Raw genomic sequence first — 288,358 nt, 5'->3', positions numbered from 1 at the left:
GATAATTTAATAAAGATCAGTGTCGGTGTTTATTTAGATAATTCTACAAATATAGTTTTTGTTGTTTTATTGGCACTCGTACTTAATATTTTAAAGCTTTGAACTTGGAATGATGCTAATACTTAAACTTCTATTAGTAAAGGTTATAAAAAAAGAAAACACTTATTTATGATTACATTTGTTAAACTTGAGAAACATCTACTTTTATTCAGTTGTTTAAACATTTTTTGTTTGAACAGTTTTATGCAAATATGTTATGAAAACCTTCACAACACAAAAAAAAAAGAAATCAAAGTTTTTGACGAAAAAGTTATACTAATTCTGATTGCAGAATTTAAATATTAAATTATTTTATTTTCACAACTCATGTCGTTATATCAATTTACTTGTTTTTAGGACTGAAACTAAATAAACGTTTTAATGCATTTTCGTACGGGTGTTTAAGAGTTACTGACACATTCGCCAATATATTATGTACTGTAGGAAAAATAGTTTCGAAGATGCAAAGACCATAAGTCAAAAAAGAAGGCGACGGCAGAATACTGGAAATAATTTCTCTAAGATGTTCAAAAAATGTGTTTATTGAGGTATGTCATTCTAGAAGTAAGTTTATATGATTTCATAAAGGAGTTAATAACAAAGTGGTTATTTATAAGAGGTGGCGGCGTTTGAAACTATTAAATAAGTTTGAAAAACGTACGAAACCTCTTACTCTAAAATAAGTAAGCAAGTGTTTTCTTTCGAGTTTCTGATGGTAGTGTTAAATCAATCTGGATGTTTGATTATACTGATTTCTTATTTTTCATTTTTATATTTGTATCTCTTACCTTAGAGTGCTGTAAGATGAAACATATTTGATCCAGGCTTGGTCAGTGTAGGTTTACTTAAGATAAATGGTGTGAGTGTGTTTCGGTGTTTAGTTTTTCAGAAGTATTTCACTGCGTTGGTACGAGTTTTTGTGGTTAGCGTTTTGAATCTGGTTATTCGTTGAAGTGCAGATACCGAGGTGTACTTAGGGGACAGGGAGTCCTACAGTTATCCGTTGTTTGAAGTTTCATGTGCTTTGAGCAGCTTGCTCTGAAGCCAACTATATTCAAAATATTTTTTGTAATGTCACACGTCATAGAATTCTAATGCTTTTTATTACCAACTGTATTTTACACTGATTTTAGCTTATAAATTCGAAAATAGTTTTCTTATTAAGAAAGAAAAAACAATAAAGGGGAATAATACAAGTTAATTCTAAATCACACAAATTACTTTGGGCTACATTTTTATATTGCGTTTATTTGCTTATTTTCTAGATATTTTTATACGACAAGGAAAGCTTCATGTAATTTCGTATTTGGGATAATTTATCTTAAGAAACAATGGGATTTCACAGTCAATTTTGTAACGCGTACTTAGGACCGAAGTGCGGAGTGCGTTTTCTAGTAAATGGACACGAACGACGAAATTTGGATTTACAGTAGTTCAAGCACAAATAAAAACGGTTCAATAAAATTAATCTAGGGCTTTGAATCTTTGTGGTATGATAAAAATCTAGTTTTACGACTCGTTAAAATTAACGATGTTTTCAATATTTACCTTGTGCAACAGTTATCAGAATGTAAAGTTTTAACGTGTGATATGTTTATTCAGAGAAAACTTTATTAGATTTTTACAAGTGGGGTTCTGAGAGAATTTCTTTTGGCTATATTGAGAGTAATTTGATTTTATTAATCGAGTTGAACAAAAACCGGACACTGAAAAAAGTGAAGTTGACAAAACTACAACTTTTGTAACTTGCAAGACATTTCAACATATTTGTTAAAAGGAAGCTAATATCTCTGTGGTAGGTCATAAAACAGGAATTATTAAATTATCTGCAGGTTTTGTCAGGATGTGTCTACGCCTTAAGCTCATTTCAAGTCATCCTGATGTCATGAATATTATGTTTCCTTGAAACACAAGGTTTACAGCTCTATGTTTTGAAGTAAATATATTTAACGCTACTTGGAGAAACACTATTTCAACGTTAAAAATATTTTAATATACAAATTTCATAATATTTATTACTATTTTTATTAAACGTTGTGATATAGTAAATACATAAAACTTTTATTTCTATTTTTCTAAAATATTTGTTTGTCCATTTTTCTCTCATCCGTTACTCTATCTCAACATGCATAACAACAGATGTTACACTGTAATAGCTCATGTATTTAAATGATGAATATTTTATTCTGGACAAATTATGAGACATTTATTACTCCAAATTAAGAAAACTGCTGTTACTAGTTGTAGCTTTAGCAGCAAATCATGCGTTGGACTTACGTGGATTTTGGGGTCTGCTTACAAATAAAGAAAACTATTCATTATATGTCATATTGCATTTTCGTTGATGACATTCTATCTTTAAATGCAAATAATTCTATATATGGCATTCTGGCTAAGAAATGAATCTTGATTGCGTATATGCTTATATTCTGTGGAGATGGGTACAGAGATATTTTTGACATACAAAGCGTGTTGACTAATATAAGGCAAAAAATAGGCACCAAGTAACCAGAAACTTCACAGATGAGTGGTTTTGTGAACATTTATTTGTTTGAATAGTTTTAGATTAATCGTTTGACTAAAAAGATGGGAAACCATTCTTACATGAATATTAATGGATTTTGCAAAACTTATTTTTATAAATATTTATAAATACTTGATATTGTAGGTACACGACGAAGTAGGACCTTAATTTAATATTCCTTGTAATTTACATACTTTCAGTAATTTAACGGTTTTAAAAAAGTGCAGATATTTTTTCGACCAAGGTCACATCAACTGTCTAGTAATAAAGACGACAAAAATACACTATGAGATTCTTTAGTAGTGAAATTCGTTAATTTCAAAAACACGGATTTTGAAACATGCAACTGATTTGGATTATTATTATATTTTAGTTTAGCAGTTACTGAGTTGTATCTTCTAAATAAATATTAGTGTGTGCGTTTTTCCTATAGCTAAGCCATATCGGGCTATCTGCTGAGCCTACCGAGTGGAATCGAACTCTTGATTTTAGCGTTGTAAATCCATAGACATACCGCTGTACTAGCTGTTTATAACAGAATGAATTCTTAGAGTTAGAAAACAGAAGGGCTCATTTAGCTGCTGTAACTTAGTTCATGTAAAACGCAAAAGCCATCAGGCTCTATATATATGAGGCTTGTATTTTTCGCAGTATGCGTTTCAAATATTTATACGAAAATACCGATGGCCTGGCATGGCCAAGCGCGTAAGGCGTGCGACTCGTAATCCGAGGGTCGCGGGTTCGCGCCCGCGTCGCGCTAAACATGCTCGCCCTCCCAGCCGTGGGGGTGTATAATGTGACGGTCAATCCCACTATTCGTTGGTAACAGAGTAGCCCAAGAGTAGGCGGTGGGTGGTGATGACTAGCTGCCTTCCCTCTAGTCTTACACTGCTAAATTAGGGACGGCTAGCACAGATAGCCCTCGAGTAGCTTTGTGCGAAATTCCAAAACAAACAAACAAACGAAAATACCGATTGATGGCTATAACAGATTTGATACTTTTAGATAACACTAGCATAGTTAAAGATATTATCTTCTTCTTACAAACTAAATGTTAAATCAAACATAAGTTGAGAGTCAGAGACTGTAAAATTATCTCTATTTGAAACAGCTTTAAACACTAAAGTGACATACGCAATATTTTTAACATCCCCACCTCGTGTCCTCCACAACTTAATGCAACAGCTGCCAAAAATAAGATGAGTAAAGAAATGTTCTGCTTTGGGCGAGGTCTTCACTCAAATCTGTGGCATTGATTAGAAGGTCAAGCCTGGTTTCCTCTTTCTTTTACAACAGGCGTGTCCGCCTATATAAAGAGAACTGAATTTTCAGGCAAACACAGAAATCCTTATGAAACTTTCTATTATCAACAATATCATGAAGGTAAGTATGATTTTTAGTTTTAAATTGAAGGTTCTCGCATTCTACATTTGAAAAACTTACATTACTCAGTATTTCTTTAAACTTACAGTGTAGGATCAATAGTTCTTAAATTCATAGAACTAGAACGATTTCATCAATGAAAACAATAATAGTATGGTTTGCTGATACCTTATTGAACAATTTTTACAAGTAAGGTATCTCAGAGTTTAAATATAATTCTGAATATCATTTTTAGATAAAAGCCTTAATATATTGCATATCCTTAAAGGATAGTTTAGCATTGTTAACCATTGATTTGGTTTTGTTTTCTCCAATGACTTGCAGCTGCTGGTCCTGTTCGCTTTGGTGGTGTCTAGCCAGGCTACGTTCTTCACATTCCCTTACTATTACCACCCTTACTATTACCATGGACTAGGTACTAGCATTCAACATCGTTCTCAAGATGTGAGTCTGTTAATTTTTCGAAATAAATTTTTAGATAGTATTTAAAAAAATAACTCATTTAATGGTATGCATTGTTCATTAATTACTCTTTGTATTCGACATATTTTATAAAATTAATTTTATTTTATTATTTTTCTGATTATATTAATATTTTACAGTCTCTGGGTAATTACAACTTCGGTTACGATGAGGATCACCTAACTGGAGGTAGTTTTCGCAGGGAATCTGGTGATGGTCTAAGTAACGTCAAAATTGGTTCTTATGGTCTGAGGGATGCTGATGGTACTATTCGCATCGTCGATTATGTCGCTGATTCTAATGGTTTCCGTGCTAAAATCAGAACCTCTGGTGATGTTCCTAAAGTGAACCCTGCTGACGTTCAAATCAACAAGGCTAAAGTTGTTGAGGTCAAGCCCGTTGTGCAGTACATCACACCTTATTTCTATAACTGGGCTTCTCCTTATTACGGTTGGAGTTATCCTTTCTACAGCTGGGCCCATCCTTACCTCTCCCATTACTGGTAGTAAAATCAGAAAACTACACTTGTCTTTACGAACTTTTTTTTGTTTGTATGCTTTGGGCGAGGTCTTCACTCATTTTTGTGAATGTCAATCCTGGTTTCCTGTTTCTTCTACAACAGGTGTGTCCGACTATATAAAGAAAACCATAATTATAGCCATAGTTATATCTGTACAAATGTGTATAATTAATAGCGTCCAGATAACGTGTTAACTCATGTGAATACTCTGACTTTAAATAAACTGTATATATAATCATCAAAAGTTGTCAAGTGTATTTCCTAACATTCTTCTGGTCCTAATTCATGTATTTGATAATTTTGCCTATGTTTCTTCAAATGAATATTTTAATTTGTGAATATTGTGTAAATTAATTATTCCTACAACATTAATTTATAACAACAACAAAAAAAGAGACTAAACTACCAGGTAATCTTTAGTTGGTTTTTGAAATGTTCTCCAATTTTAATATAATGTACTTTTTAAAGATACCTATATTTGTTCATGAAGAATCAATAAGGATAAAAGTCAGATTACCATACTAAATAAGAGTATACTTAATAAAAAAAATCATATGTACGACATATCTTCAATTTGTTAGTTAATACTCAAAAATAAATGAAATCAGGATATTTTATTGTACTACCTTAATTTCTAACGCAGCATAAAAATGTAGATTGGGTAAAACCAAACAAATGTAGTTTCTTGAAAATCCAAATTGTAAATAAGACAGTATAAATTTTTGGAAAAACTTTCAATAACATTTTATTTTCCTTACTGCGACAATAACTCATTGAAGTATTAGGCAAAGCCCTTATCAACTTTCTCTTGCACAATTAAAACCAACAATATACAATAAATTATCAACAGACAAAAAATATTCCATAGTATTTTTCTTAATCCATAAGAACACTAAAATGTGGTTGAACAGTTAACAGTAAAAAGGATTCTATTCATGGTTTTATTTATTTTGATCGTAATACATTGATTTTGACATTTTGTATTATCATTTCCGAAAAATAAAAGTTCAAAGCATATTTTTTATATTTTCAACGCTTTTAATTGTCGAAAATCCTTAAGAAATTAGATATAAAATGCACTGTGTAAGAATAAATAATAATAATATTTAATGGCAAGTAAATTAATTATCATCATGCTCCCCCTGCATAAGCCCGACATAGCCAGGTGGTTAAGGCACTCGACTTGTATTCCGAGTGTCGCGAGTCCGAATCCCCTTCATACCAAATGTGTTCACCCTTTCTGCCGTAGGAGCGTTATATGTGATAGTCAATCCCACTATTCGTTGGTAAAGGAGTAGCCCAAGAGTTGGCGGTGGGTGGTAATAACTAGTTGCGTTCCCTCTAATCTTACGCTGCTAAATTAGCAATGGCTAGCGCAAATAGACCTCGTGTAGCTTTCGCGAAATTCAAAAACAAACAAACATCCCCTACTTGAAAAAGAGTTCATAACATTTATTATTTTAATAATTTATTAAAAATAGTCTAATTTTGAAAAATAAATGCATCAGGTTAGGTGGTAGCTGTTTCTAGTTCAACAATTTTTCGACTCTAAAGCTTAAACGTCGTTAGCTGCTTGAAAAGTTGCTTGTGGCAGGGGTGATCGGAAAAATTAACAAAAACGATGAGCGGTTTTCATTTCTTTTAAAACCAAAACCTATATACGTCATGATAATTTAAATCACTGTGAATCTTATTTTCTTCCATGCTCCACCTGCAATGATGATGATGCAATTGTTAGCATTCTGTACCACAACTGAATATAGCTGTGAGATATTTCCTAGTGATTCCTCATAATTATTCTGTACTGTAGTTTATATATAGTTATAAAATGTTCCTTAGTGATTCCTCATTATCATTCTGCTACATAATTTTCATATACTTGTCACATGTTTCCAAATGATTCCTCATAATTATTCTGTAGTATAACGTATATATGAATTTACTATTACAGAAAGAAGACTCAGAGATCTAAAGCAAGTGTGTTAAAATATAGGCTTGGGACCAATTTTGATGTAAATGTATGTGCTAATCTAGATGTTTTTATTCAGACCACCATTTTTTTTTTTTTGCTGTTCTTAAACAAGAAATGAAATATTATAGGTTTTTATTCTTGAATTTTTTCCAACATTTATAAATAGCTGTTGGTATGATAATTCAAAAAATTTCTTACGGTTGCAGCTAACGGTCAATACTGCCTTTATATTGGTTCAATACGCTTCTCCATCTGAGTAAATGCTTATAACGTATTTTGGTCCAGGTCTATGGATTTATAATTGAATGGAAATAAATTTATACAAGGATAAAAACAATCAAAACAACGTCTTACCTTTTAAAGTCCATCGCTTCCATACCAAATTTTACAGAGTGGTCATCCTTAACACTTAAAAATATTGTTAACAAGAGAAACCTATTCCAATCAAACATGCACAAGACCATAGCCATATATAGAAACATAAATCACTGCTACCCAAATGCATTAGTGAGTGGACATACAAAAACAAAAACACGTTCAGTATGAGCAAAGGAAGTGTTGTAGTACTGGGCTAAGCCCGGATAACTATGAATGACTGTAACGTGTTACTTATCACGAGGTGGTAAAATTTTACAAAAGGGTATAAAACTAAAGATAAGTTATCCACAATTTTATCCATTGCTCACCGTCTTCAAGAAACTCACTCTACAAAACCCAGGCAACGGTCAGGTCAGCTACAAATAATGGCAATGCTCTAACAGTACTTACTAGAGTTATCAAAAACTTTCACACCAACATAAATTATATTGCCTCAGAAAGTAGCTATAGCGAAAGATAAGTATTACGTTTACTACATAATCACAGGTTTTATTGTTACTATGTCTACTGCCGTCAAGGTCTTAAAAATCAAGAATATTGCGTAATATCTAGTCGCACGAGGCAACCGCCACGTAGAACTATGTGATTAACAACCATAAAGCGCACTGTTGAGGAATTCACATTCTATGTGGCAATTACCATCAACTAATGTATGGTGTAGCGTCTACTTCGACCAAATAATTAGAAACTGTTCTATGAAAGGAAATTAACATTTTTAATTGATAATTCACTACTCCAAATTGCTGTCCGTTTTCGCAATTGATTAAATAAAGTTTATCTAGGACAATTTATTAAAAGAGCAGGTCTTATGCCTTGGTCTGCACTATCTCCAGACCTAACAGCAATAGATTTCGTCCTGTGAGATTACATCAAAGAACCACACCAACACCACTCTGCTGAACTTGCAAGAATGAATCCATGTGCCATATGCAGAAATATCCGTGGAACACTTTACGCAGGCTCAACAGTTTACAAAAAAACATCTATAAGTATATATTTCTATAGAAGATCTACACGTTAAACATTTTTTGTATGTGCGAATATTTTAATAAACGTTTTAGAACAAAAAATGTATGAAATCCCTGATAGTTCAGAAATGACAAGAGACAACAGGAATAGTAATTCCAAAAACATAAAAGACATTGGAATTTGATGGAAAATGTAACATAGCTAGATGTTGCACGAGATTTCTTTCGTACAAATTTTCCTCAGTAAAAGTAATGGAATTCGACCATTTAAGTAAATATACTATGAAGACACAACCTTGGTAAGTGCGATTATCTGATATGCTGATACCTAAAATATATTCACAAAAATCATCACGTACCTTTCACCACGAAACATTGTCGGACTATTCTGCAAAATTCTAAACTACAACTAAACAGTAACTTCATCTAAGTTCAGCTTTTCTAGTTGTGTAAGAAAATGTTCTGGATAAAAACCAAGAATAGTTATGAAGTGTTAAAATATTATGCATTTCGAGTTGCTTTATATTATATATTCGCAGATCGCACGGTTTTGAGTATAGTCACAATACAGTATGTATGAAGCCTTCTGTCATTTTTAGTCCTAAATCATCCAAACAGATACTATTTTTAATATTGATTTGTTTTGTTTTGCTTTGGTTCACAGTTCTCTGTTACTCAAAAAATATTTGAAATCAAGCAAAATACATTCTTCAAGAGTTAATATAATAAAATACTATTTCTTCATTCACATCAACGAATTTCCACTATCCGTTGTCAATAACTTTCCACATAATCATCAAAACTCAACTCACAAACGGAATTGACACTAATACCGCAAACAACACAACATTCCCTTACAGTTTACAATTTATCCCTGAAATCAGTTCAAAAATAATCAACACTTGGAAAACATGTTAAAAATAAAATTCTTGTTAACTTCAAATTTGCACAAAAACCCGGCCATAAACTAAAAATAATATTAAATAAAAATTATATAAAATAACATGCATTGTTGTTGTTGTTGTTTTGAATTAAGCACAAAGCTGCACAATGGGCTATCTGTGCTCTGCCCACCACGGGTATCGAAACCCGGATTTTAGCGTGTAAGTCCGCAGACATACCGCTGAGCCACTGGGGGGCGAAATAACATGCAATAAATGCCCAAACTTCTACCTCACAGAAATCAGAAGAAAATTGGAAACCAAATTCCCTGAATATGATAAATAGCTCTCCCATGTTTACCACCATTGAAACTTTAAAAACCATAATATATCTATACAACACAGTGTAATTTTAAACAAACATAAATAAATTCAGATTAAAGGATGCTATCTTAATTGAATACCATCTTCTACACTTCTGGACTCTAGTTATGTGATCTCCATGTGTTTCTACAACCTACTTGTAAGTGAGGATGAAACATCGTATATTTATAATAAACTTTCTTCATTGACCAGTCATCGGTTTCCAGAGTTTTATTTTCTATAAAGCAGGTTCCTCATCATCAAAAGTTATACATATTTAAATATACTTCTTTATAGGAATAAAGATTTGATGTGCAATCGCTACAGTTTGATTTATTTAGATAACTACATTCGCCTGGATTTAGTTTATGTAAGTGACAACATTTGTATAAATTTATGCAGGTGAATACATTTGTACGCATTTAATTTGTATAAGTAACTATATTTTTCCATATTTAATTTATTAAATAAATATATTTATCCCCATTTGGTTCATTTTCATGATTACATTTGTCTATTTTTATTTATTCAGATGACTACATTTATCAGCATTTAGTTTTTTTAAGGACTACACTTGATTTATTTAAGTGAGTATATTGCTCTGCTTTTACTCATAGCCTGCCTAAGCAGAATAAATGAGGAATGGTACCTTCTGACAGTTTTTTTTTTGTTTTTTTCATACGATAACTTAAACTGAGACAATCACACCAAACATCTGAATTCATTCATAACAGTTAATAACATTAAAATCAAGATGCATCCCAATTTCTTGGAAACAAGTGAATATTTCAATGGTTCATAAAGAGGGTAAACCAGACAATAAACCAAATAATTACCATCCAATCAGTATGATCAGCACAATAGGAAAAATACTGGAACGAATTTTAGTTACTGGAACTATGTATGTAACAAAATTTTTACTTTTTCTTGTTCCTGGGTAGAAAGTGTTATTTCCCAATTGCTTATGCATAAAGTAAATGGAAAAGACCTATTTTTCTCTTCAAGCTTTGCTTTTGTGACCTGGGTAATGAAATTTTAAAATTTACCTATTTTCCAGAACGTTTCAGGTAGATTCAGTGCTGAGTAGCTGATAGAGAATTTTCTCTAACTTACAAGAACTTCCTAGAATGTTGTAGAACTTACGAGAATTTTCTAGAACCTTTTAGAATTTTTTAAAACCTTTTAGAATTTTCTATAACTTTTCATAGTAATGTATATATAGGGGCTCACCATTTCATTTTAGTTCTAGCTGTCTAAGTGAGCACATAGACCTATCTGATTTTATCAAAGGTAGCACCAAGAAGCTGTAAGCATTCTCCAGTCGCATTCTACTATGTATGTGACCAATTTATCAAAACAAGAGCGAAAAAGTACTCTGTGACAGCATCTGCTAAAATGTGTGAAGCCTACAAGGCATATTTCTGCATGCCTGTTGGGGATCATTAACTGCGAGCACTACAAGAAAAAATTCTAGAAGATAAGACGGACAATTTTTGCTTGCTTGAATAGTAAGATTTTATATTATATAAATTTTAGACCTTTTAAAATTTAAATGTCTTTTAAATTATTTATTTTTATAATTTCTAATAGTATAGAAAAAATACCACATATAAAATATTTTGCATGAACCTCATTAGTTGTGGATGAAATAAATTTATTTTTCATAATAACAATTTTATTTTGCGCTTTTTGCAGGATGGTACAGAGGGGAAAAAAGAGCCATGAAGCTCGCTATTCCAAAAATTTGGCGTGAACCCACTGACTACTCAAGCAATTGCTACTTATGCAATGATAGCAAATAATTTAAAATCTAAATTTATAATTCTAATCTGTGAGCAGAAAGCACTTTTGCTTTATTAGTTCCTGAATATTATTTTTTCACTTTGTGCCTTCCAGTATTGTTATTTGTTGTTTTCTCAAGATAAAAAACAAACCTACACATTCCAAATACGCACCCTAATTAAATGAACCTTACATCTTACACTATTTAATTGTTTTGTTTCTATAGCAGATATGTTCTTTATTTAACTTTTATCACAAAAGCTACTATCATTTAATATTAACTAACTGTCCATTTTATATCATACAACAATAGTGTAATGACCACTACTAAAAAGATACTGAACTTAGCCTAATTGTTCATATTTCTATAAGAAAATAGTGGTAGAATAATTACTACTATAAAGGTATTTCTTTTTCATATCCCTGTCTTATAGGACCTTGAAGAGTTGAAGTTTATTTTGGTTTCTGGATGGGTTTCACTATTTTGTGTAATTCTTCCTCCTGGAAAGGAGACTTCTCCATTCCAGTGATCTTGATATGTCGTTGAAGATTCTGTAGCAGGAGATGTATCTCGAGGGAGAAGGTTGTTAATCCAGCCCCCAACCCCAATTTCAAAGACCAAAAAATGCGCTTCTTTGGGTCTCTAAGTTACATTTTTTTTACTTGGAAGATCCCGCCAAGAGCAAGAGACTCCCGCTAATAAAAGTATCAGGGTGACGGATACTCGAGCTATTTCACCACGACAAGGTGGCAGCAAAGATAGGACTTGTATTGCACACAGGGAAATAGAAAATAATCAAAATATCGAATAAACGGAAATTAGCCATTACACTGAATAAGAATAGCCTAAAAGAAGCGGAAATTTGCTTATCTTTCTAGTATTTTGCTGTAACCGGAGGCATAGCTGATGACATAAAAACAAGAATTGGAAAGATGGCCATGCCTTCAATATTTTAAAACTTAGAGGTTTTCTTCATAGGAAACAAAACACAATAGCACTTATATTTTGAAACATGAAAAAAAAACATCACCACATTCAAGAAACTCTAAACTTTCATAAACAAATGTTTATATAACATCTTGCGAATTAAATGATTAGAAACCATCAGCGGCAATAATTTATGGCAGAAAACTAATCAATATCAAATCATCACCCAACTTGCCCGAAGAAAGTGTGGATGGACTAGACATCTTTTTTCTAAAACTAGTGAACAAATCACTAGATAAGTGATAGAGTGGAACCAACAGTGTAAAAAAAAAGAAAAAAAAGAAAGTGAACCGTTGTAGAATGATTACTACTATAAAGGTAATCGGCTTAGCCTTATCAACCAACAGTTGTAGAATGATCATTAATATAAAGGTATTCGGTTTAGCCTAACGATCCAACCTTTACCAACCAACGTTTATAGAATTATTACTATTATAAAGGAATTTAGTTTATTCTAACTGTTTATATTTCTATCATATAACAGTTTTAGAATATTTGTATAGAGCATACTCTTAAACATATTTAAACTAATTTCTGTTGAAGAAGAAAACTTTCAAATTGTTTAACTTATTTTCATATTTTGTAATGTTTTAAAAATTAGTTTAACACACAAAAATTCAGCTTTATTGAAATATGAAAAATAATAAATTTCAGGATTTTTAAGAAGGTTTTTCCTTGTTTATTTTTTTCATTTCATATTTGTTATAAACACTATGAACTATGATACTAGTAACAGTGGTACTATACGTATATATCAACCACTTTAATGAATGGTAAGCTACTATAGTAACATTAGTAAGTAAAGATGCAGATAGATACCTAACAGCATTATACCTTCGAAAGATTAATATATGAGAAATGAGGTATATGTAGAAAAGCCCGTAAGAAAGACGATTACTTGTTGTTTCAGTTTCGTTTTTTATTTACTTTGTAGTTGAGTTTTTGAGATTTTGATTTTATGAATTTAAACGTTGTTTTAGAATGTAATTTTCATTTCTCAAGTTTATGCTAATGTTTTGATTTTCCTATGTTTATGCATCACGTCACTCCATTCATTTCACTTTAGTTTTGTATTATTTTATGTTAATCATAAACTGACGTTGAAATCTTCCATAATCAATAATTATTGTATTAAAATTGACAAAGCGAGACCATTAATCTATATCAGAAAGCAAAATGGCGTAATAAGCAATAATTGATACGATGTAAATAGACCTATTGTAAAATGGACTATGATAAACAGTGTTAAGCTTACCCTTTTCCCGTAGTACATGTGTAGCAGATTCTGTGCCAAACCATAAACAGCTCCTTTTGATTTCCAGAATATACGTTTTATTCTTAATTCTGCGAGTTGTATTTTGCTTAAACATTTTTAAGCTCCAGTTCGTGGAACGATAATTTATAATTAGTAGCGGCATTGTTTCATTCGATATAGTTTATAAAATCACAGAAAAATGATACTAGGACAAATTATATAAAAATAAATATCACTTTCCTTCGATAATTATCAGATTATAGTTATTTTTTTATGCAGATAATATTTAAATTGCGCCAACATTTATGGTCTCAAAAGAGATACTACTTTTTAAAGCTCTTAGACATTACATTGACTTACTATTTGTGATTATATTAATGTTTCAGCTTAGACAAAGTAACTCGTTACAGTAGAATTCGCATCCCCCTCGAGTACAGCGGTAAATCTATGGACTTACAACGATAAAATCAGGGATTCGATTCCCCGCGGTGGGCTCAGCAGATTGTCCTATGTTGTTTTGCTATAAGAAAGACACACATACATTAGGATTAAGCAGTTAAAAAGAAACTTTCAGGACTAACAATTATTTATCTTGAATCTGAAAAATCTGGGTTCGAACATCAGTCAGACTGAAGATAGTATTTTTCATGAAAAATGCTATTTGTCAGTTTTTGGAAATACAGTCATCTTCTGTATTTTTCATTTACTCGTGATGCAGTTTCTGCAGTCTGACTTAAAACTAGCCTGACCTTGATAATTTATTTTTACTTAACCCATTAAGGACTAAACCTTGATCCAAATAGGATAAATACTTTATAAATCTATGCATATATGTTTGAAAACATCAATAAAAAAGACTGTATGCAAAAACTCAGAGCCTGTGTGGGATAATAGCTTGTGTTTAAAGTGTGATGTATCATACAATATTTTTTTCATAGAGTCAAAAGTAGAGTTTTATGAGTGAATACATTTAAAATTTTAGTCAGACGTTAGACACATTGAAAATCAACTTCATTGTTTTAAAGTTTTCATGGTTATACTATAACGTGCGGTCTACAAAGATATTTACACTACAGCGTGTGGTCTGACAAATACTATAATAATCAACCTCTTTTTAACCTTAGTTTATTTACAATTAGAAGATTCACGTGTTTCTACTTACGTAATAAAAGTAAATAGCGTTTGTTTTGCGTTCAAAACCATCACATTCTTTATCACGTAATGTAATGATGTGTCTATATTTACCTATTTAATATATAAGTTATTATTTTGGAAGATTAGTTTCACTATTTCGTAAATAGAAATATTATTTTTAATTACTCGTGGCGCCGGTGCATTAGATTCGCGTGCCACGTATTCATGACATCATATCTCTACCCTGTGAATGGAAAAAAATAAAGTTCTTGATGACGGGAAACGGAAAAATCGTGACACCAATTGTAAATCTACATGAACACAAAATACAAATTTCGCGAATTTGGAAATTCTACATCTCGTAATAAAGAAGTTTTTCCAGTATCATATAACCAAGAGTTCCATTATAGTATGATTGTCGCCAGTTATTATCAATAGCGCTCTTAAACTAATAAAATATAAAATATAGTTTTGAGAGTAAATATAATATAAATGAAATATGTTCTAATATTCAAAACTAGTGCAATTATAACCTAAATTTAAGGTACTCTTTCAGAACACATTGTGTAGTAATGTAAAAACCTTTGAAGATCACATGCTATGGTATCGCCGTGTTTTAATTCGAAACTACATTTTCAAGTAACTTTTTTTTGGTGTTACACATGGGAAATTTTTTTTTAATATTCATGCATACTCAATGGTTACAATAAAACTTCATGACAATATATGTATCATCTGTATATTAAAAAACCGAGTATCTCAAAATTAAACGTTATTAAATTATTCTAAAATGTTGTACTGATGTACTTACGTACTTAAATTGTTGTTGTTTTGAATTAAGCACAAATCTACATGATGGGCTATCTGTGCTCTGCCCACCATGGGAATCGAAACTCGGTTTTTAGCGTTGTAAGCCCGCAAACGTACTGCTGTACCACTGAGGGATTGTGCTTAAGTTACATACTTTGTATTCACTTTAACCTAATTATGCTTTCAAATACAAGTTGACCACCTGAAGGTAACAAATAAACGGCGTATGTTATATTGAACAAAGTGGTACTTGTGAGTTTTATGAACACCACAAAAATGGTGTTCACTGAACAGTAGTTAACTCCAACTTGTGTGATATTCCACAAAACAGTAAGTGTGAAAACCAACCTGGTATGCTAGGCAGATAAGCTTGGTACATTTACCACATTTGGCACGATGACGTTATGTCAAGTTTGATGTAAGTTAGTGCCCTTTACCACCCATACAGACTTATATTTTGTAATCTTAGGAGTAGTCAAAAGTGAAAGAACAATTTCCTTAGCAAACTCTTTCAGAGGCATGCTCTCGGCATGCATATACAATAATCAGGCATTTACAACAACACCCAGACAAAAACGCACTATCGGTCAGGTATCAAATAGGTCAACTCCACCTTTTCCTGTATTGTGCTCTGCAAAAATAAAGATTGAGTCATATCCACCTTGTATTTTGATATTGCATGTAGCACTTCTTTGATAGATTGTTTAAGCAAAGTATTCATGATGAAACTTTGTATAATGGATGGCAACTGCCTGTTGTGGAGACATAAGTGTAGAGGATGACGTTTGGAAAGTCTTCCGCCTTTCGTCTTTAGGTCAGTGTGTGTGACGCAAATGCAAACGAACTTGGCAGGGGTTTAGTTTAGAGAGAGAGAGAAGTCTGAAGAATTCTCTCTCCAACTGGGGTGGTCAGAAGCGTTGTGGTTCCTCTTCGTCCCCTCACGTGAAATATTATTGAATTTTACATGGGAGTTTGTCTTTATTTTATTTTAACTTATTTAAGGTGAAGACGTGAGGTGGGGATATGAAAGTGGCCCGTGAGAAGGGATACCTGGAAAAGAGTGGCATAAGAGAAGTGAGCCAGGCCAGAGCCCGTATTAAGAATAATCTGACGGCTGGCGATTACTAAAAATTGACATGAGATTGACTTAAAATTGACTTAAACGACTCCTTTCAAAATGTTGCCTTGGCTTGGATCTAGAAATCCAATGCCAGAGATTTTGGTGTGGGGGAAAACGAGAATGCCCCGAGAAAACCCACATTCACGGCCTGGGCACCGAAAAATCTACCCAGACCGTGCCCGGAAGTAGCTGGGAAGAAAATCATGGCTATTAATGCATATTGTAATGAAGAAGTAAACTATTGGATGGTAGCAATGGTATACATGTAGCTGGTAACCAGGAAAACTGCTAGCTGCGGTCTTGTAGAACAGGTAAGAACTTTAGGTTGAACTTGTGTTCACATCTGATGCCCAGTAGTGATGGAGAAAAACCTGACTTGCTTGGTGGTGCATCGACTGGCTGTTCTTCTTCAGTGAATTGTTCTTCATCGGTGTCGGATGCTTTGTTTCTTTTTGTAATTTTCGTTTATGTCTTCTGAGTGATTGTGGTCTGTTTCTCTGTCTGAACTGACGCGTCGATAGTTGTCATGTGAATGGTCTGAGTGTGGCTGGTGGTTGTATTCCGTGAAACTGGAACTGAGGTCTGACAGGAACGATCACTTATCTTCCTTGGATTGTTAAGTCTTAACCTGTTGTTAACAGAGGGAGTTGTTGTCTTCGAAGTTGAGTCGCCTGAACATGTTTTCGTGTTCTTCTGGGTGATTCTGGACTCGGCAGTATTTCTGTAGTTTTCCGATGAAAATTGCTCGTTGATTGTCTATGTTGTCTAAGCACTTTGTTTGACCATGAGTTGAAGGGTCAGCGATGCAGGCGTTCGGCTATAAAGTGAAATATGTGATAGTAACACCCGTCACATAAAATACAGTCAGCACTGTACTTCGACGTTGTCACTATCTTCATAAAGTACGTAGATAGGTTGGTGTGTCTGGAGAAAATTCGATGTAAGGCATGTAGCTTGGTCTGGATTTGAGATTCTATGGGTTGTTTGATTTCTTCTGGTTGGATGGTTGGGTCGACTTCCCCTAAGAAAAGGCTGACAGTGTTTAATTTCAGTGTTCCATGGTTGATATAGATAAACTTGATCAGCAGGAGTAGCAGGCTAGATGAGAATTCCGCCTCGGCGAAGGATTCGGGTCCTGGAAGGTTCGATGATTGCCCCTAGCTTGGCTTGGGTGAAGAATGTGGCAATTTGTAGCAGCGTAAGATGTGACGGTAGACCATCAACAATTACCGATAATACGGGCGGTATAACTGGCATAGTTTATCCTTGCGTCTTGAACGGCGAAATGGCAGAGATATCAGCCTCAGTGTGTGTGTAGGTGGTGTCGATCTTTTAAAGCGTCCTGGAAGATTGTAGAGAGTGTGTTATGATTGGTTGGATTATCATTATTTCTGATTGGAGGAGAGATTTCCTGTACATTCAACCAATGGCAGCCACAGGTTACTCACTTCCAATCCGGAATCTCTGTTTAGTGAAGGTTTGATTGTGTTAATATAAAATAATTCTTTGTTTTTTCTTGTCTTCCAGAATTTGTCTGTGTCGATGATTCTAGTTTATTCTGTGTCCTGATTGGGTAAGGCCCCCCCGCTATTACAGCGGTATGATTCCGGATTTACAACGCTGAAATCAGGGGTTCGATTCCCCTCGGTGGGCTGAGCAGATAGCCCGATGTGGCTTTGCTATAAGAAAAACACACACAAACACACTGGTTGGGTAAGATTTTTAGTTCCAGGATACTGAATTTGTTTCCTATAATATCTAATACCTTATCTGGGTGCATCATAAGGTATAAGAACAACATAACCAATGTTAACACCATCACAAATGTTGGGTGTAGCATTGTGTGGCAAACTGCACAAGTTACTGAGTGCCTCGTCAGTGTTTCGAAATATTCTGCTGACAAACGTGATGTCATAATGTACAACATATCCTGTAAAACAACTACAGTTGCTATAAGAATAATAGCATAAACGTAATCAATAGACACAGCAAGTGAGGTCAAGGTACTTGAAAATTCATGTTAATTGTACATTTGTAAAAGACTATCATATAAAATTTCATACGACAATTTTTACATTCTTGTGTCTCAAAACAAACAAATTAGGAGACACCATATTTTAGTTAAAGTGTCCGTAACTCTAATAATTATGAAGTTATTTTGAAAGTATTACGTCTGGTCGAAACCCGAATAATTCATGGATACTGTCTCCATTAAACCATCTTGTTGTCGTAAACTAGAGAACTAAATAAAACCTATAACAATGTAAAATAATAATTGAAACACTAAGTTAATTTCCAATAAACAATATTCTCCATATACTATATTATAAAAAAAATTGAGATTACCTTAAACTTAGTCTATTTTGTGTATGATCTATATTATATTATATTCTTTCTTGGATTAACTTAAAATATGGGTGGGATTCGGTCTGTCGGGTGTAACAGGGTTTCTGCTGTATATTTATTTTAGTGCCTACGTTTGTTTCAGTTTATTTGGGTTTTTCCACTTGTGACATATGTTGTTGCCTGTGTTTCGTGATGACAAGAAACCCAGTTGAAGTAAAAAAAGTATCTCAGAACAGCTAGTATGGGTATTAACACTTTTACCAACAAAAAGTAGAGAACAACGTTTCGATTATTTGTTAACCTGAAGATGACCTAAGAAGGGCAAAACGTTGTTCTCTGCTTTATTTTGTTAAAAGTGTTAATACCCATATCACCGTCCTGAGATACATTGTTAGTTGTATATTGCACAAATCCCGCCTGTTCTCGAAATGTGAAGAAGATTCTTGAATGTAAGAATCATCAATGTACTAATGGTGTGTATAATGCTGGTGCTTGACAGTATTGTTACTAAGCTAACTTTGGTGAACGTTCTAGAGTCTCGGGTGATTCGAAAAATAGCAACGCTCCAAGAGAGATGAATAATATTATTGAACAGTTACAGTCAGTGTGACTATAGAAAACTATAGAACTGGTTCAGGAACATTCATAGATTTCGAATGTTACAAACTGCTCAACTTCAGTGAATCGCTTCGGACATTATTTTTCTAAGAAGACATTAAATATCTTCGCCGGGAAAAGTTAGCTTGTAAGGGTGTGAAACCAAATAAGAACCAACTTAACTAGCTTAAGTGAGGTATGACAGTATCAACTCAGCATTAATTTGCTCGTCGTGGACTTGGATAAAATATTCAGTTCTAGACCGGATATAAGACTCTGTTGTCTGTAAGTATGTAAAACTGTTGTATATAAACCATCATTTATAATAACTATTAGCGATAACCGTTGTTATGAATTGTTTTTGTTTTTTGTGTATTAAAATATATTTATGATAAAAAAAAATTGTGTGTATCAATCTTGTTGGCAAAACCCATAAATTTAATACACATTAAAATTTAATCAACTCCCAAATTAAAATTTCCGGTTATCTGAAATAGTAATACGTAACGTAATAAACCGGAAACTCGTCTGAGACGAATATAATACGTAACAAGTGTTAGCCAACTCTGCCAGTCTACCCTCATACACTGCTGGCCAAAATCTTAAGGCCAACGAAAATAAAGAAAAAAATATGCATTTTGTGTTGTTAGACTCAACCACTTATTTGAGTAGAGCTTCGAAAGATGAAAATAAGAAAAGGGAAAATAAAAATAAAAAACTTTTTAGCATTTAATAGTGAAAATGTGAGCACTATGAAAATAGACTAAATACTAGCTGGTCAAACGTTTAAGACCATACTGAAACAAAGCGTTAATCGGCAAACACTTAACAAAATTTAGTCATTTATGTTCAAGCATTAACGTTGTCAACATCTCCCACTAACATCTCTTGTGTTACATTGGGTAAAAACATGGCAAAGGCTAAAAAGTTGACAGAGTTTGAACGTGGCAGAATTGTCGAGCTGCAAAAGCAAGGTCTCTCTCAACGTACCAGCGCTAGTGAGATTCGGCGTAGTAAAACTGCTGAGGGATACGGAACGAGAATTTCAAGTGGTCGTCCCAAGAAAATTTCGCCGGCGTTGAGCAGGGGGATTCGACGGGTTGTCCGGCAAGACACCAGCCGATTTTCTAACCAGATTAAGGCCCTTACGGACGAAGAATGCAGCTCAAGAACAATAAGACGGCATCTGCGAGAGGAAGGCTTTAAAGACCGTAAACGTCTTTAAAGACCACGCCTCCTTCCACACCACGAAACAGCTCGGTTAAACTTTATTGAGAAGCACCAAACATGGGACGTAGAAAAGTGGAAGAAGGTTTTGTTCTCAGATGAGAAAAAATTTAATATGAATGGTCCAGATGGCTTCCAACATTATTGGCATGATAAGGACATCCCACCAGAGATATTTTCTACACAACACAGTGGAGGAGGTTCCATCATGATCTCAGGTGCTTTCTTCTCATGAAACAATGGAGCTTCAGATTATACAGGGGCATCAAACAGCAGCTGGCTACATTGGTGTATTGGAGAGAGCATCCTTATTGACTGAAGGCCCTTACTTGTGTGGAAATGACTGGAGCTTTCAGCAGGACAATGCTGCAATTCACAATGCCCGCAGGACAAAGGACTTTTTCATGGTGAATAAAGTGATTCTTTTAGACCATCCAGCGTGTTCGCCCGAACTGAACCCCACTGAAAATGTTTTGGAGTGGATGGCAAGAGATGTCTATAGAAATGGACGTCAATTCCAAACAGTGTATGATCTTCGTGAAGCCATCCTCACCACTTGGAATAACATTACAGCCAGCTTTCTGCAAACGCTTATATCGACCATGCCAAAGCGAATGTTTGAAGTTATACGCAATGACGGCCTTGCAATTCACTCCTGAGACCTCTTGTTTAGGACTTCTTTCTTGGTATGGTCTTAAACTTTTGACAAGCTGGTATTTAGGCTAATTTCATAGTGCTCACATTTTTCCTATTAAATGCTAAAACAGTTTTTTATTTTAATTTTCCCTTTTCTTATTTTCATCTTTCGAAGCTCTACTCAAATAAGTGGTTGAGTCTCACAACGCAAAATGCATATTTTGTCTTTATGTTCATTGGCCTTAAGATTTTGGCCAGCAGTGTATATCAATCAGTTACTTTTGCGTAACAATTTTTTTATAATTATTGCTCTTTTTGGCTTTTGTTATTGTGACATGAAAATATTTATTATGACCTTCTACTGGTTGTTGTTTCTTTTCGATTCTGGACCAGAAGATGTACACATCTAGTTTAACCACTATACAGTAATTTATTAAATCACTTTCATCACCCAACACAAGTCAACATTTAGGTCAATATAAGGAAATTTAGCTTGTTTTTCTGAATGTAAAAATTGCTTCCACTTCAAAACCCTGTGCTCGTATAAATTCATACATCTGGAAATGTAATACTTTGAATTTAGTAAAGTAATATAATTCGATTTTTTTCTTATTTTGGAGCACAAGTTATACTAAATAAAGTTTGTTATTATGAATACAATTATGTAATAAAACAGAACTACTACAGGCAACTTTCTTTCGCAGTGGAAATTTTGACAGTCAGCCATGTGGTGGTATATAAGAGCGGCAAACATATTAATAAATTTTCATCTCAATAAGGTAAATTCTAATGAAAGGCCACGTAAATATTAATGTGGCTGGAGTCAACTTTAATGATCTTACTGAAGAAGGAAGTCAACGTTCAATATCTGAAATTTGTACCAAAGAGTCAAGTTGATGAAGTGAGTACCCATCCGTAGTTCAAAAGGTCTGAAATTTTAGTTCTGATACATAACATTAATTTAAAATTCATGAAATTATAATAACGGTTATTACAAATACTAGTTTATATGCAAGAGTTTTACAAACTTACAAGCTATACTGAGGCTTCTATCTACTCTAGGACTGAATATTGTATCGATGGTCTAGGTCCATGATGAGTAAATTAACTCTGAGTTGATATTGTTACACCATGCTTAAGTTAATAAGCTGAGGTTTATGGTATGCTGACTATAACAACTGTAATAGCTTGCTTTTATATACCATTCATACGAGATTCTTGAAAGTTCAACAATGTTCGAAGACACGCTAGTAATTTTGTAAACATATTGTTGATTCTTGCTCTCGAGAATTTTTTTACAAATTTAGAGAACAGGAAGAACTTGCGCAATACACATCCAACAACATATGTTACATGCATAAAAATTATACTGAAACAAACGTAGCTGTTTAAATAAATGTATAACAGAAAATCTATTACAGTTCTAATATTTTCAAATTTTAGAAATTTTTTTGCTACTTGATCTTCAATTGGCGAGCTATTTACTTAAGTTGACACATTTAAGATAATGACACATTATAATCATAAAACATTTTAATAGCAAGCAGATAAAAAAAAGCCTATTGAAAATATTTTAGTACAAATGTCTTGTAGCGTGTAAAAGACACTATGTCACCTTAGAGTATAAATGCTGAAACAGTATAACTTTAAACTACAACAAATAGCTACAATCTGATAAATATAAAATTTATAATATTTATATTTATGTATCACTTTAATTAGTATTATTATACTGTAGTTTTATAGTTTTAATGGCATTTTGTAGAAAGTCTGATGTGAAATTGCAATCTAAGAATAGCTTACAGCCTTGTTATATATATAGCCACATTTGTGTATTTCCACAGATTACATTATTTACTCATTAAATATCAAGATACATGTTCAGAAATGGCCAACAACAACAAAATCTTGAATGAAGAAGAAGATTTATGAGGCTGTAGTTTCGCTTTCATTGTTTGTAACATCATTTTATGGTAGACCTCATGACTTAAGCCAAGCAAAAAAAATGTCATGAGATTGACACTAGAAATGCAATGCAACAATAGTATATCAATTAACTAAATAATTCCAACCTGCAAAAATATGAGGATGCTTTTAAAGAAATAGAAGACATGAAGGAAGAAGGAGCAATAAAACTAGCCTTCAGCCATTACCAATTGTACTTGCGAAGAAGAAGAGTGAATACACAACGTTCTACATAAAATTAATAAAATCAAAATAACGACGGTTACTCACTGTCAAGAACTGACTTTACTTTAAGTGCTTTTCCTGGGTCAAATAAGTTTTATATGATGTATATTATGATTGAAATTTAGATGCAAATCAACGAAGACAGTCGGGAAAATACAATCTTTACTATAGAAAATTTTGTGACAATTTTTGTGACCTTTTGAATTATGTAATGCACTTGATAAATTTCAATGACTAATAGACTTTACACTCTCTGAACTACTGGAACGTTATGTTCATCTATTGAAATGGCATAATCACACATAGAAATATATTTAATCATGCTTACGTTAGACTAAGGAAAGAGAACCTTAAGCTGAAGCCTTAAAAGTGTGAACTGTTTCATCAACAGGTGATTTGCTTGTGATACATAGTCAATAGAAAGGAAGTGTCTACAGATACACATAAGGTTGTTGTGTTCAAAAAATGATCAACAAAAAACGATCAACAAAAAACTTGCTAGAAGTAAAAAGCTGTGCTTTAACTTTCTTTGTTTTAAAAACATTTTCTGACACAGATAATCGTTTATACAAATGACTTGAACAAAAACATAAACATTATTGAACTGATGACTGAGAATAAATATTCAACAAACTGAAGAAAGAATTAACCACTAGTGCTGTATCAACTTTTAAAGATCTATGCATATCAGATACAGTTTCCAGTGCTTTTGCAGTGGGAAACGTATTATCACAAGTACAATAATGAAAATAATTTGTGATTGCCTATCACATCAAGATAATAACTACTGTATAAAGAAGGTATTACACAAGTTCTAAATAGCTATTAAATATTTTTGAGCCCTAATTCATTTTCATCGTCTCATATGTGGAAAAAATTAGCACTTTGGTTAGATCATGCAGAATTGAAGTGGCTTGTGAATAATTGCAATTCTGTAGGCCATAAAACAAAATGGATCTAAAACCTTCTAGAGATCAGCTATAATATCATGTGTTTCTTTAGATAGAACCATGAAAATGCGAGTTCATTATTTAAAATACCATGTATTTTTCAAACAATATGAAAAGAGGGAAGCATGTGAAAGTAAAGATAACCGATCTAAAATAAAACAGATTATTGATCAAAATGGAATATTCACAAGCGGTGATGAAAAACTAATGTGAAAGGTTTTCAGGCAAAAATAGGAGCTTGAAACCAGTTATTCAGTTGAATAATAGTAGTAAAGTTTATCGCTATTCTTTTTATTCACAAGCATTCCCAGTTCTTTTGTCGAAATTATGAAAATATTAGTGTACAAAACAACAACTACAATTGTTAATCCCAGTGTCTTTATATTCAGAAGCGCTTCATAATCACCTTCCAAACGGCCGGAGACTTAGGTGATAAGAAGATACTGGAAGAGTAAGAAAATCCTTCTATTGAGTTAGGTGCTTGGGATCTATAAATAATTAGTGTGAAAATGTGGACTGTGCTTTGATCATGAAAGAAACAGCATGGGCAGCTACAGAAATACTGTATTTGAGCACCACTTGAAATAGTTGCTGTCGTTGAGCTTTACCCTTTGCCACAGAATAACAGTGGGAATAAATACATCATAATTGCAATGCACTATTTCAATAGATGACTAAAAGTATATGCTACTCCTGGCCAGGAAACAAACATTTTAGCAAAGAATTTGTTTGTAGATTTGTAGTGTTTGGGGAAATTTACTATGATCAATAACCAGAAGTTGAATTGACCTTGTTTGCAGAAGCGTATCAAATTCTTAAAACAAAAAAAAAAACAGATCAACAGTCCTTCATCCACCTTTCATAATAAGCCAATGAAACACTTATGTAAATGAACAACAGAAAGCATGCGAGAAAACAAATCGTTATATCTGCAAACAATACACGTTGAAAAAGAAAACCGCTAAAATAACTTGGTGAAAGAACAGTTTGAATACAATAAAATAAGTTATAAGAGTTTCTATTTGTTAACCAGTATAACTTATTGTGCTTTTTAAAGGTGATTGTAATGCATATTTGTGAATGTTATCTTTTTCAAAACTGTAAATAATAGCTTAATTAATAATTTCCTAATGATAGAATTTCTTTTATGTATTAGGATTTCTCAAAGGTTTTCATAATTCAGAAATGTCTTTTTAGGTTAATTGTAATTTACAATATATTAATTTATATTCAAGATACATTCAGAATGTTTTAATACAAACAAATATTCAATTTTTTCGTGTGATTTCTATCCCATTTCAAAATGACTTATATTTAGTATAACAAAACGCGATATAAAAATATAATGATGCTAAGTTTCTCTTCATTATTAGGCATATTTTGTTTCATTTATCATTTAATTCCAATTGTTAATAATTTACTAAATTTTATTGCTGTTCTTTTTATCTACAAGCATTCCCAGTTCTTAAACATATTTCTCGTAACCTCAAATGGGCAGTTATCGGTTTATAACCGCCATTACTAACACACTCTCCCTATCCGATTAGGTTAAAAGCAATCACATTAAAGCTAAATGAGTAATTTTCATTCAGTTTTATGTTTATATTTTACCGCAAAACTAAGTAATATACCATTTCCATTTTAAGTAATCTATCATTTGAACATGTTACAATATTTAGTTTATGAATACATCTTTCTCTTATCTAACGATAGTGGAAGAAGGACAAAAATTTTTTGCTTCAATTGCACTTCACAGTTTCTCTTTATGTAGCAAATGATATTTTGGTTTGGAAGTCAAATATTTTCAAGAATTACATAAAACAAGCCAAATTATTATATAATGTTTGGATTATATACATATTTTAAGCCTAATATTCCAATTAATATACATCATGTGCTATTGCTAAATTCAGTTCACTACTTTATTAAAGTTTGAATAGTTTAATTTGAATTTCGCGTAAAACTACACGAGGGTCATCTGCTCTAGTCTTCCATAATTCAGCAGTGTAAGACTATAGGGAAGGCAGCTGGTCATCACTACTTACCGTCGTTCCTACAAAAAAATGGACAGAAACAATTATCATCAAAGGAGACTCATCCATGACTTCTTATAATTTTAATTTAAAACTATACTGCTAAGTCAAGGCACCATCATTTTATTTCTTATCAGATCGAAAGCAAAGATTTTGGCAAAACAATGATCATCTAAGAACAGGAAAATAAAGTGAGTATAGAGTGGGATTTACAAGATTTATTTCCTTATAAACAGGTAACTCTGAGATTAATGCTTATTCGATTTCCATCTACAACAGAATATTTTCAACTCTCCATTAAAGCACACACATGCATCTGACCATTAATTCTGTTGATTTATATCTTTGTGAACTGATCCTATTTACGATTAAGTATACAGTTCATTAAATATTTGTTTGTTTGTTGTTGTTTTGTTTTCAAAGCAGTTTGGATAGTTTAGAACTCATACAAGCACCACTAATTTTCGTTTGGTCGTTATGATGCATTCGTGAATGGGGTCATGACTGAGATGTAAATAGAATAGAATGTTTATATTTTAAAATAATATTCTCGCCTTTTTTTTTTGCTGTTTATGAAGCTGTAATTGTGTACCATTTGTATGTCTTTTTTCAAAGTGTATTTCTCAAATATGACTTTAATAGATTCAGTAACTGCTTTTGGTTGATATAATACAACCAGCTATGCCTTACAAATATCTATCGAACCATTGATTTCCTGGAGTAACAAAATATTCCATTTTTTTAAAATCTAAATGTTTATTTACACTGTATATCTTCAAAAACTAACACTTGATGCCCATCTGCCATGTGATGGGCAGTTTTCCGTGTTGGCCCCACGAATGATTCTCCTTCTAATATGATTGCTGTAATACAACAGAAACAATTTTTCTGTTTATGATTGCTGGCTGTAATACAACAGAAACAATCATATTAGAGCAAAATTAATAAACTTGATTGGATTTTATTTATATATTTTTAACTAATTCCAACACCATTCTAAATTTCAATGACTGGAAATATTTGATAAAGGAAAACATCAAAGGTTATACACAGAGATATAAGTCACTTTTATGCTCCTAGTATTTGTGAGTAAAGCAAGATACAAAACAAGTGAACTATCCTTTTCAGTTTGATATTCAGCCTTCAAGAGTTTTACTATTCATCAGGCGATCTACCTAAATTGCGTCAATTTAAAAAAAAAATGCTAAATAAAAATAGAAATGTTATCACTGTTTTTAAGATCCACCTGACAAGAGACTCTATACTTTAAAAGATTTCCAAGAAGGGGGTAGTATTGTAAGTTGTATTTTTGATAATGTTTTGTTTCATTAGAAAGTCATTTACATGAAAATTTAAGTATCTGTGAATTCTTGAATGTTTTTAAAATATGAATAATATAAAAATGCACAGCTAAATGAATTATAACTAATTAATTAGTTCATTGTCAGTTAAGAGTTTTAGTGAATCAAATAATAAGTTTTGTTTGAATTTTGTCCAAAGCTACTCGAGGGCTATTTCCGCTAGCTGTCCCTCTTTTAGAAGTGGTAGACTAGAGGGAATACAGCTAGTCAACACCACCCACCTTCAAGGTTTTAAGCTTCTCTTTTATCAACAAATAGGCTATCATATCATAACGCCTCTACAGCTGAAAGGGCGAACATATTTGGAAGTGAGGATCCGAACCCGCGATATGCAGATTGCAAGTCGAGCTCCTATAGCCACCAGATCATGCTAAGCCTAAAATAATGATAATTAGTAGGTATATTTGTCAGTAATCGTGTTAGTTAGTGAGTCAGGCAATGTGTTTTTTAGCGTTACAGAGTGATCAGGGAGACAATTTCTGCAAATAAGTGTCATGAGGTTTATTTCTGACCCAAGTATAAATTAGTTCCCGAATTCCTGTTGAAACGTTGTTTGCAAAGTTAGGCTCTTCAGCGAATGTAGACTGTAACCTGTATAAAACGTACAAAGAGAATAAATTAATTTATTGCCAAATAGTAGACAAAGACCCTATCCTGAATTATTGAACGTGTTACATGAAGCATATGTGACCCTAACCTGTGGAATAAAACAGATATAACTCCTTTTCTTATATGTTAAGTTTATTTCACTTAGACATATGAGGTAGATTCATGTTTGTAATATTTGTATCACATATTTATTGTCTTTTCTTTTATCTGTCTCAGAGAAAAACAGCTATTTCACGGATAATTGAATAAAAAATATATTGTTACTGGCATTTTACTGAAATTTTAAGATTTATTTTCTTTGTTTTGATTCATACGAAATGAACTAGAAAATGACAACGTCTTGATGTTTTAAATTAACTTAGTTGAATGTGTAGTTTTAAAGGCTAGTCTCGTAATTAGGAAACGCAAACGTAAAGCAATTCACCAAACATATTAGTTAAAAAGAATTAATATCGCTTAAACCTTCTTTGTTTTATCTTGTTTTGTGTAGTACAAAGCTGCACAATAGATTATCTGAACTCTATCCATCAGCGGCCTTTCGAATCCTGCCTTTCGGAGTTATCATTAAACTACGGGAGGTGGGGAATCATTATATTCTTCCAAGAATTCACATAACTGAATAACAGAGATATTTAAATATCTGCAGGCAACATTACATTAACAGATAAAACATACGATAAAAACTAATGAATTTTTAGTATCCTATATCAATATTAATAATAACTAGTAAATAATTAATGATAAGTTAAGCGATCATTTAAGCTTTAGCTATGACAACTAAAGATACGCGTGTATTCAAACATTGATTTATAGAAAGCTATATTGACAGCTAGACAAGTAATATCATCATAGCAAAACACTCACTTGCAATTTTTTGTTCTTATTTAAATTCCCACCACCTTATCGAATGATCATTTTAAGAAAAAGCCAATGAAAAAATAGTCACCTTAATACCAATAACATATTCATATTTTTATCTTAGCAACATCAAAATTCTCCACCAACATGACCACATGTGCTCTTAAGGATGTTGAAAAAAATTCCTAAACTAAAATGACCACATTTTTCTTTAAATATTACCGGTTTTTTTCGTCATATATTTGTTCGTCATTTTTTATGTAACGTATTCCTGACAAATAAATAAAAATTTTCGTGATTTACTATTTAGTACATAAACTATTAAAGGTTTCTCAAGTAATTAGTGACATAATGTTTTATGTTGTCTGTATAATCTCTTCTTCAATTAAAAAAAAAAAAGAGTTTTGTCTGTTTGAAGTTAAGTAGAAAGCTATGCAATGGGCTATCTTTTCTCAGCCTATCACACTATCAAATCCCAATTTCTAACGTTGTAAGTCCGCAGAAATATTCGCTGTGCCACTGAGGGTAACAAAGAAGAGATCTCTACGTTTTCGTTTTGAATGATTTCAGTTGATGTGTAAGAAATCTCTTAATGAATGAACATTTATCTTGTTACGACGTGTTTGTGTACTCCTTTTGATCCACACCAGTTTATTAATGTTTAGCTTATGATAGTTTGGTGAATTGTGCATATGTGAATATTAAGTCGATCCTATAATTTAGTAAATTCTTCTGAGAAAAATAAAGATAGAGAGAAATAGTGATAAGAAATGACAGATAAATAATCTACGGCTCGGTAAGTCATTAAACGCAAGTTGAATAGTGTGTACTAGGGTAAAAGCCTTCACACTGTGTAATCAACAGAATTTGGTTGAATGATTCTTAGAGTTGAGTCCACCCTTTTCGCGAGACATAACCTTGAACCAATTTTCAGCAAAAGGCCTTGACGTAACTAAAGATTACCTGCAAGGTTCAATAACATGCTAAATATCATTTATTGAATTTAGTTTTCTTATATTTTTTTCACTTGTATTTTAATACCGCAAGTTGAAACAGTGCTGTCAACAATGTGACCTTCCTAAAACTAGTCTGACAGGTACATCTAGTCTTAAACGAAGGAGTGTTTACACCAACTTAAGTAGAATATTTTGTACTGTTGCCAATTTTACAAAAAGTATAATTTTTATTGAAGTTATGACTAAACTAAATAATTGCCAAATGTATTTTCCTTAGATTTTTTAAACATATTTAAAATAATTAATTTTTAATGCAAAGCCACACAATAAGCTGTCTATACTCTATCCACCGCGAGAAATCGAACCCCGGAATTTAGTATTATAAGCTTGCTGATCCAGAAGGTGAGTAGTAGCTGTTATAATATAATTTTGTTCACAGCGCACAGAATTCATTCATACCACGTGATACAGACTCGATTTAAATCACACACTGGACAAATATCACGTAATTCACTTTGGTTCATAAAATCAAGATCAACAAAAGTGGATGTTTTACAATACACAGGACTCAAACATAGAAAGCGAGAGAAAACGGTTTATAATACATTAACTCAACGCATGTCACGTAATAGAAGATATAAGTTAGGTTTACAATAGATAAGCTCTGTTCTTATTGCAAAGCAGAGTCTAAACTACGCTATTATATGATAAATAAATATATTCAACAAACATATTTGACAATAGTTCATTACTCCATGATTTAGTTTATATAGCAATTAATCTTCAAATTACAGAACTATGAAATAAACAGGTCATAAAATATTAGCACCAAATTCAGTGTATAATTTATATACATCACAATACATAACAAAACGTACTAGAATCAGATTTGATGCATAGTTCATATGCAACACGATAAATAACAAAATATTAGCGCTTTGTACGCGGTCTATTTTAAAGGGGTGCTATTAGGTTTAATCTTTAACTATTAAACATAGGTACCGTTTACAACACTGAAATCAAACCTATGTACGTGTTTAAACTAATTTTTCAGACAAAACGTTTACTCCGTTAAAACTTCCAATTTATAATATGTTATTTTCTTCCTACTCCAAACACGTTCGATTCAGAACAACAAACAGTTTTAAGCTGGAGTTTAAATAAAACTCGTATTTAGCTTTATTTATACTATAGACCAGATACACGTTATGTGTAGACAAGCAGAGTGGTAGTAGGTGGGTAATAGCTGAAGTTATTAATATGCTTAAGGTAAAAATATGTTACATTTAGACTTGCAAGGAACAAATGTGCCAAATCACAGTGACAAGATAAAGGTGTAAAAACCTCTGACTTTCAAGAAGAAGATATGACACTTATAGAAGTTCAGAACAAATACGTACACCTCTAGGGTGTAAATCTCTAATTGTAATTTTAAGTTAACGATTTTAGTATGATAGCTAGAAATGTAGATCCGCTGTCAAATTACACTATGTAAGTCAAATTTTGTTCCTGGATAGCACGTGTTATTTCTTAATTGTTTGTTTTGTAAAAGTACAGAAAACGGCCATTATTCCCTTCAAACTTTGCTTTTGTGACCCGGATAATGAAATTTAGAAATTAACCTATTTTCTATGTAAAAACGGGCAAATTTGCACATTTTCATTTACATAAGGTCTGAATAAAACAACAACATATGAATCAAGATTTACATGTATTTATACTAAAGTTAGAAAAAATGAACAAAAATATTTAGAAGTGAGTAGTTTTTCGAGATTTGCGACTGTAATGTAAATCGCTTTCACGTATCAGCCCCATATACGGTCTCGGCATTTGTTAGACCAAGATCTCTGATCAAGTCATTGAGGTATCTTTCGTTGGGGTAGTATGGGTTTCTCTCATCAGCTGCACCTCTGAAATTGTAATCTGTATCTTCTGAGGATGGCTGCTTTCTCACTGGCGGAGTGGGTACAGGGAGCTCAGGGCAGTGTGGCACTGGGACGATGGGTGATGGAAGGTCCGGGTACATGATAGCAGATGCATTCTTGCCAGCCCCACGTTTGGAAGGGTCCACCATGCCTAAGTAGCAATTGCTTGAGTAGTCAGTGGGTTCACGCCAAATTCTTGGAATAGCGAGCTTCATGGCTCTCTTTTTCCCCTCTGTACCATCCTGCAAAAAGCGCAAAATAGAATTGTTATTATGAAAAATAAATTTATTTCATCCACAACTAATGAGGTCCATGCAAAATATTTTATGTGTGGTATTTTTTCTATACTATTACAAATTTAAAAAATTAAAAGACATTTAAATTTTAAAAGGTCTAAAATTTGTATAATATAAAATCTTACTATTCAAGCAAGCAAAAATTGTCCGTCTTACCTTCTAGAATTTTTTTTTGTAGTGCTCGCAGTTAAAATGATCCCCAACAGGCATGCAGAAATATGCCTTGTAGGCTTCACACATTTTAGCAGATGCTGTCACAGAGTTCTTTTTTGCTCTTGTTTTGATAAATTGGTCACATACATAGTAGAATGCGACTGGAGAATGCTTACAGCTTCTTGGTGCTACCTCTGATAAAATCAGATAGGTCTATGTGCTCACTTAAACAGCTAGAACTAAACTGAAGTGGTGAGCCCCTGTATATATATTACTACGAAAAATTCTAGAAAATTTTAAAAGGTTCTAGAAAATTCTTGTTCTACAACATTCTGGGAAGTTTTTGTAAGTTAGAAAAAATTCTCTATCAGCTACTCAGCACTGAATCTACCTGGAACGTTCTGGAAAATAGGTAAATTTTAAAATTTCATTATCCAGGTCACAAAAGCAAAGCTTGAAGAGAAAAATAGGTCTTTTCCATTTACTTTATGCATAAGCAATTGGGAAATAACACTTTCTACCCAGGAACAAGAAAAAGTAAAAATTTTGTTACATAGTGTTATTCGTTCCAGTACTTTTCCTATTGTGCTGGTCATACTGAAGGGGTGGTAACTATTTGGTTTATTGTCTGGCTAACCCTCTTTATGGACCATTGAAAAATTCACTTGTTTCCAAGAAATTGGGATACATCTTGATTTTAATATTAGATTAAATAGTTGCTTTTATCGCTTCTGTCACTGTTATTTCTTTATTCATATTTTCTGTTGTATTGTCTTTATTTCTTTCGTCTCTGTTGTTTTAATGTTATTTATATTTATTGGGAAAGGTGGTTTGTATATTTCTTTGTTTTTGTTACAGATTGATTTACTTTCTTGTAGATGTGAGTATTCATGTTGGGTTCGTAACGTGATCAGCAATTGTTCTATGAAAGCTATGCTTTATCTTTGTATGTGCTACTACATTATTGATTTATGGTGGTGGATATTTACGTGTTGCCTTTTCTCCGTTTAAGAATTGTTTTAAATGAGTTCAGAATTGTTTCAGTTCTGTTTTGTCGTTTAGTTGTGAGCAGAAATCGTATCATTGTTCTTTGTGTTAAAATTTTACTTGCTTTCTGTTGCTAGGGGGCCTGGCACGGCCAAGCGCGTAAGGCGTGCGACTCGTAATCCGAGGGTCGCGGGTTCGCGCCCGCGTCGCGCTAAACATGCTCGCCCTCCCAGCCGTGGGGGCGTATAATGTGACGATCAATCCCACTATTCGTTGGTAAAAGAGTAGCCCAAGAGTTGGCGGTGGGTGGTGATGACTAGCTGCCTTCCCTCTAGTCTTACACTGCTAAATTAGGGACGGCTAGTAAAGATAGTCCTCGAGTAGCTTTGTGCGAAATTCCAAAACAAAAAACTTCTGTTGCTAGTGTCTGAAATTTGGATCCTAGGTTCCGTAGTTTGCTTCCCCCTACTGCTGAAAAACTAGTCTCGCCCTTATGTCATGTTTGCTAGCTAACTGACATTATGTATTTATTAGCTGCCTGACCTTGTGCCGTGTTTTCTAGCTGTTTTCGTAACAGATATTCAGCGTACAGCTTTGTGTGGAATGAAACAAACAGCAACAATTGAAAAAATAATCAGTGGTGTCCTGAAAACCCACTTGTAGAGAAATATATATGCAAAAACGGCTCGTTTGGGTTGAGAAAATATTTTACATAGAAGAACGAACAACGTTTCGACCTTCTATGTAAAATATTTTCTCAACCCAAACGAGCCGTTTTTGCATATATATTTCTCTACAAGTAATTTCTCGATATCATAATTTTACGTTGTTTATGTTTGTTTCTTTATTTAGTATTTGAGTGTTTTCTATGGTTATGTTGTGTTTATTTGACTTGCAGTGTTCGAAAACGTATGAAGGTGACTTTTTATGTTTTTTGAATCTGGTTTCCATTTTCCTACTTGTTTCTCCAATATAGAAGTCGTGGCAGTTATCACATTGTATTTTATAAATAATGTTGGTTTGGTGTTTGTCAGTGTAGTTTTTATATAGTATAGACCTCAGTTTTGTGCCTGGTTTGTGAATAAATTTGGTATTAACTGGAATGTCATATTTTGTTACTAGTCTTTGCCAAATGTTGGTTATTTGTCTGCTGAAAGCAAAATCAACCAACAAAAGTAAATATATCTCATGAATCAAAAAATCGCGAAACCATATACTGCTGCATACTATACATTCCTGACATCAGCAAACAAATAACCAACATTTGGCAAAAACTAGTAACAAGGTATGACATTCCAGTTAATAACAAATTTATTCAAAAACCAGGCACAAAACTGAGGTCTATACTATGTAAAACTACGCTGACAAACACCACACCAACATTATTTATAAAATACAATGTGATAACTGCCACGACTTCTATATTGGAGAAACAAGTAAAAAAATGGAAACCAGATTCAAAGAACATAAAAAGTCACCTTCACACGTTTTCGAACACTGCAAGTCAAATAAACACAACACAACTATGGAAAACACTCAAATACTAAATAAAGAAACAAACATAAACAAACGCAAAATTAAAGAAGCCTTACTTATACAACAACTTAAACCCAAAATAAACCAATATAAAGGAACGCCTTTATACCTATATTAATAAAATAAATAAAATTATATATTCAAACATTTAACACCGCCCTCTACATTCCGACACTCAGTTACACAACCCCTTCCAAACATGTGGCCAGCTTCCGGTCAGTTACCACTTTCTTTGTGAACCTGACGATGACCGAAGAAGGTCGAAACGTTGTTCGCTCTTCTATGTAAAATATTTTCTCAACCCAAACGAGCTGTTTTTGCATATATAATTGAAAAAATATATATATCATCATTGATTGGATGCTTATCCAGAGTTTAAGACAAAGATACAGTTCAATGTAAAATCCTGTTTTGTTGCAATCTTATGTCGTCCAAATAATGGGATCGATGTGTGTGTTGATTATTTGATTTCTACTTGCAAGTGACATATTTAGTAAAGGTGTATGAAGTTTGTACTGTCCTTGAGTTTGACTGCTTTATTTGCAGACGTTCCCTTAACTAGTACGGATGACACAGTCAAATTTCTCTAACTCAAAAGCGAGAACTTTTTCGTTGATAACTTGATTCAGCATGTTTACAACAACAAACATGGTTTCAATACTATCAGTTGAAATAAAAGTTTTTTTTCTTTTCCGTCACGTACATTGCAAACACATTTAGGTAGTTGGGAACAATACTCCATCACCATACCTTGTTGCTTTTTAATTTTAACAAATCCCTTTATTTAAAAGTACAAAACTAGATTTAAAGAAAAGTAAAATTTTATCAAAATTGCACAACTGTAATAACCAGGCATTATAAATTGCTCTTTGTAATGCAGGACATATTTTCGTTTGTTTCTAAGCATAGAAAGTAAGTAAAGAAGGTATTAACTTGAAAATGTGTCCTACTAATTTACATTTATAAAAAGAATAACATTAAACGACATCCTGAAAATTATTTTGAATTTATCACCTTGACACACTTCGTAAACAGTGTTTCAGAGGTGTGGCTTGATTTAGTTCTTTGCTATGCAGATCCAAATTTAGTCATTTCCTAGTACTATAAGTAGGACATCGTAAATCTAATAATAAAATCTCGGTGGCAAATCTAACTCTTAATAGATATATGTGTTGATAATACACTATTTTACCAAATGAAATACTTCTTGATGACGAGAAACCCACCTGAAGATGACCTAGAAAGGTCGAAACGTTGTTCTATCCTTATCAATAAAAGTTTTAATACCCAAACTAGCCGTTCTGAGATACAAATTAAAATATTAACTAAATTATTCTAAGTCATGAAAAATTCCAGTATATTTTGTACATTTAATACCTGAATAAAATTGTTTGCTTTAGCAATTTGTCTTGTTACGGAACAAGGAGCCTCCCCAATGGAACAGCGGTATGTCTGCAGACTCACACGATACCTGTGGTGTGCAGAGTACAGATAGCCCATTGTGTAGCTTAATACCAAACAAACAAAACCGAACATTAAAATAAGCAAAAGTATTTCTAGATAACTGGAGAATATTTTACCTTGAAGGTGTATGGGTGTGCCCATTAGAGGCAATCTTAAAAACATAATATCTTACCTCCCACTATAACTACATGGCAAAAAAGAACACAAACTGTGAAAAGCCGAAGAACAGAGCCTTAACACCGCAACATCTTTTTTTTAACGAAATAAATTCTCCTGTAATTTTTTTTAAAATTTTGAACTTATTTTGCATTTTAGTGAGATGCCACATTGAGCTATCTGCTGTATTCACCGCAAGGCAACAAACACTGGATTTGGATATTTAAAAAAAAAGTCTTTAAACTTATCACTGTTCCAGTGAGAAACTGTCATTTAACGTTAAAATAAAAGACAGACACTTTTCATAACAAACACAATATACAAAGTTTTAGACAATTTTGTTTGCCGTTTGCTAGTAAATAAAAATAGACAAATGTATTCATGAAAATGAACCAAATTGGGATAAATATATTTATTTAATAAATTAAATGTGTAAAAATATAGTTACTTATACAAATTAAATGCGTACAAATGTATTCACCTACATAAATTCACACAAATGTTGTCACTTACATAAACTAAATCCAGACGAATGTAGTTACCTAAATAAATCAAACTGTAGCGATTGCACATCAAATCTTTATTCCTATAAAGAAGTATATTTAAATATGTATAACTTTTGATGATGAGGAACCTGCTTTATAGAAAATAAAACTCTGGAAACCGATGACTGGTCAATGAAGAAAGTTTATTATAAATATACGATGTTTCATCCTCACTTACAAGTAGGTTGTAGAGACACATGGAGATCACATAACTAGAGTCCAGAAGTGTAGAAGATGGTATTCAATTAAGATAGCATCCTTTAATCTGAGTTTATTTATGTTTGTTTAAAATTACACTGTGTTGTATAGATATATTATGGTTTTTTAAAGTTTCAATGGTGATAAACATGGAAGAGCTATTTATCATATTCAGGGAATTTGGTTTCCAATTTTCTTCGGGCCTGGCATGGGCAAGCGTGTTAAAGCGTTCGACTCGTAATCCGAGGGTCGCGAGTTCGAATCCAGGTCGAACCAAACATGCTCGGCTGGGAGAGCTCCCACGGAGCGTTATAATGTGATGGTCAATCCCACTATTCGTTGGTAAAAGAGTAGCTCAAGAGTTGGCGGTGGGTGGTGATGACTAGCTGCCTTCCCTCTAGTCTTACACTGCTAAATTAGGGACGGCTAGCACAGATAGCCTTCGAGTAGCTTTGCGCGAAATTCAAAAACAACAATAACAACCAATTTTCTTCTGATTACTGTGAGGTAGAAGTCTGGGCATTTATGGCATGTTATTTTATATAATATTTTTAATACCATTTTTAGTTTATGACCGGGTTTTTGTGCGAATTTGAAGTTAACAAGAATTTTATTTTTAACAAGTTTTCCAAGTGTTGATTATTTTTTTAACTGATTTCAGGGATAAATGGTAAACTGTAATGTAATGTTGTGTTGTTTGCGGTATTAGTGTCAATTCCGTTTGTGAGTTGAGTTTTGGTGATTATGTGGAAAGTTTTTGACAACGGATAGTGGAAATTCGTTGATGTGAATGAAGAAATAGTATTTCATTATATTAACTCTTGAAGAATGTACTTTGCTTGACCCCAAATATTTTTTGAGTAACAGAGAACTGTGAACCAAAACAAAACAAACCAATATTAAATATGGTTAAACGTCTTATGTAATTTCAAGGTGTACGACTTTAAAAATTAGTTCAAATTTTATATATCTTTTTAAATAGTATCTGTTTTGATGATTTAGGACTAAAAATGACTCTTACTGTATTAGATCTAGCTACAGCTTGAACTATACTTATAAGGATCCAAAAGCTTGAAGAGAAAAATAGGTCTTTTCCATTTACTTTATGCATAAGCAATTGGGAAATAACACTTTCTGCCCAGGAACAACAAAAAGCAAAAATTGTGTTACTTATTGTTATAATATCAAAGTAAGGATGTTTTGACGAGAGAATTTCTGCATAGAATTGTCGATATTCAGAGAGAAACACATATCAAATTATATTTTCAAATTAAAAATACGTTAACGATAATATCATAAGGTAAAGCTGTAGACCTGTCGAGTGAAAATGTGTAAATTATAATTTTCAAATTTAAAATATACACCTGCAAGTTGAAAAATATTACAACTTCCAAATGAAGGTGTGTCAAAGTAGGACTTTTGTAGTATATATTTATACCTGCAGAGGGTGGTTAGTGCGCTCAGCTTTCGTTTCACTTCTTCTTTGTGGGTATTTGGATATGTTATGTTTTAGATACACAGGAGGATCAGGTACCTCTTCCTCCATCCCTAACTTTCATTTCAGCTACTACTATGTTATAGTTGTAATACTTTTAGAGCCAGAGTAACCCAAAGTACTCCGGCCCTTTTCAGGGCAATGTCCATATATTGTCTTGAGTTGCCCTTCCTTTTTTTGAATTTATGTATTAATTTTCTTTTTTGATTTTCTTCTTTTATATCTTATTATTATTATTTTTAATCTATTTATATATATATTTAACAAAAAAGAGAGAGAAAGGGAAAAAAAAGAAAAGAGAGGGGAATAAACCTATGACTATAATACTAGTTTCAAGCGTCTAGTGAATGGTGGCCAGCTTGATTTATATTTCTTAAATATATATTCATTGGAAAGAGATACTTAGGACTATATTCATCATGTACGTAGTATCTGTCGACATCACATAATATATAATTTTTATGCCAATTTTTATTAAAATAATTTAATGTATTATGCAAGAGTCTATCGGATACTGTCTCTGTGTTTGCATACTTGTGCATAAATGTGAAATACTATTGGATACTTTATAAGCTGAGGTTAAGATTGAATTTTGTATATTTTTTTTGTAGTTTGTGTAATTGTTTCTGTGTTATGTTTATTCAGGCTGGACATGCATATTCTATAATGGGTCTAATGTATGTTTTGTAGATTTTTATTATATTATCAGGTGATGTGCCTTTATTTCTACCCAATAGGCTTCTTGCATAATTTGCTCGTTTCCAGATTCTAATCAGGATATTGTTAGTGTGCTGTATCCACGATAATTTGGTATCGTAAGTTAATCCTAAAAATTTAGTTGAGGTAACAGTCTGTAAAAGTGATTCGTTCATGTATAACTTTAGTGGATCATTTTTCAGTTTATTTAATCTAATGAATAGTATTACTTCGTTTATCGGAATGTTTAATTTTATTCTATATTTCTGACAGTATTCTTCTAAGTTATTCAGGACTGGGTGGAGGTTTGTTGCTGCTATTGAAGGAGTGGGGGTACTTTTCCCGACCGCTACATCGTCAGCAAATTGTGATGCAAAACCTAAGTTTAGGTCCGACAGTAGCAAATTACTTACATACATGATAAATGAGATAGGGCTATTGTATATTTAAAAACGGATGGTATGAGTAGAGAAGGCACTAACAGAGGAGCGAACAACGTTTCGACCTTCTTTGGTCATCGTCAGGTTCACAAAGAAAGAAATGTTTGATGGCGGTTGTGGTCAGCTACCGGTCAGTAACCTTTTCTTTCCTTTTTTTTTTTTTTTCTCTATCATACAAGCCGGTTTTAAATATACAATTTTCTCTACAAGTGGGTTTTCTCGTCATCACGGATTAAGATAGGGCTAATTACCCCTCCCTGTGGGTACTCCTGCCTCAAGTGAAAAAGACCCTGAGTGGGCCCCATTCACATCTACTTTACACTTTCTATTGTTCAGAAAGTTGAATAACCAGCGAATAATTCCGTGGTGTAAATCCATTTCCGTTAACCCGTGACGTAATACGTTTTGCCAGACGGTGTCGAATGCTTTCTCAATGTCGAGAAAGAGAGCTAAGTACATTCGCTTTTGTTGAAACTGTCTATAATTGTTTCAGTTCACCTGATTAGGTTGTCTGTAGTTTGTCTATATTTTCTAAATCTTTAGTCGGTTACTAATTATTCTCTCTAAACTTTTTCCTATGTAACTTATTAGACTAATCGGCGGTAATTGTTTAGTTCATTTGCTCTGGCTTCCCTTCTTTCTGGAACATTAAAATTACTGCTTCCTTCCAAAAAATAGGGATATATCCAGCTGAATATAATGGGTTAAATAGAACTGTTAGGTGTTCATATAATTTCTTGCTTGTATACCATCTTCTTCAGGTGCTTTGTTTTTTGTGTTTTTGATGGCTATTAGTACTTCCGTTACTGTTACATCTTTTATCAGTTGATGAGTGCTCTAGTTTATTGTTTTATCTTGTTTTATTAATGCGTTTATTGTGTTTACTGGGAATTTTGGCATGTATATGGTTTTGTTCTGTTCAATGAAGTTATTGACTTTACTATAGAAGTATCTGTTCATGTCTGGTTCATAGTGTGTTTTGAACGTGTTTTTTAGGTGTTCTTCAAATATCTCTGCTTTTTCTAGGTTAATATAAGCTGTTTTGCCGTGTAATTCAAGTGGTGGGTACTCTTTGTTTGTTTTTCCTGTGTTGGTATATCTTTTCAAGTGCGCTCAGCTTGCAATTTGTGTGTCGCGCATTCGAATCCCTCTTCCTCAAACATGATTGCCTTTTTAGCCGTAGGAACATCATAATGTGTCGGTCTATTCCACTATTAATTGGTGAAAAATAGCTCAAGAACTGGCGATGTTGTTTTCCTTCCAGTTTTTCACTGCGAAATTAGGAACGGTCAGTGCAGATAGCTCTCTTGTAACTTTGCACGATATTCCCACTAGAAACAAAAAAGAAAACCTACACAATGAAAAATATGTCAGATAATAATTTTAAAACGAATATTAAAAACAGTTCCTTGTTAGATAAATATGTGTTGTAAATAGACTTCCAAGGAAAAGATGTAGACCTGCAGGTTGAACATGTAGCAAATTATAATTTCAAAGTACAGATGTTTTAAATTTAGAGTTGTTGTCCCCACAAGTGATACTCACATTCTATCCTCCTAATAAGATTGCTTTAATACGATAAAAGCAATCATATTAAAGCAAAATTCGATTTTATTTATCTTTTTTAACTAATTGCGACGCCATTCTAAATTTCAATAACATAACATAAAGCCACGTTACATTATCTGACTTATGAACACATCTGTCCCTTAAGTGACTGCAGTTGTAAGAAAGAAAAATGGACAACTTTTCTGGTTCAGTCACAGTTACAATTTCTCTTTGATGTAGCTCATGATTCAGAGCCATCGCCTTCATTAGATCTGTAGTTTTCTTTTGATTTATTATCAATCAATTTTTCGGTGCCTCTATTTTTAAAATTGCTTCCAGTAAAAGTATCATTATTATTAATACATTCTATCACTTTGAACTGTTTTAGTTTGAACTGTTATAATCAATAAATATTTTTTTCTCTTCTTCCATTCTATATATATAACATTTACTCGTTATTTATAATTTCAACTTTTAGAACGGTATTTCATACACATTCTAAAGCTTTGCTTGACTGAAAAAATGAACAACATCGAATTATGAGAAATATGAGTCACTTCTTTGCTTCTAGTGTTTGTGAGCAAAAGCAGTACGCAATAAGTACCTGCATATGGTTCAGAACAAACAGTAGTGACTCGCAAGTGAAATATCACGTAAACGACAGCAATGTTCTTCAATGAAAGGTCAGTTGATATTATTGTGTAACAATCTACCGTATATTGAATAAGAATTGGTTGTAATGTAGGTAGTGCCTGTAACTATGGGTAAAAAATTATAGATTTGAACAATCAACATAGTGAGTTGATTGGTGAAAATACGTCTCAAATGAAGAAAATCAGAGTTAACAAATTAGCAAGTCCTGTGAAAGGTAACTGACCAGTGTTCAGTCCAAGTATGAACATTGTCTTTTCTTCTTGATAAATATATATAGATTGGTTTAATTTTGTTAGATACGTTATGTACAGCCATTTTATTCCTTAGCTTAAACTAAATTGGTTTAGTTATGTCAGTATTACTTCATAATTTATCCTGTCAAACCTCTCATAAATTGGATCTTTGTAATATTGTTTGTGTAAATCAGTGTAAATGGATCGGTTAATTTGACCAACCATGTAAAACCGTGAAAGTTTACAAACTAGAACATTAAAAGCTTATTATAAACAAAAATTTATATTGTTTAATAAAATATTTATGAAAAACTATGTACCAATGAATTTACAAATCTTTCTTGAGTCATTTAAATACAAGATGATTTTTACGATAAGAATAAAAGTACTTTAATCTTACACTTTCTATATTTAATTCAAATAGCCACTATGACTTCTTAATTGATTATAAAATTTATTTTATAAAACGTTTTATATTTATCTGTTATTTTATTTACTTTTACTCAAAATGCAGCTGAATTATCAAGGTACATTGAAATGAAAACAATTTATCATTAAATAAATTATATGTTGCCACATTTTCAGTTAATAATATTCACAAGTTCAATGGTTAACCAGTTTACATCTATTTTCTCTTAATTTTATGGTTTTGTTGCCTGGGTTGTACCATACGAGCAGTTTATTCATTCATTAGATGTTTCTTGTAAACAATCATACTATGTGACGTGAAATATGAGCTCAAAAAAGCATAGCTTTCAAGTATGCAATATAATAAATTTTAGAGCAAAAAGATATCAGTCACTAGAATAGAATACCCTCAAACTACATTCATTTAAATGATTTTCTAAATAATATAGAAATAGGATAAAAATCTATTACTGTGATGAATAACAACTTACTCAAATTAAAAAGGATGGTTGCAGGCTTGAAACAGGAAAATTATTTTCATTGGTTATAAATAGGTGTTCTAATTTTTGGATGAAGTGTTTTTCTAAACTTGCATCAATATATTTTTTAAATCGGGTAGAATTTTTTTAGTCAACAATTAGTGAAATCATGTGAGAAGTTTAATAAATAAACTTAATATTCTGAAAGTTGTTTAATTTAGAAGTTTGAGTTGAAAGGAAGTCCAGTTCAATCAACGCTTTTGTCAACATGTGATATTAGGTTATACAAATTTCGGAGAATTCCACTCCTCATTGGTAAACCTGAACACAAGTTAACCAAAGAGAAATAATGTGGACCTACACCATAATGAAAAGTCTGAAGTGAAATGTTTAATATATTATAAAAAAAATAGATATTCAGATTGAAATTGAGTTTTATTCAGAAAAATGCTTAAACACATAACTGCAGCTGACTACTTTCTTTGCTTGATAAGGTTACAAGTTGGGTATGAAAAAAGTCTATTGATCTGATTTCGAGAACAGTTTGCAATGTTTTTTCGAAAGAAAAAACATTCTTAAACACCAATCAAGTATTACAGGTTGTTACCCTCTCTGTCTGAGAAAAAGGTAAGTACAGCTGATTACAAACTTTAAAAAAAAGCACTCCAGTTTTTCCGCCAGCTTGTGTTGTATTTTAGCTGGTTGATAAAACAAAACATTAAAAACAACTTACTACATCAATGTGGTTACTGTGGTTCATTAACTAATATTATCATTTGCTATTTAAGTGTAATTGTTTGGGATTTTACTGCTGTCTGATCTTTTCCTATAGCACGATTGCCGAAAGAATGCTCTTCTGTTGCACTTCCAACAAATATTCAGAGTAGACTTAATGCTGTTACTAGTAGAGTTTGGTATCTGGCTTTGGCATCCATCCATAATCTTAGTGTTCTTAGTTCTGAATTGTCTGTAGACGATTATGCTATGTACTTGCTGAGTTCTAAGTACAGAACTTCAGTTTTCACATCCTTGATAAAGGTAAACATTTCTTTACAGCTGTCAAATTTGTGACTCTGAGCTGACTTCAGAAAATAATTTAGTACTCTTACTTGCATCCATAGCTTCTTTACAATAGTAAGTACATTCCTTTTAGTCTTTCTTTTCATTTTTTTGCGCATATTACATATTTTATTAATGGATTGCCTAACATGAGCGTCATCTTTTGTTGGTATCATACCTAAAATTAGACTGCACTTTTCCGCTGGTACAACCTTTGTACTCTGTTCCAAGCAAATGAAAAACTTAACTTTCACAATGTGATACATTCTGTATATTAAGGGCCATTTCCAGCTTTTTCTGCACAGTCACAACTAATTCAGTGCTGTCGTATCCACCTGAAGACTAAAAATTCTTATTGGACACTGACACCAATGATAATAAATGGGTGTCCTGTTACTGCAGTTGCAGGATAAAATAAACGATGTAATCGTGTATGGTAGTCATTTGTGCATAGCTTCTTGTGCATAGCAGATAAAGTATAAAAAGGAGAACTGCCTGCAGTAGCAATCCTCGTAAAACACAATAGCAGTTACTTGTACATAAAGAGAATAATTATCGTGAACCATGGTATCTTCAAATGATTTATGAACTTTAAAAATCAGGAAGAAATGGTAGTGTGTTGAGCAACAAAACTGCAAGAATATGACTGTTGTGATGCATTCCCTGGAAATGCAGACAGACTATCTTGCGACAAAAAAGAGACTCTGTCCATTTAAGAAATATTCTGATCTTTGAGAATGTGTGGGATTTGGAATTATTTCCATGTAACAGTAGGTTCCATTAGTGAATGGATGTGATAACTAACACTTTGGAAGTTCCAGATAGAACAACTAAAAGATCCTGATCTAGCATAGGTGCTCTTTGTTGTGCATCAAATTAAAGCTCAGTCATCACAAACGGAAATGTAACATGGATTTAAGTAGTATGATCAGTTGAATGCATAAAAATGTGCTGTACCGTTGCTTTAAGACACTTAACTGTGGTTTTCAAGCTGTGTTGTACGTTACCGTACCCGGAGCACTAAAACAATATATTATTTGCGAAATAATAAGACTAGAGGATACTAGGATATCATCTAAACTTGTGATTACTATCAAAACCAGAAAACATCAAGATATTGTTCAAAGTTAAGCTAACAATCAGTAATAGTTATTTAGCCCAGATGAAAAACCATTGAGGCAGAGTACATTCCAACAGAGAGTTCGTTTAATTTCATATGCAGAGAAAAGCCCTAGAAAGAGTGTAGAAATTGCACGTGTTATTGGTAATTTGTAATATACCGATTGTTAAGTTTATTAATCACAACCAAATTGACTGGAATGAGTACTTACCATACATTATGAGAATGCTCAAGGCAACTGAACAGAGTTGTACAGGCTATTTGCCAAACGTTATCTTGTTAAACAGGGAAATGATGCTCTCAGGAGTGTAAGTTTAAGACTTACAAGTTGAAAAGAAATTAGGTTGCTAACTCAGCTTATAAAAAGAAAGAGCTAAAAGTACTTTTCTAGCTGAATAAAATGGGCCTCATGAATTAAAATTGGAATTAGAAGCAAAGGAAAGCACTGACAGTTGAGTGACCTTTCATATGCCTCCCAGTCAATATGAGTAGGAATAGTCATTCATTAAAGGCTAGGACCGCAAGATATAGTAAATTTCATGCCTAGTATGTCAATGACTTGCACAACTGAAAGTGATAGTTAGGAGTTTGAAAACGCCATTGAAAGAGTATTATGACATTTGCTTTCTGAAATTTCTAGTGGTGTAGTAGGGTACAATGTATTCTTTATATTTTATGATTACCACAACATTATGCTGATCGGTATAACCCTACAAAGTATACCGCTTCTTACCCACCAACCTCCTCCGTACATACCCGAAAAATGCACAGTAATTTTGCATGCACTGGAAGAGTTGTGTTCTCTCTGAGTATCAGTTAATATATAGGAGTAACAGCACAAGTGTCAAGCATTGCTGAAGAAAATGTTATCAGAAAAGACATAGCTCAAATGAATCCTGTTAGATTATTTATTTTGTGATGCCTGTGAAGAAAAATTAGTTCAAATTGATGGCTCTTGGAAGACAACATATAATAAGACGATAGCTACTTAGATGTAGCTTTGAAAAGCAACTGAAGAAAGTTAGTGTAGTAACTTTTTATGGAAGCCAGAGGCAAAGTGTTATATGTAACTAGAGTATATGACAATGTGTAATGGTGATGTACAAATATACATACATACATACATACATACATACATACATACATACATACATACATACATACATACATACATACATACATACATACATACATACATACATACATATATATATACAGCAATACTCGTGTATACATAACTATATGTGTTTGAATTTAGACGATAATATTTATGGTATATGAACTTATCATGCATTTATAGCTTCTTATACTAGGGTTGGGAATCTGCAAGTCACGAGCTCAGATCCTGTCACCGAATATGATCGTCCTTTCAGCCATATGGGTGTTATGTGTTACAGACAAACCTATTTTTGTTGTTAAAAAGTAGCAAAAGAACTAGTAATTGATGATATTGATTAGCTCCTTCCCTCTTGTTCAGCGTAGAAAGCCCTTGAGTAGCTTTGACTGAAATTTAACAAACAGATAAGTCTCTTATAATATCATAGTGTTTGTTCTAAACAAAATGTTCTCGAAAACATAAAGTTGGTTTCATCCGAATTACCTTTGTTCATTTATTATTTTCGCAGTAGTGAACCGTGTGCAATGTCAGCAACAGCTAGTATCCTTCAGTAATTGTTAAGTTGGTATCAAGTGGTTATGGACTTACTGTGACGTAAAGCAAATGATTAGTCACATGCATGACACTAGCTGCTCATATTAAATGAGGCGTTTATTGCAAACTAACAAAAGTTGCTTTTAGACAGTTTGGAATAGAATATTAAAAGAGAAGTAAATTCAGTAAAACTTACAGTTTTATGTAAGGAAAATTAAGTATAGACAGTGTCATTATGTTTAGCATTATAATAATGATTTTGCATTTCACTTTATGTCTAGTCATATTATTCCATTTAACAATTTGATTCACTTCATAAAAGGTTCAGCATTATAAAAACGGGAAGAGTAGGGTTGTTTCCACACTCCAACTTATCCAAAAAAGAATATTGTACTGCACGTCGAACTTCTTAATTACTGTTATAAAACAACTTCGTTACAGATGTCTTTGTACAATAGTAACTGTTTATGACAACTTATACTGGCTGCAAGTAAGTCATCATGAATTGATTTTCAACCAATTAATATTTCCATATGGATGTTGGAATTCTCACGCATTATAACTTACCTCCGATGAGTCTCCAGTTTATCATGTTACGATTTCAAATGACCTGAAAACTGAAGTTAAATTTATAAATTTGAAAGTCGTTATGCATCATATTTATGATATTTATCAACAAGATTGATACACAAATATACTTTAATATACAACTAATATTACAGTTTGCAATAATATTTTTAAATATTGTTATAAGAGCTAATTATTTATGTACAAAAGCTTTAGAAATTACATAAACAATATTAAGTCCTCTATCCGGTCTGGAACTAAATACTTTATCACAGCTACACTTAGCTTGAATGCTAGTTAGCTCTGTTCTTCACACATGTGTTTTGTTGGGGGGTTTTCAGTGAAAGTATCTAATGTCCTCCTAGGAACAGTAACGCCCGAAATTAATCCACTGAAATTTGTAATGTTCGAAATTTATAAACTTTTCTGGTCAAATATCTGTAGGTTTCCGATTAATAAGCGTTTATCACAATTATATCTTCCGAGGTTTGTAGTGTACTGACTGTAGCTACAAAACAATATGCTATTGCTGTCTTTTGGCACGTTGATTTTCAATTTTTAAGCAAAAATCTCGAACGATCACTTAAAAACAATATTAGAATAAGCGCGAGTGCTTTTATAAAATCATATTGTTGATTCTTACACTCGAGAATCTTCTACAAATTCAGAGAACAGGCGGGACTTGAGCAATACACAACTAACAATATACGTTACATGCATTAAGCTGAAACAAACGTAGATATTAAAATAAATGTATAAAAGTAAATTCGTTACAAAATTTATTGTTTCAACTAGTTCTAAACATTGCAATACAAGAGGATAACCATCCATTCTTCATTCATATTACCACTGAATCAAGCCCCCCCCCCCCAGTGGCACAGCGGTATGTCTGTGGACATATACTGATACCTGTGGGGGTCAGAACACAAACAACCCTTTGTGTACCTTTGTGCTTAATTCTAAATAAACAAAACAACTGAATCAAACGCTATTATGCAGTATGCCAAGCAACTGCGCGTTGTGTAGGCTGTGGAGATAATCAACACGTATCACAATGCACTAAACAAATCCCCAAACCTAAATGCTGTAACTGTGGGGAAGAACACACGGCAAACTATAAAGGATGTCAAAAGTCCAAATAAATTAAGACACATATATGAACTTAAAAATCCAAACACGCGCAAGCCAAAGACACACATAATCCAAGAACAATCAAAATAAACTACCACTCAGAAACCAGAAAACAACCTGCACCACAAACACACGAGTAAACTCATATACTGCAATAGTAAAAAAAACATTACACAGTCAGGAAAAACCACCAACAATTAGTGAAGATTTACCTAAAACAACTGAAGTCACACACAAAACCACACCTATGAATATTGAAAATACATTGACAATGCCATTTCTTCCACTTTCTCTGATATAATGGCCGAATACACAAATTCAAGTAATGAAAACAGTTTAATAGACATAATCATTTAAAAAAAATATGAAAAACATCCAAAAATACCTACCACAAATCTTAGCATATATCATGAACTCTGTCAATCATGGATAAATTCACAGTACTACACGTCAATATCCAGGGTGCTGTTGCTTCCAAGAAGCATAAGATTGAAGATATAACCAACTCCATAAAACCAGATGTCTTTGTAATTAGTGAAACTGCCCTCTATAACTACCATAGATTCAAAATAAAAGGATATTCAGTCATCTGACAGGATAGACAGGATAAGAGAGATCCAAACAGAAGAATATTATTACTGTATAAAACTGAACTTATAGTTCAGGAACTAAGAATACCTTCCTCCAATGAATCAGTGGTAATAAACGTAAGAACTCAAAATAATACTGAAGTAACAGTGGTGGGCATTTATTGCTCGCCTAGCAAAGTATTAGATGCTAATCTATTACATTCCATATATAACCACAACCCCAATACAGTAATTATAGGAGATTTAAATAGTGAACATATCACATTCAACTGTAGATGTACAAACCCAAATGGTAAAATACTTTATAAATTTCTGGATGAAACTAATATGATCTTGTTAAATGATAGACCACCGACACATATTTCGTACACACATGGCACCAGTGAAATACTGGCCTTATGCTTGTGTTCGTATAATATGGGTCGTAAATTCGTAAACTTATCTGTTGGTCACGATATAGATAGTGACCAACTTCCAGTCTAGTGAATCTTCAGTCTCACACCCCACTTAAACAAAATGAAAGTAAAAGATAAATTAAATTATAAAAAAGCTAATTGGCTACAATTTCAATCAGTTATAGACCAAATTTTACCAATTGAAGTACTGAACTTCGCCGCGGACGCATCAGATATAGTTGCATATAGTCATGTAATCTCTGAGTGCCTAAAACATGCAGCCAACAGTTCAATACCGAAACAAATACACTTCACAACAACACACATATGGCAACCACATCAAGAAATAATACACCTAATAAAAGAAAGAAGAAACCTACGCAGACAGTACAGTACATAACATACAAAATCAAAACCCAACACTAAAAACACAAAGAAACACTATAAGAAATAAAATAAGACATCGAATCCGACAACAAAAAACAACACAGTTGGGACACCTTCTGCTCACAATTAAATCACAAAACAGATCCAAAACAATTCTGGACACACTTGAAAAGATATAACAAAACAGGAAAAACAAGCAAAGAGAACCCACCACTCCAATTACATGGCAAAATAGCTTACACTAACATAGAAAAAGCAGAGATATTTAAAAACCACCCACAAAACACGTTCAAAACACACCATGAACCTGACATGAACAGATACTTTTATAATAAAGTCAATAACTTTATTGAATATAACAAAACCATATACATGCAAAAATTCCTAGTAAACACAATAATAAAACCAGAGAAAACAATAGACTGCAGCATTCATCAACTAATAAAAGATATAACAGTAACGGAAGTACTAACAGCTATCAAAAACAAAAACAAAGCATCTGAAGATGGTATACAAGCCATCCTCCTAAAAATGGTACTCAGAAACTATATGAACACCTAACAGCCTTATTTAACATAGCATTATTAGCCGAATATATCCCTGTTTCTTGGAAGGAAGCTGTAATATTAATGTTCCAGAAAGAAGGAAAGCCAGCAAATAAAGCAAACAATTACCGCCCAATTAACCTAACCAGTTGCAACGGCAAAAGTTTAGAAAGAACAATCAGTAACCGACTATCTATATACTTAGAAGTAAATTCAAAATTACTCGAAATTCAAAACGGATTTAGAAAATACAGACAAACTACAGACCACCTAATCAGATTAACAAAAACAATTACAAATAGCTTTAACAAAAACGAATGCACTGTAGCTTGCCTTTTAGACATCAAGAAAGCATTTGACACGGTGTGGCATAACGGATTACGCCACTGGTTAACGGAAATGGATTTACTCCACGGAATTATTCGCTGGCCATCTAACTTTCTGGACAATAGAACGTGTAAAGTAGATGTGAATGGGGCCCACTCAGAGTCCTTTTCACCTGAGGCAGGAGTCCCACAGGGAGGGGTAGTTAGCCCTATCTTATTTATCATGTATGTGAGTAACATGCCACTGTCGGACCTAAATTTAGGTTTTGTATAACAATTTGCTAACGATGTAGCGGTCTGGAAAAGTGACCCCACTCCTTCAATATTAGCAACAAACCTCCAAGCAGTCCTGAATAATTTAGAAGAATACTGCCAGAAATATAGAATAAAAATAAATATTCCGATAAACCAAGTAATACTATTCAGCAGATTAAATAAACTGAAAAATGATCCACTAAAGTTATATATGAACGGATCACTTTTACAGACTGCTACTTCTGCTAAATTCTTAGGATTAACGTGGATACAGCATACAAACAATATCCTGATTAGAGTCTGGAAAAGAGAAACTTATGCAAGAAGTCTTTCAGGTAAAAAGGTACATCACTTTATAATATAAAAAAAAATCTACAAAACATACATTAGACCTATAACAGAATACGCATCTCCTGTCTGGATAAACATAACACAAAAACAATCACACAAACTACAATCTTAACTTCAGCCTATAAAGTGTGTGTGTGTTTTCTTATAGCAAAGCTACATCGGACTATCTGCTAAGCCCACCGAAAAGAATCGAACCCCTAATTTTAGCGTTGTAAATCTAGCAACATACCGCTGTACTAGCGGGGGCGCCTATAAAGTACCACGTAATAGTTCATGCACAACTATGCAAACATAGAGACAATATCTGTGAGACTCTTGCATAATGCACTAAATTATTTTAATAAAAACTGGCATAAAAATGATTTAATGGGTGATCTCGATAGATACTACGTACATGATGAACATAGTCCTAAGTACCTCTCTCCTATAAATACATATTTAAGAAATATAAATCAAGATGACCACCATGCACTAGACGCTTAAAATTAGTACTATTATAGTCATAGCTTTTTTATGTTTTATTTTTTCCTTTCTTTTTCTTTTTATTTTATTTTATTTTGTTTTTTTATTATTATTATTTTATTTTTCCGATAAATATATATGGAAAAAGGAAATATATATATACATATAAGTGGAGAAAGAAAAATATATATATGTACGAATAAAAGTGAAAAAGAATAAAAATGGAATAAAAGAGAAAAATAAATGGATAAAGAAAAAAAAAGGCAAATCAAGACAATACATGGATATTGCTCTGAAAAGGGCCAAAGTACTGTGGGATACTTTGGCTCAAGCACTACAACAACAGCAAATTCTTAATAGTAGCCGACATGAAAGCTAGGGATGGAGGAAGAGGTCTTGTGCACCTGACCCTCCTGGGTATTTAAAAATTCAACATACCCAAATACCCACAAAGAAGCGAAAGCGCTCTCATGTGAGTGACAACATTTACTGTACAAATATGCTATCAACTGGACTTGATATGGCTGTGGTTCTCAAACTTTTCCACTTTCAATGAACCAAAGACCAACACGGACCCTCTTTGGTTTACTGTTACAAGAAAAAACAACTCACTAATCATCGTACGTAACTAACCGAGAGCTATCTGCGCCAGCAGTCCATAATTCATCAGTGAAAGACTAGAGGGAAGGCAGATAGTCATCATCACCCACCGCCAACTCTTGGGCTACTCTTTTCCCAACGAATAATGGGATTATAACACCCCACAACTAAAAGAACAAGCATATTTGGTGGAACAGGGATTCGAAATCACGAGCCTGAGCTTGCGAGTCAAACACCCTAACCTAGTGACTTTTATTAGACTTAACGGGAAGAATGGTGCTGCTTTCTATAAGATACCAATGAGAAGATATCTTTATCCAAGCTGAAAAGCTTCAGTCTCATGTTGGGCTCCACATTCAACCAGTTACTCTTTTTTGTTTTCAACCCAAGAGCGCAGATAATCCAATTTTAGAGTTCTATGTCATTGGTAATGATAATTGATGCTTCAGAGACGATCTTTTTGTGAGACATCAAGCGAGTGGTAGGAATGAAGGTTCTGGCCTGTTCTCTTGTATGGCCACAGCTATGGAGTTGAGCCTAAGTGACTTGAATTTTAGATCAGTTTTGATCTACCAGGAGAACCCTCGCGTATTAGTTTGAGAAACACTACACTATTACAACTGTAGTGGGTGGCATTAAAAGTAAATTCTGTAATTTTCAGAAATAAATTTAAGACGGTATAGAATACAATAATTAACTGTTAGCTTATGTCAATATATATTTCTAAATGTTACCTTTACAAAGTGCACAATAATTTTTAATTTGTAATTCACAAGTTGATCATTTCTGTTTTGTTTTGTTATGGTAATGAATTTTGGTAACCTACAATTTTCACTGTCTTTAAAAACATGTGAAAGTAGACTGAATAGCTGTTTCGACGATAGTTTGCATGCATGAAACGAATATGAAATTGGAAATTGACGTTAAAAGGACATTGAATTGAATTTGTTTGTAACTATCCTTATTTATCTGTAAACAGACTCGTTTTTATTATTTTATAAGTATTTAAAAGTTATATGTAATTATTTTGAATGCAGTGAGTGTTTTGTCATCACACAAAGCTAAACAAGCTCAGTCTACCACAAATATCTAAACCCGACTTTTATCATTATAAGCTTTCAAGCTACGGTTGATTCGCTTGAAAGCTCAGTAAGTTACCTCTAAAATTATTAGAGCGTAAATATTACAAATTTTAGTATATTAAATGCATCTTTTTTTAAATTTTGTATCATTATACTAGACATTACAAGTATTTTCTTACAAAAATTAGATTTATTGATTATTTTTACTAAATATTTGTCTGTAAATTCATAGAATCGGCCTCAAACTGAGCATTTCAAGTGTAAAATGGTTTTTATTTTAAAATAAAAATACATTTTTTCACGTTGTATACTTCAGATTTAATTTACTTAACTTCTAAAACCTCTTTAATGAATATCATAATTTTAATTCCAATAAAACTACGTTTCATCTCTTATTTTCTCTGTAATAACAACACTATACAGACTCGGTCTATGTGACTTACCTGGTACATACCCTATGAAATAGGAAATAACTCTGCATTCCCCATTTTTACTTCATACAACTGTGTAGCGAGTCTGATTAAAATCATGAACTATTTTTTTCGTTAATCTAACCCAGTAGTTTTTAACCTGGGGGTCGTTTGAGGTTTCTCGGGGAGTCACGGAAGGTTCTGGAATAATTGGGGAAATCACGGAGCAGTTTGAAGTTTTTTTTGGCAAGTGCCTGTAACTGCCCACCAATGAGAAACAAGCTGAAGTGCGGCAGTTGAACCACGTCGAAATGCTTGTTGTGCAACCACCTGTCTAATTTTGAGTAACAATTTTCATATATTACAATGTTTTGATTTGCCTACACTTTTTAACTATATAATATTAATACATCGAACTTAAAATTAAAACATCAAAGTTTCCATCGTATTTATTACATTTTATCATTATATATATATATATATATATACTGGAAGCGGAAAATTTTTGGCAAGATAATTTGGCCCTTGAACAATTCGGTCTCAAGGGAATTCGTCCTCAAGATAATTAGGTCTTGAGATTATTGAATCTCAGGATATTTCTGCCTTAATTCATTTGACCATCAAAAAATTTGCCTGATAAACCTCAGCAATTAAAAAGAGAATTAATTTGTCCACGAGACTTATATTAAATTAAAAAGACGGATAAAATTTTACCATACTATATAAAAATAAAAAATATTTCGTAAATATATATAAATATACTTAAAAAGTTTTTGACTAATTGATTAGTGAAATATCGACTCGACTCTTTGGCAAGTGACTTATCGACTCCGACTCCCGACTCCAAAGCACTGGCTTTTACTTCTATGAAGTCAACTTTCATCTCAATACCACTTGTATATTTTTGAGGTCACAATCTTTTTTTCACTGTTTTATAATTTTTTATCCAACAATTTTTGCGCCTCTAAAATTTGCCGCTCAGAGCAAGTGCTTCACCTTCATATACTAAATTCGAATTAGAGTCCATGTCAGAATCGCGATGCGATTCATCCCCACTATCCTCACTAATCAACGTTAAAATTCTATCCAAAACTTCTTGAGGGGTATAGCGCCGTGCCATACTGTAGATACACAAGACACTTTTCACACAAAAAGCACTATTTTTGTCTACACAAGATCGAGTAAAATTATTTATTTTACTATTATTATTTATTATTCATTATTTATTTCTTATTTTAGATTCATGTCTGCAAGTTTCTGAAACAAAATTTTATTTTATTTTTTATTTTATTTTCTGTTTTCTGTTCCCAATATGTCTGCAAAGAAGCGTACATACAATGAAGCCTTTCTCAAGAAGGGTTTCACAAGTATCGTTCAGAACTCTGTGGTCAAGCCGCAATGCGCCGTTTGCGGAAAGGTTTTGAGTCATGAAAGTATGAAGCCAAGCAAACTGAAGGTGCATTTTGAGTCTCTTCATAGCCAACTGGTGGACAAAAGCTTGGACCATTTCAAGCGAAAAGAAGCTTCTCTAAAGGCCAGTCGCATGGACTCCACTGGTCACTTCGCTCGTCAGGACAAAGCAGCGTTGGAGGCTTCATACAGTATTGCTCTAAAAATTGCACAGACCAAGAAGCCTCATACCATTGGTGAAGATCTGATTAAGCCTTGCATACTGGAAGCAACGAAGGCAATTCTTGGAGAACAGCAGGCACACCAGTTGAGGGCAATTTCCCTGTCGAATGATATAGTCAAAAGTCGGATCTGCTGCAAGTTGTGACTGCTGTAAAGAGTAGTCCTGTGTATTCATTGCAACTGGATGAGTCGACAGATGTTGCCTCGTGTTTCCAGCTCATTGTTTATGTTCGCTATCTTGACAGAGAAGTTATGAAGGATGAGTACTTGTTCTCTGAGCCAGTGGCCACAACAACTCGTGAAGAAGACATTTCAAAATCCTAGAAACCTTTCTCCTTAAACATGGGCTAAGTTGGGAAGCACTTGTTGGTCTGTGTACAGATGGGGCTCCTTCCATGATTGGTTGCAAATCCGACTTCAAAGCCTTCGTGAAGAATGTCACTCCGCTTGTCTCGTTCACTCATTGCATGATTCGTCGTTATACGTTGGCGATGAAGACTCTCCCACTTGGACTTCAAGAAGTGCTCATAGACGTTGTGTAGGTTGTGAACCATATCCGAGGGAGCGCAACAACTTCAAGAGTTTTTAAAGTTCTTTGTAAAGAAATTGGCGCTGACTTCTCTGTTCTTCTGTTTCACACGGAGGTACGTTGGCTCTCACGTGGCAAAGTTCTGAATCGTGTGCTACAACTTCGAGAGAAAATAACGATGCTGTTGAAACAAGGTCGTACCTCGAAAGATGACCATTTCGTAACAAAGGTTGCCTACCTGGCTGATTTCTTCTCTGAGGTGAATTCCCTGAACATTTCACTCCAAGGAAATATTGTAATGCTGCACACAGTTCGTGGCAAAGTGGCAGTGTTCAATTGTAAGATTTAACTTGATCAGAAACGAGTTCAGGACGGTTACAGAACGTTCTTCCCTCAGATGAAAACTATCCTGGCTTCTATGCCAGAAGCTGAATGCAGTTTCCGTGCAAAAAATCTCACCTCATCTTATGGCAGTGAATGACTTCCCAGGATTGGATGACCGCTGTACTGATGTGTGGATCTTCAGACCCTTTTCAGTGAAGGAGAGTACCATCATTGATACTGATGTTGCTGTCAAGGTAGAATGTCTTCAAATTCGTGAGGATACTCACATGAAAGTCGATTTTTCTGAACAAGAGCTTCCTACATTTTGGGCAAAACTGAAGGACGACTATCCTCTTCTTTCGATGCGTGCACTGACTATGCTGATCCAGTCCCCCTCGACCTATCGCTGCGAAGCTGGATTCTCAGCAGTGATGGCTCTGAAAACAACGGCACGTAATAGGCTTGTGATTGACGCCGACACGAGGTGTTGTCTGTCGAGTACTGCTCCTCGCTTTGATGGCTGCAAAACAATATCAACCCTCACAATGAGTGAATAAGTAGGTTTTGTATGATGTTCAGTAATTCCATGGATTCTGCATTTGTTTAGCACTTGTAGCATTTCTCAAGGTCATTTATTCGTAACATTTTCAATAAATTAGGATATTTATATAGTTTTGTTTTATTCTACCTTTACCCAAAGTTCACCATTACAAAAATTATTATGGGGGTCACGGTAATACCCTGGAGAGTCTCAGGGAATAAAACGATGAAAAAGGTTTAAGAACCACTGAATTCTAATCAGATGTGATGTTGTTTGTCTTGTTTTTGGAAACCATTTTGTAAATCAAGGAGTATTATTTTGGTGTGTAGGTAGGTTCTAACAAGTTTATAATTTTGCATTTTAGTTATTACTATAACAGTACGTAAGAAATATACAGAAAGAAACAATAAATCTAGTACTTATCTTTAATTTTTTAATATCTCTTCCGATGAAACATAACCCTGTTTTTTTAACGATGGTACTATTATGTCGATAATTTTTATTTATTTTATATATTCATTTAAAAGCACATATACTAACAAACATAAACATATAATTTCTAATAAATGTTATTCTTTAATTAGCTTTATACTTAAGATGTAAGTCTTAAAAATTCCATAAACGGGTTAATATGAACTTGTATGTCAAAGCTGAAACAGAATAATCTTGAAAGCTGTTGCGAGAATGAACTAGAAGAATCTTTCTATTGATTATCAATAACGTAATAGCAAATATGTGGGGAAATTATTGGAGATTTGAGAAAAAGATGATGTAATAGGAGAGTTTAGAAATTGAATTTCAGTTTGTGGTTTATATATGTATACCAAAATAAAATGGACACTATAAAAAATGAGAATTTGTTTGAATCTTATCTACACTACTAATATTTAGTTTATGTTAAATTCAAAAAATCATACCAGCGGTGAAGAAAGATGACGATGAGAAATATGAAGCAAACATATGAATGTACACAGATAGGTGATATTTCAGAATTGATTTAAATATGTCAGTATAGTGAATACTTGAAACCGTCGGTACTGGGTGAAATTCCATAATTATAAAAAAGGCGAAAAACAAAGACAACCGCGCATTTCACAGACACTTCATTAATTTCCGACCATAGTGTCTTCAGTAAAGGTATCATCAGGTACAGATCGAAATGGTTTGTAAAGAGCTTTAACCAGAACTAACCTTCACAATCACCTTGAGACAAGTTCGGTTAGAAGTGGAGAGGAGCTTAAATTGGTTTTGTCTTTTAGACCTTTTTCTACATTTGTTTTTAAGACTTTGTTTATTTCTAAAATTTTTATACATTTTGCAATTTTAATTTTCCGAATGAAATTGATATTAAGTTTTAATAACTCAGATGCAAATGTTGAATCCATTTTTCTGTGTAGAATGCACTCTAATTTATGTTTCTGTGTATTGGAATGTCCTGTATATACTCTATTGCAGTCTTGACACGTAATTTGTAAACGCTACTGATGCTGTACTTTTCAACTTCGTCTTTATTATGTAATAATGAACAACGAAGAAGTTGAAAAGTACAGCAAAATACGGGTAGGTAAATTTCTTTGTTCAATGTTTGAAATATTCTGTGAAAATATTTTTCCAATTTAGCACATATTAAACCTTTTTCTTTGTTTTTAGTGTCGTTTAATACAGTATGTTATCTGAAAAGTTTTAAGGAATGTATACCGTTATTCATGTTCAAAAATCAGTATTTCCGTTTTCACCAAATTCCATAGTAATATTTTTTTTTTGTGAACTTAGAAAAGTTCCAAAATTATCAAATTGGTGTTTGGAACCTGTCTATAGACAAACTACATCATCTAGATATCTGTATCAATATTCGACATGTTTAGGATTAATTTCATCTCTAGGTAGTTCATTTCGTACATAGTTTAAAAAAACTTACAATAATGAATAAACTGACGAAACAACTGGATTTCATAAATAAATAAAATCATTGAAATATATGCACATTTTCGAAGGGACGTTACTGGATACGTACTAGAAAGCTTCTTCTTTGAGTTAACTTCAGATGGCATACAATTTTCATGGAGCTTAAAATTTGTATATCAAAATCTTAGAAGTGCAGAAGAGTGCGCACCTTTAGGATTTTACAGCATAGCTGACATCATTGCTTAAACATTATTTACTAGAATACAAAATATTTAAGGGTTACATGAGCAGCCTATTGTCTAGTGTACAAACAAGGCTTAAAGAATTAATATCCTGAACCGATAAATGTACACTGTGCTAATCACTCTCTTCATCATGTATTTCAACAAGAGCCGAAGAGCTGCGTCTTATGACAGATGCAACTTTCTTCATGATAAGTTGCATCTTATCATGAAGGTTTGTTAGTTTACAAACCTTAAAAAAACAGTATAGATCTGTTTCCAGATGCAAGGAAGCATTCTTTTCAAAAGCGTTTAAATGTACATTATAATTTGAAATTTGTAATGACGAGAAACTCACTGTATCTCAAGACTGCTGGTACAGATATTAGCGCTTTTACTATAAAAGCAGAGAATAACGTTTCGACGTTCTTAGTTCATCTTCAGGTCGAAACGTTGTTCTCTGCTTTATTAGCGAAAATGTTAATGCCCATACCAGCCGTCCTGAGATACATAATTTGAAACTGTTGAAGGCATCAGGATTTATTAAAAAGTTACATATTTCAGTCGGTTTGTACAAATGGAACAGAATATAAATTTAAGTTTCTAAGATGTTTAAATGGCCCGGCATGGCCAGGTGGGTTAAGGCGTTAGACTCGTAATTCAAGGGTTCGAATCCCCGCACCACCAAACATGCTCGCCCTTTCAGCCATGGGGACGTTATAATGTGCAATCAATCCCACTATTCGTTGGTAAAAGAGTGGCCCAAGAATTAGCAGTGGGTGGTGATGACTAGCTGCCTTCCCTCTAATCTTACACTGCTAAATTAGGAACGGCTAGCGCAGATAGCCCTCGTGTAGCTTCGTACGAAATTCAAAAACAAAAACAAACAAGATATTTAAATTAAAGAGAATAATTTAATAGTTGCTTCAGTTTATATAAAACTGTTTCCTTTGTCACAAGAGGTCGTGTATCCCATATTATCAAAAGATGTCAACTTTCACCACATGTTCGATTCCATCGGTGGACTCAGCAGATAGCCCAATGTGCCCTTGCTATAAAAAAAGACACACACAATTAATTCACCACATATGCACACAAAACTTTAAATATTTGTTCATGCAAAGAATATTTAATACCAGAATTTATTTTTTTAAAGCATACTGCTCTTTACAGAGGATTTACCATCATTCAGAAAATGTATAAGACTTGCAATAAATCATTACAAATTTCACAAAATACTAGGCTCACAGTTACTAAAGTTTATAGTATACTTTGGTAATTTGTTTCAGAAATGTATTTACCTGTCGGGTAAGACTTAATCATTTTATAGATAGTCTCAAAGATAAAATTCTATTAACAGATAATTGTGGTATCTACATAATTCCTTGTAATTTGGTATAACTTATATTGGCCAGTGTTTCGCTTATCTTTTTTGTTGTTCTTGTTTAGGTATCTTTAAATAACGTTCGGTTCTCGCATATTGAGCGTTGATGATCAAGCCAACAACAAAATATTCTCGTCTCGGTACTTTGATTCTTTATTGAAAATGAGCCAGCTATTTCATGAACCACCAGTAATGACACAATAACAAGAGTATGTAGTGGATGAGGGTACATTATTGTTGATGGAAAAGATATGATGAGAAGCCTCTACCTCAGATGCTTCCAAGACATCTCCAATGAAGAGGGCCAATGTCCAAGCTCAGAGTCGAGGATGGAACTCCCAAAATACTCTCCCAGGGTGCTAACCTTCACTGCTAGAGCAGATAACAATGTATGAGTGACACCTTCAGGGGATGGACATCTCTAGGATTGAGGCATGGGCTTTCTACAGCGGAAAGGAATGGCAATAACGAAGGGCAATACCTGTTTTGTGATCCAAGACAGATGTTTGTTACTTTGCAGGCAGAGATGCCAGATACAATGAACGCCCTATCTAAAGCCGGGAATACCATCATAATGACCAAACATAAAACAGTAATCACGCTGGAGAATTTACTGGAATGGTTTAACTGATAGAGGAGGAGAACCTTAAGTTGACTCTGGGTGAGTGGTGTAAATTTCACATCTTTATCTTATTCATCTAATCGCAATTTTTATATAATTTTCTTAACGTAAGACGTTCTGTATATATGTGTGTATTTAACTTTGCATTGTATGTTTTCTTGTGGTTCATTATTTCTGTATCATTGCTTTACGATTTATAAATGTTTTTTGGAAAAAAAGTTATTCTAGCACGTGTTGCAATATTGTAATGTGATTTCTCACTTTTATAAATGGGCCTGTATTAATGTATACACATTCTATTATTTTATTTTAAAATTTTATTTGGTGTTTGTATTGTTTGTTCTTTAGTGTGCTATTACTTTGTTATGGTTACTCATCACCTCCCAAACAGAATGTTTATTACTATATTTCATATAATGTATCTTTCTCAGTTTACAAAAGTAGTCTTAATTATTTATCATAAATACTGTGCGCAATACTTGAGGTAATCCGTCTATAGTTATTACTTCCGCCACTGTTTTATTTTTGTTTTGTTTATGTTTATGTTTATTTGTGTTTGTCAATAAGATTTCTCAAAAACGGCTGAATGTATTTAAACGAAACTTGATATACATTTGAAATATGACCAAATTTACAAGAGATTAGTTTTTGGAGTGCAAACTCTAAAGGTCAAGGTCAAGAAATTCGAAAAAAAAATCCTATAAACTAACTTGGCGACTGATTTCTCACACTATTTTGTTCTATAACGCAGTAAAAAATTATTGGATTTTCATTAACATTGGTGAGCATATGTATAATGTTACTTATCATTTTCCTGGCAAATAATAGACTGTATCTGTTGATGATGACGAACTCACGGATATATTTTCGTATTCTTGGAGAGCCGAATATGATCAATGCTGCGTGGCGGAGGTGTGCACTCCACCGAACACCCCTCTGATGTGTAGTGTAGAAGTATAGGTATATGGCAAAATACGTATTAATAATTATAGTGTGTGATGATGCATACTGTTATTGAACATTACATAAAATCATTCACGGGTATTGTATAACATTATTGAACCAATCACTAAAAGCACAATTGGTAAGAAACATTTGAATCAATGAAAAATTTGGTTGCAATGCTCTTACCTTAAAGTATGAAGTTAACTGTGTTTACTAGTTTACTCGTCTGTGAAGCATTGTTTGAAGATGCAATGACTTTTATTAGTAATAATAAATTTTTCAGTTTTAAACCTGAAATATTCGGTATGTAATGAATTTTATGGAAAAAACAAAATAGTTAGGCTCATGATATGATGGCCAGAAAACACACTTTGACCTGTTGTTTTGCAAGTAATAGATAAGAACATTTCAGCTGGAACAAACTGAATTGTTTGCGAGTAGGTAAAGTTATCAGAAATTTTGTTTGTTATAGTTTCTTTTATTCGTAAATATTTAAATATTCTTGAAAAGAAAACTTTTTTTTTGTATATTTTCTTAACATTTCACTACACGATGCAGTTATAACGCACGAGAATGCAAACTGTGTACTGAAGGCAAGAAGTAAAACCTTTGTGGTATCCAGTTTGTGTTTGTCTAACTAGACTGGCCTGTATGTGAAAATAGTTTAAAAGGGAAGCAAGCTTTTAACGTTAATGATTTTCCGTGATCAAAAAATCGGGGTTATCATGTTCACAGTGTCAAACCTAGTTTTAGTTACCTTATATAGGTACCAAAGTTCAAAGTCTTATTACTTCATTTTTTGTTCCCCACTAGTACAGCGGTAAGTCTACGGATTTACAATGCTAAAATCAGGGGTTCGATTCCCCTCGGTTGGCTCAGCAGATAGCCTGATGTGGCTTTGCTATAAGAAAATACATACATTTCATTTTTTTACACTACTAAATCTGAGTTTGTTTTGAGTAAGAGCCAGACAGCAGTGAAAAAAATGTGCCTTAGCTCCACAGTAGTTGTGGACCATCAACAAGGCAATAAAAACCTCAAAAAGAGATCTAAATTGTATTCAAGCATGAGTCCAGATAAATTCAGGTCGAGTGGGACATCTACAGGTAGTAAGAATATATTTTCCACGGGCAATATACACCGCTGGCCAAAATCTTAAGGCCAATGAACATAAAGACAAAATATGAATTTTACTTTGTTAGACTCAACCACTTATTTGAGTAGAGCTTCAAAAGATGAAAATAAGAAAAGGGAAAATAAAAATAAAAAAAACTTTTTTAGCATTTAATAGGGAAAATGTGAACACTATAAAATTAGCCTAAATACTAGCTGGTCAAAAGTTTAAGACCATAGCAAAAAGAAATCCTAAACAGGGTAGGAAATGTCCAACAAGAGGTCTCAGTAGTGAGTTGCACGGCCTTCATTGCGAATAACTTCAAACAATCGCTTTGGCAAAAGCTAAAAAGTTGACAGAATATGAACGTGGCAGAATTGTCGAGCTGCAAAAGTAAGGTCTCTTTCAACGTGCTATCGCTGGTGAGATTGGGCGTAGTAAAACTGCTGTTGCAAATTTCTTAAAAAACCCTGAGAGATACGGAACGAGAATTTCAAGTGGTCGGCCCAAGAAAATTTCGCCGGCGTTGAGCAGGAGGATACGATGGATTGTCCGACAAGACACTAGCCGATCGTCGAACTAGATTAAGGCCCTTACGGACGCAGAATGCAGCTCAAGAACAATAAGATAGCATCTTCAACAGAAAGACTTTGGAATGACGAGACATACATCCTGTGTTATCTAGCCCCACACCAGTATCCGGATATTTTTCTCACAAAGGACCTTCCCATTACTCATGGCATTTAGAATGACGAAAATCTTCAAGCTCTGGGAAGGTCTCCGTGTGCCAGCACCTAGTGACGCCCCTACTAATTATTAAACTAGATTTCAGAAATATGTTTTAAAAAATGGTTAAAATTGGTTTCCTTGTTTAAATAAATCACAAGCTGAATACCTTCGGTCTTTAAAATAAAAACTTAATTCACCAGCAATGTTTAGATCATCAAGCATATCTCTATAATCATATAGTTACCGACTTGCAACTAACAATAGCTTTTAACTCTTTTTCACTCAAATAATTATTTGATTGTAGTTTCGCATAAATTACACAATGGACTATATGTGCCGTGCCCAACAATGATATCAAAACCAAGTTTCTAGCGATATAAGCCTTCAGACTTACCGCTGTGCCACTGGGTGTCCCTGTTAATCTAAAAAATAACAAAGGAAAAGCTTCGATTATATGATTTACATAAGAGAATACTACAGAAATATTAGTATTAATAGCCATTGATACAGCACCAAAAATGAGCTTACTCAGAAATGCTTCGAATATAATTATATATTACAGTGCATACAGAAACTTAAAAGCGAGTTATTTATTTGTAAAGGATAGTCTGAAAAAATTTGTTCTGATCAGCGTTTTCTTTTAAGGCTTATCAATTTTTTTTTAAAAAAAGTCTGATCTGTTAGTTAACACCAACGTCACTGTGTTTAATTTTATCTCCCGATTAATTTAATCATTTACAAGAAACAAAATAAGACAATTATAATTCTCTAGTGAGCAGTTGTTCAGTAAGACATTTTGAATAAACAGAAAACACATTTTCGTCGAGGTGAGAGTAGAACCAACTGACTAATCAGATTAAAGCACCTCAAACTTGAAAATGTGCCACTTACGATAAAAAGGCCTAATATTTTACTCCTTACAAAAAAAATCAGAAAATTTTCCAGTGCATTAGCAAAATACAGTAATTTCTCCCTAGATCATATTGTTTATAATGATTACTTTCCATATGTATTTTAAAATGTATTGAATTTTTTTTAAAATCATTGTCGTTAAAACATTGTGAAGCAATTGTTCTCGTCATTGCATTTGAAAACGAAGATAAAATCAAAGTTGAGTCTGAAGGAAAATATCCTAAATAAAATTAATGATCATACTGACCAGAAAACACTTCGTCAAAACTATTAGAAAAATTAAGAAAATTGTTTTCGTCTATTTGTCAGGTGGAAAATTATACAACACTGTAATGAAGACACACACAAATGACGTTAGAGAGAGTATATTTTCTTAGAGCAAAGTTGCATCAGGATATCTGCTGAGCCCAAGAGGAATCGAGCCCCTAATTTTAGCATTGTAAAGCCTTAAATTTACCACTATACTACTGAGAAACTTTAGAGAGAAAAACAAAACGCATTTCTTCCAACACCTACGTTGCCCGGCATGGCCACGTTGGTTAAAGCGTTCGACTCGTAATCTGAGAGTTGGAGGGTTCGAATTCCCATCGCACCAAACATGCTCGCCCTTTCAACCATGGAGGCGTTATAATGTTACAGTCAATTCCACTATTCGTTGGTAAAAGAGTAGCCCAAGAGTTGGCGGTGGTGACTGGATGCCTTCCCTCTAGTCTTACACTGCTAAATTAGGGACGGCTGGCGCAGGTAGCCCTCGTGTACCTTTGCGCAAAATTCCAAAACAATCCTACCACTAGCCTTGTCTTCAAATAGATCTATAAAGTCTTATTTAAAAAGTTTTCTGAAATAAACTACACAGCACTCTTTAAAACATTTGCACATTATACAATAAATTTAAATTTTATGGGAAATTCAGCAATTTTCATGTTGCCAATTATGCGTTCAAAAATTTTGTAAAATTTTCATTTATGCGTTTTAATTTCATATAAATTAAAGTAATACTGAACTACTACTATATATTGACCAGTAATCATTTTACTTTTGTTATATGAATATGAAGCTTTTATTTAGTGACAAAATTCTTAAATAAAAAGTGCTACTACTCATATGCGCGTATAAAAGATTTACTCTTATGTAATTTATAAGTTTACTAGCTTAAAACAGAGAGAGAAAAAAACTTGCTTTTCTATGACAACTGACAGTGGAGAACAATTACATATTTTGCTTGAGAAGCTCTGGAAAACAGGTTTTTCGCATAATACTAATTGTTTTGATAATTTTAAAGAAACATTAAGTAGTTAAGTACATTAAAAATTTCAAACTTACCTTGGATGCAACTTTATTTATCATTCCGTTGAATGACAAAACAATGTTAAATAACCTCACCGAGAACTTAAGAAGAATTTTGCAGTAAATATTTGTGGAATGATTCTGTAAGAAACATGATAATAGTTATGTGCAAGTTCAAAGTCTAAGCACCTGTAACTCACTTGTGTTTCTCTAAAATAATAATAAAAAAAAAAAGAGACTTTTCCTCCTTCTCACCACAAAATATGAACCAGACTTCATAGCTATTAATGGATTTTTTTTTAAATTTGCTTGTAATTATCTCTCTAACGTCTCTAAGTAGATCAGCTCACGAGAGGCAGCACAATATTATAATAGTTTAGTTAGTTGCATTTATTACTATCTAAGACAGCAAATGTATTTTACTGTTGAATATTGTATTTAGCCTGTGTTGCTATGATTGATGTATGCTGCAATGGACAGCATAGATATTAATCCTGGCTGAAATAATTTTTGCTAAAAATACAGTCTTGGTTCAGTTGAATACTCTTTTATTTTGTGAGTCTGACAAGTAGCAATTCATTGAATTACATTGCAGCATGGTACAAAGCTTTGGTTTTGTTTTGAATTTCACGCAAAGCTACACGAGGGCTATCTGCGCTAGCCGTCCCTAATTTTGCAGCGTAAGGCTAGAGAGAAGGCAGCTAGTCATCACCACCCACCGCCAACTCTTGCTACTCTTTTACCAACAAATAGTGGGATTGATCGTTACATTATAACGCCCCCACGGCTGAAAGGGCATGTTTGGTATGACGGGGATTCGAACCCCCCGACCCTCAGATTACGAATCGAGTACCTTAACCATCTGGACATGGTACGGAGCAAACTGTACAATTTCTTTGGTTAGTGTGCATGAAGTGTAGGCAGTTATGCAGAGCCAAGTATAAAAATCGGGTTGCAAGCATTCTTCACATATGTTCTATACGTTTAAAGCCACAAAGGTGCGGTATCCAATATCAAAGAAAACTTTATCTGTCTGTGGACGCATCTCCTAAACCAGTTAACACATCCAGACCAAGAATGGCATGTTTAACGTTAAGCATAATAATAACAACCGAAAAGTACGGTAATAAAGTATTCAGCTACAATGTTGAGAATAATGATAGAGCTGCTTTTTTAAGTTCTCACTCTTTTCTGATTCACACTATTTAACTTCTGGTTTAAAGTAGGGTTACAATAGCGCTTAAGTTGAAAAATCTTAGATAAGTATTCCATAAGCACAATATTTATTTGGGATATTTTTACTTCTTGTTATTTTCATAAAGAAGCAAAATTCAAGATTAATGTTAAATTTAATGCGTTAAATGTACAAATTCAGATAGTAGAAATCTTGATCACATCTCTATTGTGAAATGAGATGCTTTGAACAAGAAGTGGCGCAACTACTTTGCCATTTCCGCCAAGTTTTTCAACTCGACTGCTACACTTCCTCACTTCTGATCCACTTCCCCTGTTTTACATCAATTTTCTTGGATAAAAATGAGCAAAGACTGCGATAATTTTCAGTAGCGTCCATTCTCTAACTTGCGCATGATTTCCATGTTTTTGAAAGAAATACGACGGAGCGCATTTTCTTTAAAATAACTTTCAACATTTTTAAAAGTACATCCAAACAGCTTTGAAAAGAAAGCCCATTATGAACTGAGAGTTCACCTTTACTTGCAAGCATTTACGAGATGTCGATTACGGCTCAAAAATTAGTCAAATTGCACATATACTTAATATACAGTTATGTACATGGAATGGCAATATACGTCTATGAATATGTTTGTAATATTGCACACGTTTGTGGACACTACGTAACTGATTAAAATTGATAAAATTAAAATAAATATTAAAATGTTAATATACGAAATAAACTAATTTCTCGCCAGTGAGGCAAATTAGAAGATACAAGGCACACGATATTTTCGTTGATTCTGGTAAAGAAATAGTTTCAGTTTCAATACTGAAATATTCAACAAGTAGTGGATTGTTCATTGAGGAAATAAAAGTAACATGAAAATTTAAACTACAGTGGGAAAACGTGGTTTAACTCGATGTTTTGTAAACTAAATAATCACAAATTGATAAAATTATCAATAAAAGTTGAACCACTAAAAGTATCAGTACCAGGTTATCCCATAAAAATTTGATACAGAAAGTGCACCATCATTTCTGTTTTTGTAGACCTTAGTGACTAAAATATGTAATAGGACGTTTATACAACTGTTCAGACAAAGATACTAACCCAACTCTACTTTTTCAGACCATTAATCAAATAAACCCTTATGAAGATGAGTGTGTCTGAGGAGCACGTTAGCTATATGATGCTTTGAGTTTAAAAAAAGGCAATAGTGAGTAGAAACTACACGAAACATTCAAGGTGTTTATGGGTGCAGAGTCTCTTAATGAAAGAAAACGTTGAAGATGGCTGCAGAAGTTCAGATCAGGTGACTATAGCTTAAGTGATGCACCACGTTCAGGTCGTCCTGTTGAATTTAATGATGACCTGCTGTTGGCTGCACTTGATGAAGATTGTGCTGTAACAGTTGAAGCACTGGCACAGAAGGTTACTTTAACCCTTTCAACAGTTCACCGTCATCTGCAACAGCTTGAAAAGGTATCGAAACTTGGAAAATGGATCCCCCATGATTTGACAAAAGCAAACCTTAAAGTAAGAGTGAACATTTGCACTTCTCTGCACTCTCGTGAACGTAACATACCTTTTTTCGACAAGTTAGTGACTGGAGGTGAAAAATTTATATTTTATAAAAATGTTAAGTGCTGCAGACAATGGCTCAGTAAACTGGTCTCCACCCTAGAAAAGTCTTGTTAAGCCTTTGGTAGAATATTGTTGGAGTGATCCACTTTGAGCTTGCCACTCAATGTAACAATTATATCAGACTTCTATTATCAACAGTTAGAGTGCTTGAATGTTACACTGAAAGCAAAGAAGCCTGCTTTTATCAGTCGTAAAGGTGTTGTGTTACACTAGGATAATGCACAACTCCATAGAACAAGGATCACATCTGCAAAGACTGAAGAGCTAGAGTGGGAAATACTTCCACATTATCCTCATTCTCCACATCTTACCTCATCTGATTATCATGCATTCCGAAGTTTAGAGAACTATCTTGATGGAAAAGAGCTTGGAATACATGATGTCAAAACTACCATCTCCACATTCTTTTCTTCTAAACCCCAATAATTTTATAGAAGTGGCATTCAGAAGCTTGTGAATCGTTGGCATGAAGTAATTAATAATAATGGAACATACATTAGTAATTAAATAATTTTAAAAGCATTTGAAATCCTTCCTCTTTTTCTGAACCTAAAATCAGACACTACATACCATACCAAACATAAATTTGGTGTACTCATTATTTTATTTAGGTTTTGTGTAATATGTTAAATCATGCACACTGAAATAATTCACAAGCATACACATTTAATGAATATTTTTATCATTTAGTTCTGTACACACTAAATTTTGAAAACACATTAACCTGGACTTATGCAGAAGATAGCATGCACACATCTTGCATAGTTGCTTTGAAGTCACTTAAGTTGTAGTATGGTTACATCCAAGCAAAATCATATAAATTTTAAATGTCTGTGCTGATGGATTATTAATACCAGAAGCTAAAGCCCAGTGTTTTTGGAAGGAGCAAACTTATTTCAATTATTTGTTTAGGAGTTAGAGCTCACAATTTTGTCATACTTTATTCCCCATAGGACACAGTCACAACTGTTTAACAGCCACACAGAGGTAAAAAAAGAACTCACGTGACTTGTATATAAAAATTATGTTGAATTAAGTCTTTTGGTAACAATCAGTGGTAAGAAGTTATAAACTGACAAAATGTGGGACCTAGATAAAGCCTGCTGAACCAAGATATTCAAAGTTGAAGATGACTTATTTACTACAAACAATAAAAAAGAATTCACTTAAACTGAATTATTATAAGTTTGAAATTTATATTTTTGCTGGACTTTGGGGCCCATCAGAAACCCAACTGGTCATGTATTGTTATTCTCAACTGTTTTATATATTAGCCTTTCTGGCTAGCTTGTTCACTCGACTAGTCAAAAGTTTATTATTTACTTTACTTAAACTCTCTCCTCTTTTAGATCTAAAATAAAAAAATATATATATTTATATATTTTATTGACTTAATGACCTAAAAGAACAGCCCAAAGTTTCCAGGGTTTTAGTGAAACATTCTACTGACAGAAAGGAGCCAATGGAAAAAGACTTGTGAAGCCACTCACCGTAGGCATTACCCGTAGTTTGGAGATCACCAACTCTTTTTTTTTAACACATCAGTGAAACCATGCTTGACTACTGAACAATTAGTACAGCTGACAGCAGAAATGGAGACCAGCTGTGTTGACTAAAACACTTAGAAAGAAGAGTAGGCAATACAGCATATAGAGTATATTATTAGAGCATGAAGATGACTTACATATGCACCTTAGAAGAGAATACCATCAACTGACCTCATTATCTAATTCAATAGTACTGACAGCCACCTCCCTCAGTGCCACTATTGAGGAAGACAAATGAAGCATCAACATCTTGCCACCAGCATCATAGCCCAATACATCTTGAAGCAGACCATCAAATTCAAGCACCACTATTGTCAGGCCTAAACAGTTAAGTGGACAGAGGCCTAGAACCTGCAACAGCAGGAAGAAAAGAGAAAACAGGCAGAATCTGACAATTACAGGATGGTATGAGAGCTTTGCTTTGTCCATGTTACATTGTTAAAACTAAATACATTACAAGGGTCAAAACATCATTTAGCAGAAAACACTGACCAACAAAACAGCCTATGTTTTTTCTGGATGGCAACCCAATTAAACATTTAACAAGACAAAATGTAGTACTTAAGAAAAATATTTATTTCATAATTTTATATTTTTTTAGGCTGAAGTGTAGTTCTTAATACATTAACTACTGCAATGCTTAGCATCATCCATGGTAAGTGCTGAAATGCCTAAGCCAGGGAAGAAAAAAAAATGAAAAGAAAAAGGTACTGGAAAGATTAAGTTTAGGGTCTTTAACAGTAATAACTCAGTTCAATATTATAGCACATGTAGGCTACAAAATGTGTGATAAAACATTTTAACAGATACTTATGAAACTTTTTAATAAATAAGAGTTCAACCAGAATTACATCAATCCACTAAGTTCAGAAGTTTTAAAGGATATTGTATTAGGTTTATATGCAACAGAAATCATCAGTACAATATCTATTATAATAATAATAATAAAAAAGATTAGGAACAAGCTATTAAGCTAATTAAAAACATTGTCTGAACAACATAGTGCTCAACATACAACTATGAAAATGCTTCTCATACTAACCAAACAGTGTATTTAGTAAACCAAAAACAGTCTTCTACCTTTATGACAAAACAAACAGAAAAAAAGTGTTTGAATATAAAACACTAGGTTTTGAAATAATTTTCTGAACCAAAGATATTATTTTGCAATTAACTATATAATGCATTAAACAAATACACAAATATTAAAATTTTCTACCTCAAACAAATAATTCAGAAAGAAATCTCTAGCACTCAACCCATTAAATTACAAATATCTAGCTTCAAGCATCTTACTTAATTTAAGGCAGATCTGATATATATATATTTCCTAATATCATTTTATGTATTCAAAACTTAGTGAAATGTATATAATCTTTTTATCACATAGAGAAATTCCAATTAGTAAAAAAGTTTGATATTACAAAAATCAGTGATGATTCTAATATTTGTTCTCCACCAATTAGTAGTTCATTTACAAAAAAAAACGTTTCTTCCTTTAATAAACCATATTTATGTTATAATAACTCTATTATGATTGCCTCACTTTGATTTAAAAAGAGGTTAACAATAGAAAAAATATAAGACACTCAATTATTACTCTTTAAGAAAGATAGCTCCTATCAAGTTTTAAATAGGTATCTTAAATTCACAAATTTTCAAACTGGTCCACTCTCCGCTTTGTATTTCCCTTCCGAATTTCACGTAGGGTTTTGTATTTATCCCTCCCCTGCCGTACATTTTCTTGGTGAAGAATATCATTTCTGGTCAGCTTTGTTTCATCCTTTGATGCAGCTAGTTCTCTATTTAATTCCTATTCAAAAAAATTATACTTAAAATATTTAATAATATTAAAGCTAGCAAACAATTCTGGCTTTTTTTTTTATGAATACAAAATACCATTATTATTCTGAAAGTATTATTGTAACTACCACAAAACAAAGATGATACTATGACTTACAGAAAGAAAACTTTCTGTGCCAATAAGAGAGAGTATTATAATTCCAACATCTAATTATAATGAAATCAAAAAATTACATACTGTAATACAATCACTAATTGAGCAATTTCTAATATACAAAACTAATGAATTTAAGTGCACCAACTTTTGAATTATTAAACACACCTTTAACTGGTCTTGCAAGTGTTTCTCCTTGGACACCTGAGTCATTCTGTCTTCCTCAGGGCGAGATAAGTTAATGTTATCATCCATATACAGTTCAGCACCTGCAGACAAACCTCAAACTTTATGATTCAACCTATTGATCCATTTCATAATATTCACTATTTTCTTACTGTCAAACAAACTAAATACTCATTACTTAATATTTAGTGAATCAATTTTCTTATTGACCAACTCTCCTTTTACCAAACTTTCCACAACTTAAGCAAAGGATATTTTGTTGTTTTTTTTTAATTATTCTGCAAGAGATTAAAATCCTAGTACTCTTTCACATTCAAGTTATTTAAGTGCTACATACTACATTTTGAAGATAAATATGGAAAAATTACTCCCCACAAACACCACATGCACACAACTATCAATTTTAGCACAGTTTCTAGATGTACCTTATATGCAAATTCACCTGTTTACAGACCATTCACAATTATCTCATGAAACAAGAGAAAAAAAAGTATGATGTTGCTATTTAAAGTAATTTTTTGAATACAAAAATAACTTAAAATTTTATTCATAGGAAAATTTAATGTTCTCCAAAATTATGAAAGATACTTAGTAAATGACTAATTTAAAAAGATTCTAATTCTCTATACATACAATATGTACAAACAGAACAGTAGAAGTAACTGACTAAAGAAAAGTAAATTTATCATTTTAATTGTGCACGTCTATAAATATTTTTACCTCTCTGTGGGTACATCAGTATCAAATGCTGTGTATAAAGAAATACATAAACTGTTCAAACAGCTTTCAATCATTATTACAGTTCATTACAAACTGTAGTTTATTAAAAAATTGGCTACCCTTACTGTTCAGTTGCAATTTTTGGTGTATGTTAGATTTGACAGGGAAAGTAACAGTTTTTGATAACTCTGCCTGGTACATATAGTTTTATACTCCCTTTATAAACTCTCAGCATTTACAAGTAACCACCTCAAACAATTAACAAATTATAACTGACATGCAAGTCCAAAGCCAGTTTCTATTAAAGTAGATCCAAGTTCATTACATATCTATACAGAACATCATACAACACTTGACATAATGGTAGTAGTGTCAAATAAATTCCTTACACAGATTTTAGGTCTAGCATTTCTTTTGCCAATACTATTAATATTTTCTAAGAACATTGTTTCACCTTCCATCAAACCCAAGAATTGCTAATGTTTTACAAGACTGAAGTTCAAGTCTAAGGAAAGGTTCATATTTGTTTTTCAAAAAGACGTAATTTGTATGCTTAATACTGTTTATCTCATTCAGTAGAAATAAAACTAACAGATCTGATGGGAATAACATTCAAATATAAGAAAACCCTATACTTTATTTTCTAAAAAATTAAAACTGGACATAATTCTATTATATACTTTCTGACAGACAAATAAGTGTAACTTCATTATGATACAAAACAAATGTTTCAAAAATGCCATCTTTAAATTATATAACTATGTTTTTCTGACAGAATATTTGGGCTTTGGATGGACTGCCTTATGGATGTGGTGGTTGCAGTTACTTTAAGAGTTTTAGGGCTGGTTTTGAGTATTTTGTTTTCATTTCAAAGTTTCATTTAGTGGATAGGATGGCTAGACAGACCAATAAGCCCCTTGTTGTCCTTAAATTATGTATGTACAAATGCTAAGAAACAAAGGCTGGCAAAGCATGAATGTAATTAATTATACTTATCATGAGACATCATTATTGACCTTTTCACAAAAGTCTTGGTGTAATATATGCAAGTTAGGTATCTATACTAAAATGTTTGATGCATTGTATGTATGTATGTATGTATGTATGTATGTGTGTGTGTGTGTGTGTGTGTGTGTGTGTGTGTGTGTGTGTGTTTTCTTATAACAAAGCCACATCAGCCTATGTGCTGAGTCCACCAAAAGGAATCAAACCCCTGATTTTAGCATTGTAAATCCATAGATTTACTGCTGTACCAGCAGATAACTGCATTATGTGTACCTTCAAAAAATTTGGTAGACTTTTATTAAATATTGAAAGTTTTTTTATACACAAAAAATATTTTGATAAAATATTAATACTAAAAATCTATATGTAAAAATAGCCTATTTCACTACTACTCCAAGTGTAGGGATTTATGTTATGATTAAAAAAACTATTCTTCATTCCAAAAAAATCTCAAATATTATTTGTGTAATCTCTAAATCCTCTTAAATACATTTCAAACATTTGTTTTCAGTAAAATTTTATATTCTGTCTGTATATTTCTCTATCCTAACTACATGGAGTACGTCTATTTGACAAACACCATAACCACCAAAATAAAACTAGAAAATAAATATAAATTATGTATTTTGCATTCAAGAATAAATACAAATTATTACATGAAAACAGAAATATATTCTAAATATCTTAAATCTCATAACATTATACATATATATTACTTTTATTATACTGACCTTCCAGTTGTGCTCAGCTAACATTAAAGAAACTGCATTGATGTAGAGCAAGTGCATTCGTGTTAACACATTCACTAATACAAAACTGATTTTAAAAAGTGACTTGTACATTTAGTAAACTAGTACTTTGTATAAAACAGTTACATTTCAATTATTATACATTATGTATACAAATTATTACTATTTATATACAAGTTCTTAAATTTGCTTTTTTAAAACACAGAACAGTAAATAAACAAGTACAACAAACAGATATCTTCTAGTTATGACAGCTGTTGTGCTTGTTTGTTGCTTGCCATACATTGCTAAACCTTTTCAAATTTTGCACATAAAGAATGCGAAACATTCGTTTCGGTCATATATACACTTGAAATAAACAAAATAAATCACAAGTAACCATACCGATATCCTATAATGTATCAAGCTTAGTAACTAAACTGTATTTTGTCATGAAAAATATATAATTTCAAGCAGACTAAAAACACAATATATCTGCTTGAAATCTCAGTTCAAAAGAATTAGGTGGATTCCAATCACTTTAAAATGGCTGAGGAAATCACTAGATGGACATCATTAGAAACTTTCAATTAGTTATTGAAATGTATAAAAAGAGGTGAGTGGGGTCACTATGTTTGATTAAGTAAACCATACCTCAACAAATAGTAAAGATGGAAGGTTCTTATTTTATATTCTAGCTTTTAAAATGTCAGTAATTTGAGTTCCTAAATCATACAAAACTGCCAACTTTGTACTTGGACATCAGAAACATCAAATTTTGAGCAGTGCTTCAACACACCACGACACACAAAAATCAATATTTAAGTTTTTTTAATATTTACTTATAAATTAAGAAATTAATATATAATACTAAACATCTGAACTATAATCTACAATTTGATATAAAACTGAATGACCTAAACTTTTGAAAGCAATTTAAAAAACCCACTGCAATAGGATTAAGCCCATTATATTTGACCACACTATGTCCATCATACAACTGCCATTAAAGTGTTTTGCTCAATACAGAGCACATCTGGCTGGTTAAAACACAAACACAGAAATAGTTGGAACACTATTTCCACAAGTTTATATGAAATGTTTCTACCTAGCTGTGTTTGTTTGGAATCAGTTAACCTAATGAGCTCTGTACTGGGTGAAATTCATTGTTGGAAATGGATATGAAAAACATAGTGGAACTGAAATATTATTATACAACCTTTTTCTTCTTGGAAAACCATTAAGGGGCTAGATAAAGAATGTAATAATAAAAAGTATAATTAATACAATTAAAAGTAAACTTTACCAATTTCCCCATTAGTTAGGTCATCATTTTCTTCATGCTCATTTTCTTGTAGATGATGATGCTGAGGAGTTGTTGTAGCAGCCATCAGAGCTGCAGCAACTTTTTCCTGATGTCTTCGGGCTTCCTCCACTTCTTCCTGTAGCTTCCTGGTTTCCTCATCTTTTTCATAAACTTGCTTTTGAATCACTTGTACTTCCTCTTGCTTGGTTTTAATAGCTTCTTCCTATAATAAGAAACCATAATTGAGCTGTTTGACAACCAAGTTTCCTCCATTTATTTTACCTTAATTTGATAAGAATTAAATCAAAAATGTTATAAACACTTGAAAGAACATAATGTTGATAACAAACTTATTTTCACAATATTTCATAAAAATTAACTTACAAATCTCATACTCATTTGACATGATTCTTTCAACAATGGCAAACATTTTAGATGCCTAATTATTTTTAAAGTTGAAGAGCTTAAACATAATATAGAATGAAAACCTTTGGCAGAATATTTAAACCTATCAAGGAAATCTACCAAGAACAAAAAGAACAGTGTTAATGTTCAGTGAAAAAATTCTTCATTTTTAAATACTACATTGACTGTATAACTTTAACAAATGCATCATACCCTACTAAGTACAGCTCATTATTTATTGCAATTTTTCAGTTTTAAAATTTTGAATACAAGCTGTCAATAAATTACCTGATCCATTTTGAAAAGTAATAACTTCAAATCTATTACAGATATAACACTGGTTTTAAGCAGCTTGAAGAACAACTCAATGTTTTCCTCCTTTATGTTACAGATCCATTGCAAGAAAATTTTGATAAAAGTGAAAAAAGAAAATAAATGGCAATACCCCAGGAAAAGGTGCAGCATGTGGTTTGTTGAATTCAATCATATCAGTTCAACAAAATAGCCAACACATTAATTAAAAAAAATGCACAGCCAAGAATAGCATAGCAGCTTGGTTTGAAAAATTGCCAACAACTGGTAGTGTGTTGCAACAAAAGGAAGTTGGATATCCAAGGGTCTTTGATACAACAGTTGATTGCGTGCAAAATGCATTTCTTAAGAGCCAAAGAAGTCCATTCATCATGCTTCCCTTGAACTTAATTTACCAAAAAGCACACAAAAGAATTAATTTACATACTAACAAAGTACAATTGCTGCAGGCCTTCAATCACTTACATCAAAATAATGAATACCTAACTGAAGTTATACTTCACATTTCTGTATTTGTGTGTCACAAAATCTACATGTGGTGTACAAGAACAAACATGACAGCCAAAGATTAATGTGTGGTTTTGGTTTAGTGCATGATACAATTATTGGGTCAGTATTCATCACTGAAAAAACTGTGACTGGGACAAATTACCTAAACATATTCCCACTATTTGTTAATCCCCAGCTGGAAATTATGCCTCATATAATTTTTCAACAAGATGGTGCTCCACCACACTGGAACTTTGATAGCTGGGAGTTTCTGAATAACACATTCCCAGATAAATGGAAAGGAAAGATGGACCAACAACAATGCTTCCCATGTTCCCTTACATAATCCCATTGAATTGTTTCTTGTGAAGAGTTGAGAAAGATCAGGAATACGTCATACCTAACTGAAGTTATACTTCACATTTCTGTATTTGTGTGTCACAAAATCTACATGTGGTGTACAAGAACAAACATGACAGCCAAAGATTAATGTGTGGTTTTGGTTTAGTGCATGATACAATTATTGGGTCAGTATTCATCACTGAAAAAACTGTGACTGGGACAAATTACCTAAACATATTCCCACTATTTGTTAATCCCCAGCTGGAAATTATGCCTCATGTTATTTTTCAACAAGATGGTGCTCCACCACACTGGAACTTTGATAGCTGGGAGTTTCTGAATAACACATTCCCAGATAAATGGAAAGGAAAGATGGACCAACAACAATGCTTCCCATGTTCCCTTACATAATCCCATTGAATTGTTTCTTGTGAAGAGTTGAGAAAGATCAGGAATACGTCATACCTGTCCACAATATTATGGATCTTCACCACAGAATAATCAACACAATAAGACATAAGGCTGTTGAGTAACTGAACAACAGCTGGAGGGAAACAGAGCATCACCTACACTTTCTTAGAGCTAAAAACATTTGAATGTATACTAGGAAAAGAAAAGCTTTGGAAGTTATTCAAGTTTAAACAAAACCAGGGTGTTATGTATAATATTTTTGAAGTTATTATTTTTTAAAATGGTTTAGATAACTTATGAACAGCCTTTATTACCTTTAAAGTACATAAATCAATAGAAAACAGTTTTTCCCTCAAATTTTACTTAATAATATTCAAATAAAGTGGTTACAAAATAGTAAAAAATTCTTACACAACTGGTGTTATCAGCAGAAAGATAAAAAAATTTATGTTTTAAATCCCAAGAAGAAAGAAATGTTAAAATAATCCACTTGATATCTCAGAATCATAATTATTTTCAAACTATTTCTTTCTATTTAAGTACATTGTAGGATGGTATTATAAATCTAATGCTGGTTTATTATGCAAATTAAAAATTTTATGCACATACAGTCATGCAAGCTATGATTAAAAGTGATTAATGATAACCAATACTGAAATCAGACAACTTCTTGGCTTCCAGTTAGCAACAAAACATTTTGAAAAATCCATCTTAATCCAGTTGCAGCTTTTACTATGTGGAATGTACGTCACACTAGGTTCATAGCATTGTGAAATATAAATGTAAGTTTTCAACACTTTTGGGAAGCATACATAGAAATGAAAAACATTTTTCTTGAAGAGTGAAATCAATTCAATTAGACAAAAGACAACACAAAAATTAAATGACAGGAAAATAACTAAATTTACATTGTATCTCCTTTCATTATTCCACGACTAATACTTGCACTACTCTACAAATACACATCTTAGCATACTACTTTTCTTCCTTGACAATTTGACTTTGTTTTACTATTTATCTATTCTTTAGTAACTGGTTTTGGTTTTGTTTTTTCTCCAAAGAGATTTACCACACTTATGTTAAAAATACTTTACACACTATTATATATATATATATTTGTTCATTGGGCTTAACTCTATCCAGAAATTAAACATAAAAGTTTTGTTCCTTTTTACTGATAACAACTGATCTGACTCTTTACTATAGTAATTTTCTAAAGTATCTGAATGTTGTTTTATTTCATGCTTGATGTTTAACCATTTTCTTTTGAACACCAAAAATATGCAATTGTACTAATATTTAGTTTTATAAATTAAGGTTGAACACAGTCTGCTGAACCCATGTTGTGATTTAACAAACTTTAAATAAAAAATGTGATAAACAATGTATATGAATACCTCTAAAAACTGCAATTCCAACTTATGTTATATTAAATGTACAAGAAGATGAACACATACAAGTTTTGCTTTTTCTTCTGCTTCCATAACTTTGTCTTCCTGAAGTTTATGCATCATTTCTTCCAGTTCTTTTTGCTTCAGTTCTAGTTCATCTTTTGCAGCTTGTAACTGAAGCAATTGTTCCTCTAGCCTTCTTATGGTATCCTGGGCTTCAGCTAATTCTATAATGTACAATTAAAAATTAAGTTTCAATTGTTTTTCACTATATGCTTTTAACTTCTTTCGCTTCACATATACAACACCTTGTCACTTGGTATCAAAATTGAATACACCAGCCTGTTTTTTTTTTAGCCCACTTCAAACAAAATAAATACCAATTTTACATTGCTTGTTCTAAACTGCATTTTCCTTAATGTAAATTAGTTTCTTTTAAATAAACTAATTCACACCATTTATGTGATTGTTTTTCAACAATACAAGTCACAGAGTAACAAACAAACAAAAACTTGAATGTTGCTGCAGATTCAGTAACAATTAACTAAAACTTGAATAATGCTGTAGATTTAGTAAGAATTATTTTAATATCTGGTGAGCAGAGTGATATTGCCTTAAATGAATATTTTATACAACAATAAATAGAGATAGGAGCAAGCAAAATTTAAAAACAGGAAACTGATATTAGGAGGTAAAAAGTCAAGTTGGAGGACTTGAGAGATTACAAGTTCCATATAGATTTATGATTAGTTTTTGTTTCTTCGTATGTGAATTTATTGGTTGAGCTCTCATTGACATCTTTCAATGATCCTCAGTTCTGAAAAAAGGATATAGCCTAAAACCATTATTTGTCACAAAGACTATTCTTTAACATTCAGTAACATAAAACATTGTTCTACGAATACTTTTTTATACAAAATCCTGATATTGAGCACAGTCATGCTAAACATACAACTACAAAACAAAGTTTTGAAATGCTTCACAATTAAGCAGATGCTTGTTTTTGTTTTCTTCCAATTCAGTTATGAAGCTATTTTTTTGTGTTAAGTCCTTTTGAAAAATGCTCAAGTTGTTTTTATAAAAACACATGTAAGGATATTTAAAGTTAATGAATATGATAGGCAAAGCTTTCTACAACTGTAAATTATTTGGGTGAAAAACAAAAACCTTTATTTTGTGTGTGTGTGTGTGTGTGTGTGTGTGTGTGTTAAATTTGTTACTCAAGCACAATTCAAAATTACAAGTTTCTTAATTATGAAAAACAATTATTAATAGATATAAAATAAATTCTCATTCAAAACTATAGTTGATTTATAAGACAAAGATAAATGTTAATTCTGAAAACTGAGATCACCTATAAAGTTTGTCAATCATACTATTCCTCCTACATTCAAAATAAAATAAAGTATCAAAAGAAACACAAGTACTAAATCAAATTACACATCTGTTTTTCTTCAAGCAAAATTTACTCTTTATAATTTGCACTAAGCCACATGAAATTGTGTGAACAAAATCGACTGGCAGATGCATTCAGCAGCCTGTTAGTTGTGAAAGGATTAGTCAGCAACAGTTAAATATTTGTATTGAATTTTGTAACAATTCTCAAATACATAATATGTATACTCCCTTAAAGTTTCTGGATTAGAAGTGTTCACACACAAAAAAAAAAGTATAGTTAATTTCTATTAATTTAGAACTTCCATAGATATTTCTAGATTATTTGATGCTTTCCTATATATATGCTATTTCCACAAGCTGTTCACTCAAAGACTAAGAATTCCTGCCCTTTACTTGTCTCTCCAAATGGTTTGAGTAATCTTGAGATAACTTCATAACTTTAATTTCATATTAACTTTACTCATCATTTTCTTTTCATTTGCTGCATTTTTTCAACTTAATTATTCTTACTAATAAGCTTTCTTGCTCCTTGTGTATCTTCCTGTTGCAAACATGCATTTATCTTAAGCATAGACCCTCTTTCTGCCTGAAATAATCCTAACATTTCCCAACAGAAGAAGAGGTTATCATAATTGACAATGTGTATTTAATAGTAGCATACTAGCAAGTTAAAAAATAGCATCTTAAAAATCTTAGGTTATAGAGCATAAGACAGTTTAATGAAATACATGGATAGAATTATATGATGAAGTTGGTGCCAAAATAACTTAAGTATCAAATATCAAAATGATGATTAGTCAAATAGATAGCAGACTAAACATTGGAAGGCAAAGATTGTTATCCAAACCTACTGGGATGAGTAGTACTCACTAATCATGAATTCTGTCCATTGTACGTCACTTATCTAAGAGAGGAGCAGACTAAATTGATGAACTAAAATTAGATTGTTTTCAATAGTCAAGCAATATTGCAACTTAGAAATATCAATTTATACAAAGTGTTTTCAGACCAAGTTACTAGTGAGTACAGACAGTAAGCATCAGTTATCCTTCCTCCTGCTAGAACTTGCAGCATCTTTAGCTGCTACCATGGAACAAGTTTCCATTCTTCTATAAGTAATGTCTTTATGATATAAATCTAAGTATAACAAACAAAGTATAAGAATCAGGAAACTCTGGTTAAAATAACAAGATTAAAATAGTGTTTTAAAGCAGAGATTTTCTTAAATGAAAACAATGAACTGAACATTTTTTACTAGTATCAAGCAGTAACTTTTGTAATTATTAGTTTCTTTTCCATGAAGAAATAAATACATATTTTGTAACGTATATTTTGATTATCTCCTTGATTCAAGTGTAAACATTTCTGAGCCTAACAATTGCACATTCCTGATATTTTAAATAAATAAATACTATTAGCAACAGGTTGTTGGTTCAACATAACAGATCAAGTGGCAACCTGTTACAACATTACAAGCAATATCTTAAGCAAAAACAGTAGCTCTTCTGTTGGTCACAACATATACTTTCTCCTCTCTTCTGTTAACTGTTTACACACATCATTAAAAGACAACAGGAGACCTTTTGGTCCATCTAGGCTCCTATCTAGTAAATTAAATCAAAGTCTGTCTTTATCATCCAAATGTCTATCAAGCTTTTCCTTAAACCTGCTTTAATTAACTACATGTACCATATCTGTAGGCAACTAATTCCAAACATCAACTACTGTGTTAGAAAAATTAAGTTGTATTAACTGAAAATCACTTCTACCCTTTCAAAATTTATAATTGTGTCCCTTAGTCTTACCATTCTTGCCATTAAATACGAACAAAATCATGCATATATTGGTTTCTTTAACAACTTTAAAGACCTCAATCAAATCCTCTCTAACTCTTCCCTCTTCTAAAGAAAACAGGTTCAGAGATCATAATCTGTCATTACATGATCTTTCCATCCTAGGTACCATTTCCAATAGCCTTTCTCTAAACCCTTTCTAACAGTGTCCTTTCTAAGTCAAGGAACCAAAGACTAAACAAAATACTACAAATGTGGATAACCAATGACTTATAAAATATTATAGATTCTTTAGACCTGTATTTAATATATTTTAATTTTATATTTCATAAATATAATCTAAACACTTATTTGCCTTATGAGTATCATCAGCACATTGCTTGGACAGCTAATGAAAAATTATCAAATTAGGCAACCTAGTTAATTCATCATTTGGTTGATTAGTCAAAAAGAGGTTTTTTGTTTTTTTTCAGTTACAATTTACACAGAACATCTTCCAACAATGTATATTCCCAATGCAACAAGAAAGTGTACATAAAGTATAACTATATTTGCATGTAACTTGTTCAACATTAACTTCTGTAACATCACGATAACAGTGTAATCAATTTTAAACAAATTACTCATATTTCTATGAAAAAATAGCTTTTCTTTCTCACATGTTAATATAAAAAAAATAAAATTAGTCACTCTCTTAGCTCTTAACAAAGAGATGTTCAAATGTTTATTTTATTCATTAACATAACCCAAATCACCTGTCCTTCCCAAAACACTGTACAAGCTAAAGTTTATACTTCGGTTTATTCTTTAACCCTTTGTAACTTTGTATCCCCCGATTCATTCCTCCTCCCAGTGGAAAGATTATAAGCAAGTGTAACTTAGAAAACAATTTACTAACTATTATTAGTTCTGATTTTAAAAAATTATATCATTTACTACCTCAATCATTAATTAGATTAATATATTATAAATATATTATTTTTAATTAATCTTGAAATTTTAAATGAAGTGTGCACACTATTTGTGACAGTTTTAAAATTGGCATTTGTTCATATTTTACAGACATACACACTACACAGTTAAAGTACCCATTTAAGTTACTGAAAGATGTTGTTAATCCATCATGAAATCACTTAATAGATAATTCCACATTACAAAGTTAAATCTTATCACATACATCAAAATCAAAATCTTATCAACATCAAAAATGCTTTAGCTATTATTTTAATATTCTTTCCATTGTTATACCATCTTAATTAACAAGGTGCAAAGTAAAGCATACTTTTCTTCAACAACATCCACCTGACACACCTTCTTTCCCAATGGTAATTACCCAGTACCCTATATAATATGCTAGGCATCATGTTTGTATTTTGTTCCAAAGAGGCAAATGAAATCAACCAAGAACATCAATCATCAAAAGTAACATTATTACAACGTGTCAATTTTTTTTTAAGACAATGTAAACTTATTTATTCTATTCACTACTCATTTATCTAAAGAAATTAAAATTTTCATATATTTTGCTTCATCTTCCACACCCCTAAGTGAAAAACTAATTTTGCCATTACACTGAACCCTCTTCTTCCCTAAAATTTTCTCCTCCAAGATACAATAATCTCAAAAATTGCTCTGGCAACAAAATGAAAGATGGTAATTGTGGAATATTCTCATTCATGAAATTTTGTTTGTTTTTTGAATTTCAAGCAAAGCTACATGACTGCTATCTGCATTAGCCACCTCTAATTTATAAGTGTAAGACTAGAGGGAAGGGCAGCTAGTCATCACCACCCACTGCCAACTCTTGGGCTACTCTTTTACTAATGAATACTTAGATTCACCATCACATTATAATGCCCTTATGATGAAAAGGTGAGCATGTTTGGTGTAAGAGAAATTCAACCCCACGATCTTCAGACTGCAAGTCAAGTGCCCTAACCACCTGGGCCATGCCATGTCCCCATGAATGAAAGAGTTGCATCACTTTTAACAGTTTTCACTGAAAGCTTAAAATTTTAATTTTGTTTCAATACTCATGTGAACTACCACTAAAATGAAACTTGACAGAATCAGTAACATAGAAATATTATAAGCTAAGAACAGTGTGTTAATAAATTATAAATAAAGAAAAACACATACCTCTTTGCCTTCTTTCCATGTCTTCTTGCATATGTTTCAATCGTTCTGCATACTCTTGTTGTTTTCTTTCAGCCATCTCTCTGGCTTCTATCTCCTTCAGCAATTTTTCTCTATGTGAAAAAAACAAACGTTACACTGCTTCTATTCTACACTAATGAGGTTTTAATATATTTAATAATAACTGTGTCTAAAGTTTAAAAAAACTGTTTATCTTGTAGCTTAAGTTACAGTATATTGGCTTAAGGTATACTTCATTATGTAGTTATCAGATATGATATTTTATAACTTTTTTTACAAAAAGTATAAATATGATGTTGAAACGATGTTGCCAGAAGGGATTCTTGAGGCTCATGAAATATACAGCCATCTATTGTATAATACCAAAAACAAAAAAGAAACTATTAAAACTTCAACATTATCAATATTAAAGACTACTGAAAAATAATTGATATATGCAAAACCATCTCTTTATAATAGAACAATCCTAAATAAAAGTACTCTCCCACCTAACAAGAACACAACTATCACTAGGATTGTAGGATTTGATTATATCTTTACTGATATCATTTTGAAACGTAGTACTGAAACACTGGTGATTTAAAACTTTTTGCAATAAAGGATAGCACTCTTACTATATAATTATAAACATTAGTATATACGGTTATGAAGAAAAATTACAAAAATTAATCATTTATTTTTTCTTTTAAGTAACTGAAAATTAATTTAGAAAACTCAAACTACTAACTTTATTATTTTGAAAGTTCATGAGAAGAATGCCTTCCTATGATAATTTAATCACACTTCAAAATACACAAAAATACAAACACTACAGGTCATAGTGTTAGATTAAAAATGATCTACAACTCAGAATCTACTGAGAATTCATATTACCAAGACAAAAACAAAAAAGTACTATTTATGGACTCTCAATTTTCATTTTTAGAAAAGTTAAAAACAGCTTTGCATACACTGCTTAGGGAAACTCAATCACTATATATTTAGCATCAAACTTGTGAACTTCGATGAAAGAGTATGGAAGGAATACATAAAAAGCAAGCCTGCATAAAATAAATTTTACTTCTGTTTGTTATATCAAACTGTAATGGAACTCTTGCTTAAATGATATTGGAAAAACATTTTTATTACACAATGTACACCCCCCAACTTCATGAAATGTTTATCCTGTTTGCATGTAGATTTGCAAAAAAGGTCACAATTTTTTCATTTTGCCTCTGTTTCTCATCATGAAAAACTTTATTCTTCACCATTCAATTACACAGAATAAAACTGGGCAGCTGAATTTGCTGCACATAGTTGAGCAAAACAAAGGTGAAGTCTCATGCAGATTCAACATTTATTGAGTTATAAAGTGACAAGCAGCATCAGAAATAATTCTGCATTATTAGTTTATCAAGTATCTACTGAGTATTCAAGCAAAAAAAAGTCATTTGTGGTCAGAAATCGAGAAAAATTTGAAAAATATTCTTGAAACAATGCTATTTGTTTACAAACACATAGAATACAAGATTTGACATCATGTAAATGTCTCATGCAAATCTAATTGTTTCTCACAAATTACAGAGCTACAAGTTAATGAACAGCATCATTCCCATTAATTAGCAGATTACTCATTAATAGCTAAGCATGTCTTTTGTCTTTGGAAAAGAAAAAAAAGAATAGCAATTACTATACAAAGCGGCAAATTGCTTACAGCCACCATGCACTGTCATCTCTACCAACTGCTAGCACCCCAATTGAGCATTGGCCTCATGAGTAATTGGCTATTAAACACAATGTGCTTATTATGTACGTAATTACTGCACTAATTTATCTATTTCATTAATACAAATATGTAAATTTAAACAAATTCTAAAACTTTGATCTGGCCAGAAAGTGATCTTAAGAGTATTTTCAGTTAGCTAAATTTTTCCACAGGACAGCTATATCCTCATTACAAATATATATAACATGAAAATATATGCACAGTGATACAAAATTCATAATCAATGTGGAAGAGGTTAATATACAAAAAAATCAAAGGTATGCTTATAACCTCTTCTGCATTTAGTTACTATTTAATAAATTGTCTTCAATTATAAAAATTTATTTAAAATATTAATTCCAGAAAACACAGCATCTACATCAAGTGCTACACCACAACTTCATTTTTTTTTAAATGAGAAAAACTAACAAACAAAATTTTCATAAAAAGTATTAAACTGGTTATACAAGCCTGGAAAGATATTAAGTTATAGATTCGTGTTCAGAAATTATGAAGCTTCCTTTTTTTTTAATTGGTCTAACAAAATGATCAGCCAAATACCAAGTCATATGCTAATTGTTGACAAAGAAAAACATGGTCAGTGCCAATAAAATGTATGGAGTGAAGGACTTTTTGTATAATGGCACAGCATGTATGAAGTTAAAGGTGATTTCATATTATCATAAATTCCAAGCATTCTGGGTATTCTCACTTTTATCATTAATATTAATAACATAATTTTATTTTCAAAGAACTTTAAAATTTTAATCATCATCAGACATTCAGACTGCTTTGTTCAACCCTTACATTTTAACCTTCAACAAATGACAAAATGCCAACAACTGTTTTCAGGCCTGAAGTTATAGCAACAAAAATTGCTACAAAGCAGTAATAAAACAAATGAAACCTCAAACTTACTAAACTTTTATTTTCAAAATATTGCTCAAGAACACAAGCTACTTATTTTTCTACTTCAGTGTACTTTGTTTTTTTTCCATACAAAGTTACATTCAAAATTTGATAAAGCTACTAAATTATCAATTTATATTAATAAATTTAGCATCAAAACATAGTTTATAATCTAAGTTATTTTTTTAGTTTTAAAACTTCAAAATAAAATATTTAAATAAAAAACCCCAAATATCAGTCCCATGACACAGTGATACTGTGACTTCTCATTTATATATTTTTATCTTCCTCTATAAAAGCTTCAGAATATTCAACAATTATAAATGCATACAATAGATATAAAGTAGCCAGAATATGAAATAAACTTATCTTCTTGCTTTACTGAAATACCATTATATATTGCTCAACCCACATTAACATACCCCTCTCACATCCTCTCTTTAAAGAAATATCTATAAATCTCTCCAGCATTGCTACTTTACATGTTTATACAAACAGACAATTGACCATTTTGTTTTAGTATTCAAAGTTAACAGTTCTCTGATAGAGCTTGATGTGATAACATTAAAGACATTGTTCTTACAGTGATAAAATTTTAACTTAAAAACAGGTTATAAAGCCAGATAAATTAAGTTTTGAAAAAGTCTATTCTATGCTTGATAATTTTTTATGTTCTAAAATGCATATTTCAAAAGTAACTAAATTATGTTTGGATAACTAACACAGTGAAAAAAAAACAGGTTATGAAATTACACACTGATGTCGCATTTTTTTTTTACAAAAGTAAATAAAATGCAGTAAGTTAGAAATTATTAGGTAAACTAAGAAAATTAAAATGACAAAAAAAAAAGGTTTCTGCTATGCAATAACTCAATAGTTTGTTTTCTAAACTACAGGCCAAATGGTTGATTGCTTTGATATGCCAGTTAGACAATTTTGGAGCAATGCAATAATAAAATTAAATAACAGTGAATACGAAACTGTTAGGGAATTACAGTGTTTAGAATAAATAATTGTAATTGTTTGTTACAATACATTCATTACAAAAAAGTACATTTCAACTTCTGCTAAAGATAAAATTGCTACACTTAATGTAAGGTAAAATAAGGTATAGAATTTCATAGAAAAAAATCTGATATTTAATTAAGAAGTTCCAGAGATTATGGCAAATGAAATATGAAAACTAAGATGAAAAGAACTATTTTTTCTTAGCATAAAAATCATCTTTCATAACTGATTGCTCAATAAAAGCTTCATAACTTCAGATAAATCTTTAATTACAAATATTTTATTAAAAAACTGATTTGTTTGTGTAGAACAGACTTGTAACATTCACCAAATGTTGTAAAAATATACTTAGTACATTCAGAATTATATTATGAGCAGTTTTATGATTAATGGATAGTTACAAAGTCAATAAAAATAACTGAACCTATTCACAGAGTTTAGAAGCTTTTTGTGTACCCTTGTATTAAGTATGTAGGCCTAAAAAAAAATTAAGATCTTACTAATACTGCTAATTAAATCTAATCTTCTCATATCCGGATTTTATCATTTACTATAAGAATAATCTCCAGTATGTAGTTTGGTAAATTTTTAAAATTAAGAACTAAAACTTTCCAATCCAAATCAGATAGTAACTTATACCACCAGTTTTCATACTTAACTTAATAATAATAAAAACAAATTTCACACATTCAAGCCCTCAACAATAATTTACTTTTGTTTGAAATGCACTCAACCCGTTACATGATGTAAACTAACTAAAAGACAGTATACACAAATTTTCCACAGCATCTTCTGCTTCTGCTAGCAAACAGAATAAGTAAAGGAACCAACAGATTGCATGTTGTATCTTTATCAATTCCTCATTAATCTTTTCACTGTTTTACTCCTTTCTTAGATATCTCAGTAAACTGTATTGTTTTTACACCTTCCCATACTCACTAACATCTTCCTTATTGTATTTATCAGTAAATATAGTTATAATCAAAATAACAGAATATTTAACCTTGAATACCTTTCTTTTTGGTACGTGTTCAAAGTGTTAAAGCTTATATCAATTAAGCCTGAATTAATGAGCATATAAAAGTTGTAATGAAATATGCAAAGGAATAAACAGACAATTACAAACACACGTTTAATACTTACAATTCCATTCAACAATATAGTTTGAACTAAAAATCTACCTTTAAAAAACTTGAGTACAGAGAAATAGGATAAATGAAATGTAAACACAATTTTAAATTATCTCTTAGAAAATATATTCTAAAACTGCTACCACCTATAACAAAAGATTAAAAAATGTTACTCTTAAGATACCCCAACCTTAGTAATATGAAATTTTAAGTTCTGTATAATTTGGGATATGTTTAAAGTTCTCTGTAAAGCAGAAATGCTTAACCCTCTCTCCATGGCCATTCTTTACTCCACATCACAAGGTTTTCAGTATGTTACATTCAAAAACAAATTGAATTATTTCTTTTTATAGTACACCAATAACTATAGCGTAAAATCATAGCTAATAATCCACGTTTTAATAGTACAAAAGTTTTAAGTCCTTAATTTTATAAGGCAATAGTACAAATATCCTTAATCTCCCCTAGTGTGAGGAAATGTGACTTTTTTCTAGGCATTTCCTCTTCTCTAATCTATTCATCATCCCTTTAGTAAGTGCAAAATTTTGCATTCTGTTTCAGGATTTGTCATTAGTTCTTTCTTAAGTACTATATAACTTATAACCAAGAAAAACCCACAGTTTTCATCTGTCAAATGACACTATATTACATTGTTTTCTGTGCAAAGAACTGTCAACTTCTCTCTTAGTACAAGCTTCGTTCCCACAAGAAACAACTTGACCAGCTTGGATGAATTTGTAGTGTGTCTTGTTGATTCTTAGAAAGCCAAAAAACTGTGAAAGTCAAAGGACATTGTCTGCTTTTTGATATTATTCTATGCCCTTTTGTAAAGGATATAGTTAAAAATTATATAAAAAAAAAAGGCTAAAGTGTTATCAACAGCTGATAGCAAAAAAAAACCAAGGTAAGTACTTTATTTCTTGGTTTCCACTTGTATTCTTTACTTACTATTACAAAAGTAACTAAAATGTAAAAAGATGAAACTCTTTACAGTAGTTAAGTAAAATTAGGTAAAAATAAATAATTATAATAATTTTTTTGAGTCATGCACACAAGCATCATGTGGAGAAATGTAATTTATTAAAGTGAAATTAAATGTAATTTAATAAAGCACTACCCCAAGTGATTTGCAACTGATAGTGAGAACAGTAACTAGACATGATCCAAAGGGCAATAAAACAATAAAATTTTATAAATATATACACACTGTTTTGAGCTTAAAGCTACTTAGGATAAGCAAATATAGTTTTATGTTATAATCTGAAGTCATTCTTGGAAAAAATTACAGCAATTTAGAGTTTTTTTGGTTTTTTTTAGGTGGTCACAAGGGAATCAATCTGATCAATCTTGTACAAAGTTAGGGTAAAGAAAATTACAGATCAAATATAATGATTTACTGAAAAAAAACTTTTAAATGTATTTGGAAGGTTTTAAACATTATGCAAATGAAAACAGATTTCTGAGATTAAAAAAGTATTTTTAATCTTAATATAAAAATCACTTTGCACTTGGTCTAGTGAAGAAAACACTCAATAAATTCACAGAAAAATCTTTATTAAAAACACTTCACAAATAAAATTTGATTTTTGTGAGTAAATGACAATGTTTACTGAAGGTCTCTCAGAGTTTGTAAAGATATACAAACTAAAACGTACAAAATAATCATGTGGATGGTAAATTCAACCATGTCTGTGTTGAGATAGTTAAGTACAATCTGTGGTCTGATATAGTAATTATATCTACATAAATACTATTTATTAAAAAAGATAAATATAAATATTAAAAATATAAAACCTGCAAAAATGGATCATAAAAAAATTAAGGAAAAACGAGGCTAGAGATACTGTAAACATTATTTACTCAAACTACAAGATCCTATTTTGACTCCATCAAATGTAGCTCTAGGTAGCAGCAAGAAGTTAAAATAGGGATTTATAGTTTGAGTAAATAATGTCTGAAGTATCTCCAGTCTTGTATCCTTACTTTTTTCTTTTTTAACAAACCCTACTCACAAATTCCGAAATTCACAAGTTTATCTTTTTTTGCTGTCTTTTTTATGCTCAAATATGGGCAAAGGATTACTTAATATGATAGATAACTATATATTGAAGTGATAATCAACAAAGCTAGAAGTCAGCTGATACAGTTTGTGATATTGTACTGTAGCTATGGACTATTTAATTGCATTAGTTCAAGATACAAAATGTTAAGCTGCTGTTAGAGACTGTCATGGAGATTCATAGGAAAATATAATGAGCATTTATAGTTTGCATAACCAAATTCTCTATACATAATGCATAACAATGGGCAAGTATATATCTTGGTTAAGACACAACTAAGAATGAAAACAAATTTTGCCAGTGGAAAAGCACCCTTTTCAAATAACACAAACACCTAAACAAACTTTAAATAAACCTTCTTGTCTTTTAAATTATTCTACAAATTTGTCTAATAAAATTTAAGGTGTAACACCTTTTTTCTTACTCTTTCACTTCATACATTATATAACTTGCCTCTTCTAAAGACACCAACAATTCATGTTATAGTCATCTAATGTTCATCTATTATTGGTTAGTAAATCCTGCTTCACCCTGTACATGACCTTTCTGTACTCATCTAAAGCCTTTATAGATATGATACTACTAACTTTGATATTGTGTATATATATTAATAAAATTTGGCAGTCTTTCAGTAAACATTTTCTTTCAGATACAAAAAAAAAAAAAATCACATTTTTAGTGAAGTATTTCTAATAAACAAAAAAAAGTGTCCTTGAATATATTAAATATGTTTTGAATAGTCCATGTGTAAAGTGCTTTTCAAGTAAAATTAAATATACTTTTCTTCAACTCAAATCTCAAATTTTATTTGCGTAATCTATAAAACTCCTAAATACTTTAAGTATATGTTTGAATACAACTTTATATCTTATCTGTTATTTTCTCTACCCTGACTTTATACAAGCTTGGTCAATTTGACTGACCTTGTAACCACAAAACAATACCTAAATTATTCTCCTTTTCTTTCTAGAATGACTTCAAATGTAGCATGAAACTACATTTGTTTATCCTAAGTTGCTTTAAACTTGTAACAGCATACATCTATCTATTTAATATTTAATGTTATCATTTTATTGCCACTTAAATCATGTGCAACTACTATTTCACTTCATTATAAATTTATAATCATTTGGGGAAGGTGCAGCTAATGTTACACTATCAATTTAAATTACCCATGAGATACTCCAAGCTGCTCATGTGCATGCTTTATAAAATATTTTTTTCATATCTTTTTATTTATTTTACCTGAAATAACCTCAAATAACATACATTTTTTACATATCAGTTACTTCTGGTACTAGTATATAAAGAATAAACATTAAATAGAGTACTTATGCCAGTATTCTTTGTTTTGCTTTTGCTATTGGCTATCAATGATACCTAACCCTACCTTCTTCATACTAATGGGTAGTTGTTCATTTTAAATAATTTTTATCTGACAATAATGCACCAAAGAATATAGACTTAATAAAGGTAACATAAAACAAAAATTAAAAAATATAAATAGCATTAAAACCAATTTTTACATCTAGTCTGCAGCAGTAAGAGAAAAATTACAGTAACACAAGTTGTAAAAGACTTTATGTAGAATAATTGTTATTATCATAACTCACCATGAAGACTAACAGATAAGTTCAAAGACCACAGTTAGTCACCTGAAGTTGGCCTTTCCAGTCCTGGTTTTGAGTTATTTGAGATTATGGCCATTTTCTAATTTCAAATCAAACTACATGTACTTTGATTCTTAAAAGGGAATCACATTAAAAAAAAGTCTAATGTGTAAATTAAGAAATTTAAATAGCATTAGAAAGATTAATGGCCTTTAAAAAACTACAAACATTTCCAAGGTGGACAGTGTCACCTTCACCAATAACTGTCTAACGTTACAGATAAACCTTGGGACAGAACATGTTTAAAATGGTGCCATTGCTGAGAGTCATAACAGTAATAAGACAGTAAAATGTGGCTTATTGTGACCTGAATGTTACACAGACAACACACTGGTACAACAGTCCCAGATAAAAGAAAACAATAAGTTAAAAATCTGTGACCAATACATAATCTAGTTAGAATAACTTCCTCTTTCCAATACTTATGAAAGCAAGACAGTCAAAGTCCAATAGAGGGTTTAATTTGAAATAGCTTGATTTCACATTGCTCAATCCAAGTGGACTGACAATTGGCACAGAGCAAAGTCTTCAATTTAGGACCATAGTCCATGTATGGAACAGGCACAGCAGTGATAGTGCAAGAGCATATAGATTTAGCTGCGGTGTCGGCAAGCTCACTCCCACAAATACAAATGTGGCCTAGTATTCAGAAAAAACTGGACAGAAGCAGATGTTAAAGAGAAATGGGCCAGTTGGTTTTGAATATCAGCAAGAACAGGGTGTGAACTAACGTGAAGTGATTCCAGGGCCAGTAGAGAACTAAGCGAGTCAGTATAAATAGTGCAGTTTGAGTACTGCTTAGCTTCTATATGATCAAGGGCAGGAGAAATGATGTACAGTTCAGCAGTGAACACAGAAGCTGTAGAGGGAATTCTTCATGCAACCACCCAGCCACAACAAACCATGGAAGAATGGTTCGAAAGGTGTTCAGCAATTAACAGACACTATTTTCAATCAGAAGTGCCTGCTTTACTCGGACGACTTAAAGATAGGTCACATTTGGGGACTGTAAGAAGCCATGGTGAAATGGACTGACCAGTGGATACAGCAGCATTATCCAAGGACAGACCCAATTCATCTCACTGCACCTTGATACGAAGGCCAAAAGAAGCAATGGCAGACAGTCTATTTTGAATAAGTATGTTGCCCTGAGGAAAAAAACACAACCCCAGGTGGGATGTTATGGGAAGGAACAAAGTTTCGAGGCATATAAACAGTTACAAACAGCAGAGGTGCAAAAAATGTTCATGAGACCATGTATAAAGTCTGAACAAAGAAAGGGCAAAAAACCCCAGTGCAGGGCCAAGGTCCTTGATGATGAATGGGGTCCAGCATCTTTAAGGCTGAGATCCTGGCAGAGCCATGGATCAGTGATCCATAGTTGAGTTTTGATCAAATAAAACCACAATATATCTTTAGCACAGAACATCAATCTGCTCCCCAAGTGGTGGAAGAGAGGGCATGGAGAATGTTCAGTGCTCTTGCACACTTGGCCCATAACTGCTTGATGTGTGGTATATAGATCAGTTTACGATCAAAGATAAACCCCAAAAACTTTGTCTCAAGGACCACAGGCAGCACAACTTCACTGATACAGAGTTCAAGATCAGGGTGAATACCTCATTGGCAGCAAAAGTGCATGCAAACAGTTTTAAAGAGAGTGAAAGAGAAGATAAAACCATTTGCTGTGGTCCACTTCAGTAAACAGTTGAGGGCAGTCTGTAGCTGCCGCTCAATATATCTCATGTTCGACAACTGAATGAGATGTGAAAGTTGTCGACATGGAGCCCATTTTCAACAGTAAGAGGGAGTTGTTCAGTGATGGCATTAATCTTTATACTGAAAAGTGAGACACTCAAAACACAGCCCTGAGCGACTCCAAATTGCTGTAGAAAAGAACAGGAAAGTGTCAAACCCACACGAACTTAGAATCTCCTGTCCATTAAAAAATTTTTAAGAAAAATGGCCATATAACCCATATATATGGAGGTCTTGCAAAATGCCATGCCTCAATGTTGTATCATAAGCCTTCTCAATATCAAAGAATATTGATACATGATGTCATTTGAGAAAGGCTTCTCTGATTGACATTTCAAAGCAAATCAGGTGGTCCACTGTGGAGCGCTGTCATTGGAACCCACACTGGGTGGGCAAGAGAAGGTTGTTTGATTCCTGGAATCAAACAAGATGAACATTAACCATCCTCTCTAAGGTCTTTCAGAGACAGCTTGTCAAAGTAATTGGACAGTAGTTTGAAGGAATCTTGGGATCCTTCCCAGGCTTAGAGAAAGAGAGAACAATAGCCTGGCACCAGGAAAAACATTCTCCTGCCAGATATGGTTAAAAACAATCAGAATAGCAAGAGAAGCAGGAGATAGATGGTGCAGCATTTCAGAGTGTACATCATCAGGTCCAACCAATGTACTGCCAGACCAATGAAGGGCCAGTTTGAGTTCTACCAGTGTAAAGGGATAATTATACTCAGAGACAATCAGCAAGAAAGGAAAGAGGTGATCACTCTGCCAAAGTCTTGATGGCTAAGAAGGTGAAGGAAGAAGCAGAAGTGCTAGATTCCCGGCAAAAGCTTTCACCTAGTGTATCGGCAATGCTCTAGGTATCAGCTACTTCCTGGTCATCAGAGAGAAAAATCGAGAGGAGGACAGAAGTATATTGCCCACTGACCTTTCGAATCTTGTCCCATAAGACTGAAACTGGTAGTAGAAGATGTGCTGGTTGTGAACTTAATCCAAGAGTCGTTCTGACTTTGACGTCTTACTCACCAGGCATGTGCATAGGCCTGCTGGAAAGTGATGCAGTGTGAAAGTGTGGAATACCTACAAAAAGTATCCCAAGCCTGTTTTTTGTGCATTTCATGCCATGTGGCAACAGGATTCCACCATGGACGATGATATTGTGAAAAACGTGTCAAGGTTTCAAGAATACACTGAGCAGCTGCCTGTATAATACAGTCAATTACTGCTGCCACACAGTCATCTACTGATGGCTTACAGGCAATAACAGGATCAAGTTCTGCGAAAGCTGTAAAAGAGGGCCAGTTTGCACGATCCAGCTCCCACCAGGACATGTAGGTCGGGTGGCATCGACCATGGCCAGTCTCTCTCAAAATTACACTAAAATGATTACTGCTTCTTGAATTATTGTTAACTCTCTATGAAAAATGGAAGAATAGTGAAGGGGAGCAAAGTGAGAGATCGATAGCAGTAAAGGATTGACTAGGTGCATGAAGTATAAGAACTGCTACTGAAAAGAGAAAGATTGTGATCAGAGAGCATACACTCTACAAAGCAACCCCTCCCATCAAGATCAGCACTTCCCCAGAGGGGATGATGTCCATTAAAGTTCCCCAGAATTAAAATGGGAGACAGCAACTCTTCAGTGAGAGCATAAAGGTCTCTCTAGGCAACGTGTAGAGAGAACAAACAGTGGTGGTAAGACTTGAGGAAACACAGATGGCTACAGCCTCCAAGAGTGTATCGAGTGGCAAAGACAGGGTGGGCACATGCTGATCAACCAACAGTGTTACCCTTCCATGCATTCATCCCTCACACTGCCTGTCATTTCTGTCCAAAGAAAACTGCCAAAAGGTGACTGTATTGGCAGGTTTCAGAAATATTTCCTATAAGGAAAGACATACAGGATGGTAGTAAGCAATCATTGTTTTGAGGTCATCCATGTTACAACATAAACCTCTACAGTTCCATTGTATCAAGGTGGCCATTTTTATTTATGTGTATGTAAATTGGGTGGAGAACACTTTTGTTTATGACCACGTCTTTTTATCTTTACTGTCTTTATTTGAGGGAGGTCTATCAACCTCCATGGATCCTGTCCTGGATCGACTGGGCACGATCCATGCTGTTGGAAGAGGATTCCAGCAACTGAGGACATGAACAAATTATTGTTTTGCATCTTGTAGTTAGAAAAGAAGATGTATCCAAGGAAATGCCCATTCCCAGAATCACAGAAAGTGGATCTTGTGATTTGTTGGAATATACGTAAGGAACAGAGATTGGTTTTGAAGTTGATTCATCAACCTGTTTAACCATGGAGGTCAAAAGACTTTTCATTTGGTTTGAGAAAGATTCTTTTGGAAACAGAGAGATCCTTCTGCACTCCCACTGTAGAAGTGGAACTAACTGCAGCAGCATATGTCCGAGATGAAATGGTGGACAGCAACTTTTGAACCTCATGGTAAGTAATGTTATGAACTGTTTTCAAATGCTGCACCTCTTTTTCTTCCAACTATTTAGAAGAATGAAAGTAGGATGGGTGGCAGTCATTGCAACTGATGCAATGAGAGTCCATTTCGCACTCATAGGCATAGTGGTCCTTGCCACCACAACGAGCACATGTCAAGGAACCAGCACATGACATCTTCGAGTGAATGAACTGCTGAAACTGGAAGCATCTGAGAGGGTTTGGAATGTATGGCCGTACCCTACAATTAAGATAATCTGCCTTGATGGTGGTAGGTGGACATGGAGATATAAATGTCAGAATGAGGACAATAGTTAAAATCGTAATTCCATCTTTACAAGTGGAGATACACCTCACTGCAGAAACTCCTTGGGTGGAGAAACCAGCGAGAATCTCCGACTCGGGGATGTTCTTCAAATCCCTCTCAACAATAACTCCTCATGATAAATTCAAAGTAGCATGAGGTGTAACCTCAATAGGTATATCCCCAATCGCTTTTAAATGCAAGAGATGTGTTGAGATGTGGATGTTTCCAGCACTATGTCACCAAAGTAAAGCTTCTTTATTGACTCTGGAGAGCCAGCAAGTCCCTCTAGTCCCTTCTGAATGAAAAAGGGAGACATCTGCCATAAGAGTTTGTCTGAAAGAGAATGCAATATAAGAAAATGAGGTACAGCAGGTGTTACAGATGTTGAAGATTGCTGCTCAGAATTTTCAAGACATGGTTGTTTACCTATGGACTGTTTTTTTCACTATTTTATTTAAGTTTTTATTTGGAGGATCCATAATAACTAAAAGGAATATTTTGGTGCCTACTGACCACACCTACCATGGAGCCCTACGAGGATGCATTACAATGACAAACAAGGACACTGCAGCAACACCAGGGTTTCGTGAGCACTATACCCAAACACCAGCATCAGATACAATGTCCACAACACCTGTTGAGAACATCCAACAGTGGTGCTTGGTTGACCCTAGCCCAAGTAGACCAGCCAACTGACCCAAGGGGGTCCCACCCCAAGGCTGTCTGTCTACAGGAATTCAAGGTCAAGGTTGTGTGTAAGGGTTGGACCCCTCAACCACCAGGATCCTCTCCTCCCCTTCACGGGTCACCACGCACGGCAAACAAGTGGGTGGATGTTTAGATCCCAGAGGAGGTAAACTGAAAGAACAGAACCTTCCTTGGGAAGTCCCATCACCATGTACAAAAATCCACACCAAGGGGATAAAATTAGGAATTTCAAACTTACATGCTATTGAAATATGGATCATTAGCCAAGTTTTTATGCTGTAATAATTGGTATAACATAATGCAGTTTAATAAGGTTTTTAATGTAAGACCCTAAACCCTTGTGTCATGTGCAGTAAAGGATACCCATGTTGAAATGGTTAAAGCAACATCAGATATATAAAAACTAACTTCAAGGGATAATGATAATACTGTTTACAAGAAAATTACATTTCTGTTTCTTCTGTATCTTATGTGAACTAAAAAAAGACTTTTCAATATCCCCACAACCACTACATTACAGTATTTAATATTAAACAAAAGATTTGAGTGCAATATACCAACCAGGACTAGAGGAAAAAGAATTACAAGCAGGCCATTTTGAATGGATTTTCCTTTTAAGTCTTAACACATGCTTTTTAGTGTATTTTTATATATGTACAGTCTTAACAGTCAGTAGTAAAGGTTTTAAAGTTAATTTGAACTGAATCTTTACTGTGTAAAGTGCTTTTTGCCAGAACATTCTATTACGGTTTTGTGCAGAACCTTGTGATCAACTATTATGAACCAATGCCATGAATCATGATAAGAATAAACTAAATTATAATGTTTAAACTGAAAAGTATCCCTATTATAAATGAAGTAAGTTTCTCTAATTTTTTTCATACATATTAAGAAATAAACATTTAACTATACAGAGTGTGAATTTACCTTTCTTGTTGTTTTGCTAGTCTTTCTTCCCGTGCTTGGGCCTTCATTTGCTGAACCTCAATAGTATCTGGCTTACGTCGACGCATGTATAGTTCGTGATTCCCCATACAAAGTGCAAGGATTCTTTTGTTAATTCTCAGTCGTGGGGTAAAAAAAACAAAATCCTTTTGAAAACAAAAAGCATTTCATCCACACTGAACAAAATTATCATGTACTTTAAAGAAGGTTATATTTCTTAACACTACTTAAAACTAACTAAAAATCTTTATATTTTCAAATACAACAGGTAGTAAACAATAAAAATGGCAGAAATTTACTTTACTATATTACTCCTACCTGTTTCTAAAATAGAAGTATATCTCAGCTCCTTTACTGAGACCTTAAATTAAAGCCAGGAAAATCTCAGTACAAGAGCTGAAACATCCTCACAATCATTTAGAAAAGGGAATAAATAGTCCACTAAACCCCTTCTAATACATCTAGACTGCTTAAAATAACCTTGAAAAAATAAAAAAGTACCACATAACAAACAATCCAACTTAGTACAGTTTATTTTTAAGAACTTCAGTTTATATTTACTTGATATAACATTTTAATTTCTTCAATGCTTAAATCAACTTGTGCAGAAGTAAAACAAGTAATGGAAAATTTAGTTATTTAAACTGAATATATCAGTAACTTAAACAATATTTAGATACAATGTTAGAAATGAGATGATCTTTCTAATTTCTAGAATGTTAAATAATTATATATATATATATACACTGAAATTTTATGATAACAAATGCATTCACTTTGTAAAATGTTTTGATTTATGGTTTAATTCTAAAATGATATTTTTAATAAGATAATGGTTTTTCATATACTTTCATATGATACTTCAGATGAAAATTCAGAATTAATCAATCAGAAATTCTCTATTAATTTTGTTGCTTTCCTTATTAGTCTAATTTCAATTGGCTCATCTACTACATAATTTATCACAAAACCTTTCTTTTAAACCAAAATGTTTTTAAAATTCCATATAACATACTTTTTCTTATATTTAAAAAATGCCTGTCATAAAATACAATTATATGATTGTACAAAGAGAATAAAATAAAACTCCTGTAGCAAATCTGTATTTCAGATACTGCATCTTAAAAAAACTTACTGGAGCTTTTTTGTCAATAGGTTTAATGACAAATTTTCGATCATTAAAAGAAATGTTTCGTATTTCACTCCAAGGAAATCCAATTTTAGGAGTAAGCCTAAAAACAGAGGAAAAAAAAATCAAAATCTTATTTTATATCTAACAGATCAGTATCTTCATTGACTGTACATGTGGGTACAAGCACAAGATATAGTAGGTCTTTATAAATTCAACATTTATCTGGGTATTGGTTTAGTTTAGGGCTTCAGAAACAAAGAGATAACAATTGTGAAACAGACTTCATGAATTCAATAACACTACCATTATATAACTCTGTTATATTACAAATACAGTATTACTACAAATTTTATTAGAGTTTAAATATTTTAGTGGCATGAACTACTTTTTATCCTAACAATGAAAAAGTGTTCTGAATGTATCTTGATAAAATTGTAGAAATGAATAATAGTTTCCCTTATTGATTTCATGTGAGTATAGCTTTCTTTATACCATTTAGAAAAGTGCTGATGAAAAAAATATTTCAGCTTTGTTCTGTGATTCTGATAATAAATATGCAAAACTTTGTCCTAAATTAATATTTTATAACATTACTAAGGTAATAAAACTTCATAGAAACCACTGTATATCACTGAAACATAATGATGACGGAGGACTCCTTAAATCATCATAATGACAGACATTAAAGAATTACTGTGCTGCCTACCCCTAAGTTCTTGCTAGAAGCTTTTAATATAATATTTGGGGTTAAAAAGAACTAACAATTTTAATTAATTTAGTAGTTATATATTTTATTTCTAACAATTAAATATATTTCTAAAGATCTTGAGAATTTCATCTGTTACTGTGAAAGTGGTGTCAACAAGACTAAATAAATCATACTTGTCATCCTTTTCATAGATATTCAAGCCAAGAGCATCAACACCCAGCCACAGCTCACTTCCTTTCTTGTTCTTGATCTCAAAGTAATTCACACCATACATTTCCAGATCTTGAGCTATCTTAAGGTACTCCATCATAGCATCTTCCCTTGAATAAGGATAAAAATATGTTTCAAGTAACAACTATCTTCTTTACAACATATAAGGTCATTACTAATAAATTGCCTTAACAAGCAAATTTATTTGGCCCTTACTAAATTTACTACATATAAATAAGGCAACGTACACTGATCTGTTCAATGATACGCTTTTAATAACTCTCAACAACAATATATACAATCTTAGCACTGTAGAAACTACACAACTATAACTTCAAATTTACAACATATAAACCTCTGAATTTAGAAAGCTACTGCACACAAAAAAAAATCAATTTTATTTCTGCAAAAGATTTTTCTGTTCATTTCCAAACATTTACTCAGCCTGAGTGAAAAGTTATTTTTATGCTACTAATAAAAATACTTTTCCTCTTCTTATAGTTTGCATATTTTATTTTCATAACTTCTTGAACTTCCTAAATAAACTTTTTTGGAGGCAAAAATTTATATTTTCTCCACCCTAACATTAACAGCATACTTAGTTCCTGGATATGGAAAAAAATTAAAAAGTGCAATTTCACAATATGAAATGAGTAATACTATTTGCTCATCTAATCTGACTTAAGTTTTGTTAACAAAGTTTCAATTTAAATATCTCAATTGTTTCAACTCTTTCATAGTTTTTTTTACTCACTAAAAAAGTAATTTTTTTTTCTCCACAAGACAAAAAAATTACAGCAGAAGCCATAAGCAGTTTCTAACACTGCTAATATAAACAAGATTTGGAAATTCAACATATCCTTTAAGTCAGCTGAACTTGAGTATTTTCTTATTCTTTTTTTTCTTTTTACTGAAGATTTGTTAGGCTAAACTGATAAGTTTATAATTCTTACATTTTAGTTACTTTTCTTGTATGATATAAAATAAGACACATACACACAAAAAAACTAATCACTGTGTACTTGAGTGCTACGGAACTAAAGTTCTGTTGATTTTTCAGACAATTTAGCAGCTCAAATTGGATACATGTACTTTTAATTACGCACATTAGGAATCAAAATATTATATCAGTCACTAAAACAGGATGTCTCAAAACTGAATATAAGTAGGTTAAAATCATTCTGTCAGCCTTTAGGGCAGCATGTATGATTGTCATAAACAAAATACTGCTTAGATTAAATCAGAAGAGAATCCACTCTTTCTGGGGGTTATAAGCATCTCCAACAGTCATATGAAGTTAACAACAAAATAACCTCAAAGGTCAAAGAAAGAGAGAGAAGAGAGGCTTTGCTGGTAGGTGTGACATTTCAACAAATCAGGAAGGTAGGTGGTTTAAACTTTAATTTCTTGCTTTTACTTACATATAGCTTGTGTTTCTAATTAGTTGAAAACTGCAGCTGCCTATTTCTGAAGTTAGAAAATTCTGAAATGAAGCTTCAAACACATTTACATAACAAAGAAAAATGAGGATTGAGAATTATATTAAAAAAAAATGTAGCCTTATTGCCCACAATCTACCCCAACTCAAGTATCACTGCACTTTCTTCTCACAAAACTTTGAGCACTTTTAAAATAATAATCTAATTTTAACACGTTTTAAATCATAACAAAGAAAGTAACATATAAAAACAGCTCAAGTAAAAATGCACAACTCTAGTAACATGAGCTTCCCAACACACTTATCACATAAACAGTGCAAGCATTGTTGTACTTTAAAACTGTCATACATATATAACCAAACCAGATACAATCATAATTGTTTTTATAACTTTCAAGTTGCCTACAAAACCATTTTCAAACCCTGTTATTAATTTCAGCTTATTAAATATTACAATGAAAAAATCTGATGCCAAAGGTAGCACTCCTTAAAGCAACAAAAAATGTAAAAAAATCACTTGAATGACTATTTATGAAAGCTCTCTTAAAGCACAAATGAAAAAAAAAGTAAAACTAATTTGGATGTAAATATAGAAAAGCTCAGTTAAAACAAACAAGTATTATTTCCCTTCTAAAATCACTTAGTATATAATATTTTTAGCTTAGCTAAGATTGCTATGATAAAACAATGATCTTAAGATAATATCCTACACTGTCTCAAACACACGTTTCTTTTGGATCTTTTCAAATCACAGACGAAGAAAAGAGCTAGTAAACGCACTCACTACAAAATTTTTTGTTAGTCTAATGACACAGTGGAATTTAACCACCACTGTTATAACAAATCCAGAGTCCTACAGCACAGGGTTTCATTTTTTAGCAATACAAAGTTAACTATGGACTGCAATAGCTCATTACTTGCCCTGTCTGAATTGGAAGAAACCCTTTCCTAGACATTTATTTAGACATACATGTAACAAATTTGCAATTCCAGATTACATAGTTAACAGATTTCCTATAAACTAACTTCAGTTAAAGTTTGACTGAAAGGTATAAAGAAGGAAAGAAATATCTTAAAAACCAGCACTACATCCTGAAAAGTCTACATTTTGGCACTTTTCCACATATTCCATAACATCAGACAGAATTTATTAATAACTAACGTAACAGCTATGATATAAAACTGCAAACACACTTATGAATAATTTCACACATCTAATGAAACTCTAAATTATAAAATATTTCATTGCTCTAACATGACATTATGAACAAATTTATAATTACAAACTGTGAAATTATTAAGACTAACTTCACCACTTTGATGCAAAACTGTGAACTTACATATTTCACAGCTCTAATGTGCAAAATCTTAATGTATTTACTGGATCATTTCACAACTCTAATAGGTAATTAGGTAGCTCCTTAAAGATTAATGTCTAACCTGTAATAAGAAACACCTACACTGTACAACTGTGAACTCACAAGAATAATTTTCTCAACTGTAATGAGAAATTGTGAAATAAAACTAACAACTAATTTCAAAGCTCCAATGTACAACTGTGAGCTTACTAAGAAGACTAACATTAATTATATATTCAAAATACCAATCTAAAACTGATATTACTATTTAAGCCCAAATACACAGCTTAACTGTAAAGTGAATTTGACAGGTTTAACTTTACAGCCATAATAGGATACCATGAACCAGAAAATATTAATTTCATAACACTAGTTACAAACTTATATTTACAGCTATGTTTTGAAATCAAAATCTTACTAATATTAATTTTACAGCTGTAAAGTGAAATTTACACTTACTAACTGCACAGCACTAGGTACAAGTACATACTTAGGCATTGCCTTATGCTCCATCCACCAATTTGTTATTCTTTCTTCCCACATCTCCTTACTCAATTTGTGCTGATCCAAAACTCTGCAAAACAGTACAAGTTAAAAAATAAACATACACAGCATTAAACCCCATTTCAGATCAAATCTTATAGTTACAAAAACTAACAGAAAATAATTTACTGCTGAATACCATTTCAATTATTACACAAATTGTTAATAAAACAGGGAAACATCATAAAAAAAAAAGACTTTACATATGTTTCGGTGTTCAGAAGTAATAGTAAAGATATGTTAGGGACTTGTATACCCACAAAATCGTTTATATTTGTATAATGCCAACAGATGCCACTGAAAGCAAAATTTATAAATTTGTTTACTAACAAAAACCTGATAACTACACAATATTAAAAACAACAAAAAAACAGTTTACCAGTCAGTTCTATGTAAAATTCTATTTTTTAATTATAATTCTAAAATCTCTTACTTGTTGCTTCATATCACTTAATAATAGAATTACGATTCCCTCTTAAAAATTCTTACTTTACAATTAATTCCAAACCACTTTCTAAAGCTCTTAGTTATATTTATAAACCCTGTTCAGAATCTTAGAAAAAGTGTATTTCCTTCAAATATTTCATACATAACAGACAAATCTTACCTTTGGGGAAGTAGTCGATCATTAGCAAGCATTCCTGGGGAATAATTACTAGAGTTATAATCACCATATTTAGCTTGTACAGCATAGGAAGCTAACAAAACTGATGTTTCTGGTGGGCAATAAATTTCATCATTCAGTATTCCATTTTTTACTTGAAGATAAAATAATCTCTAGGGAAAAATATTAGGATTTTTTTGTAAAATAAGTTGTAGAACTCCAATGTTTTTTTTCAACAAAAATTGCTTAACTACTCTTGACACTCTAGTACAATACCATCTGAAACAAAATCATAAACACAAGAAACAAAAAGGGTTTCTATTAAATAAGAAGTTTCATGTTATACCTTGTTAACTTAATGTCACTACTTAGTTATTAAAGTGTAGGCATGAAATGGTATCACGATTTATGATGATACTCTCCAAAGTACTGATGCCAATTTTAATAAAATAAAACTATTTAACTCTGAATAGATGTATATTGTTACAAACTTAGAGCTATGTAGGATAAATTAAAGTAGTTCAATGTTATATTTTGAAGTCATTATAGAAAGAAAAAAAAGGGTAATGCAGATTTATTTCTTTTTTTTTGTAAGTACACTGTCATCAAAATGACTGATTCCTTTTTGAGATAGGGTAGAGAAAATAAGAAATAAACTAAAGTTTTACAAAAAAAAAACGTTTGAAATGCATTTTAGAAGATTTTACAGATTATACAAAGGAAATTAGAGATTTCTGATAGGAGGAAAAGTATTTTTAATTTTACCATTTTGCACACAAACCATTCAACACAAATACGGAATATATTCTTGAAGAAATTTTTATTCTACTTTGTAAATATTTTAAATAATTTGGTTTTTGTATGTGAAATTTTCTAAAAATATACACTATATTGAAAGTTAGAAGTATTAAATCTAAAAACTTTAAACAAGTGCAAAGAGTTCACATGGTCAGTCATATAGACTGAACCCATATTAGGAGAGAGAATTTAAGTTTACTGACATACACTAATAAATAAAAGTTGTTTAAATTAACTTTTGAATGTAATTCTGAAACATTTTTGGGACAGTTCACTGTATCAATGATGCTGCAGAGTTACAGGGATAGTTAGATAATTTGATGCATTGGGCTGATACGGCATATAATGTTTAACTATCCAAAAGTTAAGGTAACACTTCTAGACTTTCATAATTCAAATTTCTTTTTATGATTTAAACAAGAATACATTAACTACTGTGGTTGAAGAAAAATCCATTAGTGATGAGACTGAAAATTCACTTTAGTCATCCAAACATTGTATTGTAACTAGCAATAGGTCTAATAGGATTTTAGGTAGTATCTATAGAAATACTGAATACAAGACATTATTGTTTTAATGTACTGATCACATGTAAGGCCTTATTTAGAGTACTGTATATAGTTTTGGACTCCATTCTTCAAGGACATTGAAATACTGGAGAAGGTTCAGAGAAGAGCCACTAAATTGATACCTAAAATGGTGAACCTTTGAGAAGACTGTCCGTTTTCTTCTAGCAAAGCCACATTGGGCTATCTGCTGAGCCCACTGAGGGGAATCGAACCCCTGATTTTAGCGCTATAAATCCGTAGACATACCGCTGTACTAGCGGGGGGCTTTGAGAAGACTAGTCTCTAAACTTGTTTTCTCTGGAGAGGAAAAGGGTCAGGTTGTTCAGTTTTTTGGTATTTATTGGCTCAAAGCAATCATGTTATCTGCACCAAATAACCAGTAAAAAAAATATAAAAGTAAAATTGTTATAAAATGTAAAAATAGAGTTAAAAGTCAAAAATTCAAATAAAAAAATAAAATTAAAAAGGCCAGTGGCTCAAAAAAATTGACAAAACACAATCAAGATGACTAAGCCCTTAGAAAACACATCTAAAAAAATGGCACCATAATGACGACATTAAATTGTGAGATATTGTGATTTGAATGTCGCACAGGCCAAATACTGGTGGATTAGTCCCAGATTAAAAAAAATGGTGGGTTAAAAATCTGAGACCATTGCATAGCCAAGCAAGGACAACTTCCTCCTTCAGATCCTTACAAAAACAAGTCAGCCAAAGAAGAACAAAAGTTTTTATCTGGAAAAGCTCATTATGGCATTGTTCACTCCAAGTCCAACTAGCACAAAACCAAGCCTTCATTACAGGGCTGTAGTCCATATACAGGATAGGTGCAACTATAACAGCACCAGAGAAAATAGACTCAGTTGTAGTGTCTGCAGGCTCATTCTCATGAATACCAATGTGACCACGTATCCAGAAAAACTGGATACTAATGGAAGACAGAGAAATGGGCAAGCCACTATTGAATATCAGTGAGAACAGGGTGAGAACTAATGTGCCAATAATGAGCTATGACTCAATGTATATTGTAAAATGACTGTATTGCATAGCTTTGACATGATCCAGTGCATACAACTCAACAGTGAACACAGAAACTATAGAAAGGAAGCTGCAAGCAATTACTGAACCACAGCAAACCATGCCAGAGCCTACAATCACCTAATTTCAAATCATCCATGCAAATAGGAATAGAAGAACAATTTGAAATATGTTCAGTGAAGAGAAGATGATACTTCCAATTAAGAGTACTTGCCTTCTTCAGATGACTCAAGGAAAGGCCACATCCAGAGATTGTAATAAGACACTGTAGAACAAACTGATCATTGAGAACAGCAATGTTACACAATGCCAGACCAAATTCATCACATTATATTTAGATATGAAGCGAAGAGAATGAAATGCAGACAATCAATTGAGAAAGAGCATGGCCCACTGAGAAAGACACAACCTGTGGTGAGATGCTTTGGTAAGGATTAAAACTGGGTAGCATACCCTAGAGAAAGTTGCAAACCATTACCAGAGGACCTTCGAACTGGTGGCAGAAGAGTTGCTAGTTGCAACTTAACACGAGACTCCTTTTGGCTCTGATGTCTGACCTGTTGAGCATAGTCATGAACTTGCTAAAAAGTAATGCAGTTCAAATGAGGAGAATACCTGTAAAAGATATGTCAGACTTGTTTCTGAGCCATACATGTCTGCTGGAAGGCTAGAGACCACCATGGACAAGGACAAAGAGAAACATGTTGAGGTTTTAAGTATAGAATGAGCACCTTTTTAAACAATGTAATTAGCTACTACTCTCATGCAGTCATTAACATATAATAAACTTACAACAGCAGGACCAACTTCCAAAAGAGAGAGAGGTGAAAGAGAGCCACTTGGCCTGATTCAACTTCCATTGTGGTACTCAGGTAAAGTGGCATCAACATGATCAATCTCCCACAAAATAAAAGGAAATTTATAACTGTCCCGTGGGTCACTATTTATCCTCAAAAAAAGTGAAGGGGAGCAGATAGACAGATCAATGGTAATAAAAGACTGACTACGTGCATGAAAATAAATATAAAAACCAGTATTAAAGAGAGAAAAGTTCTAATCTTAGAGCATATGGTGAAAGGAATGACCCCTCCCATCAATATCAGCACCACCCCAGAGAAGATTGTGTATGTTAAAGTCTTCCAGGGTAAAAATGAAGATGGCAACTGCTCAGCAAAAGCATCAACGTCTGATTGATCTTAAGTCTCTCCTGGAGATATTTTTTTCAGCAAATATTTTTTTTCAGTAAAAACATAACTGAACCTTTTCAATGAAAGGTCTACTGCAATTTTGTCCTCAAGTACCATTTTTTTTAATCAGATCCTTTGCCACCATACCAAAAAATGGGTTGTCAGTGCATATACTCCAAATACTAATAATTAAACTGATAAGATTATAAAAATGTATGCACTACCTGGCTATTGGTAATGGGTTGCATTGATTGACTTAGAGCTTTTCAGCCTTTTTGTTTTTATGCTTCAGTGTTTTAAGAGTTCACCTGTCACTTGTTTTACCTCAACTAACATTTTAACTCACTCTTACAGTAAAGTAGTATTGTCTTGTCTTTAATGTGCAACTTATGGATATACTTTCCAACAAAACTCCTGTCTACTTCTATTCCCACCCACTTCTAATTCCACCAATTCAAACTGTCAATTTCTTTTGTGCTAAAGTCTCAGTGATGTTTAGAAAACAGCCTATCCATTTTCAAATAAAAAACTACAAGTAGCAGAGAAAAAAAAGCTTACACAAAATATTCCAGTTATAGGCTAATCAATTTTTTAAATAGCCAATCAACCCTCAAGTAACAAATACATACAAAACACTCTGTAGCAGATGCAACTAATCAATGAAATTCTGAGTTTCCTATCACAGATTGCAATAAATAACCCATAGAATCAGACAAGGTAGAAACTTGCTATAGAGATTGTGTCAAAACACTTCATCAGAAGCAGGTAAAGAAAACATACATAAAAGTGATGTACATCTGGTATCAGTTTGCAGAAAAAAAATAGCATTACATTTTTATTTAACAATGCTTTGAAGTTCAAAACTAAGAAATTTTGTGCTAAAAGATATTCATTTGTATAATTTTGTACACCATGCACAGTCTCTTTAAATGATGGAGACTTGGATGATCATAAAATTATATATTTTTTACTTTTCTGTTACATATCAAATGATTAGGCCATGATAATTCTTTCTGTATTCATAAACAATTTAGTATTTTGGTTTAGACTTACCAGTGTAATATCCTGAATAATTTCCTCTGCCACATCTTCTGGAAAAAACTTTGCACGAAACTTAAATTGAAGTGGATTTTCCTTTTTGACATCTTGGTTCAGCATCTTAAAAACATAACAACAGTGTTCAACTTACCTAAAGGTACCTGTGAGATACGTACAGAGTTATATATCCAAATGTACTTTAAGCTACTACTGCTGGCTTACACTCAGCAGAAAGGAAGCTTTTATACCTATAACTGTCACTAAAGGATAACATTTCTGAGCAAATTAAATTTGATTTAAAACACTAATTCAGAGATACACAAGTCGTTAAACAAAGCTGAAAACTCTTTTTGCTGTAAGGTTATCCCCATTCATTTTTTCATCAGGTCATCCCCATAAGTAATGTCCAAAAATTTAATACAGAAAATGCATCATCATTTCTGTTCATGTCGTCCTGTTGAGTTTAATGATGACATGCTGCTGGCTGCACTTGATGAAGACTGTGCTGTAACAGTTGAAGAACTAGCACAAAAGCTTAATTTAACCCTTTCAACAATTCACCGTTATCTGCAACAGCTTGAAAAGGTGTCAAAATTTGGAAAATGGATCCCCCATGATTTGACAGTAGCAAATCTTAAAGTACGAATGAACATTTGCACTTCTCTGCACTCTCATGAACATAACACCTTTTTTTGGACAAGTTAGTGACTGAATGTGAAAAATTTATATTTTATAAAAATGTTAAGTGCTGCAGACAATGGTTCAGTAAACTGGTCTCCACCCTGGGAAAGTCTTGTTAAGCCTTTGGTAGAATATTGTTGAGTGATCCACTTTGAGCTGTGCCACTCAATGTAACAATTATATCAGACTTATATTGTCAACAGTTAAAGCACTTGAATGTTACACTGAAAGCAAAGAAGCCTACTTTGATCAGTCGTAAAGGTGTTGTGTTACACCAGGATAATGCATGACCCAATACAGCAAAGATCACATCTGCAAAGATTGAATAAGTAGACTGGGAAACATTTCCACATTCTTATTCTCCAGATCTTGCTCCATCTGATTATCATGTATTCTAAAGCTTAGAGAACTATCTTGATAGAAAAGAGCTTGGAACACATGATGTCAAAACTACCCTCTCTACATTATTTTCCTCTAAACTCCAATAATTTTATAGAAGTGGCATTCAGAAGCTTGTGAATCATTGGCAAGAAGTAATTAATAATAATGAAACATACATTATTGATTAAATAACATTAAAAGCATTTGAAATCCTTTCTCTTTTCCTGAACCTTAAATTGGACATTATATTATCACATTAATAGTAAAAAAAAATAAAACATTACATTTGTATTAATATTTATCCAAAAGCAAAAAAAATAAAAATAAAATTAACACCAACTTTAATTCTTAAATAAGGGAAACCAGCAAAACTGTGGTTTTTGTCAACCACTACAAGATATCAATAAACAAACGTGTGAAACTGATTTTCAAAGGGGTGCAATTAGCTATGTATAGTTAATAAAGATGAATCGATGCTTAACCAATTAAACAAATCGTAACTATCACTAATTATCTTTAGATGATACCCAGACATTCATCCATTGAGTTTTGTTGTTTATAACATATTCTAACTAATTTTATTATGAACAATAACTGTTTGAATACTAACTTCATGCAAATCTGTCTTATTTTTACCAGGAGAGCACTTTATAATGAAGAATGTAAAATTAAATGTCTTAAAATTATTTAAAATGTTACATAGTAAATGTTTCTGCTAAAACTGGAAGATGCATGGTTACAAGGTAAGTAATAAATAAAGGATAGTGCTTCCACTAGCTATTTTAATGTTGATTACACCAATAAATTTTTTGTACATAAAAATAACATCAGAAAATCAGTTATTTATTCTGTCAATAAGCTTTTAGGAAAACGGATCAAGTTACCTAACTTATATTAATAAATCAGGTAATACCAATAATTATCACGTTTTTAGTAGTTTTTAAGTAAATAATGTATTTAAATCAAAATAAACAATCATATACATACATAAAATATCATAGCTGTTACAGCAGTTCTTACAACATTCCACAAATACTTAATATGAACGATTTTATATTTCATGATGAGTATGGTAAACTAGTATGGAAAATTGTTGTAATAAATATTAAAACAAAAGTAAATATTATTGCAATGAAAAAATTTGGCACCTTAACTCAGAGAACTAGTAAATCCATAGTGTCATTCCTACTTTTACAAAGTTGTGAATTATACTAGACAGAAACACCATTAACAATCAGTCATAAAACTTTACACAAAAATGACATGAATGTTCAATATATTTACTGTGCTAAGCTATTACTGCATCTTGAAGCATTTACAAAATCCTAAGCAAAAAAAAACAGACAATTGGTAATACTTAACCCTACCAAGACAGATCTTCTTATAATGACAGATCAAATGCTGTCACTCAAAATTTTATGAACTTCCACTTCATGAATGTGTCAATACATTTATTATCTAACTGCATTATATAATTAAAATGTTTTTATTATACATCAGTTAATTTCTTACTTTAAAAATAAATTTAAAAAGTCCTAAAATTTATTTTTGTTTGCCATGTAGTACAGTAAATGCAGCAATGGTTCACATTAGATGCCCAATTAGTCACAGTTTATTACAAATCAAATACTCAAATTACACTATGTAAAACAAATTTTGTTCCTGGATAGTATGTAATTTCTTAATTGCTTATGTTGTAAAACTACAGAAAATAGCCATTATTCCCTTCAAACTTTGCTTCTGTGACTTGGATAATGAAATTTAGAAATTAGCCTATTTTCTATGTAAAAACAGGCAAATTTGCACATCTTCATTTACATAAGGTCTGAATAAAACAACAACATATGAATCAAGATTTACATGTATTTATACTAAAGTTATAAAAAATGAACAAAAATATTTAGAAGTGAGTAGTTTTTCGAGATTTGTGACTGTAATGTAAATCGCTTTCACGTATCAGCCCCCAAACATAGTCTCCCATCACGTTTTCATTATATGCTCTTAGCTCACAAAAGCAAAATTTGAAGAAAAAAATTGATCTTTTCCATTTACTTTAGGCATAAGTAATTGGGAACTAACACTTTCTGCCCAGGGACAAGTAAAAATTTTGTTACATAGTGTAATCAATATTGACAAGGTAGAATATACAAACCTCCCATCTTTTCTATTTTCTGAAATATTAACACAGTTGTTGAATCAACTAAGGTGGCCCACCCCACCTCTTCCATTTTTGAAAATACTTGTTTACATACACACTTTGATAAAAATGTGTGTATAACCAACAAAAAAAAAATTCAGAATGTCCCCTAGTGGTTTTCTCAACCTTTGCAAAGATTTTGCATGGGAAAAACTTTTCATGCTAGATTACAATCGGAAAGACATTAGTGAGCTTGAGGAATGACTTTTTTTTTTTTAGAAAGATACTGAAACAATAACACAAGGGCAACATTACTACTTCCGTTGAATTACATGGAGAATGTTATGAAATGCAAGTTATTTGGTTGGTTGGTTGATTTAGTGTTTTATCGCACAAGGAAGCTATGTTATCTGCACCAAACACCCAATAAAATGTTAAAATTAAAGTAAATTTAGTAAAATTCATAAAAGGAAATTAAGGTAAAACAAAACCAACTTTAAAATAAAAACATAAATAGCATTAAACCAATATTTACATCTAGTCTACAACGTTAAAAGAAAAACTACAGTAAAACAAGTTGTAAAGGACTTTCTGTAGCATAATTTTAATTATCCTAACTAGTAGGAAGACTAACAGGTAAGCAGAAAAACCACCGTCAGTCACCTGAAGTTGGCCATTCCAGTCCTAGTTTCGAGTTATATGACATTATGGGTATTTTCGGAAAGTAAAGTAATAAAAGTTTTAAAAAGACTTTTAGCAAAATTTTAATAATAACTTGCCAGAATGACTAACAGGTAGTTCAAACAGCAGCATTAATCACCTGAAGTTGGCCTTTCCAGTCCTGGTTTCAAGTTATTTGATGTTACAGCCATTCTCTAATTTCAATTCAACTTGATGGACTTTGATTCTTAAAAGGGAATCACATCAAAACAGGTCTAATGAATAAACTATAAAAACTTAAATGGCATTAAAAAAGATAAATGGCTTTTAAAAAGCTTAAAACATTACCAAGTTGGACAGTGCCACCATCACCAATAACACTGTCTAACATTATGGACGAACCTTGGGACAGAACTTGTTTAAAATAGTGCTGTCATTCAGAGTCATAACAATGGCAAGAAAGCAAAATGTGACTTATTGTGATCTGAGTGTTACACAGACTACACACTGATGCATCTGTTCCAGATAAAAGAAAACAATAAGTTAAACAACTGTGACCAATGTGTAGCCTAGTTAGAACAACTTCCTCTTTCCAATCCTTACAGAAGCAAGACAGCCAAGGTCCAATAGAGGGTTTTATTTGGAAAAGCTTGTTTTTATGTTGCTCACTCCAAGTTGACTGCCAGCTGGCACGGAGCCGAGTCTTGAATACAGGACCATAGTCCATGCATGGAACAGGCACAGTAGGGATAGTGCCAGAGCAGATAGATTTAGCTGCGGTGTCAGCAAGCTCATTCCCGTGAATACCAACACGGCCTGGTATCCCGAAAAACTGAATAGAAGTAGATGTTAAAGAAAAATGGGCCAGTCGGTTTTGAATATCAGCGACAACAGGGTGTGAACCAACATGAAGTGATTCCAGGGCCAGTAGAGAACTAAGAGAGTCAGAATAAATAGTGCACTTTGAGTACTGCTTAGCTTCTATGTGATCCAGGGCAAGAGAAATGATGTACAGTTCAGCAGTGAACACAGAAGCTGTACAGGGGATTCTGCAAGCAACCACCGAACCACAACAAACCATGGCAGAGACCACACAGTCACCTGATTTCAAACCATCTGTATAAATAGGAATGGAAGAATGGTTCAAAAGGTGTTCAGCAAATAACACAGCATTTCCAATCGGGAGTGCCTGCTTTTCTCAGATGACTTAAAGATAGGTCACAATTGGGGAATGTAAGAAGCCATGGTGGGATGGGCTGACTAGTGGATACAGCAATGTTATCCAAGGACAGACCCAATTCATCCAACTGCACCTGGATACAAAGGCCAAAAGGAGCAACAGCAGACTGTCTATTCTGAAAAAGTATGGCCCACTGAGGAAGGAAAACACAACCCTAGGTGGGATGCTTTGGTAAGAATGAAGTTTCAAAGGATATAGTAAAGATAGTTCCAAATGGCAGAGGTGCAAAGAAGGTTTATGAGACTTTACGTATAAGCTCTGAACTGGGAAAGTGTGAAAAGCCCCAATTCAGAGCTGAAATCCTTGTTGATGAATGGTGTCCAGCATCTTTAAGGCCAAGGGCGTGGCAGAGCCATAGACCAGTAATCCATAGTCAAGTTTCAATTGAATAAGAGCACGATATATCTTAAGCATAGAACATTGATCTGCTCCCCAAATGGTGGAAAAAGAGGACACAAGGAATGTTCAGTGCTCTTGTACATATGGCACGTAGTTGCCTGATGCGTGGTATAAAGGTCAGCTTATGATCAAAGATAAGTCCCAAGAACTTTGCCTCAGGTATCACAGGCAGCACAACTTCACCGATACAGAGTTCAAGATCAGGATGAATACCCCGTTGGCAAAAAAAGTGCATGCAAATGGTTTTACAGAGAGAGAAGTTAAAGGTGTTTATTATGGTCCACTTCAGTAAACGATTATGTTTTGTGTTGTAATTTGTACTCATTCTAAAAGGTATAAAGCATAAATTATATCTATTTCCTAATTTTAAATGTGCTTATGAGGTGAGTCAAATTAACCAAACCTGTAGAGATTTGATGGTGAAAATAAGATAAAATACAATTTCTCTAAAAAAAAAAAAAAAGATAAATTATCTGAATATTATAAAGATTTTGCATATGAAGGTTGAATGTTTTCTGATGTACAAAATTACTTTCACTCATAAAATCAAAATTACTTTGCTTACTTGATAGTCCACATTTGAAGAGAGAAAAATGCACAAAAATTAATTTAAAAATTGTAAAACTTAACAAAATATCTGATATTTTCTGTACTGTGTACTAAGCCTTGCAATGTTTACTAATAATCTGCACAATTTTGTGAAAATATGCTTATTGTATTAAAAGTTATATCAAGCACAAAATTGTTACAAATTTAGTCCCTGGGACTCAGCCGGTAGTGAAAGATCTAAACCACAAATAAAGAAATAAACTGTGATACACACTAATATTTTATCTCTATGTAAATGAACATGTACAGATTTACAGCATTTTTGCATGAACTACTGTAAAGGTTCAAACTTGCTTACAACTTTAATAAAAAGTACTAAAAGTCATAACAATGCTACAATAATAACAATCTTTGGAAAAAAAAAACAAATAGCTTAATTTTGATCTATGTATGAGAATACCATAAATGTACTTTTATGTGAGTGCATATTTACAGACATAATGCAGATTTTATATTTACTATTAAAGATGTTTTCAATTACCAAATAGTGCAGTCTACCAACATTTGGATTTTTGAATCATTTTCAACAAAACATGGATTATTAAATTACCTATAAAATTGTAGGACAAATGTATCAAATATACCCATTTATTATTTATTAGCAAGTTATGCAAATATAGTTGATTCAACCTTACCAAATCCATAACACCTCTTCCTCTTTGATTCTCAAAACCTTCATCTTCAAAAAAATTATAACACGATAATGTTTAGAGAAAACAAGGGACCTGTTTGTCCTTCTCAGCTGTCCCATCCTCTAAGCCAAACTAAAACTATTAAATAATTAAATTTAAAAAAATAAAATTTAAAGCCAGCCCTTCTGATTCATATATCTACTGAACTTTCTTTTAAGCTCATTCAAATTTATTGCCTCTACAACATATGAAAGTAACCCATTCCACAACTCAACCACTATTTGAAAAATAAAATTGTCTTAGCTGAAAATTGCTTCTACCTTACCTAAATTTATATTTGTGTCCCCTAGTTTTATAAATTCTCACTGTTAGATATGAAAAATGTTGTTGCATCAACATTATCAATTCCTTTTACAATCTTATACACCTCAATCAGATCCCCTCTAGCTTTTCTTTTTTCAAGAGAAAATTTTAGAAATCATCATCTCTTTTCATATGACAACTCCACTATCTCAGATACCATTTTAGTAACCCTCCTCTTAACCATTTCCAACAATTCAATGTTTTTCCTATGGTAAAGAAACCAAAACTGAACAAAATACTCCAAATGTGACCTAACCAATGGCCTATACAATGAAATTATAACCTTATATTAATATTTCTGTAGATAGAACCTAAAATCCTTTGTCCTACCACTAGCAACAGCACACTGCTTAGATAGTTTAAGAGACTGAGCAACTATTACACAAAGATCCTTTTCTTTCATGATACTATTAAGATTATTCTCATCTAAATTATACCTGTAATTTAAATTTTGATAACCCACATGCATTATCTCACTTTCGTTATAATTAAAATTCATCTGCCATTTAGATGCCCAACTCAGTAAGTGATCGAAATCCTTTTGTAAAGTAACAGCATTTTCTTCACAACTAGCAACATTCAAAATCTTAATATCATCAGGAAATTTAAGTAATTTATTGACCATTCCTTCATCTACATCACTGATGTAATTCAAAAAGAGCAAGGACCCCAAGATTAACCCCCAGAGGTTCCTCAGTGGCAACATTAATCCACTTTGACTGAGCTCCATTTATAACAACTCTGCTTTCTTCCAACAACTCACTCTTCTATCTAATTAGTTAATTTATTCCTCCATCTATAGAGATAAGTTTCTTTACAAGTTTTTATGCGACACTTTATCAAATACTTTCTGAATATTGGATAGTTCTTTGTTTCCATAAACATTTTAAAATTTCACAATCCTGAATGTGCCAGGTAATACCATAAAGTGCAACCAGCTAAAATGTTTTGGTATTAAATGAAAAGCCTTCAACAAACATTTCAGATAAGCCCTTTTCAACACTCCACAACATCTGTAATTGCTTCTTGCCTCACAGGAGATGGAAATATCAAGCATCTAATCTGTTCTGTTCTCTCAAAAACATATGAACTGTTGAATCAGGCAATTGCAGGGATGTCATGAGACTTTTTTTGTTGTCTGAGAACAGTGCCATAGTCTCTCTCTTCCATTCTGCCTGTAATTACCTGATGTTTTAGACAAGATGGAAACATAACAATATTAGATGATGCAAATAATAATAATTTCAAAGTTCAAACAGTTCATAATCATTACCAACCTATAAGTAAAGGGAAACTTCTGAATAACATTCACAACTTGAGGAAGTGTCTGCTTTCAATCTAATGCCTAGAAAGTATCTAACAAATTTTGAAGGTCTTTTTAAATCACTAAGGCCTCTATCTGTGACAAAACAAGTATCAATTTTAAAAAATTCCTTTAAAATATTTTTATCCATCAAATCCAGGCTTGCAACATATTGTGGTCCAGTTGTTTTCCAGTCATTTTGAGCTGACAAATCTTTCCAACAGTTACCTAATGAGATCAAAGATATCTGTAGCAATAAAAGGCAACATTGATTAATCATCCAAGAATTTTTAAGAACAGAGAGAAAAAACTGTGCTTTGTGGAAACTAGATCTGACAGTAAACCTATACACAGATATATTAAATCTAATTACTACATAGAATTTCATCTGCTCCTTATACAACAAACACAGACAATTAAGAACAAGCTTAATCTTAGCCAATTAGACCTTTAAAACTAAATTGTGGGGCTATATCTATCTGTAAGGGCTTTATTAGGTTCTTATAGTCATATTGGTTTAACAATTTTTACTGTTATAATCCAGGTCTATATCTAAGTAACACACAATGTTAGTTGTGTTAGAATTTGATCCGTAGGAATGATCTGTAGTATCTATCCTATGCAAATGTGCCTAGAAACTCTATGAAGAGTATTATGAAAAATTTTAACCTCTTAAAACAAATAAGTATTACTATTACCTTATAGCAGCCAAACTTGCAATGCTTAACAAAGTATTTATAAAAAATGTCTACTTACTCAGTTAAACCACAGTATCAACACATCAATTCAAATTTGGTGATCATAATCTTGAACACAAACACAGCATATCATACCAAACAATAATACGCATGTGCACATATGGTAAAACAGTCTGTTCAATTAACAGTTGTTTTATCAAACTGTTTACTTTTCAAACTTCATTAAAAATTTTTGGTAAGCTAATTGTCTAAATTTCAGAATTTTTCATAATATTTCCAGGCTTGGAAATGAATTTCAAAAACTTAAACTTTTCAAAGATGTAGATAAATCATTGTCATTAATATCATGCCAATAAACTTACCTTTGCACTATGCTTAAAATCTTAACTCTTCACATTCTAAAAGTGGGAACAACCATAACATTACAAGAACCCCTGGATATTGAGAGTCAAGCAGGCCATGCCACACCACCTTACAACTTATCAACAGATACTTCCATAACAAAACTTTGTAGAATGGACAGCAACTGCCTGTTATGGAGACGCGTGTAGGTGTTATCAGTCTTTTATCGTGTCCTGGTGGATTGTGAAGAGCATGTTAAGATTGGTTGGATTATTGCTGTTTCTGATTGGAGGAGATATTTCCTGTAGATTCAACCAATGGCAGCCACAAGTTACTCAACTCTAATCAGGAATCAACTGGACACAGAATAAACTGAAAGAAAACTAGAATCATCGACACAGACAAGTTCTGGAAGATGACAAAAATGAAAAAATAATTTTATATTAACACTATTAAACCTTCACTAAACAGAGATTCGGGAATACAAGTGAGTAACCTGTGGCTACTGTTGGTTGAATCTACAGGAAATCTCTCCTCCATTCAGAAACAGTGATAATCCAACCAATCAAAACATGTTCTCCACAATCAACCAGGTCACTATAAAAGACCAACAACACCTACACACTGACCTGAAAACGAAAGACGGAAGACTTTCAAAACATCGTCCTCTATGCTTGTCTCCAAAATAACCAGTTGCCGTCCATTCTACAAAGTTTCCTCATGAATACTCTTGCCTTAACAATCTATCAAAGATATGTCCATAACTATTTAACCTGAAAATACTGATTTTAATTGTTTTTCTTTTAAGTTTGAACACAAAAACAAACTACTCATAAAATTTGATATCAGTAAATTGAAATTACTTTTTTTTGGCTTTTTAGCATTTGTATAGCATTGAATAAATACTACACAGTCTAAATTCTACAAATCTAAACTTAAGAGCAACTCGCAAAGTCAAAATCTGAATTTCAACTTGTGTAAATCATACTAGAAAACACCATTATTCTGTTTTAAATCAATGCTTTTCACATGTCCAGGCCTAAATCTTTCACACACAAACAATTTGAAACTTTTTATCATTAAGCTTATCATTTTCATTATTTTATTTTGTAAACAAATTATTTAGCATTTTTTCACAACAAAGCAAAGAAAAGGCTTTATTAAATTGTAAAAGGTTACTTCAGACCTGAGAGTCATGAAAATGTTAGTAACTGCTATGAATAATGTAAATAAAGAGCTGAAACAGTGTTGGCTAATTGGTATATTTATGGCTAGTGATGTTAGTTTTGCAACTGGATAGCGTTTTAAGTATGTTGTTTAGCTACCAGTCCCTTAATTTATTATTCTGAAATCAAGTATCACCAATGCTCAAAATATATTTTAGTCCTAGAAACCCCATACAAAAAGCTAGTATTAAATTGTAGCTAAATTAGAAGTCCTACTTTCATCTTTCAGTATTTTTACTTAAGCTTTAGATTCTATATATATCATTCATCAACACTAATTAATTAATTCTACAGAAGGCTTTTGCTCCTCACAGCAACTGTCAAAAGAATATAAAACTTATTTTATTACACATGTAAAAATTATAAATTTTTTAGTAAATATCTTTGAAATTAATAATAACTAAACATATTTCATGCTTTAAATTGTATGCAAGTTCTCTCTTTATTCAGCAGTTCTTTGTGAAATGTTATGTATAAACACTTGAAAAATTTGATATTTGGTGAAACTCCATGATTACATAACAAAAAAAACAAAAGTGTACATTTTGCAAATATTTTAATTTATTTCAGCCATAACGATGCCTTTACTAATGAAGCATTTGTCTTTCTTTTCCTCAATTCTGTAATCACGTGTAAATAGTGAAGTCCCAAATGGAATGAAACTTGCTAAAAGTTTGGAACAGAAACTTTGTTTTTGAGTTTCACAGAAAGCTACCTACACTAGCCTTCCCTAATGTAGAAGTGATAAACTAATAGAGAAGGAAGCCAGTCAACAAACCAACTGCCAACTCTTGGGCTACTCTTTACAAATAGGAATGGCCATAACATTATAATACACCCACGGCTGAAAGGTTGTGCAAGTTCAGTAATGAGATTCAAAACTGTACCCACAATCAGTAAAGTGCCCTAATCACTAAGCCATGCCAGATGCATGAACAGAAATACAACATGTACAGCATACAAGGATTATTTTTCTCGAGTACAATGACAATCCATATTACTTACTACATCCATTTTATGGCTTTCAGTATACTCACTTTTTTGTTTAGTTTCAACCAGGTCTGAAATTCCTTATTATCTGTATACTGCAGTCCAAAAAACCAAATTTCACGTAGTCCTATTGTTTTCACTACCTAAGAAAATAAAATATATATATAAAAAATAAATTGTGCCTTAAAAATATTTCATGAAGTTAACAAAAGATGAAAGCAAATTGTGAGGAAAAATAATTTGAGGGACACACTGCAAAGACACAGTAGCTTATTAAGATTCAAAAAGTGAAATTATTTTCTACAGTTGGCTAAATCTAGGTTGGTTGGTTGGTTTGGCATTTTATGCCACAAAGTAACTAGGCTGTCTGTGCCAAACAATCAGTAAACAATTGAAAATAAAGTATAATTATTAAACTTTGTGGAAAAGAATTATGTTCAAACAAAATGTATAATTTTCAATTTAAAAACTTAAACAGCATTAAAAAGGACAATGTCCCTCAAAAATTAAAACATTTCTAGGGTGGACAATATTACCATTGCCAATGACACTGTCCAGCATCAGGGGTAATCCTGTGGATAAAACATGTCTAAAATGGTGCCATCATTCACAGTCATAATAACGGCAAGATAGTAAAATGTGGACTTTTGTAACCTCAGTGTCATACAGACACCACATTGGTACATCAGTCCCAAATAAAAGAAAACAATGGATTAAAAAATTGTGACCAATGTGTAATCTAGTTAGGACAACTTATTCTTTCAGATCCTTATGAAAATAAGACAGTCAAAGTACAATAGAGGGTTTTACCTGGAAAAGCTTGTTATCACATTGCTCACTCCAGGTCAACTGTCATGGAGCTGAGCCTTGAATACAGGACCACAGCCACGTATGGAACAGGCATGGTAGTGATAGTACCGTAGCAGACAGACTTAGTTGTGGTGTCAGCAAGTTCATTCCTGCAAATACCAATAAGGGCTGGTATCCAGAAAAACTGGATAGAAGTAGATGTTAAATATAAATGTGGTAGTCAGTTTTGAACATCAGCAAGGACCATTCCAAAGCCAGTAGAGAGCTAAGTGAGTCAGTATAAATAGTACAATTCAAGTACTTCTTAGCTTCATTTGTGATTCAGGGCAAGAAAAATGACATATAATTCAGCAGTGAACACAGAAACTGTAGAGGGGATTCTGTGTGCAGCAACTGAACCACAACAAACCATGGCAGAGCCCAAAGTCACCTAATTTTGACCCATCCACATAAATGGGAATGAAAGAATGGTTCAAAAGACATTTAGCAGAAAAAAGACAGTAATTTCAATTGGGAGTATCCACCTCAGATGACTCAAAGGTCACACTTGGAAATGGTAATAAGCCATGGTAATAAGCACCTGGAACTATACTTAAGTATAGTTTTGGAAGCCCAAAATGAACAATGGCAGATCATCTCTTCTAAAATGCAAGGCCCACTCAAGAAAGAAACAACCCCAGGTAAGATGCTGTGGTAAAAATCAAAGTTTTGAAGCATACAATAAAGACAGGTTCATGAGACTGTATATAAACTGTAATGATGAATGGCAACCTGCATCTTCAAGGCCAAGATCCTGGCAGAACCATGAACTCAGTCCAATTTTGATCAAATGAGGCCACAATAAATCTTTTAGCACAGAACATCGATTTCCATCCCAAGAGGTGGAAGAGAGAACAAAAAAATGTTCAGTGCCCTTGTACACTTGACTAACAGATGCTTGATGTGTGGTATAAAGGTCAGCTGATGGTCAAAGATAAGCCCCAAAAACTGTCTCAGGGACCACAACTTCACAGATATGGAGTTCAAGATTGGGGTTAATACCCTGTTGGTAGCAAAAATGCAAGCAAAAGGTTTTATAGAAAAAGTTAAAACCATTTGCTGTGGACCACTTCAGTAAATGATTGTAAGGCAGTCTGTAGCTGCTGCTCAATAAACCCCATGTTCAATGATTGACACATGATGTGGAAGTTGTCGACATACAGCCCATTTGCAATAGTAGGATGGAGTTGTCCAGTGATGGGATTAATCTTTATACTCAAAAGTGCGACATTCAAGACAGCCCTGAAAGACTCCATGTTCTTGTAGGAAAGTGCATTCTCCTGCCAGATCTGGTTAAAAACAACCAGAAGAATAGCTAGAGAAGAAGGAGAGAGATAGTGCAGCATCTTGTAGAGTATATCATCAGGTAAGACTGATGAAGAGCAAGCTTGAGTTCCACCAGAGTGAATGGGCAATAATAGTCATAGAATGATCAGCCCAAAAGGAAAGAGGTGATTGCTCTGCCCAAGTCTTGTTAGCTAAGAAAGTGGAAGATAAAGCACAAGTTTAAGACACCTGGCAAAAGCTTTTGCCAAGAGTATCAACAACTTCCTGGTTATCAGAGAGCAAGATCAAAAGGAGAACAGAATTACACTGACCACTTACCTTCCAAATCTTTTTCCATATCACTTTGAACCTGGTGGTAGAAGAGAAGCTTGTTGTGAATTTAATCTAAGATTCCTTTTGGCTTTGCCATCTCACCTGGCAAGCACATGCACAGACCCACTGAAAAGCAATGCAGTTTGAAAGTGTAGAATACCTACAAAAGGTATCCCAGGCCTGTTTTTAAGCCTTCTGTGCCATGTGGCAGGCAGGATTCCACAATGGATGAGGATACCGTGGGAAACATGTTGAGGGTTTAGGAATACATTGAGCAGCTGCCTGGATAATGTAGTCAGTCACTGCTGCCATGCAGCCATCTATCAATAGGTTACAGACAATGGCAGGATCAAGTTTCGAGAAAGCAGTGAAAGAGGGCCAGTTGGTTTCGTTCAGCTTCCACCGGGTCAGGTAGGTTGGGTGGCATCGACCATGGCCAGTCTCTCTCAAAATGATAGAAAAATGATCACTGCTCCTTGGCTTACAAACCAACCCTACATGAAAAATGAGAGAAAAGTGAATGGGAGAAGACCAAGAGATCAACAGCAGTAAAATACTGACTACGTGTATGAAAGCAAGCATAAACACCAGTAGTGAAGAAATAAAGATTGTGATCCAAGAGCATATGCTCTACAATGTAACCCCTCCCATCAATATCTGCACTTCCCCAGAGGGGATTACATCCATTAAAGTCCCCAGAATTAAAATGTGAGATGGCAACTGTTCAACAAAAGCATCAAGGCCTGATTGATCACAAGTCTCTCCAGGAGACAGGTAGAGAGAACAAACAGTGATGGTATGACTGAAGGAAACACGGATGGCTACGACCTCCAAGGACGTGTTGAGTGCCAAACACAAGTTGGGCATATGATAACTGACCAGCAGTGTCACCCCTCCATACTCTCATCTATTACACAACCTATCACTTCTCTACAAGGAAAAACTGATGAAGGGTGACTGTATAGGCAGGTTTCACAAACATTTCCAATAAAGAAAGACATACAGGATGGCAGGAAGCAATAATTGCTTTGATGTCATCTGTATCAGGATGGAAACCTCAACAGTTCCACTGTATCAATGTGGCCATTTTTATTTACGTGGAAGAAAAGGCTGAAACTATAATTTTAGTCTTTTTCTCATGTTATCATCATAAACTCAAACTTAAAACAATAATGTTTAAAGCAATATTTTTGAAATATATACCAAACTTCATCTTTCTGAATTTAATATTTGCAAAGTATCAAACAGTTTCGTTAACTACATCAGCTATTTCAAACATTCCAACCTTTAATACATTGGCTCCCACATGACCCACCATTGGATCATGACAGTCTTCAAGTGAGACCCACATAACCCACTGGTGAGTTGCATTCTATTTTCTTTTTAAAGGGGCACCTACTGGCTGGGACACAATAGCCAAATATGCACCCTTGCTATAAAAAGTAACTTAAATGAATAGTGGGACCCAGGAAAATATTGGCAAAATAAGCTTGGGAGCCCATTTGTTAATGAATTTGGATGATGTCTAATATCTTCCAAAATCAAACAGGCGAAGCTTGTCTCTACACCTAAAATAATATCTGTGCAACTAGTCTATGCATATACCATAACTAATGAAAATCTACAAAACTGTTTCATACATAACCAAATACAACCACACAGTTAAAATTACATATATCAAAGGGAAATAACAATGCAAGTCTCATGGATAATATCTTTCTCTGATTAACATACAAATAAAACATTTCTTCATATCTGAAGTTTGAACTTAAGAGAAAAGCATTCATAACAAAACTGGCATACAAGTTATTAAAATGTTTTATTCCCCATCCACACAAGTTGAAAAATATTCAACTGGTAAAAGTCTAGCTAAATATTTCTAAGCATAATATAAAGAATTCTTTTTTATACACTATTTTAAACATGAACTCACAGAAAAAATACATCCTGTAGCAACTTACAAGTTACTATTCCACACCAAACATGTACTCCAAAGTAAAGAAGTGTGAACTGAATTCTTTACCTGATCAAAAAGTTGTTTTCCTGTTGTATTAGGCTGGACAGCAAACTCTAGCTCTGCATCCATAGTGGTGACTCTAACATTTACCTACATCAGGTATAGTATCAAACAAGTATCAAACCAAAACTTGATTTACATCAATTCCAAAGATACTAGACAAAAACATTAGTTTTTAAAATTATAAAATCTGAAACAAAATGATAATAAACATATATATATATATATATAAAATTAATGCTTTTATTCTCCATTTTCATGCACTTAAGTTTGTAAAGGCTGTAATGTCTTTAAATCTGTTAATAAGAATGTTATTACAATAGATATCAAGGTTCATTATTTACAATGAAGTGGCAATAAAGTATATTGTTATTTTCATAAATATTTTAACTAAAACTTTTGTTGATTATTCCTTTTTCTGTTACCATCAACTATGAGTGAGACTTGTTATATGTACTTTTCAATTATATCTACAAAAAGAAACATTTCTATAATAATGTATACTTGCTCATTTAAGAAATATTTCTATTATCACCCTACTTGGTTAAGTTCTGTTTAAAACAAAATTAAGATTAATATATAAAAAAAATAAATGAGAAATACTAGAAAATATAAGTTTTATTTTGAAACTTACAGCTTTTGGCATCTTGCTAGCCTGATTCTTCAGTGTGCATTTGAAAAAAGATAAAAATAAAATTTAGTTTATTGATCAAATAATATAAATGAACTGCTACGGAATAAATAAAAATAAATCAAATATTCACTAAGCCTAAGTAGTTGTAGAAACAAAATAACAGTACTGTAGGCATGTTTAATCAGTTGATTAAAGCATGTGGTATTTACAGCAGAAAACTGCAAAATTAACCAAATAACGTTTTTTTTTGTACAAGTACAAAAGATAAAAATTTTTAAAATAGAAATCAATCACTGCAACAAATGTATATATTTTTAAAGTATTAATATGAAATTATCTATATATTAAAAACTGGTAGTGTTTTAACAAAATAGTTCACTGACAAACCTTGGGCAGTGGAGCTTACGGTTTCCCAACTTTTGTCAGCAATGCTCCTCCCCAACAAACATCATTTCTATGCACAGTACAATTTTATTAAATGAGTTAAAGAGCAGGTTAACCTTTTTGCAATGGGTAGGTCAAAGACCATATCATCACATTTGTTGACTTACATTCACAATTTTATTGAACTACTATTTTGTGAATTTATATCAATGTTTGAAATCAAATTATAGATTATAATTCAAACTTTATTATATGAGTTAATTTCTTATTTTAAAAAAATATTAAAAGAACACACCTAAATACAGATTTTTAGCGAGTCATGTGGTATGTTGAATGCAGCACTGGTTAAAATTAGATGCTCGTGATGTCAAAATACCAAGTGTATAGCTTTGTACAAATTAGGAACTAAAATTACCAATACTGTCAAGCCAGAATATAAAATATGAACCTCATATCTTTTTATTTACTGAAATATGGCTTATGCATTGAATCAAACAGTGACCTTATTCACCTCTTTCCAATTTTAGAAATGGTTCCTTATATACACTTACTTCTATATATGACATGTAAATAACCAATCAGCAGCTTAGAATGCCCACCTAGTGGTTTTCTCAGTAATTTTAATCTGTGAAAATTTTACCATGTTCTTTTGATCCAAGATTTCATGGAGGTAGGTCGTTTCTTTAGTCTGCCCAAAGTTTCATTCTTTTTTTTTTTTTTTATAGACCTAAATATAACTTAGTATAGTAAGCTTAATAAATTATAGTGGAAATCTAGGTATTAGTATAGTTATTTACAATTTGTTTTGCTATTCAACTATATATATAAAACCTAAAAAAAATGCATTTGATATCCTTCATGTGCAAAATTTTAAAAGGCTTAGCAACCTATGTCCAGCAGAAACCAAGTTCAAAGATTGTAGCTAGAAGAGATAATCGTTTGCTTTACTTATTTATCATTCTATATTTTAAGAAAAATAAGTTTCAAAACTTATTTCCAAATAGTAATAATCAATATGCATATATAATATATAAATATTTAAATGTTACTGTACAAAATACTAATCCACAAAAACAGAGCCAAGGGTCACTTTGTAAAGACTAAAGACGAGTCTTATGCTAATGGATATGGCAACATGAATGCAGCATGCATCCCATCAATGCAGGTTATGTAACGTTACCTAGCCACGACTAGAAGGTCAATATAATAAAAACTAACAAATATATACAATTATATAATGTTATGAGACTTAAACTGCTTATACTAAACATTTGTATTTTCATGTTATAATATGTAGTCATTTTAGCACAAAAAAAATATTTCAATTTTTTTTACAATGGTCATGAGGTTTATCACTTGATAGACCCCACATAATTAGGGTACAACAAATAAAGTATGTTTTTCTATAAAAAAATGTTTGAAATGTATATAGGATGTTTTGGGGACAAGGAATAGTTTTTAATTATAAAATGAAATCACTTTGCACTCAGACTAGTAACCAAATAGACTATTTTCACAAAATAAATCTTTAATAAATATATTTCATTACAAAACCTGATTTTTTGTGCACAAAACAACTTGTAATTTTTACTAAAAGAAATACTGACAATTTTTGTGAAAATACACATACCACATCAAAAAAGTGTAAATAGTTAACATGTGCAAATGTGTATATGAGCTGGTGTATATTATACCAAGCCTTGCAAAATGGTTAAACCTACAATCCTCCCTCAGACTGTTGTTTGGATTATGCTTGTCATTGCTACTAAGCTACATTTGGTCTTAAGGTAACATAAGCATTATGTACACTGACACTTTAGTAAAGTAACAAATTGCTTAAACATATGAGAAATCTTCATAAGAAATAATTTTTTCACTAGCTCTTGAAATTTTCAATACTTTCAAGTATAACACCGATAAACAGACTATACTTAATGTTTAAAAAACTATTTTGGAACTCTTCTGACATTAAGAAATAAAAAAGGTAATATAAATTGGTAACAACACAAAGCATGTAGAAACTCAAGAGCTATTACACGTACCTGTATAACTTACAATGTAAAAGGCAATTCAATACCTGATATACTCTAAAATAAGATCTACTGAAATAAGTTGAAAACTAAAATGAAAACACAAACAAGCACTGTTTCATACCAATCAAATTATCACAACCTGATATATCAGTTAGTATTTGCTTTTATGCTACAAATTTTGGCAAGTTCAGGAATGAAACAAAACAAAAAAGTACTTTGACAAGACAAATGCAACTAATAAATGTAAAACAAACCTTAACATTAAAGCAAGTTTTCAAATTATAGCTTCCGCATGCATTACATTAACAATTTAATATAAATAATCTTTAATGCAAATGCAATATAATAATTTTTAATATAACACATTCATAACATACATTTAACCCTTAAAGGGCATCTGTCATCAAATGATACTGCTACCTACAACATTCCCACTGTTTAATGGTTAATATCTAATGCAATTTTTACTCAAACCTGCATACATATTTTATCATGTTAATGACACTTGCTTACAACATTAAATTCTTGCGGACTTCTAGCTGCATTGAAGGTAGTGAGGTACTACAGAAATGACTTGAATCAATTGGTTAGCTGGATAGAGTTGGAAAACCTTTAACTACAGTACACATACACACAGATGCATGTTTAATATGTGGAAATCTATTCAATAGCATGGCTGGAGGTAAAGATCTTTAATTAGTGATGGATAAGTTACTCAAACCTTCCAGGGAGTGCTCCATTACTCATAGTAATACTATTAGGATTTTTGTATGGTGTTTTTAAGAGTTATATTTATTAGGACATCAAAAAATAAATTATTTCTGAATATAGCACTAGCTAAGCCTTACTAAGAATGCTTTGTAGAGTTTTGATTCCCTGTCTAATAAATATTTGACTCAATGGAAAAAAGTTCATAAGAGGACTATAGAGATGGCTCTGAAGATGGAAGTGTTTATTTTTTTTAATACAGCACGTTAAGGAAAAATGGTGATCTTATTGAAACTTAAAAGATTATCAAGGGAATCAGTTGGATAAAACTGATTTATTTGTCCTGTAGTCTGAAAAGAAAAAGAAAGAATCAAAATTGAATATATGGAGATGACAAGTTAGACAATTCATAAAGTTTTACTTTTCTAACAAGGTAACTGAATTTGGAATGAGTTTCCATTGGCAGTAATAGAGACTGGCACTTTTCAAGAATTTATTAGAGAACTTGCTGATTTTTCCCCTCATGGATGAATGTACAGGGTCAAAAATACTTCAACTATTCATTAGCTAACTAAAATATACAATTCATGCAAAGTTATTTACAAACTCAGTACATATTTAGGGTAAAACCTGTCACTTTTTATTCCAAAACATAAATAATAAAACTCAGAAACTGTTAGTAAAACCAATAATTTTAAACCATATATTCTTAAAAACAAGTACAATTTTGATGAAAGTAACCTTTAAACTTTCATAGAAGAGAAGAATTTTGGCATTTTAATTTACCAGTTTTCTAAAGCCATCCAACCACACAAATCTAAAGAGAGTTGATATTGTCATTTTATATATCACTGGTTCAACTTACTCTGAAATTTTGAGTTTATTCTTGGGCTCCTGATTTCAAAGACCCTGAATGTTGAAAAAGATTAAAAAAAAAAAAAAGCTACTAGAATAATATACAGAACGGAAAGATTCTCAAATAAGTACAAGAACTTCAAAATTGTTTTCTCTTGACAGGAAAGGAATTTGAATAAAATGTTCAACATCTGAGGGAACTGATGGTATTGATACATTTTTTTCAGTTTTTAATGGTAAGAGTAAAAAAAAGAACAAACAAGTAAGTTTTAGCAGGGTAAGAGCCTTCAGATATAATAGATGCAGCAAAAAAATATAAATCAAAGATAAATAAATATTTAAAAGACCAAGGCTGCTTTTGAGTTTTTTGTTTTAAAGGATAGAACATCCTAATTGGACAAAGACTCCTTGTTGACCATAAATGTTAATATTTTTGCAATATAAAAATACTAAAATTCTAAATAAAAATTGTGTAATATTTTTTTAAATATAAATTATGGATCACCATGAATATCAAATTAGTTTTCAACCTCCATAAACAAATTGCATGCTACTCACTAAATCCAGCCCTGGTCCTCCAAGAATTCAGAGACCTGACTAGTCTAATGAGTTTCCAAATAGTTAGAAAGTGATGTCAATATTAGCCTTCTCAACACTCATAGGTGAAGTTAACTATCAAGATTTTACAGTTGCATCCCAAATTTAAATAAACTACTTCATTCTCTTTATTTACAAATAAACTTAGCATTAAAATACAGATGATACCAAATTTTAAATTACACTGCTAATAGGGAGACTAGATTATGGAATGAATTGCCATTAACAGAAGTGGAAGGCTGACACTTTTCAAGTACCAATCAATTTCAGTCAAATTAATTTAAATAAGTAAGGAGTTTTTAACTTCTTAATTTCAAAAGGATATATTTGAATAAATTCTCAATCTCTAATTATCTGTGTAACCTGATATTTTTGTGCACTCCAAATTGTCCGTTTTCTATTTTTCCATCACCTCTCTATCACGACCTGAATTTAAATAACATTTTATATTATAGACATTACACTAATGTATAGTGTTACTTCTATAACTGACAATCTTGTGTTTATACAAATATAAATCAGAAAGTTGCAATCCATATGCTATACCCTCATATCACATCTTCTATTTTACAGATTTCCAAAAATTCTTCAATGTTTGCTCTTGCATAATTAATAACAAATAAAAAGACTAATTTTAAATTAATAAATGATATGATATAGTCTTTATTTTATCTACAGATAAAGTTATTACTAAGTTCATACTAAGCAGCTAATGGGATTATTAAAACACTTTAGTTAAAAAGACAGTTAAATTTTAATAGTAATGGAATATTGCTTGCTCCATTCATATTTTATTTTCTTAAGTGCACATTTGAAATAAAAATTTGATGTAATAGAACAATCATTACAAAAATGTGGCCATAAATTTCACAAAGCCAAATGTAAAAACTAAAGTTTAACACATTTTGTTTATTGTTACAAATGCAACTAAAATATAAAAATCAAAAACTTATTACGTTAAATTAATAAGCATAATAAAATGTTTCCACGAGTCATATTCACAAGCAGCTTGTGTATATTATACAATATCCTAATTTCAGCTACACATTCATTGTGTGATTTACAACTTACATTGCAAGATTATTTTAAGTATGGTTCAAAGAGCAATTGAAAAATATGTATATATAAAAAGTTACAAACTTTAAACTGTATAAGAAAAATAATTGTAATTTTCTGTTACAATCTGCACTCATTTGTATCTGGGTCTACAAAGTATGAATTTTGAGGCTCACTAAAAGTCTAACTTAACCCTTAATTATAATAAAATTTCAAATAAATCTACAAACATAATGACACGGCCTTTGACCAATGACCACAGGTAGATACATTTTGATACAATTAAAGAGGTTGAAAGGACTGTACATATAAAACATGAGAACTGCAAGATAAAGTTTTTTTAAATTAACATGAAAATCATATTGCACTCATGCTAGTTATTCTGAATCAGAGAGTCTGTACATTCAAAGAAAAATATTTAATAAAAATTGTTAATTAAAAAACACACCTTTCCTATTATAAATAATTGAATAGCATCTCCAGTGAAAAATTACTGAATTTTGAATGATAGAATGGTACAGAAGAGGGAAGTTATCCGAGTTTGTCATTTTTCATTATACTTCAATCAATAAAGACTGGAGATAAATTTATATTCTGGCTTTTCAATATCTTTAGCAGAACTGAGTTTGTAATTAAATGAATTCTGAAACATAACAAATGCTAAAAAGAAAATCCAAAATGGACAATTTGGACTGACAAACACAAGTTAAGACCAATAATTTGAGTATTTCCTTTTGAAATTAAGAAGTAAAAACTTAGCTAATATAGAAATTGAAATTATAAACATTTTCATGCCATACTTTTTGATGCATATTAATAGTCAAGTTTAGTTAAATTTTGAGTGCAACTCTTTCAAAGGTCTTAACATGAACATTTTGATCTGCAATAAACATAAGTATAACATAATGCATTTATTAATAGTGACATTGTTAGATAGATACTATAAACAAGTGAATGTTGTTTTTTATATTTCCTGACCTTATTAGTGGTCCAGTGCAAATTCAGTTGGATGATCAACTTACCTGTGAGAAACAATTATACTAATTAATGCCATGTAAAATAATGAATCAATCCAAATCTTGATTAAATTGATTAATGTCATAAAAGTAATTTGACTGGTAGTTTCAATCATTAGTTTTTAATTATTCCATCTAACCAATAAATAAAAATATTAATAAATCAATGTCACAAAAATAATCAACTAATCCCAATTATTATTTTTCTAGTTATCCAGTAATTGAAATATTTCATTACTATTTTCAGTTTATTTCACGAACTCAATAAGCATCACAACTCAATAAAATAATCAGCTAATCTAAATTGGAGTTTCAAATTATCACTGTCTGTAATTATAACAAATATCCAAGTAACTGAAAATTATCATTAAATTTTGTTGCTGTTAAGCATAAAGTTACATAATGAGTTATATGTGCTGTTATCCACCATGAATATCAAAACCAAATTTTTTGTATACCAAGGTTTCTTTTCAGTCAACATTATCCACTTGAATAATACAACCTACTCATTTTTAGCAGAACTTTATGTTCACCTTTTAACTGGTGATATCTTCCTTGCTGATAATTCTAATAAAATGCTAAATGATACTGGTAAATAACACAAAAACTAATGGAAAACAAAAACCACAAATAATTTTGCATATCCTCTTTTATGTGAAAAGTTGCATGTTTTTACTAACTTTTCAAGTAAACCTATGTATCTAACCACAAGAGCCCCCAAAACCATATTTTACCTCCCATTACAAAAATGTTAATTATATAAACTAAAATTTTATTGAGAATTATACATTGCATATTCATACAAAATGTTATTGTAAATCCATGAAAATGCCTCCTACAGCCTCCATATATACCAAAACCCTTCTGAAACACATGAAAACATCTACTTTAAAATATGCATTTAGATTCTTTTTAAAGTCTCTTTACATATAAACCAATTTTAAGAAACCTGTTCAGTCAAAAGTATGAGCACCAAATCCCTTCATCTCAATTTCTGACACACATTCACAGTTGATTTTTTGTTTATAATTTACATTGCATGGTCTTAGACTCAAAAGGACTACCAGCAAATTTTAAATTGTAAAAACAGAGGGAAAAGTTAAACTTCAAGTAAACATTTATACACATACAGTCTGAAAAACAAATTACAATTAAAATTTAGTACCTACTAGTATTAACAGTAGCGACAGAATTATAATTTACATAACTTTATTTATATTTATAATTACGCACTAATATTAGTAATAATACATTATATACCTAAAATGTTCACATTTCGGTATTTTACCAAACTATTTTAACACTTTTATTTCAGTATCACTATCATACTACTAACTGAAATAATTCAACATAAGTTACTGAATGAAACTAACACGTTAATACAAGTAATTTTAATTGCACGTGTACTTGCAGCATATTAATACCACTAGTACGTTTTTCGGTGACAGCCTGTACTTGCGACTACAAGTAACAACATACTCAATTATTCACACTCTACCCACTAATCAAGTACTAAGTGTTTAAACTTTATAAAAATAATGTTGTAATACAGTAAAACTACAATTTACAAATATTCCGCAACTAAATAATATTAAATATAAAAGTTACCGGTTATCACTAAATCAGTTCAATTCAAACTCAAAGCATATGATAATATAGGGGATTTTATACTTACTTTAATCAATTACTAGTTTGTTTTTTTTCGATGAGAATAAAAATTCGAACAGCAAGACTATGTATACTAATACTATACTTTACCTACCTAGAAGTTATCGCGAATACTTTCAGTTATAAATTTACCCTGACCCTTCACACGCTCATCGAAACGCGGCAAAAATGGATGCCTCTATTTAGGGCGTGGTATCAGCGCATGATCAGTAATATATTACTTTTTTTTTAGAAATGATAAATGTATTAAATTAATTAACTTCCCTTTCTCCGGTGGGTCAACAGAAAGATTAAGAATTTACAACACTAAAATCCACGGTAGACAAAGAGATAGGTCAGTGTGACTTTATTCTGAAACAAACTAACTAACCAATTTGACATACAGTTTTATTTACTCCAATCATAAAAACACTTCTCGCAATATGCTTCGAATATTTTCAATCACACAATAATTTCCCCTAACTGGTTTGATGGCCTGGCATGGCCGAGCGCGTAAGGCGTGCGACTCGTAATCCGAGGGTCGCGGGTTCGCGCCCGCGTCGCGCTAAACATGCTCGCCCTCCCAGCCGTGGGGGTGTATAATGTGACGGTCAATCCCATTATTCGTTGGTAAAAGAGTAGCCCAAGAGTTGGCGGTGGGTGGTGATGACTAGCTGCCTTCCCTCTAGTCTTACACTGCTAAATTAGGGACGGCTAGCACAGATAGCCCTCGAGTAGCTTTGTGCGAAATTCAAAAACAAACAAACAAACAAAATAAGTGGTTTGAGATAATTTAATTAGGATAGTTACATACTCGCCTTGTGAAGAGCAAAAATTTAAACTAACTACTTTGTTCTTCTAAAGGTCATAGATCCTTTTCTCAATTAAGTTCTTGTTTAGTTACTGATGTCAACTTATCCAGTAATTTAGTTATCTTGTGGGGAAAAAAATGAAGCTAATAAACTTGTTTAACATCTGATAAAAAGGTTATAAATGTATGGTTTGATGTTTCACTAAATTAACCTGGCATTATTATGCACAAAAACTTTAATATTAACTTGGTGACTCTATGCCAAAACGTAAATGACACCACACAAATTGGAGAAAAAAAATATCTCTGTTTTTTTTTTTTTTAAATTCGTATAAACCCCTTTAAGTTTGACTGGAGTTATACCTTTCTACGACATTGCATAATCTTAAAATATTTATTTTATAATATCATAAGTAAACAAAACCATCAACTTGTTATTTCCACCATAAACGCTATCATGTCGTTTTTCATTGTAAAAATCTTGATAAATTATTCATACTTAGCAAATAAAAGACAAAACTGGATGATAATATTAAAAACTTATTGGTCTGTGATTCTGTAATATTGACTTTGATAACGTCATTTATCAACAGTGACCATGCACATTGTTACAAGCATAACCCCGCTATGTAGGGCCTCGTTTGAAAGACTGGCCAAGCGTGTTAAGGCGCGCGACTCTTAATCTAAGGGTCGCAGGTTCGCATCCCCGCCGCGCCAAACATGCTCGCTCTTTCAGCCGTGGAGGCGTTATAATGTGACGGTCAATCCCACTATTCGTTGGTAAAAGAGTAGCCCAAGAGTTGGCGTGGGTGGTGATGACTAGCTGCCTTCCCTCTAGTCTTACACTACTAAATTAGGGACGGCTAGCACAGATAGCCCTCGAGTAGCTTTGTGCGAAATTCAAAAACAACAACAACAACGTTTGAAAGACCTTCAAAAGATTATTTCAAATGAAAAAAGGAAAAATACATCCTTGTTTGAAGTGGAATTATATTTGAAAATTACTGTGTAGCCATTGTGCATAGTCATAATGTACTATCAACTTTAGATCAATGAAAAAGTTTGCCTTTTCAAAGGTGTACATCTTATTCGACAGACAGGAATGATAACTGGCACAGCTGATACCATGTAATAACTACTAAAGTCCATTTTTTTCTACAGTTGTTGCACTTTGTGTTACAGTGGGTCTGCTTGTACTGTAGGCAAATCAGTCTTGACTGGCATACTCTGTTGGCTCTAGACCATTTCCCACCCACTGTTGCAATTATAAGTATACTCTTAGGATATGGAATTTTGGTGCCAAGTGTATGAAAAAAGTGCTGTTTGTTATCCTTGTTTGCCAGAAGCAAGTATTTTGTGGATTAAAGAATTATGTCAGGTACAAAGTGTGCTGCCATTCCTTGGGATGCCCTCCCTCATCTGAAATAGGTTATATCCTTTATTGAAGGGATGAACCATTCAAAGATGATAACTGCTGTGGGTTGCCTTTCAGTGACAAAGTGAACATGTGAGTCAATGATGTTCTGCAAAGTACTTTCATGTTTCCAAGGTGCCTGCAGTTACTGCAGTAGGAAACCTTCACCAAGCACAAACTGCATCATCATTGGATGGTCAACTTGGAAGACTTCTTGAACAAGCTTCCAAATTTCATCAGCTAGTGATGCTTTGTTTGGTTGACAAATGAACTATTGGGAATCAAATAGCAAAGATGAGAACTGCAAAATTCGTATTGAAAAATCTCCTTCTTGTCTTTACAAGTCACATTAATTATTGCCACTAAATGCTAAAAGAGCAGCTGTGGATCGATGTGGGGGTCCCATCAATTTTCACTGACTTGTTTGCCTCAAGTGTCATAATTTCGTTTTTTTCCTCAGAGTAAGCTCTGCGAAGTCTTACCTTTCAAGCCTTTGATCGTTTGCTTTGTAAGCGTTTGCAGAGCATCATCAACACCAGTCACAATGTTTCTGAGAATGAAATTTGGAGGTGTTACCTATTAGAATTTATTTCGGACAAATCTCCTGTTTATTACGTTATGTACTTTACATATTACTATTTTATTTTGATCTTAGTAGTTAATTAAATGTTAATATGTATTGAATTTATGTAATTTGTCAACAAGATTGATACACATAATATCTTTTTTTAACATTAATATATTTTAATGCACAAACAAAAATAATACGCTTTGTAATAACTGTTATTACTAATAGTTATTACAAATAATGGTTTATATACAAGAGTTTTACAAACTTATAAATAATACTGACTCTTACATCCGGACTAGAACTAAATATTTTATTGACGATCTACGTCCACGACAAGAAAATTAATTTCGAGTTGATATTGTTTTACCTCGCTTAAGCTTACGACGTCTCTCTTTGTTAGCCTCAACCCTCACAAGTTTAATTCTACCGGCGAAGATATTTAATGTCCTCGTAGGAGTAACAACATTCAGAGTAATTTACTGAAGTTGAACGGTTTGTAATGTTTGAAATTTATAAAGTTCCTGGTCAAATTCTCTAGTTTTCCGATGAATAGGCGTTAATCACAATTACGGCTAGATCTATAACACACTGACTGTAGCTGTACAATTATATCCTCCTCTTCAGTCTCTCGGCTAGCAGCTTTTTGTAAGAATCATGCGAATTTATACAAATTTCAACACTGTTCTCGCGCGCTTTCGTAGCACAAGTATTGTTGACTTTTTTCGCACACGAACATTCTACAACTGTACAGAGAAGCAAGTTTTATTCAAAGGGTGAATCCAGCAGCAGCTAATTATGGCAGCATCTAACTAAAAAAGCCAGTTTCCTCATCTCTCTGCTTTCAGAACCGTTTCATTACGTCCATCATTAACATATACTAAAGTCACAGTTTTACCAGTCAATTCAAGCCAGCTTTCTGTGATGCAGCGTCTTGCTGATTTTGTCAAAGTGGATTTTTAGACTTGTTTATAACAGCTTACTCTGCGATACTTTGTCATGTAAAGCAGAGGTTTATTTTATATCTTTCTTAGCCTCCACAAGGTTCTTCATTACCCATTGGACGTCACATTGGAGCTCAAGTTTTGAAATAGGTTCCATTTGAAGTCTGGCATTAAGTTTGCGCTACTCCGACTCATTGCTTTAAATGTGATAAATTAGAACTTTCTTCTCCACTGCCTCCTCATTATCAACTTCTATCTGTGCCAAACACTCGTGGGGTGTGTCAGATGCCACAAATGAGTTGGAACCTCCTTGTACACTTGCTTTTGTTTTCTTCTCAACTCGTGGTTGTGTCAAAAACAAATAAAACATGTTAGACACCAGAAGTTCATTCAAAGTAGTAGCGATAATAAAATGTCCATGAACAGCGTGAGTAATGGCTTTTCCTCGGAATATAGTATTAACAGCATTTGGCGCATATATCGCAGATGCCTGTTTTGTCCATGAAATGTCCCATACATACCAAAAAACCCATTTTCAGATGGGAGGAGCCGACATGGAGGAAAATGGAGTGCAGTTCACTTGTTTCTGGGGTATATGTGATGATACCGAGCACTTTTCAGTGCAAAGGCTGGTCGAGCAATGAAATGGGAATCATATGGTTGTGTTTGGCCTTAGCACAGACAAAGAGAAAGGTGGAGTAGATGCAAGTTTTGTTGCTTGACTGATATCAATCATAGGCAAGAACATTTGTTTGTTTGTTTGTTTTTGAATTTTGCACAAAGCTACTCGAGGGCTATCTGTGCTAGCCGTCCCTAATTTAGTAGTGTAAGACTAGAGGAAAGGCAGCTAGTCATCACCACCAACCGCCAACTCTTGGGCTACTCTTTTACCAACGAATAGTGGGATTGATCGTCACATTATAACGCCCCCACGTCTGAAAGGTCGAGCATGTTTGCCGCGACGAGGATGCGAACCCGCGACCCTCAGATTACGAGTCGCATGCCTTAACACGCTTGGCCATGCCGGGCCAGGCAAGAACATTACTGATAATTGTTCTTGGGACTTTCAGTGAGAATGGTTTACATCACTCCAGACCAAATCTGTAAAGGTGGAGAATCCATAAAACTTTCTACAGCAGATCTTCTTCTCTAGTCAAATTTTCAGCAAGTGCAGATTACAAACTTTCAAATCTGAGTTTCCTGAAACTATTACGCTCATTTATATAGTACTTGATGTCGATATCTACTTTTTCCACTATCCCTTCTATTTCGACATCCGTTTTTCTGCTCACTAATGATCTGTCACTCCCTGTAAGTGTGATGGCTGCAATTATCCCCCTGCCATGGAAACTGTCCATTCCATTGAAAGTGGCAATATTATGCACAATATTACCTGCCAGTGTATTGCATAAATTGAACTTTCAGTGTAGGAACAGCTGTGTTATGAGAAATAATAGTGCTCATTTCAAAAATCTTCATCCATTTGCATAAGGAGCTAAAGCCAAGCAAGAAAAAAATGTCCACTAGAAATTTTGACTAAAACAGTAATGTATCTACACTGCTAAATCAGTTTGTATTGGGCAGATTATAATACATTAACGTGCTGCCTACATAACAGCTTGGTCAACAGAAGCAATTTTCATGTTCACATCCTTTCTGCTGAAAATATTGATAAGCAGAAATTGCAAAAAGTCAGGTACAGAATCTTAGTTGTAACTTGCTGATGCTATTTCATCAGGATTGGGATATTTATATATATATACTCCAATATTTCAGCAGATTAACTTGACATCCTCAGTTATAATAAGGTAAAAATGAAGTTTCATAATATCAGTTTGTAAGTCTCTTACGGCTTATTTGAAAACTGAGTTAGTACGTTCATTAAATGATTTGTCTATTAATTCAGTTTTAAGAAAAGTAAAGTGATATTTCAACAGAGTACTAGAGATACAAGAAAGTGTTAAAGGTTCGACAAGGTACTATACGAATATATTGTGCATTTCCATCTTTTGGTATTGTTATGGTACTCATTATGAATTTATCTATTTCAATGTATAAGTGCAGGTTTCATAAAACATCGTGAAAAGTCGTTAAGTAGCTGCTTTTGTTCTTTTGTCATTCCCTAGGTTTAGGAGATAATACCTGTTCTGCTAATGATTTGTGAAAATTGCTGTAACACTGCACATTGTGCAAGTATGTTGTGAACAGTGTCCTCAACAGTAGAATTGATCAACATCGACACAAATGTCACACGTATCTTAAGGATACAGTATTGTTGTAGCATTGTTTTTGTTGGGTTCTTTCAAATTATTTAGTAAAAATAATTCCAAATCCTGTTCACATAAATTGTAATCAGTTAGACTATTTACTCCTCTCACGTGTTTAAAAGAATGAGCATACTTGCACCGCCATAATTTGTCCGAGATCTTCAGTACAAATCACGTTAATCGAAGTAAAAGAAATTAGCTTACTTGTACAAAATAGCTTGATAAGCATTATAAAAAAACACAGATCCACTGACTGATTCAACTCTCTGTCTTAAAACTAACTTTACAGTCTTTACAACAAGCTAATATTCATAATGTAGTTTCGAATATACCCAAAAAACTTGATGTAAACTTAGATTTTTCTCAGGCTTCTATCCCTTATTGCTAACAAACTACAGTGTTAAAATATAACTTAAAACAGAATTATTGTTTTTTTTTAATTGGAAAATTCTTTAAAATTATCTGGTAAAAATATCCTCTCACTGGCACAGCGATATGTCTGTGAACTTATAACTCTAGAAACTTGTTTTCAATACACGTGGTGGACAGAACACAGACAACTCATTGTGTAACTTTGTGTTTAATTTCAATTAAACAAATAATAAATAAACTGTTGAAAATTAGTCATCAGGCAGTCCATATAACAATAAAAAATAGTTTTATTTCCTCCTTAACATTTCTTTATAATTTATACATTATTTAACTTATCGTGAGCTATCTACACTTTATTAGCGAAAAAAAAATCAATTTACTTGTACAAAATAGCTCAATATGGTCGATAACTAACACAGATCCAAAAAATGTAAATCCAGTTTGTTTCATACCCTAGAAAACAAAAGAATGTTCATCGGTGTGAATATGTTGGGAAAGATTCTCAAATAGGATTTGATGAAACTCTAGATCAGATCAGGAAACACTGGATGGTGGAATGAAAGAAGAGACTGGTTAAGGATAAAACTTGACCTCAAATTCTAAAAGTCCGAGCTCAAAAGATTGACTATGTTCTAACAGGTAATCATTTCAGCTAAGTGTATAGGTTAAGTGAGGTAATAATGAAATAGGTACTGCATGGTCAATGACAAGTCTGCAGACTTAGTATGTACTCCTACTCATTCTAGCTCTTAGAAAATGTGTTCAAGGAACTCGAAAACTTCCCAATCCCCTTACTTCCTTGGGTTTCCATGCGCTAGCCATCCCTAATTTAATAATGAAAGATTAGAGGGAAGGTAACTAGTAATCACCACCCACTGCCAATTCTTGGGCTACACTTTTACCAACGAACAGTGGGAGAGACTGTTACTTTATAAAGTCTCCACGGTTGAAAGGGAGAGCGTGTTTTGTGAGATGGGGATTCAAACCCGCGAATCGGAGACTGTGGGTAGAGCACCTTAATTACATGACCATGGCAGGTCTATCAATCGATAGATCAGTCAGCAATTATTGCTTCTGAAGATATCTATCCGTCTATTGACATGTTGAAAACCAGCATAAGTGTATCAGTCAAACATTTTTTACTAAGAGGAAACTCTAGATTTACTTATAACAACTAATGTCAGCTAAGTTTTCACTCCAACATTGTTCTTACTCCAACAAAGAAGATGGTGTAACTTCTATGTATCTTTTAATCAAAATTGAAAGATACTGCTGTTGACAATCAGTGATGTCGAGAAAACCCACTTGTAGAGAAATATATATGCAAAAACGGCTCGTTTGGGTTGAGAAAATATTTTACGTAAAATATACGTAAAAGGTGCTGTTGATACCTTTGCAGTATTGCAACCATGTTCTCACCTCTTCGAGGTATAGCAGATATTATCTACTCGAGAACAAATATGTAAAGTCAGATAGAGCGTAGGGTGGCTGTTGTTGTTTTGAATTAAGTACAAAGCTACACAACGGGCTATCTGTGTTCTGCTCACCATGGGTATCGAAACCCGGTTTTTAGCGTTGTAATTCCTCGGGCATACCACTGTGCCACTGGTGGACAAAACAGAACGAACTCAACAGCTTTTTCGACCATGTATTATGTGAAATCTGTACATATACAAAACAAAAATAAATTCAGATAAACTATTTACATTAACACTATGTAGGTTAATGTATCACAAGAATACGAAATACGCAGAATACATTTTTACATGATATAATTCCTAAACATCTTTGTACCTCTCTAAATTTTTCATAGACTGTAAATAAATATATTGCAATGCGAGCTTCGACTTAACAATTTATCTCAGTGTGACTTTTTGATTAATTATGCATAATATAACGTATTAAATCACCAATACATCTTTCCAGAATGTTTAGATAATATTTGTTCATTTAACTCCAATCTAACTATTGTTCATGTGAGATTAAAAGGTCCTCACTTCTAACTGTTTATTTTTATAAACTTAATCAGAAAACATATTGCTTAAAAAAACACAACGTAAATACATACTATTACTATACTCTCAATAACAGAAACAGCGTATTATGACACGCGAGAAAAATAAAATAACGTAATTTTAACGGAGGAGGTTTTTTCTTGATATTAAGAGTAGTACTGACGTTCATAGCATTTTCGGATATATTTTTATGCTAAATTTTTGAAGTAAATTAATTCAGGAAGTTCAAGATGAAAGTAGTTTTTCAACACGTTTCCGATCCAGAAACTAAAGTTTCACAGTTTGTTATCGATAATAACGTAGGTGAATGTTCGACTGTATAATAAAATAAGTTAGCCATATTATTGTTTCAGTGACTTCTGGAGACTGCGTAGAAATTAATATAGCGTTCTGTTAGTGTTACTAATGGTTATGGTAACAGTGTTGGTGTTGCTTTTATTAAGAGTATTTAGTAATAGCACAATTTAATTAGTAGTACGAAGTTAAAGTGCTTTTTGTAATATAATAATAATAATGTTGCAAAATAATATTACACTTCGAAGTCATACTTATGAGTTAAGTCACAGCTTACATCACAGAACATAAGAGATAGAAAAAAAAACATTTTTCGTAAAAAAAATCAAAATGTAAAACATACCTGAACTTGACAAGTTATATGTAAATCCAAAGATTTAAAGGATTAAAAACACATTTTGTTTAGGATTTTATGAAACATTGAGGATTATGGGAGTTCAGTAAGGAACTGGTAAAAAGAAAGTATGTGAATGATAGGACAGAAACATGTCTGTGGACCTCCTTCAGGATTGTATACCATTCTGGTAATGGTAAAATAATTAAATGTATGTGACTACTTATATTAGTTGTAGAATTAGGTGTTGCTCATGGATGGGTTATATTTAGGTAAAGCTGGTTTGTTGTTAAGTGACATCAAACTGAGAAATGGCCCTTGTCACCTAGTCTTAGTGTAAGCAGATACAAAGAAAATTATTTAAAAAAATAAATAGAAGATTTAAGATAAAATTGAAAAAAAAAGAAGCCAATATTGGAAATGATAATAATAAATTCTAGGAAAGCTTTAATTTGATAGAACTTTGTGTCAACTTATAGTTTTCTTAGATTTTATTACCTGGTATCTAGTATTTTTTTTCATTCTTAAACTTTGTTTTTAATGTAAGACTAATGGTGCTTCCTATGGAGTAAAGTGAGCAAATTAGTGAGGCAAAGTTTCCTGAGATAAAATAGTGTTGATTTTCTAGCAGACTTTTAAGTTTTTTTACAGAATTTTCAAAGTGTTTTTTATCAGAAATATATCTTGCTCAGGAGTTGTAGCATTTTGTAACTTCCAAAGTTTGTTTTCTTTAACAAATTGATAATTAATGGGATCATTTTGTTTAGTCATTCTTCTGTTTAGTAATTATTTGTAATGAGGTACTTTGCTCAAATCTTCATTAGTAAAACTGAAGACAATACTGTATAGTGACCTAGCCATCTTATAATCATTGGAACTGAGCCTCCATTTATTATTCCTTTAAGGTTCTTATCCCATCCTGACCTTTTTTCTGCTCTTTCATACATTTAAAAAATTTTTTCTGCTAATTTTTACATTTTCACCTGAACTTTCTTCATACGTGTAATTCTCTTAAATCTTCTATTATAGCAGTGAATTTGAAAGTTTAAATTTTATAATGTTTTCTTTAATTTTCTTTTTCATACTCTTTGTGAGGCAACCTAGTCTTTTAACAACAGCCTTTTTTTTTCTATAAGGAACTTGTATGTTTTGAATATTTAAACTTTTTTATATTTTTATCAGTATTTCCAATTGATTCAATTGCACAATTCACAATGTATATTTTAATTTGATTTGAAAACATTGTTTACATTAGCTTGAAATTGAAAACATGGCACCCAACCATATAAGTAAAAATTTTTTGGATAAGTAAAAATATAGAATAATTTAAACAAAATAACTCTAACTTCTACCTGTACACCATACCAGCTTACTTTCACTATTGGGTGAAAGAGTTTGGTAAACTTTGAATAAAGAGCTTGATAGGATATCTAGAGCAAATAGGACTTAGAGGATCACAGCATGTTATATATAATTTTAAAGATAATGTCAGTTTTAAAGTTAAACATAATTGATTAACCCTATCATACCTGGATGGGTGCATCCTGTATTGAACTGAAAAAAACAAAACAAAAAGGGAAATAAACTTAGTTATTATTCCACATATTAGAAAACATCTCTCAATTGAAATTTATTAAATAAGTTTCAATTGTTTGATTTTAGACACAGTGTAAAATGTGACAAATATTTAATTTAATTAGTGTTTGTGAATGTCTTGAATAATTATGAGATGATATGACATCTGTAGCACCCTGGAAGAAAAGTGAATATAGTTTTGAGCAAAGTAGTAGTCCTTTGGCTTTGTAACTTGATTTTGTACAAGTTTTGTTAATTCTAGCTAATCATTGTTTCTTCATCTCTGTTTGTGTGATAGTGAATTGTACTTTCATTTTGTTCTGGTTTGGTTTACCATTCATTTATTATTCTTTCTATTGTTTACTTTAACTAGTAATTTTTAATAACATTAAAGAGCTAACTCATTTTTGTCTAGATCATGCCAATTTTGTGTATGCATGTAGTAAGAAACTGACACCAGCTTCCTTTACCAGTGACATACAGATATTAATGTTATGAAATATGTAGATTCGTGGTAATAACTAGCCACGAGATGTCACATTTGCAATTTAACCTCTAAATAAAAAGCCTTCCCCAATCTTGAAAATAGTAAGTTCATGAAATATATTTATAAATAATTTTGCTAGTTATTTCTTGTTATTGTTCTTATAACTGAAAAGTGATTGAATCTTGAAATATCGTGTTATTTTCTGATTAACTTGAATTTTTATTCCTCTGTTATTTTTATAATTTATTTGATATTTATTAAAATTAATTACACTGAAATTTATGTTGTATTGCTTATTAACATCTACATTTGTATCTAATCCTGGCTAGGAATGGGTCTTCTATTGTCCGACATTTCTTTCCCAGCTTTTGAAATCAGCTCCACTATTGTTGATACTGATGCCCTTTTTATTTTGCTGCTCGGTGTCAAAGCATGATTGTCTTTATTCTGCCAAGCATCATAATGCTTACGTATACAATCTGAATGACTTGTTAATGAACACATCAAGAGGTTGTAACTGATTGGTCGTTCTGCCAGGAATTATTACCAAATCACTATTTTTGTTCCTTAACCTACTATTGATTTTATTGGAGAGATGGACATGAAATGCATCTATTATAAGCATGCTCTGTTGCTTTAATATTGCACCAGACCAATGTTCCCATTCATATTCCAACCATTCTTCAATTCACTGTGGTGTCATCCATGCATTTTTTGTGTGTGAACTATTACATTTTTGCAGAAATTTGCTGTTGGGAGTGTTTTTCTGTTTAATATGGCATATCGTGGTAATTTGTTTCTATCTGCAGTTTCACATATCATAACACAAACTTAACTTTTCATAAACAGTGGTTTTGATTGTCACCTGTTTTTCTCCTTTGGCATTTACAGTGTGGTTGCACGAAATGTAAAAAAAAAAAATGCTGTTTCATCTGCGTTACCAATTTGGTTTAGGGAATATTGATTCCTTTCACTTAGACCAATAACATAACATTGATATTCAGTAAGTTTTGACTAATTGTTGTCTTTCACCATACTGATAAACCTTCTCTTTTCATAATTTCTCACACCAACCATGACTAGCCTTGAAAGAAATACCACTACTTCCTGCATGTTCTTTCACTTTAAACATTAAGACATCTCTCATTACAGGCAGTCTATTATTTCATAACTCTCTGAAATAAATTGAAATGGCAAAATTAATTTCAGGATGTCTTTCTTTTCTTGGACCAGAAAATGACTTTGTACTTTTCTTGCAATAAAACAACTTGGTTTTCCTACCATGCCAACAACATACAATTGCCTCATTCACTGTATACTTTTTACCTGCTGCATAATTCCCAATCTGTTTGGTGCACAAAATAATTGTATTTTAAATTTAGCATCATACATAAAACACTTTTCCATGGTGATAAATGCAATAAAAATAGAAACACAATAAAATGGCAACTGAATAACAGGAAAGTCAGACAAAGACTGAGGATGGTGATATCCAACTACACTGCTAGAAGCACTGATATCAGCAAATTTGACATTTTTTTAGTTTTTCTAAGCTAAGTTCTTTTCAAAATTAAAATGTAATCCAAACTGTTTGTTAATGCAGGATTTTTTAAAAATCTTTGTTGTTCAAGGAAAATGATGTTTTCGAGACTTTCGAAAAGTGAAAGCTAATACCTTGAATTTAAAATGCACCCCAATTTTCAGTTCAGAAAAATGTGAAAAAGCTGCCTCTTAAATTTGAAGTAATACCTTATTTTCAACAGTATTAATTAAAATGGCTTGTAGTTCAGTGGAGATTCAGACAGAGTTAAGAACAAAGTAATAAAGGCTTATTTTTGTGATATGTTGTTGGAAGATCTTTGTGAATAGCTTATGCCACAATTACATTTCTGATATTTTTGTCAGTGGGGTGCAAGTATCATTTTATACTTCATTTGAATTATGATGCTGTGATATGATGAGGAATGTTTTTTATTGAATAAGATATGGTAGACTAAGCTGAATTATTTTTTTAACCAACTGTATCAAGCTTTGGTTCATCAGCAAGATCATAATGTTGGACTTTCTCATCAGTATAACTACTTGAATGGGCAATGAAAATCATAAAATGAAATGTAGGAAAACAAATATAAATGGGTGTGAAATGGATTTAAAACTTAAAGCATATATTAAATGAAACTTTCTGATTAACAATCAGAACAGAAAATGGTTGCTTCCTTGTAATTTTGATATTGTAAAGAAAGTCATTTTTATAGTTAGCAAGTGAATTTTCAACATAGTGCAATTGCTTGCAGTACTGGGTTTTTAAGAATAAAAATAAATCTATTTTTATAAAATAGAAATTTTATAAGAAGATTTCATAAGAATGTACTAAGACATTACAATCAATAATTGAAATCTTTTTCATATTGTTAAAGGCATCAATTCTGATAGGGCAAGTTCACCTCACAAGATTAGCTATTCCCTTGCAGTGCTGCCCTCCATATGCAAAGTTTTGCTCTATACATGTTACAAGCCATCTGCTTTTCCCTGTTAGAATTGAATGATTCCAACGTATTTCATGGTAAATCATGGGTCACTTCACCACCAATAGGAGAATGACATGTGACTCCCTCTGTACTCTTGTACCAAACTATCTCTTCTCATTTAGCAGTACTTATGCTAGGATATATTCATTTTTGTTTCTTTTAAAGTTTCACGTTCATCTCTAGTATACTCACAAAGTGGCCTTCATGTAATTTACTTCTAGTTTCTATTAAGACTGCCTTGTATTGAATAAATTGGTATGGTCTGCATTTTAGAATAGGGTTTCATGATCACCCATTATACTGTTTCAGGTGATAATGTTCCTCCATACACTTTACCATATTTTCATCCCCCTTTCCCATACCTTTTCTATTAATTGACAGAAATATGATTGTATTTTACAAAATACTAGTCAACTAAAATACATTCAAGGCAGGTCATTTTATAATATCCAGTTTTATATTATTGGAATTAGATATGGTAACATGAGTGCATGTGTAGTATAATTGCAACTTCTATAATGTTAACCAGCCATGGCTAAAGATCAACATAATAAAAGTAATAAATGCATGAAAATGTACAATGTTATAAGATTTAAGCTATTTTGACTATATGTTTGCATTTTTATGTTATAATTGTAGTCAGTCTAAAACATAAAAAACATAATTTGTTTATTTCTTATTTTTTTATGATGATTATAAAGTTGGTCAAATTGGCCCAACCCATACAAAGATACAGGAATAAAAGTAACAGATAAAATATAAAGTTTTTTCTGAACAAACATTTGGTAATTATCTGGAGGTTTTAAAGATTTCATATTTAAAATATGAAAATTTTCTGATGCATAAAAGTATTCTTAATCTTAAAACCAGAATTACTTAGCATGTTAGATAGTCAACATTCAAAGTGAAAAAAAGGTATGTGAAAATCATTACTTAAGAAATCTTAAAACTTAATTTATAAATCTGATATTTTGCATAGAGAAGCCTTGTAATGTTTAGTGATAATCTGTCAAATTTAGTGAACTAATTTAAAAGTTGTATTGTGAACACAAAACCAAGCACAAAATGGTTGCAAGGTTGGTCCCCAGGATTGAGCCCATGCTTGAGAGTTAAGGACCCAAGTTTAACATTGTTTACCTTTAATATACTTAAGAAGATATTACTTTATCTGATTTTCTCATTTTATTTATAATCAAAGCCCTTGCATTTTTATAATTCTGTAAGCTTTCCATCTTGCCTGTCAATTTAAACTTCTTAAGTCTGTGGTATTTATCTCTGAATTTTTGTATATGGTAATTAGATCTCCTTGTGTAAGTTACAAGTTAAGCCTGTCTTGTAGCATTGTGTGTAGTTTTGGCTTCTTACCTGAGAAAGGATCTTGATTTAATGGAAAGGGTTAAAGAGGGCTACCACTGTACAGTGAGATGATTACAGGGATCGAGGGGTTAATGCATAGTTTGAGAAATGAAAGGTAAGGGGTAGTCTTATTGAAGTTTATAACATTTTTAAGGGGAAATAAAAGGCTATTTGAAGTCATTTGATTGTTTTGTATAGTATTATTAAGACAAGAGGACAGAAGCTTAACACTTTAGAAAAGTCAGGCTACATTCCAGTTAAGCTAGTTTTATTTTTTTTAACACAAGTGTTAATTTATGAAACGTGTTATCAATAACAGTAGTGTAAACTGGCATAATAAAAGACTTTAAGAAGGGAATTGATGGATTTAAATTTTTAATTTTTCTCAGAAGTGGTTGTACAGGGATAGTTTTGAAGGACCAAAAGGTACCTTGATGTCTGTAATGTATGAAGTCTTTCATAGAGATAAGGCTTATCTACAAACATGTTTTAGTTAACAGGAATTGTACAGTATTAAGTGAATAAGAATCTATAAGTCTATTTAATATTGATGAATATGTATGCATAATTTTTACATCATCAACATATTAACAAAAGAAACTTGTGTCATCCCTGAACCAGATGGATAGTATTTATATGTGCAGTAATAGTGTAAAATATAGCTATATTTTTATTGCTGTTCATTAACTTTGTGTAGAACTAAGAAGTTTTGTTTTCTAAATTGAATGTAGGTGGCATTACCACCTTTGGATGGATATTCCATACTGATAGAGGTCAGAGCTTGTGCCCTTTCACATATAGATTGTAAGGTAAGGTTTTCTCTTTGTTTTGCGTATCAGGAGTTGATTAATAAAGCTATTGAGTATATTTTGGGTTTTGATTTATCTAGCAGAAGGTACTACATGTGAATTTAATAAAAATATAAAATACTTCAGAGTAGCTAGTAATGAAGAATAATGTTTTACATAACTAATATATATAAAGAATAAATAAAAGGATCAGGAAATGCAAATGTGTAAAGGTATATTACAACATGCATGTTATTATTAATCTCGAAAACTGTATGAGATCACATGATAAGAAATAATATATAACTGCTTAATAAGGTAAATGATTTAATCTAGATCAGTATGTAGCTTCTCCAAAATTTAGCTTGGTTATTATAAAAAAAAAATTAAATTTGAAACTTAACAGGGTTTTTGACAAAGAATAGTGAAAGTAAAGCTTCAAAGCAGGTACACTTCCCTCTGAAATGCAAAAAGCCTTTCCTTGTTGAGTTACTTTTATGTTGCCAGCAAATACATAATTCAAATTGTGCACAATAATTTCTCAACTTACCCATAGTTCTCCACTCTCCTACTTTCCACATGACTTATTAAACTATTGTGTAGTTCCTAAGAGAATGGAAGATTTGAACACTTGTCAGAGACTTATCTCCACAAAATGTTTATCAACATACACCTAATTTCAATTTTAAAAGAGGATGTTACAGAAGTTTCTTCATTGTGGACATTTGGTGACAAAGGTAAATATACAGGAAGCTTATCTTCAATGCCAAGTTATCCATTGTTGGATCACTTTCATAATTTTTGTCACTGTGAAAGGAGACAGTTCACTGCACTTCACTTTGGCTTGGCCTTGTCTCTTTATTCTTTTGGGTAGTCAGAGTATTTGATGGTTCTATCCTTTACCTCATCATTGATTTCCATTGTTACAAAGACAAAACTTGTTTTTTTTTTTTTTTCACTAGTTATTATGCACTCATTTGATCACCAAACTGGCTAAATCTCTTAAGTGGATCATCCACAACACCAAATCCTATTTAGTACCAACAGTATTTGGTATATTTGGGATTTTGGATCAGCATGATTCAAGTAACACTTCAGCTATTTTCTGTGGTTTTGCAAGTCTTGGAATCCTCTCGATATTTTTCTGTCTTCCATATCATCTGCTAGACATTTTTTCTTGTATGGGGATAATGGTTTAATTTTACAAAGTCATTTCTTTGGGGTATACTCAAAGGTCACTTTTAATAGGACCTTGCTTCTCAGCAGCATTTGAATAAAGTCCCATTATCATACTATCATAATTTCTTTTTCATCTTTTTTCTTTTGGTTTTCATCTTTTCACAAATGTCTCTTTCAAGGTTGAGGCTCTGTGTCAAGAAATCAACTTTATTTTAATTCTTGGATTCCTTAAGATGCAACAAGTCATATCAGTGTGTTAGAATTTGTCCTATTCAAAGTTCCCATCTTCTTCACCAGCATTTTGTGTTAATTCACACAGACAGCTCTACTGTGGTAGCTTACATCAGCATCTATGGTGGTAATTATTTGTACATCTTTTGTGTTACTTTAGTTTTTCTACCTTTTTAGCTTCATTCCTAGCATATTAACTTTTTAACATGCCATATTTATAGGTCATTAAATGATTATTGTTTTTACCAATTATCTTCTTAGTTTGTACTGGATTACAGTTTCAGATCCAGGTTGTCTGGCAGTGTATGCTTCTAGTCAAACTTGGTAGAACACACTCTTTATGCTTACCCCTCTGCTTCTTTATTTAGATCTTGACCAAATTTAATTACCTGAGGTGGCAAGTTCTCGTAGCTCCACTTTGGACTGCTCAATCATAGTTTCCCCTGTTACATTACCATGGAATCATAATCTCTGACAACATTGAAGGCTCATTTGTCACAACAACATTTGATACTAAAGCTTCATAGCCTGTTTCATTGTGGCTTTATCTGTCACTTTCAGATGCCATAAGAATCATTAGACTGCCTCTTTTTCAAATACTTTTTTTTTTTTTTTTCAGTGATCTAGAGTTCATAGGCAATTATTCTGTATAGGATTTGGGTTGATTTGATATTATGTTTCTTCACCTTTTACCCCTTTTGAACTTTTGGCAACTTGTTGCTGATTAGATTTTCGTTCATCACATCTCTGATATCACACAATGTCTTTTTTTAAATATATATACCTTTTGATGCTTCTCACACCTAATTTTCTAGAAAAGTCTTGTACATGTGTTATGAATATGTCTTCCTTCCTAAAACCATAGCCTGTAGTAGAAATTAACTGCTGTTTTTCATTATGTATTTAAAAATGGCTGGTATGGGTAGAGAAGGCACTAATAGAGGAGCGAACAACGTTTCGACCTTCTAAACAAAATACTACTAAAAATGAAAAAAGTCAACACAATTTTAAAAACACTTTATTTCTACCTACGCAAGACCGACTCACACACACCCAAAATATACAGCATCCCCAAACCTCATAAACCAGATTGTCCACAACGACCAATAATGTCCACATATGAATCGCTTAATTACAATCTTGGTAAATACATAGCATGGGTGTTCTCCAAACATTAACATAAGCCAGCTCATTAATCAAAGACTCTTTTTAATTTCAAATCTAACTTTAATCAACTTAATCATAAAGACTTAATGGCCAGTTTCGATGTCATATCTCTCTTTACAGAAGTCCCAACCACTGAAGCCTGCAAGATAGATTTAGAACTCTATATCCGAGACCCTAACCCATCAATAGACATTCCCAGCAACCGTCATAGAATTCACCACAATGAAGACAAACTTCATGTTCAACAACCACAACTATATACAAACAAATGGCCTAAGCATGTGCAGTCCAGTATCACCAGTTTTAGTTAATATTTTTATGATACAAGTTGAAACACAAGCAGTTAGCACAGCATTACATCCACCACTATACTGGTACGGATATTTAGACGACACAATTGTGGGATTCACATCCACAGAACGCACACTTCATTTTTTCAATCACATTAACTCTATACGTTCCAACATTAACTTCATGTGTGAACAGGAAGAAAGCAATAAAATATCATTTCTTAACCTCAAAATTACAAGAACCGATACACAATTTAAAATAGGAATCCACCAAAAAATCACCCATACTGGACTATACATTCCATGGGTCTATACTATGTAAAAACTACATTGACAAACACAACACCAACATTATTTATAAAATACAATGTGATAACTGCCACGACTTCTATATTGGAGAAACAAGTAGAAAAATGGAAACCAGATTCAAAGAACATAAAAAGTCACCTTCACACGTTTTCGAACACTGCAAGTCAAATAAACACAACATAACAATAGAAAACACCCAAATACTAAATAAAGAAAGAAACATAAACAAACGCAAAATTAAAGAAGCCTTACTTATACAATAACTCAAGCCCAAAATAAACCAATACAAAGGAACACCTTTATACCTATATTAATAAATATATCCAACATCTAAGCACGCCCTCTACATTCTTACACTCAATTACACAACCGCCTTCAACATGTGGTTAACTACAGGTCAATAACCCTTTCTTTCTTTGTGAACCTGACAATGAATGAAGAAGGTCAAAACGTTGCTTGCTCCTCTATTTGTGCCTTCTCTACCCATGCTAGCTGTTTTTAAATATATAATTTTTTCTACAAGTGGACTTTTTCGTCATTACGGCTTGCTATTTTTCAGCTGTTTTGTTACTTACTTTTAACAGATCCTGATTTTGATCCAGAAAAATGTTTCTTGTATCCTGTTTGTGCTATTTATGCTGTTTAGCATAAACTGACTTTTTCAGGGTTTTGGGAAAGGATGTTTATACTTTACATGAACATTCAGATTTTGCTGTTACTATTTCAATATATTGATTTGTGTAATTGATCTGTCTTGTTTACTGAATGTTCTTGTTCCTCATAAAAGTGACTTTTGGGTTATCTTACTAAAGTTAATAATTTGGTGATATTTTTTAGCTTCCTATTAGAAAATATTATTTAAGCCTGGATGTGGATGAAGTTGAACACATTCATAAAGTTTAATTATATCATTTTGCCTTTGGTTATGATTATTCTTTGTTCTGGCTTAGATGACACTTAGATTTGACTTCCCTTTTAACAGTTTCGTGGAAATCTATGGTCATGAAATCATGGAAATAGCTTATATATTTGTATCAGTTACACAGGCCTGCAAATTTAAACTTTACAAAAGTTGTTTTTGTTTTTATAACAGATTTTCTATTATTCAGTTAAGCATAGTTAGAAAATAATATATATTTTTTTTCTATCATGCAATGATGTTTTATGAATCAGAAAGAAAAACTTGCTTATATCAAATTATTTTACTTACCACAATGAGCATTTGTGTTATTATGTTTCTTATGTTGAGGTTCTAGAATGATTGATAAGATACTCATGTTGGGATTGGTCTAATGAAAGTAATTCACTTATGTAAAAATACACATGTTTTGTGGAAGAGCTGTATGTGATGAAGAAAAATGGATATTTTCTGATTCATCATACAAGTATTACTGTAGAACATGTAGGAATTTCAATACAATAAAATCATTGCAGGCCTGTGTTATTATGGCCAAAATAATAAATACAGTTCAGTGAATAGCACTACAAACAAAAATTCATACTTCAAGTCTTCAAGATTCGGACAATTAGAAAAGTAGTTACTGCATGTGCAGCAACCATTTCTTTATCATAGAACACAATTTTAGATAAAAGTAATCTCCTTACAACAAAAACACAACTTTCACTAGCAGTGTATGAGAGGGTTTGATTATATCTTTATTGCTGTGATTTGTAAATATAGTTGTAAAAAAATGTTAAAAATTATTTTTCAATAAAGGACACTAGTTTTAGCATATAAGAACATTACAGTTTATATCAGCACAAACCAAATACTTTTTCTAAACCTTTTCAATGAGGTATGAATACTATGATTAATAATTACTAGACAAACAGCTGCCCATAGGGTAGTATTTCTGCTAGTTTCATTAAATATAGAAGAAAAACAATGCCTCCTTATTCTAAGAAATTCCTTGTTTGAAAGATGTTATCCATTTAGGACTCTCATGTTGTACACATTCCTCAATTCAACTTCATCACAGCTTCAATTATTGTTCTTGACTGAAAACCTAAATTTTGTGCAGTTAGTTGCTTTTATAACTTTCTGGTTTCCTGCTCAATCTCAATGTGGATATTCTGCTTGTCATGTTTCAGAGGTAAGTCTTCCTCTTTAGAATTTTTACATTATTATAATTAAATAAATTTTGGCCATGAATGAATTTAAAATAGGTACTTACCTCAGAAATACATTCCCACTCACTTTCCTCTAACCAGAACATAGCATGAGACCACAGCTACTAAATCTTATTTCAGGCAGGAAAGTAGGGCTTACAGATTTCTCCTAAGCAAGCATAATAAGTCATGTTGAAGGTGGGTGTGGAGAATTATGAATAATTTGACCTGTATTGTGTAAAGGAAATTAAAAATTATAGTCACATTTGCATTTCAAATGTAAATATCTGTTTGAAATTCACTTATATTTATGCTAAGACTAGATTGGAAAACATTATTTGAAAATTACACTGTGAATAACCTCATTTTTAATTCACCATTTCACATACCATTCATTATACAATAATGTTAGGAGAAATCAAATTACCAAATAAAGTAAGACTATTGGAAAATAACCAATCAATGCTTATTAATAGTATGTAACACTATAATTGTCAGTTTTTTCTTCATTGTTAATTAAATTACATTGTCATTAATAAAACATTCTTTTCAAAAATGTTAATTTTGTTATTGGTATGTTAAATTTCCTCAAACACTGACCATTTTTATTCAGTTCAGTATAAACATCTATTTTACTATTAATATAATAATTTGGACAAATTTTTATATATTGTTGAAAGTATTTTTAAGTACTATAGATACATTTTGAATTATGCCTAATGTAGAAAGATGGACAATATTTTAATACTCAGGATCAGGATACTAAATTAATTTATTCTTCTTTCAATATGTTATTTGTTTATACCTTTCAGCATCCAACATAAAGCTTACAAGTTTGTTTAAAGAAATCTGAATATGAGTTTCTGAACTTCCAGGTCTTGCAGTTGCTGTATGACAAATCAAATGATCTAAAATACCCTGTAGGTCAAGACATTTCAGGAATAGTGCGACAGGTTGGTCCTGATGTTACAATGCTAAAACCTGATGATGAAGTAGTAGGTAAGTCATGAACACATGTCTTTGGTTATGATATGAATATCATTTATTTACTCAGTTTTGAGTTATCTAAGTTAATATTTACCCTTGTAACAGTTTCATGAGAAGCTCTCTAAACTTGCTAATGTTAAAAAAGATCAACCTCACAAACAGGTTTTATAAGCATACTGCTTAAATTTATTAATTCTTATTCAATGATCTGTTTTTTAGGTATTATACCATTAGACTTTGGGATCTCAGGATGTGCTGAATATGTGGTTCTTAATGAATTTGATGTAGGTAAGTTTCTTTCAAATGGTTTTATTACTGATCTTGAGCTGTTTTTTCACAAATATAATGTTAGGCGTACTGCTATTCACCATTTATCTACCACTGAGTATTTTTCTATTAAGAAATTAGTATAAAAAACAGTCAAACCATGATTGAATAATAAATTAAAATTATCAAATTTAAAAAAAAGAAGTTGTATCACCAAAATACACCTATTCTTCACTTATTTTATCAGTCTTGAGGCAATTTTTTAATCACCACTGTTTCAGTAAAAAATACACAGAAAGATGAAATTTTATTACAAACAAAAGTATGTGTGCACTCTGAAAAAGACTTACATAGCACTGTTAAGTATTTTCACTGTATTCAAGGTAAGAAATTAGAAAACAGTGTAGACATTCAACACAAGTTTTAAACTCTTTCGACCATATAAAGATGAAAGATATTTGGTAATAATAAACATTAATTTTGCTTTGTTTTAACCGTCTCAATATGGACTTCATTCGACAGATAACATGACCTCTTTCAACTTGTTTAAAATCTTTATAGATTTGATCCTACTAACTTTTAATGTAATATGTATATCTTCACAAAATTTGGCAGTCTTTCAGTAAACATTATAAGTCTATTATGTAAAAAATCATATTTTTAGTCAAGTATTTTAAGTAAACTGATGAATGATTATTCTTTGAATATTAGTGTTTCTTTTGAATAGTTCATGTGGAAAGTGATTTTATTGTTGAGGTTAAAAGTTTGTGTAATCTCCAAAACCTCCAAAATACATTTCAAACGTTTGTTTTCAGTGAAATGTTTTATTTTATTTGTTACTTTCTCTACCCTAACTCTATACGAAGTTGATCAGTTTGACTGACCTAAAAACAGCTGTTACGTAAAACAATTTATCTCGTACAAGCCTCTAATTTATTACATATTATAATTTCAAATGGCCCAAAACTAAGTTAAGTTATAATTTACACTTAGAAGTTAAATAAATGTTTATGTATCCAATTTACGACACTTGCCAGTAAAATTGATACATGCAGTTTTCTTTTATACAAATATATTTTAGTATACAAACAATAATGATGTGGATACAGTTCATTTAACACAGGGGTTCCCAACCGATGGGTTGCGACCCCCAAGGGGGTCGCAAAGCCTTGGCAGGGGGGTCAAACACGCAAAGAAGGGTTTGAATTTCTTCAAACGGCATGAATTTATTTCTTAAAAGCTAAATAATTGATAGAAGTGGGTCGTTTCAGCAGCAGAGTGCAGCCATAGTGGAAGCTTCATATGAGATTGCATTCGAAATTGCTGAACAAAAAAAGCCTCACACAATTGGAGAAACACTTCTTAAACCCTGCATGATGAAAGCAGTAAATCTTATTCTTGGAGAAGCCAGTGCAAAGATGCAGCAAGTATCCCTGTCAAATAATACTATACAGAGGCACATTTCTAAAATGTCTATGGATGTGAAGGAACAGGTTTTGACTGAAATCAAGGGTTCCCCTTTGTTCTCCTTTCAGCTCAACAAGTCAACAGATGTAAGTTCATGTTCTCAGTTGCTTGTCTTCGTGAGATACATTAATTCAGGTGACATCAAAGACGAATTCTTATTCTGCAGTGCACTTGAAACCACAACAAAAGCTGATGATGTCATGGAAAAAGTTTCAACTTTTTTTCAAGACGAAGATCTTCAATGGGAAAACATGTGGGGGGTTTGTACAGATGGGGCACCGGCTATGCTGGGATCAAAATCAGGATTCCAGTCGAGAGTGAAGAAGCTAGCACCTCAAGCAAAGGGCATCCACTGCATGATTCACCGATATGCTCTCGCCAGTAAGACTCTCCCTGCCTCTCTGCAGGAAGTGCTTGAATCTGTAATCAAAATTGTAAAATATGTGAAGACTCAAGCACTCAACACTCGCCTATTCAAAGAACTATGCAAAGACATGAATGCTGACCACGAAGTCCTTCTCTTCTACACAGCAGTACGTTGGTTGTCGAAAGGAAACGTTATTAATCGTGTCTTTGAAATGAAAGATGAAATAAAGCTATTCCTGGAGACTCAAGAAAGGAAAGATCTTGTAGCTCACTTCAAGATGAAGCATGGAATAAAAGAGTTATGCATCCTAGCCGACATTTTGACCAGCTGAACAAGCTCAATTTGAAGCTTCAAGGAAGGGAAACACATGTTCTCCTTTTTCAAGATAGTCTTTGGGCCTTTGTTTCCAAACTGCAGAACTGGCGTTGGAAAACCAATCTTGGAAACATCGCTATGTTTGAAAAACTTTATGGAGTGACGGATGAGTCTCAGATCCAACTGGATCAGTTCCTCAAGGATGAGGTTACCGAACATCTTCAGTCTCTAGAAAAGGAAGTCGAGCGTTACTTCCCTGAGCTATCACAGTAACAGGAGGCCCTGGTAAGGAACCCATTTTGTACTGAACTTGATGTATCCAGCATCCCAGATGATATCCAAGATGAATTTCTGGATCTAAGGAATGACTCTTCAGCTCGTGATCTCTTCGAGGTGAAATCCGTGACTCAGTTCTGGTGCGCTATGTATCAGTCATACTCCAAAGTCAGCATGATAGCTTTACGTGTCCTTGTTCCAATTGCTTCTACCTACTTGTGTGAGGCAGGATTTTCCACTCTTGTCAATATAAAAACAAAGAATAGGAACAGATTGGATGTTGGAGATGACATGAGACTGGCTCTAACAAACGCTGGCCACCTAATTTCAAAGCTTGCTGCTGAAATGCAACATCAGGCATCTCACTAGCTGGGTTGGATAGCTGTTCAAACCTATGTTAATATTATTTTAAGAAATATATGTTCTTTTTGTGAATTCAGGTTGGACCAATGTGATTTAATTTGCTAATAAATAATTACAGAATTTTTAAATATTTTTTTAGATGTTTCTTTCCTCTTCTTCACAGAAAATAAAAGAAAAAATAAGCTGCTGATAGTAAGCCCTAAGTAGGGGGTCACATGGGTTTCAAACTTTTAGGTAAGGGGTCGCGAGTGCCAAAAGGTTGGGAACCCCTGATTTAACAGGAACTTGTTATTTTTTTATTCTTCATTCTTTGCTGGTCACATGCCACTTTTCTACAAATGAAGTTATGTAACGTTTTTGTAAAAATATTGATGCCCAATTTGAATCTGCTGAAATTAAATGCTTTGTCAAGTTTGAAATCTATAAACATTCCTGGTCAAATATCTGAAGTTCCCTTTAGAAAGTGTTATATCACTCTCAATCATAGCTTTCAAGGTTTATAGTCTGACAGCTGTAGCAAACCAATAACAAGTACTGTCTCTTGATGTATCTCATTGGTTATATTAGCAGCCATGAGAAGAGTTTCTAGAATTTTGAGCTTGCAGAACAACATAAATGATGCATCTGTGTTTATGTGTACACACACATTTTTGATTCCTGCAATCAAAAATCTTCTATGGCTTTACAGAATATGCAGTTTTGTAATACAGATTTAATAGTATAAGTTATATATATTTCTAATTATAAATTTAACTTAAACATTGATATTAAAATAGACATATGATAGCAAACCCAACTCACCACTAAAAGAAACAACCATTAAAATAAATCTAAATTGCTATTTTCTTTCTTTCCATAATTACTTCAACTTGTAATATGATACTACACTTGTTTATCCTAAGTAGCTTTAAACTTGTAAAAATATTCATCTATTTGTGATTAAATTTTATTGTTTTATTGCTCTTTGAACTATGTCTAACTACTAATTATATCATTATAATTTGTAACTCACTTAGGAAATGTAGAGTTCATGTTATGCTGTTGAATTACATTACTCACAAGCTGCTATAAGCTGCTTGTCCCCTTGGTGTGGATTCCTGTACGTGGTGAGGGGACTTCTTAGGGAAGGTTCTGTTCTTTCAGTTTACTTCTTCTGGGATCTAAACATCCACTCACATGTTTGCCGTGCACAGTGACCCATGAAGGGGAGGAGAGGATCCTGTTGGTTGATGGGTCCAATCTTAAACACTACTTAAGCCTTGAATTCCTGTAGATGGGTGATTTTGGGGTGGACCCCTAGGGTAAGTCAGCTGGTCCACTTGGGTTAGTGTCGACCAAGTACCAGTGTTGGAGGTTCTCAACAGGTGTTGTGAACAAAGTGTTTGATGCTGGTGTTTGGGTATAGTGCTCATGAAACCCTGGCATTGCTGCAGTGTCCATGTTTGTCATTGTATTGCATCCTCTCTTAGGGCTCCATGGTGGGTGGGGTCAGTGGGCATCAAAATATTCTTTTTTTTATTATGGATCCTCCAAATAAAATAGTGAAAACACAGTCCATAGGTAAACGACCATGTCTTGAAGATTCTGAGCAGCAATATTCAATGTCTGTAACACCTGTACCTCATTTTGTAATACTACATTCCCTTTCAGACAAACCTTTGGGGCAGATGTCTCCATTTCTCATTCAGAAGGGACTAGAGGGACTTGCTGGCTCTCCAAAGTCAGTCAAAAAGCTTTGTTCTTGTGACATATTGGCTGAAACATCCACATCTTAACACAGTGAACTCCTCTTTCGTTCAAAGGCGATTGGGGATATACCTATTGAGGTTACACCTCACGCTACTTTCATTTCGTCATGAGGAGATATTACTGAGAGGGATTTGAAGAACATTCCTGAGTCAGAGATTCTCGCTGGTTTCTCCACCCAAGGAGTTGCTGCAGTGTGGTATTAATGTATTGATGTATGGAGATTAATGTATCTCCACTCACAAAGATGGAATTATGATGCCGACTGTTGTCCTCATTCTGACATTCACATTAGCACCACCTACCACCATCAAGGCAGGTTATCTTAATTGTAAGGTACAGCCATACATTCCAAACCCTCTCAGATGTTTTCAGTATCAGCAGTTCTGTCACCCGAAGACAGATGTTCCTTGATGTGTGCTCGTTGTGGTGGCAAGGACCACGATGCCTATGTGTGTGAAAGAGACCCTCTTTCTATCAATTGCAATGGCTCTTACCTGTCCTACTTTTGTTCTTGCCCTAAATAGTTGGAAGAAAAAGAGGTGCAATGTTTAAAAATGCTTGAGGCTCAAAAGTTGCTGTCCACCACTTCACCTTGGACATATGCTGCTGCACTTCCATTCCACTAGTACAGTGGGAGTGCAGATAAATCTCTCTGTGCCTCCAAAAAAATTGTTCTCAAAGCATATGACAAGTTTTTTGACCTCTATGGTTAAAAAAGTTGATGAATCAACGTCAACACCCATTTCTGTCCATAACATACATTCCAGCAAACCACAAGGTCCACTTCCTTTGGTTCTGAGTACGGTTCAAGTCCTCAGGCACTGGAATCCTCTTCCAACAATAAAGACCTGCCAAATCAACCCAGGGCAGGATCCATGGAGGCCGAAAGACCTCCTTCGAATAAAGACAATAAAGAAAAAAGACATGGTCATAAACAGAAGGGCTCTCCACCCAATTCGCCTACACATAAGTAAAAATGGCTGTCTTCATACAATGGAACTGTCAAGGTTTATATTCTAATCTAGATGACGTCAAAGCACTTATTGCTTCCTACTATCCTGTATGTCTTACCCTACAGAAAACATTTCTGAAACCTGTCGATACAGTCACCTTTTGGTAGTTTTCTTTGTACAGAAATGACAGGCTGTGTGATGGATGAGTGCATGGAGGGGTGGCACTGTTGGTTGATCAGCATGTGCTCACACTATATTTACCACTCGACACACCCTTGGAGGCCGTTGCCATCCATGTTTCTTTGGGTCATACCATCATTGTTTGTTCTCTCCACCTGTCGTGTGGAGACATCTATGAACACTCAGACCTTGATGCTCTCATTGAGCAGTTGCCATCTCCATTTTTAATCGTAGGGGACTTTAATAGACATCATCCCCTGGGGAAGTGCTGATCTTGATGAAAGGGGTTGCTCCGTAGAGCGTATGCTCTCTGATCAAAACCTTTCGCTTTTCAGTAGCAGTTCTTTTACTTATTTTCATGCACCTAGTCAGTCCTTGACTGCTATTGATCTCTCAGTTTGCTCCTCTTCACTAGTCTCCCATTTTTCATGGAAGGTTGGCACTAACCCAAGATGCAATGATAATTTTCCTATAATCATGAGAGAGACTGGCTGTGGTCGATGCCACCTGACCCACGTGCCCAAATGGAAGCTGGATCAGGCAAACTGGACCTCTTTCACTACTCTCGCAGAACTTGATCCTGTCATCATCTGTAAGCCATCAATAGACGATTGTGTGGCAGCAGTAACTGACTGTATTATGCAAGCAGCTGCTCAATGTATTTCTAAAACCTCAACACGTTTTCCACTATATTCTTGTCCATGGTTGAATCCTGCCTGTCACATGGCATGGAAGGCTCAAAAATAGGCCTGAAATACTTTTTGTAGGTATCCCACACACTCACACTTCATTGCTTTCCAGCAGGCCTGTGCATATGCTCAGTGGGTAAGACGTCAAAGTCAGAAGGACTGTTGGATTAAGTTCACAACCAGCATATCTTCTACCACCAGTCCCAAAGTCATATGGGACAAGATTTGAAAGGTCAGTGGGCAATATAATTCTGTCCCCCTCTCCATCATGCTCTCTGATGGCCAAGAAGTAGCTGATACATGGAGCATCACCGATACTTTAGGTGAAAGGTTTTACCGGGTATCTGGCACTTCTGCTTTTTCTTCCACCTTCTTAGCCATCAAGACTCGGGCAGAGCAATCATTTCTTTTCTTTCGAGCTGATTGTCTCTATGACTATAATCGTCACTTTACGCTGCTGTAATTCAAACTGGTCCTTCATCGGTCTGGCAGTACATTCGTTGGACCTGATGATGTACACTATGAAATGCTGCACCATCTATCTCCTGCTTCTCCTGCTATTCTTCTGATTGTTTTTAACCAGATCTGGCAGAAGATTATTTTTTCTGGTGCCAGGCTATTTATCATACCTTTTTCTAAGCCTGGGAAGGATCTCAAGATTTCTTTAATATACTGTTCAATTGCTTTGATGAGCTGTCTCTGTAAGACCTTAGAGAGGATGGTTAGTGCTCCTTATGTTTAGTTCCTGGAATGAAACAACTTCCTCTCGCCCACCCAGTGCGAGTTCTGATGACAGCACTCCATCATGGACCATTTGATTCGACTTGAAACGTCAATCAGTGAAACCTTTCTCAAACTGCAACATCTTTTATCAATACTCTTTGACATTGAGAAGGCTTATCATACAACATGGAGGTATGGCATTTTGTGAGACTGCCATGTATGTATATATGGGTTATGTGGCCATTTGCCCATTTTTATTAAAATTTTTTAATGGACAGGAGATTCCAAGTTCATTTTGGTTCGACACTTTCCCATTCTTTTTCTGCAGAAATTTGGAATCACTCAGGGCTGTGTTTTGAGTGTCACACTTTTCAGTATAAAGATTAATGTCATCACTGAACAACTCCCTCTTACTGTTGCAAATGAGCTTTATGTCGATGACTTCCACATCTTGTGTCAGTCGTCGAACATGAGTTTTATTGAACAACAGCTACAGACTGCTCTCAATTGTTTACTGAAGTGGACCACAGCAAACAGCTTTAACTTCTCTCTCTCAAGCCATTTGCATGGACTTTTGCTGCCAACCCTGATTCTGAACTCCGTATGAGTGAAGTTGTGCTGCCTGTGGTCCCTGAGATGAAGTTGTTGGGGCTTACTTTTGACCATAAGCTGGCCTTCATACCACACATCAAGCAGCTACTGGTCAAATGTACAAAAGCACTGAACATCCTTCGTGTTCTCTCTTCCACCACTTCTATGCTGAAGATATATCGTGCTATTATTCAATTGAAACTCGACTATGGATCGCTGTGTTTTGGCTCTCTCAGAACCTCGGTTTAAAGATGCTGGACACTGTTCATCATCAGGAACTTCAGTTCTGACCCTGGGCTTTGTGCACCTCCCTATTTCAGAGCTTATACACAGAGTATCATGATCCTTCTATGCACCTCTGCCATTTGCAACTGTCTTTACTGTATGCTTCGAAACTTCGTTCCTTACCAAATCATCCCACCAGGGGTTGTGTTTTCCTTTCTCAGTGGGCCGTGTTTTTTCAGAACAGACAATCTGCCATTGCTCCTTTTGGCCTTCATATAAAGGCACAGTTGGATGAATTGGGTGTGTCCTTGGATGTGTCCAGTTCCCAAATAAGGCATATCGTTTAAGTCATCTGACAAAAAGCAGGCACTCTCAATTAGAAATACTGTATGTTATTAGTTGAAAACCTTTCAAACCATCCTTTCATTCTTATTTATACAGATGGTTTGAAGGCAGGTGACTGTGTGGGTTTTGTCATGGTTTTATGTGGTTCAGTGGTTGTGCGTGAATCTCCTCTACAGCTTCTTTGTTCACTGCTGAACTGTATGCCATTTCTCTTGCCATGGACCACATAGAAGCTAAACAGTACTCAAACTGCACTATTTATACTGACTCACTTAGTTCTCTACTGGCCATGGAATTGCTTCATGTTAGTTCTCACTCTGTTCTTGCCAATATTCAAAGCCGACTGGCCAATTTCTCTTTAACATCTACTTCTATCCAGATTTTCTGGATACCAGGCCATGTTGGTATTCACGAGAATGGGCTCGCCAATACTGCAGCTAAATCTGTATGTTCTGGCACTCTCACTGCTGTGCCCATTCCATACATGGACTTTGGTCCTTTATTCAAGGGTCAGCTCTATGCCAGTTGGCAGTCGACTTGGAGTGACCAACGTGAAAACAAAGCTTTTCCAAATAAAACCATCTATTGGACTTTGGCTATCTTGCTTCCCTAAGGATCGAAAAGAGGAAGTTCTTCCAACTAGACTACGTATTGGTCACAGTTTTTTAACTCGTCTTCTTTATCTGGGACTGATGCACCAATGTGTTGTCTATGTGACACTTGGGTTACAATAAGCCACATTTTACTTTCTTGCCATCTATACAGCACCATTTTAAACATGTTTTGTCCCAAGGTTTATCTGTAATGTTAGATAATGTTATTGGTGATGGTGACACTGTCCACCTTGGTAATGTTTTTAGTTTTTCAAAGGCTATTACTCTTTTTAATGCTTTTTAAGTTGTTTTTTAATTTATATATTAGACCTTTTTTAATGTGATTACCTTTTAAGAATCAAAGTACATCTAGTTCAATTTGAAATTAGAAAATGACCGTAACATCAAATAATTCGAAACCAGGACTGAAAAGGCCAACTCCAGGTGACTAATGCTGCTGTTTGAACTACCCATTAGTCATTTGGGTGAATTACAATTATTAAAATTTTGCTACAAGTCTTTTAAAACTTGTATTACTTTACTTTCTGAAAATGGCCATAATGTCAAATAACTTGAAACCAGGACTGGAAAGGCCAACTTCACATGACTAATGCTGATTTTTGAACTAACCTTTTAGTCATTCTGGTGAGTTATGATAATTACAGTTATGCTACAGAAAGTCCTTTACAACTTGTATTACTGTAGTTTTTCTCTTACCGGTGTAGACTAGATTTAAAATTTGGATTTAATGCTATTTATGTTTTTAATTGAAAAATTAAACTTTGTCTTGTTTTACCTTAATTTCCTTGTATGCATTTTATTAATTTTGCTTTAATTTTAAATTTTTATCAGATGTTTGGTGCAGATAGCCTTGTTGCTTTGTTCCATAAAACACCAAACCAACCAACCAACTTGAGTTGTGTGCATTATGGAACCTTTTTATAATATTGTTAATATTTAAATTACTTATTGTAACTTTGACTAATCTAAATAGATCTTTATTGTTACATTTTATTAACTTTGATAATAATAACTAAAGAATAAACATGTAAAACAAAAGATAAATTACCTATTCAAGCATTATTTTTTTTTGTGTGTGCAGCTGGTGACACTTAACCACACTTTTTTTTATACAAATGGTAGAAATGTACTGATTATTCTTTTATTTAAATAATGCACCAAAGAACATATAATAATAACATGCAAACATCAGACAATACCTTTTAACAATTGCAATTTTCTGGCTTATTAACAATGTGACAAGAACTGTTAGAAGTTAATCCAGGCTAGTCATTACCTTTCCTGTTGGAATGAATTGTGTATTCACAGAGAAATTCTCAATTCAGAAAACAGTATAACATAATACATTGTTTGATAGATTAAATTTTGGTTTTCTATTGATTATATATAATATAGAATTAAATGCAAGAGAGAACTGTCAACAAAAACTCGCAAAAAAAGAGGATGTTTCAAGAGGGGTATGATTTTCAGTTTGATGGCTCTGTAACCATATTGAAGGTTTTAAGAATTATGGTTTGTCTGAGCAATGATACTTTTATAATGAGTAATTTATGTGTAATTTCATACTTATCAGAGGGATGATGAATAAAACAGAGAAGAGGAGAAGCCTAGAGAAAATGTCGTACAAAACTTGTATACTATTAAAATGTAAATTATTAGCTAACAGTTTTTACTATACCAAATATACTCTTCAAAAAAAGAAATGCAAAAGGTATGTTTTTATTATTTTAAAGAGAAATATATGTAATAACGTTACAAGCTCAGAGTATGTGATGTTACACGTGTTAAGGCACTGATTGTCAGACCAAAATGATCATAAAAGTTGTGCACTTTGAAAACGGAGGAAAACATCAGATTTTTTGCCAAAATGCATTTGTGTCCAATAAATTTGTTTGAGAGATCTGCATGTTCTGCAAGTGCAACATGTGCAAAATCCCTATAAAAGTGACGGGTTTTCGGTTTCCATAGCTTAGTGTTAAGCCACAGACACGCAATACAGTTACGCCAAGACTGACTGAAGCACAACGCAACAACGCCATTGGTCGCTTGGAAGCAGGCGAATCTCCATCAGATGTTGCCAGAGCTGTGAATGTCCACCCAAGCACCATCACAAGGCTATGGAATCGTCACCAACAACATGGATCAACTTGTGACCGTCCACGATCTGGCAGACCTCGTGTGACCACGCTCGCACAAGATCGCTACATCCGGTTACGTCACCTTCGGGATAGGACCACCACTGCGACGTCTACTGCCTCAACCATACCAGGGCTGCGTAGGATTTCCGATCAGACCGTACGCAACCGTCGATGAGATTCTTTGGCCCCATGTGCAACCCATCATGGTGAACGTCAATGACGTTTTTCAACATGACAACGCCCGTCCTCACACAGCCCGACTCACCACTGTCTTCTTGAGACACCACAACATCAACGTACTTCCATGGCCCTCCAGATCACCAGATGTAAACCCCATCGAACATCTTTGGGACGAGTTGGACCCACGTCTGCGACGGCGACAACCTCAACCGCAGACTCTACCTCAGCTTGCAGCAGCTTTGCAGGCTGAGTGGACAGCCATTCCACAGGATGTGATTCGTCATCTCATCGCTTCCATGGGCAGGAGATGCCAAGCAGTTATTGATGCTCACAGGGGGGCATACTCGTTATTGACGTTGAGTGACGTTAAACTTCACCTGGTGAGTGTGGACTTCGCCTTTGCAGACTTTGGATGTTCAGCAGTGAATGTGCAAAGTTTCACACATGTCATACAGAACTACCCGGAATAAACTTGTTAACTATATGTCTCAAATTTTGCCTTTTGCGTTTCTTTTTTTGAAGAGTATAGTATAATGCAAATAAAAGATAGATTAATAAAATTATTAATGTAAGTCACTAAAACCTCATGGTATGTGCAGTAATTAATGTCTGGGTGAATAGGGTTAAGGCCAAGAAGGTTATATATTTGTTAAAGTACCAAATTAATATTTATTAGTTTTCATTTATTTACCAATTAAAACATTTAAAACATTGATTCTATAGTGTTAGTAACAGCAGGTTTGTTTATATTCTAATTTGAGCACTAGACCTAATACAAAAATGTAACTTACAATAACCTTAGCTGAAAAACTGCTTAGTAAATTTTATTTTGCTTTTTTGTTACAACTCTGTATCATAAAACTTCTGAACTAAACTATTTTGCTTTTATATCAATAAAATTATTAAAAATAAAGATTAAAAAATAATCCTTTCTAACAAATCAACATGAATATTGAGCATTCAACATAAACACCATAGTTAGCTGAAGAAAAATCAGGTGATGTGTTTCTAAATGATGATTTATATTGTTGAGCATTACCAAAAGAAGGAGAGTGAAAGTGTTTTTGACAGAGTGACATGTGGAATAAGCCTTTTATAGTTAGTGAGTAGATCAACTCTAATTTATTTTTATATTATTAAAATATCAATTTTCAGTGTGAAGCAGAACTTGAAATTAGGAACAAGTTGGCAAATGAATTGGCAAATATGATGCAGATTTTACATTATTGGTTTCAAACATTGTATGTCGTTATTTCTAAACTTGATAAACATATATGATCTTAACATTTAGATACAATATGTAGAAAATACATTTGGTATGAGAAAGAAAATGTGAGTGGGATGTATTGGACAGTTTTACCTACAAACTTGCTGATTACTGATGTTGCCTTATCCAATATCAGAACACTTAAAACACTAGGAGGATGTGTTCACCAATGGTTACTTTCTTTATGCTTAGGTGATTATTTTCATTCATGATCAGTAAACTTCTGCTTTTTTAGTGAGAAGAAATTTATCATAATTGCTTGACAACACATGAAATCTGACACCTTTAATATATGTGAGAATAATAATAAAAATAATTTTTGAAAAAGTGATATATGAATCATATTAAAAATAAAAGTAAAACAAAAAAAATGTTTCTGTATGTTTTTATTAGCATCCTCAGTGATGAATTACATTGTAAATGCTTTATGAACTTCAAAGATATAGTAGTTTCATCAAGGGTACCTTATTTCTGCTAACATACATAGTTATTTTTGTTCAGTTGTGCCCTCTACTTGCAAACTTTTATAGCATACTACAAGACATTTATTCTCATACACCCCTCAGTACATATAGTTTAACTGATTCTTACATACAAACTATCATGCAACAAATTTCCACCAGTAGAAGTACCACACACCCATGTGACTCTCTATGGGCCTGGCATGGCCAGGTGATTTAGGTGCTCAACTCATCATCTGAGGGTTGTGGGTTTGAATCCCCATTATCCTACCTTTCTCCAAGTCTGGGAAGGATCCCAAGATTTCTTTAAACTTGTCCAATACTTTGTTGAGTTGTCTCTGTAAGATCTCAGAGATGATGGTTAATGCTCATTTTGTTTGGTTCCTTTAATCAAACAACCTCGTCTCGCCCACCTTGTGTGGATTCCGATGATAGTGCTCCACTATAGACCACCTGATTTGACTTGAAACATCAATCAGAGAAGGCTTGTGATACAACATGGAGGTATGGCATTTTGCAAGGCCTCCATATATATATGAATTATGTGGCAATTTGCCCATTTTTATTAAAAAAATTTTAATGGACAGGAGATTCTGAGTTTGTGTGGGTTTGATGCTATCCTGTTCTTTTCTACAGGAACTTGGAGTCCCTCAGGGCTATGTTCTGAGTGTCACACTTTTCATTTTTCAGTATAAAAATTAATGCCATCACTGAATAACTCCCTCATACAGAGACAAAAAAAGATGTAATTTCCTAAGTCATATTGAAATGAATCATGCAAAAATTCAAATATCAATTTCAAATTTTTAAATTCGGAGAAGTGTGATTGAAATTTTTGAGATAGTTTTTTGATTCCTTTTACCTAGAGATTATCTCTAGCTACAGAGAAATCATAGTCATTATTTTCTAGAAAACTATTCATCTTTGCAAAATGTATCAAATCTTTCTTTTGTAATTGTTCTGCAAGGAGGTTTAGCTTTAACTGAAATTCAGGAATAGACTGTGGTTGCTCGCTTACTGTTTTACCTCTTCCCTGAAGCTTTGTATTCAAATTATTCAAGTGAGCCATCATGTCACACAGAAAGTGCAAATCACACTGCAATGACAATGTTTAAATTTCAGGGAAATTTTCAACCTTACCATTTTCAACAAGATACTCTCTTATGTGAGGAAATAAGGAAGTATATCATTTCAAGACTTTTCTTCTACTTAACCATTTTACATTTGCAAAATCAGTAAGATCATCAAAAGTACAGTCACTGTTTTTCTTCAAAGATTCAACAAACTGTTGATGGGTGAAAGAACTTCTACTTCCAATCTAATAGAACAATTTTTATAATGATATCCATCAAATTTTTCAATTCATCACTTTTAGACATCTGAGCACATAAATTTTCCTGATGCAAGATGCAATGGAAAGATGGCAGCATGGACTTCACATTATTTTCAATTAAATGCTGCTTCAAAAGAGACACAAATACTAATTTTGTCCCTATTATGGCAGGAGCACCATCTGTTGTGACAGAAACCAGTTAAACTCCAGATTGAATTTTTTTGACATTTCAAGAAATTTTTCAAAGATGTTTTTTCCATATGTTCGATCTTGTAATCCATAAAGGCCAAGCATTTCTTCCCTCACTTGAAGATCTGAAGTTACTTATCGAACCCAAAAAAGTTATTCAAAGATTTTATTTCTATTAGTTGTTGAGCATGTGGAAACAGAATATTGGTATCCTGTCATCAATCTCCCTTATCTATATGAATGACCCAAGCTTCTCCAAGTCTCACATATTACTTTTTTTTATCTGTGTTGATCTTTTTTTACTGGGATTGTAGATGTCCAGTTTGTTTGTAGTTGGCCCCTATCTGCAGTTTGCCTTAGCAGTGGAGCCATACCACTATTGAGATTTGTAGTGCACAAGTTTCAAACACTGCAGTTGTTTTCTTAGGACATGCATAGGCTTAATATGAGTTGTGACGTTAGCATATGTTTTTTTCATCCCATTCCTTCCACTGTACTGTGCACACACCATTCCATGGACAACTGGTTATTGCTACCATCATCTCATCATTTGTTAGAACCTAACATTCTGATTCTGCTTTCAGATACAACCAAAACAGGTTTCCCTTTTGGGACTGTGACATCCATTCTTGCTTAATTTAGTATGCCACCAGTATTGGTATTTTTTGTCATCTCATCTCTCATTTGGGATCAGCTGCCTTTCATCCTGGTAAAAGTTATAGAATAGGATAACCCACTTTTACTTACCTCTTCCACTACAGAGATGGTTCATTTTCTTCTGAGAGTGTGGGCATCTTTTGAATACTTCATGCCTTTGGGATAAAAACACAAACAATTATTTTTTTGGTTTTTAAGCAACCAGAGATCTATTTCCTGCTTTCACCTGTTTCCTTAGTTGGGATCATTTTTTGATCTTGAATGGTTGTTAACTCAGAACACTACTACAATTTGGGTTCTTCTACAGTTTATTCTCTTATTTATTCTTGAGGGATTGAGTACATATACCAACAGTAAGGAATTTCCTACACAATGTTTTCATCCTTCCTGCTCTTCAACAAGCAAGACCTCATGGTCTAGGCTTCTAAAGGGATAAATTGTCAGTCCTCACTCTGATGATTCTCTGGTGGTGTCTTATGTTTCACATTGAGGAGGCACTTGGTCCATGGCTCCTTATTTTTGAATTTTGGACATCCTTTCTAGGAACTAGTCTTATCATCCTTTTAGAGTGCCATGTTCCATGGATGATGCCTGTAGTAACAGATCTGTTGTCTCAATCCAAACAGGTTCTCCTCACAAAATAGATATTGCAATGCAAGATTCATTTGTGTTAACTGTCACTGGATCACCCAGCTGCTGATAATTTCATCTCCAGTACATCAACTTTGGGCCTTTGCAATAGACACTTATCTACTTCAGTGGGGTTATAATATATGATTTATTTCCAATCCATTGTCAGATACTGTTGATCACACCAAATTGATGGCAACACCCAGGTTTCTGCTTCTGCAATACCTTCTGATGTGTCCAACTCTTCCACTTTTTTTTATTCTCTCTGTGGAGGCAGCCATAGTTGAATATGGTACACCTGGTTATCCAGACTTCTGGTATAGAGGTTATGCTGTCATTTTCATGGGATTGGCATATAATTTCTGAGGTTTACACATATCTATCTCAGTTTCTGTTTAGTCTAAAAGTAACTTTTTTTTCCAAAGGTAATGATCTGCATATTGGCATTGTTGTGATAAGAGGAGGTTAAACTTTTTCAATCGGTGATGTCAACCATGACTTGTTTTTTGTCTTGGCTCTTTGTCAGAAGTTACTTTTGTTTGCCACAATCACCATTATTTATGCTGTTCTTATTGACTACTCTTCAGTTATCAGAACTACATATTTTTTGAGCACCCAGTACTCTTCAGATTCTTGATATCATTTTGAGTAATTGGTGCCATTTCATTTACCTAACAAGTAGATTGTTACATGTTCTTTCTTTACATCTGTTTTTGACCTGACTCTTATACTTCATGTATCCACTTTACATGCAGGTTTAGTTTTTATGGCTGCTGACTTATGAACATCCCCAGTCAGAGTAATTTCTTCTCTTTGTCTATAGACCATTTTCTATTTCTCTGTGTATCCTCAGAACAGTACTTTTTCCCCTACATTCTTTCAGTTGGGAAAGGGGTTCAGTCCTTTTCTCCTATTCATCTTCTCATTCTTTCTCTCTGTGTACAGTCAGATTTTAATCTTGATTATGTTCAGTGAAGATTTTAAATGTTTTGCTGTTTGCACTCAAATCTTTAGAAATATGAGACAGCACTTTACTCTGAACTCTCTTTGAAAGTGAGGTATCTGCTGTGAATCGTATCTAAAGGGCTTTTTCTCTGTCCTTAGAAGTCTAATTCAAATGAGGCTGGAGGTCAGTGTGCAGACTGATATATGGACCTATCCAATACCTTTATATCACATTATTTGCTTGATCTGGCAGTCTCTTCTTTCAAGAGTTTTTGTCAACTACATCTAGCTGTCTTAACTCTTTTTGCTAGATTATACACTGGAGTGAGTATTTTTATTTCTACCTTTCAGGGTACCTTATCTTCTTTTCACAGGATCCAATTGTAACAAATGTTCCTCAGAGAGGTGTACTCTTATCAATCCAATTCCAAACTAGCAACCACTATTTCAAAATGCATTATACAGGTTGCAAGAGGCTTTGTAGAAATGAGATGTTCCATAAGACCACCTTGGAGCTGGCCAAATGGTATTACCATACTATGCTAGATTACCACTCTTGGATCACCATAAATAAAGCTAAAGGGGATCCTGCTAGTCATTGGATTGAATAAATCAGAAGTGATTTGCTTTTAAAAATTTATTGAATCTGATCTACCTATTGCACTGTTTCTTTGGTGAGCATGGCATATGTGATCCTGTCATTCTGAGCTAAGGTATTGCCCTTTAAGCTTCTTCAGATGGAGGTGAAGATTTGTCTGCTCTGGTGTTGCTTATTTTCTCATCATTATTCCAGTGGTACAAAATGCATCATTCTTTGGCTAAAGGTTGGGATCCACTCAAAGTTATATCTATATATAATATTGTAGTCCACTTGCCCTAGCCACCAACATGGGGTATACGGACCATGACCCCTTACTTTCAACCCTGATTAGTGGAATCACGGCTGTGTAGTTGAGACTGGTCCATACTAATTATCGCTTAAGTATAATTCCATCCCTGATACAAGAACTAAGTCCTGTGAAAAAACATACCTTTTCTGGATGTAGTGCAGATTCCTGACTCGGGTATCACTCTTGGTACATCCATTATCTATGCAGATGCTTTCTATATAAATAATGCTTTCACTAGCCCTTCTACCTTTTTAGTGTGAGTTATAGTTATAAGTGGCAGCAGAGGTAAGTCTGTTTTGTAAGTTAACATTTTCCTAAATTAAAAATGTATTTCCAAAAATGCCTCCACTAACATTTTCCCACCCTTTCTCCCCAACAAGAGTTGGTGTTAAAGACTAGGATGATATTAGTCTTAGAAAATGTGATAACATTATCTGAACGAGTTGTTTATATACATTACCAAGATCATATAAATGTTATATTTGTACAACACCCAACATTTTCTCATGATTTTGAACAATATTGATTTTTTTGCTGAGGCCTTATAATCCTATTAAGATGGGCACCTGTATTTTACTGAACCATGTAACCACCATGCAAAAAATGGTGGTATACATACTATAACTCTGAACATACTTTTTGAATTTTCAGAGAATTTGGTAACCTTTCAGTAAAGCTTTCTGTTTAGTTATATAATGTCAAATTGTTGACTGCTGCAAGTGTTAAGTGAATTTCGTTTACCTGGTCCTTAAAATCTCCTAAATGAATAACAATTGTTTTATTTTTTTTCTCTGAAAAAATACTTTTTTATGATATCTATTATTTACTTTTCCTTAATTGTATATACATATCAAAGTTAATTATACAATTTCAAATTTACTAAGCTTCACAAAATAATTTGGTAAACACTTCGTAAACAGTACAAGTACATTGTACACAAAAAATCAGAAGATTTAATGAATTAGTTCTTTTAAAGATCTGTCTCTGAATTTACTGAGTCAGTCTGACTAGTCTGAGTGCAAGATAATTTTTATATTGAGAATAAAAATACAGTAATTCATTTTTGGCAGGTATGTATAGATAGCTGTTTCAAATGGCTTGCGTGATAATTTTTAGTTTCATTATTGAGCAGCTAATACAATTGGTTAACCTATTTATAATTTAATTAAAAGGCCATTTAAGTAATACTGCTTTTTAGCCATTCTATTGTAATGCTTAATAAATTTTTTGTTTTGTAAAATCAATATTTGAAGACACATGAATTTATATTTGAAGAAGCAACTTAGTCAAAACAAAAGTGAGAACTAACACAGAGGCAGTTTATATTTGCAAAGATCATACAGGTCACACATTTTATTCATGATTTATGATATATGTTATGATCTAAACTTTGGTTTCATTGCTTACTGGCAGAAGGATTATTACTCAAGTGAGTATGAACTGCAGCAATAACTCCATAAAATAAAATAGATGTGAAAAAGTTAAGAGTTGAAACTTTGAAGATAAGGAGATCATTAATACAGAGAATGTGATCCATTCAAAGATGAAGAAAAAAGTATTGTTCATTTTATCTAATACTCTTCAACTCTTATTATTTTCCTTACATTGTTGATTTTACTGCATTTAGAATTATGATAAAGAAAATAACAGATAATGTTCAAAATTTTAGCAAAAGGTTAGAAATAAAAAAAAAAGATTTTAAGATGTACTATAGGTTATCCAAATGAAATATAAAAAATGTAAGATGAAAAGAAATATTTTAATTATTAACTTGAAAATAATGTTTCACTCAGACTAGTCAGAGTAATGCAGTAAAAGTTTTGGAAATTCACAAGCTAGTCTTTAGACAAATTCAGAGTTAAAATAAATGTTGGTTATCCACTGTGATATTGCTCCATTGAACTGAGACCATGCATATAGTGTCAAACAACATTTGAATGACAAGAAATTTCTTGGAAACTAGAAAACTCTTTGAGTAAAGTTTATGATAGCATAAAAAATTATAAGATTCCTTATCACTTTTCACTGTTGGATAGCAAAAACTTATGACAAGTAAAATTGAATATTAATTTCTTTGTATTCGGTTTTGCAGTAAAAAAGCCAGATCGTGTAAGTTTTGTTGATGCTGCAGGCTGTATTGGAGATGCAGTAAAAGCTTATACTGCTCTTCATTACTTAGGACGTATGACAGGTGGAGATACTATTCTAATCATGGATGGAGCCACTTCATTTGGTAGTCTTGCTATTCAGCTAGCCTATCACTGGGGAGCAAAGGTTAGAATTCTGTATAGTTGCTATGTTTAATAATATTTTAAATTAGACCTAATGTTATATTCTGGAATTTTTGTCTCTTTTTCACTTCTTCAGTGTGATAAATAAGTTACAAAGCAATTAAAATTGGCATCTAAAGAATAGTTCAAATATAGTGACATTTTACAAATTCACCATTGTTAACTCAGTACTCTTAAGATATTGAAACTAATGTTCTACAAAGGAGGATTGAATTTTGTTGTCACTTTCCAGCATATATCAATATTTGGGTGGTCAGTAATATGCTTTTGATCTCCACTCTGGACATAGAATTTACTTATTGCAATCTAGACAAAGGTTTTTCATAACATAACCATAACTTTGATTATGACATGAACTTAACTAAATTTTGAATATAATTAAGTAAAACCTTTAAGTATTTTTATGATCAATGCATGCCAATGAAATTAGAATAAAAATTTAGACTGTAGTTCCAAGTTTTATATCATCTGAATTTTAACTCCTTTATTTTGAGAAAAAAAAACCTTTAAAAAAATCTCAAACTTCAATTATCTTATCCAGTGATTCACAAATTTATAAAGTCTGAACTTTATTCTGCTATTCATTCAGAAGGTTGTAGAAGTTATGCAAATTAAATTTGAAAACTGTAAGATGGAAAAAAAATATTTTTATATATAACATGAAAAGCACCTTGCATCCAAATATTTCAACCTGAAAGCAAGTAACTACAATATATAAGTAACACATTTTATGGAAGTACTTGATAAAAATAACCTCATTCTTGGTATGCAAAATATTTGTAATATCTAACAAAATCTCATTTGTCTTAAACATATGTTAAGAAAGCTCAGAGTTATCATAAATAAGGTTGAGTGCTATACTGTCTTTATAAAGGAACTGGAATACAAAGCCAACAAAAACTTTAAGCATTACACAAAATAAAACTTAAGTAAGTGAGAATGTTTTGCTTTTGTAATTTAAAAGAAAATCTGAAAACAATTATACTAAAGGTGCACAAAAACATTATTGTTTTCTTGAATAAATGTGATAAATAAATGGTGGATATTCTAAATAATTTACTAATTTTTAAATCTTGGGATAACAATCCTATTGCAGAGGGACATATAAAAACATAATTTAAGCAATGGATTCATTCAACAGGAATCAGTGTTTAATGATGAACAGTAGAACAACTGCAACAACAACAAAAATTTCACATGTGTATACAGTAACAAACCTTTATTCTTAAATGTTTCAGGATATACCTATTCCGTTTTAAGCAACCTATATTAAACACAATACAATATTAGGTACAAAAATTTATAAAGTTCAAACATTTTGCAAAGAGTAATTAAAATACAGAATAAAAGGATAAAGGAAATTAAAAGAGAAATTTAGACAGTAGGCTTAGATCATATATAATAAATTTTATTTAGCTAAAATATCAATATTGAATGATTCAAATGAGATAACTTTTAAATATGTATTCAAGATGGGGTGGTAGTTGATTTCCCTAATATAACTTTTACTGAAATAAAAAGAAACTTACTGAATTGAAGCTTTTTTTTTCCTAAGGCAATACACATCTTTACACACAAAGCTATCTGCCCTGTGTATTCTCCTTAGAAATTTGCATGTCACTAGCCTTTAGGCATCTATCATCTGATCTCATGAGTTTTATCATGAATTGCACTACTGCATAATGACTTTATTATGCAGGAAAAGCTCTCCAGCAAAAGCAACACAATTTTGAATGCAGAAGAGTGGTCCTAACATTCCAGGGACAAGTGAAATACACTTTACTTATATGTTGGAGAGTGAGAATGAATGTTTATAATTCCAGATTGGATGTGTTCTGTTCCCTTTAGTTGTGTATGGTGTTTGAGCCTGTGATGTTGCCTTCCAGTCTTCTTGAGATGGAGGTTTATCCACTTCAGTGTTGCTTACTTTCTTATCGTGATATCAGTGGGTCAAAATGCATCACTCTATGACTACAAGTTGGGATCCAATCAATAGTATATACATCTGTGACATTGTGGTCCAACAGCCTAGCCACCAATGTGGGATATAAAGACCAAGAACCCTTAGTTTCAACCAAATGCCTGGTTGGGGCTGGCTTATTATTATAATAACTTACATATAGTTCCACCCACAATACCGGAATTACATTCACGATGAAGAGCATACCTCTTCTGGATGTAGTGCAGTTCCCCAATAGTAGGTCGACTGTCTGTTGACACATCCATGATTTATACAGATAAAAACATAATTTAAGCAATGGATTCATTCAACAGGAATCAGTGTTTAATGATGAACAGTAGAACAACTGCAAAACATCTATATGAAGGATGTTTTCACCAGCCCATCCACATTGTTGGTGTTTGGTTTTGCTCTCTACTACCCAGTAGTCCTGTTTTTGCCTTATTTTCTTCACCACACTTCACCTCTCCTCTTTATGTCTCAAGTCTGAGGCACTCTTCTGTGCTCTAAAGAATTTTGTGGGTGATTCTCATTCTCTCTTCTTTCTCATTGTAGCCATTACACTTCTGCTGTTCCCTGCTCACTTGTTTCTGGTTTTTGGGTAGGGATACTCTCCTATCACAAGTTTAACTTCTTTCTTCCCTTCTATAAGTGTTTAGACTAGCCTCTTTCTTTGCTCTGTCATCAATCCTCACTTTTGTACTTTGTTTCCACACTGTTCCCAGTTTTACCCTCCATCAGTGTATCTTGCCTTAATCCCTTGTACCCCAGTTTTATCTTCTATCTGGTATTAGACTCATTGAGCTTGTTTGTGTTGTTTTTGTCATGTCGAGCCTCATGGGTGCCCTTTTTTTATGATTTGAGCTTCTGTGGTCATACTAGTCATACTTTTACATCCACACAGGGTTTTTTTCTGTTGTTTTACTCATGGATTTTCTGTTCAATTCCATCCCCATTTTTATGTCGATGCCAATCTTGTTTCCTTTTTTCCTTTCATTCCCATATGCCATGTGCTATTGAACATATAGTCACCAAAACTTGTACCTATCCTATTCATTCTTCATTGTAGGTTTAATGTTTGTTGACCATGGCATCATGGGGTATGCTTATTCCTTTGGGTCAAACACACATGCATCTCCTCATCTGGCCATTGCATGACCAAAGGGATGCCTCCTGTGATTCTTTGACCTTAGTAGTTCTGTTTCTTCCTCTCTTCTAGTACTTTAAGGGTGGCTGGACTGATCCGGTATCACAACGTGAAATCCATTGTTTCCACTCAAATTGGACCTACACCTCTTTACCTGTGCTTACCACTCTTATTGAGGATTATCTGTGAATGACAGTTTTACATATGATATATGAACACAGAACAAATCTCCTTTCCATATCCACATGCTTGAAGTCCCTGAAGACCATCAAGCATACCATTATTCCCTTACTAGTAGATCATTTTTTTAATTTCCATTTCAAAAATTTCTTGGATTTTCTGAAATTAACCACCATGTGAGAAATCTGATTCAGAAATTTTGCTTTCAAACCCTAGACCTTCCTTCTTGAGTCAGTTCTTAATGGGTTGATCTTATCTGCCATGTACCAGGTACTATGAAATGTGTTGTTGACTGTCTATTAAGAAATAGACTGTGTCCTGCCCACACATGGTCTCTTCTTTCCCAATTGTTGGGGATGCTCTCATAAGAATTTCATTAATTGTTACCTAGTCAACCCTCTCACTTTATGCTTCACTTCTTCTTATCACCTGTTGTCCATTTTGTGGCCCTGGTTATCACTGCCTGGTTTGGTCTTAATGGTCACCCACCTTCCAGTCTTTATTTTAAGTCTTGGCCTTGACTCAAGACACTTTTTGTTGTTTTCTCTTGATAGTACCCTTCTGGCATGTTCAACTGGAGTTTCCTCTTCTAAGCCATCTAACAACCCAATCCCCCTTTTTCCCTGCCACTTACATACTCTATTACTTCAGCATCTCCTATCTCCTTCCATCACAGGAACTTGTTCTTCCACATTTATGCTTGGATTAGTCTAGCCCATTGCCTGTTGAACCAGACTATCTCATATGGTTGTTCCTTCCTTTCCCATTCTGAGCATCATTTTATCTGGTCCTTCTATCTACATAATGGGCATGGTTTTCAACACTGGTCTATTCATCACCATCTTCCTAATCATTCTACTTTGCCAGTTATTGGATGGCCTTGTCTCCAACATTTTGTTTTTCTCACTACTGCAAGGTGTTTCTACCCCTGTTCTCACCATCTTATTCTTCCTTCTGTATCTGTAGACACACTTGTCTTGTTCACATGCTCAGCGTGGACCTCAGTGTCATCTTGCATGTTATTACCTGTGTCTCTTTGATTCATTGGTAACTTGCAGTTTTTACTGTTTTCTCTTCAGATATATTCTTCTTACTTCTCCCTTAGGATCACTATCATTCCAATTTTTATGCTAATGACTCATCCTGTACTAATGCTCAAGATATTTTTTTCTATAAAGAGTAATCACTCCCAGAATTCTATCAATTTGAGCAATTTTAATGTTTTTACAAAGTGCAGGAGTAACATTTTGCTAAAAAAGTAATTTAACTAATTATGAATTACATTATTATTTCAAATAAGGAAATATGACACAGGATTAATCCTCCTCTGTAGACTCAACACCAGGGAACAATCTTGTAACTGCTTTGTGCTTGTTAATTGTTGTATACTATAAATTTTAATAAGTTTGCATATATTTAAAGAAGTTTGGCAGATTATCATTAAATGTAACAAGGCTTTGGAGCACAAAATATCACATTTTTAAAGTAAAGGTTTGTTCATGCATTTTTTCTTTTCAAATGTTTACAATTCCAGATGCAAAGTAATTTTGATTTTATGATTAAAAGCATCTTTATGCATCAGAAAATTGCCAAATTTTAGTTGTGAAATTTGTAACCTCCTAATAAAATCCAGATAAATATCATACTTTTTTTTTTTAGAAAAACTTTATATTTTGTGTTATTTTCTCTATCTTTTATCTGTACAGTATAATTTATCTAATGTATTAGTAATTAAGTTAAATTACTGCTTTACTGTTATTTTATAATTACTTTATAATGGGTGCTGGAATGCCAACTTCAGGAGGTCATTTAATTTACCTTAACCCCAAGTGGTAGTAGCTTATTTTGTGTCTTTTTTACTTTGGAGAGTGGCCACTCTTCCACAACTGTTATTTTTATGAACTACACTATATGCGACTCGTAAGAGAAGTTAAGACTGACAGACTGTGTATTCTCACTACAGTGTGGGTCCTACTTCTGCAGTCACTTCCAAAACCTAGGGCACATTTTATATCCCACATTATAGCCTATATATATCCTGGGAATCCTTTTAATTTTGTTTGGGCTTCTTTATGTTCATTTATGTATAGTATTTCTGTATACTTGTCAAGTACAAAGTGACTCTCATGTTAAGATTAAAAGACTGATCTTATAACTATCAAAACAAAAATTAAATCCAAGTTACCCATTTTTCTTTCTAGAATGGCTCAAAGTTGTAATATGAAACTACATTTGTTTATCTTAAACAGTTTTAAAGTTAGAACAACATACATCTATTTATACTTAAATTTTATTATTTTATTGCCATTTCAACTGTGGCTAACTAATATTTTTCCATAAAATTTGTAAATCACTTGCTGGACAAGGTTATAGCTCTGTAACCAAATATGATGGAAGGCTATGAAAATTATGCTTTGCTTGATTGATGGTGATATTATAATGAGTAATTTATATTAATTTCATACTTCTAGGAATGTAAATAAATCAGACAGAGAAGGGGGGATGTCTAGAGAGCAAATGTCACAATTCTCACAACAAGATGCTCTCCAGTGGCATAGCAGTATGTCTATGGACTAACAATGCTAGAAACCAGGTTTTGATACCTGTGGTAGGCAGAGCAAAGATACCCTTCTGTGTATCTTTTGCTTAATTCCAAACAAACAAACTCACAATAAGGGAAAAATTTAATGTTTTTTAAATATTGCCTTATAAAAATAAGAACTCAAAACTTGTGTACTGTTAAAGTATAAATTATTAGATACATTTTTATGCTATATTTATTGGTATACTGTAAAAAGAATACTTTAATTAAATTTTGAATGTAACTTACTGAAACCTTGTGACATGCACAGAAAAAAATTCCCATGGAGAGAGGGCAGTGTATCAGTTTGAATACGAGTGAAAGACCTGACCTGTTAACACTAGTGTTATGTCTTTGTGTTATGCAAAGTCTGGAGAATCTGAATCTGAAAGTACTGGAGATCACTAACTATTACACAGACTGATAACTACTGCTTCATGGCTAATAACAATAGTAACATGCACTTTCCTACATTTTTAACTATTCATACAGGTGCCACAGGTTGTGAGCATTCATTCTTCAAGCTAAGCTGGTTGTGCTTTACCATAATGCATGACAGAAGTGTTCATGCTAGAATTGGGTCCTTGATATCTATTACACTATGAAAATCTCATCCTATTTGGCAAAAACGGTTTCAACTTGTACAGGGTGTCCAGGGCTTTGGATATTCAGCAAACTGAAATTGTATTCCTATACAGTGAAAAAGTTGTTGCCATATGAAAACTTATGATGCTGCTATAATCCTTTCTGTATTTTTAAAGTTAATTGTTTCAGCAGTGCATAGTCCATTCCAACAGGGAATTTTTTACCCAGACAACATTTGCTAGCAGTTTTTTTAAAATATCATAAAATATCCTTATTCAGGAGCTGTAAACATATGATTAACATACACAGTTGCATTTTGTACTTCCTGCAATTGTGATAACACTGTTCTGATTACAATATCACTGGCATTGGTATCCATTAAGAATCTACAGTGTTGTCATGGGTACACCAACACTGGGTCTTCTACTAAAGTGTACTACAGGGGCTGGAATTGTTTCTAACATTCCTCTCTGCATCTGAAATATGTATCAACTTTAGTGAAAGTCAGTAATGATGTGGCAGTCATGGAGAATGAGATGATAGCATGGCATATGAAACCTGGAAAACCTAGACACGCTCAAAGATTTTCACTTTTTTGCAAGTAGTTGATCCCAAGTTCAATGTGGCAGAACAACTAGTTGTCATTGGCAACTCATCCTTTGAATTTGTGTGACCTCAGTGGCCTTCATAATCCATGGTTATTCAGCTATATATCTTCAAGCTTGGAAGAGCTCACCACCTCATTGTGGTTCAACTACTTCACCATTTGATGACCCCTGACCCATTTACTAATAAAATAACAGCTGTTGATTAATATTATCCATCAATGGAACCTTCACTCTTTCTCAGTTTTATAGGGTGGCTTTGACCACAGGTGAAGCTGAAATTATGTGGCTGTCGAAGGTTTTGTACTCACCACCACAGTGCAACAATCTTCAGTCATCTATGCTTCCCTAACACTGAGGTTGATTCTCAAGGGAAGTGTGCATACAACCAAAAGTGATATTAATATATAGTATTTATTATGTATATCTTATTTGTAAAAGCATCTTTTGTAGTCCTTTTTTTTTTTTTTTGTAGAAATTATGTACCTGCTGTAGCTAGATCCCTATAAGAGTTTGTTAGTTTCAAATTACTACTATAATTACTATCAAAAGAACAGTTCACAAGGTTGAGATGCTTATGCTCTGAGGACAAATGCCTTTTCTGCAAAATAACTAAAATAGTTAAAGTTTTTGATCAATATAATTACTTGGTTAATGTCAGTAAAAAAAAAAAAAAGTCCACAATGATATAATGCATTACATCACATGCTATTCCATCGACAAATAAGTAGTAAAGCTTATATGGAAAAATTATAATATACTCAATACTGATCCCTCTACTGCTGACATTTTCTGTATAGTTTCTTCAATTTCTTGTTGGTGTAATCCAAAACTTAATTGACTCAAAACTACAAGACAACATTTCATCTTAAAGGTAATACAAAAATGTGTTGTACTTGTCCATACATTTCAAGCAACACTATAACAACTGGCCCTAATTCCACATTTTATGTTAGGAGACAGAACACCTACATATATAATGCGCCCTTTACTGAATACAATGTAATAGGTGTCACAGATATTGGAGAAGCTGCTCACTGGCTTGGTAATAGTTTTGGTGAACACTTTAGACCTATAAAAGAAAATTCCACTGACCTTCTAGTTCCTAGGAACTTTAGTTTTCCTGATCGTAGTGGTACATTTAAAATGCAAGTCCTAGTTGTCATAAACACACACCACCCAACAAGTGAGAAAGCCTAGAACATCACCTAATATTTCAATTGAACACTAAGTCTCCATATGGATTAGTGAAAGATTTACTTTCGAGTAATTTTCAGAAATATATATTCAGTCAGATGTTTTCTTCAGATGTGTTTTACTTCCAATTTTCTCTTTTTTTCTATTTTACTTTTTCAACCTTACTTTATTTAAAGCTTTGTCATTCTTACAAATATTTCCCCATTACTATTTTGTGAATTTATTTTTTTAATTTTATTACTTCATATATTTATTCATTTTCAGTTACTCTAACCATAAATTTTCCATATTCTTGATAATTTTAATATATTTTTTGTAAAAAACTTAACAGTTTTCTCAAAAAATTGCACAAAATAAAACTAAATAAAATTCTTATTTTTTATTTAGACTTGTTAATTTATCCTCTAATTGCTTTTCACTTCAACAAGCAGGAAAACAAAATTAGTTATTATATTTGAGTAGTGTGCAAAAAAAGCAAAAACTAGTGAATAAAATAGTCTTCACATAATAACTACTATACACTTACCTTTAAGTAGGATACAAAACAAAAAATAAAAATATGATATAGCTGGATTTAGTGGATTTTAGCAAAATAGCTGACTAAACATTTCAGTTAGTTTGGTTTTATAGGTGATTTCAGAAGATAAAATCAAACAAAATCTTTTCATGCTTAATGATTTTGCATACCCATAAGCAAATCATGAGATACCAGGCTGGAAAAGATGCTACTCATTTCTTCACAAATTCACTTTTTAATAATCTTTTTTGTCCACTTTTTTATGTGGCTTTTAATTCTAGGTTTATGGTACTGTGAAGGGAAGTTGTGAAGTATTAGTATAGCTTTACAGACTTTGTGAATTATAAATTGTCATTAGAACCAAAAGGCAATGAAAAGTTATTAAAATTATTGTATTCTTTTAAATTATGTTTCATATATCCTTTTTTCTGTGTTGTACTAATATAATATTAGTTTCGTGTTAAATTTTTATCTTATTATCTCACTCTGTTATATTTAACTTGCTAAAAATATATTTTTTTATTAATTATTCATTTAAATATATTATTAAGAACTATATTATCAGTTTCCTGATATTTTTTGTATAATAGATTCTTACCACTACAAGTAGCAGTGATGAAAAACTTTACCTAGAAGGTTTGGAAGACAAGTTGGCTCTGATTATAGATCTCACTAAACGTTCTACCAGAATTGGCCGATATAACAATAGCAACTCTGGAATTATTCTTTCTGCGTGTATGGAGGAATCTAGTGGATTGGGTGTGGACATAATTATTGACAATGGATTAACCATGTTTTCTGATGATAAAAATCGAAAGATAGCAAATGAATTTTACACCCATCCTGTACCAAGTAAGCGTGAGATATTATCTGCCTTAGCTGTGGGAGGACGCTGGGTTACTTGTAAGGATGACCTTCAGGTAAGTTACTTTATTTGTAATCTAAGCTTATCACTAAATTCATACTATGCTAATCCAATAATTATAAGGTTTTATCATCTTTAATTAACTTGCTAGAGAAAACAAGTACATTATGTTTTATTATTATTGTAGTAATTACATAATAGAGATGCCAACTTGATATCCTGTGAATTTATTTATTAGATTTTAAGTAAGGTGAAAATTTTCTCACTAAATTGTACAGGTTATTTTTGCAACCACTTATGTGGACTGTTCAATTTATAAATTGGTAATCTCTGATTATGTGAACCTGAAAGCTGTAAACATGCAGTCACAGAGTAATCTTGTTGCCACGATATTTTTGCAACCACTTATGTGGACTGTTCAATTTATAAATTGGTAATCTCTGATTATGTGAACCTGAAAGCTGTAAACATGCAGTCACAGAGTAATCTTGTTGCCACGATATTTCAAGGTTTCCATGTAGGTTTGTATAAGTGAGGTGTTGTGAACAGTTTTCAAAATATTAATAGAATAAAGACAAATGTGTCACAAATTAACTGCCACATGGATTTATTCCTGCACACTGCACAGTATAAAAGATGGCCATTATACTTGACAAGGTTACTAATAACTTTCATTGCATGAATTACATTTTCAAATATTAATAAAATTACCCTTAATAAGTTTATATCTACTGAAAAACTGTTCACGTTGTTTGATAAAAAATAATTAAAATGTTTTTGTGAGCTCTTGAAAATTACACATCAATACAATGTAGCACATACTTATTCATACCTTTCATTGAAGTAAGATTCATCTAGTCCTCTAGTCTACATGTTCCCAAATGTAGACATCCTTTGTGATGATCTGTTTATGAATTCTTTCATAACCTCTTCTATATTTATTTTGTCGACCTCATCTTTGTCAGTGTGACAAACTGCCACATGGTTGAGGCGGCATTGAGACATAGTTGACCTTAACCACGTCTTCAACCGTCTTATTGCAGAAAAGCTGCGTTCACATTCGCAACTGGATACTGGACACACAAACAAAATTTTCATGAGAAGAAACACTTCACTACACATCTGCTGGCTTGTTTCATGCATTTTACAGTAAGCATACTTCCCATCTTTCAGAGATACTGCTTTTGTTGTTCCTTTGAACATGGGCAACTGAAACTTGAGCCGTTGTGCAGAGATTTCTGGATAGAAGTTTATAACCGAGTTGTCAATCTTGCCAGATGTGATCATGTTCTCAAGTGCCAGATATTGCCATTGTTGTCTGCATTGAATCTAGTGGTCAGATGTTCTGTGACTGTGTCCACAAATTCAAAATATTGGCTTCTGTTGCAGAATGGTGTGCTGAGCCATCACCTGTGATCCTTCTGGGGGGTCTGTAAATGCATGGTAGTTCAATAGGCACCAGATCTAGGGAAGTTACCTTTTTCTCAGCTTCATCAAATATCTTGTAATTTTCCTCTGTTCGCAATGCCCGCAATTGCTCAACTATCATGCCAGATACTGTCACTGATTTTGCTTGGAATGCACAGTTTAGTTCCTCTAATGCAGCTAATGGATGTTAAGCCATCAACAATCCTAAAACTGTCTTTCCTTTGTCAAATCTGTCCAGCAGACCTTGTGCTTTCACTGCTACATCTGATTTTTCATTTGCTAATTCAGACAAAGAATCAACAATGTCACTGTAGTGATCATTAGCACATGTAATTGTAGATAGGTGGCACAACCAGCATGTTGGACACAGTGGGCAGATGTATTTAATTGGACCATTGTGGCTGTCTAACAATACAATATTTTCAAAGATTGTCTTGTATTTGTCTGACCCCTGAAGCAAGACACCAAGTTCATGTACCTACTGGATAGAATCTCAAACACATTCACAAGCTTCAACTGCATGTTGCAATATTAAATTAGCTTTGTGTGCTCCACAGTGGAGAAACAAAGCTGACGTTTGCTTCTCTTTTATTTTTGCCTGGCATCCACTGTACACACCACTCATGTTAGTGGCTCTATCATAAGTTTGTGCTCTTAATCCTGACGGTGGTAAATTGAGTCTCGTCAGTACATTAAGTATAGTCAAGGATATTGTTTCACCAGTTGTATTGGAAACACTGTACAAACCAAGAAATGTCTCATGGTCGTCAAGGTACCCATCTATGTATCGTACACATGTTGCTTTCTGTTTGGCACCTGTAACATCTTGAGTGCCATCTACCATTAATGCAGAGATTTTACTTTGGTGCACTTCGTGTGCTATGTTCCTCAGTATTTGATGGCTGAACATCTCCATTATTTCATTCTGAGCCTAGGGTGATGTGAATGTGGTTTTCTTTGACAAGTAGGCCATCAACTCAGGATCTTCCTCTTCCAGGAGCTTCATTAACTGCAGGATGTGATCAAAAACCGGTCGTTTGGTCGCTTAAATGCTGGTCTTAACGGTCATTTCATAATACCTCACGTCTGATAATTGACAGTTTTGTCCAATGTACTGATGTAAAATATTGCTAAACAAACAAAACCACACCACACGCCAGCTTTTCATTGATAATTGCTGAACAAACATGCTGCATCCAATTAGTAGATTAGTAGACCAAATCATACCAAAAATGATCAGTTCGGTTAAGGTATAAATAGGAGGCATATATTTATTAAAAATCAGTTTCAATTTGATTCTTTTGCTCTACATATATTCAAAACGTCTTTATCTTCATTCTGAAGTCATGGCTGATTGTCGAAAACGCAAAGTGCTTTCACTAGAAGATCGTGTGAAAGTTGTAAAGTTGTTTGAAGGCGGCAAAAGCTGCAGAAAAATTGCAGAATCCATGAACGTTGGAAAGACACAAATACAGAGCATAGTAAATGACAAAGAAAAAATAATGTCACTGTGGCAAAATGGTGCTAACACTGGCCAAAAATATCAGAAAGCACGGAAAACAGTCTACACTGAGCTGAACGAAAGAGTGTGGGACTGGTTTTGTGCCGCACATGCTAAAAACCACCCTGTTACTGGCGTAGCCTTGAAGGAATATGCACTGATGAAAGCCACAGAAATGAATCTGGATGACTTCACTGCCTCCAATGGTAATTATTTAGGCCTATAAATTTCCAGCTTGATAACCCAAAATGTTTTAATATGCATTCACTTTTGTTTTACTTGACTTGAATAAGTTTTAAGTTACTTTCGCAAATTTTAACGCACGTTTTGTTTTCTATATTACAGGCTGGCTAGAGGCTTTCCAAAAACGCAACAATCTGTCCATGAAAGTGTTGAATGGAGAAGCAGCAGACGTGAATCCTGCAGCAGTCGATGACTGGAACAAGCACCTGGCAGCTATTACCGAGGGCTACGAGTTGAAGGATATCTTCAACGCAGATGAGACGGGGCTGTTCTATAGAGCCCTACCCACCCGTTCACTTGTCAAGAAGGGGGACACTCGCAGTGGGGGCAAAAATTCCAAGGAGCGGCTCACCATTTTACTCGCGTGCAGTGCCTCCGGCGAGAAGCTGACCCCATTAGTGATCGGGAAATCTGCCAAGCCCCACTGTTTTGGCAGCCTGTCAACATCATCGCTTCCCGTAATATATAAACACAATAAGAAGGCGTGGATGACCAGCACTATCTTCAGGGATTGGCTCACAACTATCAACAATAAAATGAAGCTGCAGAAGAGGAAAATCCTTATGTTTGTGGACAACTGCCCTGCTCACCCCGCCATCACCCTGTCAAATGTCAAGCTGCATTTCCTGCCTCCAAACACGACATCAAAGCTACAGCCATGCAACACAGGAATCATCCGTGCTTTCAAGGCGCATAACAGGAAGCGGCTTGTGAGGCATGTGCTGTTCCAAATGAATGAAACAGACCTTGCAACAGACATCGTGCAATCTGTGAACATTCTGGACATGGTGTACTGGTGTAAACAAGCATGGGATTGTGTTACCGCTGAGACAGTGATCAACTATTTTCGGAAGTGTGGTTTTGTAGCTGGAGCTACCCACAGCAGATCCAGACTTTGAGCGTGTCCTGGGTGGTACATCCTGGGAGGATTTCACCGACTGCGACAGTGACGTAGTCAGCACCATCCAGTTTGGAGACAACTGGCAGAAGGAGCTCGATGAAGCAGATGCTGGTGAGCACCAGGAGTCAGAGAAGGAGCAACAAGACCAGGAAACTGGAGACGACTTTGTTCCAGACAACAAGGAGATGGCTAGATGCCTGGAGTATCTTCGAAAGTGCGCAGTGGCCCATAACAACGCAGAACTTTTGAATATTGTTCAGAGTGGACAGAAGTCAGTGACCGTGTTGGCTCAGCAGACCAGAAAAAAACAGTTGTGCATTCAGGACTTTTTCAAACTGTAAATAAAGTTAATAGAGTCTACATGTATTGTAAAATTGTTTTTGTACATATTGCTGTTAGTTTGTTTTGTTTTGTTTGTTTTTTTTGCTAAGAAAAAAAATATAAGAAGAAACAAATGAAAAGCCTTTCTTTCTTTTCTTTGTTAACTTCAAAATATGTACAAATAAAAAAAAACATGCAAAAAATGGGCTCCTGCAATAACAGACCACCTGCTGTTTAAGACCACTATTGCTCTGCAGAAGGGGTGGTCTTAAATACCAGGATCTACTGTATATCCTCTGTATGGCAAGTTTCTATTCCTTTTTTGAGGTTGTTGGATTATCTGCATTGTCACTTGTAGTACTAGTAACTGGCTTGCAGAACTGTCTAATATCGGAAAGTTTCAGACGCTTGCTTGTCATAATTGGAATCTGTTTCCCAGATGACTCAACAGGCTAAAATATGGCTTTATTGAAAAACTCTAACATACAACAAATGAAGACGGAACAGAATGGAAGTAGGACTGAACAGTACAACGTATTTAAGTAGAATGTTCGAACCTCACAGTGACTACTGAGCCGACTGACCTCATGGGCATTGCTGGGACAATAATGTGTGCTAGTTACAACATAAGTAATTGCAAGTTTCTCGAAAAATACTTAAACAATCACAAATATATTATATTCCTGTTAAAGCTCATCAAAAGACAAACACATTGTGAAATAATGTCTATAAGCACGTCTAGTAAATAAAAATACCTAAACAAAAACTATCAATACAATTCGAGTAGAGGCTTCAGGCTGTTGAAATTGCTCCTTTTGTGTTCTAATTATACAAGAAAATACAATATATTTACTATGTATGATAAGAGAATATATTGTTCTTTTACCGTAAAGCACCAGCACTTTATTAGAGGGTGGTGATAATCTGAAATTTCATGGATTAATGAGGGCCACAAACACAGGTCTTATGAGCCCTATTGGAAAACCAAGGCTCATGCTAAAGGGAGCGGAGGGGGGTCATGTTGGGCACATCTGGATCCGAGCAGCCCGAACCTGTCGTTAACTGCACACTAAACGTACACTATGGTCAGCGGCTTCGGCAGCTAGGAAAGAGTAAGGCGTTTGACAATAAAACCGGCTAGACATGCATAAGAACAAATAGTATAGGAAAACCGCACAATGTACACATAAGATTGATGCAGCTACAGGCTACAAATGGCCTGCCAGATCTAGATCACAGGAGTTTACACTTGGGAGTAATATTTTCGAATTTCGTGCTCTGTTCAATCTGTTGTGATGAAAATTTTACTTAATCTTACACTGCATACAAGACGTAGGTAGATTCTGTGATAGTGCTTGCAAGCCTTGCATGTATACTTAGGCCTACTGACTGATAATTTAGAACTATCGTGTAGATCAGAAAGCTTAGAAGCACACCTATATTAAAGATGTACATTTCGGCTACTGAAAAAGCCTACATCTAGGCCTAATTATGTAATTTGATTGGTAAGAACATGAGAATCACAAGAACAAACACACAATTTGTAGGTCTGTGATGCAATAGACCAAACTGTAGGGGGGGATGATTGTATGCACCATACCCCCCACCTAAAATGAAGGGGGGATGTATCCCCCATCACCCCAGGATCTACGACACTGTTTATTTTGTATTCCTGACATACAACAGTTGATGTAATTTTAGATTAGTCAGCCAGATCAAGCAATTTTAACTTAAGGTAGTTAAGCATTAGTACAATAATTAACTGTACTTTGTAATTAGAGCTAACTAAATGTTGGCATTTTTACTGTATTTTAGTGGTGGTAGAAAAGCGTGCTTTTGAGATAGGAACCAAAAAAAATCATAGCAAAAGTAAACAAGGGGTAAAATTAATTAATAAGAGCAGAAAAATAGTTTTCAGTGGAACATGTTAGAAAAACTGTGGAAAATTAAATAGTTACTGAAAACTGGATAAGTACTAGATTTTTTTTCAGTCGTTAATTTTTATTCTGATTTATTGAAAATGTAGGAGGTGTACTTTTGCTGCTTTCACTGAAGTCTTTATGCTTTTGTAGAATTTTAAAAAGTAGTCAAGGAAAAGAAACTAGCACATTACCATAAAAATATGTTTGTTAATTTTGTCGTGTTTCTAATTTCCTTAAGATATCATTTAATTAATTTTACAGCTAGATCCTCCAAATTCAAGAATATTGTATCTCAAATGTGCAAGTGTTTCATTCCTATTTGAACAAGCTTGGACTTTGTCATCAACACAGCAAGGCCGATACATGCGTATCCTTTTGAGTTGTCATTTGATTTGTATATATTAGTTGTTAATAAAAAATATTATTTCAGATATAACTTCTCTTTATTAATATTTTTACCACATATAAAGTTGTTCTTTATACCATTATCTACATGATATTTGGAAGTGTTTTGATTGTTGGATATCTTTAATATTTAGAAAGAAATTGTAAGAATGTGGTAAAAATATTAATAAAGAGAAGTTATATCTGAAATAATATTTTTTATTAACAGCATATAAAGTTGTTCTTTATATCATTATCTTTAATATTTTGATATCTTTAATATTTAGAAAGAAATTGTAAGAATTTAACAGGTCTTTTATTAGAAGCACTAATGAGAATGTTTTATATTTCTTTATTTTGAATCTCCTAAACAACTATTTGTTGGGATACCATGATATTCTCACAGAATTTAAGTTTGATGATAACTTCTGAACTGGCTTAATCAGATATTCTTATGGACATAATGGAGAAAGTAGCTGATGGGGTAATCCAGTAAGTTTTAAATAATGGTTTATTTGTTATTCATATTTGAAAATAAAAATGTGTAGAAGTTGACTCATTATTGTAATTGTAATATTATTAAAAAAGTTTAATGTAACCATGGAGGAGATCTCGTTAATTAATAAGATTTTAAAGTAATTGGTTGTTTTTAGTATTACTATATTATTTTACAAGTACTGAGCATATAATTCTTATTCTTTATATTTTTGCGTTATTACTGTTTCTTAGAATATTTAGAACAATATCCAGTAACTAGTATTTCAAAATTTTATTTCTTTTTCAGCCTTAACATTGACCACATTGTATAATTAAGAGACATATGCAGAACTTTTCCACAAACTATCATTCAGCATCTATCACTGGATTTGTTTTTAGCCTTCACACCCAGTTTGTTGTATCATTATGGTTTTTTTATAAGCACATACAAGAACAAGTATTTCAAGTTTCCATTTGAAAACCCAAAGATCTATCCTAACTGGTCATTGAAAGATTAGTTTAGAAAAAAATGTAATTAAGATTTCTTTTTTGAATGTTAATTACTATTTCAGGCCTAACATCCACCATACTGTCCCATTTGAAGCAGTTCCTGAAGCCCTGAAAAACTTGTCAGAAGAGCGAGTGGGTAAAGTAGTTATGAAGTTAGATTGATACCCCTAAGTAGTGTTCTACTCTTAAAAGGGGATTTTTGAAATATGTCATTTCTAGATCATTTTTCATTCTTTAGTATGTTATTTCATGGAGTGTGACTATCAAATATTTATTTTCATTGTTAATAACTAGTAGTGGTACTATATCAGAATTTACCTGAGATAAAATATGTTTACTTCTGAGGGTCTTAATAAATTATAGTGTTTAATTTTTTGTTGTTAAACACAAATAATTAATGGAAAGAACATGTGTATGAAATTAATCTATATTGTTAGTTAGTTGTACTTCACTAGTGTGTATCGTATGTTGCGCAGTTGATCGTGTTATCAGATATTAATCATTTTAAAATGTGTCAGAATTCAGACAAAAGTACATTTGTTAACAGTAAATATAGTTAATTATAGTTTGTGTGTCTGTGTTTAATATCATGCTCTAATGCAAGGCTTTAATATGTCAAAAAGGTTATAAATCAGGAACAAGTACAGTAGAGAATTTAGTTTTTATTACAAAGCCCTGTCAAAGAAGGTGTGGTACATATTATGTCGTATTCTATTGCCAATATCAATGTTGAGATTTGAAAATAGGATTAATCTGTAAACTTAGATAGTTTCATGCTGAAGTATTAATTCATAATTCAAAGTAGTTTACAGGAAAGTAAGAGACTGTATGTAACTTTATTCTTAAACCTTTGATGAGAGGTAGTTTGTGTGTGTATGTTTTATGTGTATTGAATGATAAGTAGTTTAAACATTATTTATATCTGAAAGACACAAAATGCATGAAACATCAGAAGTAATCCCAAGAAATTTTCTATGAAATGCAATTTACAGAGCCATTCTTCCTTTATTTTGTACTTTTAATCCATAATCCTAATGTTGTAGTGAATTAAAACACACACACACACACATTTGTTCTATAATTAAAATTGGGATAAACTGGTTAAATGTCTACTTGTGTCAAGTTATTATTCTGTTGCAAAATTATTTCTCCTTTTTTTAATGAAGTTGAAAGAAAACTGAAATGTGTTTCTTACTTGATAAGGCTAATTTAATATAAATTTAAAATTTGTTTACTCAGATATATAAGAATTACTGTACATTTAACAAAAACTTTCAGCATATTGAATAGTACTATTTCTAATTTACAGCTAACTTTTAAAGGACTTTTCTCACTTTTAAAATGGGTTAAATGAAAATCTTTTGTAAAACTTATTAAATAAACAGCTAACACAAAGGAACTAAACTTTATATTAAAAATCAAATTGATAACTTTCTGTAAACTATGAATTTTTGTTGTGTAACTTTTATTTCTAAGGAATTTTTGCATTTTGTTGTTATATATGCCATTGCAATAGTAATTTTTATTATAGAAGTTAAATTATCTAGTTTGAAAATTAAAAATTGGCTTTCCATAGAAATCCAGATGTATGTGTACTGTTTAAAGAATTGAGAAACAGAAAGCTCACAAAGTTAATGACTAAAAGAATTCATCTTTTGTAAAGTCTGTGTTAGTTATTTAAAAAACATTGTAACATATAGAACCTTATATAGCTGCTAATAGGGGCCATACATTACTATCTATCAGTAAGATAAATAATGATGAAACCAGTAGTTTATGGCTTTTCTGTAAGAAAAACCTCAATTCATAAATAATATTGCCATTCAGTACTTTTTAAATAGAAAATTTGTGTTTCTCTAAAATATTATTTAGCTGTTGATAGTAGTATTTAATTTGTTAGGATTATATAAACAATCAGTGATAATTATAATTGAAAAATAAGGAGCAAATTTGAAATTGGCTTCATTGCTGTAGGCAAATTGTGTTGAAAGCTTTTGAAACATTTTCGAGAATTTTTAGATGCTTCCTTTAATGAGGCCATTATTTTATATTCACCAGTTGTTTTTAAGATTGCTATAAAAGTTTTAAGATATTCAAATATCTGCTGAAACATTTTAATCATGAATCCTTTGAGAGCAAAATATACAGTATGAAAGGGACTCAAAAATGATTTTGCATATCTATTTCTTTATACAGGTTTGGTAATGGTGTTTAACAATAAACTATAATGGGTAAACCTTGGGAGTGTATTTAGCTTAAATGTATTATTATTGACTACATAATTGGATTTCAAAAGTTTTAATAGTGTACTATTGAAATTACAAATGAAAGAGCAAATAAGGTGGTTGATGTTTCATAATGGACAAGTTTATTTACATAAAACAAAAAATTTAGAAGATATTAAATTGGTAATGATAAAAATTTATTAAGTCTTTTTATTTGTAGCAAGTCTTAAATGTTTTTAAATATTAAATAAGTATTACCTGAATTTTCTCACTCCAAGATAAATAATATTATCAAATATAAATTAAAAATAAACTACATACATATATGCATGCATGTATGTATATACTATTGTACTTGAGGCCTAAATTGGTCATTTTAAAATAGTTAAAACACTTTTAATGATGTAAACTTACTGCACAATATCAGATTCACTAATCTACTTTCTAAGTAATAGATCTTTCTAAATAAGACTTTGAAAACTAAGTTATAAAATAGTCACTTGTGTTTAGCATACATTTTGATTATTTGAGACTTTCATTTATACCATACAAAAAGAAAAATCATCTTTGCTTTCTATTATTAGCCTTAATTATAGCTATGATAATTATAATAGTAATGATTTTTTGTGACTGTGTTTGTTTATGCAGCATGATATTTCTTGTGACATTAACTACTCTATAAAGATTTCTTTTTGTTAGTAAAGTTATGTTTTGAAAAAAGTGAAAATTAAAGCTATCTTTAGCAAAAATACACCTGTTGCTAAGGGCCACCAGTTTGATATTTATGTATTAAGTTGATTTAATATCAAGCCTGTATAGACAATTGTCTGTTCTAGTCATTCACTGTTACAGATACTCTTATTAGTCCTTATCATCTCTTTGCACTTATTAATGATTGGAATGAAAATGTTGTTTATATTTTAATGTTATTCATTAAAGCATTAAGAAAGAGATAGCCTGAACTGTTTTGTTTCTTTTTCTTACAAGCTTAATACAGAGCATGAAATTTAATTTTCTTTTTTGTAGACCATGAAAAACATATTACAATAATTTTGCATATTAGCATGTAAATAAATAACGATGAACACACTTGTAAATAATTTATTAAGATAAAATATTATGTATGTTAATACATAAGTATTACTAATTATATATATATATATATATATATATATATATATACATACACACACAATACCTAATACTTTCCTAAAGTTTGATCCAGAAAATTGTCTGCGATTTTTTTAATGCAAATATTTGAACATTCATTTGCTCCTAATTCACCATTTACATGCACAATTACTGCCAACCATTTCTTGAAAAAACAACTCTCATTTAAGCATTGCAATTCTTGTCACTTATCATCATAATCTAGATAATACAAATGTTGGTAATTTCAGATTACATATTTTCTGGAATGGCAATAAGCTTGATACAATCTTTGTTAAGATTTAGCAATGCAAGGGGGACAAAAACATGGAAGATTTGAAAATAACAGCTGAGGAACTGACAGTTTTTCTTATGTGAATTTTTTCAATTTGTCATATGGCTTGAATTCAATGGTGAACTCTATAATGCTTCCTCTCTCTAAAATGTTCTAGTTTATATGTTTTCATTCAGGAAAAAAAAAAAGTTGACTTGAAAAATGACTTAACACTGAAGAAAATGTGTTAGTGTTTGTTAATTTGTACACTACTTGCCAAATTTGCTTTCTGCTGTTGTAACACTAAAGTTTATCCATCTGTTAATGTTTTTAATTTGATTAACAATAGGATGAAAATAATCTAACGATCTGTATGTCAGAATGGCTGGTGTGGGTATTAACACTTTTATTGATAAGCAGAGAATAACTTTTTGACCTTCCTAGGTCATCTTCAGGTTAACAGAGAGAGTTTGCAACTGACCACTGCCAGATGCATGTCTTAGGGATGAGAGTATAAACGGGTACAGGATTGTAGGGGGCGTTGCAATTGCATGTTAGGTTATGAATTAGTTTCGGTGTAAAGGTGTTTCTTTATATTGGTTTAATTTTGATTTTAGTATCTGTATAAGTAGGGCTTCTTTGATTTTGCATTTGTTTATATTTGTTTCCCTACTTAATATCTGGGTGTTTTCTATGGTTATGTTGTGTTTATTTGATTTGCAGTGTTCAAAAATGTGTGGAGGTGTTTTTTTTTGGTTTTTTTTGTTCTTTGAATCAACTTTCCATTTTTCTGCTTGCTTCTCCAATATAAAAGTCGTGTTAGTTGTTGCAGTGTATTTTATAAATTATGTTGGTGTTGTGTTTGTCAGTGTAGTTTTTACATAGTATGGTCTTTAGTTTTGTACCTGGTTTTTGAATACATTTGGTGTTTACTGGAATGTTGTGTTTTGTTATAAGTTTTTTCCAAATGTTGGTTATTTTGTTGCTGATATCGGGAATGTATGGTATGCAGCAGTGTAAGGTTTTGTAATCTGTTGTATCTTGGGATTTATTGTTGTTTGTTTGTTGTTGGTCTAGGTGTGTGCATATAATATTGTCCACAGTTTTTTGAGGAAATTTTTTTGGTATTGATAAAGTGTTGTTTTATTCTGTTGATTTCATCATTAATTTTATTGGCTGTGTTTATTTGGTTTCTTAATATGTTGAGTTTTTGTTTTGTTGATCTGTTGATTTGGCAGCTGTACCAAAGAGAATGAAGACAAATTTCAAACTTTATTAAGATTTTTGTAGATGTGTTATTATTTTAGAATGCTGGATGTTAAAGCCTCATTTGTGTCAAATGCACGTGCATTACAAATTAAAAAGAATTTGGCAGGCACTGTCACATACTATATTCAACTTTAATTATTCATTCCTGAATATATGGACATTATTCTGTAAACATATACTTTAAGTTGTTTATCCATTTTAGTTTAGATATAAATGTTCCTATGGTTAATACTTATGTGTTACACGTTAATGAGACTGAACATGTATCATAATTTAACTTGCAACTTGGATTCATTTATGGAGTATTTATTTTAGAATTTATTTTCTTCTTCTTCTATTTCACTGATTGATATAAAGTTTACAAATTTTTGTCATCGAAGAGCATTCACTAAGACCATGTGTAAGTTATGGTGAAGAGAAAAAAACCTCTGTTTGAAACTGGGATATAAACTAAGAGAATGATAAAAACTAGATGCCCTTTACTAGATCAAAGGTTTTTGCTGCCCTAGATGAGAGCTATGCTGCATTCTTGATTTGTTCACAGGACAAAGAGGTTGATAGGTGATTATGAGAACCCTAGCTACTACAACTTACTTTTAGTGGTTACCTTGTACATTCAGGGGCAGATGGTAGTAAATATTGGTGATGATTAGCAGACATCCTAAAGCTAGGACAATTTCTATGAGACTCCTTTATATTTTCTGAATAGCCCATATGTTGTTATCTGCTAATCATAGTCACCTGTAAAAAGAGAGGGACAGGATATACATGGCAAATAAAGCTCATGAAAAAGAGCTTTAAAACTATCAAGTATAGCAGTCAGCACTTTGTAAACGATAGAACAAAGCACCTATAATAGCATAGCAGTCACAAACATTCTTGGCCAGTGGGGTAAACTGGCAGTACTCTGAGACCATACTTTCTAGCAAAGTTGGATCCAAAGCATAGTAGCATTATATATATATATTCTTGTGCATTGTGTCATTCTGTTGAACATCTCACACTACAACACCACATTCATTTGGTCAAGTGTCTCTGCTGCCCAGTAGTAGAGAGCTGATAGCAGGTATCTTCTTGCACGACCATCTCACAATGATGATAATGTAAAATAGACTAACCTCCTAGTATTTAACCCTGCCTGGGTTGGTGGACAACTCTAGGATCAAGAAGGCACCAAGAGTACAATTGCCTAATAATTAAAATTAATTAACTGTGCAAAATTTAATTACTGCAATAAAACAAATGTTAAAAATGTATGATCTATAATCTATGAGCAGGTTTGACAGGTATTCCCTATAAAGAAAGCCCTTTTACCTTTTTTATTTTCTTCCTAAAATATAGTTTTATATTTACCCAGACCTTTAGAAATAATCTGACCTAAGATTTTATTTCTTGTGTGATATTCCTTTACACACATTAGTTTTTAAGAATCCTGTGTTAAAGAGCTCTTATGATGGCACAACAAGTGGGTTGGATAATAACTAATAAATCTTAGACTCCTAACAAGAAATAATAAATGACTAAGTGTAACTAAGTGGAAAGAATTGTCTATTTATATCAGTATAAAGTAAATAATGTTTGGATAAGCTATAATGTACACGAAGTGGAATAAAAAAAAAGATTAATGCAAAGATTACAAAACGCAGAAAGTCTTGGACATCCTTTATAGTCGATTTTTTACCTACACCAACGAAGGTTATATTTTCACTAACGTATTGTGTTTGTCAGCAAGATTTTTCGAAAACGGATGAATGGACTGGGAGGAAAGTCGTTATTAGTTTTTGGTGGGTAACCAAATCCCTATATGTTAATACGGGAACTGATTTTCTCGCTGATTTTGTTTTATAATCCAGTAAAAAATTATCGTATTTTGAAGGTGGGGGCATATGCACAATATTATTCCACATTGTCCTGCCTAAATTGGTTCGCTTCCGTTGTTAACGACGAATATATGGACACATGTTTGTGTTTTTTTTTTTTAGAAACGAATATGATCGACGCCACGTGGCGAAGATATGCGTTCTACTGAGTGCCCATTTAGTTTCACAATGGTTTTGTTCCTGTTAATATTTTTGGGTTATTCTGTGGTTTAAATGATATTTAAATTAGCGAATGCCATGAGCTAGGAGTTTTGAGATGGTAAATTTATCCCGTTGACAGGAAACTTTGTGTATTACTATTAGTAAATTCATCATTACACAAAAACTTCGTAGCAACTGAAAAGAAACTACAATACTTTATTAGAGAGAAACTGTGTTTGGCTAAATATATAGTTGAAAACTATTATCTGTTTTAGCGTAGACAGAGAACACAAATGCAAATATTGTTTCTAACTGTAACGCTTTTACTGCTCATCGATGTTTTTTTACTACTTTCAGGGCGTTATAATATTTCGGCCAATCCCACTATTCGTTGGTAAAAAGAGTAGCCTAAGAATTGGCGGTGGGTGGTGATGACTAGCTGCCTTCCCTCTAGTCTTACACTGCTAAATTAGGGACGGCTAACGCAGATAACGCTCGTGTAGCTTTAACCGAAATTCAAAACAAACTAAACTGTTTTCAAGAGTTTATGATTCCGTGTTATCCATCATATTTTTACAAAACCTCGAAAATATTTACTTGATATCATCCACGCGCAAAATTTTAAAAGGCTTAGCAACCTATGTTCAGCCACAACTGATTTCAAAGGTCGTAACTAGAGGATATGTTTGCTTTATTTATTGTTCTATATTTTAAAAAAAAAGTTTCTTAATGTATTTGTAAATAGTAATAACCTATATACATGTGTAATGTATAATAATTTAAATGTCTTGTATAATATAAAATACTAGTTCAGTAAAACAGCCATAACTGAGTCAGTTTTGTATTATTGGACAACATAACGAGTGCACCTACATCTCATTAATGCAAATTATGTAATGTTAGCTAGTTACGACTAGAAGGTCAATAAAAACTATATATATAACTTTACGAGACATAATTAACTCTCGCAATGGGTTAGTTATAATATACACATATGCTTAGGCCCGACATGGTCAGTTAGTTAAGGTACTCGTAATCCGAGGGTCGCAGGTTCGAATCCCCGTCCCACCAAATATGCTCGCCGTTTCAGCCGTGTGAACGTTATAATGTTACGGTCAATCCATTATTCGTTGGTAAAAGAGTAGCCCAAGAGTTGGTGGTGGGTGGTGATGACTAGTTACCTTCCCTCTAGTCTCACACTGCTAAATTACGGACGGCTAGCGCAGGTAGCTCTCGAGTAGCTTTGCGCGAAATTAAAAACAAACCACATATGCTCATGTTAAATATTTACCCTGTAACTTTCTATAGAGTATGTGTACCTTCACAAAATTTGGCAGACTTTTAGTAAAGTTTATAAGTTTTTATACACACAAAAAAATCAGATTTTTAAATAAAATATTGTACTAAAATTTTGTTTGTGAATATATCGAGTCTGTTTGGTTATTAGTTCGAGTGCAAAGTGATTTTATGTTATGATGAAAAACTATTCTTCATCTCCCAAACCTCAAATATTATTCGTTTCATACATTTGTTTTCAGTGAAACCTTGTTGTTTTCTATTCCCTATGAGTGGTCTAACAACCACCGACCTCGTAAACATCGTAAAAATTAAAAAAATAAATATAAATTATGTTTTGTTGATGTGTTTTTTCGTGCTAGAATAACTACATAATACGAAAATATAAATGTTTAGTCTAAGTTTGTTTTCTGAATTTCGCGCAATGCTATCTGCGCTTTAGTCTAAGTGGCTTGAGGAAATTGCATGAAAGATACTCTCAAACGTCAGTTTCTGAGCATATTATTTTTATCAAGCTAATAAGATAATTCAATTATGAAGGTGAAGACGATTGTCAAAACATTTTTATTTACAGTATTTTTACCTTTGATTCTATTGTTGTTTTGAATTAAGCTCAAGGGGCTATCTGTGCTTGCTCACCAAGGGTATCGAAACCCGGTTTTTAGCGTTATAAATCCGCAGACGTGCCGCTGGGGAGACCTTTGCTTCTGAAATCTTTAAAATTCCTTCTTGTGATCAATGTGGTATGACAAACTTTTATATTGAATCTCTCTATATCAGTATTTCCCTTGATGAAACTTTAAATTTATTTGTGGACCTTCTATTTCTTAATAATACTGACAGTATCTTGGTTTCACCCATAAACAATTCTTGGAACTTCTTGTCCTCTACACAAAGCTAGACCACCACTTCTTTAAGGATGTCATTTATGACCAGATGGGTGGAATCGTCATGGGATCCCCACTGGCTCCAGCGATAGCCAATAGTTTATATTTTGTCATGAATGCAAGTAGCTAGAAAACTGTCTGAATTCAAACTTGTAATTTACAAACACTATATTGAGGACACTTTTTGCATTACTAAATTCACTTCTTACCTTAATTCTCAACATATCAGTATATCAAGTCTACATTCTAACTCGAGTAAAATGGTTCCTTATGTTCCTAGACTTTAAGATTGTCAAAAAATATAAACTCTTTTCTACCTCTGTTTATCATAAAAGTACTTTTACTGGTCCTTATACCAATTTTAATAGTTTTATCTCTAACTTTTTCAAACGTAATGTAGTCTGTCATTGTCAAACAGATTTTAAATATTTCTTCGAGTGATCCTATTTCACGTCAACAAATTATCATTCTGCACTGACACATGTTAAATAATGGCAATTCAATTGTTTTCTAACGAGGACTAAACACAGTTTACTAACTAACAAATCCCGATCACCAGAAATTGTGTACAGAGTCCCCAAATTTTCCATCATTATCTCACTTTCTTTCATGGGTTCACAAAAATTTAAAAAAAAATTGCTCTTTAATAAAAACTTCTGCTCTTAATTTCAGATTAATCTAATGTACAAACTTATTCTCCACATTAAACACTTATTTCAATATTAAAAACAATTACCTAAACTTCTACGTTCATGACTCGTGCTATAGTATACATGTATTAATTGTAAAGTTACGGACATTGACAAAATAAAACGCTATTTGACAACTTGAGTTTGTGAGCATTTAGGAGTATCTAACAGAACGGTCCGTCAACTGTTTAAACCCAGCCACTCATCCATTCATTTTCATGCTTAGAGCATGGGTCGCAGTATTTCATTTAACGATTTCTTGAGGCTCGGCATAACCACATGGTTAGGGTTCTCGACTCTTAATCTTAGGGTCGCGGGTTTGAGTCTAAACAAGCTCGCCCTTTCAGCCGTGTAGACGTTATTGTGTGACGGTCAATCCCACTATTCGTTGGTAAAAGAGTAGTGTAAGACAAGAGGGAAGGCAGCTAGTCATTGCCACTTACTCCCAACAATTCAGCTACTCTTTTTACCATCGCAGATAGCCCTCGTGGAGCTTTGCGCGAAATTCGAAAAACAAACAAATGAACGATTTCTCTATTATTATCATTAAAGGGCCTTCAGAACTTGAATTCTGCATTAAAGAAAGATTACTCGTAGCTAAAGACCGCCCTACTTTTAAGGACTTACTCTTGAGATCTAAATTTATTCTAGTTTGCATTTAAAACTCAACTGTTTTGCAGTATATATATATACAGGGAGTTCGGAAAGTCACTGTGCACTTATATATTTATTAACAGACAAAACTGCACAGTGATTTTCCGAACACCCTGTATAATATTTTTGTTTGTTTGGAATATCGCGCAAAGCTACACGAGGGTTATCTGTGCTAGCCATCCCTAATTTAGCTAATTAAGACTAGAGAAAAGGCAACTAGTCATAATAAACCACTTTTAACTCACGTTATAAATGCCCCCATAGCTGAATATGTGAGCATATTTGGTGTGACGGGGATTCGAACCCGCAACCCTAAAATTACGAGTTTAGTACCCTAACCACCTGGCCGTGTTGTTTATCGTTTTAGTAATTAATAGTATTATAGTCATAGTTAATAAAATATCTTTGTAACAATTTCAAATTTAAATTAAGACGGAACAAGTGTTTTTTCGAAACATCTGAACATTGTAAATAAAATGTCTTGTATTTTGTTAACTGTCTTTATCTTCATTATTATACTTCATTTCCCCCATCGTTGCTTGTAATAAGGTATTTGTCGAGTCAGCCATTTGTCACCACTTAAAAATTTCATTGCTCATGAAAGCTGATTCTCAGGTGACATGATTCTAGTTGGGCACATGAAACTGGAATAAAAGAAGAAGCCAGAAGAAATGGCTGCTTTGATGGTTGATTTTGCCCCAAAACAACTCGAGGATTTGTGAAATGGTTGTAAACTCAATTAAAACTTCAGTCTAAATCTCTATGGTTGCTGATGCTACAATGTGCCTTGGTTCATGTAGTTCATTGATCAAAACTTCCCAGGTCAAATTGTCTGACTGCGTCTGTGTAACGGGAGTTGTTATCCTGAAATTACCTTGTTTTGGTTTGGTGTTGTGCACAAAGAGATGTCTGTGCTCTGCCTACCACGTGTGTCAAAAACTTGCAACTGGGAGGCTGAAATTACCTAGGGTATAAGAATCAAAACAGCTGCTTTAATCGTGGCTTACTCTCAAGTGTGGAAGTTTCAATTTAGCCAACAGCATAGTAACTTCAGTAGGGTTGATCATGAGTTATGACTACAGCTGTTTTGGCTAGTTTAAATTTATGTAGCCCGAGTTGGATCTGACCATCATCTCGAGGAAGTACTGCAGCCATCTTGCACCTGTGGATGGACATCATATGGTTTGTGCTTGCAATGTTAAACAGGTGTGAAATTGAGTTTCTAGTGACACTGGGGCAGTAAATACTGTATTTGACCTTGTTGAATATCATTTACTCTTGAGTTAAAACCATTACTCTGATCATTTAACATAAATTTTGTCGTGACAACTACTAATAACGTTGACATAACTGTACAGTTAAATCTCTGTAATCGTGTCGTTAACGTATTTTGCCAAATTAAGGTAGTTACCTCTAATTTTGGTTCAAATATTAGTAACTTAGTGATTAATTTACTGTGGAACCTGTCGATCAGTTTAGTTTGTGCAAGAAGTAAACTGTAGCTCTGAAAACCGCCCAGTACCATCCATATTAGGCATGCTTGTGTGTCGTGAAAGAGGTCTTGATGCTTAAGTACATACAATTAGTATGATACTGAAGCAACATAGTATACTGTAACTTTCTGTTATAATGATAGAACTTATGTATGAATAAGTTTCTTCCAGAAAACAGGCAACAAATACTGTAATTACGGATATTCAGCTATTTAATTTCTATTTGGAATAGTCAGCAGCATGGTATTGGAAGCAAAGGTGATGCAAGCCAGGCACAGTTGTATTGTGTCGAAAGGAAAATGCACAGTTTCCCAAACATCTAAGCTCATTGGTTGAGGATTGTAGTACTATTTGAAATTTATTGGCGTTCTCATTGAGTTTACAAATGTGTATGTATGACGAAATGACTAATCGGGTCAAACAATAGTCACATCATGACATAACTAAGTTGATACACATTCAATAAAATATTTTTCATAAAAGTTCCTTTGGAACACCAGGCGTGTTCTTAATGCTAAAATTAAGTGAATGTTAAAGGATAGAATAATATAATCCTCACAGAGTACTTGCTAACACATTCCCATTATTTACTGTGAGCAAGGAAAGAATCATATACGAATAATGGCAATTATTACTGTCGATTAACACCAAAACGGATTAATCAGGTACTCTAAAGAGAGTGGTTGAAAGACCCATACATAGATTGGATGCTACATGACTTGCAACAAAGAAAAGCATAATTGTTACAAGTTGTTACACACATTACTGATATCTGTAATATCTGGCGCTTGCATACTCAACTACAAGTATGGTATTATGTGTTGAACCTTTCTTATGAACCATCAAGACATGGTAGCTGATCTGTGATGCAGCTAATTATCCTCAGAGTTCTAAGGTAGATCCTCCAGTCTTTGTATAAACTGTAAGGAAATGGGAACCCATTGAAAATTTGCAGAAGCTATTTTTTAGCAATATTAATATAAAAAAGTGAGGTATTGCAGAAATTGTACCATATGTTTTGTTTAGAAGAAAAACTGTCTGCACCAGGGTTGTATGTTCTCTCGCTTAGAGATTCATTCTAGATATAGCTGATCCTTTGCTGATGAAGGTAATCGCTAGTTATTAGCTTCTATTAAGTTTTTCAACTATCGAGCTAAAGCTTATTTGTTGACCAGTATGTTAGTGTCATCTGTTCTGTCACTGATGTAGTGGTAGAAGAATGGATTACACAATTTGGGGCTTTTGGAGATACGCAAAACAACAATCCAATTTCAACTTCCAGCTGTTTGGAGAGTTTTTAGATATGATGAAAATATGTACTTCACTTTATTATTCTCAGATTCATTGTTTGGCTGAATGTTCAGTCCATCAAATATATTATTGCCAACATTGTAAACCCATTGCAAACTGATTGGTATGAAAACCTGGCTTATATCAGGATGATGCAGGGTGTAACTAAGCAATAACAGAATAATTATTCTTCAGATACCTTGATGTTTCGACCATTAATCTATTTCTTAGTGGATCTGGACCCATTGTAGATGTACGCACGAATATGAAGAACGACTCTGCCCCACAGTGGTTGATAGGCATGTATTTCCACGTTAGCAGTTGAATAAATGACTATATGTCAAAATATAGTATGGTAAAACAGTACTGAAATGAAAGTCTAACCCTCGTGACTAGGAGCGTCTGAAGTATGTAAGCAAGTGGTTCGTATATGACATATCAACAACTCAACAAAGTGAACTTATGTCTTGTAGCACTTTAACACATTATCAAGATTAAATTGAACTCACTTGTCATAAATGAGCTGTTTAAAAACTAGTTGCTGCAGATATCATAGGTGGGCAAGCAAAATGAGCATATTGAGGAAAGCCCTAGGTTCTACAATCTTGATTCATCTGATTTAGAAGAAGATGGTGACAGAGCATATCTTATAATTTATAAGAGATCAGATGGTGAAATATACCTAGAGAAGAATATTGATTTGTTGATGATCAACTAACAGATTGACAGCCTCCTAATTATTATAGCTATGATAACTGCCTTATGATCAGTTACGACATTGAAAAAAACAAACCAGTATTATGGTTCATGGTATTATGTATTAAAGATAGGAACAGAAGAATAATCAGATATTGAAAAAAACTAACCATTTAATCGTTCTACCGCCTTGTAACGACACAAGTGTGGCACAAACCCAACAATATTCACTAGATAAACATAGCTAAAATAGATGAGTTCATTAGTTGATATAAAGCACGAGAACTTTGAAAGTTTATTTTATTTGTTGATATTATAAGAAACAATGAACGGAAAGTGCCTTTACAATCATTTCTTTCTGAACATTCAGGTTTTTACACTTTCGTAGCAAGTGTTAGTAGGCTTTTGCCTTTAGAAACTTCTTGAGCTAATATAGCGCATTTTAGCCAAAATAACCTTCGTTTGTCACATGATGCGATATCGCACCTTTGAGTCTGGTAGATCTGTATTTCTTGTGGAATAAAGGAGTAAGCTGTGTTTTAAAATAGCACGAAAAACTGACAAGGTCTTTATAAATCTTAGCAGCATGTTCATAACGTTGCTAGATTTAGTCAAAATTATTCATCTATCAATTTCACATAAGAGGTTATCTGAACATACAGATAGTAGCACTTGCAGAGAAAATATTGACTTGATGTGTTATGATGGTAAAAGTAATTTTTTCTATTTCCTTTAATTCCAGCGCAGATAGCCCTCGTGTAGCTTTGCGTGAAATATAAAACAAACCAAACCTTTAATTCCTCAAATGTAGTAGAGTGATTTATGAGTATATGCAGTTGACAGTATAAATATACACTGTATGTTACTGTTTGAGTTGATGCTGCTCATTAAATACTTGAAATCCATATCTGCACTCAAGCGTGCAGGAAGAGTGGCTGAATGTTAATTACCATGAGTGTTGAAATTCCTGCTAAAAGGTAGTGCTACGTACCACTCGTAGAGATTGGTTAAAATGTAATTACACAGCAAAGAATGGTGGAGACGTTGTTTCAATGGTATTGGTTGAGGAATATTTTGCAGTTTCGGCAACTAAAATATTTGTAGATTTCGCGACATTGTCTTTATAAGATAAATAACGAGTTCTGGTTCATTCAGACTGACAGAAAACATTGCAGTTCGAAGTTTTTGTTTATAAATATATTTGATTTGAGCAGTTGAACTATTTTCGAACATTACTAGTGTTGAGAACAATTTTTTTCAAACCAAAGCAGATTTTGTTTATGACATCTGTGGTAAGTATATTTATTTATAGCATTGGCTGCATAACTGTATTTCTAAGTTTGAGAAATCAAGCATAATTTCGCATATTTATTCGGATTATAGTTAATTATATCAGAAGTGCAGGTTTTACAGAGGCAAGTTAGTAAGTCTCCAAGGTTAGAAATATTAAACTGTATATAAAATAGACAACCTAATCTCAGTAACCATTCTGATACGCTTGTTTACACTTCCAACCTAATTAAAATTGAAACCCAGTTTTAGCGATTAGGCAATAATGAAATAACGTAGGTATTAATGGCATTCTGATCTAAGTTAGTTGTCTCAAATAGACTCATTGTTAATTCCGAATTATTAGACTGAAAAATATAAAAATAATACGTAAATATTCAAATCTTTAATACGATTTAAAAAGTTAGTCCTCATTGGACGAATACTTCTGTCAGACCAGTTTAGTATTTCCTGTTCTTAGCCTTCCCTTACACTTTTTTTTGTAGCCCAGATTGTCATTCCATTGTTCTTAATGTCTTAATGCTACATGCCGAGTCCATTTCCATTTAGCTCTTAGAAGGAACCTGTTTGTTTTGAATTTCGCTCAAAGCTATCAAAAGGCTATCTGTGCTAACCCTCTCTACTTTAGCAGTGTAAGATTAAAGAGAAGGCAGCTAGTCATCATCACCCACTTCCAGCTCTTGGGCTACTCTTTCACCAACAAATTGTGTGATTGACCCTCATATAACGCACCACGACTGAAAGGGCAAACATGTTTGTTATTACGGAGATTCGAACCTGCAACCCTCATAGTACGAGTTGAGTGCCCTATCTACCTGGTTATGCTGAGCCGCTTACTGCATTTATCATATTTGTCCTTTTTCTTATTCTGTAGTTTTTCCATCGGTCGTGTAGTGTCACAGGAAGTATTTTTCTTTCTATATCTCTTTGTTAGTGCCCATGTTTGGCTGCAACGTATTAAGGCTGGTAATACACATTAATCCATGATATTTCTTTTAAAGTAATGGGGATATCTTTATCCTCTAGAATTTCTTTAAACATTCCAAAATATCACCATGCTGCCTTTGCTCTTACCATAATTCAGTACTTTGTGTTTTGTATTTGGAGGGTTTGTTCTAAATATTTGTACTCTGCCACTTTCTATATCTCTTTATTCTCAATTTTGATTCCTTTACTTTTCATGTTTTGGCAGGATTTTGACCCCTCACTAACTCGCTGACCGGGCGTTTTGTTAGTGGGTATTTTAACAGTGACACAATCACTCGCAATATTACTCTAACTGGCATAGCTACTGTCAGACATTGATCAAAATAATTCTTCTGCCCGACTTCAATTTAAAAAATCGATACTTCCTAAGTTATGTACATGATTTACGTTATCTGGTATTAGAATGTGGAAATTTTAAAACTTTTTATGCATAAAACTCTTTCCGAAAGACACTTCTGATGTTTATGTTCACATTTGACCATCTGTTTTCATGACTATTTCGATTACTTTCGTGATATTGTATGCAAAAGTTAGGTAGCGTGTTTGAGTTTTTGAATGTCACCAACATTACGTCTGTGAAGAAAGTTGTCAGGTTCTTTTACCCCTAGTTACGTACTGTTCTGGATCATTAATTTAAATGTCACACGTCTCACGGGAAATATTTTTTGTAAAGTTGTACATATGTGAAAGTAAAGTGATATTTTTCCATTGATGGGTCGGTGACTCTTCAGATACAGCCTCCCTTATTTTTCAGCACACATTTTTCTGCTTTTGGGATTTTCTTCTCTGTATCTTACTGTACATACACTGAGAAATAATTTGAAGTTCCTTTCAATGAAGACCAGGCATGGCCAGGTGGGTTAAGGCGCTGGACTAGTAATCCGAGGGTCGCGGGTTCGAATCCTCGTCGTACCAAACATGCTCGCCCTTTCAGCCGTAGGGGTATTATAATGTTACGGTCAATCCCACTATTCGTTGGTAAAAGAGTAGCCCAAGTGTTGGTGGTGGGTGGTGACGACTAGCTGCCTTCCCTCTAGTCTTACACTGCTAAATTATGGATGGTTAGCACAGATAGTCATCGTGTAGCTTTGTGCGAAATTCCAAAACAAACGAAACAAACAAATATTTTCAATGAATATCCGTAAAACGTTAGGCAATGGTTATTCTGACCGCATTTAAGATGAGAGGTTCAACAATGGTATAAACACCATATAATGTGTCACAAAAAGAAAAGGCTGACCTAAAAGGGTAAATTCCAGTAAAAAATGGTCGGTTCTCCTCTCACAGAATAGCACGGGACACTGATTGGTTTCATTCCTGGAAATAGAACAATGTCATCTGCGTGGTCATCAACTATTTTACGAATTCAGAAAAGGCTTATCCATTGATTGGTACCTTCACATAATCGATGACTGTTCAAATGGCACAACACCTGAAGAAATCAAGAGCTTTATCAACCAGTTGTTCTTGAAGTAAAGAGAGACATTTCATTTAATTACTCCCAGTCTCATGGTTTAGTGAAATGATTGATACAGACTTTCCAAGTTCGTTTATGTTGACATAACAGGCTGTTCACTAAACATACTCATGTTTTGGCAAGAAGTTTTGCTTCCAGTAAATGTGGTGTTCCTCCATGTACAACAGACATCCCAATGCCTAAAAGAACATGTAGAGTAGTTAAGGTTTACGTTATTTGATGTGCACAAGACCGCACATCAACTGTTAAAACTGGTCTCCATGACACGAGAGTTGTCCCAATAAGGCAGTGAATAAACACGTGTATTAAAGTTGCGACAATGAGTGGCTTTGATACATCTCAGCAGCTTAGAGGTCTTTTGGTACTAGTTCGACAAGACCTCATCTTGTGCTACAAATTAATAACAAGCTATAGCACTCGAAGGCCCTTGGAAGCATATGGTTCATGTTGAGCAGCTGCATACATACGTTACTAATTACCCTCTGATGAACTTGCTTGACCAAGAATCGGGAGAGAAGAAGCGTACAAAGATGAAATAACTTTTCTCAATTTGGCCCATGAGTAGGAAATAGCTGAGAAGTTTTCTCTAACTGTTCAGGATGAGTTAAGTAAGGAAGCACCAGGAACTAATGACTTTCAAATTGATACACCTACGATCAAGGGCTAGAACAATCATTTGTTTGAGAAACTAGTGATGGAAAGGATTGGTAATACATACTTTCTAAGATACCAAATGATGTTTACCGTAGAATGCGCTCACTACATCATGAAATTTTCACTTGATTATCAAATAGCTAAGACAACCTCTGACTGTATGATCAATAATTGAAAAAAATGGCAATTTCTGCTTTGAAGCTATGAATTGATGCTTACTATATAATGTATGCACTGCCTTTTGTGATTTACACTCGATTACCACATAACTAGGACCACTATATCTAGTGCTTGTAATAGTTGATACATAAGTGAACATTAGTTAGTTATTCAAAAATTCAGTTGAAAGGGCACTACATTACATGATTGCCACTAAATCATCTTAATTTAGGATGGTTGGTTGATTGCAAGATTAATAGGACCTAAAGGACTTTGGGACCATTACTTTCTGAACTTTCAAACAATTACACTAGATATTCGTATGTGTTTAACCAAAATTATAGTTACTCAATTAAAACAATTTAGGATAGTTGCTGTCAATATTTGTTGTACCAAATGCATTAACAGTTTGCCCAACTAAAGTTGATAGAAGTTCGAAAACGTGCTAGAAAGGGCTCTGTAACACTTGCTTTCTGAGCTACCAAGTATTTTTTGTTCTGAGTGATTTTTTTTTTTTACAGGAATCACAGACAGTGTTCAATTTGACACCTTAAGATTGCAGCAGTTTATTAGACTACAGCTACCAAGCAATAACTTCATAACGCAAGATGGTTATAGAGGCAGTAGTTAGTAAGTTATTAGTATATGTGACAGCTAACATGGCAATATACGTGTATAAATAGGTGTGGAATCTGTCGTTCATTAATGTATTGAATAACAGGAATGGACCAATTATATAAGAGCACAATTATTAAATAATGAGAATGAATTCATTTGAGGGGGCATTATCAGTTGTGTATTAAATTCCAAAACAGAGCTTAATTAAGTGTCGTAAAAATATAAACTCGGTATACCTAATGCTTTAATTCGCTGTGACAAACTGTTTTCAAACATGCAGACTAAGATACATATTAATGCATGCATTTTTGTGAACATTTTTAAGGATTGTTTCAGTACAACTGCTTGTTTATTTGAATCTTGCACAAAGCTACACGAGGGCTATCTTCGCTAGCCGTTCCTAACTTAACAGTGCAAGACTATAGGGAAAGCAGCTAATCATCACCGCCGACCGCCAACTCTTGGGCTACTGTTTTGCCAACAAATAGTGGGATTAACCATCCCATTATAACACCCTCACACCTGCTGAAAGGGCGAGCATACTTTGTGTGACAAGGATTCGAACTCGCGACCCTCGGATTACATGTCGAGCGCCTTAACCACCTGGCCAGGCCAGGCCAGGCCGATCCTTTCAGTACAATATGCATTAAAATGATGGCTGGAAGTGTACAAGGTGAAAAGTAACACTGTAAAATGCACTTACGTTGATACTAAATTCGTAACTAGAAGAATGCCCATAAGGAAGGGCAATGTAAAGAGTAAGTTTCCAACAGTCAAAAAGATTGGTATTACATATCCAAAGACAACAAAACACTACACTTGATCACATTGTAGAGCAAGGAATGAGTCAAAGGGTATGGATGTCATGGACATAGCAAAAGAAGACGCTGTGATACTGGGTATTTTGACGTTCACTGTGGTCTATAGACCAAAATGTAAGTGATTAAATCATTCAACGTTTGTGAACCACATGAAAATGTTGCTTGACCAAGATACCTTGTATATTAGCATTTCTAAAGGAAGTTATCTAAAGGAAATTAATAGCAATCAAATTATTTAAAAATAGAAAATTCCAGCTTTTGATACAACAGAATCATAAGTATTTCATTTCTACGCAAGAAATGAAAAGATGGATATCTTAATTTAATGATAGAATTTTTTCCTAAAGTGATATATATTTTTCACATTATTAATTCAAATGAAAGTTTTGTATATACACACTCGTTTGCTATCTTTGGGCCCAAAAACAACAGTCATAATATGATGTGGCAAAGAATCCACGAGATGACAGAAGATATCTCAGTTTTTCTCTCCATTAATTCATTAATATTGTATGCAAGTTATGAATTAAGGCAGGCACAAGATTGTGATGAATGTAACTTTCAATTTATCCCTTAGGTGCTCAAATCAGTTTAGCACTGAGAATTGTGGTAACAACAAGAGGTTCCTGAAACTTCTGTCACATTCCTTAAATCATGCACACACAAATTGTGTATGGTAGATGTAACCATTTTTTTCTCTTGGAAATAGCTTTCTCCGTGAAAGTACACATGAAGTATTTTCTGAATGGATTTGGGATAAAGTGCGCATAAATCTCTGGTGGTGGATTCATGGTTTAAGGCATATTTCTTGGCATACTCTGGGATCTTTGGTCCCTGTAAAAGGCTTGTGTTTTTCTTATAGCAAAGCCACATCGAGCTATCTGCTCAGCCCACCGAAGGGAAACAAACCCCTGATTTTAGCGTTGTAAATCCGGAGACATACCGCTGTACTAGCGGGGAGCGTGTAAAAGGCAAAACGAACGAATGTCGTAAGTGAACTTAACAGTCAGGTTTTTTCATTTGGAATTACGTGCAAAGCAATTTGAAGGCTGTGTTCACTAATTGTCCCTAATTTAACAGTGATAAGGCTAGAGGGAGGGCAACAAGCAACTTACTTGTGCTAAAAAGAAAAAAAGATCAAATATTATTCTTTGGACAGCATAACCTTTAACCAGTACTTATTCATTCAAGGTTATGCCTTATACACCACCCAATGTATTTCTTCTTCTTCTTGTTAACTACATCCAGAGGTTTATGCAATGGTTCACACTGCTGTAGTTCATTTTTTGCTAGGTACAGTTATAAATGTCTGTAGTTGATCTACTGTTTGATTACAGTTTGCGTCTTCTATCCTATCTCCTCTTTCACTAGTACATTTTCCCCATTGTAACATCTGCACTTACTAACATACCTCCTTTCAATTCTGCAAAAATCTTTTTCCCGACATCTATTATACTGACGGCAAATTAGCTTAACCTCGTGCTGCAAAAGTTAAATGACACATAATGTGCTAAACCTAATTTGCAACTGCAGCTCAGGTATGAATGACTAAATAGGCCCTAAAAGTATAATAAAGTAGTGCATGTGTGCTATGTTCTTTATTAATGGTATGACTTTAATATTCGTTTTCTGTGTTTTCTTGAAAAGTTTTTTTGATGGGTGTGCTTTAAAATATTTTACTATGAATTTTAATAGACGTATTTTGAGTATAGCCGTGGTGAATGGTTGATTTTGATATGCAATATTAATTGTGGGTGTAAATGGTCCAGTGTACATTTTCATTTTTTATAGTTTTAGGTTAACTCACATTGTTGGCAATGTTAAATTGATATTTAAAAATGTATATTATATACTATGTTTTCAATATAAAATGTTTTTAATCTTTTATAGTATGCTTGATTCATGTTATGTTTTTTGTTGAGCAACAACAACACGCAGCGGTAATTTAGGTAAAAGTTTATTTCATTTCCCTGAAATATAACCAGAGGCTGTCAGAAACGTCTCTCTTCACCCCACTGCTTGGCTGAGAGTTAAAGAGCACCGGGCTTGAGGTTTTCTTGATTTACCATGATAGAGACATGAAATTGCATTAGTTGGTTAGGGGTGTTGCGGGAAGAGAGTCGAAAGAAATGGAATCGAAGAAAGTAGAGGTTCGTTGGAAATTTTCTTGACTACTGGGGAGAGGTGAGCAGGGAGATGGATGCAGGGCGAGTACGTCAGACGCTGTTTGGAAAGCTAACATATTGTACTAGCGAGAAAGACAGATAGTTTTATGTTTAACATCTATAGTTACTAGGCTTTTATTGAACAATTTAAACGAGTTGTGTATAATGATCTGGAGAAAAAAAGAGGAGCCTTTCCAGGGCTGGTATCAAATTTTGCTATGGGTGAAACGGAAGTGTCCCGAGAAAACCAACTATCACTGGGAGGGCGCCGAATATTCTACCTCACCAGTGCCCGTAGATGAAAGGAGATCATGGTATACATGGTTAACTATTGGGTGCCTGCCTTCACGTGTGGCGAAAACTATCTCGTACACCACCTCTGAGACTACGACAGCCTCTCGCTTAAGAATCTTTAGCACGAGTTTTGCTAATCTCTATAGTCCCATCTACTCCATGCTGCCTAGGTCTCCAGCGACGAATCACATCTGAACCAACTTTTGTGGTGGATAGCTCAATCCACACCTGCGACGAAAAGTGAAAGGGATTCATTTTCCGATGGTTCAGTATAATTACTGGCACTCGTTGCACCAGCAGCGGGAACAGAAATGCTTTCCTTCCGAAAGACAAGGTTAATCGCACAAAATAACGTTTAAACGTGCGTTGAAACGCACTAACAGGATCTATGCTACTTGTGCACCAGAACCAGTAACCAGTACATGTAATCCACTACTTCATACACGGTCATTGTGCTGCCTTCCCGGATGGCGACGTGCATTTGTCTCTCAGTGGGGTATTTCTGATCTGTACTATTATACACATGTTAAGGAATTTAGGGAATATTGTGTGTGATTTTGATGAATATGATATTTGATTATTTCCATGCTGAAAGGTACTGATGTGTTTTATCAGTGTTAAAAGGCTTGCTTCAAAATTTTCTATTACTCGGTTTTCTTACAGTTTTGAAATGTGTTTTAAAAGGTTTTTCTTGATGTACAGTATTTTAAGTGAAAAAGGTTTTGACCATTTATTGTATTACCTTTTTAAAGTATTATGACTCATGTATGGCATGTACGTATTTGCAGGAGTGACAAAAAGTTAGCACAGTCCTCAACCAGTGCAAGTTTAAAATTTATTAGTTTCCAGTTAAAATTAATTACTGGCTTGAGGACAAGTGTGAACTCTGGGAGAAGATTTAAAGAAAGTTAGCTATGTATATATTAAAACGTTTCTGTCTTCCGGTACTACTATACTCATTATTCTGAAGTTATTTATTCTGTCCACATGCACATTCAAAGTCACTTGATCTGGATGTATCTGTCTTATTCTAAAGGAGATAACAGAGGGTTTTGCTGCAATACTGCACATTGTGCAAGAATGCAGCTGCTTTGGGTAAATACTAAGCCTCTTATGAATTAAGGAATGTTGAATTTAAATGGTCTAGTTACTCTAGTAGAAGGATTCAGTCTAATCAGTTGAAGATAAAAGATCCAACAAGAATAACTGTACCTTGTCAGTAACGGAAGTACACATATTGAAATAATATTTTTCATTTCTTGTTTTATTTTGGGTCCAATATCATTATTCCATTCATTCTTGTGACTCAGTTATTCAAGGACTTAGGATTCTTCATAATAGGTATCTTGACTGAACCTATGGTTATTCCATGGGCATATCCCACTACTATGAAGTTAATTCAGTTTCACTTGGTCAGACGACATAAACAAGAACTGAAGGTAATGTCTGATAAACTGAGATGCTACAGCAGAGACACACTTAATTACATTATACATCTTTTTTTATTTGAGCCCATATCATAAAAATACTTTTCAAACTGTGCACTTATTTTCATTTCTAACAATAAACATAATAAAGGTGGAAATGAATATACAGTATTAAAAAAAACATCATTATATTATCCAACTTTCTAACCTGCCCTGTGTAGATGAATTACTGCATAAAGATCTAAATTATTTCAAAAAAACATATCAGTTAATAAAAAAATCTAACAGCCCCCATAATTATACTGGTAGATAATTAATAATTTTCAAAGAACTAGATTAGTACTTTCAATAAAATACTGAAATTACAAAGGCTACTACACGAAGTTTCAATACAAAATAAACAACAGTAGTGCAAAATATTTTGTACTTTGTAATGTAGTACTTGGTTTTGACTTATAGTAGCATTACCCAATCAAATATTTGTGGCTTCTATACAGTGACTACTTTCAATCAATATACTTGATACTGCTTTAAAACTTTACCTGATTTTAGAGTAGAATGGCACATAAACCCACGTACCCATTGAATAAGACATCCTGATTGAGGACAATTTTCTGCTGGATGTAATCCCTGTAAATAATTTCAATTTGAAATTCCAACAGTATTATATTAAAAATACTTCTTGCATTAACAAGTAATTTCTCAACAACAATAAATTATATTACACAGGAGTCAAAACAATGGAATGTTGTTTTTTCCTTCCAATTTTTTCTACATTTATTGCAGTTACAATAAACAGTGTTGGCACATGGCATGAATTTCTACATCAAAGAGGACTTATAATAACATTCTCAGAAAAGTGTCTGGCTATAGTTATGAAAGTGCAAAGATAAAGAAATGTTATCAATTACAGGAAAATTACATACTATAAAATATTAGGCATGACTTTCAATTTCAGGAGAATAACTTTCTCCCAAATTGTTGACACTGCTTGAGATTAGAATAAAAGTATTAGTTTTTCAGAATATGTTCTCTGATTTGGAATTTAAACAAAAATCTTAAAATATGGTTACTCCATCTCAAATGTTTTTGTTCAATGATTTAGTCAAAACTCTATTCTTGTAAAATTAAAATACAAAATATAGTTTAAGTTATCCAAAAATTCATATTACCTTTAAAATTTTTTTTCACAATTAGAGTTAATTATACTAGCAGTTAAGAAAACAGGTAGCAATAGTTCTACTAATTAAGCTCTTTGATAATCTTAAGATATTACTGTCTGTAAACTAGTCATATAGAACAGTCACAAGATGATGAAATAAAATCAGTTTCAAAAACAGTAAGAATTGGCACAAGTCCTAAAGCGGAATCAACAAGTAATGTTCATGTACAATTCACAGCAAAGATACATGAAATTTAAAACACAAGTTGGAACATATAGATTTAATTATAAACAAAAAATAACTTCATAGCACACCTACACAGTGTAATAATTACTTTGGTGGAATGATTCATTCTGTACTGTATTAAAAATTCTTAACTTTAAAAAAAATTCCTACATTATGTTTAATAAAATAATCACTTGAAGATAACTATCTTAATTTACAGCATAAAAAGCTTTTTAGTTAAAGATACATAATATCTACCTTTTGTTTCCGTTTTTAAAAACTTAGTCGTGATGGGATAATATTTAAACAAAGCTCCATTTAAAATTTACTGACGAAGTTATTACATAAACATACTCCGAGATATTGTTAAAGACAAGTAGTTTACTTTTAAAACAACATACTTTCATTAACATAATTTATTTTTTGTTCTTGATAAAACAGAACTATCTGGCAAACACAATTTCATAATGAAGGCTATGAGTTTCACTAAGAGGCATATTTACTGCAGAATGTTTTTTAAATTATCATATTTTTACTCATTAAAAACTAACAAAGAATTAAGATGAAGTCCATATTAATGTTTTCAAAACCATGGTTAATGTTTTAGAATTATAACCTAATAAATGCCATTAGATTATGCTTAAATAAGGAAATAATCGATATACAGAAAAAATAAATTTTCTTTTATAAAGTAGAATTGTTCATGTCAACTATACAGCAACATGATATCCACTAATTTTTTAATACAGTAAATTATACCAGCTGATAAAAAAGTAAGAAATAGTAATTAAAGCAATACAAAATTTTCTGATCATCCCTTGACATAAATAAAAATTAAACAATATGTGCACCAACATAATGCAAAATCCAATTGTAATGCATATTAACTAATACCAATAGTATATAATACACCATAAAAAGGAATAAGGCACAGTTACCAAAATGTCTATTTCACCACAATATTTGAAACATTTAGTTATCTTTTTCTTTTAACCACCCCTTAACAGTCACAAATATTATATTTACAACTGTATACACACAAGGTAAAGTATTTAGTTTTATCATTTACAATCAACAAAAATAACTTTCACACTAGACAATCATCACAAGTATTCAAATGGTTTACAGAATACACTATGATATCATACATGTATTACCTGGATTACTGTCAAATTACAGCATCTCTCTCTAATCAGCACTTGTGTGTTCTTATAAAACATTTATAAAGTCAATGCTTGAAGTCTAATTTTATGACTAGTAGACTTAATTGTGCTTAAGATAGCAGGAAGTTACCATTGCAAGGTGCTATTTTATTACTGCCTTCATGAAAAAAGTTTGGACACCACATACAATTTCCAAAATTTATATTTTGGACCTGAAAAAAAATTTTATATATAAAAACTCCTTTTATGCTTGTTTTTTAGTTTATCTATATAAAAAACTTTCAGAAGCTAACAAACTATTTTTTATAGTTATTCTAAGATTTACACACAGTGTTCATGCTCAATAAAATGACCATTGACAACAGAACATACCCCATGGCAATCAATGTTAGAAAGTTCCTGTGATTATTAAAACCACACATACAATTTCTAGGTTAAAATTTAACATCTTACTGGATTATAAATAAGGCTTCCTTAAGAAGCTGGATGAAAAATCTCTTAGTGGAAGTAAATTTAAAATATGTTTTTTTCTAATTAATGAAAGAAATATAGTAATATAACATCCCAAAATGGATAGAGACTTATTCTGTGGATAATGGGCAAGGTTTTTGGATTTTAAAAAACAATAAAACATACACCTAAAATACTCACCATAAAATATCTATTCTTATGCATTCTTTACAAACATTATCTTGGATGCTCAAAGAATGGAAAATGTTTATCAAAATCTTTGTTATTAATCATCATCTTACAGGAGTAACTGACAAATTAAACATCATTTTTTCTCAAAAGAAGTTTGGTTATTCTTCAGATCAAGTTTAACTCAATAAATAACACTAAACTTTCTTTGATGGAAAAAATGAATCAACCAAAAAATATTTATGTGTAAAAGAGGCTATATTAAGTACAACACAAATATTAGGATTTTACCATAAAGGTAAGAATAGTTACAGATGCAAGATCTAAAATCATATGGCATACACTAGATTGATGAGTAATTTAAAATCACTAGGTGTACAGATATGAAATAGTTCAAAAAGTCCAACTGCTTTATGATAAACTACAGCAAGTCTTTTCCACTGCTGTTTACAGAGTATGTAAACATTCACCTTTCCTACAGAACCTAATTTTTTTTATTTCTCTTTCAAAAGACATTTTAAAGTAAACAAAATATTGAAGATTATTTGCTCTCATTATAATTAAATCCTTCAGGTTTAACACTTTATTAGTTACAATGTTATAAAACCTGGTATCTGATAATTAATTCTAACAATGTAAATTAATATTTCACTAACATTACAATTACAATACATTAAAAAATACAGCTTGAATAAGAATTATATCATAAATGCAAACAATATGTAAGAAAGTGTACTTAGCAATCAGTATGAAATTATTTCCCAGTTTAAAACTTTTAAAACATTAGTTCCAACACAAAAATACTGCAACTTTATATGGTGTACCAATAGTAATACAGCTAATAGTAATAATTTTCATCTAACATAAGTTAATAGAATGTACATTGAATACTTCTAATAACATTACAAGTTAAAAACCTGTAGAAATAAGTAATACTTATAAAAAGCCAAAATTATGTTCCAAGAAAAGTAACATGCTTGAGTAATTCTAATGATTTTCTTCATGAATAAATATAGTTTAAATAAACTTTTTAATACATCATTACATATTTTAATACAATGTTTCTTACAATATCTGATGATTTCACTTGGCTTTAGCATGTCTTTTTATTGTTTACTTACACTCTTCAAAGTACTCAATTTTCTTCCATTTCCATTTTTCTTGTAAATATAAATATTTAATTTGAAAACTATTTTGATGGTACTTCAGCCATATTTCTCAGTTATATATGATTGAGAATTTTAACCTTGCATAGCATGAAACTTTCAACAGTAGTGAAACACAAGGATGGGACCATACTCAGTAAAATGAAAAATATACTCTATGTCAAATTTTCATGCTACAATGCATCTATCTCAATAAGATTATGCCTCATACTTTTTCATATGTAATGTATACTCCACTTTTCTTACTAAGGTCTTACGTGAAAATCTCTTTTGATGTCTATGCTAGGAAGTTCAGATGAACATTAAAACAATTATAAGCTGGTTTCATTTTATGTGTTTGACAGTTTAGATACAATAATTAGTTACTGAACTAATTTATCTTGCTTGTTAAAAATTTACACAAGTCCTAATCTGCTTTGTTTTTAAAAGGTATACATATTTTAATTGGCTTAAATAAATAAAAAAGATAATAATGAAACATAAATTTTCAAACATTTCAATCATACCAAAATAAGAAATTGTAGATAACTTTTACAATTTCACTTTTATTAAAATCTCTTTGATAAGCTTAGTTTAAGCTTCTTAGATTTATAAACAAGAAAACAACTAAGAGTTTTTGATGCAATAAATTTTAGACTGTATTTTCTTAATAGTTTTAAAGATGTGTAAAACATGCTGAACTTGTGAAATTATACATTAATAGTCTCAATCACTTAATAAACAGACATGCATACCACGTTTGTATCTTTCTTATACTCCATGTACCACATAGTACTAAACATGCTGCTTATTACCAGACTGTAAATTAGCATATATCAACAAAAAATTAATATAGCTTCTGCCTGTACAATAATGTTTAATAGCTGTCAACATCTTCAGTAACATTTCTTCCACTACTGTTACTCTTAAGATTGTGAAGTTCATTTCACTTGGATTTTTTCTCTTATAGAAAAAAAAATTAACATTTTATAGCATTCATTTATACCTTTCCAATCAGATAAATATTCTGAGTCACAGTTATTTAAAGTATACACAAAGATAAATTTGTAATGTCATATTATACATTTAATTTATTATAGAACATATACAACTATTGTTAACAACAGTGAAGGCTGCAATTGCTGTGATTCTATTAAAATGTTTTCAGCAACTCATATTTAAGCTTTATTTTACTCTGTTTTCACATCATCTTGTATGTGCAAAAATTCAAACTTGTAAACGTGGCTGAACAGTCGCTAATATCCTTGCATCATCTTTAGTTAAAAAAAGTCAATCACATACTGGAAGGTTGCTTAACACAAAACTTTGGTTTATATTAAAAGATCCTATATATTTAATATACATTCATAAAATTTCTGATTGTAATATTGTATTGAAGCTTCTTAACACATTAAGTCTTAACATTCTCAGAAAAATAAATATTTTAAAAAATTGTCATTTATTTTCTTTTATTATATTAATGTCATTCTTTATTCTCAAGTGTTCTGCATATTAGTCAACTTTCTACAAGTCTGAGAATAAGTGCAGACTAATTAAAAAATAATTTCCAATATTATGGATAATCTGAATAAGGCAGCGATTCTTCCTGTAAGGACACAATTTCAGATTACCATGAATTAATTGCAGTGTTATACAGTAGATGTCAATTTCTTTATTCTCTCAAGCTCCACCTGAAGTTCCATGCAAATTTTTTTCTCCTCATCTATCTCCTTCTTTAGGTCCATGATAAGTATACTGTAGTGGATCTTTTGAGTTTCTATCAGCTCCTTAAGATTTTGAACCTGGTAAGTACATCATAAGATGAGCTCAGATTCTTGCTTTACATAATTATTAGTTACATAATTAAAATTAATTCCTTTACCTAAGATAGTGAAAAATTCCTGATAACTGGCAATTGATAGCTTGAAAATGACCATATCAGATTTTCTAAGATCCTCTCCTGTAGTAAAATGAAAGGAAGAGTAAGTCACAATATTTTAATATATCTATGAAAAAGGTATATAGATTATTACACAATACAAGCTATTCACACACTTCAAAAAATGCCAGTCCAAAATAGTAAACATGATTTACTGCAGCTTGTCATAAACATGAAAATTCTTCTTTTTAATGTTTCACAATATCAAACTGTTTATAAAAAAAATTTATTAGGCATTTCTTAAGGATAACTACTGTCTTGATTATGTACAAGTATTGTCACAAAGTAAATGTGATTATACAGCATTTTCTTATCTCTGTCAAGTTAATGATTTATCAAATTTCCAACAAATGAGCAAGAAGTTTAAAGAATTTACAAATACTCACAGTCACCCAATATTTGAAGAAACAAAATAGTTTTTAAAAGTAGAAAATAATAAAAACATACAACTCTCTGATAAAACTTCTCCACTTTTTTGCTTAAATGCTTTAATTACAACATAGCATTTTTTCTCAAACAGAAAAATAATTTTTTTCTTACTTGATTTTGTAATTCATTGTAATTATCCTTGTTGATACTTGCATCTTTAAGCATCTTCATCTCTTTTTTTAAGTTATCCACTTCTTGCTGCAAGGCCACCACATCATGGCCAAAAGATGGCAGACAGTGGATAGAAGGAGACGAATGACTACTACTGGATAGTGTGGGACTTTGAACTGATTTGGTTTTAAGCTTGTTGTCTGCAAACACAAAATATAATTATAATGCATGATCATAAGCACCATAAACAGAACACATTGTATTTCCACAAATATAACAATTACAATTTCTGTACATAGGCACTATAGTTCATAAAATGTAAGAATCATAACCTCTGTAAACAGACATTACAGTTTGCAAAATGCAACAGTCATAATCTCTAAGTAACCATTATAATTTGCAAATTGTAAAGATAACATTTTCATAAAAACTGAGAATGTATTTCTTATAGATGCTTACCTCTCTCACAAAAAGCTTTCTTGACCTGTACTGCCCTTTATATGTGCAAACTTTTGCTCAATGCTAGGCTTGTTGACCCCACTTATTACTGCACACTAACATGCAAATGATCATACCAAGAGGAGCATAAAACTACTGCTATCATAACTAGTGCCACCTTTAATCATGCATATTGTTAATCACTTTGAGATTGGTCATAATTAATCAAACCAATTTACATAAAAAGTGGGAGTGTAGAAATAAATTTTCAGTTTAGGAAAATTCCAAAAATAATGAGACTACCTGATGTAGAATGACATACCATAAATGAGAGCTTAACCACAGGTGGGTGTTTATCTTCAGTCCAAAATCTGGCAGCAGTGGAAATTTGGTTATCCAATTCACAGTTGGAGGAAGGTATCAGCCAAACACATGTCAGGACTTATATAACTGGATCATCTTTGACCAACACCTGCAGGATGGTAGGAAGGATGAAAGTCTCAGTTGGAGGGGTAAAATACATTAATCTTTCATTTCTATACACATATATGGCAGTATGCTACATCCACACCTGGTGGAAACTGGAATTGTGTATCATGTCTGCAGTAGGAAAGGTCTCAAACTATTGATACCCATAGAATGCTCCCAAACTGAGTGATATTGTTGTGCACACTCAGGAGGACAGGCTTCCCTGGTCTACAGCCACAGTGGCTAGGAACTGGTAAGTGGCAAGGAACTCCCATACCCCACTAGAGAAAGGAGGGAAATAAAGTGTTGGAGAGTCAAAAGAACTGTACCACTAGAAACAATGCAATGGGGGATAGTGAAACTCCATATTGAAAAGCAGAGTGACAATACTGACAAAGTGCATCACCCAATATCTGGTGGTACCTGGGATTGTACATCAGGTCTAAGGTAGAATGAGTATCAAACTCCATGGATCATCACACATGGACAATGATCCCTGTCTGCTTTACTGATATTAGTCTGTGAGCATATAATTTGAGATGAACATATTTATGAAGCAAAAAGCAACAAGGTATACCTTGAGGAGTACAGCAGAACACTTCATGTCAATTGTGGATGGAAAAAATGGAAGATGGTCTTGCAACATGTTATTTTATTTTTTCCTACATTTTATATCAAGGCATTCAAACAGAATGGAGCTGACAAATCAACAACCTAGCAGCATCTGGAATGGTATATCAGGTCCATAGTAAGAAAAGTCTCTAAGACAGTCATCTAGCACATTTGCAAAGTATATTTATTAAGGCAACACTTGCCACAGATTTGGATCCAAATATGCAATAAAGGCCTTTGCAAAGAAAAAAAATGAACAGAGTAATTACCACCACAGATAAACAGTTATGGCAAAAATCAAAATGTGCAGTTAGGGACTTGGTAAGGTGAAGTATCTGATGGGTATAAAACATGAAGAAAGGGAAGAAAATACCACCCAGAATGGTAATGAAAAAGGCGAAAATTTCGTGGAAGAAAGAAATGGACTCAGGAACCATGGAAGGGAGTAATAAGTGTCATTTACCCTTGGAGAGTCCTGACTTGAGAAAGAAAGTGGTGGGATCAGAACCCTGAAGGGCAAGGGTGGAACATAAGAAAATGGGTGATAAGAACAGAACCTAACGTACCTGAATAACAAATCCCTCGAAGGGGATGAAAAGTTTGGGCAAGCCCCTAAAATTACACGTGACAAAGTAGTATATTTAAGAGGAGACAAGGATGTCCAATTCCAAAACTAAAAGATCACTGAAAACCTTATTAGAACAAACATCAGTTGGTTGAGACTGTTATTGCTCTTACTGCAGAAGCATAATTTCTGACCATGTTTAATGGATCAACACCTCAATTCGTGATCCATGAAGTGATGGCTTTAGTTCAGTGAGAGTTGAGTGCTTTCGTGATACAGTCAGAACAACTAAAATTGAAAGAGGAGAAAAGATACAAAGGACAGAATAAAAACAAAATAAATTAACTGAAAGAGAAGTTCAAAGTAAAAATGTGTGGATAGGTTAATCAAACCAAGAGTGGAAAATGTATCTAATCAGTAGGACTGCTAGTCAAAAGAGGATTAACTTGTGCATGATTAGTCTTGGGGTAGTGTTGTGCACTTGTTGGTGAAAGGTTGCCACATGGTCATTTGCATGTTAGTATGCAGAAAGAAATGGGATTAAAAAGGCTAGTGGCAAGCAAAAATTTGCACCAACAGAACAAGTTGTAAGATATCATATCAAACTAATCACAATCTCTGTAAACAGGTATAGTTTGTAAAATGTATCAACCAGAATTTCTGTAAATAGATTTTACAGTTCATAAAATAAGAATTCTAATCTCTATAAAAAAAAATGGCATAGAAGTTCACAAAATGTATTAATTTCAAATGCTGGAATAATTGGTTTGATGAATGTACTCACAATATGAAATATAGTCATTCTCTACAATAAAATCTATATAAGATGTCAGTATACAATTGTACTTTTTTACTAATAGAACCAGAAAAACTTACAAAAAGCATAAGAAGCTACAACAGTTTAAAGACCATCCATATAACTCAAGGTGATTGATCCTTGAAGCACAAACTACAATTGGGATGAGACAAAAAAATTGCAATATCTGTCAGAAAATACCCCATGATGTGGTACCCAGCACACAAGGTTCTTGGAATTTATCCACCTACATGGAATTTTATTAAATATAAATAATATTATTAATTTCATTTTATTTGCAGTGCCTTCTCATTTGACTACTTGAACCCATCCTTATTTTTGGACTGTTTTGATGTGCTCTTTCAGGTCAGTGGAACTTTTCTCAACATTCAGAACCTAAAACCACCACAGTTATTAAAAGGTTTGGTCATATCTGACTGATAAAGATATGAATATATTTGAAAAACTTATAAAAGCATTAATACTTCAAAACTAATCTTTATCAGATTCTCATATACATGCCATGTTTTAAGACATTAAACCTCTTTAACATTCTCCAAGCAGGTTGTCCATTTTGGTTTTGTGCTACAACTCCATTTTTCAAACAATCTCAATGTAAAACTTTTAGATGATCCAAAATTGTACTCTCATGCCACTGAAAAATAAACATTCACAATAGTTGTCAGTTAGATTTGTAGTACTAATAATAATATCAGTTTATAGCTTACCTATTTCTTTAGGAGAAACCAAAGCACTTTTCAAGCTGGGTACTTTGCTTGTTGGTAATTTTGTTTTTGATTCTTTGTCAAGAGATGATTCCTATAATTAGTACAATATTAATTTAATATTTAATTTCAAGTGCTGCACAGAAGATGAAAACATACAGGGGGTGGACAAAACAAAGTGGTCTCCCTTAAAAATTTTGTTAATTTGTTATATCTTTTATCATATAACAAAAAAAGTAAAACTACATTTTTAGAATGCACTCTATGAGATCTGTTAAAATATGGTCTCAAATCATAATTTTAACACTGGCTTTCATAAAGACGTGAGCATTTCATGATCTTAATTACATATTCTAAAAAAAAAAAAAAATGTTCTGCACATGTAAAAGTTTCTTAGATCTTATTCTAATTAGCCTACAAAATGATCAAACAAGTTTCACTGCATTTGTGGAGTCATTAAAAAGATATCTTAAAAATATCTCATAAACTTTGTATTTTTTTACCATTATTTTGGTCAAATAATGCAATGGGGGATAGTGAAACCCTGTATTGAAAAGCAGAGTGACAATACTGACAAAGTGCATCACCCAATATCTGGTGGTACCTGGGATTGTACATCAGGTCTAAGATAGAATGAGTATCAAACTCCATGGATCATCACACATAGACAGTGATCCCTGTCTGCTTTACTGATATTAGTCTGCGAGCATATAATTTGAGATGAACATATAAGGTATGTTGATCATATTACATATCATATTAAGAACTATGTGGTTCTTAATACAGTAATAATGTACTGTATTATCCCAGTTATCAAACTGATGTTATGGAATGGTCAGGTCAATCAACTCATACCAATATGATTGAAAATTTATGATCTGAATTAAACTGATTAATGAAAGATAGCAAGCCAAACATGGAAGATGAACTTTTTGAAGTACTCAAAGAAGGATGACAGTCAATCACTCAGGAATATTCACACAAACTCATTAAAAGTATGCCACATTGATGTGAAGCAGTACTGAAATTCAAGGGAATGCCAACTAAATGTTAACTTGTGAAAATGAATTGCATTATTTTAAGCTTCAATTTTATGTTCTATTATTGCAGAGAAACTTTATCATTTTGGAGTCTAATTGGAATAAGAAAATCTATAAAACTTCAACAGGTGCAGAGCACTTTAGAGAATATGCAACTAAAATCATGAAAAGTTCAGGTATTTAAAAAAGCCTGTCTTAAAAGTAGGATTCAAGATCATATTTAAACATATCCCCTATAGAATATTCTAAAAATATACAGTTTTACATATTTTTGTTTTCTAATAAAAGATATAATAAAATAACATTTTCAAGGGAGGCCACTTTTCTGTCCACTGCATGTAATTTACTGAGTCAAACAGAAAAATTAGTCTAAAATAATAGCTATTATCAAACCTGTTTCACCATTTCTGCAACCATGATCAGTGCATGTATAATGTGAAAAAAGCCATTGCCTAAAATTATCCCATTTCTCTAAATCTTCAATTATTATTAAGACATACAATATACAAAGGAATAATATCACAATTTTACTTGTACAGTCATCTTTAACAAATGGAAAAATATGAAAATGGATGACCACAAAGAGTTCTATGTATGAGATCCCAGACATTTTCTGCAGAAATAAGCTGCATGAAGTGAGATGAAGTAATGTTATTTAATTGTATGTACTTATTGATTCCACATTATGTTAATGCCCATAAAAACAGTTCTGCAGCCTTTCTTCAAGTTTCATTTTTAACTTAGTTGCAAGGTTCAGTTCAATAAAAACAAATATAGAAATTTCCAAGTTACATAGCTTTAATTTTCCAGGATTGAGTGATAATGATTATATTTTAGTGGGTTTGTTTTTCTTTTTTTACACAGAATATTTTTAACTATAATGATGAGATACGTTTCATCAGTTTATATAAAAATAAAAGTTTTAAAATATCACATACAAAAGTGTTACTTTACTGTAAAATGGAATAGGTATGCCATTTTCAATGTCACATCTGCCAAAAAGGAAACTGTATAATGTAATATAATGCTAATTCTCTTATGTTTTAATTTTACATATACACAAGTTGATATATTTAGAGATTACTCATTTCAAAAGCATTCACACAAGTAAACAAGGTTAAAAGATATTTTAATTAAAACTTTTTTACTTAGTATTGTTTTTGAAGATACACCTTTTGCCAGACTTAAATCAAAGTAGAAAAGTCTAAAAAAGGTGCATGCTCAAAACATTCTAAATTAATTTTTATTCATATACAAGTAAATGTACTCTTCCTCAGTGACAGGGGTAAAGTTCAGTTAATCTATCAATTTAAATTATTTCATGGACTTCAGAAAGCTTAATTGTGTTGCACTCTTGATTTATCTCAGATCAAAAGGCTCTGAGCTACTTGTACCACCCACTGAAGAAGTAATTCTTCAACATTTCAGTGATGTTAAGTAAGAGCTAAACCTATATTTTTATTAAGTTATGTCATATTTTAAAATGTGAGTGACAGTCTGATTAACTCCTAGCAATTTATTGTACAATATCTTGCTTGAAAAATAAAATTTGGCATCAACATTATTCAAGCCTGTCATTTCGAAAGTGAATGTTAAGGTTTGCCCGAATGTACAACTTTCCAAACAGGAGACAGACAAAAGCTTGGACAAACACCATGGTTCAAAATATGTACGAGATATGTACTTTAATTTTACTTAAGAGTCTGAAAGCCTTCTTCAATTTTGTGAAATACTATTGGGATAAAATTATTTCCTAAGACTGTTATATCATATGCTAAACATCTCAGCCCTCTCTTCTTAGTCTGTCAGAATTGAGATTAGCAAAATTGACAAGGCATGCTGATCCCCTTTTTACAGCTTGGAATTGCTATGCTACAATTTTTCACTGGAGTTATAAAACAATTTAAAATGTTAACAGAATCATATCAGCCTATATGCAATTTTATATCATACAAAGAAAACAAAACTGAAGCAATGCACTTCTTGATGGGTGGGTGCTTCAACCAAAAATATTTTCAGCTAGTACCATTATTAACCTCGTATATCCTGGGGGGAGGGGAAAATCAGTTCAGAAATCTTCAAGTTTCTCCAATAAAACAATGAGGAAAAGACTGGAGTTTTTAATATTTGAGTAGAAAAGTTTAGTTCTTTAAAGCATTTATCCCTGAAATATTGGAATGGTTAAAATCTCATTGGTTTCAGTTTTCCTTGTAAAAAAGTACCCTATTCAGAGAAGGCAATAAAAGAAATCCATTTGTAGGCCTTAATTCACAAGGATGATCTTCAAACATGCCTTGTTTCACCTAATTAAAGAAAATATTGGGTCAACTTTTGTACACAAAAAAAAAATTGCCATTATCAAAATTATATATTCTCAAAAAAACACTATCTCCAAGCACAGTATTATAAACTGAATAAAATTTGAAATGAATCTTACTTTACTGTCTTTAGTATCTGTGTAACATTGACCAGCATGTTTAGACTGGGTTTCTTTAAATTCACTTGTGCAAGATGGTTGATCCAAACTTGTATCACCATTTTCTCTTCCCTGCAAATAAAATGAAAAATAAAGAACATTAAACACCAAAACAATTGTAACATATAAACAAGGGCAAAGAAAACTTTTATATAATGCATAATACTGGTAAAAAAAACAAACTACATTCTGCTTTATGAAGAAAAGTTTTAAATATCAATATTTATATATTAAAATAAAAGAAAAGATGGCTTTTTTCTTCTTGACAAATACACATACAAAATTAACTGCTTACTAACTCCAATTTACTTCAATCTTAACTGACCATTTGTTTCATGATGACGAGAAAATCACCTGAAGTGAAAATGTATTCTAAAGATGACTAGTATGGGTATTAAAACTTTAAAATAAAGTACAGAACAATGTTTCAACCTTCTTGAGTCATCTTCAGGCCATTCTGAATATTTTAATTAAAGTTTTAATACCCATACCAGCCATCTTTAGAATACATAATCAACTGTTTAATCAACAATTATGCAAATCAATACAAAATATGGAAAAAGCAAACCTAGCTTTTCTGAATAATAATTAATCAAGATTTTCATGTTTATGTTACTCAAAAAAATTCATAAAAACTCACTACATCTCTTCCAATAAACTGGGAAGGAGGCTTGCGACTGGGTGCTCTAGCCCTGCTAGCTGTTAGGTGTGTAAGTTTCTCAGGAGAAATCTCTACACTGTCAAATGCTGATTCATCTGTCATAAATAAATAACACTTAGATATGTAGAAAATATAATCTATGTAGTCAGACATTTTTTGTAAGCACTTCAAGAAAAATTCTACTGTATTTTCTTACATATTTAAATGTTGTTAACATTTAGTATTGTTTTGAGAAACATGCTATCACAGAATTCTAACTGTAGAAATTTATAATTGACTTACATATCAGCCCTAACGTTTTACCACTATCTGAATATGTGAAATGACATCAATAATGATAATCGTTATTTTATCAGTGTAATTCCTATAAGTTATCCCATGAATATAAAATTGTTAATGATGGCTGAGTAGATCTCCTAGGCAGTAATTTACTTAAAAACTTTTCCAGGATAACAGCAAACTTCACCTAAGCAATTCCATTTTTATTTTATTTTTTTAAGTATCTTGTGAATAATCACAAATTTGAGATAACTTATAAAACAGTAAATAAACTATTTCCTTTGTTTCTAGTCTCTCATGCAAAATTAAATTTTACATATCCATGGAAAACACACACATTTTGAGGAAAAAAAGAGAATAGATCATAATGCAAATTTTGGAAAATAACCAGTCCAATAGCTTGTTATATTTTATTGTAATATATCAAAGGTTAATGGCATTTTTACAAGAATGATTTATACACTGACATGTCCCCACAGATACGATGATTACAACATGTTTTATATCTACAATTTAATGATAAATTTCTAATAATTTAAATGAACAAGTCACAGCCATTTTTTGAAGGATATTCTTATAGCAGTATTAAATGATACCAAACCAAAGGACACCACATTCAAATGAAGAGAGCTTTTATGTTATCCTTGAAAACTAAAAAGCACAAAGTAGAGCATATATAAAAGCAACAGTTGTAAAACCAACTTCAAATGAATCCAACAAAATGCCTTCACTCACCAATTGAAGGCTATAGTTACAAACTGTCACAATTTCACTGCAATAAATATTTTCATATGAAAAGATCTTTCAAAGACCAAAATAACAGCAATCCTCTTCAACCATATACCTGTTTAATATCCCACTGTAACCTCAATACAAATGGTCTGTTTAAACATGGTATTGGAAGCAAACACCATGTAGTATGGAATCTATGCAGCAACTCTAGTAGCATAAAACTTTATGTCCAACTTTTATTTCAGTAACATATTTTCACAATTTTTAAACATAAAATCTCACTGAATAAGGGATGATAAACCTGTTGCAGAATGCAATGTTTTGTATAAGCCTTTCTTCAGAAGGAAACATGCAAAATTTCATTTATGTAGGAACTTTACACTTTAACAAAATAAGATGAAATAATTATTATATAAATAATACCACACAAAAAGTATTGTTAGAGTAAACATGAATGAAGTTTTAAATCTATGTATACATTCTGTAAATATAAATATTTATGAAACTACCTTCATACAGTAGGAATTAAAGTAGTTTCCTGCTCACTGTGGGGTTTATTGCCTTTCAAGTACTGTACAAATACTGAATATAGTAAAAGGTAGGTCATGTTAAATGGAATGTTTTCCTAAAAATCTGATTTTAGCTTATTTAGAGATGACATGAATTATAAAGCTGACAGTGCATGACCATTCAGTAAGTAAAAATTTATTCACAAAGCTTATTTTGGTTACTTACATCAGATAATACACGATGCAGGCTTTGTATATAGCTTTAGTAATCTTAATTAAAAATGGATGATAGAATGTTTCAAAAAAATAAATATTTACTCTTTTAAACTGGTTTATAGTTTTAGTGGGTTGGTTTGGGTTGTGTATGGTACATTCTCAAAATCAGTTATCAGTAATTATGATGAAAAATTCAAGGTAATGAACATAAAATTTCCACCTCACAATGTCACTGGTAGTTCAGGTTAGGTAAAATAAATAATAATTATAATTTAATAAAATGTTCCACACATAACAATGATTACAAGTCAATCAAATTGACCAGCCTTGTATAGAGTTAGGGTACAGGAAATAATAAATACAGTTTTACTGAAAACAAATGTTTGAAATGATTGCACACAGGAAATTTGAGATTTTTGAGATGAAGTATTTTTAATTTTAACATGAAAATCACTTTCTACATTAACTATTCAAGACAAATACTCAATATATTCATGGAAAAATCCTTTAGTTGTTTTTTCAAAATATTTCACAAAAATACGATATTTTGCATGTGAAATATATACATATTACATTAAAAGTCAGTAGTATTAAAACTATAAAGACTTTAAATGAGTACAAAGAGATTACATGGTCAGTCAACTTGATCATGCTTGTGTTGAGAGAGTTAAACAATCCTCTGTTTGGTTGGTGTCTGCAGGATGATTGTTGAGCTGAAATGCCGTGCTTTGAAACAAGTAGTAGTTCAATGATGAAATGCATTGTCTTTAGACTTCAAGGACCTTGTAAATAATTCTGCTTATAGTACTGTGATGCTTCTGAGGAGTGTTAGGTTTAACAGGTCACACAGAGTTGCCTTGTGGTCTTTGATACTACAATGAACACAGCACAAAGAGCCACAGCAAGAGGTCTTAGATGACCAAACTACTGGCATTGGAAACACCAGACAAAGTTAGGGATATAAGGTCAAACAGTACAATACAAGTAACCAGCCTTCACAGATGTAGAGTGATGCTGATATATGATGTAAACATCAAAATGAGAAGGTGAGTAGGCTAAAGTACCTCATCTTCACAAGTGGAGATATCTCACATGAACAAAATCCCTTGAGTGGAAAGGCTGGCAAGAATATCTGACTCGAGGATGTTAAAGAGATCCCTCTCAGCAAAAACTCCAAGATGTATTCAGGACAGTATGCAGAGTAACCTAAATTGACAAATCCCCAAAAAGTCTTAGACTTTAAATGGAGATTGGTGTGTTCTGGTTTTGACATTTTGATCACAATGTATCCAGATCTTAATTTTTGGACAGATTTGAGAGAACCAGTGAGCCATATCAATCCATTCTGAATAAAAAAAATGTTGATATCTGCCCAAAGGACTTTTAAGATAGTGAGTATAAAATGAGATATTGAGGTATGGTGTCAACTGTAGCTTGGGACTAAGTATTAGAGTCCTCCAAGGGTGGTTAATTACCAATCAAGGGTTTTTATCCTTAACAGGGAGCTGATGAGAGGTGTTAGAACCCATGTGAAAGACAAAGGTTTGGTGTCCACTGACTTCACTTATGGAGCCCTATGAGGGGACGTGCTACAGAGCTGAAAGCAAAAGACGAGGCAGCAATTCCAGGGTTTTGAGGACATTATACCCAAACATCAGCACCAGACACAAGGTCCACAACACCTGCTAAAAATGTCCAAACTGGTACTCAGTTGATCCTAGCCCTAGATTATTGGTTAACTGATTCTGAATGGCATTCCAAAGCCACTTGCCTACAGGAATTCAAGGTCAAAGTGGTGTGTTGAGGTTGGACTCCACCACCACCAGGATCCTCTCCTCCCCTTCACAGGTCATCACGAAATGCACACAAGGGTGGACATTCATATCTCAGAGGAGGTAAAGTGAAAGGACAGAACCTACTCTTGGAGGTCCCCTTCACCACATTTAGGCATCCACACTAAGGGGCATTAACTTGAAAAACAGTCACCTTCCCACAACTGGCTGCATGCAGTGAAGGGTGATGTAGATGTAGGAAATTGTGGGCTTTAGCACCCACATCTTGCTTTCCTAACTTGTTCATTTCTATTATTATCATTGATGAATTTGTTTTGTTTTCTTCAATATGTAAGACTAGCAAATGGATGTTGAAACAGATAGACAGTGTATTCCTATTACAATGTTGGTCCTACTTCTACAGTCACCTCCAAAAGCCTGTCTCTTAGGGAACCTTTTAATTTATACAGCATATCCAGTTTCCTTTTTTGATTAGGCTTGTTCATTAAAATATCGTTTATCATAGGTTTGGATTTACTGTTTTTAATACAGTATTTTCTTTAAATTTTAAGCTTTGTTTCAAAGTTAAGGTATTAATTTTCTAAATTATATAACATCTATTCTTAAAAACATTAACAAGTGAGATAAACCTTATTTACTAACCAATTCCTTCTTTTTTCTCTTGTTGACATTTGACTTTCATATCATCAGTTAAATGTTCTGCTGCCATTGGTGAACCATTGGGTAAAGAGACTGACAAAGGAACTGAAAATGCTGAAGTTAATTGACTTGTTCCTGGAACTGAGCTAGTAGAAGAAGCCATCACTGCAGTGGAAGAACTTGGTTGGGTTGATAAGGATGATGGTTTGGTTGAAGGAGTTGAAGACCTTTGTGGTTTCTTCATGGTCAAAATTAGAGGTTTTTTACCTGGCAGTGGTGGAGCTGGCTTTTCTTCTGTCAGGAATAAGAAAACATACTAAAGAAAACAAAATTTTACACATTAGTCCTTTTTCTTTTGGCAATAGACACCATACAGCATCTGCACTAACTGCTTCAAAATGCAATAGAATATGAAATATAAACTTAAGTTATAATTTGCATCAGAAAAATACTTAAAAGCTTAATACAGTACATACAGCTTTTCTGACAAAAGTCATTTTCTCACAACCCACTGGTGCAGGGAGTGGGTAGAATGATATACTAGAAATATACCACTGATTTATGTTTTAATGCCAAAATGTTAATTTAAAATATGATACTTTACCTTGAATATAACTTTTACCTATAATTCTCACAATAACTAAAAGTTGTTTATGTGAAAAAGTAAAATGGTGTACCTGACTGGGAGAATGCTGGAACAATAATTGGCAATTTTAACACACAATCATAAAAATGAGATGTAAAATTTAAGCCAGTTTGTAAGCGAAGGAGTAAATATCTCCTGGGCACTGATCCTTAGTACAGCAGGAACAAACATCGTACGTGTGTACAATTGTGCAAGCAGTATAAGATTTCACAGCACCCATCAGATATAAGAAATGTTTCAGATCCAAACAATTGTTACATAACAGACAAATAAAATAAAACAAAAGGAAATAAACAATTTCTTAAAGCAACATTAGATTTTAGTACACAGCTTCTGTTAGAATACAAGAAAGACTATCCACAAAGAATAAAATATACAGCACATATGACAAAACACTAAAATGATGGATGTAGTACAAAAAAAATGTGAACTACAAAAAAGGAACCAAAAATCACAAGGAATGAAGAATTCAAGAAGATTTTGAGGTAGAACATGTAAAAATAACTTAAGATCCCAGTCAAGAAGCTTAGTACCATATTAAGGACTGTCACATGAAAATATTTAAATGATTCAGCTACAACAATTATTAGAAGAAAAAAATCATCCCACAGAAATAATAAAAACAGCTATGAAAAGTCCTGTGATTATGGAAGACATATGATACACTATTTTTCTCATAAAGGGTGAGGGGAAAAAAAAAGCAACAGAAATTACAAAACAGTAACAATGGGAGACAGTTTTCTATTTTGATTGGCAAACAGTTAAAAAAAGCTTTAAACTAGTGACATGAAAGTGAAGCATTTACAAATAGTGTTGATGTTAAAAACATTTTCAAAATAATAGGATGGGACAGGAGTAGGAGGCCCATTAATGGTAATCCACGGCATTTTCAACAATGGCTGCAATGTCACTGACAGTTAACGAGGCTCCAGAAGCCATAATAGAAATGAGGCCTGTGTGTGTAATATCATTATTCACACAAGACTGAAGTTGAAGCTATCATCATTTGAGAATTTATGATAAAATATTAAAGCTACTGAAACAAAAAGTCAGAGTGAACAAAAATAAAAATTTCATTAATGTACAAATCTCCTCAAACTGAATTCTGACAAGAAACTTTTAACACATCTATTCAATGCAATGACAGGGAGAAGAATGAACCTATCACTAACACAAGTGCATAAGAAGAGTTACTGTGTATGGAGTTTCCCACCCTTCTAGAGGTGGAGGGCTTCTGTCACACAATGAACCCATCATACACCAGCACAGTTGCAATTAAACATGTGAATTTATGTGAAAGTTCAAAGGTGTAATTTTGCCATCAGGACTGTGTGCACCCAAAAAGATGTTACTGAGTTAATAAATTTTTTTATCAAACATTTTATGAACTTGACCTTACAGCTGAATAGTTATGTGATTTTAACCTTAAAATCAAACAGTATTTTAATTCATCAGACAAATTTAGCAACATAAATAAACTACAAGCCATCATATTTGATACTAAGAAGGCAAACCTTTTTTTGGTATGACAGGAGGAGAAACGTTTGAGCAAGGTGTACCCTTTTTTGTCACTTTTTCTGATGATAGGTAGTCATCTACCACACATGAGAGAGCAGAATGGACACTTGCAGTCAAAACAGTACTAGGTTTTTCTGGGCGATCAGGTTTTTTTGAATGAGTCTAAGTGAAAGTAACAATGTAACTTGTAATTTTGAAATGTCGTTATACATATAAATATATATTACACACACACACACACACACACACACAGAAATTTTATTCACTGTTTCTGAAATTAACACAACAAATTCACCATTAACAGTAATTAGTCATCACTTTAGCTTTTATTGAGCACATTATATTCATATCTTTTTAAACAGAAATTTGCTCATATTAGTAGTATCAATGAGAGAACACACAAGATGTTTCAGAAAGCTTATTCTTATCACTGGTAAGTGTCTAAAATGAGTTTGATAAGCTCATTAATGTTTAATTTTTCTTTTTTTACTTAAAAATATATTTCTGATACATTCCTTGTTGCACAAATTTAGATATCTTCCTCAAGCATCTGTTCAAAAGATCTGCATGTCACTAGCCTTAAGGCAACTCACATCTAATTTTATATAATTTAATATAAATTACTATATGATGATGTAATAATATAACAAAGTCCTCCACCAACAGCAGGGTAACAAACTTCTATGCATAATAACTTTATTGGACATGCATATCAAGATAAGGAAAATGTTAACTTTTGGGATCATACCTCACACAGATTTAGTTAGAGTTCTACAATGAAGTGGTGGAGGGGCTGATGCAAAATTTACCTAGATGAGCTCTTTTCAGAAAGTGCCAAAAAGAGGGCCACAAGATGTAATACTCAATGGCAGAGGCTCCGTAAGGCACACGCATGAGAAACTGCGCATTATTTCATTTAGGGTACACTCTTTGCCTATACAAGAAAACAGGAAGAGGCAAGAAACCAAATTTGTTGTACAGGCAGATGAAATGCTAACTTGGATATCAAAGTACTTGCAATCAAACCACATGTATTGACTGTCCATTTCCCCAACAGTTTCATGGTAGAATTGAAGCATGGACATGAACATTTATTATGCAGCCAATGTGCCTATCTCCTGCAGCTTGAGTCTGTCCAATAAAGTCATGTAAGGAGAGCACGATACATCAGAATTTTATATTGTGCATGCATGCCTCAACCCTACGATCAGATCCCATAAGACTTACCTTCAGTTGCATGAGGAGGGCAGTACATTAAAGGAAAATGGACCGGTATAAAGTTCATTCATCTTGATCTTGCTAACAGATATTGATTGCAGGACGAGTGTGGACAGACATAGGCAGGGACCCCAAAAGAGAGAGGTCTGTGAAAAGGCTTAATTAACAGTACTACCTGACACAGGAGTTGATCAGGTTACAAATGATTTGATAGGCAAGAAACAGATGGAGGGAAGACAAAAAAGAAGTACTGTAAACAACCGGGGCAGTTGAAGTTTAAGGAAATAAAGGACAGTTCAAGAAGTGGAATATAGAGTACAAAATATGTATAGAATAGATATCTAAACAATGGTAATTGTGTGGGAGAAGGAGAAATGTCTGGAGAGAAAGGCAGTACACAAAAAGCAAGAAGTCAACCACACAAATGGACATAATTGAGATCAATCTAAACCCTGGCAAGTAAAGTGAGGAGAACACAGGAAAATAAAGGAGTGGACCAGAATAGAGATGACAGGGGAAGAAACACATCTAGGTGCCGGGAAAAGAGAAAGACCATAGATTGGGACATCCTACCCACAAAAGCAGGAGACCTACCAGCCGTGGACAAACAATTAGGTAAAAAACCCAGAAAGGTGGCTCACTGAATGAATTTATGGAAGAAAGAGGTGATAGAAGAATCAATGATCAAAGACTAACCATTGATGTTCATAGTCACAGACAGTAGAAGGGTGAGAAAAAAGTGACAAGAAAAATGCCTCATAACTGAAGAGTCCAGCCTGATAAATGATAGTGTAGGCAAAATCCCTGTGTCAGAATAGAGGAAAGGGAAAACCAAGAGAAAAATAGAGGAGGAGGAGAACATGTTGGTCAAGGCAGAGCTGGTCAATGAGGACTATAAGAGAGAAAACCTAGAGTAGGTAAGAACAACAGAGGGGCAGGTCAAACAAATAGCACCCCCACAAAAAAAAAATATGGGGATGTATAGATCACTCCACTGATAAGACTAGACAGGAAAAAAAGAGAATGACTGTCACTACAGCTCATGAGTGAAGAAGAGAGGACTGAACTCAGTTGAGACAAAGGAGGAAAAAATGACCAGAAGTACTAAACACAGAGTGAGCATGATGAAAAGACAGATATCAAAATAAGTCCCACCCCAGCCAAGTATCCAATGTGCAAGAAAAGGAGGTAGAAGAAGAAAAAAGGTTCAAGAATGGTCTAACAGAAGTAAATAGTCCAATAAAGGAATGCTAGTCCTGAGCTGCAAATATGACAAATACTATCATTATATCAAAGAATACAAGAGGGGCTGACACTAAGGCAAAGGGAAGAGAAAGAAATAGAAAGATGCAAGAATAACAGACAGAACATATTAAACAAAATGAGAACGGCTGATAAAAAGGTGTAGGAAGATGTGGTTACATATCAACTGTGGCCAACTGTAAATTTGGGGGTGGGGAGACAATCATATGTGGGGCTGAAAGGAAGAGAAAAGGATACAAGTAAAAAAAGAGGGAGAAAAAGAGTAAGGAAAAGGAAAGAGACCAAAGTGAAGAAAATGAAAACGACCATTGGAAGAAACTGAGACCAACAACAGAAGGAAAGGTGGGTACCTACATGATTGTACACATGTGGCAGTCACCAACTAAAAGACTGAGGAACTAGAAATCTGGAAGAGGGAAAATGAGTGAAAGTGCAAGGCCTAGAATCTCAAATGGAAAGGTGAGAATACTGGACCAGACAAAGAACAGGAGTAAATGAAAAGACCAAGTAAGAAGAAAAACCTGGGAAAATAATAAGAACATAAGCCTTATAACATCAGTTCAGGTTACCAGGGAGAAAGAATTCTGCTGAAAATAATCTGGCAAAGAGTACAGTAAAGAGTATAACCCAACAGGTCCAGTTAGCAGTGAAATAAAGGATTGAGCAACAGAGCAGAACAAGTATCTCAAATAAAATGTGGAGTTAGGAAAAGTAGTACATGAAGAAAGAAAAAAAAAAAGAGAAGAAAACATGAAAACAGGCAACCAGAAAATAAAAAGAAGGTAAGGGGCTCAACTCCCCAAGCTGAGTAGGAAAGGAATAAATTCTACACGAAGCCTGAAGCCAGGAATCTGAAAAGAAGGATGAGGCACTCGGATACAAGAAAGGAAATAATACAAATTCCAATAACAAACAAGCAGAAAAAAACATGCTAAACGTAAAAAAATGGACTGTGTACTAATAAAATGATAACAGGTAAAATATAAAAAAATAGGAACATTCCTCAGAATGAAGTCCATAAAGAGAGAAAGGAAGATTAAATGGTAAGGTACTACCCAAAACAAACTGGTAAGTTTGCATTCCAACATATTCCCAATTAAGAGAAATAAATTTGCATAACAGAATAGGAGCAGGAGGCTCAGTGAGCATGTTGTAACCCACAACATTTAGAAACATGGATGTTGTTAGATCCATACTATAAATAAGAACTAAATGTGAACAAGACCACTGACTTAGGAGTAAGTACAGATAACCATCTTTGAAAAAATTAAAGTTTTTGATGAAAAAGCTATAGAAAACCAAATTAAAAGTTTCATTAATGATACAAATCTCATCAAACTTATCTCAAATGAACAAATTAAACACTTCTTATCAAAATAATGGCAAGTAGAAGAATGCAGTTTACACAAGAACAAATGCAAAGGAGAAGTAACTGCATGGAAGTGTGTCACTCTCCTATTGATGAAGGGCTTTGTTACACGTTTATGACATTAAGTGGAAGTGCAATTCATGTTAAGCAACATGAAATGAGATGAAAATTGCCTCAAGGCTTGTGGCAGATGTGAGGAAGATTGTTTGTTTGTTTTTGAATTTCGCACAAAGCTACTCAAGGGCTATCTGCGCTAGCCATCCCTAATTTAGCAGTGTAAGACTAGAAGGAAGGCAGCAAGTCATCACCATCCACCTCCAACTGTTGGGTTACTCTTTTACCAATGAATAATGGGATTGACCATCACATTATAACGCCCCCACGGCTGAAAGGGCGAGGATGTTTGGCGTGATGGAGATTCAAACCTACGACCCTCAGATTACAAGTCAAATGCCTTATCCAACCCACCCGGCCATGCTGGGCCTCGAGGAAGATAACAGTCTGTATTTCCATGTGTAACACCTTGGAGTAATTAAACATGTAAACACATTTTAACTTATTTAATCTAATTCTATGTAATAATTCTAGATAGAAACGTTTACATTTGCACAATCACATTTTTAGTTTTCAGCTCTCTTCATTATACAGGGTGTTCGGAAAGTCACTGTGCAGTTATATATTTATTAACAGACATGTTTCAATATAGAATAAAGGAGATAAATATGAATGACAATTATAAACAATGTTGAAAGTGACCCTCGTTGGCATGAATACAGGCCTGGATCCTTATTTTGTTTCTAAACACTGCTATCAGTTGCTGGGTTGAAATAGACTGAATAAAATATGATTACAAAACTGCACAGCAACTTTCTGAACACCCTGTACTACATATGATTTAACTATTGAAAATACTTATCAAAAGTGATGAGTAATAAGCAAAGAGATATGGACAAAATGTATTTACTAGTTTACATGCTAATCATTCCACGGGCTTGCTTTAACATATTTCATGGTGTTACTGACAGTTGTGTATACATCAACAGTAAACAGCTTACTTGAATTTGATTTACCATATCACTATTTTACAAAGATACTTCTTGTTTGAATGAGACTTAAAAAACTAATGTTACATGTTTAATTAATATAATCATTTCAGTATCTGACTATGTAATTCATTGTTTATATATTTGTATAACAAGTACAAGCATTAATTTTAAACATACTATAATTATTCCAATTACAAAATTTAAGTTTCTCTAGATACTTCCCTTTAATTTTTCTGAAAAATCTAAATGTTTTCTATTATTACTCTTTTATACCATCCTGCTTAATTATTAAATTTATTTTTTATTTTTGTTATACTACTGATAAGAGTTAAACGTGAAATTTGGTTTTAATTGAACTCATTTTCTTAACTAGAGAGTGAGAGTGTTCTTCATAAATCTTTTGTAGTAATAAAAAGGTTATTTTAAAGAAAAGATTGCCTAACCTCATCTACTCTTATAATTTCCACAAAGTTGTCTGGAAAGACTCCAATTTTTCCATTCAGTTCTCCTTTCCACCATCCTTTATCTTCCAAATCCTTTGTTACAATGGTGATGATATCATTTTCATTTATTGTTAGTTCATCTTCATTCTGGGCCTCATAGGAAAATAGAACTCGAACAATTTCTTTAACTAAATGAATTAAACGGATGAAGAACAGAAGGGAAAAAATATTCAAGACCGTCATTAATTTTTAATACCCGTAACTGCACTTCACAAATATTATATTTTTAGAATTTTAAAAAATTAATTTTTGTTGTTAATTCTCATTTATAAAAGAACCACAATGAACGAGTTTTTAAAAAAGTAAGATAAACTAATAAAGTAAAATAAAACAGTAATAGTCAAATAAATGCAGTATTCTAATTATTTTTTTTTTTAGGTTAATGCAATTCACTTAAAAATTCTATGTTATTCACTTGTTTCTCCATTATATGCTGTTAAAAGGTTTAATGTTTATCAATTCACCAATAACATGACAATTACAAAATATAATACTGTTGAAATTCTGTTTGTCATAAAAGAAACCTTTATTTTCTGAAACCATAGTTCATACAATGAGAGGAATACAAGAGTTTAAATTTACTGTGATTTTCTCATTTACTCAAACCCCCTAATTTTGTTCCAGTGTGTAAAAAAAACATTAAATGACAAACTTTATCCATTTTGGAACATATTTAGAGGTTGCTCAAAGATGAAGTTTTAGACTGTAGTAGCCTGGTACCATATATACTATGTCATATGAAATATATTTGTGTATTATAAATGATCTATTTAAATTATATTACTATTTTATTGTATGTACAATAGTATGACTACCTGATTTTGGTGTGGTTAATCACTTAAGTTGTTCTTATTTCCTATTTGTGGTTAAAGAAGTGTTTTCTACAATCCTGTGTAATTTAAAGAACATTTTTACCCTTTTTCTTTCTTTATTATGTTGGCATTATACTTCTCAATAAGGGCCACACCCCTTTCAGCATTGTCATTTATCACATTCAACTGCTAAACTGTCTCTGGTATCTCCCCTCTATTCCTCTCCGAGCTCCCACATAATTCAAGGACATAATTCAGAAATTCAGATGGAAGTTTGAGGCACCTTAAGATGTCTGTTGCATTTTTTGTAAATAAATATTCAAAGCATATATCCTCATACTTCCCGATATTCAGAGGGATGCACTTTGGAGGTTCAACCATCCCCTCGATTTCACTTAGTGTCTTACCTTTGCTTCTTTTGTCTCTGTGGATAAAGCTAAATTAAATAATGCTAAACCACTAAGATCTTTAGGGTATGTAATGCTTTAGCCATCCACTGTGCATGATGTAGTGCTCCAGTGCTATTAGGAACACTCCACAAAGAGGGATGCCATGAAGAAAAGTGATGGCTAGTTTAAACTCTTGATAATAATCTCTGACCTGAAATTGTCATGTAGCAAATTCAATGACAATGCCCTTGACTTACTATGTGGCTTCTGCTACTTCATTATAGTCAGCTAGAGTTTTATAAGTGGACTGGTCCATATATTCCCAATATCCCTATAATCAACTAAAAATTGCAATGTCTAGACCAAAGGAAAGCCTCATACACTCTTTGAAAACACTCGTCAGAACAAGTTCTGAGATATGATACAGAATATTCCAAAAATGAAAAATAATAGCATGGATTATTTATATATGATATATTCTCAAACATGCTGAATAATGTGGAATACCCTGAACTGTTCCAGATTACGTTGTTGTATTCTAAAATAATATGCCAGAACATTCCATAATTATTTTGAATGTTCCAAAACATTCAGAATATATAGATATAATGCAAACTACAATATTAAACTTTAACATGCTTAATTGAGCAACTCCTAAATGTCATTTAATATTGATAAAATTTGGTGTGAAATGATTATTTATATATTGAAACAAAATGATAAAAGTAAAAGTGTTATAAATCAAAAGTTCAAAACTAAGACTGCCATGATATATAGAATATGATGATCCTTAGTTTAATAGTGTATACAGACACACAAAAGAATGAAAGGATATTTTTTTAAAGACATACAAAAACTTTCCTACATAAAAACACATGACAGTCATTCCATCAAGTCTGTAACAAAGTAGATAAAAGTTTAACAAAAATAAATCACTTCTCTAAATCAAAAAAGAAGTATTCCTTGTGAATCTGGTTTAAAAGACATATTTGAAAAGTTGTATTTTGAAAAGATGTTAATCAGTTGAGAACATAAAAGTGATTCTTCTCTTTTAAAAACTGAAAAATAAAGACCCATCAACAAAGTGTATACTAGTCAATTACAAACAGCATAAGTGAAAATGTTCAGGGATTAAAGGATAAACTAAGTCTGTAGAATACATGAATTTATATAGAAAATCTCAGCACTCTAATTTTTCTCAAACAATGAATGCAAAGGCTAGAACAACAATATATGATGGTGATGCCTAATGTTATTTTAAAATATTTCCATTCAAAAGAATTCTGATCTCCTTTCCCAAATTAGCTCACAAAAAGTTTCTTGTCATTTGCTAGTTGGTATTAAAGTGTTAAGAAAATAATTCTCATTTCATTAAGTTGTACTATTCTTTTTCTAAACCTTTCTTTTTTCTCATCAACAGGTTTTGTGTCTTATGGAATTACCTGTACCAGTAAACTTTTTTTTTTGCACTTTCTTCATAGAATATTAATTATTTGTTATTACTGAAATAACATTCATAATTATCTCTTATGAAGTCTCATTTATCTTCCACTTTGTTTTTAATTCCACTTGATCTGATAAAGTTGTCACATTATGAAAGAATTCCATCCATTGTATTTAACATTTCCATTTGAAGCCTTGATAACTCTTTCAACATCCAACACCGTTTTTCTAAATGATATAATTTAAATTTTAAATGTTTAAGTGTTCAAAATCAATAAATTAAATGTTACCTTCACCATTTACATTTTTTTCTCTTCACAGGTGTATGGATACACACACACACACACAAATAGTTCTAATACTTCTAGTTACATTAAGTGTCACTAAGCAATTGAATTAGCACTATAAAACAATAATAATCTTAATATAAAACAATTATTATAGTTTAATTAAGTAATTAATTGCTATCAAACTAATCAGCTATCATAGAAGATCAAATAATAGAATGGAGCTTAGTGCTTACCCCCACAATGTCTACAAGCTAGTTCTGGGAAGGCAGTTATCCTTAAAATTATAATATAACCTTAAAGTAGAAATGAAACCAGCCCTAAATTTCTACAATGTAAAAATTCCTACTCTTTGTCCTTTTATTGAGACAAAAAATGATAAACAGAATTGAATTTAAATCTGCTACTTTTATTTAAGGAAAGTTTATTTGCAGAACTTCAATACACATAACTTGTCCAGTCATTATGGATTTTAAAAATGTACAGCAAGATATACTATTATGTAAAATGGATAATGCAATTTATTTATCAGCTTTTGGTATATGTAGTCTTAATTATGTCAGACAAACAATCAATCCTCTACATGTCAGGATAAACCTACATCAATCTCAAAGTAACAAGGGTTTTCCTCATTCAGTTTGAATTGACCACTTGAAAAAACATTCATTTAATGTCAAAATTATTATCTAGGAGAAAAATATAATGTATATCTATTAACAAAAAGTGAAGAATACTTTGTCTATTTTTTTATCCGTAAGAGTTAAATGCAGAAATTTCGAAATAAAAATGTTGAATATACAGGTTAAAATATATGTATTATACATTTGTAACAAATAAAATAGAGGTAAAGGTAAAAATGAAAAACAGAAAAGATTAATTCTGAAATTTTCTGTACAAATTTAGATTTTGTTCTTGACAGTTCTGCTAGTCTGTTAAAATGAATGATAAAACAATTATTTGCATTAAGCAATATAAAATTTAGATATTTGTCAAAGTATATATTAAATTTACATTTTAAACATTTGTATTAAAGATTTAATTAACTTTAGGTTAAATGGAATCAAATACCAAAGAATGATTCAGTAAAGAAGAAAGGAAAAATCTTATATAGTAATAGATTTTAAACATAAAACATATGATGACTGTTTAGTGTAAAGCATTACTATTTATTTTCTGACTTAATATTTAATGATTGTTTAGATTTTCATAACAAGAGAATTAAAAGTTAATCATTTTAAAAGTAATAGCTATGACAAGTTAGTTGCATAACTTATTGCCAATAAGTCCACAGACACCTGCTATAGAAAAACCCTCAACCCACAAACTTAAAACTGTAATGGTGGCAAAAACAGTTTAGAGATTAAAATTGCACTCTATAATAATGTAAACAGATTTTGATAGATGTATAAAGGTGAACATCTTGGGTTAAAGACAGTGAACTAAGAGAATTTAAAAAAAACAAAACAAAAAAAAAAAAACGAGATAGAGAAAAGCTAAAATAACCAGAAGAATCTACTTGATCAACAATGAATGTGGAAACCTTCTGTACCATTGGTTCAATGAGTTTTTCATAGGTGGTTTTGGATAAGTAAGAAGGATTTCCTTTTCCAGTATTTCCATATTTTGAAATGTGCCCAACTAAAAATGGATCAAACTGATTTATGAGCTCAAGCAGCCATAAACAATTTTTCATCTGTTCCTTGAAAAGCCAGGCCACATTCAGCTAACATACAAATAACAGCTGTTACATGCCCCAAGACATGTTCCCAGTAATTGCACTCTTCTTTAATTTGTTTTTCCAACTCTTGTCGCAAGCCCAAACATTGTCTTGTATTTTGCCAGTCATTGAACTTTACCTTTCAACAAAATAAAGTGCAAAGAAAATTTAGGGGCAAAAAGTTGACAAATAAAGCAGTAAACTGACCCTGTTGATGATGAATACGTGTGTGTGTTTTCTTATAGCAAAGCCACCTCGGGCTATCTGCTGAGCCAACCGAGGGGAATCGAACCCCTGATTTTAGCGTTGTAAATCCGGAGACATACCGCTGTACTAGCGGGGGGCAATGATGAATACAATAGCCACTCTCTCTTGTATTGCTCACCATTGTCTTTTACCCCAAATAACACTGGATCTTTTGCTTTCCTTTCTTCATCTTTTGTAGACTGATGCATTTTACCATAGTCCAGTAGATTTTCATTTTCAGCAATTATTTCAACTTCAGACTGTCAAACAACCTGCATCAACTAGATATATCAAGAGAATTTACAGGCAAAGTGAGATCCGTTGTGAGACTTGTGCCAGTTGAACCAGTCTGTGATGCCTCAACATCACCATGATGTTCTGACCTTGAAGTGGACAAAGTGGTACTTGGAGGTGTGGAGCTTAATTCAACTTCAATCTTGTCAGAGTCAGATGCAATACAAGTGACTTCTGGTGGCAGAGATGCGTTTTGGTTTGGAAGATCACGTTGTATAAGTTGAGTGAAAAAAGTAGTCAGCTGAATCCAAAGACTTTTGTTGGTTCTTTTTTGTCAGTTTTATCCTTTCTGCACCACTTAATTGAACACATTTCATCTTGCAGTGTGAAAAATATAGAAACAAACAAAAGAATATGGATCATATATAGTTATAATGATTAGAAAATCACTGAAATTCATAGATAAAAATGTTGGAAAGACAGTCAAACACACTAAACTCTAGATCTACACATTTAGACACAGAATGTCAAAGAATTATCCTAGGACCTAGGCCCAATAGCACGTAAACATGAATTCATAAATACCTTTATTGACTTGCTGTATTCTGAGTGGTTGAAAACCATTCGAGACTGACTCAATCCATTTCAGGAGAATTAGTTTTCAGTCATTGCAAAAGTTTCATTAAGGTTGTTTGAAGCCAAAATAAAGCTCAGAAAAGTTTTAGTGAGAAACACACTTATAAAAATATTACAAAACACATATGAATAATGCAATACTAATGCAAATAAAACTAAAACAAACAAGACAATAACCCACATTTTTAATGTACGAAAACAGAAGCCAAAAAACATAAAACTAGCCACATCTCTGTACATATCTGTCACCATTTCATTTGATTTATGTTTTTGTGGTATTATACTCTTATTTTTCTGTAGATGTGACTGAATAAAGCAGTAAAAGGTAAAACAAAATAGTTTCACTGCCTATAATTTCTTATAAATAGCCACAACAGAAGGAATGGTTGAGAAAAATATTTCATCTTCAAGGTCAGACATCATAACATACGATCATCTTTTATCTGAAGTTTTATCAACATTTTGTACTGTTCTTTACAGTAATCTTTTGCAAATCAATGACTTATTACCTCAGATACATAGTTTAATAGTTTCTCGAAACTTTAGTTACTCACTGAGCCAAATAAAACGTTTTTTTAACAATGCAGAGTAAAGTCAAACACAGCAGATAAGGATAATTACAAAAAATATGCTAAAGTTAATTGTGGCAGTGAAAGAGTTAAGGGCATGATAGCTACGGGAAAAACTCTGTGATGCCCTCTCCCCTTGGTGCCTTAAGCATGTGCTTATTTTGCTTAATAGTTAATCCAGGGGTGGTTTTACGGCAATGCTTTTTTTTTTTTTTTATGTACATCATCACATGAAATGTTATGCACATTAAATAAAATTCCATTTCCTTTGGGTGTACAAAACTGAGTATTCTAGTCTGTCCTGACAAGTATGCAACTGTAACTTTCTTTCACTCTTGATATAAAAATCCACAGCAAGTCCTTACTGTTACAAGAAACATTACTCAAAAAATTTTGGTTTTTTTCTTATAAATGTGTGGGAAGTGAATTTGATATTGCTACATGCAATATTACATGTTAAGTTTATTTTCATCCTCCAAAGTACACTTTTATTACTAATCTTCTTACCTACCAGAAGAAGAGATGATACAAAAAAAAAGTTCTACAGTAAAGAAAAACTGGAAAGTTAGTAAAATTTGTGAAAGCTTTTTAGGCAAAATTAAGGTTTTAAAAGTAAAATATAGAGAAAGTTGATCTATCTGAGACATGGTGGAGGGTTAAGAAAAAAAGAAAGGCTTTACCAAAATACAATATTGTAAAGTTTCTAGTGGAGAAGAGCTTGAGTACTTATAAGAAACTGAAGGAAAAATGTTCTATCATGATAGCCATTGCAAGGCAAGTCTAGAAGATAAAAACCTTTCAGATACATTAGAAGGAAAAAGAAAGATAGTGGTTGGTAAAGGAGCAAGGATACACTTGAGAAGAGATTTATGGTTTGGAAAGAAAATAGTTCTAGTAGGATACGAGGTGTTTCAGGTAAGACTGAAGGTTGAGGAATATGAAAGAAAAACCTTCTGACACAATCTCGAAAAAAGCACTAACATTTAACTACCTTTCTTATAATTTAATATTGCTTTTTAAATAGCTTTAAAAAACAAATACTTATCTTGCTTGACTTTTTGCTCTGCATGTTATATTTATTTAATGTATTTTATATCACAAAAGCTGAATCATGGCATTAACTTTATGCGTGTGCGTGCGTTTTCTTATATCAAAGCCACATCGGGCTATCTGCTCACCACACCAAGGGGAATCGAACCTCTAATTTTAGCGCTGTAAATCCATAGACATACCACTGTACTAACAGGGACCTAACTTTATGCAATCAACTTAAGTAATAAACATATACCGTATGATAGTTTCAGTGCCTGTTGAAAGATTTTTCTTCCACTGTAGATGCAAGAAAGTTTGGGTTTAATTTTTTATATGTGCATGAGCTTACCCAGTCTTTTTAATTGATGTACCCTATTTTTGTGGTCTTGTGTAATTTTTCAATACTATGGATAAAAAAAATCAAAGTACTCCTTTGTCTATCTTAACTTATTATGGTGAAAACAGTATAGTTAAATGAAAAGTGTCATCTATTTCAATAAAGTCAAAAAAGCAAAAAAAAAAAAAGTGTTCATAACACCACATATTTTAGAAGCAAAATTACAAATATATAATAAAATGTTTTCACTCAAAATATTATTAACAAATGGGTACTGAGAAACAAACAAACTTGCTTTACTGTATGTATAACTAAAACATAATGCCAATGTAAACTGATCAACAGGCAACAAAACAACACAGTCACATAAATCAATTTTCCTATGATGCAGATACTCAGAAAAGGAATTTTTGTGGTGCAGATAAAATAAATTTTTTTAACATTTTCACTATAATTTCAACAGGTTCTGAAATCAGAAACAAATTAATAATTTGTGTTAAGATTAATCACCTGGTTTTGGAGGTAGCCTTGGAGCATCTGGTTCTTTTGATGATTTTGGTATTTTTTGACAAGGGCTCTAAAAACATAAAACCAGAATTTTGATTTTACAATGGAAAAACTCAAAGAAGTAACTGTATGGATTAGCTTTTTATTTCAAAAGATATGTGAAATCTATGTTCAGTTATTATATGGTTTATACCTATGCTACAAAACATATCACTAAGCTTAATTTTTATTTACACATGTTAATTCTTTCTCCATTTTAAAGCTATTTCATGCATCATGTTTTTAACTCCCTTCTGTTACTTTCAGTGTCAAATATGTAACTCTCATTACAAGCTAGGTCAAATAAGCTGAGTTTGTGATCAAGTTGACCTTTGAGTTTTCCATATTAACTTACAGTATATTTTGTGTACTTCCATGAAATTTCACAAACTTTCAGTAAACATTAGAAAATGTTGTACAGACAAAAAAACAACAACAAAAGAAATACAATTTATTGTGAATACATGGAGTTAAAGTGTTGACTGTTCTGACAGCAAAGTGATTTTCATGTTAAAAGTAAAAATACTTTTCATCTGAAAATTGTCATATCATGTATATAATCTCAAAAACCTCATAAATAAATTTCAGTGTTTTTTTTCAGTAAAGTTTTATATCTTATTTGTTGTACTCTTTATCCTAACTCAAAATTGGTCAACTTGACCAATCTCACAACCACCATAAAAAATACAAATCAAATGTACATTATATCCTTTGTCTTTCCAGAATGATTTCAAATTGTAAGATGAAACTACATTTATTTATCCTAAATAGCTTGAAGCATGTAATGTTATAAATCTATTTCTACTTAAATTTTGTTTTATTGCCCTTTGAACTATGTATAAATAATAATCTCACTACAAAATTTGTAAATCACTACAAACAAATAACTCACATTACTCTATTGAATTATGTAATGCATGGGCAACTCATGAACTGCTTGTGATAATACTATATGAATTTTTTTTTTTTTTTATCATCACTATTACTACTTTACCTAATTCAACCAAAAAGGTTTCTAAATCATACATTTTATTTGCTTTTATAATAATAAATAAGGAATACACATGGAAAAAAAAATATATAGTACTTACCTGGGTCTTCTTTTTGTTTTTATTGTCAACGGTCAATAAAACTCAATTCTACTTTCTTATACACTAATGATATTACTGCACTGAGTAATTTTTTTTATTTAATTAAGTAGTGCACTAAGAACAAAGTAATAACATATAAAAAGCAGACTATCATAACTATCATAATTTTTCTGTTTTTTTTAACTGTGTGATAAGAGCCATTAAAAATTGAGCTAAGTTAGTCAATAGCTTTCTAGTGAGAATAAAGTTTGAACTGTAAGTAACACAAAACTTCCCTGTACAGAAAATAATATAGTACAATATATCATTTGATAGATTAAAATTTTGGCTTTCTATTGGTTATAAGTAATATAGTATTAAATATCAGAGAGAACTACTGGCAATTTCTGAAAGACAAGATGTGGCAGATGAGCATGGCAAGAAAGGTTTGATCTCCAGTTTATGACTATAACCAAAAGCCATTAAAGCTACAAAAATTATGCTCTGTATGAGCAATAATAATATTATAATGAGTAATTTATGTTAAATTATATACTTCTTGGGTGGTGTAAACAAATTAGAGAAGAGAGAAGACCGAAAGAGCAAAGTGTCACTGGGTGAATTCTGGGATCTTTTAAAAAATATTGCCTTATAAAATTAAGAACTTAAAACTTATATAACGTTAAAATTTGGGTTATTAGATATATTTTAATGCAAATATAATAAAATAGTTTAATTAAATTTTGAATGCAACTCAATAAAAACCTTTTTACATGCACTGACAGGTAAGAGATTAAAAAATGTCCAAATAACACAAACATCAAAAGAAACTGAGCTTTCACAAACTATTGCTCAACAATACACTATCAAAATCTATTTACTTTTGCATAAATTACTTCTTATTTTTGGTATATTTACCCTACAATTGTAATGGTGAGTTTATTATTAAAAGTAGAAAGATATAAAAACTATTCTTGAAAAGGGGGAAAATTTAAGCTGGTAAACTATGACTTGCTACACTGTTTTCTTCAAAAATTAAATATAAGAAGGATGGATTTTATGTTCTTAAATTTCAAATATTGTAAGACAATTATTAGAGTAAATACAAAAGTGCTGTTGATAGAGTAAAAACAACTCACTTTTCTGGCTGAATCTGTGGGTTTCAAGTTCACTAAACCATCTTTGAAAATATTTCCATACCCAATTCCTTGGATGAGTTTGGGTTTGATTTCTTGGTGAGGAGAATTTGGTAGGGAATTTCCTATAGAAACAAATTACCATTTACAGTACAAAGACAATTAGCTCCGAGGTGGATTGAAAGCTATCCATCAGAAATTAAAACAACTTCTATTATATATAATATGCTGTATTACAAGATATCCAAGACAAATCACAAGTTCCATATTTGTTCTGTATGTAACTAATGAATTAAATGTGAAAGATGAGTTATTAGATCTAAGTGCACTGAATGATACAACTTGAGGGTCTGACATAAAAGTACCTCTTGCTGTTGCAGTTCATAAAGCTGGTGTACCAACTGGCAATATTGTCAATGTAGCAACTGATGGAATTCAAGCTATATCAAGCACAAAAACTGGATTGATCACACTATATGATATATTGTAAACCATCACCATGAATAACAGGATAAAGGTTTGGAAAAAAGTGAAAAGACTAATTGTAACAATTAAAGCAAAACAAACCTAAAACAGTAATAAAATAAACAGATAAACTCCAATAATATATTACATTAGATTTTATAAGACAATTTTAATATAGCTGCCTGTTTAATATAAATTAATAGAGATACAAAATATTATGACTTCAGCTGCTAGAACACTTTCTTACATACAGATGGTAAAACTTGCATTGTTAGACTAAAATCCACATATTACAAACTTTGTTCTCCTGTTTGTCTGCTCAACGTTTCTATAAAAGTCAACATTCCATATGTTGGAGATTAAAAATGTGTATCACTCTACATGAATGAAAGAATATGACAAAAGCTAAAAGACCAGTTAACTAGTTCAAAACCAAGCAGAATCAGGAATATAACTTCCAATTCATGATAAGAGGAAATTAACACTGTCTTCATTAAGAATTCAGCAGAACATAAGTATATACTTTTCAAACCAATCTATGAAACATGGCACATGTGCCCCAATCCACAACCATCCATACGTCTATGAATATGGCATTTAAATGTGCCAGTGTGGCAGATTACATCAAACCAAGCCTAATCTGACTGGAACTTCACTGCACAACAACACCCTCAGATAGTGAAAAATTTCTGAAGTGTAACATGAGAAAGAGAACCTACACCTCAAACAGCAAGATACTCCAGATTGGACTACATCGAAGTGCATGTACACACAATAACCTCCAGGACCCACCACACAGCATTAAAGATCATAAGACAAAACTACTAACTTGAATTAGAATGAAGAATCAAGATCTGGTACCCACTGCATAGAGGTGGAATGTAGTTTCATGAAATGTATTAATATTGTTTTCAGGACAGGGCTAAACAGATCTTGGAGTGTAATGCCAAACTCTGGATCCAACTGCATGGAGGTTGATTGCCTCTAGAAAAGATATGCAACCTCACCCTCTGGAAAAAACTAAACAAAAGTCAGGTGCAAGATCAATTTCTAGGACTCATAACCTGGAGGTGGAACACATGGTTTGAGGATCAAACGACATCTATACCAGCATAAAACCACCTTACTCTCTTCTGAATTGAAGTGATCACATTCAGGAAGTCTCCGTTATATTCCATCGCAATGGCTCGGAACTGGAAAGTGGCAAGAACCCTTACACTCCACCAGAAGAACAAGGGGGCCAAAATGTAGTGAAAAGCCCATAGGAATTCCAACACCAGAGAGAGTGCAATAGGTGACCATGAAATCCTTTTACTAAAAAGCATACCATCCATGATTTATTCAATCAATGGGAAGGCAGGGATGAGCAACTATCCCCTTATGCTTTACCCATGCAAGTCCATAGGTTAGCATGGCCAGAATGGGCATATTTATGAATCAAATATAGTGAGGAAAAGCTACTAGCAATTTTGTGAAGCATCCCATGTGTTACTAACCATGAGTACACATCTTGGTTGTACAGTGTATATTTCAGAGATGCAAAGCATACCTGGACATGCTACACTTGCCACTGAACAAAAATCCCAAGTCTAAATTAGACATATCACTGGAAGAACAAAAGAAAAAAACAGAAAAAGCTAACTTATCCAGTAAGAAACCCACTGAAGTTTGAAGGATGGTGACAGGCAGAAGACAGTACCCCAGTGAGGAAAAAATGGTCACCTGATGAAAACAATGGGGAGATGAATATATGATGTTGTCCATGTGCCTGATTGAAAAACTTCCTCCGATAGACAATGTAGGTGAGATGCCGTGGAAAAAGTAAGATATTTGTTCTCATACAATAATACCTGGAACAGATTTTATAAAGAAGGAGATAGAGAGAAATATGGTAATTAATTCAGTTGATGAAAGCAGCTTGTAAAGGCAGAACAAGAAAGGCTGCCAGAGTATGAAAATGCAGGAACCACAAAAGAAGGTTTTGAGGGAACTGTAACAGGAAAGAGCACATATAGGAACTAGAAGTATTTCTGGATCAGACCAGAAATAAAGTATGGAAATGGATGGAATTGAAATTGGTAAGAAAAAAGATTATCTCTCATGAGCCGCTGCAGTTTTGGGTAAGAAAGAAAATTACAGATAAACAAAAATGTGTGCAAAATGATACAAAAGTACACATAATGTTGATGATGAATATATCAACACTGAGGATTTCCACAGACTAAAAGGAATAGGAAATAAGTTTTAAGAGATCGGTGAAATGTGGAACACAAGGACAAAGGATCAAACAGAGAAAGTGTAAAATAGTGAAGGATGTTACTGACACTCCAATCTGGAAGAACTGCCCAACAAGATGGTATGAATCCAAAAGAAATACAATAAAAGTGAGACAATAGGGGATGAAACACCTAACAGTACCGGGGGAAATGAAAGATGTTGGATAAGGCAATTCAATAACCAACTACGAAGGAGAAAGAAGCTCCATCAAACAGCTGGGAATAGCACTGACTGAAAGACCAATGGCAGAAGATGTTCATTGACACTGGCAACTTAAACGGAGGAAGGACAAACAGTCTGCTACAAGGGAAACAAAATGGTTATACAATCTGGATCTTCTTGTTAGGGACCTGATAAATGCCAAGTGTGAAGTTGGAGCATGGAAAGGGCAAGATGAAGTACTGATGGCTGAGGTTGACAGAGAAAGGATGGAGTAAAAGAAAGAGACAAAGTGGGGTGGGGATAGTTTGGAGCTGGATAAGGTGAGAAAACAAAGGTTGCACTAGCAATTAAGGAGCAGTCAGAAGGACCTGACATAAAGTGAAATGGATGACCAAAACCACCATGGGAAGAAGTCAGATGGGAGGATAGACATACATATCAATTGGTCCAATCCTGACTGAGAGCATCCACAGCCAAAACCTGAAGAGAACTAGAGACCAAAAGAGAAGGTAACTTGTTGAGGAAAGTGACAAAAGCATCCAGGTAAAAAGTACCCCAAAGACTGTATAACCACCTGAAAACACAAAAATTGAGAGATCACTCTATAGAATAAATCCAGTCAAACCTTGAAACAAAAGTTGAAAGCACCCAGAACATGACATGCAAAGGCAATTATCTGCACCATAATAGCCAAATAAACAAGTTTTTATGTTCAATCAAAGAGAAACAGGTGCCCTTTATTGACCAACATAGGCCACAACAGTGGAATTGTCTAAATGGATCATGATGAGCCAGTTTCTTGTTATAGGAATAAAATGATCTGAGGCATGTCATACTGCCAAGAAACTAAAAGATACTAATATGGCAAGATGTTTTGATCTTATACTATTGTCCAAAAACCTCTTGTTGATTATTCTATGCCCTCCCAACCACAGAAAGATGCATCTTGAACAAATGCAAATGTTGATGAGATGGAGGAAGAAGCACTCCTGTCATTGGGTTGTCTTTGTACATCCACCAATTCAGATAATCTGCATGAGAAGTAGGAAGGGTAATAAGGAAATTTAAGGAATTCCAAGCAAAATTGCCTTGGTCATACAGAGTCAAATGAAGAGAATGCATATGAGCCCAAACTTAAGTCCTAAAAAAGAGGTAGAACCCCACATGCAGAAAAAGTGGGATCAGAAAGGGTTTAGAGAAAGTTGGGCCAGACTGAGGTGGGTGTTAAAAAATACACCCAAGTGGAAAAGGTATTGGGTAGGCAAAATGAAAGACTTTCTCCAACTTGAGAATCCAACAAATAAATGCATGTGTGCAGAGAGGATTCCACTTCAGCAGAAGGTAACAGGAGCCAGTTGTCCATGTAGTGGTAGAAATGCAACTTTCAAGCATATGCAAGTTGGACAAAGGCTTTGACCACCCAATAAAATATACACTGTGCTGAAATAAACCTGAAAAGCAAGGTACAAAACAGATATATAACCCCATAGTAGACAAACTAAAGATAGCACCTGGATTGATGACAAGTAGGAATATGGAGGTAAGTATTACAGACATCTACCTTGGTCATCCACAGTCCTGGAGAAAGAGCCTGCCAGAGTGCAAGAAAAGACTCTAAGGTAAACCTTGAGAAATCCAGAATTTGGTTGAGGTAAAAAATATCAAATCAGTAGGTTTTCTTGGGGGCAAAAAAAGTCTGCATTGTAAACCTGGAGAAAGCTGGCTGACAGACTTCACAGGACTCTGTGATGTAAGAGTCTGTACAGCCTTGAATAAACAGTGACAGGTAACGAAATCACAAGGTAACAGGGATGATATTAGTACAGGATACAACGGGTGTTGGGAAAAGTTCTGCTGACAAAACTTGGTTCACCCATGGATCAATAGTGAATTCCTGCTACATGGGTTTGAAAATTGGCTAAACACAAGACTCACTGTGTTAGAAACCACCAGAATTGCTAGCAACGATAAGTCTAACGTCAAGACACAAGACAAAATTCAAATCCTTAGTGGTAGGAAATAGTAAAGAATGAGAGTGTGTGGGAAAAAGAAAGGTTTATGGGAAAGGTCCTGGGAACAGAATGACAAATTAGCAACAAAAACAAAGGGTTGAATGTTGTCTCACAGGTTCCACGTGCAATTTCAAATACTCAGGAATACCTACAAAAAACAGACAAATGAAACAAAATACTCATAAGTCATGAATATAACTGGAAGGAAAGTTGAACCTTGTTACAAGACAGCATCTCTTCCAAGAAAATTCCAACAGCAAAGAAACTGTGTTAAGGGAAAGGGCTAAGAAGAACAACTGTGCCAATGTGGATGTAGTGATGGAATGATCAGTGGAGTGCCTCAGAAAGGAGGTGTACAGTAGACAAGTACCATAGGAGAGTGTAATGGTAAGTCAAAAGCTGAAAACTGAGCATGGGAAAAACAGATAGGATTATCAACTCCTTGATCTAAAGTTTGTTCAAGGGCACTCAAGATAAAGGGATAAATATCAGAAGTTGCAACACAAACTTTGGAATTCATCATCAACTGTAAAGAGTTTGAAAATGAGAGAAAAAACAAAGTAAGTTATTGTGGTACAATCTGACAAAAAACCATCTGTGGCAGATGAATAATTGAAGTAAATCATTACTACACAAAAAAAATAACTGAACACAAGAAGACAGCATAACTGAAAAATATCTGCACCAAGCAACTGCCCAACAAAAACTAATAGTTTGGTAAAATATACTATATGGAGTCACATGAATCAGGAAGCTGTGTTGTACACCTACTTGTGAAGATTTATTACATGATAATTTACATGCAAGATGCAGTGAACAAGACTAATTGTGGGAGTTCAAGGTCTGTTTCATGCGAAAAATAAGATTGCATACACAGGACAGTACTGAAGAAAAATAGCTATATATGTGGGTGGAGGTAAGGCACCATAATGGAACTAAACTTTTAGTTTATTCTGATTTTAGTGGCTTTAAAACATTACAGAAAGGTATTCTGCTGAAATAAATATTAAAATATACACATTTTTAAATAAAATTTAAATATATACATTTGAAAGTTATATTAAATCATGGCATTTATTCTATCATTTCCTACCATACTGCTCTTTAGAACTTTACTTACTATATTGTACCACTTACATAAATTAGAACATATGTCTGTAACAGTTCGAGTCAAATCACAATAATGATCAAGTCCACACAAACAGTACATTAATCATACACACACAGTAACAGGTTTTACCTGTAGAAGTAGCTGGATCATCACTCTTGATTAATATCTTTTCATCTATTCCACTCAATTCAAGAAAATCACTACTACCATCTTCTTCTACTACAAAATTCGATGGAAATACTCCAACTGATCCTTTTAAAATTCCTTTCCACCAACCTTCTTCAACTTCATCTAGAACTTCAATAATATCATTCACTTCTAACTCTAACTCATCATCATTGGCAGGTGTATAGCTGTACAGGACACGTGCTCTACATCCCTTGAAAGTAACTAAGTCCAGATTAATTATTTATATTAATTAATTGTTCAGATGCAACATAAAAAACTACCAGTATAATATTATTTTTTACATTGTTTTTATTATTTTAATATTATAAAAAACAATGCTGATTGTAAAAATATCATCTGTTTTAAGATTTTATAGAAGACAATTATTTTGAATGTTTTAAAGAACTATAATAATATAAATTGACAATTACATGCAGACAAGGTCTTTTTAAATTGACCATACATTTACTCTAAGATAATACAATTATTGTATTTAAGTAATTTTAGATAGTACAACTTGTGTAGAAACATAAAATATTACATATAGAAAGACAGCACTGGGTAACACTTAAAAATAAATCACAAGTCCAAAAAGGAATACAATGTAAGAATGGAAAGAATATTACAAGAAAAATAAAAGATAACAAAAATTAACACATTTAAATATTAAATAAGTACTCATAGTAAAGTCAGACTAATCATAGTTAAAAAACTGCAGTATATACGTTTCCAGATATTACAAAACAAAAACAGTAACTGGGGAAATCTATATAAATAACATTTGTGTTTCTTTCTTCAGAACTTCTCAAGTTTTTCGATCAAATACGATAAACCTCATCATTAAAAAGCATTTGTCCAAGAAGCTCAAAACCAACCTTACCTTTTTTGTTTAATCAAACTTTTCAATGCAATGAGCATGGTACACAATGGGGTAATGTTCTTCTCATCATATGATGGCTGGCTTCAATTTCAACTTTAGCTGTTTTAATTGCAAAGTATTTCACACAAAAAACACTTAAAAATGAGTATTACATTAAATAAAATTTGGGGCTTTCTTGACTTACTTAGGTCTGAAATATGCACAAGCCCTTTTTTCAAAACCACGTTTACCACTTTGTGAACACGTGTGCATGTCAGCCATTTTGTCGTAATTACAGCTTTAGATTTATTTATTTCACAATAATTTAACTTCATTTCATGGACTGCTATAAAACACCTTTTAGCAACTTTTTTTCTCTTTACTACAGGTTTTATTCCTTATTTTTGAAAGTTTCTTTGTTTCAACTCATAACACTGTCATGTATTGAATGGTCATAACTGATTCATATTAGGTACACCATTATTAATACCATTACTTTCCATGTAGTTTTATCAAATAAAGTCATGTCTATGTAATTTTTGTTTGTCTGACTGTATAACATTTTCTCAAACAGACCACAATTTATCGATCTAACAAGTTATGCCTGCAAGAAAGCATAGCTTAAATGATGTTTGAAAATGATAGAAAATTAAAGCAAATGATACTGCAAATGTTTTGCAGATCATGGCTAGTATTAATTACCATAATATATAGAAGTTTAACTGAAATAGTGAAAACTTGTAATGGAAAAACAATTGAATAGTCATATTTTTAGTGATCAATGTCATGCTGAAAACACAGAATTGGAGAAGTCTAGTGTTTAAGTGTCCACTTATAAACATTGGAAAGAGAAAAAAACATGTTTAAGGCACATAAAAGAAGACTGAACAACAACCGACAGAGAACATCTTCAGTAAGAGCTGTATGTCTGGGACTGGATACCAAATAAATGAAAATAAGGAGTGAAGAGCAATTGGAAAGGTAGAAAGGCAATGATGAAAACAGAAGCACATGGTGAATTCATTGAAAACAGAAAAAGACAGAAAGCTTAGATATGATAGTTAATCTGGCACCAGGACTTAATTGGCTCCTCCACAATCTTCAATGTGGAATTCTAAGTCTTTTTTGGTTCAGAAAGGCAAGCATCTTTCTTCCCTGAAAAACAAATTTCAGAAAAACACACACCTCTGTACCACCTCCAAACAACGCTCCTCACATATGGTGCATTTAATTTGCCTGATCAAGAATGAGTACATATTTCTGTGTTTAAAACCTAGTGGCTAATGGGGATTACTACATATGGAAGATATGCTGTCCTCCTAATTACATCACAGACTGAAGAAATGTACATAAGCACAGGTAGGGTGGGAGCTTTAATCAAGGCTTGTGGCATGTCTATGAATGTATACAAGAATGTATGTGAGGTGATAGATCTGTGTGGTACACAGGAGTGAGCAGTGTTTCTAAAATAAATTGTTACATAAAATAAAAGTGGAAATATGACTTAACATTAAAAAATGTAAACAGTAACAAAGGAATTGTTTCATGACATTAAAACAGTTTCGTGGAGGAACATTGGAGAGTATTTTGAAATCACTGTAAAAATGATATGTGATATTTGCATGTGCTCCGAGTTATCTTACAGTAGGAGAGGGCAATACAGCTCAAAATACACAATACTGTAAACTATGGAAAATAGCAGTAGGATTTGGAGAACTTAAGTTTTTACATACATGCAATAGAAAAAGTAGCTATATAACCTAATAATGATTGATTGGTTGGTTGATTTAGTGTTTTATGGACAAAGCAGCTAGGCTATCTGCACCAAACGTCCGTTAAAAAGGTAAAAATAAATTAAATGTAGTAAAATACATAAAAGGAAATGAAGGTAAAATAAACAGCATTGAAAAACAGAAAAAGCAGAAAACCAATGTTGAAACCAAGAAGACTAACAGGTAAGTACAAGAACCACCATCAGTCACCTGAAGTTGGTCTTTCCAGTCCTGGTTCCAGGTTATGTGTCATTATAGCCATACCAAAAGGTAAAGTAATAAAAGTGTTAAAAGACATGCAGCAAAATTGTAATAACAACTCGCCAGGACAACTAACGGGTAGTTCAAACGGATAGTTCAAACAGCATTAGTCACCTGAAGTTGGCCTTTTCAGTCCTGGTGTCATGTTATATAATGTTCTGGCCATTTTCCAATTTCAAATTGAACTACAGAGATTGAGACTCTTAAAAGGGAACCACAATTAAAAAGGTGTAATGAATAAATATCAAACACTTAAATGAGATTAAAAAGATTAATGACCATTAAAAAACTAGAAACTTTATCAAGGTGAACAGTGTCAACGTCACCAATAACACTGTCCAACGTAACAGACAAACCTTGGGACAGAACATGTTTAAAATACTGCCGTCGTTGAGAGTCGTAACGATGGCAAAAAAGTAAAATGTGGCTTACAGTGATTTGAGTGTTACACACTGGTGAAACAATTCCAGATAAAAGAAAACAACGAGTTAAAAAACTGTGACCAATGCGTAGTCTAGTTAGAACAACTTCCTCCTTCCAAACATTACGGAAGCTAGACGGCCAAAGCCCAATATAGGGTTTTATTTGGAAAAGCTTGTTGTCATGTTGCTCACTCCAAGTGGACTGCCAGCTGGCACGAAGCTGAGCCTTGAATACAGGACCATAGTCCATGTACGTAATAGGCACAGTGGTGATAGTGCCAGAGCAGATAGATTTAGCTGCCGTGTCTGCAAGCTCCTTCCCGCAAATTCCAACATGGCCTGGTATCCAAAAAACTGGATAGAAGTAGATGTTAATGAGAAATGGGCCAGTTGGTTTTGAATATCAGCTACAAACAGGGTGTGAGCCAACGTGAAGCAATTCCAGAGCCAGTAAAGAACTAAGCGAGTCAGAATAAATAGTGCAGTTGGAGTACTGCTTAGCTTCAATATGATCCAGGGCAAGATATATGGTGTACAGTTCGGCAGTGAACACAGAAGCTGTGGAGGGGGATTCTGCACACAACCACTGAACTGCAACAAACCATGGCAGAGCCCACAGAGTTACCTGATTTCGAACCATCCGTATAAATTAGAATGGAAAAATTGTTCGAAAGATGTTCAGTAAATAAAACACTTTACTTCCAATCAGCAGTATCTTTTATATGCAAAAACGGCTCGTTTGGGTTGAGAAAATATTTTACATAGAAGAGCGAACAACGTTTCGACCATCTTCGGTCAGGAGTATCTGCCTTTCTCAGATGACTTAAAGAAAGGTCACATTTGGAGACTGTAATAAACCACGGTGGGATGGGCTGACCAGTGGATTCTACAATGTTATCCAAGGACAGACCCAATTCATCCAATTGAGTCTGGATGCGAAGGCCAAAAGGAGCAATGGCAGATCGTCTGTTCTGCAAAAGTATGGCCCACTGAGGAAGGAAAACACATCCCCAGGTGGGATGCTTTGGTAAGGAACGAAGTTTCGAAGAATATAATAAAGACAGTTGCAAACGGTAAAGATGCAGAGAAGGTTCATGAGATTCTACGTATAAGCTTTGAACTGGGGAGGTGTGTAAAGCCCCAGTGCAGAGTTGAAGTTCTTGATGATAAATGGTATCCAGCATCTTTAAGGCCGAGGGTCTGGCAGAGCCATAGATCATTAATCCACAGTGAAGTTTTGATCGAATAAGAGCACGATATATCTTTAACATAGAACATCGATCTGCTCCCCAACTGGTGGTAAAGAGGACATGGAGGATGTTCAGTGCTCTTGTGTATTTGACCTGTAGCCGATTTAAGTGTGGTATAAAGGTCAGCTTATGGTCAAAGATAAGCCTCAAGAACTTGGTCTCAGGGACCACTGGCAGCAAAACTTCACCAATACAGAGTTCAGGATCAGGGTAAGTACCCCATTGATGGCAAAAGTGCATGTAAATGGTTTTAGAGAGAGAAATTAAAGCCGTTTGCCGTGCTCCACTTCAGCACACGTCGGAAAGCAGTTTGTAGTTGCAGCTCAATATATCTCATCTTCAACAACTGACACGAGATGTGAAAGTCATCGACATAGAGCTCATTTGCAACAGTGATGGCATTTATCTTAATACTGAAGAGTGTGACACTCAAAACATAGCCCTGAGGGACCCCAAGTTCCTGTAGAAAAGAACGAGAAAGTGTCGAACCCACACAAACTTGGAATCTCCTGTCCATTGAATTTTTTTTAATAAACATGGGTAAATGGCCACGTAACCCATATATATGGAGGTCTCGCAAAATGCCATACCTCCATGTTGTGTCATAAACCTTCTCAATATCAAAGAATATTGATACAAGATGTTGTCGTTTGAGAAAAACTTCTCTGATTGATGTTTCAAGTCAAATTAGGTGGTCCATGGTGAAGTGCTGTCGTCAGAACCCACACTGGGTGGGCGAGAGGAGGTTGTTTGATTTGAGGAACCAAACAAGACGAGCATTAACCATCCTCTCTAAGGACTTACAGAGACAGCTCATCAAAGCAATTGGACTATAGTTTGAAGGAATCTTGGGATCTTTCCCAGGCTTAGAGAAAGGTAAGATAATAGCCTGGCACCAGGTATTAAGAAAAAACATTCTTCTGCCTGATCTGGTTAAAAACAATTAGAAGAATATCAAGAGAAGCAGGAGAGAGATAGTGCAGCAGGTCATAATGTACATCATCAGGTCCAACAGATGTACTGCCAGACCGATGAAGGGCCATTTTCAGTTCCACCAGTGTAAAGGGACAATTATAGTCAAAGAGACAGTCAGTTCGAAAGGAAAGAGGTGATCGCTCTGCCAGAGTCTTGATGGCCAAGAAGGTGGAGGAACAAGTAGAAGTGCTAGATACCCGGCAAAAGCTTTCACCTAGAGTATTGGCAATGCTCCAGACATCAAATACCTCTTGGCCATCAGAGAATAAGATCGAGAGGGGGAGAGAATTGTAGTGCCCACTGACCTTTCGAATCCTGTCCCATATGACCTTGGTAGAAGATATGCTAGTTGTGAACTTAATCCGAGATTCCTTCTGGCATTGACATCTTACCCACCTAGCCTGTGCACAGGCCCGTTGGAAAGAAATGCGGTTCGAAAGTGTAGGATATCTATGGAAAGCATCCCAGGCCCGTTTTTGAGCTTTCCGTACCATATGGCAGGCAGGATTCCGCCACGGATGAGGATATCATGGAAAAACATGTTGAGGTTTTAGGAATACACTGAGCAGCTGCTTGTATAACACAGTCAGTTACCGCTGCCACACAGTCGTCTATTAATGGCTAACTTACAATGGCAGGATCAAGTTCTGCGAGAGCAATGAAAGTGGACCAGTCTGCCTGATCCAGCTTCCACCAGGGCACGTGGGTAGGGTTGCACTGACCACGGCCAGTCTCTCTAAAAAGTATAGGAAAATGATCACTGCCTAGTGGATTATTGTCAACCCTCCATGAAAAATAGGAGAATAATAAAGGGGAGCAAACCGAGAGATCAATAGTGGTAAAGGACAGACAAGGTGCATGAAAACAAGTGGAAAAACCAATATTGAAAAGAGAAAGATTGTGATCAGAGAGCATACGCTCTACAGAGAGACCCCTCCTATCAATAACAGCACTTCCCCAGAGGGGATGATGTCCATTAAAGTCCCCCAGGATTAAAAAGGGAGACAGTAACTGTTCAATGAAAGCATCAAGGTCTGATTGATCATATGTCTCTCCAGGGGAGGGGTAGAGAGAACAAACAGTGATGGTATGACCCAAGGAAACACAGATGGCTATGGCCTTCAAGGGTGTGTTGAGTGACAAAGACTGGGTGGGCACATGCTGATCAACCAACAGTCCCACCCCTCCATGTACTCGTCCATCACACAGCCTGTCATTTCTGTACAGAGAAAACTGCCGAAAGGCGACTGTATCGGCAGGTTTCAGAAATGTGTTTTCTAAAGAAAGACATAGAGGATGGTAGTAAGCAATCAGTGTTTTGATGTCATTCAGATTAAAACGTAAACCTCAACAGTTCCATTGTATCAAGGTGGCCATTTTTAATGACCTGTTTATGACCAGGTCTTTTTTCCTTACTGTTCTTATTCGGAGGAGGTCTATTGACCTCCATGGATCCTACCCTGGGTCAATTGGTCAAGTCTTTGTTGTTGGAAGGGGATTCCAGTGACTAAGGATGCAAACAAATGATTGTTTTGCATCTTGGGGTGGGAGAAAAAGATGTATCTGAAGAAATGCCTGTATTTAAAACCAAAGGATGTGGATCTTGGGGTTTGTTGGAATGTATGGGAGGAACAGAGATGGGTGTAGAAGTTGATTCATCAACCTTTTTAACCATGGAGGGCAAAAGGCTTTTCATATGTTTTGAAAACAATTCTCTTAGAGGCACAGAGAGATCTGTCTGCACTCCTACTGTAGTTGTGAAACAAAGTGCAGCAGCATATGTCTGAGATGAAGTGACAGACAGTAACTTCAGAGCCTCAGGATAACTAATGTTATGAGTCGTTTTCAAACGCTGCACCTCTTTTTCCTCCAACCATTTTGGGCAAGAACAAAAGTTCTTGACACAACATGGTTCACTCACAGGCATCATGGTCCTTGCCACCAGAACGAGCACATGTCAGGGAACCACGACATGATGTCTTTGAGTGGCCGAACCTCTGATGTTGAAAACATCAGAGAGGGTATGGAACGTACGGCTGTACCCTGCAATTCAGATAACCTGCCTTGATGGTGGTAGGTGCAGGTGGTGATGTAAATGTCAAAATGAGGATATTTGTCAGCAGTGCAACTCCATCTTTGCAAGTGGAGATGCACCTCACTGCAGAAACTCATTGAGTGGAGAAACTAGCGAGAATCTCTGACTCGGGAACGTTCTTCAAATCCCTTTCAACAATAACTCCTCGTGATGAATTTAAGGTAGCATGAAGGGTAACGTCAATAGGTACATCCCCAATTGCCTTTGAATTCAAGAGGAGTTCACTGTGTTGGAATGTGAATGTTTCAACCAATATGTCTCCAGATCGAAGCTTCTTTACTGACTTTCGAGAACCAGCAAGTCACCCTAGTCCCTTCTGAATAAAAAAGGGGGGCATTTGCCCTAAAGGTTTTTCTGAAAGAGAATGTAATATAAGAAAATGAGGTACATGTGTTACAGATGTTGAAGATTGCTGCTCAGAGTCTTCAAGACATGGTCGTTTACCTGTTGACTGTTTCTTCACTATTTTATTTGAATTTTTCGTAGAAGAATCCATAGGAAAAAAGGAAAATTTCGGTACCCACTGACCCCACCCCACCATGGAGTCCTACAAGGGGATGCACTACAATGTCATGCAAGGACATTGCACCAACGCCAGGGTTTCGTGAACACTATACCCAAACATCAGCATCAGACACAATATCCACAACACCCATTGAGAACTTCCAAGACTGGTACTTGTTGGTTGACTCTCGCCCAAGTGGACCAGCCGATTAACCCAAGGGGGGCCACCCAAAGGCCGCCCATCTACAGGATTTCAAGGCCAAAGTGGTGTGTTAGGGTCAGACCTCTCAACCACCAGGATCCTCTCCTCCCCTTCATGGGTCGCCACGCATGGCAAACATGTGGGTGGATGTTTAGATCCCAGAGGAGGTAACCAGAAAGAACAGAACCTTCCCTGGGAGATCCCCTCACCACGTACAGGAATCCACACCAAGGGGCCTAATAATGATATTCAAGAAGATAAAAACAGTATAATGCCATAAGGGCTAGTAGTAGACTTAATTGTAATGAGCAATATCTATTAAGATGCAGATTTCAGCTTCCAGCTTGTGGAAATGAGGACCTACAGAAAGGAAGGAAGAAAACCAAAAAGTGAGAGAAAAGAAAAACTTATGGATATTACAGTGATTATTTAATATAACACATGGACAAGACAGTCTATGAGATAAACAGGAATAAAATAACGTGCTTATGGTATTTAGAGACAAGGGTGAAAAACATAACTGATACAGCAAGAAATATGGTAAAGGGTACTCTTAGTGGGGAGGAAGGATGAGAGAATGTTAGTGGATGCAAGTATTTTTGGAAATACATTTTCAATTTAGGAAAATGTTAACTTTCAAAATATACTTACCTCCACTGCCACTTATAACTCAAATCCCACAATGAGAAGGTAGGGGAGCTAGTGAGGACATTATCTATGCAGAAAACATCTGCATACGTTGTGGACGTATCAAGAAAAAAAGAGTATGCTCTTCAGCCTAAACTAAGTTCTTGTATAAAAGACAGAATAGTGCACAAGTAATCATTCATATAGGCCAGCCACAACCAGGTAGCCAAGGTTTTACAATTTGGGCTTGAAATTAAGGGATCTTGGTAGCTGGGACAACTGGAACACAATATAGATACAAGATTCATTGGATCCCTACCTGTAGCCACAGAGTTTTAACTTCAAAATAACTGAAATCACAATGAAAAAGCAAGCAACACCAAACCAGACAAAAATCTTCTCCCCCACCAAAAGAAGTCCTAAAGGCAACACCTCAGTCTTGGAATGATGGGATTGTGTGTGCCTTACCCAATCAAACAAACAGAACTCATCCAGCCTGGAGTAATGAACAGCTTCACTCTATAACTGAGTGGGCATTAAGCATTTCACTTGTCCCCAGAATTATGGAAAGGACATGGAAAACTATGCTTAACCAAGGGTCCTGGATGGAACCAATCCACATTTGGAATTATGAGGAGTTAGTAAAGCTCCATCCATGAATACTTGTACTGATAAAAAAAAAAAAAAAGGATCATTCACACCCCAATCACAAATCTATTACAAGTAGACTCCCACATGTACTGGTGCCACTCCTACCAGCATCTGGGCAGAAAGGCCCCCAATTTTTTTCCTCTTCTCCAAAAGTGGAGGAAAGCACTCAAACACTCTAGAGGAAAAGCCTCTATCCACCAACCTAGTGGCCAGAAACTGGGTGTGGTAAGGACTCCCTAGCTCCACTGGTAGAATCTGAGGGGTAATGCACGTTAAGGAGTCCTGAAAAATGGTGCTCTGGAAACAGTGCAATAGGTAAATTAACAGGTGGGGAAAAAAAACAGTCAAAGTTCTATCCAAACCATCCTGGACCATCAAAACTCAGCCTCAGGAACCCCTGGACAGATGCCCCAGAAACAAATATGTATGTCTCCATCTCACAACAAATCAGATCACAGACAGACTGAGTTGAAACTGATATTAGGAGAATGAAAAGGGTATACACAAAAAAAATTCATTGAAAATAGAAAAACTAACAGTAAGATTTCTTTAGATACATTAGGGATAATCAAAATATTAGAAAAAGAGTAAAGCCTTTGAGGAACGATACAGGAAGGCTTGTTTCCAATGAATATGAATGGCTGAGTTACTAAATTCCAATTTCAAAAACTTTATCAATGAAGATTTGAGCAATATTTCTAATCCTGAACAATTGCTAGATAGAAACAAGATTAACAGAAATGAAAATACTAATTCTGAGCTTAAATAAAACTGGGAAGTTTAAAAAATAAAGCTCATGGCCAGAAAATATTTCCCCTCATTAATGATGAAGAAAACAAAAGTTGTGCAACATTTTTTTGCATGAATTCAAACTTGATCATAATGCATTGCAAACAGCTCACAATATCTTTCAAGCATGGGGCAAAGGAACCATCTCCAAATGTACAGTACAGTGTTGGTTCCATTTGTTTCATAATGGAGATGCATGTCTTAAAGCTAAAACAGGCAAAGTACATTCTTCTACTGTTGAAAATGACAAACTGAGAAAATTAGTGGAATGAAACCCACACTAAACTATTCGAGAAATAGCATAAGAATTTGGTGTTGGCATTTCCACAATTTTGGACCATCTTAAGCAAACTGGAAAAGTGAAAAAGCTCAATAAGTTGATTCCATAGAACTCAGTGAAAAATCAGAAAAATTGCCATTTTGAACTGTGTTCTATGCTGATTCTGTGCAACAAAAGTGACTTTCTTTTTCTTGATCAAATTATCACCTGTGATGAAAAGTCAACCCTTTATGACAACATAAAATGATCTGCACAATGGCTCAACCATGGCAAGGCTCCAAAACACTTCCCAAAATCAAAGTTTTACCAACAGGAGATTATGGTCACTGTATGGTGGTCTGAAGCCAGTATTAACCATTAAAAGTTGCTCAACCAGGGCCAGAATATCACTGTGGAGATTTACTGTCAAGAATTGGAAGAAATGCATAGAAAGTTGCATGAAAAAATGCTAGCTTAAGTCAACTGAAAAAGATCAATCTTGTTGTACAATAATGCTCAGCCACAACATTGCTCAAATGACACTTCAGAAGCTCAACAAATTGGGCTTTGAAATATTGCCTTTTCCTCCTAGCTCTCCAGACCTGTTGCCCACCAACTACCATTTTTTCCAGCATTTGGACAACTTTTTACAGGACAAAAGATTCAATAACAGAAAAGAAACAGAGAATGGCTTTAAATAATTTTTTTAGTTTTAGGACTTCAGATTTATTTTCAGAGCATAAGTAATCTTGTTTTTGTTGGCAAAAGTGTGTTGATCACTGGGATCCAATTTTGATTAATAAAGTTGCTTTTGAATTTTTTTTTATCTTATTAAAGTTAAATTTTAAAATCCACCATTATTTTTAAACATCCTAAGACTTATCCCTGAATAATCATATTTCTCTATTCATATTTCCCATTAGTGCATTGAAGTAACTCAGCTTATTGTGAGATGTGCAGTTATTTCCTTTTTTTCATGTCAATATCGCCTATTGCTAACATTCTTTCAACTTTCAGTTTGACTTTGTTCACCAGTAGTCTTGTCAACTATACACATAAAACCAAAACATCACTAAGGTTCACCTGTCAATACAAATAAGATAGTGTTTTTTATTTATATATACACTACATGACCAAAAGTATGTGGACACCTGACCATCACACCCATGGCTGTAAGGATTCACTCCTATTCAGCCACAAAAGCATTAGTGAAGTCTGGCAAGAAGACCTGGCCTGCAGTTTGCATTCCAATTCATGTCAAAAGGTGTTTGATGAGGTTGAGATCAGGGCTTTGTATAGGCCAGTCAAGTTCTTCTTCACCAACCTCAACAAACCACATCTTTATGGACCTTGCTTTGTGCACAGGGGCATTATCATGCTAAAACAAAATGATACAACATTGGTGATGGAACTAGAAATTAAAAATGAACAGGCAAAACACTTCCCAAGAGCATCTAGGGGGAATTGGAAAAGAACAAAGCAGTTGAAAACCAGAAGCAAACAAAAATACCTAGAGAGATAAGTTGGAAATGATGATTTAGGTGTATGTCACATAACATCCTGCAATACCTCTTATAATGATCAGGACTGAAAGGAGGCTATTACATGCCAAATCATATGGGATGTGATGGTGAATACTCTTCTTTTGGATTTGCCTAAGTTAATACTTCAAGTTGGAAGAACTGATAAAATTAATCAATTAAATTGGAATGAGATAAGCCATGGCAAAAATAGGCAATGGCAGTTTCTACAAGAGGGAACAGTCTAAATAGGATAGTAATGGACAAGACTAACTGGACATAAAAGACAATAAGGATCAGAATAATTCTATACTGAGAAAACAGAAGAGAAAGAGTTGGGCAATAAAATACCTTCCTAGGTAGCCCCAGATTTTAAAGAAAGGTCCTTATAATATCAAGTACAGGATATGTCTAAGGCATGAATGTCTAAATAATGATGATCACAAGTCAATAGAAGGAAAGAAACATCTTCAGGTACAAAAGTTATAAAGAACAGGAAGTTAATGATACAAATGAAGTGATGGCATGCAAGAGTCCAAATATCCATCGAAAGTACCAAGATGGAAATAGGGACTGATCAAGGTGGATGATGGGCAAAATGGCAATGTAAAAGTCAGAGAAAATAGGTGAAAGAAAGATATTAATGCTAAGCAAGAGATAAAACTCATGGATAATGCCACTTAGTAAATGTCAATAGCTGAAATGGTGGGTTTCATCAGAAAGCCAGGTAAGGCACAAGTTTCAGAGTTATTTCCTCCCTAACAGTTGATGTAAGAAATGATCATAGAATTGTAAAAATGGATAACTATGAGATGACTTGACAACCATGACCAAAGAACTTTACAAGCCCAAAAAGTTGCAGACATCACCAGAATTTTGATAACCAGAGACACCAGACTCTCAAGAGAGTAAATGTCTCAAAAACCACTCTTCAATCCTGAAGGAGAAAAAAAAGCTGATAAATATGTGAAATACAGAATCAGAAGGAATAAGATGAGTACAAACATAACAAGTGTGTAAATGCAAGAACAGATCACAAGGATGAACTTGCACAACCCACTGGTCACTGGTGAAAAAACACTAGGGGTGGGAACTGAGGGTTCCAGAGCCAAGAATCAGCCCCAGGATAAAGTTACATCCAAGGGTTGCAATAGTCTGCCCTGTTGAATAAGGAATGGCAAGTAGAAGCAAAAGGATGAGAAACAGAAGAGGGGTAGCCCCACAGGATTCTGATAATAGGTAGCTTTTTTTTTTTCTTTAAGTATTTATGGACTAGAGTGGAATCAGAAAACCAGAAAATTAAAGTAAGCAACCCCAGCCAAAGGTTCCAAAGATTGATTCAGTCAAGGTGATAAGAGGAAAGAAGTAAGAAACATCCAGGCTGAAGAGATCCCAAGAGGAGAGAAATAAATTAAAAAAAGAGACAGAAGAAGAAGTAAATATAAGAAACATACAATAATGGGTATTCCCATTAAAAATGTTAGATTTGGAATGAAGAACATCAGTGTGAAGCTGAAAGGTGAAGACAGAGCAAGGGAATCAACTAAAGATAAAATGAAGGTTAGTAGATTGCAGCAAAAAATGAGACAAAGACCATGAAAAAAAAAGAATGCTCCAAGCAGATAGAAGACATACAAGAGATTGGGGTTCAAGATATGTGGAAGAGTCATGATCTTAGACTATAGCAAAGGTGTCATAAAAATGAGAAAGACAAGAAGTTGAGATAGAAGGAGATTCATAAAATAAAGAAACCCAAGCTTCAGTATGATATATAGGTGAAAGAATTTCACATACCTGATTTATGCACATAGCAAGTAGAAGAGGAGAAATATTTGTTCCTCATTATGAACAGAAGAGCCAGAAGCAAAGGCTAACAATGGAAAAACTAGCCAAAATAATTCACAGGCAAGGCTGGTTCAACAAAAGGCAATAAAACAAAATGATGAGAAACCTGAACTGGAGAAAAAGTAGGCAGAAAGGAACCAGCCACTCAATGCACAACAGTGTGAACATTATGTTGTAAAACATTAATAGTTAACTTGTCATTATACAATAGTTCATTACAGCTTTGGAAGATAGTACTAGTTCAATTCATCTACTATTAATAGTTCCTCATTGTGGATGGAAATCCAAGACCTGTCATATGCCAGACATTTGCTTAACTAATTAAGCTCAATAGAAAACTATCTGCAGATAAGGTGTTCCTAATCAATGTTGATTTAGTTGGATAATTTATTTTTTTTATGAGAAATGCCTGGGTCTCATGATGTAGCAGCAACATGAATGTTTTTTGATATGTACATATACTTATTGTTTGAAGTGGTACAAAGAAAAAGTGTTATGGATAAATAAAATGAAACAGCAACAAGGCCAAAAGTAATGTAGCACTTAAAAAAAGAAGGGCAGTTGCTCAAAGTAACTAGAATATCAAAACCAAGAATAAAAAACATCTAAACACAGGATATTCTGAGGAAAAAATGAGTATCATCATAGCCTAGTGTAACACACACATATTTATTCAACAATGGAAATTTGTTTAACACTAGTAACATATGCAGGAAATTCCCCTGCTGTTGCACACAAAGTAATAGCACATATTGGTGCAAATAGGTAAGAAATGTTTCTGAAGTTGTAGCTTTTCTATACCAAAAATGAATTTCTGATAAGGACTTAACCCCTCTCATATATTTATTCTTGTTCAGTGCTGTCTCTATATGCTAATTTTTTCCACATGCCACAAGCTCCTACATATGCCAAGATCAATGTGATTCAACTGAATATTGCATGCAAATTATCATGCAACAACTTTCCATCAATATGAGTGCAACACACCATCCTGATGCACATGATTCTCTCTGTTTGATTCTACCAAACTATCACTTTGAGTTTTGATCAATGATGGAATCACTTGTTTTCACATGGAAGGAAAGAAGGGAAGTGTGAAAGGAGGCATCTGTTGAAAATAAATTACAGTATAGGAAAATTATAACTTTCCATATGGTATATTACCTCCTCTTGCAAAAATTACTAAACCCCACAATGAATAGATGGAGGGACCAGTGCAGAGAAAAAAAATGATCCTTTAAATGCATCTGAAGAACACCCTAAAACAAAAGATCATAACTCGAAGACCACACCATTTCTGTACAAGTGTAGAAAAAAGTGTTGCAGAAATGGGCAGAAACTGGGAGAAGCGCATTCATAAAGGGGAGAATGCATTGTTCCCATGCTTGATGGGATAAGTATCTCTAACATACAATAAGGGGAAGACACAGATAAAAGGGAAAGTGCCTAATCAGTGTGAAGACATCAGGAACTGATTACAGGGAAAAAAAAGGCTAATCAAATCAAAAGCCAAATTCAAAGGGTAAGGAAGGAAGGAAAAGTCAGACAAAAGAGTGGTGTCAGAAAATAAAACAGCAGGTAAAGAAACCAATAGAAAGAAGCCTTGAAGGTCATAAAGCAATGTAGAGCAGATATGGGACATGAAAGGCCAACAGAATCTGACTTGGATGAAAGGTGGAAGAGAGAAGGAAATAAAATTAAAGAAAAGGAAGAACATGTCCCATGAGTTGCCGCAGTGGAAGGAAGGAAAACTGATCAACACAACAAGGAGAGACTGAGTTGAAGCAGCTGAGAAAATCATATCTGTGTCAGCCAGGAAGGAGTAATCAGAAAGATCTGACACAGATTGGCAAAAATGAATAAAATCACCCATGTTAGATGAAGAGTGAGATAATAAGTAGGTCCCAATCTTGTCTGAATACTGACAGTCAAGGCAAGTGGATGAGGAACTAGGGACAAAGACATACTGATCAGAAACAAGCTCAAAGGGCAAGACATAAAACTAGTACCCAATCAATCCCATGGTGAACAAACTTAAGACAGCATGAAAATGAAATGAAACCTAGAAATGTGGACATAAGAATACAGAATATTGGCCATAAGCATCCCCAGTCCTTAAGAAATAAACCCTCATTGTGTGGTAAAAGTGGAATAACCAAGAAGTGAATGAGATTGGGACAAATAAATAACAAAACTTCAGTCTGCATAAAAATACCCAATTAATAGAGAAATGCATAGATGTAAAACAATTAAATGGTCAGAAATAGCTGCACACGGAACATAAACAAATAATGAAATGGCCAGAGAAACAAACAAGCAATCAAAAAGAGAAAAAACATTGAATGCAACAACATAGGTACCCCAACGTGATACTAAAGTCACAGGAATAACACCCCACCCAAAAAAAAGAACTAGTAGAGGATAAGAGCAGTATTTACATCCAAATTAGAAATGAAATAAGCTTGGTACAAAATAGTGTCCCACCCCAAAATATCCCAAAAACAAAGAAGTCACATTTGTAAGGACATAACTAAAGATAACAATCACTGCAACATGAAGTTAAGAAGGAGAAAGGTATCCCAAGAAACAAACAGAACACTTAGAAAGGAGATGTATGGCAGCCAATACCAGAAGAAAAGATGATAGAGGAAGACAAAGGCTAGAGAACTTGGCTAGGAAGAAAAGGATATGATTAATAGAATTTGCTGAAGTCAAGGTAACTGTGCTGGAATGAAAAACACTTTTGAAGTGGAAGCATAAGCTTTGTTGAAAACCAAAAGAAAGTGAAGAGCAATAAAAGTTAGTTATCACTTACAACTGGTAAAGTGAAGTAGAAAAAAAACAAAACAAACATGTATGCATTTCATATATGACATCCCCTCCATAAAAAAAATCAGAGGAGAGTGCAACAAAATCGGTCTTGATAATAGCACTGTCAGACAAAGTGATAGTTTGGTAGAATTGATTACAGGGCATCTCATTCCTATTGGTAAAAAGTTGTCACATCAGAATAAGTATTTATACACCACAACATACAATGCACTGTTGTCACATTTCCAATAACTACATCACAAACCATTGAACAATAAACATTGTACACCTAATATCAAGTGTCTGATACATTACATCATACATTGTAGCTTAAGCATAGAGAAAATGATTGAATCAAATGCATGTACAAACTTTTTAGTTATTACTAACAGAAGTTGTGCATGTAATTTAATAACTGTACAATGCTATTATATTACATATAATGGCTATGTGCTAATAGATGCTTGCACCAGATGGAAGAAACAAGGCTAACCTCACAGCATTTATATTTAAATATTAATAACAGCAAGAAAAAATTAACATTTTTAATAATTCAATTGAAATATGATGAAATCTAGCTTATGAGAAAAAACTAACTATGGGTTTTTTGGAAAACATCAGAAAATATTATACAGTATTACACTTGAAAAATCACGAAAATATGATCTCCAGGTGGGATGAAAAATGTAGAAGTTGCCACAGTTAAAGCCACTAATGAAACAGTAATTGAACTAATCTACATACTTCTACAGGAGCTTCTTCAATGGAAAAAATTAAGTGATACTAAATGGGTACTTCTTATAACATTCATTAACTGGAACAACTGCAAGTTCACTACATTCTGGAATGTGTGCACACTTTTAAACTTGCTAAAACTAAAAGGAAAAGCCAAGAAGGCTTCATATACTAAAGCTATTCTGATGATAAAAGAAATTTTTAGATTAACACATTCTTTGGGTTATACAATTTTTAGACCACAAATATACAATAAATGGTTCTAAATGATAAATGTTTAGAAATAATACATTAAGTATCATAATCTCAATGAGCATGTTATGAGAAACATCCATTTAGAAGAGAGACAGAAGACAGTTTCTAAAACTATACATCTATTACCTATACTTGCTAAATAACATTTTGAAAACTGTTACTTCTAAGGCATGTATACAGATACTAAAGCACAGCTTTGTCTTGTTACTTTGAAACATGTTCACACTGGTAGCTTTAACTTTCTTTTTACTGATGTAATTTTGTTATAAAAAACAATATGTAATTTTACAGGGAACACTGCAAAATTATTTCTTAGAAGAAATGAAATAATGTTAACTTTCAAAATACTCTAAAATAATGTTAACTTTCAAAATACTCTAAAATTATGTTAACTTTCAAAATACTCTAAAATTATGTAAACTAGAAAGATAGAGAGATGATCATCATAATATTCACTGGAAAAAGCATTTATGTTTCCTTCAAGATTAGTGAAGCTACCTTGTTCTGAAAAAAAAAAAAGTTTCTTTTTATTTATGCACAGTGATGTTATCAGAGTTTAAGTTTATTAAAAATTCTTTTAAAGAATACTAGATTCAATTTGTATTCATAAATCATATTGTCCTAGATTATAATATTCTCTAAAAGCGTATATAAAAAAATGACTTAGAATAAAAAAAATACTATGTAATAAGTATGTTGATTTAAAGGAAAACCTATATACAAAATAATTTACTGTTACTAACATTAAATAATACAAACTCTTCTTACCTCTTCTGACATCAGTACCAGCAAGTGAGTCTCCTTCCATGCTTGAATGATTTCTACTTTTAGCACAAACTATAAAAATAATCATCAGACCAATGAATACAACAAAGTGTTGGGGAGGGGACATAGACAACAGAAACCAAATAATGTTAATAAGAAACATCTTTGAAGATTATGCTAAGCCAAGCTAGAAAATAATTTCATCTGACCTAAAAGCAGTCACTTTAAAATAATTTGTGCAAATATTGCCACTTATTTCTTTCACTGCTTTATACATAGGTTTAATAGTGCTCTATACAAACAACGTAGAGTAATTTTCTGTTGTTACTAATATAAATTGTGCTCCCATGAATGAATATTTAATATTAGTATATTTGGTTCATGGAAAATTTTTAATCATTTAACAATGCATTGTTCACCACATACAGACTTATTACTGGAGAAAAAACTTGTTGAAGCATTTTTCATAGAAGAATGCTCATCTCTTGAGATTGTTAACCAATTCAGAGTTCAAGTACAAAACAGTTCCAATCATGGAAGAGGAAAGATTCATACAATAGGGTATTTATGACAGTAATGGGGTATTACATGACATCTAAACCAACACAGGTCAATGCTTTCATCCACAAAGTAAAGGTTACAGCCAGAAAAAAAACCAAAAAAACCTTTGACCTAGAAAAAGTCATTGTGACGAAGCTAGACTTATCTTCTGATTCCATTAATAATTTAAAAGCAAGGATATGAAATCAATAATTTTTTATAAACCAATAGTTCACAAGTTTCCAGCTACATCTTAATAGCAACAGAAGAGTGCACAATAAAGATGGTTCAAAAAACTGGAATCACAATATCATTTGACCACATACCTAGTGCATATTTGGGCTGTCAAAACAGGTGGTCTAAGACTGATCCTTCCATTCACTGCAGAAGCTTGTTACAATGGTAATTGCAGCCATGGGAAACAGTGACTCAGAAATTAAGTTTTTAAATTTAAAAAACACAATTAAAATTGCATAATGCTTCAAGCAGCATGCATGTCTATACATACACACAGACATGTAATGAAAATAACTCCTAAATAAACATTTCCTTTATTTAACAGCATTTACATGATTTTAATGCATTTGAGAAAGGAATGTGAAATCTTTATTTTAAAAACCTCTCTAAGTTAAAACCTAGAGGAAGTAGTGGTTTCTTCATGCTTAGGAAGCTGGGTTGAAATGGGTTACCCTCAAATGCAGTGAATTTAAGGGATGGCTTGATAAACAATTGAATCATAAGGTATGGCTTCAAATGTTTTTATTTTAAAGTTTAGTTTAGTAAATGGACTAACAATTTCCTTGTAGTCCTTAAATTTCCTGTTGTGTTATAAATGGAAGAAATGTTTAACATTTCCAGAGTCTCAAAAGAAAGCAAGTTCTTCCTATTTGGGTACTGGAGAAAAGGGACTCAGTTCTGCTATGAATTCAATTTTATCCTAATATTCAAGTACTATTCTCTTCTGTGGGTTAATACTAACAGTTAACAATACAAACTTCTGGATGAATGAAGTGGTTTAATATATTCAAACATAAGAATAGTTGTTGTATTTTAAATGGAAAGATGTAATAACCAAAATTATGTGTGTACCAAGTAGCTTTCTGCTACAATGTTAAGTTACTAGCACACTTTACTATTTTTAAGAGCCTGCACCACACAATATTTTGTTTCTAAATTGAATAATGTTCTACCCAAAGAATTTCAAAAACAAGCAAAACTAACCTGTTCTGCATAATTTTATGGAAAACAAGTACTCACACACACATGCCCATTCATAATATACATTTGTAATATTCTTTTCTGACCTGTAATAATTTGTTTCATGTACAAGTACATTATGAAGTGGTAAATAAAATTTCAAATGAGGAAACTGTATATTACATAAGCTTACATAATTCTAGAGTCACTTCATTTACAAAAATATTTAATTGATACCAAAGAAATAAATTCTATAACAATAAATAACTAGAGCAAGCTTAAGTTCACCACACACTACAAATTAAAAAACAAAAATTTGAGGGTAATTCAAAATAAATGACTCACACACATAATAAATTACTTCAAACTTTATTAACCCTTTTATGTTTGAACACGTGTGGCAGTAGGAGTTGAGACATTGTGGTTATAAGCACTGAAATTCCCAACTCTTAGCTGATTCAACAGCTGCTGGTTAATCTGACATTGGAGTCTGGAGTTTGTCTTATTGACAGAATATCCACAATGCATTTGGGTTTAGGTGCTATGACCAGAGATATTATCCATTATGACTTAATACTGACAAGTAAGACTAATAATTGCTATTACAATGTTCATTATACACACACACACACACACACACACACACACACTGCTGCCCAAAATCTTAGGGTTAATGAACATAAAAAAAAATATGCATTTTGCATTGTTAGACTCAACCACTTATCTGAGTAGAGCTTCAAAAGATGAAAATAAAAAAAGGGAAAATATAAATAAACTTTTTTAGCATTTAATAGGGAAAATGTGAACACTATGAAATTAGCCTAAATACTAACTGGTCAAAAGTTTAAGACCATACCAAAAAGAAGTCCTTAAACAGGGTAAGAAATGCCCAACAAGAGGTCTCAGTAGTGAGTTGCATGACCATCATTGCAAATAACTTCAAACATTCGTTTTGGCATGGTCGATATAAGCGTTTGCAGAAGGCTGGCTGGAATATTATTCCAAGTGGTGAATATGAATTCACGAAGATCATGCACTGTTTGGAATTGACGTCCATTTTTATGGACTTCCCTTGCCATCCACCTCCAAACATTTTCAATGGGGTTCAGTTTGGGCGAACACACTGGATGGTCCAAAAGAATCATGTTATTCGCCAAAGTCCTTTGCCCTTTGGCCATTGTGGACTGCAGCGTTGTTTTGCCTGAAGATCCAGCCATTTCCACACAAGCAAGAACCTTCAGTCAATAAGGATGCTCACTCCAACATGCCAATGTTGCCAGCTACTGTTTGACACTTCTGTATAACCTGAATCTCCATTGTTCCATGGAAGGAGAAAGCACCCCAGTTCATGATGGAACCTCCTTCACTGTATCATGTAGAAAATGTCTCTGGTGGGATATCCGTATCATGCCAGTAACGTTGGAAGTCACCTGAACCATCAAGATTAAATTTCTTCTCATCAGAAAACAAAACCTTCATCCACTTTTCTACATCCCATGTGTGGTGCTTCTTAGCAAAGTTTAACCAAGCTATTTTGTGGTGTGGAAGGAAGCGTGGCCTTTGAAGTGGTTTATGGTTTTTATAGCCCTTTTGTAGATGCTGTCTTATTATTCTTGAGCTGCAATCTGCGTTAATAAGGGCCTTAATCTGGTTCAATAATCAGCTGGTGTCTTGCTGGACAACCTGTCGAATCTTCGTGCTCGACGCCGGCGAAATTTTCTTGGGCCGACCATTTGAAATTATCGTTCCATATCCTTCAGGGTTTTTTTAAGAAATTTGCAACAGCATTTTTACTATGCCCAATCTCACCAGTGATGGCACATTGAGAGAGACCTTGCTTTTACAGCTCGACAATTCTGCCACATTAAAACTCTGTCAATCTTTTTAGCCTTTGCCATGTTTTTACCCAATGTAACACAGGAGATGTCAGTGGGAGATGTTGACAACACTAATGCTTGAATACAAATGACTAAATTTGATTACATTTTTACCTATTAACGTTTCAGTATGGTCTTAAACTTTGACAAGCTGGTATTTAGGCTATTTTCATAGTGCTCACATTTTCCCTATTAAATGCTAAAAAAAGTTTTTTATTTTTATTTTCCCTTTTCTTATTTCCATCTTTCGAAGCTCTACTCAAATAAGTGGTTGAGTCTAACAACGCAAAATGCATATTTTTTCTTTATGTTCACTGGCCTTAAGATTTTAGCCAGCAGCATGTGTATATTAGTTTGTTATAACCTAAAATACAGGCTGAAACAAAAATAAATTAAATAAAAAATGTTGCTCTAATTGAAAAGATCCCAGAGTACAAGTAATAAATGTGGGATTATAAAATGTACCCTAGGTTTTGGAAATGACTGAAGTAGGAACCACACTGCACTGGAGTTACACCATTGTCAGTTTATGCCTCCATTTGCCAGTCTCACATAAGAAATAAAAGAGTAGCTATAAATACAGAAATAGAAATTAGGAAAGAGAGAAAGATACCCATACAAATAATAATAATTAATGACAAACTTGGCACACAGCCAGCTTTTATCTCAAATACTGCTTTGGTATTAAATAAATATCTTGACTTCGTTACAGTTAAAACATTTCTTGCAAGAAACAGTACGAAAATAAGCTACAATGTGTTACTGTTAAAAAAAAAAGAACTTGTAAAGGAAATCTGAAACATTCAGGTATTACTTTTCCTAACAAAACATTCTTTGTAAATTCTCATTTTTGATATATTACTAAACATGGTAGTGCTTAGTATGTAGAGATGGGATAGAAAAAATGGCCAAACCATATTATGTATTTCTCATCAAATCTTTCTTATAACAATTAGACTTTATAAACATCCAAAGTAGGTTTTGAGAATTTCAAAAGCTATTAAGACTCTCAATTGAGTCAAAAAACATTGATAAAGTAAAGAATCAGCTAGCAGCACAACAACCAAATGTTCTGCTGATTTTTCTAGTTCTGGCATCAGAAGGGTTAGCTCACCAGTAATTGAAGTTGTTGCAATGATTTACAAAAAAAAAAAAAAGTTACAACTTCACTTGGAGATTGCAGAAGCAGTAAAAAAATGTCATTAACTTTTTTAATACATGATGCTCTTTAAAATTAGTCATGTCAGTCTAAAACTGGTAACTTGATAGCAACTACCATTCATTATAAAATATTCCTTGCTATTATTTAAAGAAAGGAGGGAAAACAAGTAACAAAAAAAATTTGAAAGAATGATGTAGAGAAGGCTGTGCAAAAAAGTATAAAAAACAAAGTAGGGATGAATAAATAAACCATACAAATATCCCAACCTAAGTAGCTGCTGAGCAAATGTTACAATGTTATTAGAATTTGCCACTTTCAAGACTTCATAACATTATTCATTTTGAATGCTTTTAGTCAAGCCTTAATTCATGCAAGTGAAAGGATTCAACATTTAGTTGTAGATTAAACAAAAACTTTCTTAGAAAGATTTAACAACTCATTTAGGGATTTTTGTATGGTTTTGTATGTTCAACCCCAACTTGTTTTTGAACACTTTGGCACTGCTATCCCTGTACCATCCTTATTTTTCAAAAATGTTTTTACTACTTGACAAGATTTGCATACTTTGGAATTTATGACCAATAACAATGTAAAAGATAAATGAATAACATGAGATAATAGCCATATTTACACTCATTGCTCAATTGTTTAAAAATTTTGGATGTATTCAGTAAAAGCTAAGTATGCATTTCCATTGTAATCAAAAGAACATAGAATATATTAATATTGCAAATCACCAACCAGTATTATGAATTAAAATTTATATAAATAAATGTTACTGTGTCACATTCTGTCACATCACTTGATGAAAAAATTGTTTATCCTCCACATCCATTATTAATATCATAAAAGTATTTTTTGATATCACTGGATTTACCAGTAAAGTTTGACTAACTTTAAGATACCTATTAATGGGAGAGTTTTGGATAGTAGTCCTTTAGAATACCAACAGATTTTAGGCTATACCACTATAGTTAATTTATTTTTGAAAACACAAAAAAAACTTCAATTCAGGTGTGTTACTGTTTTAGCTATTTTTAGCTAAACCATAAAAAGTTGCAAGCAACTACATTTTTTTTTTTTTTACAGGAGATCTAATAGACTTTTAATTACAACAATTGCTGATTTATCAACTGATATGTTATAGGAAATTTGAAAACAAAATTCAGCTTTGTATCATATGTCTTAGAGCTATGGCTTATTAATTAAACCAATGTTTTTTTATGATTTTGGGTTTTCATGTGATTTTACAGCCTCACTATGAAAATCCTAAGAGAGATAAACTTGGTTTGAGACCATTTTTGAATTCTGTGAGGTTAATTCAGTCAGTGTAGCAAATTTCAACCTTCTACCACCATTACTCTTGCAGCTTTAAGCAGCCAAAGTTGCCAGAAAATGAATTCGACAAAAATAAAAACAAATTACTTAAATTTTACAGGGCTGTAAATCAAAAACTATTAAAAATATTGATCTAATCTTTGGCAATTTTTCATGTGAATTTTTTCAAGACATTTTGAGGGGGTCACCTGGAAAATTTTCCAAAATCTGGATGATTTGACATGGAATGACCCATCAGCGAGTTAAAAATATGTAACTAATATTACTACCAAAACTAGGTTAACAAGAACATAGTACAAAGAATAAAAGTTGCTTTAATTTGTAAAGTTACTTTTGTAAACTCCCCTACTTGCTGGTGGCACTAATTTCAATTATTGATATTATTTCGTGTTTCTTGCCACTGAAGTCGACATTAAAGCAAGTTCGAAATCACCATAATCACACATATTACAAAGTACAATCATTAAAGACGATAAACAATTCTGACATTACTCCTTTATGTTACTGTATACAATAATAAATCCTTAAACACAGGCTAGTCTTTAATCAACTTTATTTTTAGTCTTTGCTACCTTTATTCTTCTCGTGACTTCTACTTAAATTATTTATGCTTAATAACTCATTGTTTTAATATTATGTTACTTAATATTAATTTACTATTTACAAATCTGTAAAGTATAATTTAATGAAAATATTTTTGGTTACATAAGTAATTTATATCTTACCCTGAAATGATTTAGCTTGTCATAACCATAGAAAATTATACAGAGAATTCCACATTCACAAATACTAAAAATTAGAATAAACTGCGACACCTATCTACACCCTGAAGTTAAAAATCATCGTGTGCTACAAAATAACCACACTTCACTCACAAGTAACAAAATGGATGATTACCGACTTTGAGAGAGCAAATACTATGTTCGATTTACGACATAAGTATTCTTGGGAACTACACGATTTTTATTTTTTAAGGTATAAAAAAAACCTCTTACAAGTTTAATTTAATGCATTAAAAATGTAAAAAAAATATTAGAGCAAAAGAATGGTTAATCACTATATTAGTTTTATTCATGTATGGTGCCTAAGGCAAGTAAAATTATGAAAACAACAAAAATATACATTTCCTTCTGTCCACAAGCAACTACTCCAACAAAATGTTAGCTGTCAAAATATATGAGCATTATACTTACCTGACTTTTAAAATGTTTCGTTATTTCATTTTTTGTTCTTTATTCACTGATAAACAAAAAATATTTATGGAAAAAAGTAAAAAAACATGTGACTTTATATTCAAATCAATTTTTTTTACATGCATGTAATTTTTGTAAGAAGTACATAGTTATTTGATTGAAATAAATGTTACATTCGTGTTACCAAACCCAAGTACATCTGTTCGTTGAGG

The 288,358-nt window shown here is 33.1% G+C and overlaps 6 protein-coding genes across 30 annotated transcripts; 4 read left to right on the top strand and 2 right to left on the bottom strand.

Annotated features, from left to right (window-relative positions):
* The first annotated feature begins 3,806 nt into the window (after window positions 1-3,806).
* LOC143258539 (cuticle protein 14-like) lies at window positions 3,807-5,172 on the top strand. Its single transcript, XM_076517666.1, has 3 exons — window positions 3,807-3,946; window positions 4,271-4,390; window positions 4,549-5,172. The coding sequence occupies exons 1-3, from the start codon at window positions 3,914-3,916 to the stop codon at window positions 4,912-4,914; spliced, it is 519 nt and encodes a 172-aa protein (XP_076373781.1). The 5' UTR covers window positions 3,807-3,913; the 3' UTR covers window positions 4,915-5,172.
* Window positions 5,173-55,798: 50,626 nt separating this feature from the next.
* Window positions 55,799-56,263, top strand: LOC143223875 (protein FAM200C-like). The gene has a single exon (XM_076452348.1). It carries the CDS (start codon window positions 55,799-55,801, stop codon window positions 56,261-56,263), a length of 465 nt encoding a protein of 154 aa, XP_076308463.1.
* An 851-nt stretch (window positions 56,264-57,114) lies between these two features.
* On the top strand, window positions 57,115-57,528 carry LOC143223873 (protein FAM200A-like). The gene has a single exon (XM_076452347.1). It carries the CDS (start codon window positions 57,115-57,117, stop codon window positions 57,526-57,528), a length of 414 nt encoding a protein of 137 aa, XP_076308462.1.
* Window positions 57,529-71,806: 14,278 nt separating this feature from the next.
* Window positions 71,807-136,222, bottom strand: LOC143258537 (moesin/ezrin/radixin homolog 1-like). 9 transcript variants are annotated; one of them, XM_076517657.1, is made up of 17 exons: window positions 136,007-136,194; window positions 134,294-134,337; window positions 132,623-132,685; window positions 127,683-127,709; window positions 127,055-127,138; window positions 122,631-122,726; window positions 110,938-111,042; window positions 106,296-106,465; window positions 105,636-105,719; window positions 102,313-102,459; window positions 101,434-101,530; window positions 100,281-100,444; window positions 85,582-85,691; window positions 80,318-80,478; window positions 76,902-77,124; window positions 73,125-73,225; window positions 71,807-72,812 (listed from the first exon to the last, which is right to left on the bottom strand). In XM_076517657.1, the coding sequence occupies exons 4-17, from the start codon at window positions 127,692-127,694 to the stop codon at window positions 72,648-72,650; spliced, it is 1,719 nt and encodes a 572-aa protein (XP_076373772.1). In that variant the 5' UTR covers window positions 127,695-127,709; window positions 132,623-132,685; window positions 134,294-134,337; window positions 136,007-136,194; the 3' UTR covers window positions 71,807-72,647. The 9 variants fall into 9 exon arrangements, with proteins under 9 accessions (XP_076373772.1, XP_076373773.1, XP_076373779.1 ...); XM_076517658.1 differs by lacking the exon at window positions 132,623-132,685 and adding an exon at window positions 131,673-131,716; XM_076517664.1 differs by having other exon boundaries at window positions 136,094-136,181.
* Window positions 136,223-144,454: 8,232 nt separating this feature from the next.
* On the top strand, window positions 144,455-198,606 carry LOC143258536 (quinone oxidoreductase-like protein 1). 2 transcript variants are annotated; one of them, XM_076517654.1, is made up of 9 exons: window positions 144,455-144,668; window positions 151,675-151,752; window positions 157,892-158,015; window positions 158,223-158,291; window positions 177,910-178,091; window positions 187,471-187,800; window positions 194,323-194,428; window positions 194,892-194,937; window positions 195,495-198,606. In XM_076517654.1, exons 1-9 carry the CDS (start codon window positions 144,600-144,602, stop codon window positions 195,592-195,594), a joined length of 1,104 nt encoding a protein of 367 aa, XP_076373769.1. In that variant the 5' UTR covers window positions 144,455-144,599; the 3' UTR covers window positions 195,595-198,606. The 2 variants fall into 2 exon arrangements, with proteins under 2 accessions (XP_076373769.1, XP_076373770.1); XM_076517655.1 differs by lacking the exon at window positions 144,455-144,668 and adding an exon at window positions 144,716-145,187.
* Window positions 198,607-219,326: 20,720 nt separating this feature from the next.
* LOC143258534 (SH3 domain-containing kinase-binding protein 1-like) lies at window positions 219,327-287,818 on the bottom strand. 16 transcript variants are annotated; one of them, XR_013032343.1, is made up of 17 exons: window positions 287,679-287,818; window positions 280,843-280,911; window positions 262,204-262,464; window positions 256,051-256,172; window positions 253,806-253,872; window positions 251,307-251,351; window positions 245,534-245,721; window positions 240,191-240,356; window positions 238,034-238,324; window positions 233,842-233,957; window positions 233,163-233,273; window positions 229,689-229,779; window positions 226,842-226,991; window positions 226,082-226,281; window positions 225,485-225,562; window positions 225,234-225,404; window positions 219,327-219,897 (listed from the first exon to the last, which is right to left on the bottom strand). XR_013032343.1 is itself a non-coding variant. In XM_076517650.1 (15 exons), exons 2-14 carry the CDS (start codon window positions 280,880-280,882, stop codon window positions 225,485-225,487), a joined length of 1,776 nt encoding a protein of 591 aa, XP_076373765.1. In that variant the 5' UTR covers window positions 280,883-280,911; window positions 287,679-287,818; the 3' UTR covers window positions 219,327-219,897. The 16 variants fall into 16 exon arrangements, 10 of the variants coding, with proteins under 10 accessions (XP_076373765.1, XP_076373766.1, XP_076373767.1 ...); XR_013032344.1 differs by lacking the exon at window positions 225,234-225,404; XR_013032345.1 differs by lacking the exon at window positions 225,234-225,404 and having other exon boundaries at window positions 238,034-238,321.
* Between the last annotated feature and the right edge of the window lie 540 nt (window positions 287,819-288,358).

This window comes from Tachypleus tridentatus, chromosome 8 (genome assembly GCF_004210375.1).
Source record: "Tachypleus tridentatus isolate NWPU-2018 chromosome 8, ASM421037v1, whole genome shotgun sequence".
NCBI classification, from domain to species: Eukaryota; Metazoa; Arthropoda; class Merostomata; order Xiphosura; family Limulidae; genus Tachypleus; species Tachypleus tridentatus.
Note: the sequence above shows the minus strand (reverse complement) of the source record. Positions and strands in the feature narration are given on the sequence as shown.

What these genes read in the sequence shown, in the direction of transcription:
- LOC143258536 (XM_076517654.1), top strand. Translation starts at nt 144,600, where the DNA reads ATGAAAGTAGTTTTTCAACACGTTTCCGATCCAGAAACTAAAGTTTCA. An exon ending in CCTATCACTGGGGAGCAAAG is followed by an intron (nt 178,092 to 187,470) that starts GTTAGAATTCTG and finishes TTTGTATAATAG; the next exon opens with ATTCTTACCACTACAAGTAG. An exon ending in CTTGTAAGGATGACCTTCAG is followed by an intron (nt 187,801 to 194,322) that starts GTAAGTTACTTT and finishes TTAATTTTACAG; the next exon opens with CTAGATCCTCCAAATTCAAG.
- LOC143258537 (XM_076517656.1), bottom strand. An exon ending in CATGGAAAGAAGGCAAAGAG is followed by an intron (nt 80,479 to 85,581) that starts GTATGTGTTTTT and finishes TGTACATTATAG; the next exon opens with AATTAGCTGAAGCCCAGGAT. An exon ending in CAGAAGAAAAAGCAAAACTT is followed by an intron (nt 77,125 to 80,317) that starts GTATGTGTTCAT and finishes TTCTTATTATAG; the next exon opens with GAAGAAGCTATTAAAACCAA.
- LOC143223873 (XM_076452347.1), top strand. Translation starts at nt 57,115, where the DNA reads ATGGCAGTGAATGACTTCCCAGGATTGGATGACCGCTGTACTGATGTG.
- LOC143223875 (XM_076452348.1), top strand. Translation starts at nt 55,799, where the DNA reads ATGTCTGCAAAGAAGCGTACATACAATGAAGCCTTTCTCAAGAAGGGT.
- LOC143258539 (XM_076517666.1), top strand. Translation starts at nt 3,914, where the DNA reads ATGAAACTTTCTATTATCAACAATATCATGAAG. An exon ending in TTATCAACAATATCATGAAG is followed by an intron (nt 3,947 to 4,270) that starts GTAAGTATGATT and finishes AATGACTTGCAG; the next exon opens with CTGCTGGTCCTGTTCGCTTT. An exon ending in TTCAACATCGTTCTCAAGAT is followed by an intron (nt 4,391 to 4,548) that starts GTGAGTCTGTTA and finishes AATATTTTACAG; the next exon opens with TCTCTGGGTAATTACAACTT.
- LOC143258534 (XM_076517645.1), bottom strand. Translation starts at nt 280,882, where the DNA reads ATGGAAGGAGACTCACTTGCTGGTACTGATGTCAGAAGAG. An exon ending in CCACAGATTCAGCCAGAAAA is followed by an intron (nt 253,873 to 256,050) that starts GTGAGTTGTTTT and finishes TTATGTTTTTAG; the next exon opens with AGCCCTTGTCAAAAAATACC. An exon ending in TCCTGTCATACCAAAAAAAG is followed by an intron (nt 238,325 to 240,190) that starts GTTTGCCTTCTT and finishes TATTCCTGACAG; the next exon opens with AAGAAAAGCCAGCTCCACCA.